Raw genomic sequence first — 288,358 nt, 5'->3', positions numbered from 1 at the left:
AAAGTTCTTCCCATGTAGGCATCCGTATCTTTGTGTACTGTTTTGTCTGCAATGTTCTGCCTGACTTGCGTCCTTATCCTTCTTGGCCCCAGCCAGATGACTCTTAATTATTCTTTAAAACCCATATCAAATGTCACCTCTTTGTTGGAGCCATTCTGGGTTCTCCCAGGCAGAGGCAGTTCTTTCCTCCTCTTTGCTATCTCTTAGCACCATACACCCAGCACCATATACCATTGCACCACACGCCATAGCAGCACACGCCATAGCACCGTACATCATAGCACCACATGACATAGCACCACACACCATAGCAGTACATGTCATAGCACCGTACACCATTGTACTACATGCCATAGCACCATACACCATAGCACCACACATCATTAGCACCGTACACCATAGCACCACATGACATAGCACTATACACCATAGCAGCACACGCCATAGCACCGTACACCATTGTACCACATACCATAGCATCATCACCATCGCAGCACACGCCATAGCACCATGCATCATAGCACCACACATCATTAGCCCCACACGCCATAGCACTGTACACACAGCACCATACACCGTAGCACTACATACCATAGTTCCTTGTTTAAATGTCTCCGCCATTTGACTGGGATCCTCAGAGTTAGGAGTTGTATCACTGGCTCTCCAGTGTCTGCCTCATAACATAAATCCCATCATAGCAGTTGTCTGTATTAACTTTTTCTGTGTACTTTATTATTATATTTTAGGAATTTATTTGGCCATGCCAGGTCTTAGCTGTGGCATGTGGCATCTAATGCCTTGAACAGGGATGGAGCCCAGGTCCCCTGCATTGGGAGTGCTGAGTCTTAACCACTGGACTTCTGGGAAAGTCCCTCTGTGTACTTTACAACCAAAGTCAAACCCCTCACAGCATGTGTAGCGCTGTGGTATCTAACCCTCCTCTACGACCTCATGCCACCCCACCTTCCCTTGGTTAGGAGGTTGCAGACCCTCTGACCTTCTTGCTCCTCATATGTCAGTCCCTTCCTGCTGCAGATGCTGAACAAACAACTCCCCACCCCATCCCGTCCACCGTGGAGCTGGTCAGATGCTCATCCTAGCTCTTGGCAAACTCTTGGTTTACATCCCAGCCTTTGGGTCTCAGTTTATATATGTCCTCAGAGAGACTTTCCTTGGTCACACAGTCCAAACAGCCCCACGCCCACCCAAAGATTCTCTCACAGCATCCCGTATTTCTGGCGTGTAGCCCTGGTCACAATTTATGTATATGCGTTACTAGTTTAGGCTCCCCAGGTGGCTCGGACGGTTAAGACTCTGCCTGCAATGCAGGAGACCCAGGTTCGATCCCTGAGTTGGGAAGATCTCCTGGAGAAGGAAATGTCTATCCACTCCAAGATTCTTACCTGGAGAATCCCATGGACAGAGGAGCCTGGAGTGCTGCAGTCTGTGGGGTCACAAAGAGTTAGACACAACTGAGCAACTAACACTAACAGTTTCATTTACTAGTTTAATGTCTGTTCTACCTTGTAGACTGTAAGTTCAATGAAGGCAGTAGTGTCTGTCTGTTCTGTTCCCTGCTGTATCCTAGAATATAGCACAGTGCCTGATTCAAGTCAGGCATTACCATTTACAGATTGACTCGATGTAGTGCCCATTGGGTGAAGTGGTGAATGACTAAATTGAAGATTTAAACTCAATTTAAGAATAATGGAGTTGATAGTATTATTTAAGCTATTTATATTTTAGGATCAGAATATTTTGTGCTCAATGAAACCAATCTTATAATTTTGCATTATAAAAATAATGTATGCATATTACAAGTCAAACAAAACAAGAAAGATATTTTTAAAAGCTAATAGTTTTCCTTATCCTCCCTACAATCCCTTTCCTTCAAACTAACCAGTGTGTGGGAGGATATTTTTCCAATTTTTACATTTATGCATACATGTTTCTTCCTTCATATGTGTGTGTGCATGTGTATATTTACATATTTGTTTATGCAATTTTTCTTTTTTAAGTGAGTAATTGGATGATATTTTACATACTACTCTCTAGCTTGTTTTTTTCCACTTAATACTTTTTCTCCTCTCAATAACATTTCATGAACATTTATCCAGTTCAATACATACACATCTCTCTATTTTTAAGAGCTACATAATATTTCATAGCATGGATATTACAGTTTTCCATGATTCTCTATTGATGAATGAAGTTGTTTCCAGTGTTTTGCTATTACAAATAACTGTTCTGTAAATATCCTTGACTATGTTTTTCCTTGTACAGTGGGTTCTCTCAAAATATTACAAATGCTGGGAGAGAAAGATGTGTATTTTAAAATATTGCCTATTTTCTTTTTCTAAACAATATTTATTTATACAGCTGCATCAGGTCCTAGTCGCATCGTGTGGGACCTTTCATTGCGGTGTGGTGGGCTCAGTACTTGCAGCGTGTGGGCCCAGTTGCCCTGCAGCTTGTGGAGTCTCAGTTCCCTGATCAGGGATCAAACCCACGCCTCCTGCATTGAAAGGTGGATTCTTAACCACTGGACCACCAGAGAAGCCCTAGTACCTGACTATTTTCTAGAAAGGGAATTTATATACCTTCAGCAGTGTATGAATGTGCCCATTTGCCTCTGTCCCAAGAATGGATGTTCTCGTTTTCAAAAATGTTTTCCAATCTCCTGCTATTTGTGGATGAGGTTTAAAGAGAAGTCAGTATTCCCTTGGAGTCCTGAGGTCTGGGAACTGGGAGACAAATTGCCCTCCCTTTTGACTTGACTGCTGGAAAACTAGCTCAAAGGGAGTAGAGCCTCCAATTCAGTCTGGCTCTGAACAGTGTTCTGGGCATTAGCTAGACTTAGCCTCTAAACAAGTGCAGTCCAGTAACGGGAGCATATGGGCTTTTGACAGGAAATGTTTAAGACTGGGTATCAAGTTTAGCATAAGGCTGTGTCAGGGGAGATGTGGTATTAGGTTTTCACTCACTGATTCACTTAATAGCACTAAGAGGGTGGGCTTGTGAGCTGCATCTGAACTGTAAGCTCTTTGAAAGAACAGATGGGAGGAAGGAGAATGGAGCTCTAAAAATCAAATCGATTGAGCAAAGGTTCAGTTTCCCTGCCAGTGGGAGTTTGCCCCTCAGGGATTCCACAGGCATCTCAGATGTTCCCTCATGCCTCTGACCAGCTGTTTCTAGTTTCTTCCTTTTAAAATGGATCCTGCACTTACCACTTCCCTAAACTGAAAGAGATAAAGGTAGCACTTTGGCAAAGTGTCGGGGAATTCTGCAAAAGGCTGTAGAAAGAGAAGGTCTGAACTTTTGCCTCTTTCAGATTTGTAACTTAGAGTCCAGCTAGCATTGGAGAAGGCAGTGGCAGCCCACTCCAGTGTTCTTGCCTGGAGAATCCCAGGGACGGCGGAGCCTGGTGGGCTGCCATCTGTGGGGACGCACAGAGTCAGACATGACTGAAGTGACTTAGCAGCAGCAGCAGCTGATCCACGCAGAGGCCTTGCTGGTGAGGGAGTGAGGGAAGAGGGAATTTAGGATGGCTTAAAAGTTGTTTCTCATACTTAGGTTTTTCCAGTAATGTCAAATAATTTTTGCCTTACTGATTATTTTCCTTTAATCAATTCACTATTAAACCTACTCTTTTCATAAAAATAATATATTTTAAATTTGACATTGAAGTAATACATATTATACTTTGAAATATATAATTTGTATCTCTATACACATAATTTGGGTCCCAGCCTCTGCCAAAATACAGAGATAAAATAGCTATCACCCCAGAATTATATAGAAAATCAAACAGTTGCTCAAGAGTAAAAGCATAGATATTTTCAGGCATGCAAAGATTAAAGAAAGGTATGACTCACGTGTGTGCTTAAAGAACTACAAAATGATAAAATTCATCAAGAAGAAAAATGGACATGGAAGAGAGAAGTAAGGTGCAAGAAGAAACCATGAACCAAGAAACTCATGAAATATGTAAGTAACTAACTGTGCAAAGTAAAATCTACCCATGTACACACAGACACTTTTTGGATTTAAATAAAATGATGGAAGTAAAATTTTTGGACATTAATAAGATTAAAGATGAGAATGGGGCAGTTCCAATGATTTAAAACATGCCAACTTCCTTTTCCTAGTTGGAAGATGTTGTTTAGTCACTAAGTTATGTCTGACTCTTTTGCAACCAAGCTCCTCTGTCCATGGGATTTCCCAGGCAAGAATACTGGATTGGGTTGCCGTTTTCTTCTCCAGGGGATCTTCCTGACCCAGAGATCAAACGCATGTCTCCTGCATTGCAGGCAGATTCTTTACCACTGAGCCACCAGGGAAGCCCTATTTGGAAGATAGAGATATGCAATAAATTTGAGCTTTGTTCACTTTTCACTTTCATGCACTGGAGAAGGAAATGGCAACCCACTCCAGTGTTATTGCCTGGAGAATCCCAGGAATGGGGAAGCCTGGTGGGCTGCTGTCTATGGGGTCGCACAGAGTCAGACACAACTGAAGTGACTTAGCAGCAGCAGCAGTAGCAGGGAAAATATAAGGTGCTGTTAAATATGTAAGTCCCTATTAATAAGGGTGTTAAATATTTAAGCATTATTGGAGGTAAAGAGGGTCATTGCATGTGATATCAATTTAAATAGTGTGCTCTATTCTTTACCCTCCCCATTGTCTTCCCATCAAAGGAGTCCTTACCCCTTGAATCAGTTAGTTTGTGACATTCTTTGACCATGAGAATGTTCTGGAAGTGACACTATGCCACCTTTGAGCACTGTCTTAAGCGGCCTTATGTGATTCTGGAAACCTGACAGTGCTCCATGATCAGAGAGGATTAACCTACGATGGTGAGAGGCCTGTGCCAGTTACTCCTGTTGTCACTGCTGGCAGCCACACAGCAGCTGGGTGTGTGCCTGAGTCTATCTCAGAGCAACCATCTCCAGTCAACCCACCATTCAGCCGAGATGCATGAGCTCACCCATTTGAGATTAGCAGAGCCTGGCCCAGACCAACAAAACTGCCCAGTTGACCCATATCTTGTGAGCAATGATAAATAGTTATTCTTTTAAGCTATTGAGTTTCTCACTAGTTTGTTAAATAGCAAATGGATATATTGGGCTTCCCTGGTGGCTCAGGGGTACAGGATCTGCCCCCAATGCTGGAGATGTGGGTTTAATCCCTGGGTTGGGGAGATCCCCTGGTGAAGGAAATGGCAGCCCACTTCAGTATTCTTGCTGGGAAAATCCCTTGGACACAGGAGTCTGGTGGGCTACAGTCCATGGGGTCACAAAAGAGTTGGGCATGATTGAGCGATGAAGCATACATGCAATGGATATATTATATATAATGATAGACTTAGTATGCAAAACACACATATACGCACATTCTGTGGGTCGAGAGGAAATGGGCAACACAGTAGAAACATACATATAGTTGATGCAAGGCATTCCAAAATTTATATTCACATGTAAATTAAGACAAGATGCTCAGCCTTACCAGTAAACCACAGAGATGCAAATGAAATAACAAAATAAGATATCATTTTACACCCCTAAGCTTGGCAGAATTAAAAAATTCTGAAAACACCAAGTGTTCCCAAATGTAGGAGGAAGCAAAAACTTTCATATACTGTTGAGGGGGTTATATGTGGCCACCTTGGAAAAGAGGTTGGCAGCATCTAGAAAAATGGAACATGTGCAGACCCTAAAGAATGTGTTTTGCACATCCAGTTATAAGTATATCTCCTAATGAATGTTCACAGGTGTTTCCAAGGGAAGGCTATATAAGGGTAGTCATCAAAGTAAAGTTTTTAAGAGCATAAATTTAGAACAATCTAGTAATACTTGCCCATCAATGGAAAAATGAATATAATCACTCACAGCAGTTAGAAAAAATAAAATAGATCTGTTTGTTCCAATATGAATAAAAAATAAAATTTTCAATGTTGAGTACAATAAGAAAGTTGCAGAGGAATTAGTATAATGCATCATTTACGCAAATTAGAAAAACAAGTTATTTTATATTGTTAATTCATCTTATAACAAATATGTCTATATAGACTGGGAAGTTCCATGTAAAATTCATAACACAGGGTGCATTTGGGGAAGGAAGATAAATTAGAATAGGGAGGATGACATAGGGGTTTCAAATTTGTTTGTACATTTTTATGTATTTTTTTCCTACAAAAGTAACTAAAACTGGAAGGAAGTGTGATATCATTGGTTAATTTTGGATGCTTATTATAGTATTTATTGTATTTTTATGTATTTTCAACATATTAACTTACAAAAAGAAATCCTTGCCTCACCCCCACCTGCCATATGCCTCACCACTAGTATTATTTGGTCTTAACCACTGAAATCATTGCATTTCTTGGAGAAAAACATAAACTGGGTGTGTTCATGAACCATGAATAAGCCACTGTATATTCATGTCTTTAAAATTATCCTGTGGGCTAATATTGTCCGACGGTCTTATCCTGACCAAAGAAGCCGCAAGTAGGCAATTAAAGGATGTTTTAACAAGTAAACAGGTGCTATCTGGGCAAGAGAAAAAACTTCAAATTAGAGTGATAATGATATACATTAGATCTGAAGAAGGGTGAAGCCATAGCTGCAGTTTTCTTGATCTGCTGCGGAGAAATGTCTCCCCTGGCAGTGGGATCAAGCAAGTCAGACTAGAAGCTCTCCACTCTGCCTCTCCAAGTGCCAGGCAGAGGGAGGACTTTCAGAACAAGGAAGCCCTGTGGTAGCAGTCAGGGTTCAAGTGCACCCTACGTAGTCACTCCTGCTGCTGCTGCTGCTAAGTCGCTTCAGTCGTGTCTGACTCTGTGCGACCCCATAGATGGCAGCCCACCAGGCTCCCCTGTCTCTGGGATTCTCCAGGCAAGAACACTGGAGTGGGTTGCCATTGCCTTCTCCAATGTATGAAAGTGAAAAGTGAAAGTGAAGTTGCTCAATCGTGTCCAACTCTTAGCAACCCCATGGACTGCAGCCTACTAGGCTCCTCCGCCCATGGGATTTGTAGTCACTCCAGTGATTTTGATTAAAAGGGGTTGGATGCAGGGAATTATTGGTTACAGAATTGTCATTGGTGCTGGAGAAGCCAGCTCTTGGCTGGGTATCCAGAGCCACTCCCAGAAAAGTTCTGCAGAAGTGGCCAAATGAGAGAGCCATTATATCCAACTCCATCTGTAACCTGGGTGTCTTATTGGCTCCCCCAAAAGCAGAGCTGAAAAGAGTTCACTTGGAAGGTTATCCCAGAAAGCCAGGATGAGGGATAGAGGATAGGGAAACAGGGAAGGAAAGAGAATCAGTAGCATGTGAAATGACGGGCAGATTGTCACCATGGGCAACTGGGTATTCCTCTGGGGATTCTGGAAGGAACTGGTAGAATGCACCTCAGTAGGATCCCTCCAGAGACAAGAAACCGGAGCATTCATACATGGCACCTGTTCCCTATTGCTTGAGGGTAGGACCCAGGACTGTTAACCTCTTAGAAATTGTGGGTTGCATTTCTAAAGGCTGAACAACCTTCCCATGACTTTGGAGAAAGCCCTGATGCAGAGAAACAGAGAGATGCCCTTGGGGTGCTTGAGATGGGCTGTGGGCAGCTTGCACAGAACCATCTATCACAGCTGGTCTAAGGGACAAGCATGGGGCCCAAACAGTGTCTGCTACTTCGGGAAATATGCTACTTTGGCAGTTCTTCCCAACAGTTGGTTTGATACTCACAGTACTGTGGTCTTGATCTGGCAATCAGTAAGATGCTGCGGCTACTGTTGACTCAGAGCTCTGCCATCCCCTCTAGATCAACTTCAGCAAAATGACAGCTTGTCCCCCACTCCTTTCTGGTTAACTCAGTTATAAACTCATGTCCTGTGTGAGCAAAACCAGTAGGGGAGCTCTGAATTGCATCCAGAGTTCTAGCTGCAAGGGAGTCTGGGAAACATGATTGTCAGCTCTTCAGCCTCTGTTATCAACAGGATATAACTTGGAAAGTGAGATGTTGAGCCAGCTAGAGTTACTGTATCTGATCAAATGAAACTTCCCTTCTAGTCACCTTGCTTGGTGATTTTGTTCAGGCAGTTTCTTCCCTTGAAGCTGTCCTTGCCCACTCTCAGATGCTTCTCCTCTGCATTCAGCTCAGTGGAAGAGGGAGAAAGTACCAACTTTCAGGGACGACATCAGTGACCTATTCATCACTCTCAGAGCCCCTCAATTTACCCTCTCAGCTCTTACCCCAGTTGCAATTGTACAATTATTTAAAAATACTGATTTAATATCTTGTCTCTGCTAGACCAGAGGTATATGAGGGCAGGAACCACATCCCTGCTTGTTTACTGTTGCTCCCAGCACCAAGTATATTCATGCTAGATATATAGGGATTGGATATATATTATTTGAATTTGTTGTTATTGTTGCTCAATTGTGTCTGACTCTTTGCATATATGAATGGAAAAAATGAGTATTAGGGGTTATGCTTCCTTTATCTGTACATGGATGCTTCATTCGTGTATAAGGAATAAAACAACCTACATTCAACACTGCTTTTGAAAATAAGGACAGGAAGAGAAGGGTCTGGTTTAAAGTGACTAAATTATTCCACTGAGGGAATGTGATGTTTTTGGCTCCTGCTGTTAACTGAGGGCTGCTATTTCCAGTCCTGGACTGGAACAGACATTAGTGAGCCAGGCAGGCGGTCACAGGCAGCATTTGAAAAGAAAAGGCAGCATGATAATTTCCCATTCTGATCAGTCTGGGGACTCTAAAAGCAATACATTTTGTGATACAAAAAAATTTTCAGGAAAGAAGGAATCTTCTTGCCTGTGAGATCTTACTGAAGGAAAATTTCAGAATAACTGGATTTAAAGGAAAAAAATGTGACCTTTGAAATTGGGATGTTTGTATGTTAGACTGTGGGATCCACTCTCGTTTTGACTTAGCTGACTTTCCAAATAGCTGCAAGCCTTCTTAAATATTGAAGTGGGGCCACTGTTATGTAATACTAGCCAACATTAATTGAGCTATTTCATGTTTCAGGAAATATTTTAGATATAGTCTCTCTTCTAATCCTTGAAATAAAGCTATGTGATAGGAATTATTATTGTCCTCATTTTATAGAGAAGAATACTGAATCTTGGAAAGGTTAATATGCTGCACAAGTTCACATAGTTAACAAGTGAGGATGTCTAACTCCAGGCCTGAATGACTCCAGAGCACATGCTCTTAACTACTGCTTGTGGGGAATAGAGCCTCAGGATGCAGAGACATCCGAGCTGGGTACACACTTAGGGCCTTCCCAGTCTGTATAGTCAAAGCTATGGTTCCAGTAGTCATGTATGGATGTGAAAATTGGACCATAAAAAAGACTGAGCATTGAAGAATTGATGCTTTCAAATTTTGGTGCCGGAGAAGACTCTGGAGAGTCCCTTGAACTGCAATGAGATCAAACCATTCAGTCCTAAAGGAAATCAACCCTGAGTATTTATTGGAAGAGCTGTTGCTGAACCTTCAATACTTTAGTCACCTGATGAGAAGAGCCAACTCATTGGACAAGACCCTGATGTTGGGAAAGATTGATGGCAAAAGGAGAAGGAGGCTGCAGAGGTTGAGGTGGTTAGATAGCATCATCAACTCAATGGACATGAATTTGAGCAAACTCCAGGAGATAGTGAAGGACAGGGGAATCTGGCATGTTGCAGTCCATGGGATCACAAAGAGTTGGACAAGACTTAGCAACTGAACAACAACAACTTTCCTTACTGGCTGTGTGGCTAAAAATGACTGAGCCTCAGTTCCCTTAGCAGTAGAAAGTAGATAATGCCTTCTTTGCAAGGTGGTCTTGAGAACTGGAGACCATGAATGAAGGGGTTTAATACATAGCTTTGCCTCTTTGTGACGCCACTAGTTTAGACAGCGGAAGTGCCTGGAATCTGTGGGGGCAGGGGGAGGGGAGTTGTTGAAGAGGTTTTAGGCAGACAACCTCCACCTGTCTGCTGCTTCTCAATAGGAAGGCTGTGAGCATCTTACCTTTGTCATAAACTTTCTTCTCCAAAATGTGCAAAGAGGAGGTCATGACCTTGGAGCATGGTGCTGATTTCAACGTGCTGCCTGAGCCTTCATGAAAGGTGCTACACTCAAAAGTATTTTTATCTCATACCCATGAAACCCTCACCATGGTTAAGATAATGAGCATATTTATCACCCCCAAAACTTTCCATGCAGCTCTCTGTAATCCCTCCTTCCAGCGCCTCCCTCTTGTCCCCAGGTAGCCACTAATATCCTTTTGGTCACTACAGATGAGTTTCTATGTTCTAGAATTTTATATGGATGGAATAATATTTCCTCCTTTTTTTTTTGATTTAACGTAAATGATTTTGAGATTCATCTATGTCATGGCTTGTATTAGTAGTTTATTCCCTGAATTGCTGATTACTATTTCTTTGTATGGATGTACCAAAGAGTTTTAATCCATTAACCTATTAATGGATTAATGAACCTTTGGGTTGTCTCCAATTTTTTTTTTTCTATTACAAGTAAATCTGCCTAGAACACTGTGCACATCTTTTTATGGACATGCCTTCATTTCTTTTGGGTAAATAACTAGATGATCATATGGTAGGTACAGATTTAACTTTTTAAGAAACTGTCAAGATGTTTTCATCAGGAGTGTTTTAATGCTGTTCTCAATAAGTTTTGTACATTCCTTTTTAAGTTGATTCTCAAGTATATATTCTTCTTTGTTGCTTTTACAAAAAAATATGGGATTTTCTCTACCATTTTACATTGTAACTGGTTATTGACTATTTACATGAAGACTATTAATTTCTGTACATTACTTTTATAACCTCCTACATTATTGTATTCTTGTTTGAGTTTATTTTTTATTTATTTTTAATTGGATGATAATTGCTTGACAATATTGTGTTGGTTTCTGCCATACATCAACATGAATCAGTCAGAGGCATACATTTATCCCCTCTCTCTTGAACCTCTCTCCCACCTCCCATCCCATCTTTAGGTAGTCACAGCACACCGGGTTTGATCTCCCTCCATCACACAGCAGAACCTTACAGTTTTATTTTTTATTTTAATTATTTTTTTATTGAATGATAATTGCTTTACAGAATATTATTGTTTTCTGTCACACCTCGACATGAATCAGCCATAGGTATACGTATATCCCCTCCCTTTGAACCTCCCTCCCATCTCCTACCCCATCCCACTCCTCTAGATTGGTACAGAGGCCCTGTTTGAGTTTCCTGAGCCATACAGCCAATTCCCATTGGCTATCTATTTTACATATGGTAATGTAAGTTTCCATGTGACTCTTTCCATACATCTCACCCTCGCCTCCCCTCTCCCCATGTCTGTAAGTCTACTCTCTATGTTTGTTTCTCCATTGCTACCCTGTAAATAAGTTCTTCAGCACCATTTTTCTAGATTCCATATATATGCATTAGAATATAATATTTATCTTTCTCTTTCTGACTCACTTCACTCTGTATAATAGGTTCTAGGTTCATCCACCACGTCAGAACTCACTCAAATGCATTCCTTTTTATGGCTGAGTAATATTCCATTGTGAATATGTACCACAACTTCTTTATCCATTCATCTGTCAGTGAACATCTAGGTTGCTTCCATGTTCTAGATATTATAAATAGTGCTGTATTGAACAATGGAATACATGCGTCTTTTTCAATTTTGACTTCCTCAGGGTATATGCCTAGGAGTGGGATTGCTGGGTCATATGGTGGTTTTATTCCTAGTTTTTAAAGGAATCTCCATACTGTTCTCCATAGTGGCTGTATCAATTTACATTCCCACCAACAGTGCAAGAGTGTTCCCTTTTCTCCACATCCTCTCCAGCATTTATTGTTTAGAATTTTTGATGATGGCCATTCTGACCGTTGTGAGGTGATATCTCATTGTAGTTTTGATTTGCATTTCTCTAATAACTATGAGCGATGTTGAGCATCTTTTCATGTGTTTGTTAGCCATTTGTATGTCTTCTTCGGAGAAATGTCTGTTTAGGTCTTTTTCCCACTTTTTGACTGAGTTGTTTGTTTTTTGACATTGAATTGTATGACCTGCTTGATTATTTTGGAAATTAATCAGTTGTCAGTTGTTTCATTTGCTATTATTTTCTCCCATCTGAGGGTTGTCTTTTCACCTTGCTTATAGACTCCTTTGCTGTGCAAAAACTTTTATGTTTAATCAGGTCCCACTTGTTTACTTTTGTTTTTATTTCCATTACTTTAGAAGGTGGATCATAGAGAATCTTGCTTTGATTCATGTCATTCAGTGTTCTGCCTATGTTTTCCACGGAGAGTTTTATGGTTTCTGGTCTTACATTTAGAACTTTAATCCATTTAGAGTTTGTCTTTGTGTATGGTGTTAGAAAGTGTTCTAATTTTATTCTTTTACATGTAGCTGTCCAGTTTTCCTAGCACCACTTATTGAAGAGGCCGTCTTTGCCCTTTTGTATATTCTTGCCTTCTTTGTTGAAAATAAGGTACTCATAGGTGCATGGATTTCTTTCTGGGCTTTCTATCTTGTTCCATTGGTCTATAGTTCTGGTTTTGTGCCAGTACCATACTGTCTTGATGACTGTAGCTTTGTAGTATAATCTGAAGTCAGGAAGGTTGATTCCTCCAGCTCCATTCTTTTTTCTCAAGATTGCTTTGGCTATTTGGGGTCTTTTTTGTTTCCATATGAATTGTGAAATTTTCTTTTCTAGTTTTGTGAAAAATGTCATTGGTAATTTGATAGGGATCACTTTGAATCTGTAGATTGCATTTGGTCGTAGAGTCATTTTCACAATATTGATTCTTCCTACCTAGGAACATGGAATATCTCTCCATCTGTTTATGTTGTCTTTGATTTCTTTCATTAGTGTCTTATAATTTTCTGTGTACAGTTCTTTTGTCTCCTTAGGTAAATTTATTCCTAGGTATTTAATTCTTTTTGTTGCAGTGGTGAGTGGGATTGATTCTTTAATTTCTCTTTTTGATTTCTCATTGTTAATATATAGAAATGCAAATGATCTCTGTGTATTGATTTTGTATCCTGCAACTTTGATAAATTCACTGATTAGCTCTAGCAATTTTCTGATACTATCTTTAGGGTTTTCTACGTACAGTATCATGTCATCTGCAAACAGTGAAAGCTTTACTTATTTTCCAATCTGGATTCCTTTTATTTCTTTTTCTTCTCTGATTGCTGTGACTAAGACTTCCAGAACTCTGTTGAATAATAGTGGTGAAAGTGGACACCCTTGTCTTGTTCCTGATTTTAGGTGGAATGCATTCAGGTTTTCACCAGTGGTAGTGTTTGCTGTGGAGAAGGCAAAGGCACCCCACTCTGGTACTCTTGCCTAGGAAATCTCATGGACAGAGGAGCCTGGTGGGCTGCAGTCCATGGGTCGTGAAGAGTCGGACATGACTGAGCAACTTCACTTTCACTTTTCACCCTCGTGCACTGGAGAAGGCAAACTACTCCAGCATTCTTGCCTGGAGAATCCCAGGGACGGGGGAGCCTGATGGGCTGCCGTCTATGGGGTCACACAGAGTCGGACACGACTGATGTGGTGTAGCAGCAGCAGCAGTGTTTGCTGTAGGCTTATCATATATGGCCTTTACTATGTTGAGGTATGTTCCTTCGATGCCCATTTTTTTTTAAAGAGTTTTAATCATAAATGGATGCTAAATTTTGTCAAAGGCTTTTTCTGCATCTAATGAGATGATCATATGGTTTTTATCTTTCAATTTATTAATATGGTATATCACACTGGTAGATTTGTGTATATTGAAGAATCCTTGCATTCCTGGAATAAACCCAGCTTGATCATGGTGTATGAGCTTTTTAATGTGTTGCTGAATTCTGTTTACTAAAATTTTGTTGAGTATTTTTACATCTATGTTCATTAGTGATATTGGCCTTTAGTTTTCTTTTTTTGTGTTGTCTTTATCTGGTTTTGGTATGGGGGTGATGGTGGCCTCATAGAATGAGTTTGGAAGTGTTCCTTCCTCTGCAATTTTTTGAAAGAGTTTTAGAAGGATATGCATTAACTCTTCTCTAAATGTTTGATAGAATTCTCCTGTGAAGCCATCTGGTCCTGGGCTTTTGTTTTGGGGTAGATTTTTGATCACAGCTTCAATTTCATTGCTTGTAACTGGATTGTTCATAATTTCTATTTCTTCTTGGCTCAGTCTTGGAAAATTGAACTTTTCTAAGAATCTGTCCATTTCTTCCAGGTTATCCATTTTATTGTCATATAGTTGTTCATAATAGTCTCTTATAATCCTTTCTATTTCCGCATTGTCTGTTGTAACCTCTCGTTTTTTATTTCTAATTTTGTTGATCTGATTCTTCTCTCTTTTTTTCTTGATGAGTCTGGCTGAAGGCTTGTCAATTTTGTTTATCTTCTCAAAGAACCAGCTTTTAGTTTTATTATTTTTTACTGTTGTTTCTTTCATTTATTTCTGCTTGGTATTTTATAATTTTTTTCCTTCCACTAATTTTGTTTGTTTGTTTGATTTTCTTTTTCCAGTTGTTTTAGGTGTAAAGTGAGGTTACCTATGTGATGTTTTTCCTTGTTTCCTGAGGCAGGATTGTATTGCTATAAATTTCCCTCTTAGAACTGCTTTTGCTGCATCCCATAGGTTTTGGGTTGTTGTGTGTGTTTCTAGAAATTTTTTGATTTCCTTTTTGATTTCTTCCGTAACCTGTTGGTTATTTAGAAATGTGTTGTTTAATCTCCATGTGTTTGTGTTTCTTACAGTTTTTTTTTCTTGTAATTCATATCTAGTTTCAAAGCATTGTTGTCAGAGAAGATGCTTGATATTATTGCAATTTTCTTAAATTTACTGAGGTTTGATTTGAAGTGACCCAAGATGTGGTCTATCCTGGAGAATGTTCCATGTGCACTTGAGAAGAAGGTGTATTCTTCTGCTTTTGGATGGGATGTCCTGAAGATATCAATGAGATCCATCTCATCTAATGTATCATTTAAGACTTGTGTTTCCTTTTTAATTTTCTGTTTTGGTAATCTGTCCATTGGTGTGAGTGGAGTGTTAAAGTTTCCTACTATTATTGTGTTACTGTCGATTTCTCTTTTTATGTCTGTTTGTGTTTGTCTTACCTATTGAGGTGCTCCTATGTGGGTTGCATAGATATTTGCAATTGCTATGTCTTCCTCTTGGATTGATCCCTTGATCATTATGTAGTATCTTTCCTTATCTCTTGTAATCTTCTTTATTTTAAAGTCTATTTTGTTCGATATGAGGATTGCTACTCCACCTTTCTTTTGCTTCCCATTTCTATGGAATATATTTTTACATTCTCTCACTTCCAGTCTATACGTGTCTCTAGGTCTGAAGTGGGTTTCTTGTAGACAGCATATATATGGGTCTTGTTTTTGATCCATTCAGCCAGTCTGTGTCTTTTTGTTGGAGCATTTAATCCATTTACATTTAAAGTAATTATTGATATATATGTTCCTATTGCCATTTTTTAAGTTGTTTGGTGTTGATTTTGTAGATCTTTTTTCTTCTTTTGTATTTCTTGACTATATAAGTCCCTTTAACATTTGTTGTAAAGCTGGTTTGGTGGTACTGAATTCTCTTAACTTTTGCTTGTCTGAAAAGCTTTTTATTTCTCCATCAGTTTTGAATGAGATCCTTGCCGGGTACTGTAATCTTGGTTGTAGATTTTTCCTTTTTAGTACTTTAAATATATCCTGCCATTCCCTTCTGGTCTGCAGAGTTTCTGCTGAAAGATGAGCTGTTGAGCATGTGGGGTTTCCCTTGTATGTTACTTGTTTCTTCTCCCTTGCTGCTTTCAATATTTTTTATTTGTGTTTAGTCTTTATTAGTTTGATTATTATGTTTCTTGGTGTGTTTCTCTTTGGGTTTATCCTGTATGGGACTGTTTGTGCCTCTTGGACTTGATTGACTATTTCCTTTTCCATGTTGGGGAAATTTTCAACTATAATCTCTTCAAAAAATTTCTCATACCCTTTCTTTTTCTCTTCTGGGACCCCTATAATTTGAATGTTGGTGTGTTTGATATTGTCCCAGTGGTCTCTGAGTTTATCACCAGTTCTTTTCATTCTTTTTACTTTATTCTGCTCTTCAGAAGTTATTTCCATCATTTTATCTTCCAGCTCACTGATTCATCCTTCTGCTTCAGATATTCTGCTATTAATTCCTTCTAGAGTATTTTTAATTTCAGTAATTGTGTTGTTTGTCTCTGTATGTTTATTCTTTAATTCTTCTAGGTCTTTGTTGATTGATTCTTGCAGTTTCTCCATTTTATTTTCAAGGTTGTTGATCATCTTTACTATCATTATTCTGAATTCTTTTTCAGGTAGTTTGCCTATTTCCTATTCATTTATTTGGACTTCCGTGTTTCTAGTTTGTTCCTTCATTTGTGTAGTATTTCTCTGCCTTTTTATTATTTTTTTTTTAACTTATTGTGTTTGAGGTCTTCCTTTCCCAGGCTTCAAGGTTGAATTCTTTGTTCCTTTTGGTTTCTGCCCTCCTAAGTGTGGTCCAATGGTTTGTGTAAGCTTTGTACAGGGTGAGTTTGGTGCTGAGTTTTTGTTTGTTTGTTTTTCCTCTGATGGGCAAGGCTGAGTGAGGTGGTAATCCTGTCTGCTGATGATTGGGTTTGTACTTTTGTTTTGTTTGTTGTTTAAATGAGGTGTCCTGCACAGGGTGCTGCTGGTGGTTGGGTGATGTGGGGTCTTGTATTCAAGTGGTTTCCTTTGTGTGAGTTCCCACTATTTGATCCTCCCTAGGGTTAGTTCTCTGGTAGTGTAGGGTCTTGGAGTCAGTGCTCCCCCTCCAGGCTTGATCTCTGGTCAGGAATGAAGATTCCCCAAGTGGTTTGTTATGGCATTACCTGAGATTAAAACAAATATCCAAAAATGAGAAACCAAAGATGACCCCCAGACAAATGGCAGTTACAACATCAGGCAAATAATAATTAAAATAATGGAATATACACACATACATATATACCCATGAGCAAAAACAGTCCAACAAAAATAAAGTACAGTAGATTGACCCAGTGAACAAAGGAAATCAAAAAGTATATTTACCAGTTAAGAACAAAATTAACTAAAGCACAAACTGGAAAACAAAACTAAAGCAAGGTGCCAAGTGGGGAATAAAGCAATGAAAGTAAAACTTACAAAATGTTGAGAGAAAAGGAAAGAAAGAAAGAATAGATATGCAAAGTTAAATAGAGGTAGATGAAGATGATCTACATACATTAAAATTTAACTGCAAGGGGAAAAGAACAGTTCATTTCAGTCACTCAGTCATGTCCAACTCTTTGCAACCCCATGGACTGCAGCACGCCAGGCTTCCCTGTCCATCACCAACTCCCGGAGTTTACTCAAACTCATGTCCATTGAGTCAGTGATGCCATCCAACAATCTCACCCACTATCATCCCCTTCTCCTCATGCCTTCAATCTTTCCCAGCATCAGGGTCTTTTCCAATGAGTCAGTTCTTTGTATCAGGTGGCCAAAGTATTGGAGTTTCAGCTTCAGCATCAGTCCTTCCAATGAATATTCAGGACTGATTTCCTTTAGGATGGACTGGTTTAATCTCCTTGCAGTCCAAGGGACTCTCAAGAGTATTCTCCAACAGCACAGTTCAAAACATCAATTCTTCGGTGCTCAGCTTTATAGTCCAAGTCTCACATCCATACATCACTACTGGAAAAACCATAGCTTTGACTAGACGGACTTGTGTTGGCAAAGTAATGTCTCTGCTTTTTAGTATGCTCTCTAGGCTGGTCATAGCTTTTCTTCCAAGGAGCAAGTGTCTTTTAAGTTCATGGCTGCAGTCACCATCTGCAGTAATTTTGGAGCATCCCCCAAATAAAGTCTGTCAGTGTTTTCATTATTTCCCCATCTATTTGCTATGAAGTGATGGAACCAGATGCCATGATCTTTGTTTTCCAAATGTTGAGTTTGAAGCCAACTTTTTCATTCTCTTTCACTTTCAAGAGGCTCTTTAGTTCTTCACTTTCTGGCGTAAGAGTGTTGTCATCTGCATTTATGAAGTTATTGATATTTCTCCTGGGAATTTTTATTCCAGCTTGTGCTTCATCCAGCCCAGCATGTCACATGATGGACTCTGCATATAAGTTAAATATGCTGGGTGACAATATACAGCCTTGACATGCTCCTTTCCTGAACAACCAGTCTGTTGTTCCATGTCCAGTTCTAACTGTTGCTTCTTGATCTGTATAGAGATTTCTCAGGAGGCATGTCAGGTGCTCTGGTATTCCCATCTCTTGAAGAATTTTCCAGAATTTGTTGTGATCCACACGGTCAAAGGCTTTGACATAATCAATAAAGCAGAAGTAGATGTTTTTCTGGAACTCTTGCTTTTATCATGATCCAGTGGATGTTGGCAACTTCATTTCTGGTTCCTCTGCATTTTCTAAAACCAGCTTGAACATCTGGAAGTTCACGGTTCACGTATTGCTGAAGCCTGGCTTGCAGAATTTTGAGCATTACTTTACTAGCGTGTGAGATGAGTGCAATCTGAGTGCAATGACAGTAGGAATGAGTGCAAGAACAGGAGGAAAGGCAAATAGAGGAATAAATGTAGAGAAATATGATAGGTTTTTAAAAATTAAAACTATAAAAAGGGGAAAAGAAAAAAAACAGAAAAAGAAAAAAGGAAAACTCTACAGAACTGCAAAGGCCCAACATAGAGGCAGAAGTTTATAACAACAATAAAAAGTGTGACTGAATATACACATATACACCCATAAGCAAAATCAAAACAGTCAAACAAAAATAGCATACGATAGACTGACCCAGCGAACAAATGTAACCCAAAATTATATATACCAGAAGAAAACTAACTAAAACACAAACTGTGTTTTAGTTTGTGTTTTAGTTAGGCAATCAAAACAGTTAGGAAATCAAAATTAAAGCAAGGTGCCAATTGGGGAATAAAGCAATGAAAATAAAACTAACAAATATGTTCAGAGGAAAGGAAAGAAAGAGAAAAAGAAAGAATCAATATGCAAATTTAAATAGAGGTAGATAAAGAAGATTTATATACATTAAAAATTAACTGCAAGGGGAGAAGAACAGTAGGAGAAGCAAACAAAAAAGAAAGAATCAATATGCAAATTTAAATAGAGGTAGATAAAGAAGATTTATATACATTAAAAATTAACTGCAAGGGGAGAAGAACAGTAGGAGAAGCAAACAAAGGAATAAATGTAGAAAAAATAATAATAGGTTTAAAAAATTAAATTAAAAAGAAAACCAAAAACAAAAAGGAAAACACAGAACAGCAAAAGCCCAACGTAGAGGCGGAGGTTTATAACAACAATAAAAAAATGTGACTGAGGAAAAAAAAGGCTCAAAAGCTTAATTAGATTTCATAGTGCCAATAAAATCAACAATTACAACAGAGGGGAGGAAAAAAGGGAAAAAAAATCCTAAAGAATCTACAGAGCAGGTCAAAACATAAGAATAGTAAATGTTTTTCTTGAGTCACTGCTGTCAGAGTCCTTGCCCTCACTGGGAGTCACTGTCCACCTCCCTAGGATGCCCTCCCACACTGTGCTGATCTCTGGACCTGCTGTGGGGGCAGCTCAGATTCTAACCTGGTCCTCCTCCTGTGTGTTCCTGCCTCCAATGTCCACAGCTATCAGAACTAGTGCGTCTTCTTTTGTGGGAGCTCTCAATGACCTTGTATATATTCCATAGACACAAAGTCTGCCTAGTTGATTGTGTGGCTTTAATCTGTGGTTTGTACAGCTGGTGGGAAGGTTTTGGGTTTTCTTCCTTAGCCACACTGCCCCTGGGTTTCAACTGTGGCTCTATTTCCACCTCTGCATGTGGGTCGTCCACTGGGGTTTGCTCCTGAGGCTGCCCTGGAGGACTTGGGTTTGCCCCTGTGAGGACCAGGTGTGGAGGTGGTGCAGCTGCTTGGGTCACAGGGTTTCTGGCAGCACCAGGTACTCAGGGGAGTTGGCAGCTAGGGCAGCAGGAAATATAGTGCTCTAGAAGGGTATGGCAACCCGTATTGGCCAATATGCTCCAGTATTCTTGGCTGGAGAAACCCCTCCCTGACAGAGATGCCTGGCAGGCCACAGTCCACAGGGTCGCAAATAGTCGGACACTACTGAAGTGACCCTGGGTACAAAGATGCAAGCCTTTTGTGCCTGTGGCAGCTCTGCCCCAGTGAGAGTTGAGCAAGAAGGTGGTGCAGCTGCTTGGCTTGCAGGGACCCTGGTGGTGCCAAGTGTGCAGGGACTCGGACTGCCCCTGCCACAGGAGTTATGGCCCTATCAGGGTCTTTTTTCCAGCCTCTTGTAGCTGGCGATCAGAAGGTCTCTTTGGCCAGTTTTTCAATAGTTCTGCCCATTCAGGCACTTAGAGGGCTCGATTGCCTGGGAGCCTTCTCTTTGTTCAGTGAGTCAGGCACTTAAAGGGGCACCCTGGGTGGGGTCCTGCTCTGTAGTTCAGTGTGTCAGGCATTTGATGGGCCAGCCTCTCAATTGTTCAGCTGCAGATGCTAGCAGTGTGGGGAGAGAGAGAGCCCCTATGCGTGACTCAGCAGTATCGCCTTGCTTCCATGGCTGCCCAGCTTTCCTCCACAGGCATTTCCAACCACAGTCTCCTCCCTCACATCCCCTCAATCCATCTCACCACAGTTAACAGCAGCCCTTGCTCTGGGATTGCTCCACAATCCCCAAACTCCAGCTCCCAGCTGCTGCACCTTCCAGGGGACTTGTGTCCCTATCCAGGGTATGTATGGCTGTGGCAAGGACTGTCTGATTTTCATTCCATTTAGACTGCCACAGATCAGCTGTTTCATTCTCAGCCTTAAATGTTTCTCCTCTGACTCAGACAGTTGCCCCGATGTGGGGATCAGACCCCTGCTTCAGTTCCCCGACCGGTCGAGGGCAGGTCTAGTCCTACTCACACTCCTGTTTTTCCCCCTGGTTCCTTCCTCCTACTGAGTTTTGCGTGATTCTGTATCTTCTCTCCCTCTGGTCAGGTACTCCTGTCTGCTCTCGGCTGGTGTTCTGCATGCACTTCTGTGCCTGAAGGTGTGTTCCTGATGTGTCCCATGGAGAGAGATGTACTCCATGTCCACCACTCCTCCACCATCTTGTTCTCGAGTTTATTTTTTAATTGGTTTATATTACTTGAAAATAGAGGCAATTTATTCTTTATAACTTTGCATAGCTTTAGTTGATTTTTCTTATCAAATTGCGTTGGCTATTACTTCCAGCACAATGTTGAAAGTAGAGGAGACAGTGAACCTGTTTTCCTTGTTCTTGATCTTAGTAGAAAAGTCCCTAGTGTCTTCCTACTAAGGAAGATGTTGTTAAGAAAGTATTCAGCAGTTCTTATTTTCTTAAATGGTCAAGTTGGAAATGCATATTGAATTTTGATACTTTTCAGCATCTCTGGAGATAATCACATTTTTCCTTTGATCTATTAATTTTTTGGACTATATTAATATAATTCCTATGATGAAATCAGCTGCATTCCTGGCATAAATGCCATTTGGTCATTTGCCTTCATTTATGAAGAATTGGTTTTTTTTTTTTTGGAGAGGAAATGGGACTGGATATGAGCTTTTTGATTGGTTGTTATTTTATTTCAGCACTTTAGAAATATTATTCCATTGACTGCATCTATAATTTCTGTTGAAAAGTCAGTTAGCAAACATTGCTATTCCTTTGAGTGTAAGGCATCTTCTTTATCTGGATGCTTTTAAGATTTTTCTCTTTTCCTTTGATCTTGAGCAGTTTTACTACAATATGCCTAGATGTTGCTTTATTCTGCAACTTGGTATCTTCCAATAGTTTTAGGAATTGAAAGTACCTCTTCAAATATTTGTTTTGCTTTTTCTCTCCCTCCTCTCATTTTTGGGATTTGGTTACACAATATATGAGATGTTTCAATATGTCCCAAATGTCTCATGATTTTTTCTGTATTTTCCACCATCATTTTTTCATGTGTGTTTAGTTTAAATACTTTTAGTGACTCTAAGTCACAAATCTGTACTTTAGCTGTTTCTAATCTGCTATTAAAGCCACTTACTGTATTCTTACTTTTATTTAACTCTTTGAAAAATTTCTAGAATTGCTGTTTGATGGTTTTAAAAAGGGATTTCAATTTTCTGATGATCTCTTCTACCTTTTCATCTACTCCCTAGAATCAGTTCGGTTCCGTTTAGTCATTCAGTCGTGTCCGACTCTTGGCAGCCCCATGGACTGCAGCATGCCAGGCTTCCCTGTCCATCACCAACTTCTGGAGCCTGCTTAAACTCCCTAGAAAAGATAACTTTAATCTTGATGATAGTCAAGTGTATACCTGACAACCTAAATATGTGGATAATCTGGAGATTCACTTATGTCATTTTTTTCTGGCTCTTGGCATTTGTTCATTTTTTTCTCTTTTCTGGCATACCAATACATTTATGATTGAATATCAGATATTGCATATGAAAATGTAGAGGCTCTTGGCAAAGTGGTCCTTCTCCAGATAGGACTGAATTTTCTTTTGGCAGATGAGAATGACCACATTATCCTATTCTGTGTGAGACTGAGTTTTGGGCTGTTAGGGATGATCTATTTTGGATTTGTTCTTTAATTTTAATTGAAATAGAATTGACACACAATATTATGTTAGTTTCAGGTGTATGACATAATGATTTTACATTTACATAATTATGAAATGATCATGGGAGTTCAGTAAACCATACAAAGTTATTACAATATTATTGACCATATGTCTTATGCTGTATGTTATATACCTGTGACTTTATTATATAATTAGATGTTCATAGCTCTTAATTTGCAGCATGTATTTCACCAAATCCAACCCCCTCCCTCTGGCAACCACCCATTTATTCTCTGTACCTATGAGTCTGTTTTTGGTTTATTTTTTAGATCCCCACATATAAGTGAGATTATGCATTGTTTTCTCTGACTTATTTCACTTAGCATAATACCCTCTAGATCCATCCATGTTGTTAGCAATAGGAAGATTTTTAAATGGCTGAGTAATATTCCATTTGAATGTATATACTAGAGACTTCCCTGGTGGTCCAGTGGTTAAGAATCTGCCTTCTAATGCAGAGGATGCCAATTCCATCCCTTGTCTGGGAACTAAGCTACCACATGCCATGGGTATGTGGCAACTAAGCCCACAAGCTGCAACTAAGACCCAATGCCTTTAAGAAGGATAAAGTTGGATAAAGAAGGATGAAGTTGGATAAAGAAGATATATGCTACATCTTCTTATCCATCTGTCTATTGATGGACACTTAAGTTGCTTCTGATTCTTGGCTCTTGTAAATAATGCTGCAGTGAACATTGGAGTACATATATCTTTTTGAATTTGTGTTTTTGTTTTCTTTGGGTAAATACCCAGCAGGGAAATTGCTGGATCATATGGCAGTTCTATTTCTAAAATTTTTAGGAATCTCCGTACCATTTACTGTAATGTCTGCACCAAGTTACTATCATTGTAAACTTTACTATGCATTGTAAACTCTAAAGTTCTCTCTATTAATTATTGCTACTGTTAGGCAGTGAATACAAAAGATGTGGCACAGGAGGACTTCCTTTTCTCCACATGCTCACCAACAACTTATCTCTTGTCTTCTTGAAGTCAGCCATTCTGACAGGTGCGAGGTGATATCTCCTTGTGTTTTGATTTGCATTTCTCTGACAATGAGTGATGTTGAGCATCTTGTCATGTGAATTGCTTTGTTTTCATGGGAGTCACTTTGACTTTTGGATCTATTGCATTGTAAACTCTAAAGTTCTCTTACTAATTACTGCTACTGTTAGGCAGTGAATACAAAAGATGCCACACAATCAAAACTACTGGCTCTTGGTGCCTTTGAACTCCCCGCATCATTGCTCTACGAAGCCCTGTTCATAGCACCTGTCATAACACTTCACACACAGCAGATGCTCAGAAACGCTTGGTTAACCAATCCAAGAGGCCGCAGTTAGACACCTTTATTCTGCAGATGGAAGGGAGGTTCAGAAGTTCTTTTTCAGTCATCTTGGGGTGTCACTTTTTTTTCTTTTTCTGAAATTCTCTCACATCTGGAAACATCTATCAGAGCACTGGGACAGGCCTTTTGATTTTTAATTGCATGTGTCTAAGCAGAGAGGTAAGGAGGGGGAAGAAATGGAAGAAGCTATTGTATGGTCAAAGCAGTGTATTTGTAGGCCTGAAAACTGGATTCTCTCAGTTCATCCAGGTGGAACTGGTCACAGGGCTGCCCCATGCCTGAACTGCCAGGAGTTTGACAAATGGACCAACGTGCCAAATTAATAATTTCCTCCATGACATTTATATGACTTGAGCTCTGGAACAAAGAGCATGCACAGAGCACTTCCTCCTGGGAGAAATGTCACCTCAAGAGACTAAACCACAGATAAGAAGGGTGTGTAGGGAGCACGGAATTGCACATAGAGAGGTTCTTTATCAAGGCTGTGTGTACTGGGGCACTGGAAAATGTGTGTCCCTTCCTGATTTAGGGATATTAAATTTGTTTTTATTGGAGTATAACTGCTTTACAATGTTGTATTAGTTTCTGGTGTACAACAAACTGAATCAGCTTTATGTATCCATGTATCTCCTCCCTCTTGGGCCCTGCTTCCCACCCTCCCTCCCTCCCACCCCTCTAGGTCATCACAGAGCACTGAGCTGAACTCCCTGTGCTGTGCAGCAGCTCCCCACTGGCTGTCTATGTCACACCCTCTAGTGTATATGTGTCAGTGCTGCTCTCCCAGTTTCTCCCACCCTCCCTCCCCCAAAATGGTGTCCACAAGTCCGTTCTCTGCATCTGCATCACCGCTCCTCCCCTGCAAACACCAATCTCAATGGCCGTCATCAGAAAATCTACAAACAATGAATGCTGGAGAGAGTGTGGAGAAATGGGAATCCTCTTGCACTGTTAGTGGGAATGCAAACTGATACAGCCACTATGGAGAACAGTATGGAGGCTCCTTAAAAAGCTAAAAATAGAGCTACCATATCACCCAGCAATCCCACTGCTGGGCATATACTCTGAGAAAACCATAATGCAAAAAGATATGTGTACCCCAACGTTCACCGCAGCACTGTTTATGATAACCAGGCCATGGAAGCAGCCTGAATGTCCACTGATAGATGGATAAAGAAGACGTGGTACACATATACAGTGCAATACTACTCAGCCATAAAAGGAACAAAACCGGTCATTTGTAGTTATGCGGATGGACCTAAGGTCTGTCATATAGAGTGTAGTAAGTCAGAGAAAAACAAATATCGTATATTAACACTTCCCTCGTGGCTCAGATGGTAAAGCATCTGTCTACAATGCGGGAGACCCGGGTTTGATCCCTGGGTTGGGAAGATCCCCTGGAGAAGGAACTGGCAACCCACTCCAGTACTATTGCCTGGAAAATCCCATGGACAGAGGAGCCTGGTAGGCTACAGTCCATGGGGTCGCAAAGAGTTGGACACGACTGAGCAACTCCACTTTCCACTTTCCATGGCATCTAGGGATACTTTTTTTCATTTGTTCATTTATTTATTCATTTTATGTCTCTTGAGCCTGCCCTGTGTTAGGCACTGGGATGGTCTCCCATCCTCCAGCAGGCTGGCCTGGGCTTGCTCACGTAGCAGGGAGAGCGATGCTGTGCAAGGGCTCTTGGGGGTCTGGACTTGGGACTGATGGCCCATTGCTCCCACCACATTCCATTGGCCCAAGTGTCACGAGGCTGGTCCAGGTAAAAAGTGCAATGAAACAGACCCCCTTTCCTTTGATGGAAAGAGCCTTAAAGTGGTGCCGGCAAGTGCCCAGATCCAGGGAGGAGTGAAGAATGGTGGTGGCTATTTTTGCCATCAGCTGCAATGACTCACGCAGACGTGTGGTTGAATTGGCTGGCTATGTAGGGAACCTGGGGCAGGAAGAAAAGTTAGATAATTGAAAAAAAAATTCAGGTTATACAACACCTCATTAAATGAGGGTTAATTTGCTGAAAGTGGTATCACGTTTCTCCTGCAGTGAACATTTCTCTCTAAATCCCTGGGACTGAGCTCAGCTCGATGCTCTGTGATGACCTAGAGGGGTGGGATGGGGGAGGTGGGAAGGAGGTCCAAGAGGGAGGGGATGTATGTACAAAGGCTGCTGATTCATGTTGTCGTACAGCAGAAACCAACACAACATTGTAAAACAATTATCCTCGAATTTAAAAAAATCTCTGGGACCAGAGAAGGGTGGTGGGAGACGTGCAGCCAGGTTTCACCCACGCAAGCTGGCGTGATGGTCTTTACAGGACGCCTGTGATGAGGGTGTGAGCCTCCAGGACACAGGTGCTCATCGAAGCCTGGGGACTAGCGCAGTCAGGCAGGGAGATGAGAAATCTTTTTTTTAAGTAGTCAGAAAGTTAGGACAGCAGAGCAAGAGAGGACCCAGAGATTCAAACTCAGGGTTGGAAGATAGATTACAAGGTAAGATGACATTTGAATAGATGGAAGCTTGGATTCTTGTAAATACCAAGCAACTACCATACTATTTATGCTGCATGTGGTTTGTGCCATTTTGCTGTGCTGGGGACACCTGCTAAGGTTCCAGTGGGATCCTAGATAATAGCTTGGTATCTCACGACTTTTAAAAAGCATGTGTGCTTAGTCGTGTCTGACTCTTTGCCACCCAAGGACTGTAGCCCACCAGGCTCCTCTAGGCAAGAATACTAGAGTGGATAGCCATTTCTTTCTCCAAGGGATCTTCCTGACCCAGGGGCTGAACCTGGGTTTCGTGCAGGCAGATTCTTTACCATTTGAGCTTCCAGGGGAATCCCATTTTAAAAGGCACATTAAGTTCTCAATAGAATGTCTGCCCCATAGAAGGGTCTCAACAAATGATTGCCATTATACTGTTATTACTGTTTTTAGTGTAGCTACAGTTTTGCAGATTGGAGGTCTGGGGGTCTCATCCCTCTCTGTACCGAGATGCTCCATCCCTATGAGTTCTATTGTCAGTCAGGTGAGTGGGAACCCAGCTTGAGGAAACAGCTGGGAGGGGGTGGAATGGAGGGGGCGCGGTGAGAGCACAATCTGTATCCTTTCTAAAAACAGCTCTCATGGGAGAAAATTACTAATCACTGCCATTCTTCTGCATCTGGTGTTAATTCTTCCAGGTAAAGGACACTATAAATGGAGTGTTAAGTTCTTAATTTAGAGTGTTTCGGTGGGGAGTGGGGGGGTTGGCAGTTATTCATTTTATTAGTCACTGTTCAAGGCTTTGAAAAGAGCAGAAGTTTTGATGTTGAAGGAAATATCTCACTTGCATCATGGGACTTTTCTTTTGAATACCCTGGCGCTGGATTTGGAAACAGGTGGGTCGTCGCGGGTGTCATAGGTGTTTGGTGTGCTCTTGTAGGGGAGAGGATTGAAAGTCAGTAACAAAGAAGAACTTCATATCGCACAGACTATCGCAGTAGCCTTCTGATCGGCCTCCTGTTTCCACTTTATTCTCCTCCAACCCTTTTTCTATATGGTAGCCAAAGTGGTTTTCTTAAAATCAGATGTTGAAGGACCTACTGTATAGCACAGGGAACTCTGCTTAATGTTAGGTGGCAGCATGGACGGGAGTGGGGTTTGGGGAGAATGGTTACGTGTATATGTGTGGCTGAGTCCCTTTGCTGTTCACCTGAGACTATCACAACATTGTTAATCAGCTATATGCCAATATGGGCTTCCCAGGGGGCACAGTGATGAAGAATCCACCTGCCGACGGAGGAGACTTGGGTTCGATCACTGGGTCAGGAAGACCCCATGGAGAAGGGAATGGTAACCCACTCCAGTATTCTTGCCTGGAGAGCTCTATGGACAGAGGAGCCTGGTGGGCTACAGTCCATGGGGATGCAAAGAGTCGGACACGACTGAGCCACTAACAACCTGACCCTGATGTGCACGTATGGCTGGCTCACTTTGCTGTGCAGTAGACACTAACACAACATTGTAAAGCAACTCTAATCCAACAAAAAGGTTTTTAGGAAGAAGTTACTGCTTTTAAAATGGTGACTAGGGAAAACCTCTGTAAGATGATTGAAGCTGAGACCAAAGGATAAGAAATAGCCAGTTATGAGAGGGGGCATTGCTGGTGCAGAAGCAAGCTAGAAGGAGACCAATATGACTGGAGCTTAGTCAACAAAAAGGAGACAAGAGATGATTTGAAGATGTGAGTTCAAGACTATGGTCTGAAATCCTAAGCAAGGAAGGGGATTTTACCCAGGGTAATGGAAATCTGCTTTTGATGATCTCCTCTTTTTTGATTGCCTTCCCATTTAGATCACCACAGAGCATTGAGTAGAGTTCTCTGTGCTATACAGTAGGATATCTACTAGTTATCTATTTTATACATAGCATCAATAGTGTATGTACGTCAATTCAAATCTCCCAATTCATCCCACCCCAGTTTCCCCTTTGGTACCCATAAAAAGCAGAATCTTCTTAAGACAGCAAAACATTTGATGTATGGCAGAAACCAACACCATTAGATCAGATCAGATCAGTCGCTCAGTCATGTCCGACTCTTTGTGACCCCATGAATCGCAGCGTGCCAGGCCTCCCTGTCCATCACCAACTCCCGGAGTTCACTCAGACTCACGTCCATCGAGTCCGTGATGCCATCCAGCCATCTCATTCTCTGTTGTCCCCTTCTCCTCCTGCCCCCAATCCCTCCCCAGCATCAGAGTCTTTTCCAATGAGTCAACTCTTCGCATGAGGTGGCCAAAGTACTGGAGTTTCAGCTTTAGCATCATTCCTTCCAAAGAAATCCCAGGGCTGATCTCCTTCAGAATGGACTGGTTGGATCTCCTTGCAGTCCAAGGGACTCTCAAGAGTCTTCTCCAACACCACAGTTCAAAAGCATCAATTCTTCAGCGCTCAGCTTTCTTCACAGTCCAACTCTCACATCCATACATGACCACTGGAAAAACCATAGTCTTGACTAGATGAACCTTTGTTGGCAAAGTAATATCTTTGCTTTTGAATATGCTATCTAGGTTGGTCATAACTTTCCTTCCAAGGAGTAAGTGTCTTTTAATTTCATGGCTGCAGTCACCATCTGTAGTGATTTTGGAGCCCAGAAAAATAAAGTCTGACACTGTTTCCACTGTTTCCCCATCTATTTCCCATGAAGTGATGGGACTGGATGCCATGATCTTCGTTTTCTGAATGTTGAGCTTTAAGCCAACTTTTTCACTCTCCATGTTCACTTTCATCAAGAGGCTTTTGAGTTCCTCTTCACTTTCTGCCATAAGGGTGGTGTCATCTGCATATCTGAGGTTATTGATATTTCTCCCGGCAATCTTGATTCCAGCTTGTGTTTCTTCCAGTCGAGCGTTTCTCATGATGTACTCTGCATATAAGTTAAATAAACAGGGTGACAATATACAGCCTTGATGAACTCCTTTTCCTATTTGGAACCAGTCTGTTGTTCCATGTCCAGTTCTAACTGTTGCTTCCTGACCTGCATACAAATTTCTCAAGAGGCAGATCAGGTGGTCTGGTATTCCCATCTCTTGAAGAATTTTCCACAGTTTATTGTGATCCACACAGTCAAAGGCTTTGGCGTAGTCAATAAAGCAGAAATAAATGTTTTTCTGGAACTCTCTTGCTTTTTCTATGATCCAGCGGATGTTGGCAATTTGATCTCTGGTTCCTCTGCCTTTTCTAAAACCAGCTTGACCATCAGGAAGTTCACGGTTCACATATTGCTGAAGACTGGCTTGGAGAATTTTGAGCATTACTTTACTAGCGTGTGAGATGAGTGCAATTGTGCGGTAGTTTGAGCATTCTTTGACATTGCCTTTCTTTGGGATTGGAATGAAAACTGACCTTTTCCAGTCCTGTGGCCACTGCTGAGTTTTCTGAATTTGCTGACATATTGAGTGCAGCACTTTCACAGAGTCATTTTTCAGGATTTGGAATAGCTCAACTGGAATTCGATCACCTCCACTAGCTTTGTTCGTAGTGATGCTTTCTAAGGCCTACTTGACTTCACATTCCAGGATGTCTGGCTCTAGGTGAGTGATCACACCATTGTGATTATCTGGGTCGTGAAGATCTTTTTTGTATAGTTCTTCTGTGTATTCTTGCCACCTCTTCCTAATATCTTCTGCTTCTGTTAGGTCCATACCGTTTCACCAGCCGGTAGTTTCTTTCTCATAAATAGACAGTAGTGATGTTAGTCAATAATGTTTTCTTTGTTAAATTGCATAGTGCCTCTCTATACCACTGTCTTGCGGCCAGAACTTCCTATCATGAGCATGAACTTCCTACCAGACCCACTAGTCACACAGCTGAGTAAGACCAGGAAAAATCATCACAAAGTGAGAGAGTCCGGGAGGGCAGAAGTATGTTACATAAAGTACGTGTGATCCGTCCCTGATGCTGTAAAGTGGGACCCTGGTCCATGTGGATGCTATGCAGGATTTTATGTTAGTGAATCGATTACTTTGTAAGCTCTCAGATGCTGTCCTACATCTTATGGGTGAGAAAGACACAGATCCAGAGAGATGGGATTCTATTATAAGCATCAGCATTGTACTCGGCAAAAAGTAAGCACTTAGTAAATCTTAGCTACACGAATACTTTCTCCATCACAGGTAAGTATCACAGGTAATGCCTCTGCCCTGGAATTGGTAGAATGGATTGAATCTTTCTGTCCTCCCTGTCAGATGCCTGTTAAATTTTTCTGCTGAGATTTTCAAGCAGATAACGTAATGGTGGAGTTGATGGTTTAAATTGCCCACTGTATTTCCGGCATAAGAAGCAGAGTGTTCCTGCATAGAAGAAGCCTGCGATATGAATCTGTTTTCTTTTGTCTGGTCCAGAGTGCTATTGGTGGACTGCAGCCTGGATGTGGTTGATCAAACATGGAATGATATAAAGATAAAATCTTGTAAAGGAGATTTATGGTTGTTAAATTAATTGAAATACTTCAGGATCCACAAATTCTTATTCAGAGTCCCAACTATTTGGAAAATATATGAAGATTAATGAAAAAAATTCTGGAATATTTTCTTTGTTTGACTTTGAACGTGGTTGAGAAGAGTCCGTGACTTGAGGGGCTGACCCAGAGTCTCTATTTGTGTACCTGCTAGACAGACTTGTAGCTTTGTTTTTGGTTCCATGGAGTGAAGACTGTTGATCATGTCTAAGAATATACAAAGCTAGACCAATGCTTTGTTAGTTCTGCATTTGAGAATTGTGAGAAATAAAGAAATAATTTGTCTGCTGTTATTTTAACAGCACCCTGTTCTCCATTCTCTTCCTTTTCTTGACCTTAGGCTATTTTTTTTTTTTTTTATTGTCAGAATCAGCACTCAGGTTAGACTGTTGTTATTTTAACCCAACCCATAGAATCAGGGGATGTGCAGACTGGAGGAGAGGATCCAGGCCAACACTTCTAATTTTTCAGCTAGGGAAATTGAGGCTCAGAGCAGTTACATGGGGACCCAAACCTTACGAGAGAAGTTAGCAAAGGAATTGGGATTCAAAATAGGACTCTGGTCTCATCTTGTCATGTACCTCTTGCTGCATCAATGAAATGGACCTACTAGCTACTGTTCCTGCTATCCTGGAAAAAGAGAAGTGAAGGCTAGCAGAGACTAGAGGAGAAGAAGAGGTGATGAGGAACTTCTCCCCAACGTGTCCTTGCACACGACTTTGTGGTTGATGTGCTGAAGCTTCATTTTTGATGCACAAGCCATTGGGCCATCTCAGAGTGATGGTCTGCTATTGTTGTTTAGCCGCTAAGTTGACTCTCTGCGGCCCCATGGACTGTAGCTCATCAGGCTCCTATGTCCATGGGATTCTCCAGGTGAGAATACTGGAGTGGGTTGCCTTCCGTCTCCAGGGGATCTTCTCCAGGAAATCCCTGACTCACGTCTCCTGCACTGCAGGCAGATTCTTTACCACTGAGCCAGTGGGGAAGCCCGATGATCTCTTGGCATGTCCTAATAAAGATCTTTTGATGAGAACCAAGATAACAGTCTTAATAACTGTAGCTAATATTTATGGAATACTGATGATGAGCTAGCTATCTGTAAACTGTACCTCTGAGTTCTTTGTGACAGCCATAGGAGATGAGCACTGTGATAATTCCATGGACAGGTAAGAAACCAGGGAGAGGTGGATAAATCGAGATCACTCAGAGGGTGAATAAGGAAGCTGCAATGTGAGTTCTGCTGTGTTCTCCCTGGGGTTTTACCAAGGGTTCAACATCATTACTTGCACCCAATCAGGAGCTAAAAAAACCTGTAAGGGACGATGGGCACATGTTGGGTCCCCAGTGCCCTGTGTAACAGTAGCCACCCCAGACTCAAATGTGAACAGAGCATACACCCCAGTATGCAGTATGGAGGTGAGGGGTACTTTATCTGCTCTGCCCTCTCCTGCTTTCTATTTTTGAAAATGAAAAAATATGCACTTTTAAAGCAATCTTGAGAAATAAGAATGGAACTGGAGGAATCAACCTGCCTGACTTCAGGCTCTACTACAAAGCCACAGTCATCAAGACAGTATGGTACTGGCACAAAGACAGAAATATAGATCAATGGAACAAAATAGAAAGCCCAGAGACAAATCCACACACCTTATCTTTGACAAAGGAGGCAAGAATATACAATGGAGAAAAGACAATCTCTTTAACAAGTGGTGCTGGGAAAACTGGTCAACCACTTGTAAAAGAATGAAACTAGAACATTTTCTAACACCATACACAAAAATAAACTCAAAATGGATTAAAGATCTAAATGTAAGACCAGAAACTATAAAACTCCTAGAGGAGAACATAGGCAAAACACTCTCTGACATACATCACAGCAGGATCCTCTATGACCCACCTCACAGAATATTGGAAATAAAAGCAAAAATAAACAAATGGGACCTAATTAACCTTAAAAGCTTCTGCACATCAAAGGAAACTATTAGCAAGGTGAAAAGACAGCCTTCAGAATGGGAGAAAATAATAGCAAATGAAGCAACTGACAAACAACTAATCTCAAAAATATACAAGCAACTCCTACAGCTCAATTCCAGAAAAATAAATGACCCAATCAAAAAATGGGCCAAAGAACTAAATAGACATTTCTCCAAAGAAGACATACAGATGGCTAACAAACACATGAAAAGATGCTCAACATCACTCATTATCAGAGAAATGCAAATCAAAACCACTATGAGGTACCATTTCATGCCAGTCAGAATGGCTGCAATCCAAAAGTCTACAAGCAATAAATGCTGGAGAGGGTGTGGAGAAAAGGGAACCCTCTTACACTGTTGGTGGGAATGCAAACTAGTACAGCCACTATGAAGAACAGTGTGGAGATTCCTTAAAAAACCGGAAATAGAACTGCCTTATGACCCAGCAATCCCACTGCTGGGCATATACACTGAGGAAACCAGAAGGGAAAGAGACACGTGTACCCCAGTGTTCATTGCAGCACTGTTTATAATAGCCAGGACATGGAAGCAACCTAGATGTCCATCAGCAGATGAATGGATAAGAAAGCTGTGGTACATATACACAATGGAGTATTACTCAGCCATTAAAAAGAATACATTTGAATCAGTTCTAATGAGGTGGATGAAACTGGAGCCTTTTATACAGAGTGAAGTAAGTCAGAAAGAAAAACACCAATACAGTATACTAGCGCATATATATGGAATTTAGAAAGATGGTAATGATAACCCTGTAAGCGAGACAGCAAAAGAGACACTGATGTATAGAACAGTCTTTTGGACTCTGTGGGAGAGGGAGAGGGTGGGATGATTTGGGAGAATGGCATTGAAACATGTATAATATCATGTATGAAACGAGATGCCAGTCCAGGTTCGATGCACGATACTGGTTGCTTGGGGCTGGTACACTGGGACGACCCAGAGGGATGGTACGGGGAGGGAGGAGGGAGGAGGGTTCAGGATGGGGAACACGTGTATACCTGTGGCGGATTCATGTTGATATATAGCAAAACCAATACAATATCGTAAAGTTAAAAAATAAAAAAAAAAGAATAACTAAATGCAATGTGCAATAATTGATTCACTGAATGATTCAACAACAACAGAAGCAAAAAGAAAACTATGGTTTTAAGACATTATTAAGATAATCAGGGAGAGCTAAATATGGAATGTATATTAGCTAACACTGTATCTTTGATAAAATCCTCAACAGGTTAATTGCTTTGTGATCATGTCCCCAACCTTGGGAGTTAGAAAAACTTAGGGGTAAAGGGCCATAATATCAAATTTGATCAAGTGCTATTAATTGGTAAACCTAGAGGAAGGATATACAGGGGTTCATTGTATTATTATTTCAATTTTTCTGTATAATTGAATTTGCCATAATGAAAAGTTGAAAAGATCCCACTCTTCAGTTATCACAGAAGTAAAACATTTTTATTGTGTAAAATTAAAAATTTAATGAAGAAAAAATGAGGAATATAAATATATAATCCTATCAGCCAAAGTGCTGGTTTTCAAAAATGTAAACTTCTGTCCTTAGGTAGAAATAGATATTACATTGTCATCCTGTAATACTCACTTTCTGTATATATGCATATGTGACTCAAACAAAAGTTTCATAAAATTACAATTGTCTTTGCTATATTCACTGCCTTTTATACTTCCATTTAGTTTCTAAAAAAAAAAAAATGCTTATCTGGGACTTAGTGGTCTGATGGTTAGAAATCCAGCTGCCAGTGTAGAGGTCATGGGTTCGATCCCTGGTCTGGAAAGATTCCACTTGCCACGGAACAACTAAGCCCGTGCGCCACGGCTGCCGAGTCTGAGCTCTAGAGCCCGGGCGCCATGGCTGCCGAGTCTGAGCTCTAGAGCCCGGGCGCCACGGCTGCTGAGCCCACACGTGGCAACTACTGGAGCCTGTGCTCCGCAGCAAGAGGAGCCACTGCAACAAGGAGCCGGCACACTGCAACTAGAGAGGAGCTGGCCCCCGCTCATGGCAACTAGAGAAAGCCCACACTCAGCAACAAAGACCCACCACAGCCAAATAAAACAATAAATAAATTTTTAAAAATTCTTATTTGGTTTACAAACTCAGCAGTCACCAGTTGTTTAAAACACATGACCTAGAATAGGTTGTCTAGAGTAAAATTAGTTTGTAGGAGTGCTGGACCCAGGGTTCTATTATCCGAGGGCTTCCTGGGCATCCCAGGACAGCACAGGACAGGAAAGCAGTCTGCTTTTCAGAATCTTGGGGTTATTTTCTTGACCTCATGATGCCCTGAGGCAGTGCATCTCCAGCGGGGCTTGCTGCCCTCCAGTGTAACCTTCACAAAATCTCACAGAAACAAGGTCTCCTCCAGATGGCAACCTGTTCCCTCCCCTTCCTGCCAACATCGCCTGAACAGTCCATATCTCCTCTGTAGGGGACAACCAGGAGACAAGCCAGCACAATCCACTCTTCAGTTCAGGGCTATTTGACGCCAAGGATCTCATTTGGTGATGTGCACAGGACTTGGACTGTCAGAACTTGAAAGCTGGACTGGGCTATTTCTCATTTTATAGTACCCTGGTGCGCTCATAGCTATTAAACATCTTTAAAATATCCAGCATCAAAAGAAGTTGTAGAACATCAAGATTATGTAAATGTGTGTGTGTGCTAAGTCGCTTCAGTCATGTCCAGCTCTGTGTGACCCTATGGACTAAAGCCTGCCAGGATCCTCTGTCCACTGGATTCTCCAGGTGAGAATACTGGAGCAGGTTGCCATTTCCTCCTTCAGGGGATCTTCCCAACCAAAGGATCGATCGAACCTGTGTCTCTTACATCTCCTGCATTGTCAGGTGGCTTCTTTACCACTAGCGTCACCTGGGAAGCCAAAATTATATAAATGCTATATGGCAAATGGCAACCCACGCCAGTACTCTTGACTGGAAAAATCCCATGGACGGAGAAGCCTGGTAGGCTACAGTCCATGGGATGGCAAAGAGTCCGACAGGACTGAGGGACTTCACTTTCTTTCACATGGCAAATACCAGGAAGATGACTAATCCCAGTGCTGAATATCTAACAGTAGTCCAAGCATGGAGGAAGCTTCCTTCCTTCCTTTCCCTCTTTTTCTCTCTCCCTCCCTTCCTTCCTTCCTTCCTTTTTCTCTTTCTTTCTTTCCCTTCCCCCTCCCCATTTCTTTCTTTCCTCCTTAAAATAGCTTTGCATTTTCTACTTCTTTCACTGTGAGAGCTGACCCACTGTATTATGATTACTTGCCTTCTCTTCTAATGTGTTCTTGCCTGGAGAATCCCAGGGACAGGAGAGTTTGGTGGGCTGCCGTCTCTGGGGTCGCACAGAGTCAGACACAACTGACACGACTTAGCAGCAGCAGCAGCAGCTTCTAATGTGTAGGTTTGGAGAGAGTAAAGACTGTATGAATTTTTCCCCTTGCTGTGTTCTTTTTAAAAAAATAAATGCTAGTATTTTATAATTATTTATTTCTCACTGTGCTGGGTCTTTGTTGCTGTGTGAGGGCTTTTGTCTAATCACAGAGAGCGGGGGCTACACTCGGGTTGCAGTGCGTGGGCTTCTCAGGGCTGGGGCTTCTCTTGAGCACAGGCTCTAGGGCTCATGGGCTTCAATGGCTCTGAGTACTGGCCCATGGGCTCAGTACTTGTGGCTCCCGGGCTCTAGAGCACAGGCTCAATAGCTGTGGTGGACGGGCTTTCTGACTCCATGGCATGAGGGATCTTCCCGGGCCAGAGACTAAACTCGTGTCCCTGGCATTGGCCCATCTGGGTGGGAAAACCATTAAAGCATGATCACCCAAGTAAATGTATTATGAACAGCTGTGATGACAGCTATGAAGGAAAACCCTGTCACTCTTCTGCTTCACAAAGAACCTGCATTTAGGTGACATCATGACTTCTCAGATATGACTTGTTGGGAAACCAAAGCTCTCGGGGTGCCTCCGTGGGTGAATGTCAGAGGATGCCTGTCAGGGATAAGATGGAAGCTGTGGAGAGAGTTAGGCTCGTTCTACTTATTAGGCTGAGCTCCTCCTTCATATCTGGAGTAAGCCTGAACTGGGATAATACCATCCGTCTAATACAGCTTCTTTTTAAAAATTTTGACTCTGTGTTCACCATGGATTTCTTTTTGCATCAACTTTTATTTCTATTTATTTATTTCTGGTCACACCCTGCGGCGTGTGGGATCTTGGTTCCCAGCCAGGGATTGACCTCTTGCCCCCTGCACCGGAAGCGCAGAGTCTTAACCATTGACCTGCCAGGGAACTCCTTAACAATTGTTGAGAGGAATAAATTAGACCATTCAAGGACGTGTAGGCAGGGGACAACTTAGACAACAGCGTGTGTGCTAGGCTCCTCTGTCCATGGGATTTTTCAGGCAAGAATACTGGAGTGGGTTGCCATTTCCTCTTCCAGGGGATCTTCCCCACCCAGGGATTGAACCTATGTCTCTCATGTTTCGTGCATTGGCAGGTGGGTGCTTTACCACTAGCGCCACCTGGGAAGCCCTAGAGGACAGCAGTGGCATGGAATTTCTCAGCAGCGCCCCAGTGATCAGACTCCTCCTACAGTCAATGAACCAGGTGGACTAATCAGAGGCAGAGGGTGTGATGGGCCCGGAGCCAAGGGAGGAAAAGCCATGGAGACGCTTCAGGCCGTGATAGGGTGGGCTACGTGCAGCAAGAGCCTCCATAGGACTTTGCACCCAGTAGGAGGTGAGGACGGAGTCAGCCTGCAGAGAGCCGGTGAATGTCGCGCCCCGTTCTTACGGCTGTTATTCCCACGTGTGACCACAAGATGGCAGCAAAGACGAGCGGGTCCCTGTAACGAGGCGGTCGGGGTTCTCAAGGCTCCTACCCACTTAATTCCAGACACCTGGTGTCCCTGCATTAGGACACGGAGGACGCTCACTGCTTCCTGAGTTTCCCGGACCTGTGGGCCGTGCAGATTCTAATTGTTTATCCTCTTTGAAGTGGCCTGCTGCTGCTCAGATGTTAAGGGACAGCACATTCTGTAGGATGCTTTCTGACTGTGGTCTGGCAGAGCTGTGAAAACACCCACAAAGAAGGGCATTGGATTGGATTTCGAGTCTTAAATGGTCCCCACTGGGGGCATTGGGGGTGGGGTTGAGGAGTCAGGTGGGGTGTGACCAGATCAGATTCCTGATGTCTTAAGGTATCATCATCACCTACTGATACAACAGTGGGTTAGGAATCTTGACACTGTCATCTCACGTTGAGACCAGTGTTACGATTATGGCTACTCATGTTTCAGGTCAAATATTTCCTTCTCTGAGATGTTCCCCCCCTTTGAAAGTAGCCCCCCCTCTTTCTTTTTCTTTTTTTAGGTTTATTAATGACTGCAATCAGAGAAGGCAATGGCACCCCACTCCCGTACTCTTGCCTGGAGAATCCCATGGACAGAGGAGCCTGGTAGGCTGCAGTCCATGGGGTCGCTAAGAGTCAGACGCAACTGAGCGACTTCACTTTCACTTTTCACTTTCGTGCATTGGAGAAGGAAATGGCAGCCCACTCCAGCATTCTTGCCTGGAGAATCCCATGGACAGGGAAGCCTGGTAGGCTGCCGTCTATGGGGTCGCACAGAGTCGGACACAACTGAAGCGACTTAGCAGCAGCAGCAGCAATGACTGCAATGCAGGAGACCCAGGATTCGATTCCTGGGTCGGGAAAATCCCCTGGAAAAGGAAATGGCAACCCACTCCAATATTCTTGCCTGAAGAATTCCATGGACAGGGGAGCCTTGTGGGCTACAGTCCACGGGGTTGCAGAGAGTTGGACACTACTGAAAGACTAACACACACGCACAATGTTCTTTTTTAAAATTAACTTTTAGTACAGTATAGTTGCTTTACAATGTTGTGTTAGTTTTTCCTGAACAACGAAGTGAATCAGCTATACATATACATATGTGTGTGTGAGCTCGGACACAACTGAGTGACTCTTTGCGACCCCTTGGACTGTAGCCCACCAGGCTCCTCTGTCCATGGAATTTTCCAGGCAAGAATACTGGAGTGGGTCACCATTTCCCCCTCCAGGGGATCTTTTGACCCAGGGATGGAACTAGTCTCCTGCATCTCCTGCATTGCAGGCAGACTCTTTACCTCTGCACCACCTGGGCGCCCATATGTAGACATATATCCCCTCTTTTTTGGATTCCCTTCCTACTTAGGTTACCATACGGCACTGAGTTCCCTGAGCTTTACAGTAGGTTCTCATTAGGTGTCCATTTTAAACATCATGTCAATAGTGGGTACACGTTAATCCCAATCTCCCAATTCGTCCCAGCCCCTGCTTTCTATCACACTTCTTCAAAGCACTTCCTGCCATCAGAATTAATTTCATGTCTCTATTTGTAAGTTGTTTTTGTGTGTCTGTGGTTCTCCGCTCACCAGGGCATTTTAGGACAGTGTTGGTGGTGATGTCAGAAGTGGAGCCCTGCCTGGCATACAGGTGAACGCTCAGACAAGAACTGATGAACTTGAAACAAATCGTGTCTCTCCCCCGCTCCACCCCCTGCCCGTGTAGCTGTCCCTCTCCCTTGTGACATTCTGAACTTTTCCTGTGATGCATGGATCACACATTTATTTGGGGGCTTGTCTCCTGTTCTGCTCCTCAGGGGTCTTCCAGGTTGAGGACAGAAGGCCCATATTCATGATGATCCCATGTTCATTACCCTGTCCCAGGCACTTGAAGCGATCGAAAACATCTGGGCGCTGAACCGCAAGGAGATGCTAAGACATGTAATAAAGTTTGGGTCTGGGATAAGCCCAGCTTTCTTTTTCTGTTCGGGGCTGTTTCCACCTCCAGCAAAGATCTGGGAACCAGAAGAGCACCTGCCCACCCATCTTCATGGGAAACTTTGAACAAGCCTGTTCTCATGCCAGCGCTAAGGGGGTTGGGCATAGTTAGTGATGGTTTTCTCCCCAGGATCTCCTTGAATTGATGTGCCAGCCTTGTGAGGGAGAGATGGGGAGTCCCTTTCTCTGTGTGTGTCGGAAACGAGGGCCTGGAGAGATGAGGTGACTCTCCCAGGCATTGTAGCTTAGAAGAGGTGGAAGCAGCCTTTGAACTTGGAACTTGACTGCCTCTGAATGCAGATGTGACCTGACAGGAGATAAACAGAAGAATTTTGATTTTGGCTGCTCATTCTCCCTACTGAATCCCTTAACCTCGCCTCAGTCCTCTGCAATCGGCTCCCAGAGAAGAGTCAAATCTTCTTGTCTTGCAGGTATTTGCATAGAGATCCCTGTGGTCCCTGTAATTGATGGTTGGACACGTACATGAAAGAGCCCTCCTGGGCTGCCTGCTCCCTCTCCACCCACCTGCTTGTTCTGGGCTCTGCAGAAGAGCTGGCCAGCCTTCTGCAGGACTGGATGCTGCTGTAAATGCTGTCAAAAGGCGAGGGTTCTGCCCCAGGCTTTCCTGTTCCCTGCTGATTCCCAGCCTCCACCCCTCCAGGAGTGTCGCCTTGGGTGGCAAAGCCCGGCCTCCCTTCCTGTCCTGGATTTGAGGCTGATGGCATTTCCTCTGCTGGCTTTGGAGGTGTGCCCACAGCCCCCATGCTGCTCTCTGCAGTCTGCCTGCCTGCCCTGCCCTCCCTGCAACCAACAGAGAAAATAAATGAAAATGAGGTGAGTGGAGAGTAAATCTAACGAGCAGGAGAAAAGACTGGAATCCGAGACTGAGGCTTGAGCTAAATGAGGCCTCAATGTGGGATCTTTAAGCCACAGAGGAATTCAACAGACTGAATAAAGCAAAGGGTAACAGACCAGGGGTCATCTTGGAAATCCGAGATTTTCTCTGAAGTGGGTGTTGGTTCTCGGTTCTAAAGGAGTGAACCTGTGGGCCTCCTGGGCATAGAAGCTTTTCTGTGCCCCACCTCCTTCCTTGATTACAGGAAACAGGCTTCGTTCGGGGTCCACGACCTTCCTTGAATTCCAAGGAGCAGGTTCAAACAGTTGCCAATTAGGGAAGGGAAGGGATGCGGAGGGGCTTTCTTGGTAGCTCAGCTGGCAAAGAATCTGCCTGCAATGCGGGAGACCCCGGTTCGATTCCTGAGTCGGGAAGTTCCCCTGGAGAAGGGATAGGCTAACCACACCAGTATTCGTGTGCTTTCCTGGTGGCTCAGATGGTAAAGAACTCACCTGCAATGCAGAAGACCTGGATTCGATCCCTGGATTGGGAAGATCCCCTGGAGGACCACTCCAGCATTCTTGCCTAGAGAATTCCACGCTGAGAGGAACCTGGTGGGCCCCAGTCCATGGGGTCCCAAAGAGTCAGACACGACTGAGCGACTAAGCATTAAGCACAGGGGATGCAGAGACCAGGGAGGAGCAGTTAAGGAACAGTAGTGCAGCCTTGGGCAGGGTCCTGGCTCCCCCTCAGGGGATACACACAACAATATCTTTGAGCTGTTTGCCCATACTGAAGCCCTCTCCAGGTGGGAGAAGTTCACAGTATGCTGCCCACAAGTATGTAGATCCCAGATGGGTTGGAACCAGAGGGTTGATGATGCTGGCTCTTACTTACCTCCCCACCAGCCGATCAGAAGTATGTCCACCAGCTGATCACGCTACCTTTGAACCATTGCTATAAAACTCCTGACTACCCGCTCCAGGTTGGGACACATTGTTTTGAGGGCATTAACCCACTGTGGTTCCCTTTGCTGGGCAAACAATAAAGCTATTCTTTTTGATTTTACCAAAAACTCAGTCTCTAAGATTTCATTCTGTGTCAAGTTGCAGAGGTGGGATTAGGCTTTGGAAGGACACTCACTGAGGACTCTAAGCCTAGGGTGGAGTGGTTATCTACACTCTTTCACAGCCCTCCCACCTTGTTGACCAGGATGTCCTCCTGGAAGACTTTTTGGGTTCATCTGTCGTCTGTACCCTTGGAAGTCTGTGGTGGATGGCGTGGAGCACTCTGCCCCTCCTCCCTGTCCTCCTGCAGAGGATGAGGAGGAAATAGGTAAAGAGATGGGAAAAGAGGGGTCAGGGACCGAGTCTGGGAGGGCTTTCTGGAGAGTCTGGGCTATATCTTCTGAGCAGGCAGACCTGCTCATGAGATCTTGCTCATGTACAGCTTCCTTCTTGTGTTCCTTTATGGGTTCATTCATTTATTCATTCAACAAATGAACTGTACAAAAAAGATCTTCATGACCTAGATAATCACGATGGTGTGATCACTCACCTAGAGCCAGACATCCTGGAATGTGAAGTCAAGTAGGCCTTAGGAAGCATCGCTATGAACAAAGCTAGTGGAGGCGATGGAATTCCAGTGGAGCTATTTCAAATCCTAAAAGATGATGCTGTGAAAGTGCTGCACTCAACATGCCAGCAAATTTGGAAAACTCAACAGTGGCCACAGGACTGGAAAAGGTCAGTTTTCATTCCAATTCCTAAGAAAGACAATGCCAAAGAACATTCAGACTACCACACAACTGCACTCATCTCACACATAGCAAAGTAATGCTCAAAGTTCTCCAAGATAGCCTTCAACAATACGTGAACTGTGAACTTCCAGATGTTCAAACTAGATTTAGAAAAGGTAGAGGAACCAGAGAACAAATTGCCAACATCCGTTGGACCATAGAAAAAGCAAGAGTTCCATAAAAACATCTATTTCTGCTTTATTGACGATGCCAAAGCCTTTGACTGTGTGGATCACAATAAACTGTGGAAAATTCTGAAAGAGATGGGAATACGAGACCACCTGACCTGCCTCTTGAGAAACCTGTATGCAGGTCAAGAAGCAACAGTTAGAACTGGACATGGAACAACAGTCTGGTTCTAAATAGGAAAAGGAGTACGTCAAGGCTGTATATTGTCACCCTGCTTATTTAGCTTATATGCAGAGTACATCATGAGAAACGCTGGGCTGGAGGAAGCACAAGCTGGAATCAAGATTGCCGGGAGAAATATCAATCACCTCAGATATGCAGATGACACCATCTTTATGGCAGAAAATGAAGAGGAACTAAAGAACCTCTTGATGAAAGTGAAAGAGGAGAGTGAAAAAGTTGGCTTAAAGCTCAACATTCAGAAAACTAAGATCATGGCATCCGATCCAATCACTTCATGGGAAATAGATGGGGAAACAGTGGAAACAGTGGCAGACTTTATTTTTTGGGCTCCAAAATCACTACAGATGGTGACTGCAGCCATGAAATTAAAAGACGCTTACTCCTTGGAAGGAAAGTTATGACCAACCTAGATAGCATATTCAAAAGCAGAGACATTACTTTGCCAACAAAGGTTCGTCTAGTCAAGGCTATGGTTTTTCCTGTGGTCATGTATGGATGTGAGAGTTGGACTGTGAAGAAGGCTGAGCGCTGAAGAATTGATGCTTTTGAACTGTGGTGTTGGATAAGACTCTTGAGAGTCTCTTGGACTGCAAGGAGATCCAACCAGTCCATTCTGAAGGAGATCAGCCCTGGGATTTCTTTGGAGGGAATGATGCTGAAGCTGAAACTCCAGTACTTTGGCCACCTCATGTGAAGAGTTGACTCATTGGAAAAGACTCTGATGCTGGGAGGGATTGGGGGCAGGAGGAGAAGGGGACGACAGAGGATGAGATGGCTGGATGGCATCACTGACTTGATGGACATGAGTCTGAGTGAACTCTGGGAGTTTGTGATGGACAGGGAGGCCTGGCATGCTGCGATTCATGGGGTCACAAAGAGTTGGACACGACTGAGAGACTGAACTGAAAATCACTGCAGATGGTGACTGCGGCCATGAAATTAAAAGACGCTTGCTCCTTGGGAGAAAAGTTATGACCAACCTAGACAGCATATTAAAAAGCAGAGACATTACTTTGCCAACAAAGGTCCATCTCCATCTAGTCAAGGCTATGATTTTTCCAGTTGTCATGTATGGGTGTGAGAGTTGGACTATAAAGAAAGCTGAGTGCTGAAGAATTGATGCTTTTGAACTGTGGTATTGGAGAAGACTCTTGAGAGTCCCTTGGTCTGCAAGGTGATCCAACCAATTCATCCTAAAGGAAATCAGTTCTGAATGTTCATTGGAAGGACTGATGTTGAAGCTGAAACTCCAATACTTTGGCTACCTGGTGTGAAGAGCTGACTCATTTGAAAAGACCCTTCTGCTGGGAAAGATTGAGGGCAGGAGGAGAAGGCAACGACAGAGGATGAGATGGTCGGATGGCATCATCAACTCGATGGACATGGGTTTGGGTGGACTCTGGGAGTTGGTGATGGACAGGGAGGCCTGGCATGCTGCAGTCCATGGGGTCACAAAGAGTCCGATATGACTGAGTGACTGAACTGACTGACTGATGCTAGTCATGACATCACCTACAGTGTTAGAAGCTAGAATGAAACATGGTCCTGATCACTTTCTTTCACTGAAGCCTTTCCTCTATGAGGCCTGGATGCCACTGTCCTTGAAGCTGGCCAATAGCAATCTTTTTGGAGGTTGGATTCTCTGGAAGAGACACAAAATCCTTCTCCTGAAACAAGAGGGGCTCAGAGCATTGCATTTTAAACTGTTAATGTGAACTATGATCTCATCTGTAATTCGCAGATGGGGAAGTCACAGATAATTAGTAGGTTGTTATAAAGTATGGTAAAGTGTGAGAGCACGCTCCTGGGGGTGCAAGGGAAGCAGGGTGCCAAGACACAGTGCGCAGTGGGGGAGCTGGGGGGACATGCTGACCTGCTGGCTGTCAACTGTCAACTTGGCCTCACTGTCACCCTGTCCTAACTTAGCTCCCCTCTGGATCACGGAGGAGGGAAGAACTGCACCCTAGGATTCCCTCCCCTGTGGGGTTCTGGGCTATCATTTTCCAAGGTACAGGGGGTTGGAGGGATTTTATTTCTACTCAAGGAAAAATCTAGGACCTGAGGTGGAGGTAGCTAGAGCGCAGTTTCGTTTGGGCAGCATAATGATAAATTTGCAATCCAGTTCTCCTGGCTCCAAAGTCTACACAGTTAATCTTGATGACAGGGCCTCATTGGATCCCAAGCAAGTGGGCTTCAAGTCAGAGAGCTATCATGGGAGGAGAAACCAGTCTATTCTCTGCAGGGTCTTAAGCAAGGTTCACGGTGCGGTTCATGTATGCCTGGGTGATATGTGTGGGCTTGTGATAAGAGCTGGAGCTCAGGAGGAAGAGGGAGAAGGGGAAGGGTGAATGGAGAAACAGCTTGATGTACTTCCACCAAACCGGATATAAGGAGTTGCCCTCAGCCTGGCTGGGGCCACAGAAAGGCAGAGGAAGAGAAGATGGGCTTCTTTACAGAGGGTTAGACTTGAAGCTCGCGGGACAGCCAGGGTTTTGCCGTGGAACCTGTTAGATATTTGATTTCCCAGTTCAGAAGAAAGATCTGGGCTTACCCTTAGAATCATCTGCAGAGATGGTGGCTGGTGTCATGGGAAGAAGTCTGAAGGACTGTGCCGAGGAGGAAGGCAGCTTAGGAGGGAGGAGTCAGAAAGCTGCAGCAAGACGGGTCTTGCTCAGTAGGGAAGTAGCTACGAAGAGCAGTGGAAGGGAGCATCCTATGAAGGAGGCAGTGGAGGGCTGGATCTACTCCAGGAAGAATCTGCGTCATGATTGCATCTTTGTTTGGATCTTTCCTCTGCCTTCCAACTTGTACATCTGGCAGGATCAGTGGCAGGATCTGCTTAGCAAAGAACTCAGAAAATGTTAATTCTCATGACCATTATGGTCATGATAATATCAAGATGGGGGTTAGTGTATTCTGAAAAGACTATGTTTGAAATTATTATTTCCAAACTGAAGTTGATTGCATTTGAGTCACACTGTTTTATAAAAGTTGAAGACATTTGTATAATATTGCTTATACGGAATCTACAAAAATGGTACAGATGAACTTATTTTCAAAGCAGAAATAGAGACATAGACACAGAGAACAGATGTATGGATACCGAGGGGAGGGGGCAGGGCGGTGGGATGAACTGGGAGACCGGGTTGACGTCCACGCACTACATGCTGCGCTTGTCGCTCAGTCGTGTCCGAGTCTTCATGCCCCCATGGACTGTGCCCGCCACGCTCCTCTGTCCACGGGAATTCTCCAGGCAAGAAGACTGGAGTGGGTTGCCATGCCCTCCTCCGGGCATATATACACTACTCTGTATGAAATAGATAATTAATGGGAACTTACTGTGTAGTACAGGGAACTCTACTCAGTGCTCCGTGTTGACCTAAGTGGGAAGCCAATCCAAAAAAAAGAGGGGATATCTGTGTATGTGTGGCTGATTCACTTTGCTCTACAGCAGAAATTAACACAACTTTGTAAAGCAACTATACTCCATTAAAAATTAATTAAAGAAAAACAGTAAAGACAAATGCACAGAGGCAACTCAGAAGGTTAGGGTACTCACTCCAAGAGTGGGGATATTACTTTCCCAGGGTGGTAGGGCAGGAGGGTGGCTGACGTACAATTAATAATTCAAGGAGGCACAAGGTGTCATCCTGCAGGGCACCCTGCCCCTTGTAACTCATCAATAAAACATTGGGCTCAGTGCTGTGGAGCCCACAGCTAGTCTGAGAGCAACATTCTCACTTGGAAAGGCTGGTTGGCATGGGAGCCAGAGAGTCAGAGAAGCTCATGGGTCTGGAATAAAAATGTCACAAAAGGAAGTGAATTTCCAACACTCCTTCCTTTACTACATCCAAAAGACCAGCCCTGAAATCAGGTCAGCAGTGGTTATTATGGCCCTGGGAACATTCTACGCATGAGGTGGGGGACTCCTGCATGCTGTCTGGCTGGCCCACCTCTTCAAGACGGCTGCTTCCATCCCGGGAGTGGTCCAGCCCCTCTGACTTAGGGTTGAATCTCCAAGGAGCCAGTGAGACCTTTTGAAGCCCTTTAGATAAGCCCACGTGCTTTACTTTTTCTTAATTATCATTTTTCACTATTAAAGGAATACCTACTCGTTAAAGAAAAAATTGTAAATATAGATGATGGTGTCAAGACAAGAAAAAATGGCAAACATCCACTATTTCAATAAAATCGTGTGTGTTTAATAATAATGTCAAAAATGGTGCAGCAGAGGGCCGAGGCGTTGAGTGTCTAGGGGCATTTTCATCTGTTATCTTCATGGCAGCCTCACCTGCTGGCCTGGGTGACAATGCTGTAACTCCACTCCAAAACCCAATAAGATCGAGACTGAAGTTTGTTTTATAAGGAATTTGGGGGCTTCACATGAACTGAGTCCTATTTATAGTCTTTAGTTAAGCTGCTTGGTGTGAATACTCATGTATTAATACAACATTATGGTTTTAATTACCGAGCACTGTCTCAGACCCCTCTGGGGATATTTTTTAGTATGTGGTGTTGTTTACCATATTTCTCAAATCTGCAAATTTCAAAATTCCAAATCATAATGGCATCCTTTATGATCCCCCTGTGACAGCTGAAGAACTTTAGGTGCAGAGTTTATGCCACTTGATAGTCACTCAGTCGTGTCTGACTCTTTTGTGACCCCATGGACAGTAGCCCACCAGGCTCCTCTGTCCATGGGATTTCCTAGGCAAGAATACTGGAGTGGGTTGCCATTTCCTTCTCCAGGGAATCTTCCTGACCCAGGGATCAAGGCAGGTCTCCTGCATTGCAGCTGGATTCTTTACTGTCTAAGTCACAGGGAAACCCTATGCCACAGGCCTGACATCAAACAGCTGAGAAGAGGTAGAGAAAGGATTTGAACCCAGGTCTGCACACCTCAAGAAACTATGTACCTCCCAACCCTTCCCACATCAGAACACGCACGAAGAAGGATAATGGTTGTTCCACCCAGGGCAACAGAGGATGAGGGTGCTCGGAACCAGGACAAGTGGTCTAGGCTGTCCTGACGTCAGCCGCTTCAGAGTCCTGCCCTCCTCACCCCTTTACTCAGCCTGCCACCCCCTGGTGGGGAGTCCACCCGGACTTTAACTTTCATTTATAGAGTATGATTGATCCATCACAGGGCTGGGCAGTGATGCTTCAGCGCAGAACTCTAGAATCTGACTGCCTGGGTTTGAATCCCAGCACCTCCATTTTCTGGTTGTAAGACCTTTTCTGGAGAAGGAAATGGCAACCCACTCCAGTGTTCTTGCCTGGGAAATCACATGGACAGAGGAGCCTGGTGGGCTACAGTCCCTGGGATTGGACCCGACTTAGTGGCTAAATGACAGCGACAACAGAGATCTTTCCAGGGTGAGTTGCTCAAGTTCTCTGTGCCTTAGTCCCTTCATCTGTAGAATGGGGATGACAACATTGTACTTACTTCCAGCCGAGAGCGACAACACTCACGTGGTCCCCAAGGCAGGAGGAAAGCAGTGGAGCTGCTGGGGGCGACCCTGAACTCAGGATGATCCTCTTAACTTTGGGGGATGGGGGGTTGGGAGGTAGCAGGTCCTCAGATCCAGCCCTTGGTAGGTAGGTAGATGCCTTGCATGTTCTCTAAAAGAGGCTGTACTTGTCTTGCGGGAAAATGTGCGTTACCTACACAGCCTGATCAACAGAAGGTGGGAGTCAGCACCCAGAAGATGTCATCCTCAGGTCAAGAATACAGAGCTGTTGAGAAAGCTTCTCTTAGGCCTGAACACATGTAACCTAAGCCAGTATCCTGTTCTGTGTTTCTTATTGCATTTCACTGTTTGGGGCACTATACTCTCTGCCAGAGTTGATACTTGACATTTCTTAAGATCAAACCTAAAATGTCACAAGTAGAGTTCAGAAAAGAAAAGGTGAGTCTGGAGTCCCTGGATGGAATACGATGCCAGGATTATTTCTGGGTTATGCCAGTTTCCTGGAAATCACTTGACATTTGAAGTTCTTTGAACAAATGAGCTGAGTGGACTAAAAAGTAGGTAAACAGAAAATATATCTGACTTCAGGAAGACCGTCACTTCACTTATCCAAGGCCCAAGACGAGGTGCGCTTATCGGCTCTCCAACCACGGGCCGGTAGCCTGGTTATGTCTCTTGCCCTTTGCCCTTCATATGCAAACTCTTTATGCCCCGTGGGGTCATGAAACAGACTGGCCTGGGGGGCAAGCACTGAGTGATTTGGGGCTGGGCATTTTGAAGCAGAGACGGGACCTTCTCTTTGTGGGGTTCTTGATGATCTGATGGTGATTCTCAGCACTGCCTTACCCCCTTGCTCCTCTGCTTGATGGAACCCAGAATGAAGCCACACCTCCCAGACTCAGGATGGGATCTCCATCGCCTCTATCTCCCCGCCCCAAATCTCAATATCCCTGAGTCAGGGATGGATTCTGGGTGAAGCCTCACAGTGGCAGCCTCACTCTTATGCCCAGATGGGCGGCATCCATTGACCTGTGTTTGGCCCCATGCTTTCTCCTTTAGGGTCTGCCCAGCTATAACACCTGGGACCACATCATGCTTCTAGTCCAGGCACCTTGTCGAGTCCTAGCTCTGAGTTTAGGGACCACCTCTGTTCCTGGGGCAGGATCCAGCTCACCAGGGCTTGTCTGCTCACTGAAGCCTCTGCTGAACTGTCCCCAGGTTCCGGAAGGGCCCTATGTTGTGGATTAGCCCAAAGCCGGATGCCGCACGTCAGGTTTCTCTGCTGGATGCTGTGCTTTCTCAGCCAGACTCTCCGCTGAGGCTGGCCTCTTGCTGTGATGTTTGCTGGGTCCCCAGCCTACCTGAACTCAGCTCCCCACCTCTATCCTGCAGCTCTAGGCCTTGGTATGCCCTGAGCTTTCCCTTGTTTAAATGTCCCCAGCAGGTTGGACTGAATAAACCTCAAGGCTTTCTCTGGCTTTCTCCGAGTCTGCAAAGAAAATAATAAGCCCTGATGTTGGTCAAGGGCTTTGCTCGCAAAGGCTTTCTCACCAGACACCCTCTGCATGTCCCACTGGGGCCTCCTATACTTCTTTGATATGTGCAAAATTTCTGAGAATGAAAAACTTTCTGAACTTGGCTCCAAGGTCAAAGTCCACCTGTGCTTCTCACGAGTTTGAGCAAACTCTGGGAGACAGTGATGGGCCGGGAAGCCTGACGTGCTGCAGTCCATGGGGTCGCAAAGAGTCGGACATGACTTAGCGGATGAACAACAGCAGAGAGTGTAGTTTCTCTTCTGTCATGGGGGTCTCAGCCGAGGTAATGGGCAGGTGGGTATTTCTTTGAGAGTGTATCTACGGTAGATTCGTTTCCGATGCTAACTTTTTTTTTCAACGAGCTATAGTTAAGAGTAAAGAGTTAGATAATGATTTGAATTTACTGCTTTTCCTTTCATTACTTAAACCTTGTCCTTCCCTCCAGCATGAAACTTACCAGAAGAGCTTTGTGTTTGCACGTGTTTGCACACATGGGCTTAGACAGGTGTGGATTCTTTTTTTTAAGATTTTTTTTGGAAGTGTACTATTTTTAGATCCTTTATTGAATTTATTACAATATTGCTTCTGTTTTATATTTTGGTTTTCTGGCCGTGAGGCATATGGGATCCTAGCTTCCTCCCAGACCAGGGATCGAACACCCACCCCCTGTACTGGAAGGCGAAGTCTTAACCACTGGACCACCAGGGAAGTCCCCAGGTATAGATTCTTATGGAAGAGACAGTATTTCTCGTTACATTTCAGCTTTCTCTTAGTGGTGAACACAGGAAGAATCCATCTCCTCCCTTGCCCTGAGGTGGGGCCAGTGACTGCATTCTGGTTGACGATAGAAAAATATAATAATATGGGTGACTCCCAGGCCTGGTACCCAAGGCCTTTTGAGTGACCTCCCTTTCTTTCCCTCTCTTCCCTATAGCTGGCTGGATAGAGAGGATCAGGCAGAGGACTCCAAGTGGAAGGAGACTAAGGTCCTGAGACCATTACCAGGAAGGCCCCTGCCACACATCGAATAGGACATAAATGAGATCTAAATCTCTCATTTCATTTTAGCTGCTAAGAGTGGGAGTTATTTGTTAACAGCACTTAGCTATTATTGACCAATACAGTTCCGATCCTAGTTTTACACCTAACTATAAGATCCTGGGCAATTCCTTTACTTTTTCTGAGCTTTCTCATCTGTATGAAGCTTTGCTGGCAGCCTCTGCAGTCAGCAGAGCAGAGCTTAGCATGCCGTCTTCCCAGGAAGCAGCGCACCTGCCTGAACCTGCTCACCCACCTGCTGCCTGCTCATTATGCTTCCATCCGATCCAGCGGTCTTGATCCCACCTCAGGGCATTTGCACTTGCTGTTCCTTCTGCTTGGGTCACTTTTCTCCCAGGTTCTATGGCTTTCCTCCTTCTCATCATTTAGGGCTAATCCTCAGCAGCATATCCTCAGAGATGCCTTCCCTGGTGCCTTCAGTTCAAAGAACATGCTTGACCTCCAATTCTTTTTTTTTTTGGCCACAGCATGTGGGATCTTAGTTCCCCGACCAGGGATCAGACCTGTGTCCCCTGCATTGGAAAAGCAGTGTCTTAACCACTGGACTGCCAGGGAAGTCCATGATCTTCAATTCTTTATCACAATTGTCCTACATAATTTTTTTCCCATTGCCTCTACCCCTCTCTGAAAGCAGTGTTTCATGCTTAGTCATGTCTGATTCTTCTCGACCCCAGGGACTGTAGCCCACTAGGCTCCTCTGTCCATGGATTTCTCCAGGCAAGAATACTGGAGTGGGCTGCCATTTCCTACTCCAGAGGATCTTCCCAACCCAGAGATCAAACTTGGCATCTCTTGCGTTTCCTGCATTGGCAGGTGGGTTCTTTACCACTAGTGCCACCAGGAGGGCTTCCCTAATAGTTCAGTTGGTAAAGAATCTGCCTGCAATGCAGGAGGTCCTGGTTCGATTTCTTGGTCTAACTGGAGGTCGAACTTGATTCCACTGGAGAAGAGATAGACTACCCACTCAAGTATTCTTGGGCTTCCCTGGTGGCTCAGCTGGTAAAGAATCTGCCTACAATGCAGGAGACTTGGGTTTGATCCCTGGATTGGGAAGATCCCCTGGGGAAGGGAAAGGCTACCCACTCCAGTATTCTGGCCTGGAGAAATCCATGGACTGTACAGTCCATGGCGTCACAAAGAGTCTGACATGACTGAGCAGCTTTCACTTTCACCTCACTTTCACTTTTCAGGGCCACCAGGGAAGCCCCTAAACACTCTGAAAGCAGAGTATTATGTATTGGTTTATAGGAATATTATCCATTAAAATTATCATGTACCAGGCACTATGACAGGCGCTGTATAAGCAGCAGCTCTTTATGCGGATCCCACTGTACTGAGTCTCTGTTTACAGGTCTCTCTTTTCACAGTCCATTGTGAGCCTCTGAAGGTCAAGGACAAGGTCTTACTTATATTCACTTTCCAATAAACCATGTATGTAAGAGACGACGAAGAAATGTCTGTGACGGGAGAGAAACTCAGATCGTGTCTTCGATCTAGAGCATCCAGAGACCAACGAAACCATCCTTGTTCTAAAAAAAATTAAACCTTTTTATTAGTATATTTATTTTATATATAAAAGAAATACAAAAAAAGAAACACAAAGAAAATGCGTTTATGGCAACTCGGGCTTGTCGGCGCCTTCGGCTGGGGCTCCCGGCTCGGGCCCGCTGGGTGTCAGCAAAGTCCGCCGGTTGTAGTGGCCCTTGATAATGCCCGTGTTGTTGTTCTCGTTCAGCAGCTGCTTCTGCCTCTGCCTGTTGAGGGACTGGACGAGGCCCAGGACGACCGCGGCCAAGGAGTACTGCCCGGGCAGTCTCCTGGGGGGCAGGATGAAGGGGTTGGGCTGGACTCTTCCCAGGAGAAAGTACGTTTTGATTTTCCCTTCCTGTTCGCTGATGCCCTTCACATAGATCTCCCCTCGGTAGTCAAAGGCAAAGCCCTGGTCCTTCAGGATGAGGTAGGTCTCCTCCGGGACCTGGATCCTGCCGCTGACCCCTGTGCTGTCCATCCGACTCGCCAGGTTCACGGTTTTGCCCCAAATGTCGTACTGTGGTTTCTTAGCGCCGATGACACCGGCTACCACTGAGCCGTGGCTGATGCCTGTGAGGGAAGCAAAGGAGCAAGAGATGAGAGAAGAGGGAAGTCTCGGAGGGAGCTGCCTCCGCCCGGGAGCGTGTGTGTGCTCAGCCATGTCCGACCCTGCGACCCCATGGACTGTAGCCCACCAGGCTCCTCTGTCCATGGGATACTCCAGGCAAGAATACTGGAGTGGGTTGCCATGCCCTCCTCCAGAGGATCTTCCTGACCCAGGATCAAACCCACATCTTCTGTGGCTCCTTCATTGGGAGGCAGAGTCTTTACCACTGGGCCACCTATTTTTATCTCATCTTACTACTATGAGGTAACAATATAAAACCCAGTTTATACAGGATAAAGCTGACTCTCAGAGTTTTGTTTTTGTTTTCTCATTTTGGGACACACCTCGAGGCATTTGGAATCTTAGTTCCCTGACAGGGGATTGAACCTGTGCCCCCTGCAGTGGAAGTATGGAGTCTTATCCACTGGACCGCCAGAGCAGGGCAGTCTCAGAGGATTAAAAAGACTTGCCCAAGTCATAGAGCTGCTTACAGCAGACCCGAAACACAAACTGAGGTGCCCAATCCCATTGGGAACATAATTTTCCAAATTCCAAACTATGCCTCCAGGGTAAAGTACAGGTTGGCCTTAATCTCAGCAACATCTCCTGAAATTACAGAGCCTTTGCTCAGGGTTATAGTTCTTTTTATTTCTGGTTCGATCATGTATTCAGTGATTTCAGAAAGGACATGTAGGGCCCTTGAAAGATGTGGAAACAAGCCCTGAACATCCCATCCATCGATCAAAACATAAAATATCACTGCTTTACTCCAGTGAACAAAGGGAGTCCTTGGATCTGACAAGTCAGGCATGGCTATTACTCGACCTTTTATACTTGAAAGCTACTAAAGCAGAACCAAGAAAGTAAAATGGCACACCAGCCAGAGGGTATCTCAGACACGAGGACTGCAAGAACATTTGTTTTTAGATTGCACACTGGCCCCCAGAAGGTCACTGATCTCAGTAAGGAAATCCTGGAGCAGCTGCTGGAGGACCATTTGGCTGTGCGATTTGAGGCTAGCTGCTCCCCTTCTCTGGGCCTGAGTTTACCCATCTATACAGTGTGAATGGGACTAAGCAGGGGCTTTCAGATTGGGCTTCCCAGGTGGCTCAGATAGTAAATCTGCCTGCAATGCAGGAGACCCAGGTTCGATCCCTGGGTTGGGAAGATCATCTGGAAAAGGGCATGGCAACCCACTCCAGTATTCTTGCCTGGAGAATCCCATGGACAGAGGAGCCTGGTGGGCTACAGTCCATGGGGCGCAAAGAGTCGGACACAACTGAGAGACTAACATGTTCACTTTTAGGCTGTGCTTTAGGAGCACCCGCCCACCCCCCGCTGCCCCCCAGGCTTAGTAGAGATGCTGAAAAAATTAACAAGTTATACAAATTGTAAATGACTATTATCACATCACTGTGAGTATTGTGTTGTTGTTTTGCACAAGGGTGTCCCAAAGCCCAAAAGATGCTGGGCTGTGTGGCTGAGTGAAGAACTCTAATGCTATCTGCCTGTCCCTGGCTCAGTTCAGCATCTGACATCCTCAGGAACAGAATCCTGGCTCTTGGCTCAAGGCAAATACCCAGAAGAACCTCAGGGCAACGCATTGACCCCTAGCATCAGGTGAGACAGAGGGAAATGATTGACAGTCAGCTTTCTCTCTACCCAAGGCCTTGCATGGGTGGGATTCCAGATAAGCTGGAGGAAGGAGGAGCCATGGTCTATCATATTCTTGGTATTTCTGCACACAGGCCAGAATCCTTCCCCTGCTTCCAGCATCTTGAGCAAGAAGAAGCCCAGATGGGCCTGTCCTTGGCCAGGTCACACTGGCTCTGCTGTATTCTTGCGGGAAAAAGTGCCTCTGGCTTGGTGCCCAGGGCATAGGAGGGCTCAATGGAGTGAGGCCAGCCAGCCTTCCAGCTGCTACTCACCAATCCGGAGCTCGAAATTGTTGAAGGAATGCTTGTTGATCTCCTGGATGCTTTCAGTCAGGGCGAGGGAGAAGTCGGCCAGGGCGCACAAATGCCCCCACTTATCCTCGCATTGCTGCAGCAAACGCGAGAGAAGACGTCATTGAAGGGGCAAACAGGATCATTTCTGCTGCAGGGGTCTGGTCTGTGTCCTAACCTAACTCCACCCACACCCCCCTTCAAGGGAAGTACAGGTTGTGAGCTGCGCAGTCATCAGTGTCCAGAATCACAGGGTGCCAGGAGATTTGCTCCAGAGAGTGTCGTATGTGTGACTCTCAGATTCCATTCCCTACCCTTAGCCTTGTCTGTTCAGGCTGATGCTGCTCACAGGTGTGTGTGTGTGTGTGTGTGTACCCGCCTATGTTCATATGTATGATATTTCCAATCTAGGAGCCGTGTTTCTCTCCTTTAAGCACTCACATAGACATTTGCTTTCTGAGCCTCAGTTTCCTCTTCTCTAGAGTGGGGATAAACAAGTTGGCCTGCTCACCTCCTGGGGACCGAATGACAGTGTATATGTGAAAGAAATTCTGTGTCTCTCTACAGCAGAGGTTTGCAATCAGTAAAGAGCCAGATAGAAAGTATTTTAGGTTTTGTGGGCCATGTGGTCTTTGTCATGACTACCCAACACTGCCATTTTGGCCAGAAAGGAGCCACAGACAAAATAGAAATGAATGCGTGTGGCTGTGTTCCAATAAAACTTTATCTATGAACACAGGTGGTAGGCTGGATTTGGCCTGGAGGATGTCTCTGGGGATCCCTGCAGTAGACTGAGGCACACACGTACCCAGTGACCATCAAGGGTTTCTTCTCAGGTAGTCTTGCAACACTTCTAGGTTTTTAGTTGGAAAGTGAGCAAAGAAGGATGATAAGGGATGAGGATTCCTGTCCCTGGTAGTTCACATCCATATCCAGAAAGCATTTACTGAGGACCTACCATGGGCAGGGCTTTGTGCGGGGAGCATGACTCTATCCCAGGTCAATTCATCCACTGACCTTGGGGGGGTAGATGTTGGTTTTCCCACTTAACACTAGTCCCTGGCACACAATCACCTCTCAAAAGAGTGAAACTATTAATACTGGAGCCTGGGAGCCACGACTACTGAGCCCACGTGCCCTCGAGCCTGAGCTCCACAAGAAGAAAAGCCACCGTAATGAGAAGCCCCCACCCACAGAGAAGCCCCCAGCCACACAAGGAGAGAAAGCCCGCGTGCTGCAGCGAAGACCCAGCGCAGCCAAAACACAAATTCCTAAAAAACGTTTTAAAGTCTGACTTGCAATTTTTAAACACTGGAGCTATTATTATCATTACTTTTGGAGGAGAAAACAAAAATTAGAGGAAGAAAACAGGCTAGGATCAGGGGTTTAGCAACACCTGCAACTGAGTCATAATCGGTATTTCTTGGTCCTGATTTTGCACATCAAGTGAACGGTGAGTCTCAGAGTGAAGCCTAAAGGCTTCTCAACCATAAAGAAGCATCGTTTCACCCGGTGGATCCTGCTTACATGGGGAACAAATACATCACACACCTGGAAGGTCCACTTATCAGAGTTTCTCCCTACCAGTCACCAAGTCTCCTGGCACTGACAGCCCACCACTCTCGCACCTTCAGTGACATGACCACAGTGAGGTCCCTGCCGGAGGGTGTGGTCGAGTCCAGAGCATTCCTTTACCTGCTTTTCAGGTGACAGGCCTGACACGGCCATGTAGGTACTACCAATGGTCTTAATCTTTTCAATGTCTTGAAACCGGTCTTCACCGAGCAGCTGAAACAGACCCAGACAACAATGTCAGTCCTGGTCCCTGTGCTTCCAGCAGCCTGGGGCTCCTGGAAACAGACCCCTGGCGCACCGTGGGGACCACCTCGGGCTGGGTTAGCATCCTTGGGGTAACCACTTTCCTCTCTCGGAGTCAAACATCCAGGCCATCAACATATGTTTATTGATCACATGCTAAGTGTTAGGTGCCCAGACGGGTGTGACCAGATACTCTAAGGACTAGATCAGTTCCAATGAGTCTCTGAAAGAAACAAATCTATCTTATTAGATTTAAGAATAAAGGGCAAATATTCCAAAATTGATCAACACCTCCTTTTGGCTTTACTGTCAGCATGTATTTAAAATCTTAGCACTTCCTGTCGGCACCTGGTCTAAGGCACCATTAGTCTGTACCTGGTTTGTTACTGCTGTTTAGTTGCCAAGTCATATGCGACCCCAGGGACTGTAGCCCATCAGGCTCCTCTGTCCATGGGATTCTCCAGGCAAGGATACTGGAGTGGGTTGCCATGCCCTCCTCCAGGGGATCTTCCTGACCCAGGGATCAAACCCGTGTCTCCTGCACTGCAGGTGGATTCTTTACCACTGAGCCACCAGGGAAACCCTTATACTTGGTTACTGTATTGCAGTAACTTCACTTCTTGAGCTAAAGTTAAGTCACTATTCTGAGATCCTGCAAACTGTGCCCAGGGCAGAAAGTAGCTGGAGCGGTGTCTGTTCTCAGCCCCGTTTAATGTCTGACGTTTATCCTCAGATGCCACTGAGCAGGCTTGGTCTCTTAGCAGCCTTTTGACTATTAATATTTTAGCTCGGAGATTTTGGCATGTTTTTGGTTGCCCACCTCCCTCCCTCTGCCTCCTTACAATTGCATTTCCCCAGATTCCTGCAGGAGCGGGAGCTTCCTTCCTCTCTTCTCTTAGGAACTACTTGCATGCATGCCTGCTAAGTTGCTTCAGTCGTGTCCAACTCTTTGTGACCCAATGTACTGTAACCCGCCAGGTTCCTCTCTCCATGGGATTCTCCAGGCAAGAATACCGGAGTGGGTTGCCATACCCTCCTCCAGGGGATCTTCCTGATCCAGGGATTGAACCCGTGTCTCTTATGTCTCCTGCATTGGTAGGCGGGTTCTTTACCACTAGAGCCACCTGAGAAACCCTCAGAACCATTTGGCTGAAGGCCAATTTCTGGTCCAGGCGTCCCCTCTTCAGAAGTTGATTAGGAGGCTTCGCTGCTTCATTTTCATTTCATATCCACTATGCAGCTAAGAGTATCGGGAGCCACAATGGGGTTCCTTATCAGTGCCTTTATCAGTTCTCTGTGAGGAGCACCGAGCTGTGAGGAACTCTTCGGCCTTTGATGAGGCAGAGGCTGGGGATGAGAAGTCCTGCCATTGGGTTATCACAAACCCAGTCCTGGAGCGTGTGCTCCAGGTAATGTTCCGCCTTCCTCTGAGCCAGGTTCCTGTGGCAACTACATCAGCAAGAAGAGCAACCCAGTTACTGAAGGGTTATCTGGCTGGAGCTCAATCAAGGCAGAATCTAGAGGGTCTCTTTGGACCCAAGAAAGAAGGCAATCTGACTTGCACTGTTGGTAATAACGGTAAAATATTATCTTTAGTTTTAGGATCCCCAAGGTTCACATTTCTCTCTAGGAGATGAGGCTGGTCTCTCCAATGTGTATCTTCACTGCTTTCTATGTCCTTTAGATAACAATATATTATCTTCTTCATCCAAGCAGAGTCTATATGCAATCTGACAAATCTCCAAACTTTCCAATTACTGTTATAAACACCATGTACTTTGTCCACCTATCTACTGCACTTCATTTTTGTTGCCTTGCAGAAGTTCATTATATATTTGTCACATTAATAATTTCTTGTTATAGCATATAGGCTATAACACAAATAAATAAGTTATTCTGTGAAAAAAAAATTCCAGATGACCCAAGGACCCATGCAAGGAAGGCTGATGGTGCCTGATGGTTGGCAAGCCAGGGAGTCTTATTTTTCCTTCCTGTTGACTACATTCTCTTCTTTCTTCCTTCTCCTCTGTGGCTTCTCTTCTTCCTCACCTTTCCCCCTCTTCTTTTTCTTCCACTCTCTCATCTCAGCTTCTCCTCTTTCTTCTCTTTCACCTTCTCTTCAAATCTCCTTCTTCCTCCTGCTGCTCCTGAGCTAAAACCCCTTAGAAGGACCAATTCCTTCTCTTAGTCTTTCCAGCTTTCCTCCTCAATCCTCCATCTCTACCAACAGAGATGCTGTCTTCCACCTCTGTTTATTGGGAAGACCGGCAAAGAGGAGCCACCAAGGGATTTTAGGCTTCAAAGGAACGTGATGAAATAGTCTTGCTTTTGGTGGTTGCTGATAGTCAGATGCATCTGTGTGAATGATAAGGTGACTGTAGTCATTCGGATGAGAAACAATATGGCCTAAAGCAGGACAAGGGCCACTTTGCTGGTGAGATGGTGCAGGGCGTATCCAAGCTATTAAGAAGCAGGACTGCACAGGACATTCTAGATGGATGGTGGGGATTAAGGGAGACAGCTTTGTTTAGGGGGATGGGGTAGATGCTGTTGATACCAGCTCAGCTCTCTTATGGGCTCATTCTCCTGAGTACTCTCAGGGCTGGCTGCTAACAGTGCACTATTACACCAATTTTGGGGAATAGCCCTGAGAGCCCTCTTCTTGGCAATGCCTGGAAGATCACACACCCCCACTGGGGTGGCCCATGGCCAATGGCTGACCTACACAGGTGGACAAAACCCTTGCCTCAAGGTGGACCTTAATTTAAAGCCCTGAGCTCCCTGGGGGATCAGGCTGAGGAGGCTGGACTTCAGCTAAACCCACAATTTTGCTTGGCTTCTTCCCTGACATCTTTTCAATTACTCAGAAACTTCCCATCTCGGATTTAGGCATGTGGATGGACATGGATGTCCTACATCAAGCTGGGGGGTGGCAAGGAGGAAAAGACCCCCTCCTGCAAAGCCCATTAATGTAAATAAAGTGCAGCATGAGTGTTTCCTCCATTCCTGGAAACTGGAAGAAGAAAGTACCATCTGGGGTGTGTTTATATTTTGTGGAGGTCTGTGATCAAATGCTAATCGATGGTTTTATCTTTGGCAGTTTGAGCAGATGGGGAAACGGCCCCGTCTCTGTGATGTCAGGGCCTTGTAGTGCTGGCCTCCAGTCAAGTCCTGGTTTTGCCGTTTGCTGGTCGCGTGACACTGGATTAAATTCCTAGCCTCACTGAAGCTCACATTCCTGGTCCTCCAGGAGAAACAACCGCCTTTATCTCATGTGATAATGAAATTAGCTGACACATGTCTGTGCCTATAACGCAGTCTGGAATTCTGTAAGTGCAGACATTGGTTACGAGGAACAGCACAATGCTACGACAGCAAGGATGCTTATTTGCGACTGTAAGTTTCTGAGGCTCCCATTTACCTCATCGAAGTCAGCAATGATCTCATTCAGTAGGCGGAGGCACTCCACTCCTTGGTTGTTCATTTCGGTCTGAGAGTAAAAGTCTGCAAACCCCGGGATGGAGGCAAACATCACCCCGACGGCGTCATAGGATTGAGAATACAGCTCCTGGACAGAGAGACACACAGAAGGAAGCAGAAACAGTCCTCAGAGGTGAAGTTCTGCGGTGATGCTCCCTATGTATGCGCACCTGCAGCCATGCACAGGTGCCCAGAGAGGACAGAGAGCGGGACCCTGACACCATCTCACCACAGCATTGTCACCAAGAGGGCTGGGACCATTGAAAACTCATGGTCAATTTCGCTGACTTGAGCTTAACTGAAGCCTAAAAATTGACATAAAATGAGTATGATGATATAATATGCCATGTAAATGGGCATGAATGACAAATGCTTACTAAAAAACTGATTTTAATGATTAAACATTCACAATCTTCTTTTTTTTTTTTTGCTTTTTGTGTTGAATTTGTTTCCAAAACATTTTAATGTTATTCTAAGACCAATTGATAATTTTAAATGGCAAAGCTATGGCTGATTCATGTTGACGTATGGTAAAGAGCTAGCACAATATTGTAATTACCTTCCAATTAAAATAAATTTTAAAAAATAAATAATTTTTGCATGCTATTGTAAAAATACATTGTACTAATAGCCTGTATGAGGATTAAAAAAAAAAAAACTATGATGAGAAAAAGAAAATTTGTAAATCCATGGTCTCCAGCCTCAGCTGGGCCCAGATTTCTGCCTGCACCTCACTTTGCCCTTGGTCAGCTTCCTTTACTGCTATTCTCAGTAGCCCTTCTCAGCTCTAATCGCTCTCCTTACCTTTACTCTCCACTTGATTCTTCTCAGTAGATGGTCTTATCTGATATGCTATTGAAAACACTGAGGCTCTCACTTTCCTTACTCATACAATCATCTCTTTCATTGTATTTTCATCTCTTCGGCTTCAGCTCCAGACAATGCATCTTCCCTTCTCCTGCTGAATATCACTGCTTCTTCCTCATCTCTGGATACCCCTCTCACTTCTTCAACTTCGTCCTCCTATAGTGATTCCTTCTTTTTTCTTCTTTCTTTCTCCTCTCCCCCTCCACTTTCTCTAAGTGCCTCTGATAAGAAAAACTGCAAGGTGCTCTGGATGCTGAAGACACTTGTAACTAACCATCTCCACCCTAACTTCTCAAACTAGCTGCCTCTAGTGCCTATGTCCATTCGCATGAAATGAATCTAGGGAAGGTCAGATTGCCAGCCAAAATGAGGACATCACTATACCAATCTCTGTCCAAGGCTTCCTGGGCATCCCTGGGAACTGGTGTGATGATCACACCCAAGTTCATAGGTCTCTCGACTTCTCTGTGCTAGTTATATCACATCTATTTTCCTTGTGTCTGGCCCCTTCAAGGATTTTTTTTTTGGGGGGAGCTTATCTACTATCTTCAATGTTGGTGATTGTTGTTACGGTTCTGTCCTTGACCCCCTACAGGGTTCACAGTTTCCATACTCACCTGGGCCATCTTGTTCACTCTCAACCTTTCACCAACATTCGCGTGTGAGTCTCTAGAATCCCATATCCAAGTCAGTTCTCCTTGGGCTTCAGGCTTCTCTGTTTCATGCTGGGTCGCCTTCACACTCCTCAAATTATAAGTGCTGCACCTGACTGCATGTCCTCCCTACCTACACCTGCTCCTGTTTCTTCATCCTCTGACTTGGTTGGTGGCACCAGCATGGACAAGTCGTCAAAGTTAGAGACCCTCAGAGTCATCCTTGACCTTTTCTTCCCATCATATTCAGATCCAATAAATTGCCAAGTCCAGGTGGGTTTCTTTTTGCCTCCAACATATTTTTTCTAATCCTCTCACTATTCCTTTCTATAGAAAGGAAAACAGGTCCTTCCTGTTTTCCTCCTTGACTATTTTTTAACACTTTTTTTTAAAGATTTTTTTTTAATACGGTCCGAGCTATAAGGTGTTGTTTGTTTGTTTTGCCTGCACTGTGCGGCATGTGGGACCTTAGTTCCCTGACCAGGGATTGAACCCACAACTTCTGCAATGGAAGGCAAAGTCTTAACCATTGGACCACTATGGAAGTCCCTTCCTTGACTGTTAATTAAAATGAGAACCTCCTCCTGGGTCCAGAACTGGTCTTATCTCATTCAAAGGCATCTTCCATATGGCAACCAGAGTGATATTTCAAAGATACAATACTGACCATGCCCTTCCCATTCTTAAAACCCTCCAACTGCCCTCAGGACAAAGTTGAAACACAGGAGCATGACCTATATTCACATATTCCTGCCCTCGTCTCCGCCTATCTCTTCCGCTTCATGGGCTGCAGTTCCCTGTGTTGGACCTTGTGTTCCAGAAACAGCGAAGCATCTGTACTCCTGTATGCCCACGACAGCGGATGCAGTAGGCACCTGGCCCGCATTCTCTCTTCCCAGGTTCTGCAGTCAGCCAGCCCTTAAGTTTCTTTGCATGGAGTTTTTCTCTGGCCACTAGAGGGCACTCTGCCCATGTGAGCTGTAGGCTAAAATCTCCAGGAAACTAATGCCCGCCCCCTCCACTCCCTGCCCCCAGCAAGAAGCTGCTCTTAACAGATTCCGGATGGAGTCCTCCTCGCCCTCACCATTTGGGCCGCAGAACGTTGAGGCGCGCTTTCTACGCCACTTCCCAGGTTCTCCCGTGAGATTCAGCTCCAGCCACCCACAGAGCTAACCAGGCTGACAACGCCTCAAGATTGGATTCCGGTCCTTTCCCTCCCTTCCTTCTTCCTCTCCCGTCTACCTGGGTGGGTTTCCTGGGACAACCTCCGAGCAAGATACTTACTTGCACGCGAACCCTTGTCTTAAGGAATGCTTCTGGAAGAAGCCAAAGACACATCCTCTTCAATGCTTTCATTTTTACTGTCTGTCCTTTGATGGAATATGTCCTTCCTTCCCTGCAATGAGCCTCCCTAACCAGGCTAACTCTAGTTTTCTGCCTTCACTACCCACCTAGGTATCATATCTTCCTGCAAAACTTCCCGGATTCACCGATAGGGGTGGGAGGCTGACTCGGGCCGCGCGGGCACCCAGGTCACTATACACCGGAGTCCTTGCCTTGTGCATCGTCTTAATGTCCCTCTCTTCCTTTACCTGTGGACTCCGCAAGGGCAGGGACTCCACGCCATTCATCTCAACGTGTTCAAATCATCCAGTTAGTAGTTTTTGGATGCCTGCAATGTCATACATGCCCTATACAGGGTCTAAAGTGAAAGTGAAGTCGCTCAGTTGTGTCTGACTCTTTGCGGCCCCATGGACTGTACCAGGCTCCTCCGTCCATGGGATTTTTCCAAGCAAGAATACTGGAGTGGATTGCCATTTCCTTCTCCAGGAGATCTTCCCAATCTCCAGGAGTCACTTCAGTCGTGTCCAACTCTGTGCGACCCCATAGACAGCAGCCCACCAGGCTCCCCCGTCCCTGGGATTCTCCAGGCAAGAACACTGGAGTGGGTTGCCTGTGTAGGAAATGTTAAAGCTTTACAAAGCACTTCCGGATAGAATCCGATGCTTTAATTCTTGCACTAGTCCTGTGAGAAGTAGGTACAGTTTTTATACCCATTATACAGATAAGGAAAATGAGACATGGATGACTTAAGACATTGGGATCATGCAGCTGGCAGCAGAAGAGCCAGAGTTAAAGACGTCCAGGGTCTTTCCCACTCAGCACACCTGAACTTGCCTTCTCTACCTTTTACGCCCTTGGTCTGAGAAAGAGGTTGTCCCTGATTCATGATCAGTTGACTTGAGCTTTCAGAGTGGGTACATCTGAATGGATGGTTTTGCTAACCTTCATTCAAAAGTGCAGAGGTGGTTGGTGACCAGCTGGATTGGGTTGGATTGGGGGGCAGTGCAGATGGTAGCCAAGTTGCATAGCCATGGTACACAGCTTTCTGAGGCTGGGTCATTCACCTTGGCCTTGAACAATGGAGCGATACCGGCGGAGAAGCCTGACTGCTTTATGGGTCGGAGAACCTGCATAAGCAAACCTACGGAACCGCATCCTCTGAATGGCTGCGATTCGGAGAGAAAGAAAATCTCTGTTTGCTCAATTACCTGTTGCATTAGTTTGCTCAAGCTGCTGTAACAAAGTGCTACAGCCCCAGTGGCTTAAACTACAGAAGTTTACCTTCTCACAGTGCTGGAGGCTAGAAGCTTAAGGTCAAGGTGTTGGCTGGGTTGGTTCATTCTGAGGCTGCTCTCTATTGGCTTACAGATGGCTTCTTCTCCCGGGGTCTTCACAAGAGGTCTGTTACATGTGTGTCTGTGCCCTAATTTCCTCCTCTTATAAAGACACCAGGCACAGTAGATGAGAACCCTACCCTCTCCCTTTAAAGACCCCCATCTCCAAACACAGTCACATTCTGTGATCCTAGCAGGTAGCAAGGGGTTCTGCACTACTGGGCTGGCCAAGGGGAAGGACAGAACTTCTTTGTCTTGGGCACAAACAGGTCCCAGAGGAAATAAGACAGACTGAGGGACTCATGAACCGTTAGCACAGCAGTCCAATGACTCTGGTCTCCCCAGTCACGTCCACTAGGGCGGGTAAGATGGGCTAGGTGATGATGAGACCCCCTCCGTAGCACTGCCCCAGAGGGTGGAAGGTGTCACAGGAAGCTCTTTCCTCAGTGGGCCAAGTTGGGAACACGTGAAGAGAGGAGACGATGAGCCTACAGATGTAGTCCTGTGGCCTTGGCCAGGGAGATCAGTTCCCCGCTTCAGGTCCCTCGGGGGTAGAGGAGACGCTCATGTCTGCTCTGCTGCTGCCCTGGCTTCCCCGAGATGCTCTGTGTGACATCCTTGATCCTCTGCTCCACGGTCGGCAGTGGCTGCCTTCTCCCGGTGGCCCGGCTCCTGTCAAGATGCCCTCTCCTAGCGCTGCAACTCTCGATGGTCCCAGGAACTGCTTTATCCGTTAACCCTTCGGGCCTGGGATGGTACCAGTTCCCAAGACTATTGACCCTATGAGGCTTTACCCACTTCTTTGTCCCTGTGGCTTCAACTAGGGACGCAACAGAAAAGAAAGGGCGCATTCAAATTAAGATAATTCAAGGAGGGTAATTTACAAAGGGCTTCCCAGGTGAATAGTAAACAACCCTCCTACCAATGCAGGAGATGTGGGTTCAACCCCTGGGTTGGGAAAATCCCCTGGAGGTGGGCATGGCAACCCACTCCAGTAATCTTGCCTGGAGAATCCCATGGACAGAGGAGCCTGGCGGGCTACAGTCCAGGGGGTCGCAAAGAGTCGAACATGACTTAGCGATTAAAGGACAACAATTTACAAAGGGCTTAACTAGGAAGATGAGGGTCAAGTACAAGGTTCCCCTAAGAAATCCCTCACGAAAACAGGGCTCATGGCAGTCAAGCTGTGGCAGTTGAGCTGCCATCCTCCTGGGCTCAAAGGGATGAGAAGAGCCAGAGACAAGGATGTTGATTTGACATCGGAGGCAGCCCAGCAGTGGCCTTGGGAGGAGCTGTGGGGGACGTAGGCAGCCTCAGATGGATCCCAAGGGAGGGAACCAAAGGAATAATAATATACTGACCTCATTCTCCTTCCCCGGCTCCTGGATCTCCGGCCCAGCGTCCCCAGTTGATTACCCTCAGCTGGGTGTCAGAGGGCTTGCGAGGTCACTGCCATGACCCATGCAGGTTGCCCCCTCCCTTTCCAAGCGAACAGGGAGAAGGGGATGGGGTGCTTGGAGGGGCTCATGGGAGAGCTCCAGACCCCTGCCCACACCTGTCCACACCTTTAGAGACATCCTGTCACTTGACTCGCTCCAATCGACTGCGCTGAGTGTGCCATCTGTTTCTTTCTATTTTGAGTTCTGAAAAGATAAAAACACTGTACACTGCAGAGGGATTGATGAGTACAGAAAGCCCATTATTGTTTCACTGTCACCCTCCTCTGGCTGGATGTACAGGTTTGGGCTTTGCAGAGGATTCGAGCGCCTGCATGCTCCACCTTCTGCCCCTTACCCGGAAGCCAAAATGAAGATTTTGCCCAGGGAACCAGGTCTGGTTTTTCACTGGCCCAGGCCTGTCTGATTCAAAGCCCTGCGTGTCTTATACTAAGTGAAGTCACCTCTCTGCAGGGGAGAAACAGTGTCTGATACCTCCTGGCCTTGTATGTACCCTCAGGTCTCAGCTTAAATGCTATGTGCTCAGAGAGGACTTCCAGGACCCTCCAGTGTAAACGCCCCCTTTTCACACGTGCTTTTCTCTTACTGGGGGATACCGAGGTGGCTCAGTGGTAAAGAATCTCCCTGCCAATTTAGGAGACGCGGGTTTGATTTCTGGGGTGGGAGATCCCCTGGAGGAAGAAACGGCAGCCTACTCCAGTATTCTTGCCTGGACAATCCCATGGACAGAGGGGCTTGGCAGGCTATAGTCCAGGGGATTGCAAAGGGTCAGACATTACTTAGTGACTAAACAACAACAACAACAATTCTCTAACTCAGATTCGTCCACCCTCATAGAACATTAACACTAATATATAACTATGTTACATATTCATTCGTTTTAATGTCTGTTTTCCCAGAAAAACTCGTGCCTCATATCAGGCAGGACTTTGTCTTCTTTGTTTGAACCCCAGGATCTAGAATAACATGTGGCACATGGATGACCCTCAAGAAATCCTTGGGGAATGAACGACAGAGTGAATAGGTGGGAGGTGGGGCTGGGAGTGGAAGAAAGTAATCATGACTCATATTTTCAGAATTAACAACAGCAAGAATCAGAGGGCTTGTAAAATGTGCCAGGCACCACTTAAGCCCTTTATGCGTAATAACTCATGCAAATGTTGTAACGTAAAGTTGGGGGATACTGTTACTGTGGAGATGTGGAAAATGAGCTCTAGAGAGGTTGGGCATTATTCATGGTCACAGAGTCGTGAGAGGAGGAGCCAGGACTGAAGTTCAGGCATCAGATTTTCAAATATACCAAACGGCTCTTCTATGCTGAGCCCCGCTTACAGCCGGCCACACTGGGCACTTCATGCGTTCTTCTTACCCAATTTAATTCTCACACTAGTTCAGCAAGGTTGGTATTATTTCCTCCTCAGCTGGATGACAGAATGGATTCAGAGAGGTTGCATAAGCTGCCCTGGGTCACACAGCTAGCTCGGGGCAGAGGTGGCATTTGTGCGGCACGGGCTGTCTGGCACCTGAGACAACTGCCCTTGTCACTGTCCTTTCAGAAGTTCTAACAGAGCCGGGATGAGCGAGCAGGTTTCCTGGGACTCAGTGAGCGCCTGCCTGACACTGCTGACCCAGCCCAGCTGGGCTGATCAGCAAGAGAGTCCCTGCCTGCGTGCTCAGTGCTATTCTAAGCCGAAAGTCAAGCAGAATAGCAGAAGCTGCCAGGACCTCTGCGTGGGTGACACAGCTGGAACAGACTCGGACAGGATGTTCCCAAGGGCAAGGCTCTGTCAACTGCCCTAGGCTTGGGTGGCTTGCGTCATTCCTTGTCACTGCTCCCCCGTCTCTGCCACTCACAGCCTAACAGCAAAGTGCAGGAGAAAAAGCACAGCATTTGGCTTGGAGGTTGTGCACACCTGGGCTTGAATTCCAGCTCACTACACACTAGCTGTGACCTTGGCGAATTCCTTTACTTCTCTGAGCCTCAGTTTCTTCATCGATGAAATGGGGAGAATCATTCTTATTGCCTTGTTGCCCATATCTGTGAGCACTGCCCTTGCCTCTGAAAGCTGGGACCCAAAGTCACAAATGTCCCCAAGCAGATATTCACAGGTTTGTATCACAGTCAGATTTGTAGCAAGAGAAGGAGCTAAAAATGCCTCTTATGGAAACAGAGCATGAAATCGGGAATTCTTGCAGGCTATAGCTGTCCTGTCTCTGTCACCCCTTCACATGTTACACCACTCTGCCTGTGTCTCCTGCACACACACACATGCCCACGCACACACACACACACACACACACATACACACCAAGTTCTTCCACACATACGTTCATATTTCCAGACATGCATCCCAATCTTTCCAGATACCTACACAATATAAATCATGCCACAAAGACATCTTCTATAACCATCACACACACGTACACACTCCCTCATCTTGACAAACTCCTGGGGCACCACGGCAGCAGCACACTAAGGGATAACACGGCACAGATGGAAGAAATCCGAGAGGCTGGAGCAGAGTCGTGGCTTTGCTGAAGTCAACAGAGGCACACCATGGACCTCTCTGAGCCCCAGTTTCTTCATCACTACTGTGGGGGTCACAGAACCCTCCTCTTCAGGTTGTGAATAGAATGAAAGATCATTTTCATCAATTGCCTGTCTCAGTACCTGGCACACAGTAGGAGTTCAGTAAATGATACGGCATCATAATGTGAAGTCCTCCAGGCAAAGCGAAAACTTTCTCTGTTTAAGCCTAGCCAAGTGCAAACTGTTTAAATATTTATAAAACCACAAATGAACTTGACAAGACTTTCTATTGAGAATGTCTTATCCATGTGATGACGGCTGAGCCTGACCTTTATTTTGCTCAGTGGGGGTTTGGCTCGAATAATCGCTGATGACCTGGTGTCTGGGCATCTCTGGTTGCTTTCCTTTCTTTCAGGATGAAGTCAGCCAGTGCATTCTTGTTCTTCCCCACTGGTTCCAAATACTTCCTTGTTTTGGTGTCTTGATTGACAGGTGGCTTTCCTTTCATTTCTTTGTGGGTCTTCCCTCCGAGGGCTCCAGCGTTCCATCTGTTCCTTCCGGTGGTCTCGGTTGATGCTCAGCGACATTTCACTTTCTTGGCTTCCTCAAGAAGCTCTTGCAACAAAGTCCCTGACCTTAGGGAGCTCTAAGGAAACCAGGCTTGAACCCAATTCCAGAGAACTCCATCTGTTGAGGGTGTTTGGGGCCTTAATCTGCATCCAACAGACTCTCAAGGGCGTGAGTTCATCAAGAGCTGATTATTCAAGCAGCAGATGACTCATGCTCTTGGTTTCTCTCCCACTGGCCTTTTGCAGAGGCTCGGATGGGAAATGGACCTTGTAGGTCTCTCCTAACTCTATCCTAAGGCAGGAGTCACAACCCCAAATGTTTTCAGAGGTCCAGCAGGTAACATAAGTGTCAGGGTAGAGATGGATAAATTGGAGAGTCCATTCCATGTCTAAAGGCATCGAATCTACCAATTAAAACAAAAAAGCAAAACAACCAACTGACCACTGTCCCAGCCCACTGGCTTGCTGGTCAGATTTGTCTCAGAATCAGCCAGTCTGTGATCTTTGTTCTATGAGTTTTCATCCCCTGTTTGACTCAGTTTGAAACTCTCTAGTGGAAGGGTTGTCTTGGTCCAGTCTCCCAGACAACTGCCTTGCCTTTGTGGTGTCCTTGGCAAGGACTTTCTCCTCGCCACTTAAAAAGTTTCAGCAAAGGAACTCACCATTCTCGTTCATCCACAAACCTTTAATGAGCAAGACCATAGGGTAAGGGCACCAGGGCCCAAGGATCGGTGGTGCCCAAGGCTGATGTTGTCCCTGCTCCTGTGGGTCTCTCAGCCTGATGGCTGCATCACCATAGGGCTCTACATAGTGCTGAATACAGAGATATCTCCTGAGGGTGTCCAGGGCCCTGGGTCTGCCCTCTGGAGTCTCACAGAGCAAGGTCAGTCCCTCTCATGTGATAATCCTTCAGGTCTTTAAAGGCATCTTTTATTTCCCTCTTGAGTTACTTTTTTCTAGGTGGTTAGAGGGTGAACCAAATGGCTTGATTTTTGTTTTTTGTTTTTTTTTTTCCATTTCTTACCTTTCACATCCACTCCATTATCAAGTCCTGTTGATTCTAATCTGTAAAGGTACCTGGGATTCATCCACTTCTATCTCACTGTGACATCTTAGGCCTCCCCATCAGACCCTTTCCTGGGCTATTTTAGGCTCTCCTAACTAGTTTCTGGTTTTGTGACTCTCTTATCCACCTTCTATTAGCATTTGGTCAGATTAGGTAACACACTTTCCAAAGGCTCATACAGCACTCAAAAGGGTGCTCCAAACCCTACCATACTCCATAAGACCCAACTACCAGGCCCTGGTCCCGGATCTTCTCACGTCACTCATCACTCTTAATCCTTGGAATGGGTAGTGTTCCAAATTCATGTCCCCTGCACAACCTGGGCTTCCCATGTGGCTTATCTGGTAAAGAACCTGCCTGCAGTGTGGGAGACCTAGGTTCGATCCCTGGGTTGGGAAGATCCCCTGGAGAAGGGAAAGGCTACCCACTCTAGTTATTCTGGCCTGGAGAATTCCAGGGACTGTATAGTCCATGGGGTTGCAAAGAGTCAGACATGACTGAGAGACTTTCCCTTTCCCTTTCTTTCTTTCCACAACCTCAGAATGAGCCCTTATTTGGAAACGAGGTCTTTGCAAATGTGACTAAGCTAAGATGAGGTCATACTGGAGAGGGAGAGTCCTAAATCTAATGACTGGTATCCTCATATGAAAAGAGGACACATGCCCTTACAAGGAGGGGGAAGGTCATGTGACTAAGGCAGAGATTAGACTGATGCGGCCACAAGCCAAGGAGTGCTTGAGGCCACCAGAAGCTGGAAGAGGAGGAAGAATTCTTCCTAGAGACTTCAGAGAGGGCATGGTCATGTTACTGCACTGATTTCAGATTTCTGGCTGCCAGAACTGTGAGAGAATACATTTCTGTTGCTTTAAGTCATGCAGTATTTATTATAACAGCCTTGGGGAACCAAGACAATCCCTTAGCCCAGCCTTCCTGTTCCGTGGGCACCCCAAGCTCATCCTTACCTTGTCCCTGCTTGTGCTGTTCTCTCTTTCCTGAACCATCCTGCCTCCTCCCCAGTCTCTCAGGATGACTTGGGCCTTCCAATCACTCAGCCGCAGGTCAGGTGTGGGCATCTGCCCTGATCACACCTGCCCTTGCCAGCTGCTACTAGCAGGTAACATTGTCCACCCATCAGCGCAGCGCTGTCACAGTGTGCTTCTGTACTGGGCTGCTGCCTCTCTGCCCCCACTTGAATATAAGCTACATGATGGCAAGCCCTTGTCTAGACAATCCCCCAGAAGCAGCCCAGGGCCTTTTAGATGTTTATTGCACAGTCTGTGCCTGAGAAATGTTTTTTGAGTGTTTGTTGTGACTCAGACAACAGGAAGGTTTAGTTTGCTTTGCTCAAACAAGGCTGCCCTTTTGTAGTCAATGGCTAAGGCTTACTTCACTTGCTGTAGTATCTTCAGGCTTCATCCATGTTGCAGCATGTGTCAGAATCTACTTCCTTCCAAAGACTGAACAACATTCCACTATATGTATTCACACAACATTCCACTCTACGTACAGACCCCGTTTCCCTTGTCCATTTACCTTTTGATGGAGTCTTGGATGATCCCCAAATTCCGCTATTATAAATAATGTTGCTATGAATGTGAATTTGCAGCTGTCTTCCTGTGACCCTACTTTCAATCCTGTTGGTTACATAACCCCAAAGTGGAATTGTTGGATTTCTATATATATATATACACACACCTATGTAAAACTTTAAAATCCCAACTCAGTCTTGCGCTAGTGAACTTATTACATGCATCTTACAGATGAGGTACAGAAGCTGGGGAGGCCATACGCATGTCTCAGAGTGCTGGGGAGTGGGCCTGGTCTCCATGCTCAGGGGCCCTCCGAGCACTTGGGATCAGTGTGTCCACCGCAGCCCTCCCACGGCTGCCCGTCCTCGGGGGCCGGACGAGCCTGGGCTCACCTCATTGTCCCGGTCCTTCTCCAGGAAGTGGCGGGCCACGTGGCTGGGCAGGATGTTCCGCAGCATGTTCTCATTGTGCTCCCTCAGCTCCTTCATCTCGTTGATCTCCTCTTTGGCCTGGACTCGCCACAGGAAGTCCAGGCGGGCTGTGTACTCCAGCTGCGGTTCAGGGGACAGAAGGGAAGGAACGGGTTCAGACACACGTTTGTGGGAGGTGGACAGGGTTTCTCCGGAACCCTCCGCAGATGAAACAGAGCCCAAGCTGAACGTTTTGGGAGGCCTTTTGCCTGACACCAGGAGATCAGAAGATGAGCAGATTTTACAGGGCTGTGTACCTCCCCTTCCTGGCACCGGGGCACCTAGAATTTTGTCATTGTTTCTTTCCTCCACTGTGCGCTGCAGGTGCTTTGAGGTCAGGGTTCTTTCCCAGTTCAATATCACATCCTTACCATACAGCAACGTTCCTGGCACAGGGCTGGTGTTCCATTAATATTTTTTGACCCAAGAAATAAATTACAGTAGTAAAACCAGCTAACACGTAGGCTGTGCTCATTAGATGGTGCCAGGAACTTTCCTAAGGAATATACATGTATTAATACCTTTAATGGAGAAGGCAATGGCACCCACTCCAGTACTCTTGCCTGGAGAATCCCAGGGACGGGGGAGCCTGGTGGGCTGCCGTCTCTGGGGTCGCACAGAGTCGGACATGACTGAAGCGACTTAGCAGCAGCAGCAGCAGCAGGTATTTAATACCTATTAGTTCCCTCTTCTCCTAAAATCCTGTTTGGTTTTTAATTTTTAAAAATTGTTACTCTTTCTTAAAAACTTTATCTTTTGTGTTGGGGTACAGCTGATTAACACTGTTTTGATAGTTTCAGGTGAACAGCAAAGGGACTCTGCCATACATTTACATGTATCCATGCTTCCCCAACTTCTCTCCCATCGTAGCATTTCTTTTCATTGGAAAGAGGACAGTGTCCTTTCTAAAAAATCTAACAAACCATATTTATGAAGGCTTTTGGTAATGTCATTATTTCAAGTCTTTAACTGTTGAAATGAACAATATGTTGCACCATTAAACACATGGTTAGATGCCCTGAATTCAAGGGCTTAAAAAAATTCAGCTAGTTCTTTTCTTTGTCTTATGTGCAAGTCTCAGTGGATGTCAAAAATATGAAAAGGCAGAGGTGCAAGGTTATTCTTTCAGCAGAATTTCTAATAGCAAAAGCTGGAAACAATCCAAGTGCTCATTTTGGTTGAATAAACTTATATACAGCTATAAAAGGAAACGAAGACTATTTCTCTATATGTACTTTGATGGGTTGGTATCTAAGGAGGAGAAATACACGCACAGTTTGCCATTACCGATCTAAGGAAAGGGGTATCTATATATCTCTCTCTTTCCACATATATATATATTTCTTTATTTATTAAAAGTTGAAGTGCAAAAAAATCATTACAATGAGATGAGGAAGATGGGGTGAAGGAATAGGGATACATTTAAACTTTTAAAATTGTATCTTGTTTTATAAACCTGACTTTTGAATCATGGAAATATTTTACTTAATTATGAAACTGGATGGAATTTTTAAAAGCTCAAACTATATAAAATTTTTTAAAATGACAAAAAAAAAAGCTCAAACAAACAAACAAACCTACAGGTATAACCACACAGAGAGGAATTATTCCAAATGTCTTTTAACACAATAATTTGCAGGCACGTTCGTAGAGAGAAATATTCTAAGGCTAAAAAGAGCTCAACAAGAATCTTCAAAGTGTTTACAACAATCACCTGATAGGTGGTGGTATCTGTGGTATTATTGTGGTTTTGGAAAAGACTCTTGAGAGTCCCTTGGACTGCAAAGAGATCAAACCAGTCAAGTACTAAAGGAAATTCCTGAATATTCATTGGGAAGACTGATGCTGAAGCTGAAGCTCCAATACTTTGGCCACCTGATGCAAAGAACTGACTCATCAGAAAAGATCCTGATGCTGGGAAAGATTGAAGGCAGGAGGAGAAGGGAACAAAAGAGGATAAGATGGCTGGATGGCATCACCAACTCGACAGACATGAGTTTGAGCAAGCTCTGGGGGTTGGTGATGGACAGGGAAGCCTAGTGTGCTGCAGTCCATGGGGTCACAAAGAGTTGGACACGACAGCAACCGAACTGAACTGATTGTATCTGAGGGGCTTCCTTGGTGGCTCAAACAGTAAGGAACCTGCCTGCAATGTGGGAGACCTGGGTTCAGTCTCTGGGTTGGGAAGATTCCCTGGAGAAGGGAATGGCTACCCACTCCAGTATTCTTGCCTGGAGAATTCCACGGACAGAGGAGTCTGGTGGGCCACAGTCCATGAGGTCACAAAGAGTTGGACATGACTGAGCACCTAATACTTTCATTTGCATTGTATCTGAGTTGCAAGATAAAGCAAATGAATAATCCTTTTCAACTTTTTGTATTCTGATTTCCCTTCCCAAACCATTTAGGAACTGGCTACATGAAAACAGTACCAAGAGTTTATGTGCCCTCAAAATTCATATTTTGAAATCTTAACCCTCAAAGTGATAGTATTCGGAGGTGGGGCCTTTGGGAGGTGTTTAGGTCATGAGGTTGGAACCTTCATGAATGAGATTAAGGTCTATAAAAGAGATCCCAGAGATGTCCCTGTGCCTTCTGCCATGTGAGGATGTAGTGAGAAGCCTATGAACCAGGACGTGGGCCCTCCTCACAGACACTGAATCTGCCAGCATCTTGGTCTTGGACTTCCTGTCCTCCACTGGGAGAAATAAATTTCTGAGTTTATAAAAGGAAAAAGAAAAGAGTTCCAAAGGAACTAACAAACATTGTTTATATGTTTTGTGCCAGGCTCTTAACACAGAATGATAATTAACACAGGCTGAGTCCTTGTCTTGAACTGGGCACTGTACTTAGCATTTCAAACATACTGAAAGTCTTTTAATCACACCATGGCTCAACAAAGCAGGTACTTTTTTATGCCCGCTTTATAGCTAAGGAAACGGAGGCACAGGAAGGTAAAGTCAGGTGCCCAAGGTTTCACAAATAGAGGCTGGGCTTTGAACTCAGGGCATTTGGACTCCAAGCTGTGGCTCTTAACCCCTGCACTCTACGAACATGACTTCATTCAGCTGTTCCCCAACTCCTGATAGATAACTATTAGACTTTTCCTTTTGCCGGTAAAGAAATGGCAGGTCTGGGAGGTTGAACATCTCAAGGTCATCTACTCTTCCAGGAGCCTCGCTGGGATGCAAATTTAATAATTTGGTCCCAAGGCTTGAGTCTTTCTAAGCTGCACAATCCCAGTGCCTATCTTTATCAGACCCGGAAGTAAGCAACTAGAGACTTGACCTCGTTAATCTCTATCTCTGTGCTCAGGTGTGAGGTCCTTTGCTCTGAAAGGAGAGTTGAGGCCAAGCCCAAACCTCAGGGCTGCAGTGAATCAGGCATGAGGTGGGAGGCACCTGGCTGTCTGCTCTCTTCTGTCCAACATTCGGGATGTTCACCTGCCTCGGAGGAAGAGGAAGTGTTTGGCGTATTGCTTTCACATATGTGCAGGATGAGAGTCCCAATTATTCGGTTACATAACTGCCTCCGTCACTCTGGAGATGTACTGTTACACATGCTCCCACTGGGATGATGCTGTGTACCAGGCATTGGTGGGGATTATTCAGGCTTTAATAAAAATAGGGGACCTCTGAGTCACCAGGGAACACAGTGGGAGCTGGTAGCAGAGCCTGGAGTGGACGGACTTGATCCGGATGAACAGGACTCTGATGGGCGTCATGAAATGATGCTTGAGGTGATGCAGTTCTGCAGAAAGGTATCCTCTAACAGATAGGCAGCACCACATGGTGGAGAGGGCATGGACCGAGAAGTTGGAGCATTTGCATCCCTGTTTCTGTCTGGTTCTCCTTTGTGACTTTGTGACCTCAAGTGACTTGAGTCTCTGCTGCTGCCTTGCGACCAGATGGATAATAACACTTTCTCTGTTTGTCTTAGACTCTTGCTTCCAAAGTAAAATATTAATAGCTCACGATGTTTGAGCACTTAGTCCAAGTGCAAATCACTGGGAGAGGTGTATTATAATTATATTCTCATATAATACTACAAAAAAACCTATGAAAAACCAATACTACAATACTACAGTTTTTTTTTTTAACTCTACAAAAAAACAGAAACTGTTACTATCATACCCACTTTATAAGTGAGAAAATGGAGATACAGAATGTTGGATAAATGACTGAATGTCACTTATCTATTGAATGGCAGAGTTGGAGTTTGAATAATATCTACCCACTCCAAAGGTTACATCTGTAACTGCTACAGTTATGGGATGGAGCTATGTCATTTTAAAACCTTTTGAGGGACTTCCTTGGAGGTCCATGGGTTAAGACTGCTTTCCAATGCAAGGGGTGCGGGTTTAATCCCTGCTCGGGGAACTAAGATCCCACATGACTTGCGGCCAAAAAAACGAAAGCATGAAACAGAAACAGTATTGTAGCAAATTCAATAAAGACTTTAAAAATGGTCCACATCAAAAAAAAAAAATCTCTTAAAAAACCTTTTGAAGGTTAAAAATAAAAAAGAAAATAATCAGATATCACTTAAGTACTCAGGCCCTCATTATTCACTTACTTGCTCTTACTTTATTCATATTCTTCATGAGATGTGGTTATCTGCTTTTGCAGGACAAGTGGAGAATAGAATAAACTGAATCAGAATTTCAGAAGAGCTTTGAGGAGGCACTAAGAGGCACAGAGTAATCCTTAAGGTAATAGGGAAGATAGAAACAGCTTTCCTATTCTAGAATGAGCCCCGACCCCGCTTCTGAACTTTCTCTTAGCCATCTCTGAGGATTTCTCACGTGTCAGTTTAAAACCCATGTGATGGAGTATACGTACACTTTTCTATAGGATTGCCTTGTCTGATTGTCATTTGCATGTCAGATGAAGAATTTCTCCCCTGTAACTAGAAGTCATCAGGACGTGGAGGACATGATCCCAGCTCTCACAGAAAACCAGAAAGACCTAAGTCGGGAGATACTGCCATTGGCCAGACTTTGACCTTTGGCTTAGTGTTACAGCTGAAACTGAAAAGCAAGGTGAGGTCATATTGTGGGACGGAATGCCCTTGGTGCTGTGAAGATACACAGACAGTGCTTTTTGTTTTTCCCCCGATCGAGAAAGTGGAAAGGTGGGCTCTGGAGACTGATCTGGGGTTGAATTCTAGTTCTCTCACTTTCTAGCTCAGCAGCCTGACTTCCTTCATCTGTAAAACAAGATCCATCATAACGACCATTCAGGTTGTTGAGATGGTTCGATAATTCAGGTGAAGTGCCAGACACATAATAGGCGGCTGATACATGTTAACTCTTGCCTTCTTTCCTTCGATTGCCAGGTTTAGTTTTATTGACTTTGTTCCCCTGAGCACATTTTACCATCAGCTTCCCAGGTGGCTCAGTGGTGAAGAATACACCTGCCAAGCAGGGGACGCCATTTTGATTGCTGGGTTGGGGAGATCCCCTGGCAATCTACTCCAGTTTTCTTGCCTGGGAAATCCATGAACAGAGGAGCCTGGTGGGCTATAGTCCACAGGGTCACAAAAGAGTCAGACACGACTTACTGACTAAACAACATGTTACCATCCCGCTTTATTACAAATAACTTTATGTATGTATCTCTAGCTTCCTGGGGCTTTTGGCTGTTTCATCGCTGGTTTCTGAGGATTCATTACCTCCCTGTCTCCATGGTGATTTCTCAGTGGTATGTTTCTATTTCTGCTCTGGCTGATAGTCTTCTTGTTTTTTTCCTTTCCTGGTTACTTTTATTTTTTTGAAGTACACGCACAGAGAGACGGACTGGGATCCAGAGCATAGCAGTGAAGCAGACGTCCTGGCTCTAGCAGAAAGTGATGAGTGTTGCTGCATTCATGGTCTGAGTCTGCATGGAGAAATCCTACCAGTTGTGGAGAACAGGTGACATCTCTTGGGTGAGGCCTGGTATGATGCTCCATGCAGAATAATTTCCTGCATCTCTGACTCTTGAGGTCCTTGGACAAGGCTGGTCCACGCATAGCACATCCCACATTGCATTATTTAGTGTTCACTCTCCTCCAGGAGACAGGAAGCCTTGGGGCTGGGGGTGGGGTTTTGTACGAGGCTATCCATGGTGCCCGTCCCAGATCCTGGCAGACAGGGAAGTGGCATCAATACTATAGGCTCTTTATCTACTCAGGACAAATCAATGATGAAGTGCCTCCTCTATCTCTGGAAAGGCAGTGCTCAAAATGCTACATACAATCATCTCAAATGATTCTTCAAAACAGCCCTAGTCAGGAATTACTGTCTTACTTTAAAGAGGAGGAAACAAAGAGTCAGGAGAAGGCCACAAACTTCTTGGAGGCAGGGTGGGATTGGAACCTTGGTTAGGATGGTCCTCAAGCCGGATTGGGGGTTTGGAATAGACATGTGCCTGTGAGTGTGCATGCTACGTTGTTTCAGCCGTATCCTACTCTGTGGGACCCTGTGGACTGTAGTTTTCCAGGCTCCTCTGTCCATAGGATTCTCCAGGCAAGAATACTGGAGTCTGTTCTATGCCTTCCTCCAGAGGATCTTCCCGACCCAGGAATCGAACCCACGTCTCTTATGTCTCCTGCATTGGCAGGTGGGTTCTTTGCCACTAGCACCACCCAGTTGGCATGTACACATACCTATATTTAAAACAGATAGCCAACAAGGAAGAAGGAAACAGCAGCCCGCTCCAGTGTCCTTGCCTGGAAAAGTCTGTGGACAGAGGAGCCTGGCAGGCTGTACAGTCCATGGAACTGCAAAAGGGTCAGACACGATTTAGCAAACAAACAACGATTGTATAGCACAGGGAACCTTGCTCCATACTCTGTGTGTGTGTGTGTGTGTGTGTGTGTGTGAGTTGCTCAGCCATGTCTGACTCTTTGAGATCCTATGGACTGTAGCCTACCAGGCTCCTCTGTCTACTACTCCTCTGGAGTGGGTTGCCATTTCCTTCTCCAGAGGATCTTTCCAACCCAGGGATTGAACCTATGTCTCCCGAGTTGCAGGCAGATTCTTTACTATCTGAACTCAATACTCTGTAATAACCTAAATGGGAAAAGATTTTGAAAAAGAATAGATACATATATAACTGAATCACTTTGCTGTACATTTGAAACTAATATAACATTTTAACTCAACCATACTCCAATAGAAAATAAAAATTAAAAAAAAGCCCAAACACAAAAATCCCCAAATCTGATTTACACAACTTCCATTGTTATTGTTTAGTTGCTAGGTTGTGTCAGACCCCTTGTGACCCCATGGACTATAGCCTGCCAGGCTCCTCTGTCCATGGGATCTCCCAGGCAAGAATATTTGAGTGGGTTGCCATTTCCTTCTCCAGGGGAATCTTCCCGACCCAGGGATTGAACCTGGGTCTTCTACATTGACAGGAAGATTCTTTACCACTGTCCCATCAGGTCAACTTCCATAGTAATAGTTTTATCCAGGCAACAGAACTGGGAGAGATCCCAGCTGGCCTCAGCCAGAAATTGAAAGCTCTGTTTTTTTTCCCCTTATAAGGAGATACACCAAAAGGGAATGAAAACCATATTGCTCTCCAAATCATCTCCAACTTAGTTTTTTATTAAGTGTTCCATACTAGGAAGTGTTTTGTTAAGAATCACAACTTGCTGGGAATTCCCTGGCAGTCCAATCATTAGGACTCAGTGCTTTTAACTACTGGGGCCTAGGTTCAAACCCTGGTCAGGAAACTAAGATCCCACAAGCCATGCATGGCTCAGCCAAGGGGCAAAAAAAAAAAAAAAAGGGAGGGGGAGAAACAAAAGAAAATAAAAGAAGAAGAAAAAGAAGAATTGCCACTTGCTGCAAGCTACTAAAAGTCATTTATGCAGAGATGAGTGGTGGCCCCCCAGGCCAGTTTTATGGCAGCAGGAAATGCCAGGTAACCACAGGCAGTCAGAGGAAGACGTCAGATTACCTGCTGTCCATGGTAGAAAACGGCAAGAAGAAACATGGCCATTAGCAGCAGTGACGCTTCCTTGGTCCCCAGGAAATCTCTGTCAGGAGGAGAAATGCAAATAGTGGCATGGTTATTGACAACTATGAAGGGACTTCAAGGAGACCCATTATGAAACTGAGATTCAAACTGGAGTGGGATAAAAAGAAAGGAGCAGCTGTTTTCTGAGCTCCCACTGTATGATAGGGGCTCTCTGAAGGCCTCCACGTAGGCTAATCGGAAACCAGTTGACCCCCAAGGTCACAAGGTCACGTAGGTCATACCTGGTGGAAGACTCCAGAGTCTAGCATCTAGACAATGCATTCACATTAATAATGATGTCTTCTATTGCAAAAAGATTTTTTCTAAATTTCAAGGAGGTCTTACACTTTCTTGTCACAAAGGTCCATGTGAAGACAGACACTCTTTCTTCAGTGTCATCCCACTTAAGAGACGGGCACGTGGTACTTGCTATGCGGCAGTGCCTGTTCTCAGTACTCTAAGAATCACACTTAGGTTTTTATTACAAAGTCTTATTGCAATTTTGGGCACTGTTGTTTTCCTTTACAATCTGTTTTCTGCATGGCTGCTAGAGTTTTGTTTTTTTAATACCAAGAAGAAAAGAGGGCAACAGAGGACAAGGTGGTTTGATGGCATCACTGACTCAGTGAACATGAGTTTGAGCAGACTCCAGGAGATGGTGAAGGACAGAGGAACCTGGCATGCTGCAGTCCTTGGGGTCACAGACTCAGACATGACTTAGTGACTGAACAACAACAAAACCAGATCACATTACTCGTTTGCTTTATAGCTTCCCAACCACAAGCATACACATACTCAGAACTCATTCAGAGGTAACTTGACTCTGATGTGTTAAGGGACACAACAGGGCCATCAGAGATGAGATTCAGTGCTCAGAGAGTAGAATGGGCGTAAATATGGCGGCACCCAGGCCATCTCCAGCCTTCCCTTTTCTATTCTCCCTGGAGACTAGCAGGAGGAGCATGGGGCTCAGGGCAATACAGCATGAACTCAGCTGCCAAGGCTGGCTTTTCACCTCGCCTTACACTAAAAGACCCTCCCAGCTTACACAGGGCCAGACCCAGTCCAGCTCTCCAGGCAGAACAGAGATTCAGGAATGGAAATGTGCTTTCTCTTGGGGAGATACTGTGCACACGGGGACCCAGGGCTCCGAGGAACTCTGTAGGCTGCAACAAGATGCAGATTCATGAACTCCCAGTTCCATCTGCTTTTCCTTGGAGATAAGATGCTAATAATAGATGAAACTCATTATTACATCTCTTTTCTGTAGCCCCAGTGAAACACATAATTATTGACCATCTACTGTGCACCAGGCACATGATAGGGTACAGAACTGAAGAAGATACCTTGCCTCTGCCCTCAGTACAGTTCAGTAAAGGAAAGAACTGGACAGATGGTTTCATAACACGGTATAACCCATAGTAAGGATACACTCTGGCTGCCATGGGCATATAAGGGAAGAGAAAGTAAACTAGGCTGGATATTCAGGCAAGACTCAAGAGCTGGATATTAAAGGTTGATAAGAGTCAATCCTAAAGGAAATCAGTCCTGAATATTCATTGGAAGGACTGATGTTGAAGCTGAAACTCCAATACCTTGGTCACCTGATGCAAAGAGCTGACTCATTTGAAAAGATCCTGATGCTGGGAAAGATTGAAGGTGGGAGAAGGGGATGACAGAGGATGGGATGGCTGAATGGTATCACCAACTCGATGAACATGAGTTTGAGTAAGCTCTGGGAGTTGGTGATGGACAAGGAAGCCTGGTGTGCTGCAGTCCATGGGGTTGCAAAGAGTTGGACACAACTGAGCGACTGAACCAAACTGAACTGAAGAGTTTGGGAGGAAAAGGGGGGAGGGGAGTCTATAGGTATGAGACACAGATCTTGCTTAGCTAACAGCTGGTTTACAAGCCTCTAGTGCAGGGAGGATAAATAAATACCATACATCCAGTCTTAGGCCACACGCAGACTCAGCAGGAGAGAGTGCTCAGATCTGGTTGAGCTGTACAGTTACAGCTGGACTGTAAGTCATATATTGCCATCCAGAATTTTAGCGGCTAGGATTCATTCATTCACTCAGTCATAGTCACCACAGTGCTGTGCACAGGGACATACTAACAGAACCCTTTTTTCATGTCACAATTCTCTGGCCCTTCAAGCTTGTGGACACCTGACAAAATAAAATGCTGTACTCATGCAGACCCAGCTTTCAGTCTCAGCTCTGCTGCTGACCAATGGTTTGACCTTGGACAAGCTACTCAATATCTCTTAACCTCAGTTTGTTGCCTTGGGAAGGACTCTAGTTGCATTTACCCCCTTAATTGTGAGAAATAATTGACCAAATCTTGGCAACACACATGCTTGGCATGGTGTGTGGCCCATGTCTCCCTCTCTTTACCCCTTAAAGCTCCCAGTACATCAACTTGCTCCTAGTGGCGGCATTTTACAACATCATCATTCACACGGCTTAGATTGGATGGGACATGTCCTGTGTTCAGCTCCTCATGAATACAGCCTGAACGCCTGCTCTGACTGACACTTCTGATATGCTTTCCTTTGCGATGCAGAAGAATTTTTAAAGCTCAGCAACGTACCACATAAAACATACCTTCAAGACAAAACGTAAATACATCTTAAATCATTATGAAAGTAATGGTTGACTAAAAATAGAGAGATGACTAGATCACATTCGGAAGAAAAGTAAAGGAAAATTATGAATGGTTGTTGAGTCTTCAGGATGTATTTCAGATGGAAAAAATATGGCCTGAGTAGAGACTACAGAAAATGCACAGTAAGTTAGCCAGGCCAAAGAACATCCAGAAAGAATTGTGAGTTGAAAGGATTTTTTTTTTCTTTTTAACTTCTATGACTATTTGAAGAACTTCCAAAGAGAGCCAAATGGCTGAAATTTGTACAAAACTATAATACTTTGTCAGATATCAAGTGGCAGAGACACGAAACCAAGGACATTTGGAACTAATTTATTTGTGTTAACAAAATTACAGAATTGATAGTATCCTCACCCTATGATCATAGAAAAGGACATAATTAAGTGAAGGCACATGTAGAAAAATGTGATCCTCAGGGCTACCACAATCTTCAGAGACCATCTTATCTGATACCTCATTAACTTAATATTTAATTTGAGCATTGATCATTGCAGAGTACTCATACTAGCTGTAGTGAATTCGGAAGCTAATACAAATTCACAAATAAAAAAAATAAAAATTGTTCTTCAGTGGATCACCCAGAGAAAACAATGATTAGTATTTTGGAATCGGCTCAATGTCATTTCCTTTTCCTTCATGCAAAAATATATTTATGCTTCCAAATTTAGAATCAGAGGGTTCAGACTGCTTGGTAACATATTTTTGCACTGAGTATGTATATGAAAATACTTCTGTGTAATTAAATACTGCACGATATGAATTTAATGGACTCATCGAATTCCATATTATGTGTGCCATACATCATATAATGGTCCTTGCAAGCCTTTCAATTTACTGATTGAAGACTAAGGCCCAGGAAGAATAAGATGCTTGCTCAAGGTCACATAGCTGATTTGTGTCCCAGGATGAGAATTCACATCTCAGGCACCAAGTCAGAGCGTTAGCCATTGCACATCTGATGCCAAATTTTAATGCTGCAATTAGTTCCCATTTCCCCTTGTGAAACCCAAAATAAACCAGCCAGTTTGAATTTATCTCTTATTCTGTTGCCATACTAATGACTGCATTTGCTTAGCACTGATTTTATGTCATACCTCTAATAACACTTTGTGTACATTGCCTACTTTAATTGTCACAGCAGCACTTAAAATATTATTCTCCCTGTTCTAGTAAAGCAGAAACTGAGACTCAGATGTTAAATGAGACACAAATCTAGTGAATGGTGAAAGCTGACTATCAATCCACATCTTAATGATGCTTTTTCAGTAAGCTACCACGGCTTTCTAACATGCACTTACTTATAATTACTTGCCTCTAAGCTCCTTTTCCCAGATGGCTCAGTGGTATAGAACCTCCCTGCCAATGTAGGAGAAGAGGCAGTGGGTTCAATTCCTGGGTCAGGAAGATCCCCTGGAGGAGGGCATGGTAACCCACTCCAGTATTCTTGCCTAGAGAATCCCATGGAGAGAGGACCCTGGAGGGCTATAATCCATAGGGTCGCAAAGAGCCAGACACGACTGAAGTGATTTAGTAGGCAAGCTCCTTACAGTATCTTATTCATCTGTGCATCTGCAGAAGCTACCAAAGCCCATGGCAAAGGTTATGACACTTCGGTTCGGAAGCAAATTCTACCGACAGCATGGGGATCACATGGTTTGTGGGTGAATGAAAATGTGTGCTCAGTTGCTCAGCTGTGTGAGACTCTTTGCAGCCCTGTGCACTGTAACCTGCCAGGCTCCTCTGTTCATGAAATTTCCCAGGCAAGAATATTGGAGTGGGTTGCCATGCCCTCTCCAGGGATCTTCCCACTAACAGGATCAAACCCACATCTCTTGTGTCTCCTGCATTGGCAGATGGATTCTTTACTACTGAGCCACTCAGGAGATCATAGGCTGTAGGTAGATGAAACAGCTTACTGTGAACTAGTGGTGTAATAGGATTCCAAATGAACTACTATTTACATCAGTCACTCATTCATTTCATTCAACAAACATTTAGTTGGGCACCTGCTGCCAGATACTCCACTAAGTGCCAAAATTATGAACATGGGTAATGGCCCTTGCCCTTAAAAGCTCCTATTCTAACAGAGGAGGAGGACATGGAAACCAATGATTGAAACAGACAGAGATAAGTGCAATGATAAAAAATTATATGCACAGATTAGAAAATGAGGAATGATCAGAGACGGCTTCATGGAGGAGGCAGTCTTGAGCATGGTTGGCAAGGGGAAGAAAGTGCAGAGGCTCATGTGGGAAATAGCATATGGTTTCCCATGGCTGCAAAGCAAGATCTAAACAGTGACCTGTGGCGTTGTAGGAGATAAGGTTGGAGGAGTCAGTGGGACTCCAGGGAGGGTTTTGAAATTCTTGACAAACAAGTTGAACTTTTCTCTCTTGAGAGGTAACCAGGAACCCCTAAGGATTTTAAGAAGGATAATGAGTTGACCAGATGGCTTTGAGGAGGATGGCTTGAAAGGGCGGGTTAGGAGATCAGGTATGATACAGCAGTCCAGAGATGAAAGTAGGGATATTTCTAAGAATAGTAGTATTTGTGCTATAGAAAGGGTCATGTCTAACACAGTAAGTCCCCTACCCATGAACCTTCAAGCTGTGAACTTTCAAGGATGCAAAGATGCATTCACATGTCCAATCACGCAAGTTAGTTCACAAGTCTGGCTACATTGTACATGCATGCGTCCTCTATTGTCTAGTGACATACAGCATACAGAAGTACAGTGTCTTTATTTGAAGACCAGGATGTCTGGAAGCAAGAGTAGAAGCAGTGGTGATGTACCTAGTACTGTACTGTAAGATTAAACATGTTTTCTTTATTTTTTGTGTTTGTTTTCTATGTATTATTTGCTTGAAAAACATTACAAACCTATTACAGTATAGAATTATTTGCCAACAAAGGCCCATCTAGTCAAGGCTACAGTTTTTCCAGTAGTCATGTATGGATGTGAGAGTTGGACTATAAAGAAAGCTGAGCACCGAAGAATTGATGCTTTTGAACTGTGGTGTTGGAGAAGACTCTTAAGAGTACCTTGGACTGCAAGGAGATCCAACCAGTCGACCCTAAAGGAGATAAGTCCTGAGTGTTCATTGGAAGGACTGATGTTGAAGCTGAAACTCCAATACTTTGGCTACCTGGTGTGAAGAGCTGACTCATTTGAAAAGACCATGATTCTGGGAAAGATTGAAGGCAGGAGGAGAAAGGGACAATAGAGGATGAGATGGCTGGATGGCATCACCGACTCAATGGACATGAGTTTGGGTAAACTCTGGGAGTTGGTGATGGACAGGGAGGCCTGGCGTGCTGCAGTCCATGGGTCGCAAAGAGTCAGATACGACTGAGCAACTGAACTGAACTGATTATTTAGCCTATTGTGTTAGCTGGGTATCTATTTGTTGGACCTATCAACAAATTGGACTTATGAATGTTCTCAGAAGGGAACTTGTTCATATGTAGGGGACTTACTGTAATAATCACTTGTATTCATCAAGTGCTTATTCTATGCCAGACCTTGAGCTAAGTTTCCAATATCACAATTTATCTCTTGTATATTCCTACAACATAGGAACTATTATCACCCCCACTTCACGGATGAGAAGATCAAGGCTTACAGAGGTTAAGTTGCTTTTAATTCATTTTCTCAAGATCACACAGCTGGTTGATGAAGGTGCTGGGATTTGAAGACAGGTGGTTGGACTCCTAAACTTGTGCTCACAGGTGTCACGATGTAGTCATCCTTACTAGGGTGCTGAGGCGGATGAGTTTCTAGGGACTGATGAGATACTGGCAGTGAGGGTGCCTCCCCTGTTTTGGGCTCAGTGTCACCCATGGAGACAGGGGTCGTCATGGAGGCGGCCTCATGAGCAGATAGAGAGTCTGAGTATTGGGGTCATCTCAGTGTGGATGTAGCCAGGATACCCTGTGCTAGGTTCTCTGTACTTTCCCCAGGACCCACTCCCCAGGAACAGTCAGCAGAAATGCCCCGAACCAATGCGAGCTCCTACAGGATTGGTTAAATTCCAACAGCAGGAGCAGACAGTGACTGCCAAGTGGATCCACAGTGACTACTGGCCCGTTGATTTATAAACATGGCCGAGAGGGAAGGCTGAATGGACTCTTCCATTTCTTATCAATTTAATTCTGTTGATAGCAGAGTGTGAATCAATACAAGACTAACTGACAATCAACCTTGAGTCAGGAAGCTGAGAAAAGCAGCAACGAACTTGGGATTATGCGCACTCTTAGAATCCTACTTAACAATTTAACAAAAAGTTTTTCCTTAAGACCTCAAAACAGAATTCAGAACTAAACCTTTCTCCTAAAAAGGAACGACGGGATAGGAGTGAACAGATCCTGAACACCTACAATGTGCCAGGCATGTCAGAGTCTCATGCAGCCCTACACTAGAGTACAGTTACTTTACTTTGCTGATGAGTGAACTGAGGTTCAGAGGTGGGAAGGGACCTTCTAATGCAGCAGAGTCTGGATCTGATGCCAGAGCCCTGGTTTGCTCCATTAATACTTTTAAAATTTCCTTTGAATGAATAATTTTAGATGATTTAATTTTTATTTTTACTACAAAAATGGCCTACCTGTTCATGTATATTTTTGCCCTCTTTTGTGCTGGTTTCTACTTGGTCATGGGACATCAGTTCTGGGTGTTCATTGGAAGGACTGATGTTGAAGCTGAAACTCCAATACTTTGGGCACCTGATGCAAAGAACTGACTCATTTGAAAAGACCCTGATGCTGGGAAAGATTGAAGGCAGGAGGAGAAAGGGACAACAGAGGATGAGATGGTTGGATGGCATCACCGACTCAATGGACATGAGTTTGGGTAAACTCTGGGAGTTGGTGATGGACAGGGAGGCCTGGCATGCTGCAGTCCATGGGGCCACAAAGAGGGGGACACAACTGAGCAACTGAACTGATGGGACATCTGTTGCCACTAACCATTTAATCTAATTGGAAACTATTTTGACTTTCTTTGAACCCTGGGCATTTGCTGAGAGATTCTTCATCTTGATGTGAAAGACATGTTTGCAATATTTACAAAGATGGGCTTTTGAGCCAGAAAGACCTGAGTTTGAATCTGGATCTACCACCTACTGACTGTGTGCATCCAGGTAATTATTGAACCTCTCTAAGCCTGTGTTAAAAGACACTTACTCCTTGGAAGGAAAGTTATGACCAACCTAGATAGCATATTCAAAAGCAGAGACATTACTTTGCCAACAAAGGTCCGTCTAGTCAAGGCTATGGTTTTTCCTGTGGTCATGTATGGATGTGAGAGTTGGACTATGAAGAAGGCTGAGCGCTGAAGAATTGATGCTTTTGAACTGTGGTGTTGGAGAAGACTCTTGAGAGTCTCTTGGACTGCAAGGAGATCCAACCAGTCCATTCTGAAGGAGATCAGCCCTGGGATTTCTTTGGAAGGAATGATGCTAAAGCTGAAACTCCAGTACTTTGGCCACCTCATGGGAAGAGTTGACTCATTGGAAAAGACTCTGATGCTGGGAGGGATTGGGGGCAGGAGGAGAAGGGGACGACAGAGGATGAGATGGCTGGATGGCATCACTGACTCGATGGACATGAGTCTGGGTGAACTCTGGGAGTTGGTGATGGACAGGGAGGCCTGGCGTCCTGCGATTCATGGGGTCACAAAGAGTCGGACACGACTGAGCTACTGATCTGATCTGATCTGAAGCCTGTGTTCCTCAGACTGTTGCCATGAGGGTTAAATAAGGTAATGGATATAAAGCGGATGTTGCATTCGCATAACAGGCACAAATTAGTACCTAGAATTTATAAAGAACCTTTACAAATCTAGTGAGAAAAAGGCAAAAACACCTAATAGAAAACCAGGCAAAAGACATGACCTGGAAGTTTACCGAAAATGGCCAATAAACAACAACAAACTGCACAAACTTATTCATGATGAAGGAACTACTAATGAAAACAATGAGATAAAATTCTCACTAAGGAACTGAATAAGAATTACAGAGACCACTGCTTGTAAGAGAGAAACTGTTCCAAACTTGTTGGAGAGCCATTTGGCAAGATCTTAAAAAGTTGAAAATGCAGATACCATCTATTCCAGTAAGTGTGCTTTGAGATATGAACCCAAAGAGATATTTTCAATGGTGATCACTGAAGTATCAATAATGTTTTTATAGGTTAAAGGATAAATATATCTTGGTATGTTCTATCTAAAATGAGTTGAATCTGTAGATATGAATCTAGATGTGTCTAAAAACTACAATATTACATGATAGCATAAGAATTTTATAAACAATTTAAAATACAGACACAACTAAATATATACTGGGTTAAAAAAAAAAAATATATATATATATATATGTATACACACACACACACACTGGGTTAGCCAAAAAGTTCGTTCTGATTTTTTCAGTTCATGGAAAAATCAGAACTAACTTTTTGGCCTACCCAATATAAAACACATGGATGGGAAGGATATACATTAAATGCATTAGAAGTTGACTCTTGGGAGGAGGATAAAAGAACAATGCTGGGGAAGGGAACTTCAACAATATCTGAAATACTTTATCCTTTTAAAAATGCAGAAGGAAACATGACTAATTGTGTACATTGTTTATTTCCAGCTGTTGAATCATAAATGTTCCCATTATTAGTCTCAGGCACATTTTCTGAGACTTCTTGGACTGTCTTTTCCTCCTCTATTTCTCAGACTGTTGGCCACGTGTTCTGGTCTCAGAGAGACCTCTGTTCTTCCAACCTCTCAAGGCCAATCAGCCTTCTGCTCGGTGTCTGGCTCCTTCCATCACTTCCAGCTCCCGTGGAGCTCCCTAAGGCAGGTGTGGGGTCTGGTTTCCCCAAGGGCTGTAGAAATGGCTGAGGTACATCACCAGGCAGTACATCCAGAGTATAGACTGAGACTAATGGGAGAAATGAGAGGGAAGGAACCAACAGATTCCATCCCTCCTGAGAGACTTTCCCTACCTTGTCGCCTACCCAGAGATACTGCGAGACATCCTCCAAAGCCCCAGCTTCACGATTCATCTGAGCAGCATAATATGGCTTGTATTTGCCTTCCATCCTTTCCTTTTTCACTTCCTTTCCCCTCACTTTTGCCGTCCTGGGTTTGGATTAGCACTTCATGCTTGCCTCAGGCTCTGTTCTCTAAGAAATCTAGGCTAAGATTTTTGTTGTTGTTGTATTTTTCCATGTTTCAAAATTACACAATGTAAGGAGTTTAGCAACTTCTCAATGCACAGGGTCTGCTATTACTGATAGTGCTACAGCGGAATGACAACCAGACCTTACAAATCTCGGAGCTATTACAGTTGAAGGAATTGTAAATTATTACATGTGGGGAGACCTGAGCTATGGTCTAGTCCAAACTTTAATCCATGAATTAATCTGTAGTGAATACACATGATAAAATGGATAACTAGGAACTTTGCCTAAACTTGTCATCCAGAAAGTGCATGAGAAATATGTCAATTTTCAATCAGTCTCTAAGTTTCAATAACTCTACCTTAATCATTTTCCCAATGGTTTCATTTCCCACTAGAAGTGGAGCTCTTTTTGAGCACAGTGGTGGGCACTTACTCTCCGCTGTGGTTCAGGTTATCGTAGCGCAGAAAGAGGCCTGCATAGATGGTCTCGGTCAGCAGGGCGTAGATGGCAATCATGATCAGGAGCACAGCCAGCTTAAGGACAGAGTTGAGTCGGAGGAAAACCGCACAGGTCACCATGGCCAGCACCCCCGTGAAGACAAAGTACTAGAAAGAGAGAAGGTAGCTGGTCAGATTCAACAGGAATGTGGCCCGGTCATTCTCCTAGTCATGGATTCCAGTAGGTCTCTTTATACGGATGTTTGCTGAGCATTTCCATTTGGAGGTCTCAGGCCATCCTCAAGTTCAACAGGTCCCAAGTTGAACTCATCATTTCCTTACCACTGAGAGAGTCAATTTCTAGGTAGGTTGATAAGAAGTCCAGGGTTCCCAAGGAGGAGAGAGGGGTCTGAAGCTCTCAAGGAGGAGATAGGGGTCTGGGGTTCTCAAGGAAGAGAAAAGGACAAATTTTTTTTTCTTTAAACCCAGAGCTGATGATTGCACAACAAAACAGCTCATCTTGTTCAAGGATATGTTTTCCCTTACACTCTGTACCAATGATGTATGAGAACAATGTATCCTGCTTGAGGACATGTTTCTCCTTAACAAGAACCTTCTGACTAATCTTGTTATCTTAAGATGTATATTGTGGGAGTGGGTCTGGTAGTGGTGGTTTAGCCACTAAGTTGTGTCCAACTCTTGTGACCCCATGGACTGTAGCCTGCCAGGCTCCTCTGTCCATGGGATTCTCTAGGCAAGAATACTGGAATGGGTTGCCATTTCCTTCTCCAGGGGATCTTCCTGACCCAGGCATCAAACCCAGGTCTCCTGCATTGCAGGCAGATTCTTTACCAACTGAGCTACAAGGGAAGCTCTAAAGTGAAATTCACTCAGCTGTGTCCGACTCTTTTCAACCCCATGGACTATACAGTCCATGGAATTCTCCAGGCCAGAACACTGGAAAGGGTAGCCTTTCCCTTCTCCAGGGGATCTTCCCAACCCAGGGGTTGAACCCAGGTCTCCTGCATTGCAGGCGGATTCTTTACCAGCTGGGCTACATGGGCAGCCCCCGTGGGTCTGGTAAGACCTTTCTATTGTTAGTTGTAATCTTGTTAATTTAAGATGTATGTTGTGGGAGTGTGTCTGGTGAAAGTATATAAGGCCTTGCTAAGACTAGTGAGTGGGCACTCTCCGTGCCCCTTCTGATGTCTATGTCAGAAGCTTTCTCTGTTCCCTTTTCACTTCAATAAAACTCTGCTACACAAAAGCTCTTGAGTGATCAAGCCTGGTCCCTGGTCCTGAAGCTAAATCTTCTTTGGAGATCACGAATCCAACATCATTCACCATAAGCTATTACCACCTCCTCAAAACTCTCTTTCCAATTCTTGGGGGAACCATTGGCACCATTTCTCAAGCCAAAAATCTTGGTCTCATCTTTGCTGCTTTTCTTTCCCCCCATATTCCACAGTCTGCTCATCCTAAGCTTGTAGATTCTATTTCCTCAATAAATCTCATATCTATCCACCTTTCTCCTTCTATCCTATTTCTGTTTTAGTTCTCACTTACAGTTTTGGAACAGTTTTCTAGCAGCTGTTTGCTTCTAGTTCCCAATCCCTACTGAATATACACTACTGTTTTTTTTTTGGCCACACCACATGGCACATGGGATCTTAGTTCACCAACAGGGATTGAACCTGTGGCCCCCACAGTGGAATCTCGGAGTCTTAATCCCTAGACCACAAGGGAAGTCTCTGAATACATACTGTTATTTTCCAGCCAGTATTTCTGAAACTCAGATCTGACTATGTCACTCCTTAACTTGAAGTCTTTCCATGGCTCTGTAGTCTCTCAAATTATATTCTCCTTCCTGCATGGCAAAATTCTCAAGACTGTCATATATCAGATTCCTTTTCACTTTCCAAATCCCGACATATGTTCCAGCCTCACTATAAACTGTGGAGAAGGCAATGGCAACCCACTGCAGTGTTCTTGCCTGGAGAATCCCATGGACGGAGGAGCCTGGTAGGCTGCAGTTCCTGGGGTCGCACAGAGTCAGACACGACTGAAGCGACTTAGCCGCAGCAGCAGCACTATAAACAGGCTATCTCCCACAGCTGTTTCCCTGCTCTCTTGTTCCTTTAGTACTTTGCTTTTCCAGTGTCCTGTTTCTCTCAACTCTCATGCATGCGACCAAGCCTTGCTCTTCTCACAGGTGTCTTCTCCTCTGAGAAACTTTCATGCAAATCCTCCAGGTGCTTCTGAATACGGCCTCATTCCTCCACGGCAACCTTCACAGCCCAGCCTGATACTTGCCATCTTGTATTAGAAGTAGCTGTGCAATAGGCCAGTTGGGAATCACTCAAGGGCTGCAATATTAGAGTGACCCCCAGGTGTCAGTCTGCCCAGGTAGATTTCAGCCTTCTATAGGAAGATCCTCAGCCCATTTCCCTTACAGAAGGATCCACTATATCATTCTGGTCGAAAGGTTAGGATTCTGAGTATCCAGTAGGAAAAAAGAATAAAAATTGCATTATCAAAGACCCACTTGGTGGTGGTACTTTGATTTTTATACACATGGTCTTCCCTTGTGATTTTTCAAAGCAGCTGGTCAAGATTGGACTCCTAATTTCCATTTTACAGGTGAAAAAACTGAGGCTCATAAAGCTTAAGTAAAATTTTCAAGTTCTCATGATTAGAAAATGATACTGAGGACACCTGGATACAACCTGTGCATGTAAATATTAACTCTAGTGGGCATATTGGGCTTAATTTCTAAAAGCCATTCCAGCCTTGTTATGCATGGCTCTTTCCAACAACTGGTTGTCTTCTCTCTCCTATGACAGGAAGAGACAATTTCTGTATGGGCAGAGGAGACAGGTAAGAAATTCTGGAAATGTCTGAGTGACGACTGAAAGATTCCCATGTCTCGACAAAGTGTTAAGGGGGAGCAATATTCTGCTTGCTTGGAACAAGCATTTTGTAAATTAAACAATGAATTTTTTCCCTACGATTGTTGTCTGGGGACCTGCTGGACACCAAGAATTGTGCCAGGCTGGAAGGCGCCATCCTAATGTTAGGACATTGTCACAATGCATCATTTTCCTCTTAGAGAAGAGGGAGGAAGAAGAATTTTACACAATGATAACTTACAGGGACTTGCGCATCTGCTGACAGGGGTAGTATATACTGGAGTGTCTGTACCCATTTGATTGCTCTCAAAATCCCATGGCATTATAAAGTCACAGAACAAGAAGGAAAGAGAGCAGAGAGTTTTCAGAGAAAAGATCCAAACTTCCCGAATCACACAAAATCGAACATTTAGCAATTACGAGTCTTGGTATAAGCAGCGCAGTGAAGGGTACACAGGCCAACGACAGTGGCTTCCCTGTCTCTTCCTGAGCTCTGACTCTTCTCATGGTCCAGGAATGAGGCTGTCATGAACACAGGGTCAGCGCGGGTGCTGAGTGGGGATAACTGATCTGACTTTCCCAGCTGTTTCCTGGTAGGGGAAAGGGACATTTCGTACATGTATGATGCTCTGGGACAGTCCGACTGTGTTTGGCTTGTTTGAGCTCCGTGGTTTCCATCTGATGTCCCCCTTCCTCCCAACACTAGAGGAAGAATGATGAGTGTTTTTTAGTTCATCATAAGTTGTTAACTTAGATCTGTCGAAACTGCATTTAAATCCCACATGCGGATGTGCTGTTTGTGTCTGACTGGGGTTGAGGACGGACTTTCCTGGTTATTTCCTAGAAGGGACTGCAGCCCCAGTCAATATTTTAATCTCATAATAATTCACAGGAAGACATATCTGTGTTAATGATGTTCACAAATGATGACTCACGGTATAAGTATGAAGTAAAACCTAACCAATGAGCAGGCAAATAGCTAGTTCTTAGGGAAAGAATTTTATTTTTTCTACATTTTTTTTAATATAAGAATGATGTTTCTCTTGATGATGCTTATTGGTCAATTCAATGTAGTCACCTTGAGGGACTATGTGTTTATCTTGATACTGCTTCTTTGATGACTGAGCTCAGATCCCTGTAAATAATCTTCAGAGTCCGGTTTTGAAAAATGCCCCCCAACCCCCGCCCCTCGCCTGCAAATGCAGTTTTTCTATATTTGATTCCTAAACAATGATATCTAGCCAGATTATGTCTCCCACATTGCAGGTGGATTCTTTACCTTCTCAGGCACCAGGGAAGCCCAAGACTACTTGAGTGGGTAGCCTATCCCTTCTCCAGGGGATCTTTCCAACCCAGGAATCAACCGGGTTCACCCGCATTGTAAGGGGATTCTTTACTAGCTGAGCTACCAGGGAAGCCCTTTCACTTTCACTTTTCAAACAATGATGTCCAGCCAGATTACGCATCTTGGTGACTTTCAAAAGTTAAATTTGTTCCCAGAGGATAACGATTTGACATTGCTGGACATACCTAGGAAGTATATGCTGTCAGCAGTTAGCAAAGACGAAGGTGGGGGTGCTGGTGGAGTAAGTGTATGCTCTCCAAGCTCACTCTCTTGGCTTGGGCAACAAGTGAAGGTCTAGGAGGATCTGGCTTCCTGAAAACGATCCGAGTCAAGGTGGCCGCCGTTTTATAAATAATTGATAGGAGACTGATATTGCTATGAACATATGGCCTGCTCAAAGTTTTAGTCACATGTTGCAGCAGCATACACGTGATTATGTAGATAATCTCATGTTTAGAGAATGAAGCCTTGCACCTTTTTTTTTTTTTTTTTAGTAATTTTATTTATTTATGACTGCTGGTTCTTCACAGCTGTGCAGGCTTTTTTTTTTTCTAGTTGAGGTGAATGGGGGCTACTCTCTATTTGCGGAGCATGGGCTTCTCATTGTGGTGGCTTCCCTTGTTGGGGAGCATGGGCTTTAGGGTGTGTGGGCTTCAGCAGTTGTGACTCCGGAGCTCTAGAGCACAGCTCCTTAGTTATGGCACACAGGCTTAGCTGCTCTGCGGTATGTGGGGTCTTCCCAGACCAGGGATCAAACCCACGTCTCCTGCATTTGCAGACAGACTATTTACCAATGAGCCACCAGGGAAGCCCTGGCTTTAAAACAAAAAAAATTGTTATAGTCCTATTTCCTTCCTTAAATACAAATCTCTACTTTGGCAGATACTATTTACTCAATTATCAAAGCTTTAGGGAAAGAGGAGAAAAGAAACTAATATTTAATGAGTGTTTATGTATATTATCTCTATTTGTCACCCAAACAATCTTATAAGATAGGTGTTGTTAATAAGTCCATTAAACAGATAAGGAAACTGAGGCTCAGAGAGACTAAGTGATTTCCCCAAGGCTAAATGGCTAGTCAATGAGAAGAAGAGTACTTGCTCATTCTATGTCACCTCACTGCTTCTATCATTCAAATCTACTCTGTTTTCCATGCACAATTAATAGTCCTCAAAGGTTTGGAATCCAAGCTTCAGTGAGATGGGACTTGGTTTTTGGATCATATTGTGTTATTACGGTTTTTGGATCACATTGTGTTATTATAGCTTTTGGCTCTTTGTGGGGCAAGACAATTCCAAAAATTAATTATCATTTGGGAAAAAACAAAATGATCTCCTCTATGTATTTAGCCATATCATAAAATTGGCTCAGAGTAGAAGAAAAAGGAGCTTATATAATATCCCTCTGTTCAACTAGAAAAAGTTCTGAAATTACAATGGTGCTATTTGATACTTATTTTTTGTTCGAAGTTTTTGGTGGACCTGCCACTGTGAAAGTCTGGAGAATCTAATTTTATCCTGAATGCCAGTTGGAGATTTTAGACTGCAGTGAATACATTTTCCTCCAAAATTACTCAAGGCTCTGACTCCTACCTGAGAAGTTAACCAGAGAAATGAAGGCAAGAGGTTAGGGGAATACCAATTTTTACAGTCACTTTTGGAATTTAAAATATCTGCTTATTTGCTTGAAGAATCCCATGGACAGAGGAGCCTGGCAGGCTATAGTCCACGGGATCGCGAAGAACTGGACATGACTGAGCAACTACCATCAATTATTTGCTTTATTATCATTCCTTTGTTTCTGTTCCTCTCTTTTTGCTCCTTCTTGGTTTTTCTCCCTTTTGTCTTCCTCTTTTAACTCCCACCCCCTTTCATCCCTCATCTTCGTCATCATGATCAACTGATGTTTAATGAGCGTTTATTATGGACCAGAAACTGTAGTAAGCTTAAGGATGCATTCTCCCAGTCTAAGTCTCATAACACTGTGAGGTGGGCACAGCTGTTACCCCAGTGTGGAAACGAGGCTCAAAGAGCTTAAGTTGCTCAAGACCACAGCTGCCAGTTCAGCCAAAATGTTCTGACTACAGGTTTTCAAGACTCTAATTCTCTTCCCCTTTCTCTCTCTCTGTTTCCTCTTTTGCACTTAAATTTTAAAATAGTTTTCTTCAGGTATGATTCACCTACAGTGAACTGCATATATCTATTGCACACAATTTGCTAGGCTTTAGTATTTGTGTACATCCACAAAATCATCACAATTATGAAAATGAGCGCCAGCATGGGTTTCAGTGTATCCCTTTACGATTCTCCCCTCCCACGTTCCTCCCTCTCCTCCCCAGGCAACCACCTCTTTCTTTCTGCTATTATGTATCAATTTATCAATGCATTTTCTAGAGTTTTAGATAGGCAGGACCATACAAATGCATACTTTTGCTTTGTTTTGCTTATTTCTGTCAGCATGCTGATCTTGGGATTCATCCATGTTATTGCACATATATCCAGAGATCATCTCTCTCTACTGATGTGTAGTAGTCCCCTGGATGGCTATTCTACAGTTTCTTAGTTTCTTTATCCTCTCAACTATCTAGGGACGATTGGGTTATTTTTAGTTTTTATCTATTACAAAGAAGGCTGACATGAACATTCTTTTCCAATACAGAAATATAACTTTGTATTTTCTAATATAAAATATTTCTCATTTTACAAGAAGTTTATTAAGCAACAGAGTGGTTGACTTGAAGGGAAAACATTCTAGGATTCATTTCTTTTAGAATAATTTATCCTTTCTTAAAGATTTATTGCCCTATATGTTTACTTCATTATCTGATTGGATTTCTTTTCATTTTTGTAACACAAAATAATAAACATTTTGATCTTTATAAAAAGGAGAAATGTCTTCTTAGATGTTTGGTGTTACTCTTCTTTTTTTTTTTTTTTTTGCCACACTGCATGACATGCGGAATCATAGTTCCCTGACCAGGGATCGAAACCCAGTCCCCTGCACGGAAGGGCAGGGTCTCAACCATGACCACCAGGAAGCCCCATCTTCCTTTTAAGATTATTTTGAGGGAAGAACTAGAGCAGCAGCATATAATCTAGGGGTAATTATTGAACACTACTGAAGCAAGTCTTGTCTGATTGCTCTACTTAATGTCCCATGAATTATGGTATTTTTCAGACTGGCTGGTGGGAGAAGACACAATTCCCAGCCTAATGTGAGAGCCAGGCACTAATCCTTTCAGATGTGTGTTTTTGTTTTTGTTTTCTGGAGCATCGCTGTTTCCTCATATGCATGCACTGATCAGCCCCTCTGCAGATCTCTCTGAGTCTTCTCTATCAGGAACTCTCTTCTCTCTGGCAGTATGTCCTACAAACTCTAGCCACCTTGGTTCCCCCAGATTCTCAGTTCTATCTCCTCAAATTAGGGGGTTGCACTGAGTTCCATGTGCGTTCTTCCGACCTGAGCCAGTCTGAAACACTCTTAATGCAAGGTACAGCCCAGGCAACCATAGGGCTCACTTAATTTGCTTCTTGTCTTTCAGGGATTGTGTTCTTCAGTACTTGATGCCCAGTGTCTTGAAAACTATTGTTTCATATATTTTGTTAGTTTTTAGCTATTTCAGGTGGGAAGGCAATTTTATCTCTACTGTTCCACTTGAAATTTATCTTTTTAAAGAAAAATTATTAATTTGACTGTGGATTCTGTTCTGTGCTGTGCCCTCACGGTAATGTTAAATAGCTATACAATATTGGCTTTTCTCCTTAAAGCAATTTAGAAGTTTGAAGAGTTGGGAAAACCGTTCTAGCTAGATGAATTATAGAAATGATGGAGTGGGAGTATGAAAATGATGCCTTAAGGACATGTGAGATTGGCAGGAAGCACACACTAGTAAATTAATGCTCAAAATTCTCCAAGCCAGGCTTCAACAGTATGTGAACCGTGAACTTCCAGATGTTCAAGCTGGATTTAGAAAAGGCAGAGGAACCAGAGATCAAATTGTCAATATTTGTTGGCTCATCGAAAAAGGAACAGAATTCCAGAAACGCATCTACTTCTGCTTCATTGACTATGCTAAAGCCTTGAACTGTGTGGATCACAACAAACTGTGGAAAATTCTTAAAGAGATGGAATACCAGGCCACCTTTCCTGCCTTCTGAGAAACCTGTATGCAGGTCAAGAAGCAACAGTTAAAAGCATACATGGAACAACAGACTGGTTTCAAATAGGGAAAGGAGTACGTCAAGGCTGTATATTGTCACCCTGCTTATTTAACTTATATGCAGAATACATCATGAGAAATGCCAGCCTGGAATCAAGATTGTCAGGAGAAATATCAAGAACCTCAGATATGCAGATGACACCACGTTTATGGCAGGAACGTGAAGAAGAACTAAAGAGCCTCTTGAAGAAAGTGAAAGAGGAGAGTGAAAAAACTGGTTTTAAAACTCAATATTCAGAAAACTAAGATCATGGCATCTGGTCCCATCACTTCTTAGCAAATAGATGGGGAAACAATGGAAATAGGGAAAGACTTTATTTTTGGGGGCTCCAAAATCACTGCAGATGGTGACTGCAGCCATGAAATTAAAAGATGCTTGCTCCTTGGAAGAAAAGCTATTACCAACATAGACAGCATATTAAAAAGCAGAGACATTACTTTGCCGACAAAAGTCCGTCTAGTCAAAGCTATGGTTTTTCCAGTAGTCATGTATGGTTGTGAGAGGTGGACTGTGAAGAAAGCTGATGCTTTTGAACTGTGGTTTTGGGAGAAGACTCTTTAGAGTCCCTTGGACTCCAAGGAGATCCAACCAGTCCATCCTAAAGGAACTCAGTCCTGAATATTCATTGGAAGGGCTGATGTTGAAGCTGAAACTCCAATACTTTGGCCACCTGGTACAAAGAACTGACTCATTTGAAAAGACCCTGATGCTGGGAAAGATTGAGGGTGGGAGGAGAAGGGGATGGCAGAGGATGAGATGGATGGATGGATGGCATCACCAACTCCGGGAGTTGGTGATGGATAGGGAAGCCTGGTGTGCTGCAATCCATGGGGTTGCAAAGAGTCGGACATGACTGAGTGACTGAACTGAATCTGAAGGATTGAGTATGCTTGAAGAAAGCTTGAAGGCTGGGTAGAACCTGGGATTCTACCCATGGGAGAGAAGTGGGAGAAAGTCCCAGGATGCAAATGATGACTGATGCCTGTAGGGAAAATTGGTTGTCAGGGACCCTTTAAAACCATAGCATACTCTGCTCTCACAACTACAGCTGACTAGTCAAAGACTGTTCCAATCTGCTAGAGCATATAATAAAGGGGCTTGATTATAAAATGAAGATCTTCCTATCGAGCCTCCTGAAAACCACATTCTGAAGTTTGAGATGATGAGAATGGTTTCTGCATATGACTGTCATTCACTTTACAAACCTATGTCTCTTTGCTCTCCTAGACTACTTCTCAAATCATAGCTGGAACATGACTTTCTTCATGATCATTTCCTATATCCTCACTCTTTTTTTTTCTTTAGTAATTGGCAAGCTCCAGTTCAGAAATAAACTTTACTTTATACCATATATGATGACAGTCTCTTATGTTTATGCCACATCATCCAGCTTAATTACCTGTTTCCAGACTGAGAACTGTTCCCCATGGGGGAGGTGGAGAGGTCCAGTATACAGACGAGGAAACCAGGGCTCAGAGACAGGAAGTGATTTGCTTGGGGATACACACTTGTGAGTGATGGCAGGTGGTTGTGCAAATTAAGCCTTTTAGAAGGTTTGGATGTCTGATTCCTTCTACTTTGGTAGACAAATCCTTAGGTAGAGAAACATGGCCAGATATATGCCAACATGGCAAATGGTGGGTTAACAAGATTGCTGTAGTAGCTGATGATGGAAAGAGTCCAGGTGCTCACATTTTAGGCCAGTGGGATTCCTGCACCTGAGGAGATGTCAGACTTCGGCAAACTTTGCTTGGCAAGGGCCAGATAGCAGATATTTTTGGCTTAGTTACCGCGACTGAACTCTACCATTATATTATTATAAAAGCAGCCATAAAGACATTGCTAACAAATGGGTGTGTCTGTGCCCCAGTAAAACTATTTACAAAACAGGTGGCAAGTGGAATTTGGCCTGTGGTCATAGTTCGCTGGCCCCTGGGCAAGATGATCCCTTGTCTTGGGAGGAAAATTTTATTTGTTTATTTTTTTCAAGGTGAATAATGCTTTAACTTTATTTGGATGTAATTTACATACTGAAAGTTCATCTCTTTGAAGTGTAAGGTTCAGTGGTTTGATATGTTTACAAAATTGTGCAACCATTACCATATTCTAATTTTTAACAGGTTTTAATTTTTATTGCAGGAGAGTTGATTTATAACTAATTTTATAACAGTTTGATCACCCCCAAAATAACCTCGTTAACAGTCACTCTCCAGCGCTCTTGCTACTCCCTCTGCTGCTTCTGCTGCTGCTGCTAAGTCGCTTCAGTTGTGTCCAACTCTGTGCTACCCCAAAGACAGCAGCCTACCAGGCTCCCCTGTCCCTGGGATTCTCCAGGCAAGAACACTGGAGTGGGTTGCCATTTCCTTCTCCGGAAAATTTTAATATTAAAACTGATTCATTTATCTTATCTCATTTTTTAACATTTCTATTTTATGAATATGTTTCACAATGTACATGATACTTTAGTACAATGGCGCACGTGTGCATGCTAAGTCGCTTCAGTCATGTCTGACTTTGTGACCCATGGATTATAACCTACCAGTCTCCTCTGTCCATAGGATTCTCCAGGCAAGAATACTGGAGCGGGTTGTCAAGCCCTCCTTCAAGAGATCTTCCTGACTCAGGGGCTGAACCTACATCTTTTACTTCTTCTGCTTTGGCAGGTAGGTTCTTTATCACTAGCACCATCTGGGAAGCCCAGAACATTGGTATACATTACCAAAATATATATATATTTTTATGGTGCAGGTTCAAAACCTTTTAATTTAGTAAATGAATCACAGCTGACATTTAATCAGCAGCTATTTTGTGGCAGGTGTTGCTCTATACATTTTCCATGGATTAATTCACTTAATCCTCACAATCACCCATGAGGAAGGTATTGTTTTCATCTTCATTTTGCAGAGAAGGAAACAGAGGCACAGAGATGAACATATGTGATCCAAAAGCTTACCCACCACTTTGTTAGGCCTGGGAAATCCATGAGTGCTGTGGTCCTGAGTTTGAGAGTTCAAGTTTGAGGCAAGGGGTATATACACAGCATTGAGTCAGAGGCCCAGATTAATACTTAAACACCAACTTCAAGTCAGATCACATGTTAGAAGCTCAACGTTTGCCAACTCATTTAGGTAAGCACCATGAGAATCTGATATTATATAACTCCACAATCACTGTGCAAAGAAGATATTATTTTTCCCACTTTACAGATGAGGAAGCTGAGGTTCAGAAAGAGTTTGAACTGATTCAAGATTCTACTGCTAGCAAGTAAAGGGGCTCAGTTGGGAGTGAAATCCAGCTTTTGTCTAACTCTAAATATCTGATTCTTGGCTGACTTACTGCCTCTTGGACACTCTTCATGCCCTCCAAATAAAAGTGTTCTCAGGGGAGTGGTATCCCACAGACTCTACAAAATTGGAGATCACTCCTTACTTGGTGGGAAGAAGTCCCAGAGCACATTATCTGCCCCACACAGCTGTGAAATCAGAGCTAGCCCCATCCTGCCCAGAACTTCCTTAGGAAGAGCCTTGTTCTTCCCTAGGGATGGAGCCTGAATTCAGAAGTGTGAGCTCATGAATAAGCCAGATGTGGTTTGAACTGCAGCAGCAAGTCTTGATAACTGAATGAAGAAGGGAAAGAGAAAGAAGTAAGAATGAAAAGAAGTGAAAAAAAAGGTAGATTAGCAGGAGTAGCAGCGAGAAAGCTGCTTTCTGAACCTCCGTTTCATTATCTACAACATGGAGATGGTGGTAGCATCCTCCATGTATCTTGAAGATGTAATGATTTTGTGCATATCCAGTATGCACAAAATACCTGAGGTCAGAGGTGAGGCTTTCTGTCCTTTTCAGAACACCTGGACCAATTCTGGGGCTGAGGTCAGATAACAGAGCGCCTTTCCCCCACCACATACTGGAAGGGGTCTCAGAGAACAAAAGTCTACCCAAGGTCCTCAAGGTTGGCTGGTGTCTACTGGGACATCCCAACCGTCTTCCCTCCAGACCCAGAGTTTATATCCCAATATGTAAAGGTCTGGGTCATGGCTTAACAGAGCCAAAGACTGTCCTTTGCTTGACCCTTATGTTGACCCCAAGGCCCAGGGCCAGCCTAGTGGCTATGGGGCCAGGAGATGGTCAGGCTTACACTACGATGGTAAGTGGCCTGCTGGGACACCTCCTGAGTCTGCGATGCTCTGGGCACTTTCTATACCACTTTAATATGTTTATTTACTTATCTTTTTTTAGGTTTTTTTTTTTTTTTGGTTGCACTGCTCAGCATTTGGGATCTTAGTTCCCCAACCAGGGATTGAACCCGTGTCCCCTGCAGTGAAGTATGGAGTCTTAACCACTGGACTCTCAGGGAAGTCCCACTTTGATTTATGTTTAGCTGTTTTCTGCATTTGTCATTTACTAGCTTCCTTTCTTCCTCTATCTCCCCTTCTTCCATCCTTTCCTTTTCCAATGCAGGAAACTCTGAGCTGCAGCTCTGTGCTCTGCCCTGTACTGAAGACAACAGCACATTCCATTCTAGGGTTTTAAGAGGAGCTGGGGGGAAATGAGAGGGAAGAGGAGGCAAAGGAAAGAAGAGAGTGGACAGAGGGAAAAGTGAAGAAGAAGAGAGAAATGGGAAAGAGAGGCAGAAGACAGCAGGAAAGAGACAAAAGGGAAGCAGCGGATACCAGGAGAGAAGGGAGGGCAGAAAAGGGGAAGAAGAAGAAAAGAAGGAGAGAGAGGCAGAGGAGGGCCGACAGGCCCCTGGAGAGCCAGCACGTCTAGGGCCCCTCAGCCAGTCCTGCTGATTCAGAGCTGGTGAAGATGCCTAAGCCCCAGTCTCACCAAGGGGAGCTCGTGAATAAATACCTCTGGGTAGGAGCAGATATCTGTAAACACAGCTGAGGAATTGAAAGTCAGGTTCTTCAAGGGTATCGACTTGTCAAAATCACACCACAGCTGCGGATTAAGAAAAAAAAAAAGAACAACAAAAAACAAAACAAAACAAAACAAAAAACACAGGAACAACAAAGTCAGTGTGAGCTGGAGACGGAGTCCTGTGCTATCGCTGTGGGGCTTCGGCAAATGCCTAGGGCAGAAAGGGCCCTCGAGGGGCTGGATTTCAGAATGCAAGCCCAGCTGGGACCTTCTGTTTGGTTCTAAAGAAAGGACTGGCTCAGAAAAAAAAAATTACAAGCCAGTCATGAAACTAGGGTAAGGCTGCTCCACCAGCCCCATCATGGAGGGTCGCTGGAGTGCGCTTGTGGGGCTTGGAAGAGAGAACCAGGTGGGGAATGCTCACAACCTGTCTCCACATGAACAGCTGGGGGGACTCGAGGGACCCACAGGGCACGCTTTCCAGAAAGACTCTTAGCACTGGGGTGGGGGGCACTTCCTAGGCTAGCAGTTGCGGCAGGAGATCTTGCGGCACTCAGAAGAGAATAGCTACCACTGGCTGAGTGCCTAGGCTGCAGCAGACACTTTGCATGAAAAGGGCATCACAACCCCCTTGTGATGTAGCTACTTCTTGTATCCCCATTTTACAACTGGAAAATATGAAACTCTGAGAAGTAAAGTAACTTGTCCAGGGTCACCGAGCTGGTAAGTGGTGGAGGTGAGATTTGAACACAGGTCTATCTGACTCCAAAGCCTCTGAACTTCCTCCCACAATACTGTGGGATGGTTGGCCCCAGTGGCAACCCTGACCTACAGTCACTAGGACACCCCAGAAACATCTGATTCATCTAGAGTAGAGATCCTGGCTGCAGCTCTGCAGTCCGTGATCAATGACTAAGGACTTCTGTTTTCAATTGCCATCATCTATAAAATGTTCATTAGATGATGAGTTTTATTAGACTATGATTCCCCTTTTCTTTGTCCCATAGTCTCTTTACAACAAGGCCAACCACAGAGCTTGAGCAACATGGACACTAGGTAATTATTGGTCCAGTGTGAACAATGGATTTCAGGCAGTGTAAATCTCTGACTTACAGGCTGACAGTTGTGGGGGTCCAACAGTTGGGCTCCCTGAACACTTGGAGACCCTCCCTCAAGCCCAAAGGACACAATGATGGTTTCAGCCACAAGATGATGCCTTAACTAGTCTCCCTCAATGTTCAAAGCCTGGAATCAGATAAATCCCCTAAACATCTAGGTTCCTAAACCATGGACAACACAAGACTATTGGGATAGACACAAAAAATGCCTATAGCTACCACATTACCATTTTAGAGAGAATATGCACTCACTAAAGCATGGGTCACCAAATTAAAGACAATGATAAATATGGCAGTTGGAGATTCATCCGAGTTCGATGTGTCACATCTGGTATGAACTCTTAGAACGTCATAGGCAAGATGCTCAACCTTCCTGAAAGGCAGCTTCCTCATCTGTTACGTGGGAACGGTAATACCTACCTGAGGCACACAGTAGGTGCTCAATAAATGACAGCTACTTATTTCCATTCTCCCCTCTCCCCCTCCCAGAGATACAGTTGGGCTAACGAGAATGAGCGTTTGAGTCATGGAGTCAGACAGACCTTATTAGCAAGTTATTTCATGTCTCTGAGCCTCAGTTTCCTCAGCCGTAAAGCGGGGATAAAGAGACTTACCTCACGGGGTTTATGTGAGGATTAAATACGGGAAGCACAGACCGCTCCTCCTTCAGAGCATGGCACACAGCAGGTGGGAACTTAACAAGGAGTAACTCTTATTTACGACTTTAATTGACTGGCCACTGAAAGTACAGAAACTTAAGGGCATTTGCAGTGCCTTTAGAGCAAATAACCTCCACCACTGAGAAAAAGACCATTTTCCACCAGTAAAATGCATGGTTCTGACCGTATAGCCACATCTTCCTTCTCTAACCCTGACCTTGGGGCTTGACGAGGTACACGAAGGCGTTAATAATTAGTACCAAGGAGGGCAATGCCAGAGGCTGCAGGTTCTACCAACTCTTCATTCCTGACTACACGCTAGACAAGTGTCTATGTGCAATGCTTACGATATTTAGGATGGCGCCCAGGAAATTAATCAAGATGGATGCAAAGATGATGACGTTCCTGGCCAAATAGGTCTCGTTAATCCAACAGCAGGTTTTCCGGAGGACCAGGGGCAAACACTTATAATCCTCTGCCGTAGTGATGAGGACCAGAGCTGAGTGCAGCATGATCAGGATGGAAAACTGGATGGCCATGGGCATCACCCTGCAAGAAACACAGAATGTTGGGTCACGTGGCATTAATCAGGGATCCCCCTTCTCTGTGCAACCTTGTCAATCATGTTCAGGATTGCCCTTCCCCACTCCTTGCACCCAATAATTCCTCTAAAGCTCTCTTAGCCCAGGAAAGGGGCTTTTAACAAGAGACTTTTATTAACAAGAGACTTTTCAAAAATTACACCCATCCCTATAAAATATTCTCTTGAGAAACTTTGCAATGAACATCAAATATTGGGCTTGATCTGTTGCTTCTGCCCATTTTTTCCCACTTATTTCATCATTCCTCTTTCTCACTTGGCAACTGCTGCCAAGGCAACACACCACTGGAATTTTATCTGAGTACTCTGGCTGTGGGAGAGATCCATATGCCCTTTCCCCCTCAAGGTGGGTGTTAGGAAACACTTTCCCCCATGACTGCTCTGATGCCAAGAACTGAACATGGCACCTCTCCACGTGGCTCAGTTTGGTTAGTGATTATCACAGTTTGCAGAGGCTACACTATGTGCTGTGTGGGAGGTGGGTATATAGGACTCGTATTTGCCTACGGTTTCAACATCACTCCCAATTACACATCTGGAGCTTCAGTGCTACGTCCCATGGCAGCTCCTGCCTACTGGGCACCTCTGTTGGGTGTCAGGTGGTGATCTGAAACTCCATCTCTGGAAGCATCTTCTTCCTCTCCTTCTCAGCCAACTAATCACCCGGATTCTCCTTGGGAATTTATCCTTTGTTCTCTCTACTCTACCCAGCCATTTGGGTCCTCTGCTGGCACCTCAAGTTTCTCTACCTCTGTTTTAGCCAGTGAACTGCTGCATGTTAAATGGTGTCCTGAGGGACGTGGTAGGAGGTTTCGTATCTGTTCCTTCCTCCATAAAATGAAGTTTGTCCCTTTGGCTTTAATATTTTGACTGGATCTCAACAAATGTACATTTAGTGAATGAAGCTGAACCCACCTTCTGTTTGTTTTGGCCACACCATGCGGCATGTAGAACTCCCCCAGCCTGGGATCAGACTTGTGCCCCTGGTGGTGGAAGCACAGTGTCTTAACCACTGGACCACCAGCGAAATTCCTGAGCCCACCTTCTGCTAGCGCTACCACTTCTTACTGTCTTGTCTAAACTTTCTTATTTCTTATGACTAACACTAGTGTAAGTACCGTATTGAGCTCTTGATTATGTCCTTAGGCACGTGCTAAGCACTTTATATCAATACATAATATCTCATTTCCATTCCTCGGAACAAACCTAAGAGGTCTTTTGATCTCTTTTTTCACATGAAAAGTTAAGGCTCAGAGAGCAGCAACTTCCCAGGAGTTACTGAGTTGGTAAGTATTCGAATTAGGATTGAAAGTCCACTCTGTCACTTTGCTAAGTTTAGCCATGTTGGTGAGTAATATAGGTCCTATGATTGCAGTAATTTTTTTTGCTTCTGTGGTTTTATTAGGGAGGCATCAGGGGTACCAAGACAAGAGACACATTTTGCCCATCTTCTAGGAGATCATAATCTACAGGGAATATGGATATGCAAATGATGAACTGATACATACTGAGTTGTGATAGAGAAAAGGTAATCAACAAACATGATTTTAAGAAATAAGAAAGGAAATCAAGGAAAGGAAGACTTCCTAGAAGAGGTGACATTTAGGTTAGGCCTTGGATGTTGAAGAGTAGGATTTTAGGGAGGAAAGATTGGAGAATGTGGGCAAAGTAGCAGAAGAATGGGAGTGACCAGTGTGTAGAATGTCAATTTCCTCTGCGTGGTCAACCATCATGAAGGCTGGAAAGTGATTTCTACAGCCCAGATATCATTGTTGGGAGGGTTTTTTTTTTTTTTAATGCCTGCGCAATTTTGATTCTATGGATCACCTTGATAGGAAGTCTCTGCAGGAGTTTAAGATAAGAACAGAAGGTCTGTGCAGCAGTGGGTTCCCAGAGGGCTCCACACAGATGGGAAACTTCCCCCCAAACAGGCTGGAAAAACACTCCCTGACAACACACCATTATTCCTGGGCACCCAGGGGAGGCAAACGACGGAGAAGGCAGGCGGATCGCTTTGTCAGGTGCTCCCAGGAGAGAAGGGGCCAATTTCAAGGCTGATGCTGATGCAGCTTAATAATGTGAGGCAGCCACTGAGAATACGAATATCTTGTTCCAAAGCGAAGGCAGAGGCAAATCAAGCAAGGGTGAGTCTGAAAGCTGCTCAGCGGGAGACTTGGACTCTTTGATGGTCAAGGCTGCCATCTGGGTCGTCTACAGACCTCCGCACGGTGTACCTGCCTGGCAGGTTCTCACCGCTGCCTTTTCTCTTTCTCCACCTCTCTGCACCCCCCAGGCAATCCTCAAGCACATGCCCTAATCGTTTTGTTCCTCCTACCTCTGTATTTTCTCACTCTCTGGGGGCGGTAGGGGTGAGGGGTGCAGGGCAGGGACATCCTGGTCATCCTTCAAGGATCAGTTTTCTTTGGATTCTTCCAAGACACCTGGCATCAGGCTTGTGCTTATGCTAAGCCACTTCGGTTGTGTCCGACTCTTTGCAACCGCTTGGACTGTAGCCTGCAAGGCTCCTCTGTCCATGGGATTTCTCAGGCAAGAATACCAGAGTGGGTTGCCATTTCCTTCTCCAGGGGATCTTTCCAACCCGGAGATGGAACTCATGTCTCTTATATCTCCTGCATTGGCAGGTGGGCTTTTTACCCTAGCACCACCTGGGAAGCCCTGGCATAAGGCTAAGTACACAGAAAGTGCTCGATAAATACTCACTGACTTGTTTTTTGTGGGAGAGAAGACTTTCTCTTCTCATCAGCCTCCATAGGCTGTATTCCTATCCACACTTCAGCACCTCTGCCTGCCCTCCCTGATGTATCCTTTACAAGAGGAGGAAGGACCAGCCCTACTGGTCAGCATTCATCTGGAGTGTTCAGTGGACCTGGTTCTTCCTGGAGGGCAGAGTCGCTGCTCAAGGTCAGTGTTTATGCAAAGTTCAGATGCTTGTCCTCTCCTCCTTCTAGATCCAGAGGAGGATGGGATACTCAGGAAGCTAGAGCCTTGACTTTCCCGGTGGGAAGAGACTTGGTCATCTCCTCCCTTTGGCCAGACCATCTCTTCCTTTAGACAAGGAAGCTCAGGTTGCCCCAGAAAGTCCTGATGGGCAGGAGGTAAAAGGTAGCTAAGAGCAAAGCCCTGTGTGTTTGAACCTGTAGCTCTGAAACATAGCTAATAACACACCTGGGGCAAGGTAGCGAATTCTTCTGAGCATCTTAATTTTTTTTTTCCCCAGTAACTTATTTTTATCTGCAAAGCCAGGATTTTTAAGTCCACCTCTTAAAGGAGGCTCTGAGGGTAAAATAATAAAGTAATGTAATGCTTAGCACATAAGAAGAGCTCAAAAAAAAAAAACAACAACATTCATTTTCTTTCTCTATTCATGATGAAAATCAGAAAAAGCATTTTAAAGATCTCTGGGAGGAATATTAACAGCAAGATAGGCTTTCTAAGCAAGCTACTGGCGCTACATAAACATTCCTCTGGAAATCTCTGCAGCAGCTCTTCAGTGTTCATTTATTTCTGCACATGTAAACATTATAACATCAATTGCATTTTTTATCTAATTATAGAGCTACTCAGGCATCCAGGGAGTCTGAATTTGCTTTTGCATTGTTGATGCACCTAAGAGGCAAGGAAACCTTTCATTTCTGAAATCGAGTCTGAAAATGAATGACAAAGAATTTGCAAACAGCTCCATCCAGAACATTTCTAGACCTTAAGTTCTAATTTGCTCTCTGCAGTATGTCATTAAAACAGGGTGCTGGCTGGTATCATGACTGGGCATTTGCTGGGGAGACAGGGATCTGGGAAATGAGTGAAAAGCCTATGGTGGCTGGTGGTGCAACAGGGAAACAGAAGTGCACACTGAAAGACGACATTCGTACCACATGTTAGAACTGACAAAGAGCCCATGGGTCCAGAGGTACACCTGATCCTCGTAGCAACCCTGAGAGGTCAGTATTTGTAGCCTCTTGATTGGGGGGAAATACGGTGACTCAGGAAGGGAAAGGGAGTCAGAATTTATCAAAATGGGTATAGCTCATCTGATGCTTATAGCAGCCCTGGGAAGCTGGCATTGTTATTTTATAGATGAGAAAACTGAAGCTTCAGAGAGGTCAAGTATAATACATACATACAGCCAGTAAGATGCACAGAAAGAATTAAGATCCTGTGCCTCTCCCTTTCCTCTCATTGGCCTTCTCTTGCTTGCTCCCTCTCTCTTTTCCCTCCTACATTTTCCCTCTCCCTTTCTCCCCTCCTTCCCTCCCTCTCTCTCATTACCATGTGCGCAGACTTAGATACAGGTTCTCTTATTACAGAAGGTATCTTCTGGTCTTTCCTCAGTTTCCCCTTCTTGGAGAGGAACAGCTGCAGGCATGCGGAGATTAAAGGAAAGAACCAGGCAAAGCACTGTCTTTCTTTGCCAAGGTCCATTAATTTTTGCTTTGGGCCTGGGAATTGGCTGTGGTCATATGAGCAAAGATTGGCTCATCTGCTAAAGAGTCCATGATGGAAGAAAGGCAACTGCAAGGCACCTACCATCTGTTCAGTCTCAGAGAATCAATCAGAAACAAAGTGAGTTGGAGAGGAAAGCGCTCACAGTGAAGAAAGGCTGGGCTATCTGGGCCCACGGGCCACTCAGTTCCCAACGTATGCGGGCTGTCTGGTCAGAGCTCAAGCTTGGAAGCTGTCTTCACTGTCAGTGTTTTCTCTGCACTGAGCACGTGAGGTTGGGGTGCTGGCTGGTACTTCTTTTTTTTTTTTATTAAAAAGGATTTTTTTTTTTTTTGCCATACCCTGCACGGCATATGGGATCTTAGTTCCTGACTAGGGATCGAACTCACACCCTCTGCATTGGAAGCATGGAGTCTCAACCACTGGACTACCAGGGAAGACCCTGGCTGGTGTTTTAGTTCCTGGCTTCCGCTTGCACCCCAGAGTCAGAGACATCATCCAGTCAGCTGCTAGGTGAGGTTCTAGATCTCTTGCCCCTGGAACCCAGGAATTGGGCATCAAGGTGGCTCAGCTTCCTTGGTCACCTTTCCTGGGAAGGCCATCTGGGAAAGAGGGGGCGTGGCGACCCCTTCTCCTGTCCCAGGAGCAGGTCCTCAGGTCCGGCCTGGGCTCCTCCTTCACTCTCATCCCCTACACACAGTCAGTCCTGGAAACCGTCAACTCTCTGTCCTAAATATGGAGCAAGTTCATCCTCTCAGGCTCGCTTCTGTGTCACTGTCTGGTCCCTCTTATTTCTCACCTGGAGTTTTGCCATTGCCTCCCAAATGGTCTTCCCAACCGCAGACCTTGTCCTCTCCCCTCATCATCCATCCCTTCTAAACAGAAATCCAGTCACGTCCCTTGTTGGATTAAAATGCTTCCGTGGGGCTTCCTTGGTGGTTCAGCAGTTAAGAATCTGCCTTCCAATGCAAGGACACCGGTTTGACCCCTGGTCTGGAAAGATCTCATATGCCAAAGGGCAACTAAACCCAGGTACCACCACTGGAGCCCACACATCTAGAGCCCCGTGCGGTAGCAAGAGAAGCCGCAGCAGTAAGTCCCTGCGCCACAACCGAGAGCAGCGCCTCTCGCCACGACTAGAGAAAGGCCGAGTGCAGCAACGAAGACCCAGCACAGCCATTAATAAATAAATAAAAATTTTAAAAAACTAAAATTAAAAGGAAAGCTTAAATGAAGTCTTCTCTGCCAACCAGTCACAATTCCTCCGCAAGGCTTACACATCCCTCACCTCCAGAACACCCGATTTCCAGCTCTCCCCCTGCTGCTCTCGGCCTTCGTCTCAGTCCTCTGTCGTGGCCGGGGAAAGACCCTCAGGAGGTGGCTCAGGTGTCAGCGTCCCTTCTGGGACAGCTGCCCTGATCCCCCCGCCTCACCGCACTTTCGCGCTATCATGAGTCATTGCACTCCGCTGCAGTTGTTCACCTCATGGGCTTTCCCCCGGGTAGACTGCCAGCTGTATGATGCCAGGGACCGCATCTCCAGCATCCAGCATGGGCAGGCACACAGTAAGTGCTCCCAGGATGTTTGTGGGAACGTCAACGCCCTGTGCTCCAGGGCGGGAGGGAGCACTCATCAGCTGTGACCACACCCACATCCTCACTGGTGAGAGTGAGGAGGCGAGTCCAGGGAATTTGGGTACACCTGACCGGACCCCACAAACACACACAGCTCACCACCCTGAGACCAGCCCTTTCCCCATGACCCTAGACCCTGCATGCTCTTGGGTAGTCAGGAGACCCATTCTCCTATGGCATTCCCTGGTACCCCATCCTGATGTATTCATTGCCGTTTTTGTTGCTGTTCAGTCGCTCAGTCATGTTCGACTCTGCGACCCCATGGACTGCAGCACGCCAGGCCTTCTTATCCATCACCAACTCCTAGAACTTCCTCAAACTCATGTCCATCGAGTCGGTGATGTCATCCAACCATCTCATCCTCTGTCGTCCCCTTCTCCTCCTGCCCTCAATCTTTCCCAGCATCAGGGTCTTTTCCAGTGAGTCAGTTCTTCACATCAAGTGGTCAAAGTATTGCAGCTTTGGTTTCAGCATCAGCCCTTCCACTGAATATTCAGGACTGATTTCCTTTAGGATGGACTGGTTGGATCTCCTTGCAATTCAAGGGACTCTCAAGAGTCTTCTCCAACATCACAGTTCAAAAGCATCAATTCTTCAGTGCTCAGTTTTCTTTATAGTCCAACTCTCACATCTATACATGACCACTGGAAAACCATAGCTTTGACTAGATGGACCTTTGTTGGCAAAGTAATGTCTTTGCTTTTTAGTATGCTGTCTAGGTTGGTCATAGCTTTTCTGCAAAGGAGCAAGTGTCTTTAAATTTCATGGCTGCAGTCACCATCTGCAGTGATTTTGGAGCCCAAGAAAATAAACTCTGTCACTGTTACCATTGTTTCCCCATCTATTTGCCATGAAGCAATGGGATCGGATGCCATAATCTTCATTTTTTGAATGTTGAGTTTTAAGCCAGCTTTTTCAACTCTCCTCTTTCAGTTTCATCAAGAGGCTCTTTAGTTCTTCTTTACTTTCTGCCATAAAGGTGGTGTCATCTGCATAGCTGAGGTTACTGATACTATTATCACTATAATATCATTGCTATAGCACATACAGATTTACATATATAGGCTGTCAGATCAGATCAGATCAAATCAGTCGCTCAGTCGTGTCCGACTCTTTGCGACCCCATGAATCGCAGCACGCCAGGCCTCCCTGTCCATCACCAGCTCCCGGAGTTCACTCAGACTCACGTCCATCGAGTCAGTGATGCCATCCAGCCATCTCATCCTCTATCATCCCCTTCTCCTCTTGCTCCCAATCCCTCCCAGCATCAGAATCTTTTCCAATGAGTCAACTCTTCGTGTGAGGTGGCCAAAGTACTGGAGTTTCAGCTTTAGCATCATTCCTTCCAAAGAAATCCCAGGGCTGATCTCCTTCAGAATGGACTGGCTGGATCTCCTTGCAGTCCAAGGGACTCTCAAGAGTCTTCTCCAACACCACAGTTCAAAAGCGTCAATTCTTCGGCACTCAGCCTTCTTCACAGTCCAACTCTCACATCCATACATGACCAGAGGAAAAACCATAGCCTTGACTAGACGAACCTTTGTTGGCAAAGTAATGTCTCTGCTTTTGAATATGCTATCTAGGTTGGTTATAACTTTCCTTCCAAGGAGTAAGCGTCTTTTAATTTCATGGCTGCAGTCACCATCTGTAGTATCTACATATATATCTACATACACAGCATATAAATAGCTACATTTATAGCATATACATCTAGACATATGCATATACTTTATATTTCTTTATGTCCTTCCACTAGATGATAAGGCTCAGAAGGGAAGGGTGTTTTGGATTACTGTTGTTTTGTCTCTCTCTCTCTCTCTTTTTTTTTTTAATATTCTGTTCAGTGATGTAACCTCAGCACCTAGAACATACCTAGCTCACAATAGGCAAGGGTACCCCACCCCCACATGGAAGAGGTACATGGGCCTTCCTTCTCTCTCTCTCCCTCATTTAAAACATTTTTTTTAAATTGCAAAATGAATCATAAATACAGAAAACCACATAGATAGATAGTGATAGAGAAGTCGCTCAGTCGTGTCCAACTCTTTGCGACCCCGTGGACTGTAGCCAACCAGGCTTCTCTGTCCATGGGATTTTCTAGACAAGAATACTGGAGTGGGGTGCCATTTCCTTCTCCAGGGGATCTTCCCAACCCAAGGATCCAACCCAGGTCTCCCACATTGTAGGCAGACACTTTACCGTCTGAGCCACCAGGGAAGCCAAAGTATTACAAATCAATTCCCCACCATCCACCAAAGGTTATCAACCCTTAAAAATGTCATTATAAACTCATAAAGTTTAAAATATTTGCTGGTATTTGGTTGACTGTTTTTACAGTTATCCACACCACAGCTCTAATTATTCCATCTTGGGACAGTAGAATCTTCTTCAGTGTGGCTTCTGAGTTCTTTGCAGGTGACCATCAAGCACTATGACTTTGTTGCATTCTAGCAGGACAAGATGGAGAAGGCAATGGCACCCCACTCCAATACTTTTGCCTAGAAAATCCCCTGGACAAAGGAGCCTGGTGGGCTGCAGTCCATGGGGTCGCTAGAGTCGGACACGACTGAGCGACTTCACCTTCACTTTTCACTTTCATGCATTGGAGAAGGAAATGGCAACCCACTCCAGTATTTTTGCCTGGAGAATCCCAGGGACGGGGGAGCCTGGTGGGCTGCCGTCGCTGGGGTCGCACAGAGTCGAACACGACTGAAGTGACTTAGCAGCAGCAGCAGCAGCAGCAGCAGCAGCAGCAGTAGGACAAGAGGTTTCAGTCTTATCATGGATATTTCCTGTCCCAGCTGTAGCATCATACATATCTCCGAAATTAAAAAACAACAACTGTGATGTGTTACTTCAAGTTCACAATCTGGCCCCTAATTATGCTTATACCTACTGGGTTGGATATTCTTTCTAGGACTTCGCACACTTATAGCTCCAGTCCAGGATACCATCTTCTATTTGGTTGTCATGTCTCCTTAAGCTCTTCTTGCTGTGCAAGTTTTTCATACTTCCTTTGCTTTAAATGGCCTCGACTGTTGGGAGAAGTATGGGTCAGGTATTTTATAGAATGTCTTTCAACTGCAGTATGTCTGATGTTCCCTCATGATTAGACGATGGGTTTTGGGAGGGAAGACCACAGAGTTTATGCGTATTCTCATTTGGCCACCTGATGCGAAGAGCCGATTCATTGGAAAAGACCCTGATGCTGGGAAAGATTGAAGGCAAAGGAGAAGGGGGCAACAGAGGAAGAGATGGTTAGAAAGCACCACTGACTCACTGGACATGAATTTGAGTAGACTCCAAGAGTCAGTAAAGGACAGGCGAGCCTAGTGTGCTGTAGTCCTTGGGGTTGCAAAGAGTTGGACACAACTTAGCATCTGAACAACTCATCACAGCTCATCAACATGGCTTATCCCTGTTGAGTTTAACCATTATCGGCTGGCTGAGGTATACTCCCCTATTTTTCCTCCATCCACACTGTCCTTCTTGGCAGAAAGTCACTTTCAACGTAGCCACAATCTGAGGAGTAGAGGGTAAAATTGCACCTCATCAAGGACACAGTATCTACATAAATTATTTGGACTTTTCCCCATGGGAAATTTATTTGTTCTTCATCTTTTCTTTATTCATGCAACCATTTATTTATATCAGTGTGAAATCCATGGATATTTATTGTACATTTTGGGTTATTGTTGTTGTTCAGCCAACCCAGTTGTGTCCAACTCTTTGCAACCCCATGGATGGCAGCACACCAGGTCTCTCTGTCCCTCACCATCTCCTGAAGTTTGCCCAAGTTCATGTCTATGGCATCGGTGATGCCATCATCATCTCATCCTCTGATGCCCTCTTCTCCTTCTGTCCTCAATCTTTGGGTAATAACCCAATATTACTTTATTTATTTTCTGGCTCAAGTTGTTCCAACTCTGGTTCTTGGGAGCTTTTCCTATGTCCCTTTGATATATTTCCATCACTGTGTGTTTTAATACTTCCTAATTTTCTGGCCCTAAATGATGTTCCAGGCTCATCTTGTATATTTGCTATTCCAGACTTAGAATCAGCAGCTCTCCAAGGAGCTCTGGTTCCTTGCATTGGATATCGATATTAGAAATCAGGATCAGGGCTGTGCCTATGGCTTGACGTGCTATCATTGCTGAGGCATCATTGCTGCCGGACATTCTCTGCTGACAGAGCAAGGACATTGGGAATGGCAATCCAGTCCTGAAGAATTCCACAGACAGAGTCTGGTGGGCTACAGTCCACGGGGTGTCAAAGAGTTGGACACAACTGAAGTGACTTAGCACACATTCTAATCTGTGTCTATAAACATATCTGTGTTTATGTAGACATCCTATATCTAAGTTTATATATATATATATGTGTATGCTCAGTCGCTCAGTAGGGTCCAACTCTCTGCAGCCCCGTGGACTGTAGCCCACCAGGCTCCTCTGTCCATTGAATTTTCCAGGCAAGAATACTGGAGTGGGTTGCCATTTCCTGCTCCAGGGCATCTTCCCAACCCAGGCATTGATTGAATGTGTCTCTTGAGTCTCCTGCATTGGCAGGTGAATTTTTTACCACTAATGCCATGTGGGATGCCCCAAAGGCACATACTCTAGTGAGCTTAACAAACACATGCTAATGTCTCCTACTCTAAGCCTTTACCATACGGATCATTCTAGCCTTTTCTCCTTGTCTGTAACCTCTTCTGGACCAACAATGAGAAACCTGACTCCCTCAATCCATTAACTTATAGTGCCCATAAACTGCGGCTCAAGCTGTTCACACACACGTCCATGAGAAACACCTTTATCAGCTAAAGTACAGTGTCATGGCACAGTTCTTTTTATGCTTAGTTCTAGAGCCCATGAATCCCCAAAACTGCTTAGGAAACCCCCTAACGCTACTTAAGAAAACCCCATCTTTTCTCCCCAACCCCTTCAGTAAGGTTGTTTCACACTTTTCATACAGGTATAATCTTTTACCATAGTCTTATTTCATCATGGGGGCCCCTGAATTCCTAAATAATTTTTTTAAAAAGTTTTATACATTAAGGTCATTCTTTGGGCTGTAAAGTTTATGGGATTTGACAGTTCATAGTGTCATATAGACACCATTACAGTATCATAGTGAATAGTGTCACCACCCTAAAAGCATCTCCTGGGCTTCATCTATGCAATAATGCTCTTCCTCCTTACTCTCCAAATAATATCCTCTCTTCTTTTGCATGCTGTCTTATTTTAAATGAGCATTTTATATGATTTCACTTTGTTTCCTTTCTTAGTATATCAATTTTATTTGTTAAATCTTTTTTTTTTTTTTTTTTTAGTATTTGCTTTAGAGTTTATGATGGACAGGGAGGCCTGGTGTGCTGCGATTCATGGGGTCACAAAGAGTCGGACATGACTGAGTGACTGAAATGAACTGAACTGAACTGAACCTTCAAATTGGACTTCCCGGGTGGCTCAGTGGTAAAGAATCTGCCTGCTAATTCAGGAGACACAGGTTTGACCCCTGGGTTGGGAAGATTCCTTGGAGAAGGAAATGACAACCCACTCCAGTATTCTTGCCTGGGAAATCCCATGGACAGAGAAGCCTCGTGGGCTACAGTCCAGGGGGTCACAAAGAGTCGGACACAACTTGGTGACTAAACACCACCAGCAGCAACAACCTTCAAATTACGCTGTAGCACTTTGTGCGTAACACTGGTGCCTTAAAGCATCCCCGGTTCCTCCCTCACATGCCTTATCGTGTTGCTGTCATTCATTTCGCTCATCTATATTTATTACCATTAAATACATCGTTAATGTTGTCACTTTAAACAGTTATCTTTTAGATCAATTAAGAATAAGAAAAAAATTTCAACTTCATTTATTTCTCTTCTGATGCTCTTCCTTTCTCTGTGTAGATCAAATTTCTGACCTACATCATTTTCCTTATGTTTGAAAACCTTTTCTTTTTTCTTGTTTTTAAAAAAAGCTTTAAAAAATATTTCTTGCAGGGAAGGTCATATAGAAATGCACATTTTGTTTGTCCGATAAAATCTTCAGTTCTCTTTCGCCTTTGAAGCATATAGAATTCTAGATGGGTGACTTTTTCTTTCAACACTTCAAGTATTTCATTTTTCATTCTCTTCATGCTTGCGTGGTTTCAGACAAGAAGTATGGTGTATTTCTTCCTGTTCCTCTGTAGGTAAGTAGTAACTCCCCTATCCTCACCACTCCAGCCTTCTATGAAGATTTTTTCTTTGTCTTCAGTTTTCTGCAATTCGAATATGACATACTTAAATGTGCTACTTATTTATTTGGTTATTTATTTACTCTGTTTATCCTGACTAGTGTTCTCTAAGGTTCCTGGTTCTGTGATGTGATGTCTGTTGTTAAGAAAATCTTCAGCCATTATTACTTCAAAGATTTTTCCTGCTCAGATCTTCTTTCATCTCTTTCTGGTATTCCGATTATGCACAAGTTATACTTTTTGGAATTGTCCCAAAGTTCTTAGATGCTTTGATCTTTATTATTTTTTTCATTTCATTTTTCTGTTTGCTTTGCAATTTGGGAAGTTTCTACTGACCTATATTCAAGCTCACTGATTTTTTCCTTGGCCTTGTTGAATCTATTGATGAGCCCATCAAAGACATTCATTATTTCTGTTATGGTGGTTTTGAGCTCTAGTGTGTTTCTTTTTGACTTTTACTTAGAACTTCTATCGTTTCTTGAACCATGTCTACTTTTCCCAATTGAACCCTTGGTATGTAGCAATACTTATTTCAAGTTCTCTTTCGGATTATTTCAACAGACTGTCCTACCTGAGTCTGGTTCTGATGATTGCTTTGTCTCTGCTTCCCTTTTGGTATGCCTTGTAATTTTCTGTTGAAAACTGGTCATATTGTTTCAGGTTATAGAAACTGAGGTGAACAGACCTTCACTGTGGGGATTCATTAATGTATTAATCAGGCTAAGGGGTGGGCCATGTTGAGTGCGGTATCTGTTGGTACCAGTGGCTCCAGATTCTTCTTGTTTCCTTGGGTTTGTCTCTTCTCTTGAACTGAGCTCCCCTAAGTATTCACTGGGCTTCCCTGGTGGCTCAGACGGTAAAGAATTCGTCTGCAGCGCAGGAGACCGGGCTTAATCCCTGGGTTGGGAAGATCTCATGAGGAAGGGAATGGCAGCCCGGTCCAGTATTTTTGCCTGGAGAAGCCCACTTATCAGAAAGAGCCTGGGTCTCGCAGTTCTTTCAGTCATAGTCCTCAAATAATATACTGGATTCTTGATGTGGTGATAAAGTGTGGGGGATAGGGCTCTGCCAATCCTTTAAATCTCCTTCTTGATTTTAAAAACATTCTTCCTTTCCACCTTCTATTTATCTTAAGGCATTATGTGCTGCATTTATGTGGCTTATGTTTCCTCATATTAAAATCTGCATTTCTTAAATGTACCTTTCTTTTATATTCTTTTTGAGCACTCATCCCAAATTTCTAAGTTTTTTCTAATTCCGATTTAGGTTGTTATAGGCTGCTTTGAATCACATTAAGGGTTTCAGCTGGTAGGTTAAAATTTTGGTATCTATTGTAAGCATGTCTTTTGGAGTGTCATTGCCAATAAGGAAATCAATCTATTTTTACTTTATTATTGAAATATAGCTGATTTACAACATTGTGTTAATTACTGCTATAGAGCAAAGTGCTAATCTACTTTTAATTCTTTTTCTTATAATAGCTTTGTATGAGATTGCCACCAGTACATTTTGTTGCTAATTTTTGTTCTACACAAATTTTGCTAATTACACAAAAATTAGCAACAAAATGTATTGGTGGCAATCCCATACGAAGCTATTACAAGAGAAAAAGAGAATTTATAAAGAAGTATGGGTTGGGGTAGTTTTTTTTTTTTTAAACTCCGTAGAGTTTTCTTGTCTTTAAAAAAAGATTTATTTTATTTTGGCCGTGCTGGGTCTTTGTTGCTGCACGCAGTCTTCCTCTGGTTGCAGGGAGCGGGGGCTATTGTTCGTCATGGTGCATGGGCTTCTCACTGCAGTGGCTTCTCTCGTAGAGGATCACAGGCTTCAGGTGCATGAGCTTTGGGAGTTGCAACATGCGGGCTCAGTGGTTGTGGCTCGTGGGTTCTAGAGTAAAGGCTCAGCAGTTGTGGCACACAGGTTCAGTTGCTCCATTGCATGTGGAATCTTCCTGGACTGGGGATCAAACCTGTGTCCCTTGCATTGCAAGGTGGATTCTTAACCACTGAGCCACTGGGGACGCCCCCACAGAGCTTCCTTTAACTGTTTTCATATAGCATTCAAAACTTGATGGCTAGATTCCTTTTCCATTTTTAATTGGACCATCCCTTTTCTTCTTCACTATAGCCCTCACTGTGAGTAATTTTGATCCTATTCACACAGGGCCCTGTCCTGGGAGGGAGATTTGGTTGGTCAGTTTTAGGAGCTCACAGTGTCTGATGGTTGTAGCTCTTTGAACCTTAACTGTAAGTCTTCATGCTCACCTGATGTTGGATTGGGCAAACCCCTTCCCACTTTCAATTGCTTTTGCAATTTGGTCCATGGCACTTTCCCATGGATATCTGTTGGCAATACTGGGACTCTTCTCTTCCTGGATCTGACAGATATCTGCCTGTTTATTTCCAATTCCTTCCACACAGATACTGATACCACACCAGTCTTGGGGCTCTTGGGAGACTGTCATTCCCATTTTGAAATTTTGGGGTTTATCACATTAATTCTGTTTGTTGCAAATATGGTCCTTGAGGTTTTTGGTTTTGCTATCTAGTTGCTCAGATATGTGGGAATTCTGAGAAATTCAGAAACATATAATTTCAGAGATGTACCACCATTTTCCCACAATCCCCTTTTTCTTTTGTCGTTGTTCAATTGCTAAGTCATCTCCGACTTTTTGTGACCCCAAGGACTGCAGCACACCAGGCTCCTCTGCCCTCTACTCTCTCCTGGAATTTGCTCAAATTCATATCCATTGAGTCAGTGATGCCATCTAACCATCTCATCCTCCACTGCCCCCTTTTCCTTCTGCCTTCAATCTTTCCCAGCATCAGGGTCTTTTCCAATGAGTTGACTCTTCACATCAAGTGGTCAAAGATGATTCAGCTTCAGCATCAGTCATTCCAATGAATATTCAGGGTTTATTTCCTTGAGGACTGACTGGTTTGATTCCTTCTCCTTCAGTTCAGTTCAGTCACTCAGTCGTGTCCGACTCTGTGACCCCATGAATCGCAGCACACCAGGCCTCCCTGTCCATCACAAACTCCTGGAGTTCACCCAAACTCGTGTCCGTCGAGTTGGTGATGCCATCCAGCCATCTCATCTCCTATAGTCCCCTTCTCCTCCTGCACCCAAGCCCTCTTTTTCCTTATATCCCCGCTAATCAGGAAAAGGTCAAGCATTGCCATGCCCTTGAGTCGAACATCTTTCTGTCACAGAGTCATGCTACACCCTTTCTCAAAAACCTTCACAGGGTCTCTTTCTTGCTCCCAGATTCAATTATAAAATTCCTTAACATAGCATGTTGACATTGAACTCCTGCTGGTTACCTCCTCATTTAGCCATGGCGCCCACCAAATCCTTGTACAAATGTTTTACTCTAGAGTCTTCCACTTACTGTGCTACAGACACGAGGCCGTTCACATCCCTAGCCTTTTTCCTGCGCTGTTTTCTAAACTGGGAACACCCTTCCACTCTTTTTCCTTCATCCTGCTCAGCTCAAAACATCAACCCTTCTGCCAACTTTATTTAAACCACCTAGGCAGGATGAATCACTGATTTTGCGCAAAGCAGTTAAGTATTAAAAGCACAGACTGTCTCTGTTCAAATCCAGCTCCGTCACTATATGGATGGGGATTAGAATGCTGCCTCACTAATTGGTTATTTTTGAGCCTTTATTGAGATAATCTGTGTAAAGGATTTAGCACATAATAGATGCTCAGTAACTGGAAGCCATTATTAATGTCTCTCTTTCTCACTAAATTACATCTTAGAAGATGCAGAGTTCCTCCTGCAAAATGATACCATCTTGAGGGGCCAGCGAGTTGCATTGCCTGTATTAGACGTTTAACTAATATTTGTTGATGTTATTTTTAACCATGCGACATGGGGAAATTCCTGGCAAGTTTAGGGGGAAGCGAATTTATCTGAAAAAAGAGGCAAGTGTTACCTTCCAGTACAGGAGATAGCAAAAAAACATGGCCATTGGATGACTCTAGAACTAGCTTCTAATGCCGGCTCTTGCACCTATAACCTGTATGATGCAAGTCTGTGTCTAATAGTGTTAAGACTCCAGGCTGTGGAATTTGGTTTGAATCTAGGATGTAACATTTTTTACCTGTGAGACGTTAGGCAACTCTATTCACTACTCTGAGCCTCAGTTTTCTCCTTTTTAAGTGGGGATAATAATAGTACCTACCCCATAGAGTTGTTATGAGAATTAAATGTGTTGGTATATGTAAAGAATTTGGATCAGGGAATGGCCACATATATTTGATTGTAGTATTATGAAACTGCCAATTTAGCTGACCCTGAAAGCTAGGATATTCTATCTATAAACAATAAAGATGCAATTAACAAAGGGACCCGTTAATGGTGATGGAGGGATTTATACTTACTTTCTGCATTCATGGGTGCCATGTCAAATAAGAGGGTACCCTATGTTGATTTTTGTTGTTGTTTTTTTTGAGATTGGGAAAAAGCTCTTGCCTTGGGAGAGTAATGAGGTTATTATGCAGAGTGAGACAACCAAAACAGACCCTGCTGTCATCAAATGTTTGGCTATGAATCCGAGATTCTGTTATTTCAAATTCCGATCCCTTGAAAAGGTCAGTGGCTGGCTCCAGGTGAGGGCCCGTCAGCTCTCAGAGACATTGCATCTGATAACTTAGTCCTTTCATATTTACCTTGAAGAAGGAAGCAAGCTTTGTATTGCCGTGATAAATAGAAGAACGATAAACGCACAGACCAAGTTTGATTTGAATACTTCATCCCTCATTTGAGAATACTGTAATTAAAAAAGAAAGGGGAGAATGAATTACATTGCAGCAGAGTTGGGCTCTTGGAAGAGTTAAGCTTTTACCAGTGTTTGGAGTCAGGGGGAAACATCAAGAAAAGATAAGGCATTTCAATATATATATATATATATATATATATGTATATTTATTTGACATTAAGAGGCATCCATATGTTAATAAATCTTTGCGGGCATTACCTCCATCCCTCCCACCAGCCTTCCAGCGAGAGCCCAGGGGTGAATATGATCTCCTTTATAGCAAAAGGGAGCGATTTCCTTTATAGCAAAAGGGAATGGGAGAGGGACTTTGCATGAGCTTATAAATCAGTTCTCCTCCTTCCTCTGAACTCACATCATCTGAACAAAACAGCAGAGCACACATCCATATATGTAGCAAATCAAATTCACATGGACTTTCTTCATGAGTAAACGTTAAGTCATTCAAGGATCTTGCTCTTGGGGACACAAGGAAATTTTTGACCATAGAGTCCTTCTGCCTCCCTTTTTCATGAAAACTATTGAAAAATAAATTCATGGAGTCTTAGAATAGAAAAGACCAAGAAAATCTCCAGCAAGGGCAGTCCTTTCATTTTGTACAAGAGAAACCAAGACTGATGGACCAATATGCTTGATTGCCCTTCTGTTGTCTGCTCGAGGTGGCCCTGGGGAATGGTGCTAACTTTATTTTGATTATCCAGAGTAGTCAGTAATTTCATTGTCCACCCTTAAAAGCTTCCGGAAGGTCAGCACTGAACGTATATATACTTGTCTTAGTCCTGCCTAGTTTCCTGAACTTTGAGTCACTAAACTGAGGAATAATCCAATTCCTTCAGAAGGAAGAAAGGATTTTTAAAACTGAAAAAGTTCTTAAAGTTAGCCTACAACCAAGTCCCTCTTTTTGTCTTAATGCCAGAGAGGTCTAGTAACTCACCACAGATCACATAGCGCATAACATTTTGAGGGGTGGGAACAGAAAGCTAAGTCTGACTTTGCAATGTCTTTGATCCTCAATTTGAATTTCACCATGATTTTATGAAGGAAGCATGAGAACTTCCTTCATAAAACTTCTTTTCTGGAAGAGTTCTCATGCTCTATGTCCCTAATACTAAGAGAAGACTTACTTGGGTCAATGAAATCATAAAATTAGTCAAACTTACTGTTGGTATGGGAGTCCAGTCCCTGGTAACATGATTTTTATTCTCTTGCCTACTCCTTGGTGTGGTCTAGGTTTTAGACTGAACTCGCTGCTCGCTGTCATAGCTGTGATTTGGAGAGTGGGAATGACCTGCAGTTAGTGAACTGCATGGTGCAGGCACCAATGCAGCTCAGAAACTGCACATTCATCGCTGTCAGAGGGCAATGTTTTTTCTACTCACTGGTGCTGAGTCCTCTGCCTGTTTGCTGACAACCTGCTCCATACCTCGAGGTGAACATGTCCCTGAAAAATCATGTGGAATCTCCACTCTTGATAAAATGATAGAAAACTCGTGTTACTGACAGTTTTCTAGAGCAGTGCCTAAGAACAGGGCACCATCAGAGAGACCCACACATACCAACTTGAAAATAAGAGTTAGCCACAAAGCAGTTAATTCAAAGAACAATAAATGTCTGAATTCTTTCTAATGACCAGTTGCACAAGATCTAATTATTCTTTGTTGACTGATTTCAAACCAACTTGGTTATATAGACTTGATAATGAGATTTAAAAAATAACAATAATAATTTTTCTTGTATATAATCCCCCATAATGGCAGAAAGCAAAGAGGAACTAAAGAGCCTCTTGGTGAAGGTGAAAGAGATGAGCAAAAAAGCTGGCTTAAAACTCAACATTCAAAAAACTAAGATCATGGCATCCAGTCCCATCACTTCATGGCAAATAGATGGGAAAAAATGGAAACAGTGACAAAAATTTATTTTCTTGGGCTCCAAAATCACTGTGGAGAATGACTGCAGCCATTAAATTAAAAGACTCTTGCTCCTTGGAAGAAAAGCTATGGCAAACCTAGACAGCATATTAAAAAGCAGAGACATCACTTTGCTGACAAAGGTCCATATAGTCAAAACTATGGTTTTTCTGATAGTCATGTACAGTTGAGAGAGCTGGGCCATAAAGAAGGTTGAGTGCCGAAGAATTGATGCTTTGAATCTGGTGCTAAAGAAGACTCCTGAGAGCTCCCTGGACCTCAAGGAAATCAAACCAGTCAATCCTAAAGGAAACAAACCCTTGAATATTCATTGGAAGGACTGATGCAGGAAGCTGGAGCTCCAATACTTTGGCCACCTGATGTGAAGAGCCGACTCACTGAAAAAGACCCTGATTCTGGGAAGATCGGGGGCAGGAGGAGAAGGGGTCAGCAGAGGATGAGATAGTTGGATGGCATCACTGACTCAGTGAACATGAGTTTGAGCAAGCTTATTTTCTTCTGATGGCAAGTTGGTTGGTGATGAAGTAGGAGGACTTACTTGGCCCCCAGATCCTCCACTCTGTCAGTGTTTCACAGTGAACAAAGCCAATTCCCTTTAACCTCAGTTTTCTTATCTGTCAAATGGGAGAATGAATATAATTCATAGGTTTTGCAAAGCTGTTCCATTTTACTGTATTTTGTTATGCTAGAATTTAATAATAACTTCTATCTTTTCATGTTTGAACTCCAGTGCTTAGGACAGGTCACAGAAAGGAAGAAACTTATAAGATCTGTGAAGATGATACCAATTAAATATAAAATATTGGTTTCATAATGGAGTGCATTGTTACTTTGGAAATGCAAAGGAGACAGAACTGTGGAAAGAACATCCTTAATTGGCTTAGAATGAGAGGGTGCTGAGACTGGTGATTCATTTCACTTCCTCTTGACTTGTGAAGATCTGAACGCTCTGGTTCACAGCTATATTAAGTTACACGTATTCTCCTTCCTGCCATAGTTAGACTCTTTATCTTGCCTCCTCTCTGTCCTCACTTGGCCCCACTTACTCTTTTATGTCTTAGTGGTGAGCATGGCGTAATTTAGAGCTAGACCACCAGGATTTGAATCCCAGCTTCACCACTTATAAGCAACGTAACCTTGGACAAATTTACCAAGTTTTGCACATCACAGTTTCCTCACCCAGAAAAAGGGGACAATAATAAAAGCTATCTTGTGTGGGTTGCCGGGAGGATGAAATGAGTTGATATATGTAAAGTGCTTAGAGTCATGCATGTAGCACATGGTAACCTTATATAATTATTTACTATAATCAATGAATTATACATATTTTATTGCTATACAGTAAGTCCCCTATATACAAATGAGTTCCTTTCCAAGAGCGCCTAAGTCCAGTTTGTTCATAAGTCCAACAAAGTTAACCTAGGTAACTAACATGGTTGGCTATATAGTGTTATACTGTAATAAGCTTAGTACTTTTCACAAAAATAGCATGTAAAAAACACACACACAGAAAATAAAGAATTTTCAATCTTCAGTACCTTGAAAAGTGCAACAGCTGGCATACAGGGGCTGGCATCGAGTGAACAGACAAGAAGAGTTACTGACTGGAGGACAGAGAGGAGGTGGGACATGGTGGAGCTGAAAGGTCATCAGGAGTAGGAGACAGAGGGCAAGCTGCAAGTTCACTCCCACCTGACACTGAAGAACACACATTTGCATCTTTGAAAGTTCTCAACACAAATGCTCCTATATAAGGGACTTAATGCATTTGTTACATTTTCCAAGTGTTGCTTTCTAGAATGCTGTTGTCCATTTTTCTGTACAAAATTGTACCTTGTACTCAGAAGAGTGCCCCAAAATGTTGCTGACTGATGGGTCCATCATGTTAGAAAGGATTCTTCTAAGGGGAATTACAATCTCCTATGTGATCTTTTGTCTTAGAAAAAGACTTTTGTCTTTATGCCTTCCTTTGCCTCCTATAAGATCTTTCGCCAAAGGGATAGAATTCTCCCTTCTCTGGGGACCTTTGGAAAAGGTGTCCTATAATTCACTGAGTCCTTAATCTATAAGAGGACTTGGCCATTGCATATGTTAAAAATGAAGAACTTGAGAATCAGACGTGGGAAAGAACTAGTCAAAGTCAATCAGGTGGTTGGTGGCAAAGTTCTGACAACAAGCCATATCCTGGCTCCTACTGGAGTTTTTGCTCCACTACACCACTGTCTTTGGACGGGAAATGTCCTGAAGACAGTAACTGAGCTAACTGTGGATGGGACTAATACCCATTAAAAAGGCCATAATACTTGGAACAAATTACAAATGCTTCCTTTGAGAGCTTAGAATTTTGATTATAGGTACCCCTTAATATCCAGGTGTTCCACACCAGCAGATTCAACCAACCACAAATCAAAAATACTTGTGGAAAAAAAAAAAAAACTCCAGAAAGTTCCCCAAAGCAAAACTTGAATTTGCTACTCACTGGTGATTATTTACATAGTATTTACAACTGTATCTGCAACTATTAACATAGCATTTGAATTTTAAGTAAATTAGAGATGATTTGAAGTCTATGAGAGGATGTGTGTAGATTATGTGCAAATATTACATCGTTGTATGATCTTGGTATCTATGGTCCTGAAACCAATGCTCTGCAGTAGAAAGGGACAACTGTACTATTATTTTCCAATGTGCAGGGATTTGGTTGATTCAGGAAAGGGTCAGTTCAGAAAAGGGCCAAAATCTAGGATAACAAATTGAATAATAATAAGTAGGCAATATGCTAAGTGCTTATTGTGGATGATCTCATTTAATTATCTTTTAAGAAGATTGTATTTATCATATCCCCATTTTGCAGATAATGAAACTGAAAATTATTGAGTAACACAAGCAGGACCTCACAGATTGTAAAGAGGGAATCCAGACTGTTTAACCCCAAAGTTCAAGGTCTAAATAAAGAAAGTGAAGTCACTTGGTTGTGTCAGATTCTTTGCAACCCCATGGACTGTAGCCCACCAGGCTCCTCCTTCCATGGAATTTTCTAGGTAAGAGTACTGAAGTGGGTTGTCATTTCCTTCTCTAGGGGATCTCCCCGACCCAGGGACTGAATCCAGGTCTCCCACATTGTGGGCAGACACTTTACCGTCTGAGCCACCAGGGAATCCCATATTATGTCAAGGGAGTGTGCAATTTCCTCGGTTCTGTTTCGTCACAACAAAAATTTGAGGCGATGGACCAGCATTACAGCCCTCAGACAGACTATGTCACAGCTCTCGGACAGATCAGTGTTACAGCTCCGTGTTACAGCTCAGTTTTATTTAGAAAATAAAGAAAAATACATCCTTGAGGTGTGAGGGCATGATGACCCAAAAGACATGAAGAGAAGAGAGAGAGAGTGAGAGAGGCAGAGAGAGGCAGAAAGACCGAGAGAGACCAAGAGAGGGAGAGAGAGCGAGAGAGAGACCCTCGGTCCTTTGGCTTCTCTTATTATATGTTTTTTCTCTCCCCAGGCCTGCCGTATGTGAATTGGGCTAGCCAGGAATGCTGTTTGTTCTACATAAGGTCCTCACTCCAGTCCTCAGACCATCCTTTGTTTTATTTTTGGGGGCTTTTCCCTTCCTTGTCCTTTAGTCACCTTTCCTGGGTTCCCTTTTCCTATTCTAACTACCTAACATTTATCTGCTGAGACTTTGCTGTTTTTAAGATAAAATCATCTTCACAAGGTGAACGATCATATTTCAGTGATGTGGTTTACAATACAAAGAAAGAAAATGTATTAAAAATTTGAGTCTATGTAAAGGAGATCCAATCAGTCCATTCTAGAGGAGATCAGCCCTGGGTGTTCTTTGGAAGGAATGATGCTGAAGTTGAAACTCCAGTACTTTGGCCACCTCATGCGAAGAGTTGACTCATTGGAAAAGACTCTGATGCTGGGAGGGATTGGGGGCAGGAGGAGAAGGGGACGACAGAGGATGAGATGGCATCACCAACTCGATGGCCGTGAGTTTGAGTGAACTCTGGGAGATGGTGATGGGCAGGGAGGCCTGGCATGCTGCGATTCACGGGGTCGCAAAGAGTTGGACACGACTGAGTGACTGAACTGAACTGAACTGAAATCTTTATTAGAATGAAAGTGAAGCATAATCTGGGCAAAAAATGGACCTTAAAACACTTCATGAATCAGTCTAATACACTGGCACTGCTGCATTTTCATGATTGATTTATGGATTCTCATCACAAAGCCAAATAAAGAACCCTTTTCCTAAGGCCTAAATGGGTGAATGAATAACAGGGGAGAAAATAAAAGATACAGTGGATTTTATTAAATGCCACAGAATAAGAGGGACCACCACCTTCAAATAATTTTAAAAATTGTTTTAAAAATGAAAATTTCCTACTTGATTTGATTAGGTTGGAACTTGGGTTCCCTTCCAAGGAAGTAGAGCAGGAAAAATTTGTGTTCCATTTTGTTCATTGTCTGTGGATGCTGGCCCTGCATTCTCTTGAAAGACATATTCATAAATGAACTCAGAGCCATCAGGACCTATGACTTCCTAGATCTTTCATAAGGAAGCTTGGAACTGAAGTGTGATCACACAAGGAAAAGCCCTTTCTATATTCTTCATCTACAGAGATGTGATTAGGGAAGTTAGCTTGCCGAGGTGATGGACAGAGTTTCTAGTTTTTTATGTTTCTTTGCCTGAGACAGGCCTGGAAAATCATCCTAGGTGGGTTAGAGGGAAATCACCCCACTCTCCTAGATTCTCTAATTTGTTGCTGTTCAGTTGCTAAGTTTTGTTTGACTCTTTGCGACCCCATGGACTGCAGGACACCAGGCTTCCCTGGTGTCTACTTCCCTTCCTCCACTATCTCCTGGAATTTGCTCAAACTCATATCCACTGAGTTGGTGACACCATCCAACCATCTCATTCTCTGTTGTCCCCTTCTCCTTTTCCTCCTGCCCCAAATCTTGCCCAGAATTAGAGTCTTTTCCAATGAATTGACTCTCTGTATCAGGTGACCAAAGTATTGGAGCTTCAGATTCAGCATCAATCCTTCCAGTGAATACTCAGAGTTGATTTTCTTTAGGACTGACTGGTTTGATCTCTTTGCTGTTGAAGGGACTCTCAAGAGTCTTCTCCAGCACCACAGTTCAGAAGCATCAATTCTTTGGCATTCAGCCTTCTTTATGGCCCAACTCTCTCATCTGTACATGACTATTGGAAAAACCATAGCTTTGAATATACAAACCACTTTCACATCTGAAAAGTGATGTCTCTGCTTTTAATGTGCCATTGAGGTTTGTCATAGCTTTTATTCCAAGGAGCAATTTTGACTATGAGCCAAAAGGTACTTACTAAATTCTTACCTCTCTACAAGATGTAGAGGACACTTCAAACCAAAGCAATAATCTAGTTAACTGTCCAAAATACAGTGAGTTTTGTCTTTTTTTTCTTTTTCATGTATTTATTTGGATTAAAAAATTTTATAGGTGGAGTGGGGATTTTATTTGTCACCTTGATCTAACTTTGATGAATGCTGATTTCACTTGGCAAAACCTCAGAAATGAGCCATTAACTCCTACTGGAACATTTCCAGTGATGAAGAAATCAGCCTCTCAGTTGACAGCCCATTCCATCTTTGGATAAATCTAATTTGAAGAAAGATAGTTTTCTAGCACATCTCTCACTAATATAAATTAATATGTTAAGAATCTCAACTGAGACAATCTACTCATTTTGTACGACCGAACTAAAGAATGTAACCTCCATTCTATTGTTGAGTCCATGCGTTGTGAAACCTGGCACTGACTAGAGCACTCTTAAATTAGATCATTTGGGTGGAAGACATACGTATAGTAAAAACCAGGAAACTAATTTTCAGTCCTTTCATATTTTGAAATAGACTCTATTTCGTATCTTGGTGTCTAACCAAATCATTACCCGGAACATTTCTATGAGGGACAGGTGTATCTGAGGAATGTCTCACTGGTATACTTCTTCCGAAGAGACTTGACCTTCAAACACAGGTGGTCTCCTCATCTTTAACAAAGTCACAAGGAATCTTGCTAATGTGTATTTAAGATGGACAGCTTCAAAAGTGTGAGACAGAGAGGATCCCACCCCAGGAATGACAAAAGATCCTTAATGATAACATAGTATTGTGAATCTATCTTGACAATGACCATGTATTATGGTCTTCCTTGGTGGCTCATCTGGTAAAGAATCCACCTCCAATGCAGAGACCTGGGTTTGATCCCTGGGTTGGGAATATCTGGGTTTGATCCCTGGGTTGGGAAGATCCCCTGGAGAAGGGAATGGCTACCCCCTCCAGTATTCTTGACTGGAGAATTCCATGAACTGTATAGTCCATGGCATCACAAAGAGTCAGACATGACTGAGCGGCTAAGCACACAATGTATTATGGTCTTCCTGGGGAGGGAGATAGATTGCCATATGAGAATTCCAAGTCAAACTTTTACAAAGTTTACAACCCACCATTCTCCCAGCTCACCCTTCTCCAAATCTCCCATTTTGGGGAGGAAAGACTCTTCCTTTCTTGAGGACCCAGTCGCCCAAGACATGGTGAGGGGATGAGAATGATAACTGCTTCTTGACTTTTTGCCCAGAAGCCCGTAGTTTTAGATGATGCTTATACCCACACATAAAACAACAGATTACTTTTAAAGACTGAGATGGTGACCTTTAGGCTGAAATCATCATAATTGTATCATTCTACACTAGATTATTACAGATGAAATTGGTACTCCTGACTCTGAAAATGTGGCACGGGAGCTAACTAATTGATCTGATGAAAAAGACAAGTGACACAGCCCTCGATCTCATTTGACCTCCTAGAGGGCGTAGAAATAGCAGTAATTTTACAAGATAATGTCAAGAAGGTAAAGGATTCTCCCTTAGCAATTGTTTGAATAGGAATGATTTCCCTCCCAAGACTCTTCAAAACCTGTCCCTCTTACCTGAAAAAGGTGGTCTAAATATTTTTATTATTCTGAATCTTATTAGAGCAATAAAACTCAAGAATAACCTGAGGCTACAAAGGAATAATTCCTTCAAAAACCAGAGACCACTTGGTTCAGTGTTAAATGTATCTCCCCTCTGCATCTACATAAGAAATAGTGCGCTTCAACACATTCTGAACATTTCCCAAAATAGACAAAAGCATTTTTTTTCTCATTACTTAATCCCAGAATCCAACATCTTAATAGATTTTTCATTCATTTACCTAGCCTCCTCCGCTTTGCTGAAACTCCTCCTTATTTTAGATCACTCATTATAACTCCAATAGTTTATAGAAAGAAGAAATATTTCAAAGTTTGTGACACACTTTTCCTGAAATCTCTTAAGCCTTCAGTTAGCTTTGATTTTCTTTATAAAGGATAGAGAAAACTGAGTGAAATTCTGAACAGATATAAGAACCAATTGTACTCAGGCAAAGGATTATATAAAGGTTTCTTTGTGTGACAAATCCTTGTTTTTATGTGGTTACTGAACATAATAAAAGTAACATTAAATGAATGGTTTGAAATATTCAGCACAGAACTTAGTTCATAGCAAGCACTATCTATGGGCTTCGGGTGTGTACTCGATTAGTATATATACCTTACAAGGTTATGAATTTATGAAAGTCGTGACCCTAGTACCCTAAGATATAAGACACATTAAGATTGCTCCTTACACCACTGTTTTTAATGAAGTAGTTTCTCTAAAGAAGCTGTAGAAGTGTAAGATTTATTTAAAGTGAGGATGCAGCCTCACCCAGAATTGGATTGGCATAGAATTCATCAGAAGGAAAGAGAAAAAATAACTATTGCATTTACTCAGACATCTATTATATGTGTATTACATCATCTGATTTTTACAACATTCCAGTGAAGGGGAGGTGGTATGATCACCATCATCTCACTGAGATCAAACACCTTTTCCTCCATCACCTAGCCAGTATCTAGCAGGAATTGGGTTCAAGTCACGTCTACTCAGTAAACAAGCTTATGTTCTTTCCTCTGTCTTTTAACAAAGACTTGTGAGCTTCCCTGGTAGCTCAGATGGTAAAAAGTCTGCATGCAATGTGGGAGACCTGGGTTTGATCCTGGATTGGGAAGATTCCCTGGAGAAGGAAACAGCAACCCACTCCAGTATTCTTGCCTAGAGAATCCCCATGGACAAAGGAGCCTGGTGGGCTACAGCCCATGGGGTTGCAAAGAGTCGGACATGACTGAGCAACTTTTACTCACTCAAAAACTTGTGAAATAAATGAAGCTTTTGCATGTGCACAGGGGTGTCTATCTATCAACTTGTTATTATCCAATAATGATCTGTAAGTTAATCAAGTTTCCATTGCACCTACATCTATTTTCAAAGTGGGATTTGAACCAGTGTCTGTTTGACCCCCTAGCCTGAGGCCTTGGAAGACATTCCTTTTGGAGACATTCCTTCTAGGCTTATCTGAGACCATGTGGACCTTGTTTATGGACCCAAGACCTTCTGACGTGATCTGATCTCTGAAGGCATGAAGAAAGTGACTAAGCAAGTCCAAGTTTCAAAGTACAGCCAAGAATGGAGAAATGTGACTGGCAACTCAGGACAACAGAATCCCAGAAGGATTTTCTCAAAATGTAGGTCCCTGATGGGCAGGCGCTTACATTTTAAACAAAACCTTCAAGTTTGAAAACTATTAGCCTAGGACAAAGGCTTTTTATTGCTTAAATTTGTAAGGGTGATAAAGGAGGCCTTGATTTCTCAAAAAAAAAATTTCAGAATTTAACAGGAATACACTGGCATTGAAAGAAGGAAGGAAATCTAATTGCCATCAATATGGTTTGATTTTTAACAGCACACTAAACACCAAAACATAAATTTTCAATCAATTTTGAAGTGTGCACTAAACATATCTTAATCTTTATTCAAAATAAGGAAGTTGCCTCATTCTGAGGTGGTCCTGATGTTTTGTAACATCAAGTTGAGTGAAGTCATTCCAGTTAACTATTTCCATGTGATTTAAGCAGTCTTTCTTTGGCCTGGAAACCAAAGTAATTGTAGTTAATTGCCTTCCTCATCTAAGTTTCACTCAGAGCCTTGTCCCAGAAGAGAAATAAGGGGTAGAGGCTGAGAAATATCGCCTTTCTGTAAGTGTTCTGGGATTAAGATCCTCAAATATAAAGAACACTCACAAATCAATAAGACAGAAATGAGCATCACAATAAAAGAAGACAATTAAGACGAACATTCAAGTCACATAATTAAGACAAAGGTAAAGATCACAAAAGAATATAAAGACCAAAACATAAAACACATATACAGAAAGACATTCAAACTCAAAAATAATTTTTTTAAATACGGCAGGAAGATGCTCCTTGTATCTTATCAAGTCGGCAATTTTTAAAAAGTATAGGCACAATTTTTGAGGGTTATTTCAGAATGCACATTGAGTATTTTAAAATGTGCATTATCTTATACCCATTTTTATGATTTTATCCCAAGAAAATAATTAAACATGGATGTATGATTTAACTCTGACCCTGGTAATGGCTATGCAATTTATGATTTGTAATAGTTAAAAACTGAGGGAACAAAAGCAAACGTAGCTAAAATATGCACTGGAATAGTACAGTTACAAAAAATATTTTGTAACTAAACATTTATTACTGTGGGGAGAAGTTCAAGTGAAGAATGCTTAACACTGTCTTACAAGGCATGATGTATAAATGGCCCTGTTTTAATAGAAGCATTGCACGGGTAAGTGTAAAGAACCACACTCATAGAGACTAGCATGACACATGACAAAATATTAACACTGGGCATTGCGGATAGAGATCACAAGAGATGTCATTTTCTTCGTTTCGCCTTATATGCTTGATATAAGCTTTTGCTAGGGCAAACGCATTACCTTTTTTAGGAAAAAAATTCATATATAATAGAAGACAAAACCCAATATGATTGACAGTATGTGACAAACGCCATGATTCCTACTTCTCTTTATCACAGTTCTAATTTTTTTTCGCCCCTGAGATCTGTAAGCTCCCGTTAGGAAATTTTAGCCGGAAATTAAAGATGGGCAGAGAATTCTTCAGTTGAGGGGACCTTAGATGACTGGATAAGGGGTCTACCCCCATTCTGGAGTCTTCCCGGAAATCTCACGTGGTTGCCGCGGAGTGAAGATGTTGAAAATCACTACTTCTAACCCAGCCACGAGCTAAGCCTGGGGTCACATGACTTGTCACCCCTGTGATTTCTGAGTGACTGGAGCTGCTATTTATAATTACAGGGAGAAAATGGATGTAAACTGGGCAAACCAGGACACGTGTTCAACAAGACCTTCGGGAATTCACAGCCTCAAAGCACTGACTGCTGAAAGCTACCAGGAGCTGCCCAACTATCTCATTTCACAGATGAGAAAACCTGAGGACAGAGAAGGAAAGTGTGCTGTTCAAACTTAGTTAAGACACAGGAGTCATGAGCATACTTTCTGAAGCTTAACTCGGAAGATTTCTCTGTGTGGACATCCCATGAACCACCATGAGATGACATGGCAGGGAGTAAGCAGAACATTACAATCTTCTCTCCTGAAACTCCACTGTCAAGAGTCAGACCAAAAGCAACCCATGTCTTTTGGCTCTTAGGATTCACAACATATAGCCTGAGGCCAGTTGCAGGGGTGAGGCAATTTCCTCAAAGATTCTCCTTATTAACCTGAGTCTTCAGTACTCTTGCCTGGAAAATCCCATGGACGGAGGAGCCTGGTAGGCTGCAGTCCATGGGGTCATGAAGAGTTGGACACGACTGAGCGACTTCAATTTCACTTTTCACTTTCATGCGTTGGAGAAGGAAATGGCAACCCACTCCAGTGTTCTTGCCTGGAGAATCCCAGGGACGGGGGAGCCTGGTGGGCTGCCGTCTATGGGGTCGCACAGAGTCGGACACGACTGAAGCGACTTAGCAGCAGCAGTAGCAGTCAGTCACTCAACAAGTATTTATGCAACACTGGGAGGTGGGTAAAAGTCCCACTTCACACACAGCTTGGTACATATGCTAATTTTTACAAGCTAATGTAACCAAGAAGTGTCTGGATGATATTTCAAAGCGTTTTTTCACGTTCTCCAATTCACAAATAAAGGTGGAAAGGAGAACAGTTTCCCTTATTCAAATAACCATATATTGTTCAAACAGAATGAAGCCTTTTCTTCCTACAGAATTTCCAAGATAAAAATCATTGTTTCCATTTCCAGTTTTTCTCTCAGAAAATATACTTTTATGGTCCAAACTTGCTCCCAAACAGCAGGGTAGGGCAGTGGGAAGAGAAAACACTTTGGAGTCACAAATACAGTAAATATTTCAACAAATCTAAGATGCACAATTTTTACCCTACCTTTTAACACTGAAATCAGAAAGTTACCTTAACTGTCAGTGGAGACTTAAAATCTTGAATTCTTCCAGGGAGGTTTGTGATTGCTGCTACTGGTCACTAGGGGGCGATACGAACCCAGTGACGTGAAAGTCTCTCGGTCGTGTCCGACTCTTCGCGACCCCTTGGACTATACAGTCCATGAATTCTCCAGGCCAGAATACTGGAGTGGGTAGTCTTTCCCTTCTTCAGGGGATCGTCCCAACCCAGGGATTGAACCCAGGTCTCCCGCATGGCAGGCAGATTCTTTATCAGCTGAGCCACTAAGGAAGCCCCAAAATACTGGAGTGGGTAGCCTATCCCTTCTCCAGCAGATCTTCCTGACCCAGGAATCGAACCCAGGAATCCTGCATTGCAGGCAGAGACCACTTTAAATTCTCTGCCTGACTTTTTTTAAAGATGATATTCAGAGTGTGAACTCAGGTGGCAAAACCATGTGCATTCCATTTTGGAGTTCAATTTCTTGGAGAGGATTTTTATTTGTTTGTTTTTTCATCTAACCAATACCCAGGGAGAGGCATGTGAATTTCCTTGTTTACTCTGTCTATTGGGTGGTTTTTCTTAGTGCTGCACAGAAACCAAACACCTCACAGTCGATGGTACCTTAGAGTGGATAAAATATGGCAACCAAATTCTGAGATCTATAACTTCTACTTAACCTCTAAGAGGTTCAGTTTTCTCTTACAAAAGTAAGTGAGATAGTAATGTTTCCCTGGGGATGCAATAGGCCAGTATACCGAAACACTGGCCACAGAATAGATGGATACTGATGCTATGCTCTAACTCTGGAGTCCCGTGAATTTGAAGCCTCTGCTTTTATTTTGGTAAGGCTTCTGGGACCCTTTCTTACCTGACCTCTCTCCCAAATCCCTGCCCTGAGCTTTCCACTTCATCCAAAGTTCAAAGAGAAGAGAATGAAGATGGCACAGGATTGCCTTCTCCAGACAAGGGCCTGGGGGAGCAGATCCTCAGGGCTCCTGGGAGGGGCAGTGTCCTGACCAGACCAGGGCACTGGCTTTGGGGTCACAGTGAGCTCAGATTGCAGTCCCTATACTGACAGCTTGAGTTTGGGTGGGCTACTGAATCATTTCTCCATGCCCCCATTTCATCAAGTATAAAAGGAGGCTCTTTATAACATCCATTGGGTTGGCCAAAAAGTTCATTTGGGTTTTTCTGTAACATCTTATGAAAAACCTGAATGAACTCTGGACAACCCAATATTTCTTACTGTCATTGTTAGTCAGTTTGTGCTCATAGCTTAGAAATTGTTGTTGTGTAGTCGCTAAGTCCTGTTTGACTCTTGGTGACTGTAGCCTGCCAGGCCCCTCTGTCCATGGGATTTCCCAGCAAGACTACTGAAGTGGGCTGCCATTTCCTTCTCTAGGGGATCTTCCTGACCCTGGAATCGAACCTGCGTCTCCTGCTTGGCAGGCAGATTCTTAACCACTGAGCCACCAGGAAAGCACATAACTTAGAATGGTACCTGTTGTTGTTCAGTTGCTAGTCATGTTTGACCCCATGAACTGCACTTCTTGTTTTTGTGACCCCATGAACTGTAACCTGCCAGGCTCTTTTGTCCATGGGATTTCCCAGGCAGGAATACTGGAGCAGGTTGCCATTTTCTTCTCCAGGGTGAAATAACCACTGGTTACTACTTTTGATATATCCTCTGCTCAGCAGTAGTGTTGCCCCCGGAGAGGGTCTCTGAGCAGGAGTCAACGAGGACTGTCTCTGTGACACGAGGGGAGTGAGCACTATCCTGTGTGCCTTGATTGCCAGCCCCTGGGAGCCCATGTGATGCAGAGCACGTGCTAGATGGTGTAAGACTGGACTATCAGTGACCTAATCCCCACGTATCTGTTCAGGAGCAGACGCTGTCCCTTGCTTCTCCTAGAAGAACCTCCCTGGTCACAGAAAGCAACCTCTGATACATAGTGCCTCCTCTACAGCCAATACCCCTCCAACATCAGTGCCTGCAGGTGAGCACCAGACACTATTGAATAAAATACATTAGAAATGATCTCTAGTCTGTAGGGGTCAGGTCATCAGTGAAGCAAGTACATCTTTAGCAAGAATGAATAAAAGAGTTTTTACACAGTTCTGGACACAGCCTAATTGAGAAGATTCTTTGTAAGACCACCCTGCCTTTCCTAGCTCCTTCAATGGAGAAGCCAGGATAGAAAATGCCTTTAATTATATTACTAACAAGAAAAATCCACCTGCAATGGTGGGGGCAGGGGGAGGGTTGTTGAATAGGCAAAGTGTTTCTTTTCCTTTTATTTTGTTAGTACATAGACACAATACATTCAAACTGTGAATCGCAGGTGAAGATCTTAATTTTGGAGTTTGCAACTTTCAGATAGTTATCAAAGAGACTCACTGGGAATAATGCATGTGCTTGGAAGTGTGAATTCTCCAAACCCAGCAAAGTAGACTCTCCCAGGCAGCTGAGCAAACTTGCAAAAAATTGCTCATTGGAGCTTTGCAGAGTATCGAATCAAACTCCTGATATTTGCTTGCAAATCCCCTGCTGTTCTTGCTGGAGGCTCCTGCAGATGCTAAGCACCTCCTGTGCTCAGCCAAGGAAGGTCTGTCAGCTTCCATCAGTGCAAACGAGCAGCCTAGTTACCCAGGGACAGCACCCACTCATGGTTTGGTGCTGGGGGGAGGGGAGAAGGGGCATGAAACTAAGTCATCATCAATACGGTAATGGTGGCCACTTTTGAGCAGTTGATCTCATCAAGGCATTGCCTGGAGCATTTCATCCTAAATTATCAGGGAGGCGTGTCCATCAGCCTCATTGTACAGAGAGGATCTCCTGCTCAGAGACTCCTTCACTTACTGAGGGTCACACAGCAAGGAAGTGGCAGAGGTGGAACTGGAACCCAATTCTGAATCCAGTACCACGTACTATGCATACACCGGGGGGACTCTGAGCAGCCGACAACTGGGAGAATGGGAGAACAGGTGTCCACATCTAACAAAGACAGTGTTTATCACTAATACTTGCATTAGGTTATTGGGTGTCCCCATATAGTAGGTTACGAGGGTAGCAGATTCACCTAAAATCAAAGGCAAGTGGGTGCTAACGTCACTTGGGTTAATAATCTCAAAGTGGAAGGAACTCCTTTGTTCTTTCCATCATCTTTTCCATAAAGAGCAAACTTGACGCTCTCTTTATCTAACCAGCATCTCCTTTCATGGCCTTCGGTCTACTCATGATTTTCAAAGAGAAAAAAGAAAAGACAGTACCAAACCAAACAAACACACAACAGACACACCAACCAAAACCGCAGCCCCTGGGCTCTCTCTCTAGTCCCGTGAACATTTACGACAATTTATTTCAGAAAAAGAGCCACTGTGGAGACCCAGCTCTACCTTGTGCTCCAGGCTGGAGTCTTTAAACATCAGTGAGAATGGCTTGATATGCTCTCTTCTCAATTTATCACCACTCCGCAAGTCGATGGTATGTTCTATTCTCTTGTTAATTTCCTCAGGCCCAGACTGGACATGCAAAGCTTGTGCAAGATGGTTTGGAAGTAGATTTATTGAATTTCTTGTTAGGGCAGCCAGAGTCTAGGGGGAAAGCACATGCAAACACAATAAACCTGCTAGTCCCCTTTGGATTAAAAAGAAAGGCAATGTGTTCAGATTAGGTTGCATCGCAAACAGTAATAGCATTCCATGCAGTTGTATTCAGTGAAACCTACAGAAGTCGATAAGTTAGCATTTGGTTCCCAGAAACACAACCTGGAAAAACAATATATCAAGGGGGACATTTCCCTCTCCTCTGTGTAGGTGCACTGAATTCCTTCAGTTCAGGTGTAGGGAGAGCTGTCGGTTTGCAAATGTTAACCAAGAGCCTTCTCTAACCAGGCACATCCCTGGTTTGAGAGAAAGAAAACCAATACAAATAACAGAAGGGAAAACAGAGCTGAAAAGCCCACAGAAATGATCCTCTCCAACCAAGTAGCTTCCACATTTTCATGTGGTCTTTCCTTGAATGGTGGTGGAGAGACTTGGGGACGAATGGCTTGCAAATTTTTTTTTTTTAGCATTTCTCATGGACAGTCAAATAAGCCAGAATCTGCTACTTAAGCTTGATGATTGTTAGACCTTGTACACTTGATGAATGTTTTTCCCCATAGACTGTTATATATCTATATTTTTGTATAGATATATATGTTTGATTTCCTTTAGGCAAAAATGCAAGCAGTTGCAGCCTCTCACCGTTTCACAGGATTAAACAGCAGGAAGTGGGGAAAGGCACAACCACCATGGTTGATCACTGGGTGTGGCCACATGGACGCAGAAATAGCACTGGCTTAGGAAGACCCAGCAGATTTGGCAGAGGGGACTCTGTCTCCTGGCATCTTAGCTGCAGGTGACAAGATCAACCAGTAGGATCCAGTCAAATGCAACACCCACTCACAGCTCCAATTTCAACTTCTTTGACCCAAAACATTAGAGTTGGAGCTCGAGGACAACAAGGCTCATCTCCTCCCCCAAAAGATCTCTTGAGAAGACATGGAGGATGCAGTACCTCTGTAGAGGAGAAGAGAAAGCTCTGCCTCCGAACACACTCACTGCATCTTCTTTTCTCTGCCAGCCTCTCATCTTGGCCAGTGTTAGACCATAGGCTAGACTGAGATAAGATGATGCAGTCATGAAATAACAGCCTGTGAGAGCTGATAGAACACCTTGGAGGCCCTCCTGCCTGAATCCTTCATATACCCATGTTGTGGTTGTTGTTCAGTCGCTTAGTCGTGTCTGACTCTTTGTGACCTCATGAACTACAGCACGCCAGGCTCCCCTGTCCTTCACTATGTTCTGGAGTTGGCTCAAACTCATGTCCATTGAGTTGGTGATGCCATTCAACCAATCTCATCCTCTATCACCTCCTTCTCTTGCCCTCAATCTTTCTCAGCGTCAGGGTTTTTTCCAAGGAATTGGCTCTTTGCATCAGGTGACCAAAGTACTGGAGCTTCATGAGCCTCAAAGAATTATACTCATGAGCCATCAGCTTCTCTGCAGCCAGGTCAGACTCTCTGACTGTGGAGCCAGAGTTGGGGGCTTTGATCTCGTGGAGCCCAGTAGCCCATTCCATGAGTATTCCTCCTATGACACTGTTGGACTCTTCCTTTTAATCTTCATGGAGATACTCAACATAACCTAAATTCATAGTCTCTAAAGAATTCTAGAGCAGGGCTTTATCACTGGTAGAATTTACTGAAAACCTTTTCTCCAGCCTCACGACAAAAGATGGAGTCATAGGTGCCAACACGAGCAAGTACAGTATATGCTCTGAGGATTCTGAAGCTAATTTGAGCACTGAGTGCCAAGGAGGCAACCACAGAGAAAGAAACAAATGTCAGGTGGAGGTACGGCAGGATGAGCGGTGAGGAGGAATGCCGGATCCAAGAGAAGGAAGCAGGTACCAGTGTTTTAGAAAACCAAACAGCAGGGTTCATACTGGGGCAGGGGGTTTGAGCTCTGGGGTTAAATGTTTTTAGAACAGCATCTCAGAAGGTGAATGAGACTGGAGCCTACCCTCTGTGGATCTCCTATCGGCTTCTCGGGCAGAAATTCTCTCCACTGTTTGGAAATGTCAGAATTCAGTCTTCTATCCCAGAGAGGAGGCGGGAAACTATGCTCCTCACGGCAGACCCAAAACACAAACTGAGGTGTGCCCAGTACCATTGGGAACATAATTTTCCAAACTCCATTCCAGGTCTATGAATTTGGGCAAATTGTTTAAACCCTGTGGGACTTCCCTAGCAGTTCAGCAGCATTTAAGATGGTTAAGGCTCCACGCTCAGCTACAGAGGACATGGGTTCAATCTCTGGTTGGGGAGCTAAGATCCTGTATGCTTTGATGTGTGGGAAAAAAAAAATGATCGAAGCCCAGATGAAAACCAGAGTTCCTTCTGAACTCAAGTTTCTGAACATAGGGTCTTGCTGAGAGTCTCGGGATTTTGTAAACTTCATTTGGATGGGGTAGGAGAATATAAACCCTCTCAAACTCATCATTTGGTTTATGACCAGAAGACTGTTCTTTTGGAATCATGTTTATCTGTGTACATACTAACAATGTACATTTTTCTTTTTAAAATAGGTCCTATGGCTTCATGCGAAGAGTTGACTCATTGGAAAAGACTCTGATGCTGGGAGGGATTGGGGGCAGGAGGAGAAGGGGATGACAGAGGATGAGATGGCTGGATGGCATCACTGACTCGATGGACGTGAGTCTCAATGAACTCCGGGAGTTGGTGATAGACAGGGAGCCCTGGCGTGCTGCGATTCATGGGGTCGCAAAGAGTTGGACACGACTGAGCGACTGATCTGATCTGATGGCTTCATGGATAGTCATACATTTGGTATTTCTTAATCAGTTTGTGCCAGCAAATAACAAATTACTCCCAATGAGATCTCAGACTGAGTGTACTCTTGAAACATCCAGTTTTGTTGAGTCAAAAACACTTTAGCTCTTATGGATCACATATTCCAGTCTTCACACACCCTCTGCAGCACGTGTGTAGATGCTGTAAATCAGCCTGCACAGTCTCCGTTCTGGAATTTGAGGAAATCATCCCTCTCTTTCATCACAAGATTCTCTTAATTAACTCTTTCCCCAAAATCTTGTTCTAAGGAACACAGGAATGAAGGAATGCTTCTTTACAAGACGGTTTGTGGACCAATCAATTTAGGAAATGTGGATCCACTGTTTGTTTACTGCCATCCATTCTTACTACTCTCCTCCAGAGAAAGGGTTTTGTCTCTTTTGCGAATCTCTTTGTCTGGAGTGTGTATGCCAGAAGCTGGCACTAAAGTAGGCACTCAGTACTGGTGTGTTGAATGAAAAAATTCTTACATCCTCCTATTGGAGTCTCACAGTACACATTACTGAAATAAAGGTACTGATAAGTTCTGCAGAAATCAGGCTTTTAAATTCTGCATTTTCCGAACTTTTATAACCATGAAACAGGTTTTGCTCAGATCTCCTCTACGTGGTTCGTGGAGGACCACTTTGGAAATAAGACTCTAACGTTCTTCCCTGGTTTTGTTTGCAACTCTTACTTAGTGGATCTGTTTCTGATTCTGAATAGAATCTATTTGCTCGCCTCCACTTCTCTTCCACAGGCTAATGGCGTCAGCTTTCCCAATCACTTCACAGGTGACGCAGTTTCCACGCAGGGCACGACAATGCTCTCCACTTTGTCCATACCTTGAGTATACTACTGCACAGAATCAGACTGAATGCAAACATCAGACTCTGTGTTGGAGCCTAGGCAACTAACACAGTATGACCCGGTAAACAATTACTCCGTCTACTGCATTTTACTCACTTGAATGTGTGGCAGCTAGGTAGAATGTCCTACTGCTTCTTTAAAATCCAATTCAGACATCATCTTCTGCAAGAAGCCTATTATGAGTCTGCATGTATTCTTAACACAGCAGTTACTGTGATGTATTGTTACCGCTTCATTGTGGGTTTGCCTGTTCCTCTAGGCTCTGATCTGGAGGGCCAGGCACTGTGTTTCACCCGTAACTAAACCTTCAGCATCTGGCATATTCGATAAATTCTTAATAAGCACTTTTGGAATGAATGAATGCATGCATGAATGAAAAGTTGAATGGCTGTGTCAGACTATTCTTAGGGCACTGTTTTCAATCTCTTGCTACCAAAAGTCTGGTGATGCTTTTCCTGTCTTCCCCCAAACGGACTCCAAATTTAGACTTTGTTTACCAAATTGCATTTATTAAATAAGTAGTTTGTTTTCCTACTATTCAATTAAATGCCTAGTTTTTGATCAGCCTGGGATAACAGGAATTGCCACAACAGCTTAAGAGAATTCCAGCCAAGAGCAAGAACCTTGAAAGGCAGCCTTATGATGCTTCTCAGCATGGGGTTTTAATCAGGTGTTTGGAATCTGGAACATGAGGTCACAGATGGGAAAGCACTAACCTACAGTCCTTCCTGGGACCAATGCCTGGATAAACATCAGCTTGAGTGTTTCCCATGAACCAGAATAAAGCAAAGGTTAAAGTCATCAGTGAAAGGGCGTCATCTTTTAGCCCCGCTGGAGATGGAGTCTTGAGATTAAGTGATAGGTAGCTGTGACTGAAATCCTGCACTGTAGGCCAGCTTGCTATTGATTGGGAAAGACCCAGAGAAGATGCCCATTCCAGCAGGCTCAGAGTCTCACAGGGACCTCTGTGTCTTATGCGGAGATGGCTTATCCTCTCCCCAGACTCTGGCTGTTTCCAGTCTCAGGCTGGAGGCTGCACTCCGAAGCAGGTATGCCCAGCAGCTTCCTCAGCTGCTCCAGAGCTTCCTCCCATCACCCCTATGGCAGCATCTCCCTGAGCCTCACCTGGAGGTCTCTGTGGCTCCACTTCAGACTTGTCACCTGCAGGGTTTGGATTGTGGAAACGGCAGAAATTGTACGTTTTAGTCCCTAACCCATTTTCTGTGTCCTGCAACTGTAGGCCAATGCGAGAAGAAATTGCCAGGAACAAACACTAAGCCTGAATAAGGGCTCCCCGGTGTACACATTAGAGCTCTTTTTTATTCTGTGCTATGCTCAGTCATGCCCTACTCTTTGTGACCGCATGGATTGTAGCCTTCCAGGTTCCCCTGTCCATGGGAGTTCCCAGGCAAGAATGTTGGAGCAGGTTGCCATTCCTAATCAGAAGATCTTCCTGACCCAGGGATTGAAACAAGTCTCCTGTATCTCCTGCATTGGCAGGCAGATTCTTTTCCACTGAGTCACCAGGAAAGCTCATTTTTTCCTTCTACTTTTATTAACCACCCCCAACCAGCCCCCAGAAGAGAAGACTTCTCCTTTTTTAAAAGTTATTTTTGTGTTCTTTTTGTGAAAGCTCACTAGGGAAAGCTTTGAGGTGATCTAGTCCAAAATTCAGAGAAGGCAATGGCACCCCACTCCAGTACTCTTACCTGGAAAATCCCATGGACGGAAGAGCCTGGTAGGCTGCAGTCCATGGGGTCGCTAAGAGTCAGACACGACTGAGCGACTTCACTTTCACTTTCACGCCTTGGAGAAGGAAATGGCAACCCACTCCAGTGTTCTTGCCTGGAGAATCCCAGGGATGACGGAGCCTGGTGGGCTGCCGTCTATGGGATCGCACAGAGTTGGACACGACTGAAGCGACTTAGCAGCAGTCCAAAATTATTTGCTCCAGGAAGAATGCTTGTTGCATTTGAAAGTGGAACAATTATTGTTTTTCCCCCTCAAATCCAGGGATGGGGAGCAGAGATTTCTTTGGGTATGCACGTCATGTTTTTCTGGTAAGAAGGTTCTAGTGAAGTGAGTGAAGTCATTCAGTGGTGTCCGACTCTTTGCGACCCCGTGGACTGTGGCCTACCAGGCTCCTCCATCCATGGGATTCTCCAGGCAGGAGTACTGGAGTGGGTTGCCATTCTAGGCGGTATTTATTTGGGAAAACACTGAGCTGGGGGTCCCAGGGAAAATATCCACATGGGGCTTTCCAGAACCTGCCATGTAACAATTTTTCCTTTTGAAAAAAATAGAGGTGCTAGTGAATTAGACCATTCTTTGTAAGCAAGGGGTGTTAGCCAAGATTGCCACAATTTTCCCTGTCTGTACTGAGAAAAAACGAAATGTCACATTCAAATGATGTACCTGATGCTTTTTCTAAAATTAGGGATATTGCTTACTTTCTCTCTCTTTAAGATATTTATACCGTCATCACCTATCTCCCAAACAAATCAAAAGAATGTTTAATGAGATCTTACTGTGGGAGGAGGTTTACAGAATACAACTACAGGAAGAGTTCAAGGGATTTTCATAATAGGCTCATAGCTTCTGCACCAGGAAACGAAATAACAAGCATCAGAATGTCCACTCTGTTGGCTGAAATAATAGTCCGGACATTTCTAGCTAGCCTGCTCCAGGATTCCAGCACCCCTCTGTAGCCTGGCTCCCCATTCTCAATTGTCAGCAAACAATGTCAGTCTGGGGCCTGAGCTATTAGAGCCTTCACTGCTTCCCATTTGGAGCAGAATCGGAAGTGTGCAAATATTGGCTGCACGCTGCACTGGATAGGGAATAAAAAAAATGTATAAGCTCCTTTGTCACTTTGTGGTCTGAAATTTCAAACTGTTTATGATTAAGAGAACAAAACAATAACCAGGAAGGTATCCCAAATTCTGGCAGATTCCACAATAAACATTTACCAATTTGCTGCTGATTTGAACCCCACAAACTCACTCTTGAACTTTTGACTAACGTCGATAAGGCAGATCATCAAAACAGTTTACTTATTTGGGGGTTTAGGTCCCAGGTGTGCTAGGTTCCTTTCCCAGGGTCCTCTGTCTGACATTTAATGCCTCATTCTTTGTTTCAGTTCATCCAACTAGTGGCTCCTGGCTTTGGACACAGACGGTTGCCTGTGTCTGTGTTGGTTGCCTTTGGACTGGGTGCGTGCTACATTGCTTCAGTCCTGTCCTACTCTGTGCGACCTCGTGGACTGTAGCCTGCTAGGCTCCTCTGTCCATGGGATTCTCCAGGAAAGAATACCGGAGTGGGTGGCCATGCCCTCCTCCAAGAGATCTTCCCGACACAGGGATCGAAACCGTGTCTCTTGTGTCTCCTGCATTGGCAGGAGGGTTCTTTACCACTAGTGCCACCTAGGAAGCCCCTCTGTTTAGCTGCTGCTGCTGCTAAGTCGCTTCATATGTGTCCGACTCTGTGCAATCCCAGAGACAGCAGCCCACCAGGCTCCCCCGTCCCTGGGATTCTCCAGGCAAGAACACTGGAGTGTGTTGCCATCTCCTTCTCCAATGCATGGAAGTGAAAAGTGAAAGTGAAGTCGCTCAGTCGTGTCTGACTCCTAACGACCAGGCCTGGTAGACCTGACTCTACCAGGCTCCTCCATCCATGGGATTTGCCCTTTAGCTGAGGGGTAGGCAAATGGTCATTTGTGGCTGAATTTTTGGGCTGACCACAATTACAGGTAACTGGGCAGAGCTCTCGAAACAAGGTTACCCAGAGCCCACAGAGGGAAGCTCCAGCATTCAAGATTTTGTCCCGGAGCTCTGATCCAAGGACCTCAGAGCCAGATTAACCCAGGACAAGTGGTGCCTGACACTGATTCTGTCCGGCCAGGAGCTTGTCTGGCTCTGTTTGACTCATCTGCTAACTAATTCGGGATCCCTTAAGTCTGATTTCATCCTCTGAATTTCTCAGAAAGATGCTCATCTCACTTTGGGAATAGGATTGTACTCTTGTCATTACACACTTGAGCCATTTTTAATCAAAAATAGTTGCTAAACTGCTGCAGAATTGGCTGAAGCAGAACTTGGCATGCCCATTTAGATGTGGCCACTTTGAAGTTAGATGATTTGGGGGCAAGCTGCCAGTTGAATTATTAGCTTTTAAAATATCACATCCACAGTAACGGGTGGAAGAGATGTGCAAACCCCAGCTTGGACCTCATCTCAGGACTGGGTGGAGTGGGTGAGCGGGATGGTGTGGACTGAGGAAGGGAGGCAGGATTTCCGTCTGGATATGGCTCATGAGCTGGGGCGAGAGAAACCGACACACTGATGGCTTGTTTATCAAGCCACAGGATAGGTGTGAATCAAAGTAGTCACAGCACTGAAATGACTGGGCCAAAATGTAATTGACTGTGGCTGGAGAGGTGGCCACCAGCCCACTGACCAAGTGACCCTTTGTTCTGGCAATGGATTGGGTTGGCGATCAGATAATTTCAGCTCAGGTAATGAATAAATGAACATCTATCAGGACCGAAGTTATTCAGATTTCTTGTGAACATCAGTGATGTAGGTTTTTCAGAAATGTTAATGCCATGGGAAAAATTAGTGTGTGTGTGTTATATCTATGTCTTTGTTTACTTAACAGAAATTTGCAGAAAATTTAAATATAAGAATTACCTAACTTTTTATCTTTTTAAAAAGGTTCTGAAGTAACTCTTTTCAATGAGGAATATGACCTAACTAGTACATCAAGTTGTTCAGTCTGTCTGATTCTTTGAGACCCCGTGGACTGCAGCACGCCAGGCTCCCCTGTCCTTCAGTATTTCCTGGAATTTGTTCAGATTCATGTCCACTGAGTTGGTGATGCTATCTAACCATTACATTCTATCAAGAGTTGCTGATAAATTGCTCATATTTGGTGCTATAAGTCTATGGGTCTTATTATACAATTTGCTGATTAAGTTTAATGACTGATACTTTCCTGGATTCAGCTTCCAAGGAGCTCACATTACTGACCTGCAAGAATCCAGCCTCTAAACTTTTCAACAGAGATGGGGTGACAGGCTGGGACCTGGGACCCTCGGCTGCAGTGCTGCAATGCTTGCACCTGAACGCACCTCTCCATGAACCGCAAAACAGGAAGAAACTGGAAGGGACTAAAAGCAACTGTGTGCATGTGCAGTTGGGGCAAATTCTGAACAAAAGATACAAAAAAAACAAAAAAGCCCAACTGCCACTTCTGAAGAGCCAGGAGCAAAAACAGGGAGTTGGTAGCAAAAGCAGGGTACTGTGCATGCCCCCTGCACACAACACCACCTAAAGGGTGGACAAACGACCCAAGCCACCCTTCTGGCCAGACCCCTGGATACATCCCTACCCTCATCCCGTATAAGGAACGAGCTCACCCCCACTTTGGGGAATGAGCAAGCAAGGGAACCTGCTACTTGTTCTCACTCCCTCCTGCTATAGCCGGGGCCCCAGTAAAGCCTTGCCTGAATTTCGTGTCTGGCCTTTGATCAATCTCTATATAGAGGAGGCCAAGAACCCTGGGGGGGTAACAATAGCAGGACAAAACTGGGAAAAGAAGAGGCTGCTCCCTGGCATCTACATCCTCTTATCCTAACTTTTCTGCCACACACTTTATTAGATTGATCCAATTAATTTAGCTCTTCTTGGCTATCATTATTCCTAATGTTTGTTTCTGAGTTTATCACTTAAGAACAGTCCTGTGTCTAAGTACTCTCAAGATATGGACACCTGAGTGGGTACTACCATGTATGATGAATATGGAGCTCTTAACTATGGAAAATTCTGAAAGAGATGGGCATACCAGAACACCTGATCTGCCTCTTGAGAAATCTGTATGCAAGTCAGGAAGCAACAGTTAGAACTGGACATGGAACAACAGACTGGTTCCAAATAGGAAAAGGAGTTCGTCAAGGCTGTATATTGTCACCCTGTTTATTTAACTTATATGCAGAGTACATCATGAGAAACGCTGGACTGGAAGAAACACCAACTGGAATCAAGATTGCCGGGAGAAATATCAATAACCTCAGATATGCAGATGACACCCACCCTTATGGCAGACAGTGAAGAGGAACTCAAAAGCCTCTTGATGAAAGTGAAAGTGGAGAGTGAGAAAGTTGGCTTAAAGCTCAACATTCAGAAAACGAAGATCATGGCATCCGGTCCCACCACTTCATGGGAAATAGATGGGGAAACAGTGGAAACAGTGTCAGACTTTATTTTTCTGGGCTCCAAAATCACTACAGATGGTGACTGCAGCCATGAAATTAAAAGACGCTTACTCCTTGGAAGGAAAGTTGTGACCAACCTAGATAGCATATTCAAAAGCAGAGACATTACTTTGCCAACAAAGGTTCGTCTAGTCGGGGCTATGGTTTTTCCTGTTGTCATGTATGGACGTGAGAGTTGGACTGTGAAGAAGGCTGAGCGCCGAAGAATTGACGGTTTTGAACTGTGGTGTTGGAGAAGACTCTTGAGAGTCCCTTGGACTGCAAGGAGATCCAACCAGTCCATTCTGAAGGAGATCAGCCCTGGGATTTCTTTGGAAGGAGTGATGCTAAAGCTGAAACTCCAGTACTTTGGCCACCTCATGTGAAGAGTTGACTCATTGGAAAAGACTCTGATGCTGGGACGGATTGGGGGCAGGAGGAGAAGGGGACGACAGAGGATGAGATGGCTGGATGGCATCACTGACTCGATGGACGTGAGTCTGAGTGAACTCCGGGAGTTGGTGATGGACAGGGAGGCCTGGCCTGCTGCGATTCACAGGGTCGCAAAGAGTCGGACATGACTGAGCAACTGATATGATCTGATCTGATCATCTCAAGCTGTGAAAAGATCCTTTAAGGGGCTAAAAATGATACAAAAGTCATGGAGTGGGAAGACACAATGAAGTCTAGTGGTTCATAACCTGGAATTCACAGTAGTAGTTTGAAGATCCTTGAAACATGACGGTCATTCAAAAAATTCCATCAATACCCAAGGAATTAGGACTATAACTCCTTGTAGACTCCGGGTGAAGTGAAAATAAGTACATACACAAATAGTCGAGATGAAGCTGGCCAGGCCAACAGAAATATCCAGGGTCTGTGCTCTGGGCTGGAACTGAATCATCTTATGGTGATTCGTTTCCTTGTGAAGAGCAGTAGCAATGGTGGGTCATGACACATGTGCCAACTCACTTTAAAAAGAGGGAGTGCAAATTCACTCACATCAAATGCAATTTTCTGTGGAAAGAAAAACTCTGATATATATAAATCACACTGGGTCAGAACCATGAAAGGTATTCATGGAGAAAAGATGGGAAAATCTTGACATAACTCAATGAAGAACTTTTACAATGACACATCTCAGCCCAGCAAAACCGGCATCAAGATGAATAAAACTTAAATCCACTGCTATTTTTTCAAATTGAGGAAATAAGTAAAAAAACAAACAGATTTTTGCTTTTTCTTCCTACCTACCTTCACACATTTAACATATCATACAATTATCTTCACATATTTAAAATACTATTGGGACTTCCCTGGCAGTCCCTTGGTGAAGATCCCTGGTCAGGGAAATTAAATTCCACATGCCTCTCCGCATGATCAAAAATAAAAATAAACTACCACTGCGTTCATTGGGTCCAGTTCCTCAGATGTTTAGGGTTCCTGAAACAACTAGTCAATCCCTGGTGAAAGAAGACTCCAATGAGTTTAGCAAAGTTTCAGCCAGCTACTGGCCATGGGGGAGCCACAGGCTGTGTCTTGTGCCAACTTATACACTCCTTTCCAGAGCTGTAATTCCATACGAGCCACAAACTCATCTCTCCCTTTATCTTTTCCACCTTAGTCTATCTCTGGAACTTCAGAGAAAGTGGGGATGTTGCGTCAAAGTTAATGGATCAAAATGCCTACTTAATCCACTCAACGCTCTCTGGATGGCTTCAAATCCATTTGCCTTTCTGAAGAGAGTGAAAAACCAGATCCCTCTAATTCCTGGCTGAACTCAGCTGCTATCTTCAGAGTCAGGACTAAGAGCAGCCTGGGGAGTTTTGTTGTCGGTACAAACCACGTTACCGGAAGAGTACAGATGGACTTCAGGGAAATGTCCAGAACCTATCATCGTGTCTATCCCCAAAGCCTGCAGATGTCCCATCCAATGAACATCAAAGCTTAATCTGATGTAAAAAGTGGTTCAAAAGAAATTACCTATGGAGGAAAGTTTGCCTGTGGCTTCCTCTATACCAAGCCTGAACACAGACAATTAGATACTCAGCAGCTTGTCAAAGAAGCTGCTGACTCGGAAAACACAGCTTCCTCTTCAAGGCCACTGCCGCATATTTTGGGCATTTTTAGGGGTAGAAACTTCAGGTCAGGGTTCTCAGAGGGGAAGGAGAAGCATGTGCTTTAGTCCTCAGGAGCCGAAACCCAGGCTGAGATGATGGCCCTGTCTTTTCTCTCCTCCTGGGGTCTTGTTCCCTCATCCTTTGCTTCACTCCTGCTTGTCTGTAGATTTCAACTTAACCTCCCCTCCTTGGGAAGGTCTTCACTGACTACCTGGGATCACTATTCAGTTCTGCTAGAATGAGAACAATGTCCACTGAGCCTGATGACCTGCTAGTAATACCACTGGACTGTAAGCTCCCAGACAGCTTGGACCTCTTTCAGCATCTTCCTGTCCTCAGCACCAGTACAAAGCTTGGCAAATAATAGTTCATTAAGTAGTTGAATAATCAATGGCTGCATGAATGAGGAAACAAATGGACTTCTGGGGGGATTGACTTGCCCAAGTCAAATGCTAAAGTAAAATGAGCTTGAATTAAGAGTGTTCTTTGTCTTCTGGCCTTTCATATGCAAAAAGAAGGGCTCGGCCACTTAGTTTGCATACCACCTTCAGAGAGAAAAAGAAGGAAAGAAATCAAACCCTAGTGATCAGTATGTCTTGACAGGAGAATACAATGGTCATGTTGATTATTTTGCTTGAATGGTTATTTTGCCTGAAAAATAGCAAAGTGTGATGATGTTTATAATGATGTTTGGTTTCCCCCCCTCTGTTTAATCAAAATGCAATTATCCAGAACACTGAGAGAAAGGGCAGACTTCATCCCCTAGTTAGATGAAATTTCATCTCAATAATTTTTTTTTTTGCTTTAACTCTTGGTTCTGATTTGGTATTAACATTTTAAGACAGTTTATTAGATGACAGTTACGCTAAACTGTTATACCAGGAAAACTGTAAACAAGGGGTATTCCCATTACTTCCCATCATTGCAAATAATTCCTAGTGAATTATTTGTTCTCTGGGCTTTGAGTGTTCTGAAGTGTCGGTAACTCACCAGTATAGCCACAGACTTCCAACGTGTGTCTGAGGCTGACAAACTGAAGGGGCAGTGTTGGAGCTGAGAGAAAAGTCATGGGACCATCTGGTCCAGTTCTGCCTTTGCACAGATGAGAACCCTGAGGCCTGGAAGGGAGACGTGGTGGCCCAGGCCTTGCAATAGTATGCGGAGAATCAGGGCCAGGACTCCATTCTCTTGAGTTTCTGTTCCAGCCGTTCCCACTATGAAGGGGCAAATTTGAGGTCCTGCAGAAATTTGCCCCAAGACTAGGAGACACACAGGGCTAACCGGCTTACTATGAGAAAACGGGCCCTCAACATCAAGTCCACATGGCTTTGATAAGCAAGGCAATCAGATGAGAGTTTTTTTTTTCTTCAATGGCTACAGAAAACAGGATCTAAGAGAAGTCCCAGCTGGGACTGATAAAAACATAATAACATAAATATGCTCTTATATCCTGCTTTCAACCATGGCTAGCCTCACTCCCTACACATTTCTGGAGTCAAGGTTCTCTAGGCTAAGTGTAACTAAATCAAATGGTTCCTTTCTTGTTTTATTACTGCATAGACATGAGAGGCTTTCCTGCTTAACCCTTTCCATGCCAACAATGATCACATCAGGACTTTCAGGGAGTGAGATGTTAGGGGTATTGCTAACACTACCTGGAGGAAAAGCTGGTCCTTTTCTGGAGTTTTCACAGAAAATTTCTAAATATGCCTGCCGAGAAAGTGAGTCATCTTCAGAGGGTGAAGACACATACACGTGCACACACACACACACACGACCTTTTAAGATTGACTGACCAGGAAACAAGGTAGACGGTAGAAACCTGGTATCCATCTTCAGGACACAGAGAGGAGGCAATGCAGCCTGATTCAAAGCATGAAGGTTTCAGAATCAGACATGACCGGGTTCTGGTTTTACTTCTGTTGTTCACTCACTATATGCCCTTCAGGGAATGAACTTATCTCTCACATCACAATTTTGTCACTTGTAAAGCAGGCACATCAAACTGACCCAGTAAGACTGATGTGGGAATGAAACGCAAAGACTTTGAGCAACACTCCCCACGTGGTACCCGGCCCCAGACTCTCCACTTCTATGAGTGTCAGTGACGCCATGGGTGTTTATCTATGTTCCTGGTAAGGAAATGCATTTAATGTCTGTCTTGTTGTGTGGAGCACAAGCATACCTCATTTTAGTGCACTTCATTTTATTGCACTTTGTAGATATTGTGGTTTTTACAAATTGAAGGTTTGTGGAACCCTGCCTCAGGCAAGTCTATGGGTGCCATGTTTTTAAAACCGCATTTGCTCACTTGGTGTCTTTCTGTCACATTTTGGTGATTCTCACAATATTTCACACTACTGCATTACATCTGCTGTGATCCGTGATCAGTGATCTGTGCTGTGACTACCATGATTCACTGAAAGCTCAAGTGATGGTTATCTTTTTTGGCAAAAACATGTTTTTTAATTAAGGTATGTACATTTTTTAAGACATACTGTTATCACACGTTTAATAGATGACTGTATACTGTTACTATAACCTGTATGCACTGGGAAACCAAAACATTGGTGTGACCTGTTTTATTGTGACATTTGCTTTATGATGGTTTGGAAGCAGATCTAAAATAATTTCATTTGTGTTTTCGATCTTCACAGTACACATATGAACTTCATGAATAATGACCAAAGTCAGTCTCCTGTACAGAAACAACTAATATATATAACAGAAGTACCAAATCTGTACTCTCCCCACCAGTGATTCTTTTAAAAGGTCTAGAGGAGTAATGGAAAAATGCCTAGGTTCTGATGTCATGATCAATGTGAAAAGGAGGGATGGGACAATGGTGATGATTTCTCAATAAACGGGGGAGAGAACCCAGGCTTTAAAAGGGGGTTTGCTTCTAAAAGAATAGCTCCACCTCTCTTGGCATATCACCTGTCATAAAAATCAAGTTGTATGGCTGGTGCACTTTGCTGTACAGCAGAAGCTCACACTGACATAGTAGTGTAAAGCCACTATACTCCAATAAAACACACACACACAAAATCAAGTTAAAATGATTCATATCCTCACACAATGCACTTTATAGAGACATAAAAGCTTCAACCTTTGATATCCTCTTATAAATCACAAGTAAAAATGCTGTTTGTCTAATGAGTCCATTCTTGCTCCCTACAATCCATTCTCCACAGGCAGTTGGAATGATCTTTTAAACATATAAATCAAATCATGTCACTGGCCAGCTTAAAATAGTTCTATCACTTCCCTAGAATAAGATCCAAAGTCAACCAGGTTTTCAAGTTCAGCCTCTGTCTCCTTTAACTTCATCTTGTGTTCCTTCCTTCCCCACTCACTATGCTCTAGTCACTTGGGCCTTTTTGCTCTTCTAACACACCAAACTTTTTTCCCCACCCAGGGTCTTTGCACAAGCTGTTCCTACTATACATAATGTCCTTTTCCAGGTCATTCAAATGCAGGGTTCTTTCAACACTCATGTAAAATTTTCAGAGATCTCTTGACGTAGTAAGTCTGCAGTAAATTCTATTTGATCCTTAGTCATGTATCCATCTATATTTACTTCTCAGTACTTTTGTGTTTTGACTAATTGTCTGCATTCTCTACTCCCTTAAAATAAGCTCATGAAAGATAGGGGCCAAGTCTGTCTTCTCCTTACAGGATCCTCACCGTCTCAAAGACAAAGACTGTTCAGCAGTTGAATGAACCAGAGCTCAAGCTTACAAACAGATTTTAGTTATAGCATGGGGAAAATATGATCTTCAGAATAAGGACCCTTTTCTTACGTCTTCATTTTCATCTCAAATTTTGTCTCTGTTCTGAGAAATTCAATGACCATGTTGATGACTCACTCAACAGCCTAGCCTTGAAATTTCTTGGATATCCTCCTTGAGGTCAAAATGTTCACACTTGTGGTGTACTTCAGCTATCTACTTCTACTTTTGTAATCTTACATTTCAATAGTCCATGTATAATCATAAGCTTCTTGCCTTCTAAGTTTTCTTAATTTCATTTCACTCAGAGGCTCAGAGCATAGGAAACCTCACAGGTATCTGAGCCAGGGTTCAGGGAGCCAGGACACCAAATCAGTGGGCAAAACATCTGCCCATGTCAAGAGTAAAGGATAAAAAGCATAAGTGTTTAGGGTGTCCAAGAGTGGGCTGAAACAATTTTAGCCCAATGGGGCACAGATATAGGGGCTGGGAAGATGCACAACATCTAAACCAAGAGATTATCTTCAGGCATAGATTGGGACTGAAGACTCACATAGAGGCCAGAAATAATTCTAAGTGACTTCCCTTGCTCCTGCAAACTACTAACGGACTCCTGAAATGGGTAGTGGAGAGGGGACTGGGGTGGAGTTGGGGTTATTGGAAATCCAGAGCTCTCTCATATCAACTTGGACAATCTGGCTTCTGACTTCACCACTGCATCAAGTCTGCCTCTTGCCAATGTTGTTTTCCAATCCAATTCAAATTGGCAATTTTCAGTCGTCCTTTAACTGGGCCTTTTGGCTACACTGGACACTGTTGATCACCTCGTCCTTCTCACAATGCTCTGTTCTGTCGGCTTCCATGATACCTCATCGCCTAATCTCCTCTGGTCACTTTGCTTCCTATCTGTCTCTGTCATGGGATCCTGACTCTCCTTTACCTCCTGCATGTCTGTCTTACACTTTCTTACTGTTTTATTGTGCATATTCCTTAGCATGATCTCTTTCACTCTCATGGTTTCATCTACCCTCAAATGTTACCAGACTCACATCCCTTGTGTAATCCTTTTATGCTTAAGCTCCAGAAGTGTGTGTTCAACAGCCTTTGGATATCTCCCCTTGGACCTCTCCCAGGCTTTTAGTGTTTCCTTCCATTCCAGTATTGCTTATTTTGGTGGGCAGGTCTACCATCCATCCTGTCAGATCTAAGCAAAAAACCAGGAAGTTAAACTTGATTGGGTCTTCTCCTTTTCTACCCACATTTATTCATTTAATCAGTTTAATTCATTCAATTAGCAAACTGTAAACAAGCCTTGTTATTCGCCAGGTATTGTTCTGATTGTGGACTCAACAGTGATAAGGGAAACAGACACAATCCCTGTCTTCCCAAACCATATAAACTACTGGCTGACTTCATCTGTAAAGTGTTTCTTTCCTCTGTCCCTCCTTCTCTATTATTCTAGCAGTAGTTGGCATGAAACAGATGCTCAATTAATCTTTATTGAATGAATGAATACATGAGAATGTAACTATCCAAACATCTGCTATCCATATAGCACCGATTACAGTATGGCATACCACTGTCATTAAAAATACGTCAAAGAATACTTTATGAATCAATAGAAGCTAAAACATCTGGCCAACTTAGCTAGAAAACCCCGAACAAAGCATTAGTATGTTTTGTCTGTGTTAAGCTAACACTTAGATGGTCTGGGCTTTCTGTAGTACTGACCGGGTGATTTGGCAGAGCACAGGCTCAGCCAGACCAGTCTTGATCTCTTCCAGGCACACTCTATGTCCCTGCACTGCACATATGGCTCACTGACTTCCAGAGCTAAGCACAAGTGCATCTGTGACCATTTTAATTGACTTAATCGTTTCCAAAATGTTATTAGTACCACTTGGTTATCAGCGTATCAGCTCTTAAGTCTTAAGACATCAAAACAAACTGAGATTACTCATCCTGAAGATGGTAAATACAGGCAAAACTCAGGCATCTTAAGAAATACACGGTATGGTTAAACACCAAAAATAATAATCTTTGACTAATAATGACATCTTTGTGATATCAGTTAAGATCATTAGGAAATTAGCAGAGAAATATTTCTAGTATTCCTATATAATTCTACCAGATCAGTCAATCATGAATTAAAACCAAGTATCTCTGCCTCTCTTCTGGGTTCTCAATTCTTAGTAGTAAGGATAGGCACACTGAGACTAAAACAATTATTAACAGAAATTATCCCCATTTCCACAATCAGCTTAAATGGATGGAGTTTTTCAAAAGGAAAGACCAAAAATAAAAGGAAAAACATAAAAGCAAGAGAGACAACTTTATGCACAGTTACTGAGGTGCTCAGGGTGAGGTGTGCATCTTTTTAAAAATAACCAGCATTCAGGCTCAAGTTAACAATAGACAGAGGAAACAGATGGTACTTTCAGCGGGGCATGCACCAACTCCAGGAAGTATTTAAGACTGTAATTTTCTATAATAGCAAATTGTACCATGCGCACCAATTCAGGGATGGAAAGAGGTAGGTATTGAAATCAGTGATGACTTGTGTGGGCATAATAATTTGCGAGGAAAGTAAACACTCACAAAAGAACACTGAAGACCTAAGGGTCGACTCTTGCCATGCATGCAGACATGGTTGAACCTGCATCTTTGCCCAGTGGAATGAGTTCCATGCATTGATCTACAGCTCCTTTACACAGAGCTGGAAGGAAATGGAGGTCACCCTGGCCTCAGAGCACCCTGTCGATCTTTCAAATGCAGAAGAAAGAGGCAAGACTTTCAGCATTTTAACCTTTTCTATTTCACATGCCTTTAAGTAGACAGATTTTTCTTAGTGACAAGTCAGTGAGAAATATTCAGTTCTGGGGATTAAAACAATTAACTTCTATATGTCTTCACAAAGCTCCAGATACTATCAATTTGGTCTGTTTACTTCATAGCAGTTTCAGCTTTTCCTTGGCTCAAGAGCATGTCAGAAGCTGTTTACAAGTATTATATATGGACATTTTTGGGTAAGTTTCTTTAAAAAAGTGCAATGAATTCACATAACTTACATAAGGTCAACTATGTGTGCCTGCCATAAATAATGAAAGGGAAAACCCACGTCAGAGCAGGTGATTTTGCCCATGCTCTGACCAAGCACTTGGGCCGTGGAGCGTCCCTGAAGCCACTTCGGTTCTCCTTTGGTCAACTTCAGTTCTCTGGTGCTTCTCAGAGTAAGAGCACCTCACTGGGTTTAGTGTGAGTCTAGTATTGAAGATATAGTTAAAAAATAATTAGATTCTTCGATCATTTACACTTTATGTACTGAGCCCTATGTCTTATGCGTGCACTGCTCAGTCGCTTCAGTCATGTCTGACTCTTTGTGACCCTATGGACTATAGCCCTCCAGGTTCCTCTGTCCATGGGATTCTCCAGACAAGAATACTGGAGCAGATTGCCATGCCCTCCTCCAGGGGATCTTCCTGAACCAGGGATCAAACCTGTGTCTCCTGCGTTGCAGGTGGATTCTTTACCATCTGAGCCACCAGGGGTGCCCATCCTATGTTTCATAGAAGATGCAAATCCACGCTACATAAAAATAGCATCATATTGATGGCTTTGAAATCACTTGCTACTCTTGAATGACCTCACCTTTACCTCACTTGCAGCTATTATATTTCCCAATCAACAGTGACCTTCTGATTCTAAATTTCAGAGGGTACCTCAGTTCTCTGAGCCAGCCAACTAACTGAAAAAAAAAAAAAAAGACATTCTTATGGATTTGACCTTCCTCTTCCGTTGCTAGTTTCATAACATGATGTTTATCTTCTCCAACATGAGGAATTAATTTTGGTAAATTGATAATTCAGCTTCACATGATATTTATTTTTAACTAGGTCAAAAAAAAAAAAAAAAAAAGAAGTGGGTGTTGAGAACCCTCTGGTATTCCTGACATTTCCTGAAATTGACTGCATAAGTTAATTCCATCCTGAGGATACATGTTTGATCGTTTACGATTAAGATGCTCAGTGAAGAAAAGGTTAAAGATGAATCGGTTTTCCCTGAGGCATCTGGGTTGGAGGTGCACATGCATTCACAGCAAACCAGAAGAAGGAAGCCAGGACTTACGTTCTGTTTCCCCACTATGTTATCGAAGGGCAGTTCAGGGCTCCAAGATCCCTCTGTGAACGTCGCCCCACTGTTTCTCCTGTCTGAGGAGCTCACAGACTCCTTGACGATGTCTTCGGGCAAAGACAGCAGACTCTCCTCAGGCTGCTTAATTAAATAGGTCTCTATATTATGCTTCCTCAAGAATTCATTCCTCTCTTTACCGTGACCCTCTTCCACATTATAGTCACCGTTGAGGCAGTCCAGCGTGGCTTTGGAAATGTGAATCCGCCTGTGTGGACAAAGCATAGGTTGTCATACACCTGACATGGCTTGCAAAGGCCATCTTTGTTTTTGGTTCTTGTGCAAACCCGACACCAGGGCTGTGCGTGGGTGCTGGGAGGACATGTCCTCAAGGACTGTATCTTTTCCTCTGAAAAAAAAGCAAAAAGAATAAAAGAAAACAGAAATATAAGCATAAATCAATGAGCAGAGTATCTACCACCAACTTCACCCCAAGGGACCCTGTAGCCTCTGATAAATTGCAGCCCCATTGAGACACATTTAAACAACCTCCTTTTTTCCCTCATGACTGTCAGCCTGATCCCAGCAACTTTTAAACACACGTGATTTTTTTTTCAGTCGTGTTGATTATTTTGGAAAAACAAGTTCTATAAATGTTGCTGAATCCAATGGCAATTATTGTCAGATTACCATGCAAATGTATACTTTTCCTATCATTTCAATTTTCACACATTTATGCCTTATTTCTACAATTTATCTATAATCTTCTTAAGAAAAAAGGCAGGTCTTACAAGTCCACAGGGCTACATGGAGGAATACTTTAGGAAAACCACAGTAAGATGCGATTTCCCCTGTAATGTGCATGTGAAAAGCAGAAGAGAACAAAGCTGCGGATATGTGCGGGCTAGGCTCATTCACAAGGTAACGGACTTGTATCAGCCAGCACAGTCCAAGATTCTAGTTTCTTTTTTTAGCCAAACAACAGATGACATCAAGTGCTTTAAAGATCAGATGTGAGTCTTGGGAATGTCACATGGTAAATCCTTCTGGACAAAAGTATTTCTGTTCTCGTCACTAACTGAATCTGACTGCTTATTGTGCTGCACTGTGGTCTGGGTAGACTCGCTTGTTGCTTACAAGCATGGACACTTTGGCCAGGTTGCTTGCATTGAAGCCCTAGCTCTACCACTTGCTAGCTGAAAGATCTTGGACAAGTTATTTAACATTTCTAGGTGTCTATTTTCTCACCCACAAAAATGGGGAAAACAATAGTACTCATTTCTTAGGGTCATCACAGGTATTGTAAGAGTTGATTCATGTAAAGCAGTCAAAACAGTTCGTGGCACACTACACATGCTACAAAAAACACCACTTGAAGTACTCTTTAGAATGGCACTATTTTATTTCTGTTGTTTATTCCATGCCTCCTCAATGCTTATGGGATACAGTATACGTTCTGAACAAGATCTATAAGGCTTCTATTCTGTGGATCCTGCTTCTTCAAGGCTCATTCGCTGACACTCTCTCCAGCTAATCAAGTAATTGGCATATCCTCAAATTCAAGGTGCTATTTCACATCTGCTAAATTCAGAGCAAGCCATTCTCCTTGCCTAGAATGCTCACCCCACGTTTCTGATTCAGCACAAATTCATTTCTCTCGGCTGACTTCAATGCTCTTGAATATATGAATTAATGAATAATGTAGATACTTAAGACTTTGCTTGGCTTCTGGATTTTAGAAACAATATATCCAAGGAAACAATTTTTTTAAGTGACTTTTCCAAATGCATTTTACTTAGTACTATCTCTGCTTCCCTCTGTCACCCTCCTTGTTTACAGAGAAAATAATTCACTGCAAAGACATGTAAAGAAACTGCCAACAATGTATTTCTGATCATTTAAAGTAGATTCTGCACATTTTCCAGATAAGTATTCTTGTATACAGTCGTTGATGTCAAAGGTAAGGTAAAATACAACCAGGCTTCACTTTATTGTACTTCCCTTTATTTTGCTTCACAGCTATTTCATTTCTTTTTAAATACAAATTGAAGGTCTGTGGCAACCTTGCACTGAGCAAGTCTATCAGAGCCATTTTTCCAACGACCTTTACTCACTTTATGTCTGTGTCATGTTTTGGTAATTTTCGAAACATTTCAAACTTGTCCACTATTGTATTTGTTATGATGATCTGTGACCTTTGATGTTATTGTTGCAAAAAGATTACAACTTGCTGAAGGCTCTGGTGGTGGTTGGCATCTTTTTAGCAAGAAACTATTTTTTAATTGAGGTATGTGCATTTTTTTAGACAGACTGCTATTGCATCCTTAATAAACTATGGTATAGTGTTAGCCTAACTTTTATGTGCTGAGAAACCAAAAGCTTCGTGTGATTTGTTTTATTGGGATATTTGCTTTATTGTAGTGGTGCAGAATCCAGTTTGCAGTATCTTCAAGGTATACCCATATTAAAATAAAAGTATGTGAAAGCTGTTTTGAGCTCTCTAGAGAAAGTGCTAATTACAAAATATTTTCATGATACATTTTGTTAATATATATGAATTCAGCTCAGTAGTGTTGAACTAGGAGAATAAAAGAAGTTGTTCCACCTTCCATGAAATAAAAAGGTGTCCTGGTCTTTCTCAGATCAGTCTCAGAGCTGGGTGCTTGAAAGCTGTCTTTTTCTCGCAGGCAAAATGAAACTCTTGGAAGTGTTTTATAAAGTCCGACGGCTGATTTTCTTTAAAAGTAATCAAGTTTCACACCAACCCCATTTGGTATTGTCTCTGGATTCTAAATTTTATCATTCTGTGGCCAGTGCTAAGGGGGACTAATATTTGCATATCCTAAATCAACAGTATGTTTCCCCTAGTGAAAGACACCCTTCTCATCATTTACTATGATCCTTCTGCTGAAATTCCAATCAATATTTAAATGCTTTGATAGAAATGGAATTTCAGGGGCTCATTTTCATCCTTGCTACTATCTGGAGCTTTGGAGTAAGACATTTGTAGCTGAGGTCTGGTGATTACATTTCCCTGTAAGGAAATAAGTCAGCTCTCAGACAATATTCTCATATATTGGTTAAGTAAATCTGACAGTTTCTGATAATTTTAAATGGCACAACATAATAATAATAGTCATGATGGTAAATAAGCTCTAACAGGTGGGCAACACTTATTTTGCATAAACGTTATTTTGTACCCAAATGTAGTCTATACGCTTTGTTCCAGGAATCATCTAATTTCTATTCCTTCCAACAACTGGAGGTGATAAAGCGTTTCCCCCCCTCATTTTGCTGACAGTGAAACTGGCTCAGAGGCAATGAGTAAGTAACTAGACCAAAGTCCTATGAATGGGAGAGGACAGTGCTGGATGGGGATTACAGCTTTCACCTTCAGAGTCCTTCCAAGACCCACAGCTACATCACATAGTCATTACTACAACCATAACCACAATTACTTTCCGAGCAAAGAACTTCATATACATTGCTTCACTTAACTAAAAGTTGAGAGCAGCAGCAGCAGCATCACCTGGGAGTTTGTTAGAGAGGCACATTCTTTGTTCCCATCCCAGACATGTTGATCAGAAACTCTGAGGATGGGCCCAGCTACTGGTGGTTTAACAAATTATGTATGGATTTTGCATGATTCCAGGGAACAGACCGTCAACCATTATGCCGTGGTGTGGCATGCCTCCTTCCCTTCTTCCTACGCTCCATGCATCATACTCGGCACTGCACACACAATGAGGGCCTGGAGAGTCATAATAGAGGACAATCTTGAGCAAACGGGACTGATAAACTAACAATGGGAGACAGTGATGGGTAGGGAGACCCTTCATAGCTGTATTTATGTGACATATTTCATTTCTTTGAGCCTCAGTGTCCCCGTTAAAACAAGGAAGCTACTATTTACTATATGAAGAGATCAAACGACATGATGTATTCATGGTATTTAGCAGATTGTCTAGTGCATAAAAGATACTTGACCGGGGTTTAGAATGGGGGGCTATCTCTCTCACTGAAAGGAAAAGTAAGCTGAGTTGTATCCTACAAAAGAGGGGAGGGGAATAACAGACATTAAAATAGCAGAAAAAGCCAAACAATGTCAAATCATGGAAAGTTCAGAGACATGTCTGCGTTTTCAAAGGAAGGTTAAGGTCATACAGAAGGTCAGTAAGTCTTAACCCTGGCTGCCCATGAGGATTGCTTTAAGAACTTAGATGAGATTTTGCACAGATTCTGCCTGACATGGACTGGTATGAGGTCAAGACACCAGGATTTTTAAAGTGCTCCTGTGCCGTTTCCAATGAGAAGTCAAATCCGAAAGCCAGTGCTTTACAGGACTGAGTCCAGAACACCTGAGTGTCCTCACTGCCTCTGACAAATGTCACTAAACTTTTGGAGCTAATATCTGCATGATGTTTTAAAGTTCTGTATCCCCCAAAATAATTTTCTTGAATATATATACTTCTGAATTCTGCATATGAGAAACCCACTGTCACAAAGCGAGCCAATGCTACATGTTGAGCGAGGAGAGGGCTTTGCTTTGGCTTACCCGGGGATTCCTCCAGATTCAAGTTTGTTCGCGATGTCCACATCCCAAGACCAGACATCAAACTGCCACTTCCGAAGACCCAACACGCCGCACAGCACCGAGCCCGAGTGGATTCCAATCCGCATGTCAACATTGTGCTTTGTCCTTGATCGCACATACCTGACGACATAAGGGAATGAAGAGACAGATGTCAAAGGCCAGAGTGGGCATCTTGGCCCTGGTGGCAGTTTGGGTCTTGCTTACTCCATAAGTTTAACTCTGGCTCATTCACGTGCCACCTCTTCCATGAAGACTTCTTGGATTTCCTGATAACTGGAAAGATACCCTTTCTTCTCCAAACTCTGCTAATTTTTAATCTGAACTTCTAAGGGTCTTTATCACCTTTCTCCCCAAACCTGGTCATCCTATATAAATTCTTTCTCAGGGAATGACAACCCACTACTGCACAAACCTGCGATAGATTACAGATTCTGCACTTCATTGAACGCTCCATTTCCAACCTAAATATTTTAACTGTTATTCCATTTCCTTCTCTCCATTCCTTATACCAACATTCTAGTTCAGGTCACCATTAAGCTTCAGTCTGGAGTCCCCTTACAGCTCAAGTTCCACATAGCTATCTACAAGACCAAAGTGAGTGTCACTCCATCAGTCCTTGTCTAAAACTCTTTCCTGACCTCCCAACCCCTTAGAGCAGTGGTTTCCAGAGTAGCTTGCTCACATTCCAAGGCTGAGCTGGGTCAGCTGTTGGGATGTATAAAGACAATCACACAACTTCCGTCTATAGCTTTTGTTTTTATCTTTACCAGAATTCAATATATGGATTGACCTTAGGGACCTTACAGGGTCTGTGTCAGACTGTCCTCTGCTTGTAAGCATGGGGGAGGCACCTTGAAAATAGATTTCTTCCATCAAGGGCTGCCTCTGGGTATAGCCATCCCTTCCTCATTTTCAGAGTATTTCCAACCACTTCAGTTTAAGAGTTAAAAGATGTCATTTAGGTAGAAAGAAATTCCAACAGTAGAATATAATACTTTAAAATAGAAGAGCTAGAAAAATCTTCACTGCCATATAGAAATCCAGTGGTTACTTTACTTCAAAATGCTGAAAGGAGTTGTCAAATTTAAATTTGGACTTCCCTGATGGGTATGGTGGATAAGAATCCACCTGCCAATGCAGGGGACATGGGTTTGATCTCTGGTCTGGGAAGATTCCACACGCGGTGGAGCAGCTAAGCCATAACTATTGAGCCCAAGTTCTGGAGCCCACACGGCACAATAACCGAAGCCCGCATGCCTAGCGCCAGTGCTCCACAACAAGAGAAGCCCCCGGGGCTTCTCTTTATCACAATGAGAAGCCTGCCCACTGCGACTAAAGAGTAGTCCCCACTTGCATCAACTAGAGAAAGCCTGTGCCCAGCAACGAAGATCTAGTGCAGCCGAAAATAAGTAAATAAATAAATAAAGATGACTTATCTTTACAGCAGCTTATACGATCAACATTGATCATATAGGTAAGCAACAAGGGTATATTATATAGCGCATGGAATTATAGCCATTATCCTATAATAACTATTAATGGAGTATAATCTGTAAAAATACTGAATCACTATGCTGTATACCTGAAACTATTATTGAAGGAGGAAATAGACAGAACAGGCTCCATCCTGAAAGCAGGACTCCTTCTTGGGCCAGACTCTGGACTTTGAGCTATATGCCCAGTATCTATGGAAATGACATACCAACAAAAAATCAGACCCCCAGGATGGAGGAGCCCCAGGGCTCCTAGCTAGACTCTCCATCGCCTAAAAGAATACCCTAATTATTTGTGTAACCAAATAGAATCATACATTTTATTATGCTTATTGGGGTATGACCACAGGCCTATTGATATTTGTCCACTCTTGTCCACCTAGGCTTAAGGCATACGAATCACGGGTTAACTTTGATTGTATCTTTCTTTTCCTTTGTTCAGACTAGTTTCAGAGAATTTGGGGAGGTGGGTTTGAGCACGTACACTTAGGGTATATAAGGTTTTCACAAAAACTGGTCGGGGTCCTTGGCTAAGAGGAGACTCTGCCTTGGGCCCGCCGGTGTAATAAACTGCACTCCACTATCTGCATTGTCCTTCTGAGTGAGTTTGTTTCCTGGAACGTGTGGCTACAACATTATGATATTGTAAATCAACTATACCTCAATAAAAATAAATTAATTAAAAATTAAAGATGATTTATCCCTTTTTATTTGACATGAAAGTGAATATTTGGGAAAAAACCCAAACTTTCTTAATTTGTTTATCCAAACCGAAGAGGATGATTTAAGAAGGAATGAGAAAGTAACTGCTTTTCCTGAGAAATTCACGCTCTGAAGAGAGAATTTTGAAAATAGAAGTTTGGAAATGTCGCCTTCTCTTTGGGAACTTGACTGTCAAACATGTTTTTTCAACTATCAAAATTCTCAGAAAGGGAGTTAGTTCCTTGGTGGTCCAGTGGTTAGCAGGCCTTCACTGCCGGGGCCCAAGTTTGATCCCTAGTCAGGGAACTAAGATCTTGTAAGCTGGGTAGTGGGGCCAAAAAAACTCTCAAAGACGCATATTTACATCAGGGAGAAAAAAGTTTTCCTTTCCCCTTCTAGTTTCTTCGGACTGCTCTAAAAATTAAATTGACGTGAGACAGAGTAACAGTAAAAAATCAAATTTAATTACATACACCCAGGACCTCCCAAGATAAATGACATCCCAAGACAAATTAGAGACTGAAGGCTTCTATGGGGAGAGAAGGGATGAAGAGGAAAAGTTAAAATTTTACATAATCTCCTTCTTCTGCCTCTGTAACTCAGCTTGCCCTTTGCAAAGTCTAGATGACGTAGGTCACGAAGTCTCAGAAAGTGGGGACTTGCAATACTAGGAACTGGAGCTTATCTCACTCTCCCTTGTCCTGCTCTTTGCAATCACCCAGCCCCTGCAAACCTGCTTAATCATGCCTCTCCAGGTCAGGCATCCCCCTCCCCAACTTGACCTCTTGACCCAGGCCGAAATCCCTTAGTTTAAACCAGCCTATTAACAGCTGGTGTTGCCCACTATAGTCTGTCTATAAAAACTCTGTAATCCCCTTGTCCGGGGCTCAGAGTTTGGAGTGTTGACTCCTCTGGGCCCGCTGGCGTAATAACCCGGAGTTCTCCGACTGTCTGAGTGCAGTGCTTGGTTTCTCCAGTACTGGTTTCTGCAACAGGAGAAGGGGAGAGGAGTTTGGGACTTCGAAGGGGAGGAGAGCAATTTACAGGAAGGTGGGAAAGAAGTGTTTGGCAAACAAACATTTGCCAGGCTTTGCAAAGACAACGGGACACAGAGAGAAGTGTGATCAAACAGGACTTGCTAAGTTTTCCCCAGTTTAACACGTTTAGCTCCTATTCCTTGTAGTATCTCTGAGGCCAATTCTCTTCCTGGAATGGGGCCAATTTAAATTCTTGCAGGCAGTCAAAAGGAGGAGGTAAAAGCTCTTCCTGAGCCTTTTGTTTTCTTAAAAACCACCTGCCAGGGCTTCCTTGGTGGTACAGTGGATAAGAATCCCCCAGCCAACGTAGGGGACATGGGTTCGATCCCTGGTTCGGGAAGATTCCACGTGCCACAGAGCAACCAAGCCCATGTACTACAGCTACTGAGCTTGCACTCTAGAGTCTGTGCTTTGCAACAAGAGAAGTCATGGCAGTGAGAAGCCTGTGCACCACAGTGAAGTTTAGACCCTGCTCACCACAACCGGAGAAAATCTGTGCTTAGCAATGAAGACCTAGCACAGTAAGAAAAAAACCCCCAAAACAAAAACAACAAAAATAACAGCCTAAAATAATCTCTATGCCAAACAGACACATTTTGGGGTGGCAAATTTTGCTCCCCTATGGTAATCTATTTTAAAATTTTCCAAGTACAGAATTATGGTAGACTTTGAACCCATTTGTTAAAAAATATAAAAAACCTATTGCCTTATAATGAGGAAAAAAAGTAAGGTTGGGGACTTCTCTGGTGGTCTAGTGGCTAAACTCCATGCTCCCAGTGCAGGGGAACTGGGTTGGTCCCTGGTCAGGAAACTATACCCTACATGCCACAGCTAAGACCTGCATGCTCAACTAAGACCCAGAGCAGCCAAATAAGTAAATATTTTTTAAAAAGGAAAATGTATGGCAAGGCTTGTTGTCACAAATGACTTAGAAAATACAACCAAGGGTGCAAATACACCTCCAGGATCTGCCTGTTTTTATAAGATGTATACTTTTCTCTGACGGCCATCAGAGCCAAACACAGAAATAAACTGAATTTGAAACCTGACCTTTGCATTTCTGTATCATAAACTATTAAGATGAAAAAAAAAATCGGTTACGTTCGAACCCACTGCTCTCACCAAAAAATGGTGAGAGCTGAAAGATTTTTGCACTATCAGTGAATTTTAAATATTTGAAAGTATTTAAAATATTTATCACCAGTATCATTTACAATCCACCTCTCATGTGTGTTTTATAGTATGTGCTTTTAAATGTATGAATATAATGATACAATGAACAATAATACAATTTCTAAATTATTACGATCACTTTTGATAGAGATGGGGAATCAAAATATTCAGAAATCACTGGCCTGAAATAAAATGGAAAATTCCTGGCCTGGCACATAAAACCCTTCATGAGCTTCCTGCATCTCAATGATCAGCCTCATTTCTAGAGCACACATCGGACTCCAGCCGTCCAGACTGCACAGTCACTGCCTGAGTCCTGGGCCCTCCTGCCCCGTCTGGAATGTCCATCCCCTCCCTTCAGGTGACGTCTGGATCACATGCTTTCCCCAGTGTTTGCACTGCATCCCACGTGAACAATAACTGGGGTGCTGTATTGGAATCATCTCTTCCCTCTGCTGGATTCTAAACATTGGCAGTATAGACTTTGCACGGTTCAGTGCCACCCAACCCTCTTAACATGGCACTGGGTTTGGAACGTGGCCCACACTTAATGGACGTTTACTGGATGGGAAAATGGATGGGTATCCATACTCACTATTCATGTTCTCACATTTCTTTCTCTTTTTTTAAATTTCCTGACGAGGGATCAAACCCATGCCCCCTGCAGTGGAAGCAACGAGTCTTAACCATTGGACTGTCAGGGCAGCCCCCATATTTCACATTTTTACATATAAACTTCTTGAAGGCAGTATTCCTGTCTGAATAATTCTTGCATCTCTCACAGCCTGGAGCATCATGCCTCACATATAGTTGTTTTTTGTTTTTTTTTTTTTAAGAATAAATGAATGATTCCAAATACAAGCTGTAGTCTCTGTTCTTAACAAGTTTGGCTAAGACAGTAAAGAATCCGCTTGCAATGTGGGCGACTTGGGTTCAGTCCTTGGGTTGAGAAGATCCCTTGGAGAATGGAATAGCTACCCACTCTAGTATTCTGGCCTGGAGAATTCCATGGACAGAGGAGCCTGGCAGGCTACAGTCCAGGGGGCTGCAAAGAGTCGGACACGACTGAGTGACTTTCACTTCACTTCACTTCACTTCAACAAGTTATAAGATAATATGCTTATTTAAACAAGAAAGTAAAGTGGAAGTGGGTTGAGAATACAGATATAAACTAGATGCTAAGAAGGCAGCCACAGACATTAGAAAGAATGCTTGTAGCTAAAGGATGAGACACGTTTTATTCCTGGTGAGGACTCTAGTTTCTGGGCCATTGTTTTAACTTTAACTTTTAAGTTAAAAACTGCATGTGTATACATATATACACACAGCCTTCATCCACTGATAATGAAAACATTTGAGGCCATTTGAAAAACTCAATAAAGCAAGAGGACAAGTAGCATCTAGCACTTAGGAAGAGCGTTTCAGTTTCTGATGCGTTCTCAATGAGTTTCTGTGAGATGTGTCAGTGGGGGAGGTCGTTGGTGTGGTCTACCATGTCTTACACCACAATATTCGAACACATATTAGGATTGTGTTTTCCTGCATATTACATGTTATTTTTAGCCAATAAAATGTGAGCAGAGGGACTTCTCTGGTGGTCCAGTGGTTAAGACTCAGAGCTGCAGTGCAGGGAGCATGGGTTGGATCCCTGGTTGAAGAATCAAGATCCCACAGGCCTTGCCACGAGGCCAAGAAAACACATATTTTGGGGGCAGAAGCTTTAAAAGACTGATCAACCACATTTTCTCTCAAGGACACTTGGTGATGAAGCCTTCTTAACTAGGGTTCTTGAATGACAGGGTTCCTTGTCATTTCCTCAGCCAGTTCACAATGGACAGAAAATGTGAATGAAAAGTGAATCTTTGTTGACTTAAGCCATTGAGCTTTGGGGGGATGTCTGTCATGTCAACCTACTTGGGACTATCCTGAAGGGTGCAGTCATCACCTCCAATCTACATCCTTCTCATGATACGAGCATCACTATAGTGGAGGGAGTAATACAGACTCTGTAGTAATACAGACTACCTGAGTTTATGTCTCGCTCTGCCCCTTACTAGCTGCACTATCTTAGGCAAGTTACTTAACGTCTACCTAAAATGGGAATGATAGTAGCATTGTCAGAATTAATTGAATAAACATACATAGAGAGCTGAGAAGAGTGTCTGGAACATACTACAGACGACTTGGATGCTTATCACATTTGAAGGAACTGTTGTTGTTGTTAAGTCACTGAGTCGTGTCTGATTCTTTGCGACCCCATAAACTGTAGCCCACCAGGCTCCTCTGTCCATGGGATTTCTCAGGTAAGAATACTGGAGTGGGTTGCCATTTCCTTCTCCAGGGGATCTTCCCGAGCCAGGGATCGAACCCGTGTCCCCTGTATTGACAGGTGGATTCTTTACCGCTGAGCCACCTGGGAAGCCCATGAGGAACTACAGGAAAGTGGAAGGATGTTCTTGTGGCCACACAGCTGAAGAGCAGGATTCTAAGACTAAACTGGGGCTGTTGTTTTTTAAGCCTCATGCACTTCACGACGTAGATACTGTATGTGTTATGTGAGGCTGGGCAAATAGCTAGAGCCAACCCAGAGTTTTAACGGTCGTGAAATAAAACTCTAGCTGATCGTTTCACTTACAGAGCCTCTGTGAGCCCCAGAGGAGATAATGGATGTTAAAGCACTTTGCCAACTAATTGTGAGGATCTATTAAACAGCACTCTGTGCTAATGCCATTGGGCAATTAACATTATCCAGGGAATGCACTGGAACATCTTAATGAAAAGACATTTAGATTTTTTATTTTCTTCTACAAAACAAAAATCATAAGAAGACAAACATGGTTGCTACACTGCGTTTTCTTTCTTTTTGTTGTGTCTGGGATTTGACTTAATAAAAGATAAGAATGAAATTATGGCAAAGTAATGAATAATTTATAGACAGTGATCCTCTTTGGAAGGGCTACCCAGTGGTTGCATAGAACTACAAACACATACCATGTGTTTCAATCCCAGTTCTTAAAGGGGTGCTCTGTGTATCCCTGAAATTAAAATGGATGGAATTCTGCTCCGAGTTACAAGTCCTGTTTAATTTTTCCAAAGTAAAGCCACACTGATGCTTTGCTGTGCTTCATCACCGCAAATAAAGAAAAAAATGCCTATAGATCGCTGACCTTATAAACATCTGTTACTTTCCCTTTCTTCTCCATAAACTCTGAGCTTCTGGAGGGCAGGGATACCATCTTTCATTTCCACATGCCCAGCACTTAGCACACAGGTGTGCTGTGTGCTCAGACGCTCAGTCGTGTCCGACTCTTTGAGACCCCATGGACTGTAGCCCACCAGGCTCCTCTGTCCACGGGCTTCTCCAGACAAGAATACTGGAGTGGGCTGCCGTTTCCTCCTGCAGGGATCTTGCCGACCAAGGGACTGAAACCGTGTCTCACGTCTCCTACATCGGCAGGCAGATTCTTAACCACTAGCACATAGGGCTCAGATGCACTTACTGAATTCATAGACAAAACCTTTCTTTCTCTATAGCCTTTGGCTGCTTCTTAGAGCCCCAGGGGAACCATGCAGGTGCCTTTAGCCCTGCCAGTTGGAGAGTGGGGAGAATCTCCACATCTTGCCCCTTTAATTCAAGCAGCTTTGCTCTCATGTGTTTTCATGGAGGGCTTCTATCTAAGATTTCTTTGAAATAAAGACTCCACTTAGTAGTTATCACAAATTTTTTTGTAGCTCTAGATCAAGCGGGGGGTACCCACTCTGCAAGAGTTAACCTGCAAAAAGTGATGATGTTATTTCCTGTAACTGAACGGTTAAAGAAGAGTGCTTGGTATATGGTGAGAGATGAAGAACCTTAGAAATGTTCTTCCAGTTGAAACGCTGGGAAAAAAGGAAGTGCATAGGAGTCAGCTGTGGAAGTCAGTTACAGTCACTGGGCAGGGTGTTCTGCTCAAGTGTCACGTTTTATCTTTACAATAACTCTGTGCACCATTACCAGCGCCATTTTACAACTGAGGAAACTGAGTCCCAAGAAGTTCCTTTCTTTTGCTCACACATGCAGCAGTGGAGTAGCTGGGATCTCACCCCGGGGGTGCGAGTCTACATCCAGGGCTCCACCTCTACTACCTGGAATGGTTTACTGTGAGAAAGAAGCCATCCTCAGCGGTACGTGAGCCACTGAGGCTTAATCTGGCTCTGCCCAATAGAGGGATGACACAGTCTCTGCTGACTGACTCCCAAAGTCAGCAGACCTATGACAAGCTCCCTGCTCTAGAATTCTGAGTTCACCAAGGGCAGCACAGGGGTCACTCTCTGTCAGGGTGGGGGCTGTCAGCATGCTGGTCATGGAGCCGGACTTGCCTTCAACCATGATCTATTCCACAGCCTTTACTGGACGCTGGAGTCAGCTTGCCTTACAAAACTTGCAGCTCATCTGCGTCTAAAAAGTTGACAAACTACCATGTCTTATCCTCGCATGGAAGTTGCAGTCTCATAAAATACTTCATATGATGCCCACAACAGTTCTGATAGGTAGATACCTATCAGGATTATAAACTTCCATTTTACAGATGAGGAAACTGAGGCTCCAAGAGAGTTAAAACATATTCAATATCTCTTCTGTGTTGCCCTCATGTTCTGTGTTGACTTCATGATCTCCTTTCATTCTCACAACCACCTATCTATTCTCACAACATATCCTATCTATTTATCTCATTGATTCATCCAACAAGCATTTCTTGAAGACATTGGCAGGGAACCAGACAGACAAACCAGAAAATCTGTTCCTTTCTTTATGGAACTTGAATTAGGATGTTTTTTCCCCCATTTTGCAGTTAAGAAGCCTGGCATGGACAGAGATTAAGTCTCTCACTCAAGGTTAGGAAGTGATAGGTCCTGATTGGCCCTCAGAACGCCAAACTGCAGGCTGAGAGCGCCATGAACATCTTACCGCTGCTTGTACTCTGTTCAGCATCACCCTCCTGCTTTGGGGAGTGGGAAGGTAAGGGGAGAATCTAGAGCAGGATTCCTGGTCAAAAACAGTGTGAACCCCATGAGAGAAAAGCAAGAGAAAGGATCCAGCCACTCATTTCCCACACTGAGCTCTATGTCTTTCTCTCTCTGTAAAAATAGATATTAAAAACTAAGGTTGCCCTAAATGATGTGTGTGTGTGTGTGTGTGTGTGTGCATGTGTGTGTGTGTGTGTGTGTACTCTACTATGCATATTTCTTTAAACTCACAAGCACTTTTCTATGCCATTGAATACTAACGCAAACCATGGAAACTAATGGCTCCTCATTTCCCTGTTTTGTAATATGCAAAAATTTATCTAACCATTTCCCTGCCTTTGGACATTTAGGGATTCAGATGAATATGCCTCAGGGTCTTTGCCCTGCCACTAAGAGGCTGTGCGTCATTGACAGGAAGTTATTTATCCAATCAGAGTTTTATTTTCCTCCTCTGACAGTTGGGGAAACAGACATTAGCTTCCTCACCTCACAGGGCTGTAGTCACTATTAGGTGAGGTGAGTCAGGAAAGTTATTTAGTATAGCGTCTGGCACGTGGTAAGCATTCAATCAATATTAGCTTAATGAACTATTGCTACTAGATAGATTTGATCTTCACCACTGTAAATAATTTTGCGAAAAGAACCCCTGCTCATGCATTACAGACAACTCTGTTGCATTTTAAAGAGAACTACAGCTTTGTGGATGCTGTAGTCAATGACTTTTCAGATCAAGGTTAAGAAAGCGGTTTGGAGAGGAAAGAAAGATACATATATAGAGAGAGAGACACACAAGGGAGAAAGGGAGAGGTAGAAAGAGCAAAAAAGAAGTTCAAGAGAGAGAAAGGAGAAGGAAGAGATGCCCAGAGGCATGCAGTAGGCTTGGGCACTCCTGCCTCTTAAGGGAAGAAAAATAAATCCTGATTTTCATTCCTCATCCTGCCATGCTGCTTGGCAGGACAACCCCACCACAAGGATTAAGACCTTTGCTCCAATTAACTGTTGGGGACAAGCCAGTTTCTGCTTGACATTCTGGTGTCATTCCATGTCTTTTTAGCAACTGCACTGAAAAGATCAGGCTCTGCAGTTTTCATTAAGTTTCATCAAGGGAGCCTTTGCAGATGGTTAATAAAGATATTGCATATTACAGAGCCCACCTTCAGCTCTAGTGTCTTATAAGCTATCAAGCCTTCCTGGAAATAGAGCCAGGGTGTGTGAAGAAGTGCCACCTGGAGTCACTTTTCAATCTACTTAATGGAACTATTATCTAAGCCTATTTTAATTAATTTAATTTTATGAAAAGACATCCATGAGATGCTATTAAATGCTTCATTAGAAATAAAGCTACATTCAATCACCATTTTTTTTTGCCATTCACCCAGCTAATATCATGTTTCTAAAATCAACTATTTTTTCTAATGGAATACATTTACTAAGAGCTTTGATGAAGGCTTACAATCTTCTCTTCCCTCTCAGTGTCAGTTCTGATAATTTATTAAGGATGTATGTGAGACTTCCTAGGCTACCCTTTGACCCTTTGGGTGTCAGTAGCAGATTGCAGTCATCAGAAAGAACTCCAGAAATCTAGAGATGAGATTAATCATGTTGTCATGGTTAAGACCAATGGTTTTGAGGGCAGATGGTTCTAGATTGGTGCCCTGGTTCAGCTACTGACCCGCTCCGTGGTTGTGGGCAATTACATGAACTCTGTAAGCTCCAGTTTCCTCATGGGTGAAGCAGGAGCCTAATTCCAGAGGTGAGTCAGGATGCACCCACACAGTTGTGCTGGTTGTTTATGGTTAACATCCACTCCAATGGACTTCCTGGCCAATTCTGATTAGTCCATGTTGTAGCCATACTAGTGAGAGAGTCAATTCCTAGGTAGGTTGATAGGAAGTCCGGGTCTCCAAGGAGGAGAGCGGGGCTGGGGGGGGGTGGTGCGGGGAGGGGTCTGGGGCTCTCAAAGAGGAGATAGGGGTCTGGAATTCTCAAGGAGGTGGAAAGGACAAACGCCCTTTCCCCCCTACATTCCTTAGTCACCTAGGGCTTCCCTTATAGCTCAGTCACTAAAGAATCTGCCTGCAATGCAGGAAACCCAGGTTCGATTCCTGGGTTGGGGAGATCCCCTGGAGAAGGAAATGGCAACCTACTCTAGTATTCATGCCTAGAGAATCCCATGAACAGAGGAGCCTGGCAGGTTATAGTCCATGGCGTCACGAGAATCGGACACGACTTAGCAACTAAACTACTACTACTAGTCACCTAAAACTTTTTTTTCTTTAAGCCTGGAACTGATGATTACACAACAAACAACTCAGTTTCAACTTCTTACTAAGGATTATATGGGGACTTCCCTGGTGGCTCAGATGGTAAAGCGACTGCCTACAATGCGGGAGACCCAGGTTCAATCCCTGGGTCAGGAAGATCTCCTGGAGGAGGAAATGGCAACCCACTCCAGTATTCTTGCCTGGAAAATCCCATGGACGGTGGAACCTGGTAGGCTACAGTCCATGGGGTCGCAAAGAGTCAGACATGACTGAGCAACTTCACTTCACTTTCAAGAATTATATAACAACACTGTATCCTGCTTGAGGACAGTTTCTCCTTCCTGAAAACCTTCTGACTAATCCTGATATCTTAGAATGTATATTATGGGAGTGGGTCTGGTAAAATGTTTCTATTGGTAAGTTCTAAAAGACCCTTACTCCTTGGAAGGAAAGTTATGTCCAACCTAGATAGCATATTCAAAAGCAGAGATATAAGTTTGCCAACAAAGGTCCCTCTAGTCAAGGCTATGGTTTTTCCAGTGGTCATGTATGGATGTGAGAGTTGGACTGTGAAGAAGGCTGAGTGCCGAAGAATTGATGCGTTTGAATGGTGGTGTTGGAGAAGACTCTTGAGAGTCCCTTGGACGGCAAGGAGATCCAACCAGTCCATCCTAAAGGAGATCAGTCCTGGGTGTTCATTGGAAGGACTGATGCTGAGGCTGAAACTCCAGTACTTTGGCCACCTCATGCGAACAGTTGACTCATTGGAAAAGACCCTGATGCTGGGAGGGACTGGGGGCACGAGGAGAAGAGAATGACAGAGGATGAGATGGCTGGATGGCATCACCGACTCGATGCACATGAGTTTGGGTGAACTCCAGGAATTGGTGATGGACAGAGAGGCCTGGCGAGCTGCAATTCATGGGGTCACAAAGAGTCAGACACGACTGAGCAACTGAACTGAATCCTGTTATCTTAAAATGTAAATTGTGGGAGTGGGTCTGGTAAAACTTTCACAACCTAGAGATATTCTTTTGATTTATTGTAATAACTAATTATAAAAGTATATAATTCCCTTGCTTAGATTAGTGAGGGGGGCACTCTCCATTCCCTCTTCTGATGTCTGTGTCAGAAGCTTTCTCTGTCCCTTTTTATACTTTAATAAAACTCTGCGACACAAAAGCTCTTGAGTGATCAAGCCTGATCCTTGGTCCCGAAGCTAAATCTTTTTCGGAGATCACAGTATCACTAGTTGTTCAATATTTTGCTCTCAGCCCTGCCTAACTCCTAGAATTGCTATATGGACTAAATGAGTGAAGACATGTAAAACACTTAGTTCATGGCATAGAGTAGGTGTTCATTAAACCTTATTGTTATTTTTATTATTATTTTATTAGACTGGAACCCCTAAAAAATGAATAGATTTCTGTAACTTAACTGAGTCCAATTTCCCAGTGTCCAAACTCAGCCCTGATTGTAAGATTCTATTTAAAAAAAAAAAAAAACATTTTCTGGTGATACATGCATGCTATGCATTTAAATTTTCAAAAGAACACTCTGAGTTAGGCCTCTTATGATTCCCATTTCACAGAAGAGGTCATGTAGGCTTTGAGAAGTGAAGAAGCAGGAACCATATTATGTCTTCTGACTGCAGTTCAGGATCAAGTGTGTTTCCTACAAGTCATCTCATGGTGCCATAGTCACTCTTCCAGGGAACCATTGCTGTGAGCACATCCAGCAACAAACTCTAATAAGGTGGTGTGTGCGTGCTTAGTCACTTAAATGTGCCCGACTCTTTGTGACTCCTTGGACTGTAGCCCGCCAGGCTCCTCTGCCCATGGGGATTCTCCAGGCAAGAATACTGGAGTGGGTTGTCATGCCCTTCTCCAGGGGATCTTCCCAATCCAGGGATCGAACCCAGGTCTCCCGCATTGCTGGCAGATTCTTTACCGTCTGAGCCACCAGGGAAGCCTAGAACCCTGTCCAAATGCTTAGAGTATTATCAATCGACAAGGGAAGTTTACTGTAATGATAAAAATTTGATTTAAACTTCTAGGTCACATATGGTGTCTTGAGGGACTCTTGGGGTCTCAGCTTTGGAGGATTATAACCCTTTCCTATTTCACTACTGCTCTATTTAAGGTCTTTACTCCTCTTTCCTGTACTGTTATAAAAATATCTCCCAACCAGTTTCCTTCCCCTTGGCCTCTGTTTTCTCTCATCCAGAGTCAACTGGAGAGAGTTACCCATCTCCATGGTTACCCTCCTCAAGCGCCGATGGGAACATGACACTTCCCTTCTTCAAGTGTCAGAGACTTCCCATCGCCTGAGGGTAAAACCTGGTGTGTCTCAAAAGGTCACCAACTATCTGTGCACTAACTCCACAGACTGAAATTAGAATTATAGTGACCGTGAAGCCTGCTTCAAATCCTTCACACACACACACACACACACACACATATGCACAAACATACCCATGAACACACATGTATAGACACAGAAGTGCACACATACTCATGCATATTCACATATCTCACAAAGACACATGCACACATACACACCATACGTATACACATACATACACACATATACACACCACATATACATACACAGCACACATGTACATATATACAATACATATGAAAGAAAGTGAAGTTGCTCAGTTGTGTCCAACTCTTTGCAACTCCATGGACTGTAGTCTACCAGGCTCCTCCATCCATGGAATTTTCCAGTCAAGAGTACTGGAGTGGGTTGGATACATAAGCATATGTGCACATGCACACACATATGCATACATGTGGTTTCTGCCATTCTTAACTACCAGGGTAACCTTCTTCATAGCCTTGTGTTTTCTTAAAGGTACTTAAAGTTTACTTGGCTGCACTGGGTCTTAGTGGTGCTACCCAGGCTTAGTTGCCCCAAGACATGTGGTATCTTCCTGGACCAGGGATCAAACCCACGTCCCATGAGTTGCAAGGTGGATTCTTTACCACTGGGCCACCAGGGAAGACCCATGATTTTGTTTTTAGGAAAAAAAACTTTGGATCTCAGTGAAAAAGACCACTGTGGAGATATGTAGATGGGGAAAGAAACCGTTCCCTTACGCTTTTACTTCTGACAGTCTTGACTGTTTCCTTGGGAAGCCTTATGGTGTTCTAAGTAGCAGCTCATCCCAGCTTTCCAGATTCCAGCTCTCTGTTCCCACTAGTGTGTGATGGAAGGAGAATCCCTATAACATATTTGGAGTGATCAGTGAATAAAGGCTCAGGGCCATTTTGAGTGTTGGTTTGCCATTTGTGCAGGAGTTATAAATCTCACCCGAACATGGACACGACTGAAGCTGCTGGGGTCCGGATGCCATCTCACCATCAGAGCACCAGCCCCTCATTGTCAGTCTGTACTCTGGGGACTGGTGTTGGGATTCCGACTCCTTGAGGAAATGCCAAAAAGGGGGACAAAGAAAAACCCTGACAAGGCGGGGGCAGTACCTCAATAGGGATCCATCTCTGATGACAAATATACAGGGTGGCCATCAAGCCTGGGGACACCAGTCAATAAATGGCTTATCGACATTACAACATATGCAAATAATGTTAAGTATGGTTCCAGACTTGATGGCTTCTTTGGAGTTTTCCAGTTGGAACAAGTGCCTTTGGGGCTGAATACAAAGTTGCATTATGTCTAAGTGGTGGTTGGTTAAGATTTTTGACTTTTTGGTAAAGCTATAGAACTGAGCGACTTCACTTCGACTTTTCACTTTCATGCATTGGAGAAGGAAACGGCAACCCACTCCAGTGTTCTTGCCTGGAGAATCCCAGGGATGGGGAAGCCTGGTGAGCTGCCGTCTATGGGGTCACACAGAGTCGGATACGACTGAAGTGACTTAGCAGCAGCAGCAGCATAGAACTGGAATTTTCTTCTCCACATATGGAGGTGTAAATATTGTCTGCTGGTCATTCCTCAGAGTGCAATACTTGACAGGAGTGAAAACTCTATAAGTCTGAGCCAATTGCAACTCAGGTTTGCCTAATTCTAGAGCTTGTGTTTATTTCTCTGCACCATGCTTTGTTGGTAACCGGAAGAATTCATGCTGGACCTCAAGTCACCTACATTATAATCAAGGAGTTGTTTGAGTATTAATAGACTCTGACTCATGCAGTTAAAAAACATCTTCCTGAATTGTCTTGTTCTAAAGGAAGTAAAAGCTGTACTTAATAAACTAACAAGAGAAAGTCCTTGAATCGCTTCAACCCCTCCAAATCTCAGTGTCCCACTCCAAAGCTTCAGAAAGGACACTTTAAATTGGTTAAAATGGTCAGGAGGGATAAGATCCTCTCCAGAAAGATAAATGGTAATGATCTGAGAATCTTAAGCATTTTGACAATCTGTTCATTTCTTCTGCAATGTCATCTCTGCAGCATATCTTCTGCTGAAGTTCAAGTTAGAAACTCCAAAAAAAACCTGTGAATGAATGGATAGAGAATATTCTTTCTTTCTTTTTTTCCTTCCCCCTTCTTTCTTTCCTTTCATCCCTCCTTTCTTTCTCCCTTTCTCTCTCTCTCTACACAGACACACAGAAACACTGGAATATTATTCAGGTTTAAAAATGAAGAAAATCTTGCCATTTGCAATAACATGGATGAATGTGGAGGGTATTACACTCAGTGAAATAAGCCAGAAAGAGAAAGACAAGTCCATTTATATGTTTTTTTTTAAAAAAAGCTGTACCAATAGACACAGAGTAGAAAGGTGGTTGTCAGGAGTTAGGGATGAAGTAGAGAATAGGGTAAATGTTGGCCAAAGGGTAAAAATACTCATTATAAGATGAATAGGTTCTGAGGTTCTAATGTAAACGTGATGACTACAGTTAACAATACTTAGCAATTTGAAATTTGCTGAGAGTAGGTCTTAAGCATTCTCATAAAAAAAGACAACTATGTGAAGTGATGGATGTGTTCATTAACTTCATTGTGATCACCATTTAAAAATGTTGAAGTAGGTCTTCCCTGGTGCTCCAGCAGTTGAGAGTCTGCCTGCCAGTGCAGGGTGCACCGGTTAGACCCTTGGTTTGGGAACCAAGATCCCACATGCTGTGGAGCACGTACCACAACTACTGTAGCTTGTGTGCCCTGCAGCCCAGCCTCCTCAGTGAGAGAAGCCGCCACAGTGAGAAGCCAGCGCACGAAAACCAGAGAAAGCCCATGCGCAGCAGTGAAGAGCCCACGAGCCTCAACGCAGACTCAGTGGCTCTTAATTTTATTGATCAATTTAATCTTAACACAAATTTAAAGAAAGAGAGAAAGACAGAAAGTCAGTGGAAGGTTTTGCTACTTAAACTTGATTTTGATAAGTCATGGTTGATAATTCATAAACTTGCAGAGGCCTCAGAGCTGGTCTAGTCCAACTTCCTCATTTCATAAACAACCAACCCAAGGAACATCTCTATTGGGCAACCATAGACAAGAGAAGGACTCCGGAGAGACCCGTTCAATACTGTGTTTCCGGGGACTTAGCACAGTATCTGACACATGGTAGAAATGAACAAATTATTTGTTGACTGACCTACTGACTGACTGACAGAGTAGAGTTCACAGACCTCATCAGCTGCAGAGCTGGTATGAGACACTGGGTCTTCTGGGTTTCAGGCCCACTGTCTCCCTTGAAACCAGTCAACACATTATCACAATTCAACCTAGTTTTCAGGGCGAGACTCTCAAGCATCTGGATTAATAGCCGAGAAGCATCTGTAGCCTTTCCTATCTATGAAAGGCTGATCAAAGGGAACCCTGGTGGGAAGTGGTGGACTCCTTTCTCTATCCCTCTTGGAAGAAACATCTGTATCTCTGTAGAAGAGGAGGTAATAGCAGAGTGGACATCTCCAGTCTCTCTCCATCAGCCTACCTGGTCTTAGGGTTCGTGAGGGTGGGGTTTTTCCTTATATATGCATGTGTGCTAAACTGCTTCAGTTGTGTTCAACTCTTTGTGACCCTTTGGATTGCAGACCACCAGGCTCCTCTGTCCATGGGATTATTCAGGTAAGAATACTGGCATGGGCTGCCATTTCCTCCTCTAGGAGATCTTCTCCACCCAGGATCAAACCCACATCTCCTACATTGGCTGGCGGATTCCTTACTACTGAGCCCAGGGAAGCCCTCTCACCGTACACCTCATGGCAAAGCACCTCACTGCTTTGACCAGGCCCTGGTCACGGGTTGGTTCCAGAGGTGGGACCCTGAAGGCCTGCCAGGGGGCACACCTGCCCACCCAGACTGTGATGTCAGTCTCAGTCTTGAAATGACCAGGGTTGCTTCAGTGGGACAGGATCGTATTTAGGAAAAGTGCTTCTATGCCCTCTTCTTAATTATGGGACTTCCCAGCCTTTCCCAATGTCAGTAGTCTCTGCCTGAAACCTGAATAAAGTCAGGGATCTGTCAGCAAGTAGAAAGGTCAAGCACAAGGTGTTGGTCATGGCCAGGTTCTATTTTAATAGAGAGGGAGCCTCCAACTCCTGAGGTTCCTCCTGCCTGCACCTGGTCTTGGGAACCAGCAGGCAAGCTGAGCCTACAGTGGAGGGTGTGCATGGGGGTGCAGACTGCTGTCTTTGCTGACTTTAATCCAGACTAACACTCCCAAGCATCACATGCATACCAGGTAGACCATATGACCAAGGTGTGAGTTCACAGGGAGAGCCTTCCAGTCTGTTTTCAACAACTCTCTTCTTCTCTTAAAAGACGAGGCACAAGCCATGGAGATTTCTGCCCATGGGTCCTCTCTTTACTGCCTTTGCTGTGGTTGTGGGAGGATGTGATGCTTGGAGGATCTGCAAACATTTTGGAACCTTGAAGGGAGCTTTGACAACACTGAGCTTTTATCACACAACCACAGACAGTCTAGTTCTAAAGTCCTTGACCTCAATAACTCATCCCCCTTTGATTAAACCTCTATTTGTCAGATATACTGACCAAAGCCAAGAACCCTTGTCACACACCCATGAAGACACCCCTGGCTGCCCTTCCTGTTGACCTTAGGATAAAATGAAAGTGAAAGTTACTCAGTCGTGTCCGACTCTCTGTTAATTCTCCAGGCCACAGTACTGGTGTGGGTAGCCAGTCCCTTCTACAAGGGATCTTCCCAACCCAGGGATTGAACCTAGGTCTTTAGGATTGTAGGTGAGTTCCTCACCAGCTGAACCACCAGAGAAGCCCAACAATACTGGAGTGGTTATACATCCCTTCTCCAGTGGATCTTCCCGACCCAGGAATGGAACCGGGTTCTCCTGCATTGCAGGCAGATTCTTTACCAGCTAAGCTACTGCGGCCCCTTAACATGACTGAGAAGGCCCTGCAGGTTCTGGCTGATCCCAGGGTGCAGCCTGCCTGTCACCACATTCCAGCCGAGACCTCACCAACTGCCATGGCAGCACATCCCAAACTCTGCACATGGCCATCTATCCTCCAAGCTCCCCATTCCACCTCCAGGATCTAACGTCTTACTTTTCAGGAAACAGCTTAGACATCTGTACACTGTAAAGTCTTCTCCAGCACCCCAGATTGCACAAACTGTTGGTTTTCTATCGCCCCCAACCACCCTGGTTTGATTCATCTCAGAGCATATTGTACTGTGTTGAAATTGTCTATGCATTATCTCTCCCTGAAGGTAAGCATTACATTCATCATGTTCCTTGCTGTATCCCCAGAAGAACATTAGTTATACCAATTTGTTGAACAAACAATGAAAGGGAAGTATAACTAGAACACAATGAAACTAGCAGGTTTATTGGTTTTATGGGAGAACTAACAGGCATAAATCTTCTTGAAATAAGTCAAAGAGCTCCACCTTGCAACATAGACATGACTGAGCACAAAGGATAGATAGGGTGCTTTTGGTCTTTTCCATCAAGCTCACCAAAGGCCTGGGATTAGGGAGAAGATCCCAAGTTACCTGATAGTTTTGATCATGCTGAGGCCCATTTCAACACAGCAGTGGGCGTGGTCCTGGCGGGGCTCAGGAAGTCCTGAAACGCAGTAGTAGCAGTCCCCCAGGATTTTAATACGAAGGCAGTGATGCTCCTGAAAGGCATAATGTGGGAGAGGGCTGAGTCAGCAGACAGGTAAGTGCTTCCGAAAGGCTTGGGAAAGAGGGGAGCTGGGTCAAAAGGTCTGCATCTTGGGATGAGGGGTCCTACTTTTGTAGGGGATGTTTGAAGGAATCAGGGGCAGAATGGAGTCATGGAAAAATGGTGGATTTTGAGCCTGACAGATACACAGTCATATCCTGGCTCTAATCTTAATACCAACTGTGTGGAAGGACCTGGCGGAGTGGGCATTCAACATGGGTATTCAATGTTCCCCTACGAGTCCTGCTCCCACATGATTTGGTAGTTTTTTTTTCTTTTTTTTTTTTGTTAGCTCAAAACAAGCACTTAAATATATAAATTACTTAGAGATACCAGCTATTTCAACTCTATATAAAGTTCTTTCCCAGCTAAGGTACTGGCACCTTAGTAAGAGGGGCTGACTACGTCTAATACATACTTCCATTCATTTATTAATTCATATGCTTGTTTATTGATAAAAACATCAGTTGAGCACCTATCTATCACAAAGTAACCATTGTCCCTGACACAAAGGTGATTAATAATAGCCCCTAGTGTGCACCATGAACTTCCCTGGTGGCTCAGTGGTAAAGAATCTGTCTACCAAAGCAGAAAACTTGGGTTTGATCCCTGGGTTGGGAAGATCCCCTGGAGGAGGGCATGGCAACCCACTCCAGTATACTTGCCTGGAGAATCCCATGGACAGAGGAGCCTGGTGGGCTATAGTCCATGGGGTCGCAAAGAGTCAGACATGACTTAGCAACTAAAGAACAACAACAATATACATCATATACTAAACGGAATGAATCTCACAAGAACCTTGAGGTAGGTACAATTTTTATCCTCATCACTTCACCAGTGAGAAGCAGGACACAGTTGTTTGGTGGATTCACATTCTTGAAGATATGATTCTTACAAAGTTTCAAAGAGCAACAAGCATCTAGGAAACGGTGCATCCTTTCATACTGAATCAGAATAGGCTGGATTTTGCAGATTTTACAGGAAAGAGAACTTGGGACAATATAGCACTGGGGCAAAGAGTGCTGGCAGAGGAGCTCCACTGCTAGAGATCAAATCCTGGACACCCCCTGCCCCCACCTCATTTTTGCTGTGTATCTTTAGGTAAATTACTTAACCTCTGAGCCTCTGTTGCCTCATCTATAAAAAGACGATACGGAAGACTAAGACCTCAGGGATGTCCCTGGTCATTGCGTGGTTGAGACTCTGTATTTCCAATGCAAGGGGCGTGGGTTCAATCCCTGGTTGGGGAACTAAGATTCCACAGGCCATGTGGTCAACAAGTTTAAAAACAAATAAAATAAAAGTGGGTCTTTAGGAAAAAAAAAGTAGGACCTCGCTGTGTGACTGTAAAGATGAAGGAAGATGATGTGCGTGAAGGCTTAGTATAAGGTCGAGCAGATACAGCACTAAAAATACTGCCCGTCTCTGTGCTGGGGGCTAGGACTCCTGTCCTAGTTCTTCCACATTCTATCTGCCACCACGGCAGAGTCCCTCTAGATCTCCTTGGGCTAGATGGCTGGGACTCATGACCTGTGAGGTGTTCTCTAGATCTGAAGCCCTAGGAGCCTATGAGTCTGTGGCTTTGTGGGTGAGCAGCTCTCCTTGGGAAACCAGAGTCCAAGGGCAGGAGGAGGGGAACTGCAGACACAGGGGGCCTGCTGAGACGCCAGAAGCACACCGATGCCCTGGTACTGCAGGCTACAAAGCACCATGCTGGCTTCCTAAGCTGAAGAGGGGTTGGGACATCGTGTTTGAGTAACGAGTGAAATCACTCTCCCAATAAAAAAACAAATACCAGACAGGGAAAAGAGAATCAGAACTGGCTCTGGCGTTTCCCTCTCTGCATCAGATCTCCAGGGTCTTGCCAACCTTCCCAAACAGACACAGATGTGATCTTCAGAATGCTGATAGCATGCGTAGCATCCCACAGTTATTTTTAGGAGCATGTAGCTTCTATCTATTGGCAGCTTCAGTGCCACTAGTTTTGCAAGACAGCACAAAGAGAAGCTCAAGACCTTCACTTGTTTCTTCTAACACACTCTAGACTGTAATGGCCAGAATAGAACTAGATACTGGTCACTGGTTTTGGCAGTTTCTAGATTTGTGGAGTCCATGGGACAGTTACATTATATATATATATATATATGTGTATATATATATATATATATATATATGTGTGTGTGTATATATATGTGTATATATATATTAAAAGAAACAACCAGAGGGCCCAAGGGACTGCACCAAGGTTCAATTTTGTGTTTTGCCAAGAAGGTATGAAAAATGTCCATCAACATACAAAAATAACAACCCAACTATCCCACTATTCCCATCACTTTATAAAATAAAAGGCATTTTTAACTCACTTCACTCTGTATAATAGGTTCTAGGTTCATCCACCTCATCAGAACTCACTCAAATGCATTCCTTTTTATGGCTGAGTAATACTCCACTGTGTATGTGTACCACAACTCCTTTATCCATCATCTGTCAGTGGACATCTAGGTTGCTTCCATGTTCCAGCTATTGTAAATAGTGCTGCAGTGAACAATGGGATACGTGTATCTTCTTCAACCCTGGTTTCCTCAGGGTATATGCTTAGGGGTGGGATTACTGGGTCATATGGTGGTTCTATCCCTAGTCTTTTAAGGAGTCTCCATACTATCTTCCATAGTGGCTGTATCAATTTACATTCCCACCAACAGTGCAAGAGTGTTCCCTTTTCTCCACACCCTCTCCAGCATTTATTGTTTGTAGACTTTTTGATGATGGTCATTCTGAGTGGTGTCAGGTGATATCTCATTGTGGTTTTGATTTGCATTTCTCTAATAATGAGTGATGCTTAGCATCTTTTCATGTGTTTGCTAGTCATCTGTATGTCTTTTTTGGAGAAATATCTGTTTAGGTCTTTCCCCCACTTTGTGATTGGGCTGTTTGTTTTTCTAGCATTGAGTTGTATGAGCTGCTTGTATATTTTGGAAATTAATCCTTTGTCAGTTATTTCATTTGCTATTATTTTCTCCCATTCTGAGGGTTCTTTTCACCTTGCTTATAGTTTCCTTTGCTGTGCAAAAGCTTTTAAGTTTAATCAGGTCCCACTTGTTTACTTTTGTTTTCATTTCCATTACTCTAGGAGGTGGGTCATAGAGGATCTTGATAGGAAGTGAGTCAGAAAGAGAAAGATAAATATCGTATTCTAATGCACAAATATGGAATATAGAAAAGTGGTACTGAAGAATTTATTTACAGGGCAGCAATGGAGAAACAGACAGAGAGAATAGACTTATGGACATGGGGAGAGGGGAGGAGAGGGTGAGATGTAAGAAAAGAGTAACATGGAAACTTACTTTACCGTATGTAAAATGGATAGCCAACAAGAATTTGCTGTATGACTCAGGAAACTCAAACAGGGGCTCTGTATTAACCTAGAGGGGTGGGATGGGGAGGGAGGTTCAAAAGGGAGGGGATATATGTTTACCTATGGCTGATTCATGTTGAGGTTTGATAGAAAACAACAATATTCTGTAAGGTAATTATCCTTCAGTAAATAATAAAAATAAATAAGTAAAATTGTGAAGGTCATCAAAAAGAAGGAATGAGAAGCTGTCATATCCTCAAGGAGTCTAAAGGAGACATGAGAATTAATATAGTATCCTGGTTAAAAACTGAGGCAATCTGAATGAAGAATGGACTGTCATTAATAGTAATCTATCAAATTTGTTCATTAATCTCAACGAGTGTATCATACTAGTGTAAGATTTTCATAATAGGGGAAACTTGCATGTAGGACATATTGGAACTCTGTACTATTTCACAATTTTTTTTCTATAAAGATAAAACTGTTTTAAAATAAAAACTACATTCAACTTTTTTAAGAAAAAAAAAGGAAAAGGCATTTTTAATACTGAAAAAGTAAAAAGACACATGCTTAGAATAAAGAAAAGCTTTTGGCACTAAATGAAATTAACGATAAAAACTCACATATACATGCAATTGCTGTACATATATATACTGTATATATTGCTATATATGTGTGTGTGTGTGTGTGTGTTGTATACATATAGATATGCACACTACAGAAATGTGAGTTTTCATGTACATATATATATCTTGTAGTGGCCACAAGTTAAAATTTGTTTGCAAAGGAGCAAATCCCTTGCTCTTATTTTGAGTGAGAACACTGAGGCTGGGAGGCTGTGACTGGTGACATCAGTCAGGCACCCTTCATGTGCAAATGGTCTTTGGGCAGAGCTTGCAGTGACTCAGGCCATTGGTGACCTGGTGCAGTGGAGACATCTTCCTCCCTGTTGACCATGGGAGGAGGGAGGGGAAGTGTGGAGCAGGGAAAACTTTGGTCTAAGAATCAGACCTCCATTCTAGTCAAATTTACCAGCTGTCTGACCTTCGATAAGTCATTGAAGCCACTGATATGCGGGTTTCAATTCGCCATATATGACTCCAGTCAAAATGATCCGTTTGTCCTCAACAAATAACAAAGCAAGCATGGCCGTTGACTAGCAATGACAATGACAGCTAGCATCTGAAGATACTCTTCTCCACATTCAACACCACACCTTATCTTTTCTCCTCTGAGTATCACAACAGCCTTGAACACAGCAGAGCGTGTTTTTAGATATGAAAATTTCAGCATACAACAGATGGAAAACTTCCTGTGCCACAGGGCAGCTGGCTAAAAATAATGATATGGACTATAAATGATATTCAACAGCCCCAAATCAGTGATTTTTCCATAAAGACAGAGGTGAAAGCATTTTGGAAAAACTTAGGGAAAGGGAGTTGTATTTATTAAGCACATACTACATGCCAGGCTACGTGCTGAAGGCATCACATTGACTTTGTTTAGTCTTTAGGATCACATTCTGAGCCACGTGTCACTTCACAGGTGGCTTATGGAAAGGAAGGTCATCCAGCAAGTCAGAGGCGGAGTGGAATTCACAGCATCTCTGTTTGACTTTGGGGCTCCATGCTCTCTTCAGAAAAATACAGAAATTGCGGCAGAGTCTAGAATGATAGATTTCCTGACAAAATGTGTTTTGGAAGGAGACACGTAAAACAGTTTATCACCTTTTGGATCAGACAGAGAACAATGTGGTGACGATGTTTGAAGGGTCCATTTTCCTTCTAAACAAAAGGTGAAGCTGACAGCTTCTTGAAAAATTGTGGTCCCCAAATAAATACCATTTGTATATATATATATGGCTCAGACAGTAAAGAATCTGCCTACAATGCAGGAGATCCGGGTTCAATCCCTGGGTAGGGAAGATCCCCTGGAGAAGGAAATGGCAACCCACTCCAGTACTCTTGCCTGGAAAACCCCATGGACAGAGGAGCTGGAGGACTGCAGTCCCTGAGGTCACAGAGTCAGACACGACTGAGTGACTAACCTTTTCACATAAATACAATAATAATTTGTGTATATATATACAAAAATAAATAAGGAGATAGTGAGGGACAGGAAGGCCTGGAGTGTGGCAGTCCATGGGGTTGCATAAAATCAGACACAACTTAGCAACTGAACAACAGCATATAAATATAAACACAAATATGAAAGGGCCTGTCTTCTCATCTGTCAAGTTCTGTCAATTTTGCAGACACATTCTTCTGATCAATTCCTGTGAGCTGTCAGACGATCTGACAGTAATATCCAAGCAACTTCTTTTTTATTTACCAGAAACTGCTTTGAAAAATTCACATTAAAAAAGCCAGGTTGCTTTGAAAAAAAGATGTAGAAAAAAGAAAAATAAAGTAGGGTGAGAGTCTTGTAAATTTTATTCAGTTAGTCCTAATATAATACTTTTCTTTTCATCTTGATGGCTTTGATATGATAAAAATCTTGGGGGAAAAATCCAGAGAATTTATGAAACTATATATGTATATAACATTGAGGAGACACAGGTACCAAATTATCAAAGACAGTTATATCACTGGGAAGGGGTAAGATTATAGGGATGCATACTTTCCATATGGTCTCTTTTTTAAAAAATTTAAAAAATTTTTGGCCACACTGCACAGCATATGGGATCTTAGTTCCCTAACCAGGGATCGAACCTCTGCCCCCTGCCTTGGAAGCAGGGAGTCCTAACCACTGGACCTCGAGGGGGTTTCATGTGTTGTCTCTATCTTTGATGTTTGAATTTACATAATTGACAAGTAGGGCTTTAGTAATCAGAAAAAAAAAAAAAACATGAAAAGGAAAAAGACTCTCAGAACAAGAACATTAGTGCCATGAATGCACTTTAAAAAGTTATATTAGAAAAATCATGGCAATTTTTATGGTACTTTATCTAACTGCAACTATACAAATTAACACATGAATATATTGCCCTAGTAAAAATAAAGCTGTAGATAAGTCTCCTTGAGTAGTCTCTCCCCCTCAGACATACCACATGCTAGAAACCTGGTCCCCTTTCCCCTCTTGAGAGACTGCTGTGCATTCATACATACATTTCTATATTTCTATGTATGCACTATTTTTCATGCTCTTTAGCTACAAATTGATCAATTTTGTTGTTCAGTTGCTAAGTCACGTCCAGCTCTTTTAGACCCATGGAGTGTAGCATGCCAGGACTCCCTGTCCTTCTCTATCTCCTGGACTTTTCTCAGATTTGTGTGCATTGAGTTAGTGATGCTGTCTAACCATCTCATCCTCTGCCACCTCCTTCTCCTCCTACCTTCAGTCTTTCCCAACATCAGGGTCTTTTCCAATGAGTCGGCTCTTCACATCATGTTCATGGGGTTCTTTGCATCACTGTTCCTGGGTTCTCACAGCAAGAATACTGGAGTGGTTTGCCATTCCCCCTCCAGTGGACCATGTTTTGTCAGAACTCTTAACTATGACTCATCCATCTTGGGTGGTCCTGTATGGCATGGCTCATAGCTTCATTGAGTTACGCAAGGTCCTTGGCCATGACATAGCTGTGATCCGTGGAGAGGAAACTGATCATACCATGTTTATAGATCTAAGATGTGTTTTTTTCATGCAAAAACTTGTCTTGAAATTTCATGTTTGGTACAGAAATGGCTATCTCATTCTTTAAAATCTATTGATAAGCTTTCCATAGTGTTGGAATAGTTTCTTTTTTAAGATATTATTTTTGATGTGGACAATTTACAATACTGCTTTTGTTGTTTATGTCCTGGTTTTTTGGCCCTGAGGTATATGGGATCTTAGTTCCCCTCACTAGGGGTCGAATCCATGCCCCCTGCATTGGAGGGTGAAGTCTTAACCCCTGGATCACCAGGGAAACCCCAGAATTGTTTCTTGCAACAATAATTTAGGTTGCTTCCCATTTTGTCACGAATCTGAAACAAGGTTTAAGATGTAATGATGTTGCTTTAAATTTACAATTTTAAAGCCTTGATAATAGCATACATATCATTCCTAGTTTGGAAGTGAGAGGGGCAGTTATGGATTATTTTTTTTTTTAAAGATCGAAGATCAAAAGTTACTAGAGTTTGCCAAGGACACTAGAAAGAGTCAAAAACATTCTGCTTTGAGCAGCCTGAACCACAAGGGCGCTGAGGAACTCAATCACATTAAGAGGATCTTCAATAGAAAGCTTTGAAGTTTTTGCCTGTATCTTAATGATGCAGTGGATAAATGGGCAGCTGCAGTAGATGGTATTTACACGGGAAGTGGGTTCTGTCAGATGTATGACATAAAACTAAGCAAAGAATTATGGCACAGCAGGGAGAGGTCATTATAAAGCCACAGAATTTTGATACTAAAAGATACGAGAAAAGGCAAGTCTAATCCTCTTTTACACAGAAGCAAAATCTGTGACCCACTTGGTTAAGTGATTTGCCCGAGGTTGGGAGGCAAAAGCATTTCAAGTAGGTTTTCTCATTCCAAGGTGAGCTGAATTGTTTCCACTGGCAGGATTTCTCAAGCTTTTTCACAAAAGTCTCGTAGAATACTGATGCCCCTGGGGTAGGTGGGTGGGTGAAAATGGGGTTGGGGTAGAATGGGAATTATTGAGTACTTCTGGGTGTGCTGAGAACTTATTTTGAGCCTGACTTTGTGTTGTTTCATTTATCCTTCATTACTATTCTGTTAGGAAACTGAGATTCAGAGAGGTGATTTGTAATTAATTGAAGTCCAGCCCATAGCTGTCCATGGTTTTTCGGCCCTGAGGCCCATCCAGTAGTCACAAACGGATGTGAGAGTTGAACCATAAAGAAAGCTGAGTGCTGAAGAATTGATGCTTTTGAATTTTGGTGCTGGAGAAGACTCTTGAGAGTACTTTGGACTGCAAGGAGATCAAACCAGTCAATCCTAAAGGAAATCAACCCTGAATATTCATTGGAAGGACTGATTCTGAAGTTGAAGCTCCAATACTTTGGGTACCTGATGCAAAGAGCCAACTCACTGGAAAAAACCCTGATACTGGGAAAGATTGGAGGCAGGAGGAGAAGGGGATGACAGAGGATGAGATGGTTAAATTGAATCACTAACTCAATGGACATGAATTCGAGCAAACCCTGGGAGATAGTGGAGGACAGAGGAGCCTGGCGGGCTACAGCCCATGGTGTTGCAGAGGGTCGGACACAACTGAGCAACTGAGCATGTATGCACTATTCTGATAGGAAGCTGAGGTTCAGATAGGGGATGTGCAACTGAAGTTAACTGATGTCCAGCCCACACTTGAAGTCTTAGAGACCTAACTTTCGGAGTCATCCAGCATGAGTAACAATACATCTCTTACATCTTGCTCCATCCCTAAAATGCCTGGGGCATTGCTCAGTTGTCAGAAGCCAGCACCTGGCCTCAGGTGGCCTGAATCACAGATGCACCACCTACCAGGGGTCCCGGGCAGATTCTTTTACTTCTTTGAGTCTCGGTCATTTGTTCTACAAAATGGGAACAATAAAAAACTTCCCTTATAGATTTTTGTAAGAGCTGCCTAACTGTAAGTTAGGTAATCCAGGGCAAATACATCGAGTAACACAGAATGTACGCAGGGCAGTTGATGAATGTTTAATATGCTCAAAATTAATCATTTTACTCCATCATCTATCTGGATTTATTTTTATATTCATTAAAAAAAAATATTTCAATAAGATTCAAGCTCCAGAAGGACTATAGCTTCCTGCAGCCTAGGGACTCGCTGGGCTGTGCACGCCCATCTCACCTCTCCCCAACCATGTACAGTGTGAAAGTGAAAGTCTGTAATGTCTGACTCTCTGCAACCACATGGACTGTAACCCACCAAGCTCCTCTATCCATGGGATTCTCCAGGCAAGAATACTGGAGTGGGTTAGCCATTCCCTTCTCCAGGGGATCTTCCTGACCCAGGGATCGAACCCAGGTCTCCTGCACTGCAGGAAGATTCTTTACTGTCTGAGCCACGAGAGAAGCCCCAGTGAACAGTGTAGCTAGGGCAAAAAGCCGGGGCTACAAGGCCAAGTCCACATTCCTTAAATGTCATGCTGTGCCCTCAGACTTGTGTCTGCTTTCCTCTTTAAGCTCACTCCTCACTGCAGTCTCCCATGCCCTTTACGCTCCAGCAATCTTGAGCTCCTTATAGCTCTCCAAACAAGCAGCACACTTCCGCATTTTCACACTTGCCTGCCTTTGCCCTGGCTCAGCCTGGAAGGTGCTTTGTCATCTAATCTGATACTGGCAAAGCTCCTGCTCTTTCTCAGACCCCGTCTGCATATGGCCTCTTCTCCTGATGCTGCCCAACCACCCTCTCCTCAGCCCAAGCACTGACTGTCCCTTTCTTCATCCACCAGGACTTCTGTGCCCACTGCCTGTACCGCACTGCCCTGCAAAGTTGGTGGACTTGTTTCTTCCTTAGCAGAGTCTGAGGGCAGGGGCTGATTCTGTCTTACCACAGCCTCACACAGTCCCTGGCACATAGTAGGCACATAAGGAGTGTTGACTGAACAACTTGCATTGCATCTTTCATAGCAATCCTTTATCTGGGTCAATGGGGATTACTGTGACACCAGAAACTGACCTTGATCACATCTTTCAGTTCTCTTTGGAGGGCCATTTTTGTTCTTCTCAGCACCTCTGGGCAGAAATATTTAGAACCAGAGTATAAAGTAGAAGAACTATGTGTAACTGGCACCAACCACCCTTGAAGCAGCGATAAAGAGAAATGGTATACATTCTTCCCTATCTTCAAATTTCCAGCCCTTCAGGTTAACCTGATCCTTCTCCTGGGAGGAGACCTCAGTTTCCACCTCTTCTTCTGCTCCTGTCAGCCTCCTACTTAGTAGCTGTCCAATAGCTGCAGGTTACAATGCAGGGTCCTTGGCCAATCCTTGCTTATTCTTCTAGCCTCCCCGCTACCCCTTTCAGCAATGCTAAATATCTTCTGGTTCTTCACACATACAGCATCTTTATTTTTGTTCTCTCCTCTGCATACACTGACCTTTCCTGTTTTCTTTACCTCCTAATTGGTGTACAATTTTTATATAATAAAATTTACCATTTTGATAAATGTGTACAATCACACTCACATACAGAACAACCAGATCACCCCACAAATCACCTCACCCTATGCTTCTCTGCATAGAATGACCCTATGCTTCTGTGCATGGGACAACAGAAGATGAGATGGTTGGATGGCATCACCGACTTGATGGACATGAGTTTGAACAAGCTCCGGGAGTTGGTGATGGACAGGGAAGCCTGGCGTGCTGCAGTCCATGGGGTCGCAAAGAGTTATACATAACTGAGCGACTGAACTAAACTGATGCTTCTGTGCAATCCATCTACTCCCTCCATCCCTTATCCTAACTGGCAATGACTCATCCCTTTTCTTTCCCTGTAATTTTTGCCTTCTCTAGACTGTCTTACAAATGGAATCATCTAGTGTCTAATCTTCTGTGGCCTGGATTCTTTCCCTTGTCATATTGCACTGGAGATTCACAGATGCTATTACATGTACTGGTGGCTTATTCCTTGTTACTGCTGAATAGTATTCTGCTGTATTTGTCTTCTCCTTTGAAAGATCCAGCCTAAAAATCAGTTTCTCCCAGAAGTCTTCTCTGATCCAAGGGTTATACATTGTTTCTATGTTCCCATGGGATTCTAGACTTTCTTTCATCAGAGTACATAGTACACTGTACACTGATGACCTCTTTAGGCATCCCCGACAAGACTCAGCTCTAAGAAGGGAAAAAATGTGTTTCAGTCATTCCCATATTCTTAACACAACATCTAATAGATGCTCAGATGCAAGGATGAATGGATCTCTGTTGGAGTGAAGTGAGCTTAAAATAGGACATTTTTGATACTTTAATAATGATATGGGCTTCCCTGGTGGCTCAGACAGCAGAGAATCTTCCTGCACTGCAGGAGACCCGGGTTCGATCCATGGGTCGGGCCTGGAGAAGGGAATGGCAACCCACTCCAGTATTCTTGCCTGGAGAATTCCATGGACAGAGGAGCCTGGTGGGCTACAGTCCATGGGGTCGCAAAACAATGATATGGTCTCATTCCACTCTCACAACAGCCTGTGAAACTGGCACCACTATACGTCCTTTACAAAGCAAGTCAAGTCATGCCAATTTGAATCCAAAACCTGGGCTAAAATACAGTGTGACAAAGACATTCCTCTGTGATTTGAGTGGCTTGAGGACTTGAAATCTGTGTTTTGGTGGCAAATGTTCATATTCTTTAACCTGTTCTCTATTTTAGCTCTGGTCAAGCCCGCAGCAAAAGAAAGGTAGTGTCCTGTTGGCTAAAACCCAAGCTCTTAGGTCAAACAAAATGGTGGTGGGACGGGCCAGTAGCTCACTGGTCCTTGAGAAGAGACTAATTTATTCCAGACGGCTGGGGTTGGCGGGGAAACTGCAGGCAGTCGGCTCTGCATGAAGCAGCACTGACGCTGCATCTGACGGGAACCCGGCCACAGGCGGAGGAAGATGGAGAGCAGATTTAAAAGGACTTTGGTTTAATTGTCACTCAACCAGCTGTCTCTCAGCTGGGAAAATTCATCTGACAAACTGTAAATAACTAACGTCAGTGCCCAGAATGCACAATGGTCAAGGGTCCAGGTCTGGGGTCAGGATGCAGAACGGTGACTGAGTCCCCTTTGCCCCTAATTCTGCATGCAGTCCGTCACTCCTGCGAAGATGAGGAGGGAATTAAATTCAACTCACATGGGCCAGTCGATCAAATCTGGCAAAGAGCTCGTTGAGCATCCTGACCAGCTCCTGAGCAGACAAGGTCGTGGAGAGGTTGGTAAATCCTTTAACATCTGCAAAAAGAATACTAGACAACAGGGAAGGGATGGGGAGGGGGAAGAGAGTACATTAATACTTGAATCCATCTTGGGAGAAACATCCCCATTCAAACAAACCAACGGTGGCCTGAGATGGTAGCTCTCCTTGCCAGGGGAGTCTCGAGGTATACCTCAGTGTTTACCAAACATTTCAGCGGACAGTCCACCCAGGGGTTCAGGAAGGACAAGATGGCAAGGGAAAGCCCTTCTTCCTTGCAGGACTGCGGAGTGCTGGTAACGCGAACAACCCAAAAGGGGAAGTTTTCAGTAGTGAAGTGAAAGTCACTCACTTGTGTCCGACTCTTTGCAACCCCCTGGAATTCTCCAGGCCAGAATACTGGAGTGGGTAGCCTTTCCCTTCTCCAGGGGATCTTCCCAACCCAGAGATTGAACCCCGGTCTCCTGCATTGCAGGTGGATTCTTTATCAACTGAGCTATGAGAGAAGCCCCAGAATAGATCAATGTATTGTGGAAAACAAAATGAAGCCTTATGAATTATCCTTGCAAATGCAGATGTCATGAACACAGAGCGTAATGGACACAGGGACAAAAGTATGCAAAACCATGTTATCTCTAGTCCAATGACATATGCTCTATCCCAAATTGCAGGCATATAGAGTTACAATGTTTTTTAAAAATTGTGGAAATAAGTAGCAAGCCTGGGAGACCTTGGGCAGAATAATAATGACTTCTCTGAAATGCATATTTACTAAGAATTTCAGTTAGCTGAGGTCTTATCCTATGCATATTCTTGGTGGAAGGGAAGGGGTAGTCCTTGAAAGCCTTATCAAAGCAAGGCACTGTATGAGTGCTGTCTTAGTCAAGCCACCTGGTTAGCCCGTGGGGAAGGCAGTGTTCATCCCAATGTGAAGATCAGGAACTTTTGCCCAACATTCACTGGTAGCCCATGGCAGAGTTGGGATTGCCCTTGAGGCTGAACTGCACGGTGAGGAACTACTCCGCCCACCTAACACAGGGTCTCAGGGATCAATTCAGCCTCAGGGGTACCTCTGAGAGGAAGAATGAACATCAGAGAGGGCACCATATTTTCTTGATTCTTGTGTTTTTACCAAATCTGAAACTGACGGCATCTTTGCAGTGTGTCACACTTTTTGGTTAGTTTTCTTAGTGTTGCATAAAATAATGGTGAGTTTCACCACCAGTGTGACTTAGTTTTAATGAAATAGCTGAATCGGCCCGAAGGCCCTGTGGAATGTGCATGGACTTACGTTGGTCATCCCTGGCATTCAGTGGCTCTTAAAGTTGTCTCCATTACAAACTCCTTTAAGAATCTGATAGAAATTATGGATTTTAGCTCCTAGAAAATGTGCAAGTATTCAAAATTTTGCACTTGATTTCAAGGGATTTTTACTTTCCCAGAAGCCCACTCAGGGACTCATTAGGAATCCTTAGATCTCAATGTTTAAAAAGATTTATTTCATTTTATTTATTTATTCAGCTGTACTGGATCTTAGTTGTGCAGATGGCATCTTCGATCTTTGTTGCAGTATGCAGGGTCTTTAGTTGTGGCATGTGGGGTCTTGTTCCCTGACCAGGGATCAAACCTCGGCCCCCTTCATTGGGAGCTCAGAGTCTTAACCACTGAACCAGCAAGGAAGTCGTCTTTAGATGTCAATTTAAAAGCTATTGCTTTAATTAATTAATTAATGCCTTAATTATTTAAGCAAATATTTATGTGACCCGCTACACACTGTGCTAGAAAACTGTGTTAAATGATAAAGAATGCCCAGTACCTGTCCTCAAGATCCTCAGAGGATGGGGAATGGAGTTGGGCAGTCAAAGAGAAAAACAAAAACATCACGGGCAATGACTGCTGTAATGGAAAGACTCATGGAGGGGCTTGACCAGCCACTGGAGGATCAGCAGTTTCCTAGCGAAGCAAAGTCCAGGTGGAGTCTTGAATGACCGAGGGCAGGGGTCCCCAGCCTCTGGGATCTGAGGCCTGGTGATGTGCGGTGGAGCCGATGTAATAATAATAGAAATAAAGTGCACAATAAATGGAATGCACTTGAATCATTCAAACCATCCCCCGTGCATGGCCTGGTCTGTGGAAAAACTGTCTTCCAGGAAACTGGTCCTTGGTGCCAAAAAGGTTGGGGACTGCTGCTCTAGAGAACTTGATGGTAAAGTGAATAAAAGAATGGGTGCTCTTAGCAAGAGACCAGCACATACTAGGGTCTGGTTGGAGAACAAGCAAACATATCAGGGTTCTGCAAGAATTCAAAGACAGCTTGTCAAAGGGTAGTATTGAGCAAGGAAGGTGGGAAGAGGAGAGGGAGAGGGGAGAGAAAGAGAGAGAGAAGGAGGGAGGAAGGGAGAGAGAGACAAGCTCAGAGGAAAGAACAGAGAAATAATAAAGAAGGGCTGGATGAGCCAGGTTGATGAATACAGACTTTTTCTTGACCATGACAGAAAGCGAGTGAAGGGTTTTACGCATGGGAATGATACCTTTAGGTTGTTCCTGTATGAGGCTTCCTCTGCAAGAGTCACCACACTGCTATGGTCCTCTACAGTTTTCTGGTGGTATAGCCTCTGGTTACACGCATAGGATTTGTGTCTAGACAGACTGGGGTTCAAATCCCAGCTCAACCACTTATGAATACTATGAACTTCTCCAAGCCTTTGTCTACTGGAGATCATTTCAGTACCTACTTCACTGGCAGGTAGTGAGTGTTTAGCGCAGTGTCTGGCATAGTTAGTGCCCCATAAATGTGTCAGCTCTTGGCATCACTGTTGTACAAAAGTGCACTATAATTGAATGGTTGAATGGAGGAGAGAGAGGCAAGCAACGAGATAGAAGAAAATTTGACTATGAATTGGATTATTTATCACCCGAAATTAAAAGAATTCCTAACTGTGGGCAAAAGCCTGAAACAACAGTAGCAGCAATACTCAGAGAGTATAGACTGTGGACTTGATACTATTCTAGGAGTTCTACATGTAGGAACTCATTCATTCCTCATAACAACCTATGAGGAAGGATCTAGGATGATCATCTCCATTTTACAGATAAGGAAGCTGAAGCCTGAGTAACTTGGCAACACACATGAAAACCTGGGGTTTGAACCAGACAGTCTGGCTCTGGAAACTTTACTCTTTTTAAAAAATCTTTTGGCCGTGCCATGTATCATGTGGGTCCCCAAATCAGGGATCAAACCCACATCCCCTGCATTAGAAGCACAGACTCTTAACCACCAGACAGCCAGGGAGTCTATACTCTACAACTATAGTATGCTACCTTTGAAATAAGCCATCATCCTCACACACATGGGAAGTGGAAGGGTCCAGAGACCGTCTAGTAGAACTGCTCACTTTATGGACCTATTTGCCCCAAACTACTAATATCTGTCTATGGAAGGATGGTTCATTCATTCATTTAACAGCTAATAAATTAAATGCCTACTATGTGTCAGATCCTGGAGATACAATGGAGAGCAGAAAGTACAATCACAGCCCTTATGGAACAAGGAGCCTACTGAAAGAAGAAATAGAATCTTTAATAACAAAGGGCATAAAGGTTTCAGACATGCTGTTTCAACAGCATCATTTTTGTGTGTGGTCTTCTGAACACACGTTGCTTTATGCACCTGTGTCTGTACAGGGTGTGCCTGCTCCCTGGCATAGCTTTCTTTCCTTTTACTAACTACTAAAATCCTACTTGTCTGCACCCCAGTGTTCACTGTAGCACTGTCTACAACAGCCAAGACCTGGAAACAACCTAACTGTCCATCAACAGAGGAGTGGATAAAGAGGATGTGGCACATATAACAATGGAGTATAACTCAGCCATAAAGAGGGATGAAGCTGTGCCATTTGCAGAGACATGGATGGACCTAGAGACTGTCATACAGAGTGAAGTAAGGCAGAAGGAGAAAAACAAATATCCTATATTAATGCATGTATATGAGATCTAGAAAAGGGTAACAATGAACCTATCTGCAAAGCAGAAATAGAGACATAGTCATAGAGAACAAACATATGGACACCAAGGGGGGAAATGGGAGTGGGATGAAATGGGAGATTGGAATTGACATATATAAACTATTGATGAAAGTGAAAGTCGCTCAATCGTGTCTGACTCTTTGCGACCCCATGGACTATATAGTCCATGGAGTTCTCCAGGCCAGAATACTGCAGTCGGTAGCCTTTCTCTTTTCCAAGGGATCTTCCCAACCCAGGGATCGAACCCAGGTCTCCTGCATTGCAGGCAGATTCTTTGCCAACTGAGCCACCAGGGAAGCCCAAGGATACTGGAGTGGGTAGCCTACCCCTTCTCCAGAGGATCCTTCTGACCCAGGAATTGAACCAGGGTCTCCTGCATTGCAGGTGGATTCTTTACCAACTCAGCTGTGAGGGAAGCTCATATGATACAAAATAGATAACTCATGAGAACCTATGTATAGTACAGAGAACTTTATTCAACACTCTGTGGTGACCTAGAAGGAAATCCAAAAAAGAGGGGCTAAACGTATATATGGACTTCCCTGGCGTCTCAGACGGTAAAGCGTCTGTCTACAATGTGAGAGACCTGGGTTCAATCCCTGGGTTGGGAAGATTCCCTGGAGAAGGAAATGGCAACCCACTCCAGTACTTCTTGCCTTGAAAATCCCATGGACGGAGGAGCTTGGTGCAGGCTACTATCCCTGGGGTCGCAAAGAGTCGGGCATGACTGAGTGACTTCACTTCACTTCAAATGTATATGTACAGATGATTTGCTCTGCTGTACAGCAGAAACTAACATGACATTGTAAAGCAACCAAACTCCAATAAAAAATTAATAAAATAGAATCCTGGACTTCCCTGGTGGCTCAGTGGTAAAGAATCCACCTGCCAGTGGAGGACACATGGGTCTGATCCCTGATCCAGGAAGATCCCACGTGCTGCAGAGCAACTAAGCCCAGGTACTGCAACTGCTGAGCCTGTGCTCTGGAGCCTGGGAGCAACAACCATTGAGCTCATGCGCCGCAACTACTGAAACCTGAGAGCCCTAGAGCCCGAGCTCTGCAACAAGAGAAGCCACCACAATGAGAAGCCCAGGCACCCCAACTAAGAGTAACCCCTGCTCGCCACAACTAGAGAAAAGCCTGAGCAGCAGTGAAGACCCAGTGCAGCCATAAACCAATAAATAAAACCCTTTTCAAAATGGTCCACCTTAAAAAACAATCTTTGGAAAAATAAAATAAAATCCTAGTTGTCCTTCAAGACCCCATTCATATGCTAAGATTCACCTTTGATGGAGATTTCCCCCAGCATAGCTGGTCACCACACTCTCACTCTTTGCCTAGCCTGTGGTCTCCTCTGTCAGAGCACTAATCTCCTAATCATGTGTGCTGGGTGTGCTCCATCCATAGGTAAAGAACAGGAAGAGCGTCACCTCTGTACCCCAAACCTTAGCACGTGGTGGGCCTCATGAAATATTCCCTGAATTGAAACAACAGAAATCTTCAGAATTAAATCTTCCTTCCTCAGAGTGGTCATAGCCACCACTGGCATCCCCTGGCACCTGCTTAGAAATGCAGAATCTCAGACCCCACCCCAGACCCTCTGAGTCAGAATCAAACAAAAATTTAACAAGAGCCCCATGTGATTTTTGTGCATGCTTAGTTATGCAATAAGTTTGTCGAATAAAAGATAAGAAGAAACCAATGCCCTGGTTCTCACTTTATTGTTCATTCTGCTACCCCCAGGTGCTGGGCTCAAGATCAGATCTTTTGACTTTAAATACAGGCTTGTAACCTTCCAAGGTGAATATACTGAAGAGGCCATATTAATTGTCAGATCTAATTTGCTTACATAAGTTGTTCATTTGGCTGAAAAAAATTAGTCACCCTGCAAATACTGTCCTCAAGGATGCTTAGCAGAATTCGCTAGACTCATTAGGAACATGAGCCGTGTGTAGACTTTTCTTCCTAACCTGTGTTTTTGGGAAGGTTATTTAACCTCTTTGAGCTTCCATTTTCTTGATAATAAAGCAGAGATCATGCAAGCTTCTCTTCAAGGTTACTCCACTTATAAATATCATTTATATCACTTGTAAATAACAGTGTTCAGTTCAGTTCAGTCGCTCAGTCATGTCCCACTCTGCGACCCCATGAATCGCAGCACGCCAGGCCTCCCTGTCCATCACCAACTCCCGGAGTTCACTGAGACTCACGTCCATTGAGTCAGTGATGCCATCCAGCCATCTCATCCTCTGTTGTCCCCTTCTCCTCCTGCCCCCAATCCCTCCCAGCATCAGAGTCTTTTCCAGTGAGTCAACTCTTCGCATGAGGTGGCCAAAGTACTGGAGTTTCAGCTTTAGCATCATTCCTTCCAAAGAAATCCCAGGGCTGATCTCCTTCAGAATGGACTGGTTGGATCTCCTTGCAGGGTATGTAACTCCTTGTGAAAATTTTTGGGAATTGGAGAGAGGGCCACTCAAACACACCTTCAAAGCCAAGATTTCTAGCTCCACTCAATTGCATTTTGTTTATGCTGAAACCAAGCAGGTCCCTGTGGGGCTCCTGGGCACAAAAGCCTTTCTGTGCCCCCCATTTCATGATTACACAAAATAGGGTCCATTCAGCCTCAGTGACTTTCCCTGAGTTCCAAAGGGCAGGCTCAAACAATTACTAATTAGGGAAGGGATGGGATGCAAAGACCAGGGAGGAGCAGTTAAGAAACAGTGGTGCAGCCTTGGGGCAGGGTCCTGGTTCCCCCTCAGGGGATACACACAACAATATCTTTGAGCTGTTTCCCTATACTGAAGCCCCTCCATGTAGAAGTTAACAGTATGCTGCCCACAAGCATGGAGACCCCAGACTGGTTGAAACCAGAAGGTTGATGATGCTCACATCCACTTACCTCCCTACCAGTGCATCAGAAGAGTATCCATCAGCTGATCACACCCTCTTTGAGCTATAAGACTCCTCACTGCCCGCTCCAGGTCAGCACACACTGTTTTGAGGGCAGTAGCCCACTGTGGCCCACGGCTTGACAAAGCAATAAAGCAATTATTTTCTACTTCACGCAAAATTCTGTCTCCAAGAATTAATTCAGTGTCTGAGTACAGAGGCTGGATTCAGCTTCAAAGCGATGATTGCCCACTTTGACAAGCCTGGCTGGGAAGAAGCAGCCAATCAAGAAATTGAGTGGACTGAGTTATGTGAGCATATGTGCAAATGTACATGCTATGGGGTCGGGTTGCAAGAGGAAGGGAACTAGGGAGCTTGGGCAAAAAGCTAACTGTCCACCAAATCCACACCTCCCGGTCACTAGCAAAGGCCACTAGCAGGGCTCCGGCCCTCTTGTATCAGGGTGGGGTCATTAATCAGGTCCCATCGATGGAATCTGAGCAGACTGATACGTGCCATTTCTGGGCCGAGTGTTATAAAGGCAGGTATGCCTTTTCTTTCCAAGAACAGAGTGGTGAGAACATTGACACCCATATGAAATGTAGGGGCCTTTATCCCTGAATCACCCACTGACAAGGGTATATAAGCCAGGAGGAAACTGTGTGGACAAATTATACTGAATTTATATCACTGAAAATGAGAGGTTATTTGTTAGAGCATTACCCTAACTAGCACAAGAAGAGTCTTAAATATATGGGGAGTAAGGGAAGAGAAATAGAACTGGACAGATGGGACTGGAAGCCCAAATGGTTTGCCATAAAAAGCCGAGTAGCCAGGTGGAGCTCCAGAACAAAGCTGGTGAAGTCTCAGATGTTTATAGCTGAAATCGACTTGACAGTCCAAATGTTTTGTCCATTTCAAGCAGCTAGGCTTTTGAATTAGGGAAACGGAGGTACAGAAAGACAAAATGATACCGGAGATGTGCCTCATAGGAAGTGCTCTGGGATGCATGCAAACCCGGAGCTGCTCGATGCAGTCCACCCTGGGACACTCATGTCCCCAAGCATGGCTCCTCTTACCACTCCTTATCAGGACAGGATGCAATGAGCTGTATGAAATATAACTGAGCTGGACATTTAGAGCAGACTATTTTTAGGGAAAGGTCACAACATAAAAACGACGTAAAAGCAACTGAGAAGAAAGAATGATCCAGGTGGGTTGTCTGGAAGAGAGGGACAGAAAGAGAACTACCTTTCAAAAATGCCACCTGCCTGCACTGGGTGTGGTCTGGGAGCCGGGGTAAGGCTGTCCTCCTCTGCTTTTTTATTTTTGAATCTCCGGTCCTATTTTAGTTTTCAGTAGCCTTGTTGTGGGCAGGAGAGGCTTCACTGTCCCACATTGAGAGCATCTTCCCAGGACCTGCGGGGCTGTGGGCATCTGACCATCAATGCCTCTATGAACAGCAGGGAGGGGCGCCTCCAGCTGCCAGGATCTTTGCACATTTTTCTCCCATTAGAAACGGCTCCTTCACCACGAGCTCAGGCTGCTGGAGAATGTAGGGCAGCAAACTCAATCTTAATTTAGTGTGGCTCCAAGTTCTGGAAAGGAATCTGGAGCACAAAAGCTCAGTTCAATGGCTGAAAATAAATGGGCGAGGTGCAGAGAGCAGAAGTAACTTTAGTTGTCCTCCACTAAGGGAAGTCCTGGAAATTGATTAATGCAGAAGGAACCCCAAACGTGTTACTTATTGAACTTAAAGCTCCCAAGTATGTTGATATGGGCATGTAGGCTTCTTCATATTTTTACTTATAAATATTTACTTCTATATATTTTTAGGGTAATTTCTTTCTCTCCTCTTTCTCCATGGTGACAGGAACTTTTGTAATTTGTCATATACCTATTTTATAATACGCCATATTTCATTACAGTTATACTTCATTAAATTACATATCATTATACTTATACATAATGAGAAATGCTGGACTGGAAGAAACACAAGCTGGAATCAAGATTGCTGGGAGAAATATCAATAACCTCAGATATGCAGATGACACCACCCTTATGGCAGAAAGTGAAGAGGAACTAAAAAGCCTCTTGATGAAAGTGAAAGAGGAGAGTGAAAAAGTGGGCTTAAAGCTCAACATTCAGAAAACGAAGATCATGGCATCTGGTCCCACCACTCCATGGGAGATAGATGGGGAAACAGTGGAAACAGTGTCAGACTTTATTTTTTTGGGCTCCAAAATCACTGCAGATGGTGACCGCAGCCATGAAATTAAAAGATGCTTACTCCTTGGAAGGAAAGTTATGACCAACCTAGATAGCATATTCAAAAGCAGAGACATTACTTTGCCAACTAAGGTTCGTCTAGTCAAGGCTATGGTTTTTCCTGTGGTCATGTGTGGATGTGAGAGTTGGACTGTGAAGAAGGCTGAGCACTGAAGAATTGATGCTTTTGAACTGTGGTGTTGGAGAAGACTCTTGAGAATCTCTTGGACTGCAAGGAGTTCCAACCAGTCCATTCTGAAGGAGATCAGCCCTGGGATTTCTTTGGAAGGAATGATGCTAAAGCTGAAACCCCAGTACTTTGGCCACGTCATGTGAAGAGTTGACTCATTGGCAAAGACTCTGATGCTGGGAGGGATTGGGGGCAGGAGGAGAAGGGGACGATAGAGGATGAGATGGCTGGATGGCATCACTGACTCGATGGACGTGAATCTGGGTGAACTCCGGGAGTTGGTGATGGACAGGGAGGCCTGGCGTGCTGCGATTCATGGGGTCGCAAAGAGTCGGACATGACTGAGCGACTGATCTGATCTGATCTGATACTTATACTTGGGCTTCCCAGATGGCGCTAATGCTAAAGAACTTGCCTGCCAATGCAGGAGATACAAGAGACATGGGTTTGATCCCTGGGTTGGGATGTTCCCTTGAAGGAGGTCATGGCAACCCACTTCGGTATTCTTGCCTGAAGAATCCCATGGACAGAGAAGCCTGGCAAGTTACACTCCATGGGGTCACAGAGAGTCAGACACAACTAAAGTGACTGAGCACGTACGCATGCATGCTTATACATAAATCATTATGCTATGTCAATACATACTTAATGTCATATATATCAAATATTTATTATATGTTTTGTATTTTTCATATTTATATCTCATTGTTCTGCCTTTACTTGTGCTGATTCCTCTGTCCAGGATTCCTTTCCTTGTTTTTTTTCATTTGGCTGACTCAACTTCAAAGAAGCAAATAAGAATCATCTTATCTAGGAATGTTTCTCTACCCACCTCCATCCCCACTCCAGGCCTTCTTTTTATGGTCTCTTATCTCTTGCCTGGAAAATCCCATGGATGGAGGAGCCTGGAAGGCTGCAGTCCATGGGGTTGCTGGGAGTTGGACACAACTGAACGACTTCACTTTCACTTTTCACTTTCATGCATTGGAGAAGGAAATGGCAACCCACTCCAGTGTTCTTGCCTGGAGAATCCCAGGGACGGGGTAGCCTGGTGAGCTGCCGTCTATGGGGTTGCAGAGTCGGACACGACTGAAGCGACTTACCAGCAGCAGCAACAGAATCCTTTGCTTATTTTAATAATAGAACCTCATACTGGATTATAGTTATTGGTACTGCCCTGAGCCTGTTCTGCAACTGGTATTGACGGGTTCCCATTGACTGTGGGACCAGTTCCTTGATCTGGATTGTATCTTTTTTTAGAGATGCTGTTTAACAAGGGACTCTTTGCAAACTCAAGCATCTAAACCAGTGTATCTCAATTCTTGGTTGAGAATCTCAATGACCCATATTTAAACACCCTCTAAAGGGTGGTGGTAGAACCAAGCTTTCTGCCAGACTTACTTTCACACGAGCCCTGGCACACCAGAAAAACACCCAGGGATGCTGGTAAGAAGGAAAAGTTGTTCTTTGGTTCTACCAAAGTTAGGAGGAAAGGAACTAAGAGGGTACACCAGTGATTTTTAGAGCTGGTCAACCTATAGATTTCCCCCAGTGCTTGGGAAATTCCCACCCTATGATATTTGCTGGGAGGGAGACACAATTTTACTGGACAAGCTGAAAAGTTAGATTGTTTGCTTCTTCATTACTTGTGGGGAATGACTGGGGCTCAGCCAATTGGACACATACGCGTGCCTCAGGCTTGCTTAACTTGAGATGCAAAGAGGCAGGGTCAGGGGGCGGTCAGAGGCAGCCAAATCCAGACTCTGGGGCTGCAGGAGGAATGCTGTGTGCAGGGGTGGAGTCTGGGACACTGTAGCACAGGGAATGGCTTCTTCAGGAACAGAGGAAGCAGCCAGTGTCCTTACTGGCCCGGTGCCCTGCTGTGACGTTGGCTGTGCTTTCAACTTCATTCTGGCCCATTTCCTGAGCCTGCCTCTCCATCCTTCCGCAGTGACTCTGGGAGCCACCACGTAGCCTTTCACTACATTTCTTTTACAACAGCCAGGGTTGGATTCTTTATTTTTTTTTTAAAAAGCATCAGTTTTCATTTATTTCAATTCAGAGAATAAAAATTGACTTGATTTATCTTTTATTCATTTGCTATAATGACTTAGAAAACCAATTACTAATAAATGTTTAAGAATTTTAAATTGTAAAATATTACTAAGATATTAAATATCCTATACAAAATTTTCATAAATATGTCCATAAGTAAACTTTGTATGAACCAAGGAAAAGAGAAACTATTTTTTGCTTATTTTGAGTTATAAAAAATAAGACCTTAAAACCAACAAATACTGCTCCACATTTATAAGTGATGCTGTTTTACAAATTTTTCAGCTCGTGGACTTTAACGGGGTTGGATTTTTTTTTGCTTGCAACCATTAAAATGTCTGAAACAATCTACAATATGCTTAATGCTCTATGATACGCTTATACCCATCCTTCGCTTTGTATATATCTTCACGGACATAATCTGTATAAACCACTATAAGGTGGCTGTTAAAATGCCCAGTTTATAGAGGAAGATCCTGAGATACAGGTATGTAAATTGCCCACAGTCATACACAAGGAAGAGTGAGAACTGGAATTCTAAACTGGTCTGCCTCATTAAAGGGCTTCCCTGGTGGCTCAGACAGTAAAAAATCCACCTGTGATACAATAGATACTGCTTCCATCTATGGGTTGGGAAGATCCTTGGAGAAGGGAATGGCTACCATTCCTTTGGGAGGGCACTCCAGTATTCTTGCCTGGAGAATTTCATGGGCAGAGAAGCCTGGTGGGCTACAGTCCGGGGTTCATGTAGTTCATGGGCTACAGTCCGACTCATGCAAAGAGTCGGACATGACTGAGTTACAATCACTTTCACTTTTTCACTGCCTCATTAAGGAGCCCCCAACCCCGCCCCTCTGATTTTCACTATATACTATATCGTCTGGCAGAGAGGAGGCACTGATGGATGGATGGATGGGTGAAGCAATAATAGATGGTTGGGTGGATGGATGGATGAGTGGGTGGCCAAAAATATATTTGCAAAACAAAAATAAGCTGTAATCCTTTTTTGTATTGTTTTAAAGACATTATGGGACTTCCCTGGTGGCATAGATGGTAAAGAATCCACCTGCAATGTGGGAGACCCAAGTTCAATCCCTTGGTGGGGAAGATCCCCTGGAGAAGAGAAAGGCTACCCACTCCAGTATTCTTGCCTAGAGAATCCTATGAACAGAGGAGCCTGGTGGGCTACAGTCCATGGAGTTGCAAAGAGTCAGACACAACTTAATGACTAAACAACCAAATCTCTGTAGGTCGCTCAGCAAGAGCTGTGTGTATTAAGGAAGTCCCTTGACCTGATGAAGCCTCAGTGTGCTGATCTGAATGGGGAATCAAAAGACCCATTTTTTGTTGTTATAAAACAGCCTATGGGAACATGCTCAAGCCTTGCTTGGTGTATGTGAGGTTCTAATACTTTAGTGTATCTCATAAATTCGCCACAGTTCGAAAAAGTGGTGATGAGCATTGATGAGGAGGAACCAGGACTACAGCTCAGCTCAGGAGGGAGCCCTGAATGGGACGTTCACAGCCCCTCATGACTTGACCCTTGTCTGCCAAGGTAGATGGGCTTGTTCCAGACAAGTCAGGGCATAGATAGGAATCTACACAATGGACGTGACTTAGCATGCATAAGAAATATAAAGAAGGGACATGTGTAATCGCCCCTGAAGCCTCCAGATCATATTCTGGAATCATTTTTTCCTATAAAAGTATAAAAAGCTCTTGTCTTTCCTACTCAAAATGTAAAGGCAGGCAAGCCTGCTGCAGGGGAGCCAGGCAAGAGGTTGATTAGCAAATATAACTGCATTTCTCTGACATTCTTCTGGAGGCTCAGTTTGGAAGTGTTAAACTCTCTGATGAATAATCACTAGTTAATGAGTTAGTCAATCACATGAAGAAAGGCGCTGACATTTAGGCAGACAGAAATCATGGCGGTGAGGTGAGAGCAGCCAGGGCAGAGACGGAGGTGGGGGTCTTGTTGCTCACCTGACATTCTCGTAGCGATGGATGTAGATCCGGTGGAACTGATGCTGTAGGTGCTCGTCTTCCACGTTGGTCATGTCATTGATCATCTCCAGGACAACAAAACGAGGAAGCACGGACAGCACAAGTCGCTCCTGGGACAAACCAACACAAGGGTGAGAACTAAAGTATTGCTGCTCTATCAGTAAGCAAAGGACATTAGAGCCATCAAGCCATGAGATTACAGCTGCCCTGACGGTGAGCCCTGAGGGAACTCAGGATGGAGACAAAGGAGCCGCCCACTGCCAAGCCCATCTAGCAGTCCAGTGGCTGCAGCAACCCTGGACCACGCACCCTGAGGAAACTCCGATGAGGAAACACATGATACCTGTCCCAGAGAGCGGAGCTGCATATCAAAAGCATGATTTCAATGAGCCCAGATGCTCATATCTTCCCTTACATAGAAAAGCGCCAAATTCCTTAAGGAGAGATGTTTGATTTTCTTTTGTTAACAGTACTCCTTTGATGTTCCAACTACCTGGTCTCTTGTTGCAAAAACTCTTATATATCCTGGCTCCCCCTTCCGCCCTTGCCTCTTAGACAGTTTTCTCAGCATGTCTGAGATGCTGTGTTCCAGGCTTGAAATCCTCAGAAAGTCTGCTGAATAAAACACAACTGTTAGGGGAGTGGGTAAATTTCCTCGGTTCTGTCTCGTCACAACAAAAATTTGAAGCGACGGACGTTAAAGCCCTCGGCACGTCACAGCTCTCGGACAGTGTTACAGCTCCGCGTTATAGCTCAGTTTTATTTAGAAAATAAAAGGAAAATACATCCTCGAGACATGAGTGTATGCTGACCCAAAAGACACAAAGAGAAAACAGAGAAAGAGAGAGAAAGAGAGACAGAGAGAGTGTGTGTACATGCGCACACACAGAGAGACCCCGGGCCCTTTGGCTCCTCTTTTTATATGTTCTTTTCCTCCCCCTGGGCCTGCCCTATGTAAATTGAGCTAACCAGGAGTGCTGTTTGTTCTACCTGAGGTCCCACTCAGGTCCTCGGACATTCCTTTGTTCTATTTTCGCAGTCTTTCCCCTTCCTTGTCTTTTAGCCACCGCCATTCTGGTGGTGGAAAAAGCCATCCTTTTTCCTATTCTAACTACCTAACAGTAACTATCAACTTTTAGTTTGTGCAATTTTTTTCCAGTCAACAAGGGACAGTCTTGTTAAACTGATCACTGGGTCTCAGAAGGGTGGATGAAGCATGTAGAAGTCATGGGGCTCTTGGCTGAACTTCTTGAGGAACTATTGATTTTCTACCATTCTAGGAACATGACAAATGTCTACTGAGTCCTTGTTATTTTCTGGGCGCCATGCTGAGTGTTGGTAGATGGTGGTGAACCAAATGGATGAGAGCCCTACTATTGTGAAGCTTACATTCTAAAAGGAGATACAGACATTGAATACAACACACCCAAACATGCCCACACACGTTAATGTGTAACAAATGCCAAGAAGAGCAGGTCATGATCAGAGATTATGATGGTTGACGACATGATCCAAACTGGGGGTCAGGAATGACCTTCCTGAGGAACTGACATGTAAATGAATTCTGAAAGTTTGGAATGAGCCAGCCTTGTGTAGTGTAAGAAGAGAGCCCCAGGAAGAGGACACAGTGAGTGCAAATGTCCTGAGGCCAATGGAGAGCAATGGTGTGGCCGGAGGGTGGTAAGAGAGGAGTGTGGTGATATGCAGTGAAGTTGGAAGTGTAGATAAATGTGTCAGGCCTGCCTAAGATGTTAGCATTTAATTCCAACTAAAACCGGAAGCCACTGCATGCTACTAAGCAGAGCAATGACATAAGCTGATTGATATTTTAAAAGAACATCCTTGGCTGTGGTTTGAAGAATGAATTGTCAGAAGGGGCCAAGGGTGTGGGCAGGGAGACCAGGTGAGAGGTGATGGGGAGATACAGTCTACAGGACTGGCAACCAGAGGGATGGCAGGAGAGAAAGAGGCTGTAACCATGGTGATAGCTAGGTTTTTGAGTTTGGTTAATGGGAAGCATGTGCTACATTCCCTGAAACGGGGAACATGGGAGAGGAATCAGGCTCAGAAGACATCAACTCTTCCTCAAGAGGAAAGGAAACCAGACACATATAGCCTGAAAATAGGAACCCAACACTTGTCAGAAAAATGTTTTACCATGTGACCAACACAGTAGATAAAAACAAAACAACCCATTGACTAGCAACATGAACTAAATCCTAAAAAGATCTTGTGCTGTGGGAACTAGGCAAGGATCTGCTTCTTTCTTTTTCTATAATTTGCTCTAGTATGGAAAGGAGTTTAAGACAGATACATTTTATTATTATTATTAATTTTCAAAATTTAAGTATAGTTGATTGACAATGCTAATTGTGCATTAATTTCTGCTGTACACCAAAGTGATTCAGTTACACAAACATATATATATACATTCTTTTTAAATACTCTTTTCCATTATGGTTTATCATAGGATATTGAATATAGTTCTCTGTTCAAACAGTAGGACCTGGCTGTTTATCTGTTCAACCTATAACAGCTTATATCTGCTGACACCAACCACCCACTCCATGCCTCCCCCAACCCCTCCCCCTAAGACAGGTGCATTTTAATCATCATAGTTTCTCATATCTTCATAGATATTTATGGATCCTAAGTATTTTCACCATTCATTCTTTCATTTGTTCCTCACAAAACCCTGAAAAGAAGCAGGCACAAATAATTAGCTTCACTTAGCCGACAGACTGAATCAAGTCAAATCACTTGCATGACATGAACAGTTACCACATGGCAAAGCCAGGACGCAATCCTTTGCCACGCTTTTCCTGGATGGGATTCTTGGTGAGATGGGGAAAGCCTCAGGTTCTAAGTCTGACTGGAGTTCAGATCCTGCCTTCATCCCTCAATAATAAGGTAGCACTAGGTGAACTACATCCTCTCTCTGAGACTTAGTTCCCTCATTTGGGAAATAGTGATAATATCATCTACTTCACAAGGCTGCAATGAAAATTCAATGAAATAAAATACGGCAAGTGCTGGAGTTAATTCCCACCTGCTTCCTCTTTGCTCTATTTAGCCCTCCTCTCATATGAAGGGCTTTATCAATGAAGTGTCCACAGAGCTTCACATGATGAGGTTTTTCCTCTTGGGAAAGCTGTCCCATTGTGGGGCTGAGAAGCCTGCTTCCTGCAAACGCCCCTGCCTGATGTCCATTTCATGCTTATTATGCTATCTGTCAGTTTCCAGGTACTTGTGATCCAGTTCAGGTAATTGCTGCTGGATGGGAGTCGGTCCTCATCATGGCTTTGAGGGGCACTCAGAGCCTCAAAACTGTAGGTACTAAAGAAATATTTCCTAAACAAATGAGTGAATAGAGAGATGGCAGAGACTGTGTTCAGCTCATGACTGCATCTATTTCCATGGCCATCACAGTCCCTGGCATGGACTATTTAATTAATTTAATTAAATCTATTTAACTAATTATTAAATAGATTCTTTAAGTGGCAGTGCACATTCAGTCTTCAAGTATGGGATAGACACTTTATGGGAGACTTTTATTTTTTTATTTTTAGAAAACATTTTAATTTCAGTGTGTTCCCAGATGACTAAAAAATGTAAACTTATTACAAATTATCATACAGAAGAGCTTTTTATGACCAAACCATTTCATGTTTTATTTTCTGACTATTAGTTCTGGGACACTGGTGAACAGAACAACAGATATTATTTAGGAGGTAGATGCACCTTGTTTGCAAACAGAAATAGATTTTTCGTTTGTTTCCTTTGTTTTACAATTCCAGAAACACAAGAATTTAACATTAAATACCTTTTAATAATCAACAGGGAATAATCATATTATTGTCCCCATTAATTCTGAAGATATATTTCATAAAATTCAACATCTTTATGGGAGATTTTCAAAATAAAATTTTAATAGCAAAATTCTCCAGCACCCAGGTTTGCCAGCCTCTATCTAGTCTGGCTGGAGAAGGCAATGGCAACCCACTCCAGTACTCTTGCCTGGGAAATCCCATGGACAGAGGAACCTGGTAGGCTGCAGTCCATGGGGTCACTAAGAGTCAGACACGACTGAGAGACTTCACTTTCACTTTTCACTTTCATGCGTTGGAGAAGGAAATGGCAACCCACTCCAGTGTTCTTGCCTGGAGAATCCCAGGGACGGGGGAGCCTGGTGGGCTGCTGTCTATGGGGTCGCACAGAGTTGGACACGACTGAAGTGACTTAGCAGCAGCAGCAGCGGCTAGTCTGGCTACTGCCAACTGCCCCAGCTCCCCACCCTGTAAGGCATTTTCTTCCAGACAATGGGAAATTGCCTGGAGTCTGCTTATAAAAGCCCATTTTCAACACTTCTGCTTCCCTCAGATTTGCTAGCTGCTTGAGAAACATCATTCAAATCCCCTGAAAACACAGTCTGAAAAAAAAAAATGGGAAAGTTTGCCCCTTAATACAATTCCCAAGTCTTACTGAGGTAGAATATCAGATTTTCTGGCTTTGGAGATCAGAGGTACAAGACTCTCTCCTGTAGCCAGACTGTACCCTATACCCAGGGCGGCCTTTGTACTCACATTCTGCACGACTTTCTCTCCCTGGTTTTTGTCATTTGCATGAAAAGGGGCCCCCGGGTGGATTTCAAGGGCCTCAGTGGCTCCTGCCTGGACTTGCCTCTTCTAACTGGCTCTATTCCAGTCAGCAAAATGGCTTCAGGGGCATCTATTGCTACAGCACACCCGGAGGGGGAAGTCAAGGTGAAAACAATGAGGGAGTCAGCACCCTCATTTTATGCAAATGCTTGTCCTGGAGGAGAGAAAGAAAGCAGGGCAGTCCTCTAGGCAGGCAGTACTTCCAAGCTTGCTTGCACCTATGCTTCTGAATGGCTTTGGGAAGAACTCACCATTCAGACCCTCGCAAACCGGAGACCTCCCAATACTCTCTGTACCGTAGGCCAAGCAAGGTCAACTGCAGTATAGGTCCAGGCTCTGGCGAGAGGCTTATCCTGGGGTTATAGATAATATCTTAAAAAAATGTTTATTTATTTGTTTGCGCTGTGTCTTAGCTGCAGCATGTGGGGTCTTTAGTGGCAGCAGGCAAATTCCTAGTCAAGGTGTGTGAACTCCTACTTGCGGCTTGAGGGATCCAACTTCCTGACTAGGGACTGAACCCAGGGACCCTGGATTGGGAGCTTGGAGTCCCAGACACTGGCCCACCAGGGAAGTCCCCCATAATATTTTATTTTAAAGTGATCGCTCATTGTGTAGCAAGCCAAGTGCTTTGCATTCAGTATCTAATCAAAACTTCACATTAACCATACATGCATGCTAAGCCACTTCAGTTGTGTCCAACTCTTTGCGACCCCATGTACCATAGCCCATCAGGCTCCTCTGTCCAAGGGTTTCTCCAGGCAAGAATGGTGGAGTGGGTTGCCATGCCCTCCTTCAGGGGATTCTTCCTGACCCAGGAATTGAACTCCTGTCTCTTAAAATCTCTTGCATTGACAGGTGTGTCCTTTACCAGGAAAGCCACCTGTTAGCCCATAGTCGTGTGAAATGGAGTATTTGCTCTTATCAATAAACAAGGATGTGACAGCCATCAGGGATTTCCGGTCTCCAAATGTGAATCTCTGAGCCCAGAGAGCACCCAAAAGGGAAAACAATGCCTGTGATCCATTTTCTGCGTCCTCCCTACAGTGAATGAGGAACCAGGGATATAAATAAACCAAGAAGCAGGATGCTGGCCCAGACATCTGAGATGCATATGAAAGGAATGATTTCAGTGAGCCCAGACACTGGCATTTTCCCATACATACTGCTGCTACTGCTGCTGCTAAGTCACTTCAGTCGTGTCCGACTCTGTGCGACCCCATAGACAGCAGCCCATTAGGCTCCTCTGTCCCTGGGATTCTCCAGGCAAGAATACTGGAGTGGGTTGCCATTTTCTTCTCCAATGAATGAAAGTGAAAAGTGCAAGTGAAGAGCACCAAATTCCTCAATTTGAGATACCTGATTTTCCTTAATTAACAATAACCTTTTGATGTTAAGACTACCTGCCTTTTGTTGCAAACTTCTATCTAACCTGATTCCTCCCTACCCGCCTCCTCGCAACAGTTCTCTCGGGGTCACTTGAGATACTGTCTCCTGGGCTTGAAGTCCTGAGAATTCCAAATACAAAATACAAATACCAAATACAAAATAACTCTCAATTTCCAGGTTGTGACTATTTTTTAATTGACAGTGGGTTACTATCTTCATTGCATTTTATTGATATATATAAGATGTTGAGATTTAAAGAATTTAAGCCAAATGAAGCAGTTCAGAGTCACACAGTTGGTAAGTGCATAGTGAAGATTCAAGCCCATTTCTTTTTCCTTTGACACTTAGATTATAATTCATCCGTTTATTCACTTGTTTCTCATGTCAAGGTGTAGGTGCTATGTGCTGGGCTTGGAGACTAGGCAGTAGGCAAAACCAGACACGGTAGTCACCTTTGCTGAGATAATATTCTAGAGGTAATGAATGGTAAATAAAAATATGGAGTAAGAATACAGGGTGCTGTTTATATAAACATGGAACTGAACACTTTGGAAAGACTGGGCAATATTGCATAGCTAGAACACTGCACCCAAACTAGATGTCAGCAAGCCAGCCATTCACATTTGTGGGAAAAAGAATAAAAATCCAGAAATCACTCTGATCATTTTGAGAGTACTTTTAAACATGTGGCTCCATTTTAAAGAGCTAGAAAATTTGACTGATGCATTAGTAGCTGTGGTCTCTGTAAGAAAAAACAGACCTCTGCTTTAAAAATACCTTGGCCTTATTTTAAGAGACCAGATAATGAACTTATTCTATGTTTAAATTACAAATAAAATATTTAAATTGAGTTCCCATAAGCTCCCATTTCAACCTACTTTTTCAATTTACCGAGCAGCCTCCCATCCAGATGACTTCAGCTAAAGGGATTTTACAATTCTTAATTGGGTGTCTGTCACCCTCCCTAAGGGCTCCCTGGGCGTCACTAGTGGTGAAGAACCCTCCTGCCAATGCAGGAAATGTAAGAGACGAGGGTTCGATCCCTGGTTCGGGAAGATCCCCTGGAGGAGGACACAGCAACCCACTCCAGTATTCTTGTCTGGAGACTTCCATGGACAGAGGAGCCTGGAAGGCTACAGTCCATACACAGGTTTGCAAAGAGTTGGACATGACTGAAACGACTTAGCGTAGCACAGCACCCTCCCTAAACTGGGAAGCATTTGGGAGCAAAAAGGATGTTTTTTTCCACCTCCAGAAACCAACACAAGCTTAGTGAGGAAGTGGCTATATTATCTGATTCCTTTGGTGATAAAGAGACAGATATCCTAGTTGACACAGCTGAAGCAAAATCAGGCTTTATCATAACTATCCTGATGTCTTAAGGAATCTAGGGGCAAAACCTGGACTTTGGAAACAAAAAGACCCAGAGACCCATGACTCTTTCCCTAAAACTTGGGTTTCTTCTTCTCCTGAAGGTCAGCTTCATCCTCCTCTCCGACTTCTCAGCCACTAGGAGCTCTTGGTCCTTATCCTTTGGTCATTTTTGAGAAAATTCTTGCAGAGTTCAAGATGCAAAATGTTTGCTCAGGGGTTCTGCTTGGGTCAAACATCTAGTTCATGCTCACGGTGCAGGATCAGGACAAAGATTATGGCGTTAATGGGGTGATCATTATAACAGGGGATCTTCCTGGTGGGTTCAGTGGTTAGGACTCTGCACTTTCACTGCTGAGGGCCAAGGTTCAATCCCTGGCCAGGGAACTATGATCCCACAGGCTGTGCAGAGCAACCAAATAAGTAAATAAAAGGATTAAGGTTGTTCTGCTTTTTATTATCACCATTCATTGGCAGTTTTAAACAATGTCAGCCATAAAATACCCCTGTTCACTCCCAAGACGATTGCTTAGCAGAGAACTTGGCATATAGGACACCTGTAGATCCATCCATGATGTGGCAATGCACACCTCTGTCATCCATCTCACCCTGGCCGAGGCTCAGCACATCCGTGGCAACCTTTAGCTGAGGGTCTAGTCTGATGTATCAACCGCTATAACTTGATGAAATAAAAAGGAAGGCACTTTCTTTTGCCCTTTGAGAATGCAATGATAAACCAAAGGCAATATGACACTCAGGGAGATGCTATGTTCTCCTAAAGGCATTTAGTCAAATGTGAGGAATAAAGAACACATTTGTTAGCCCAGAAGACATTAGGTACTAAGCCTGCTGCTAAGTAGCCTCTCTTGAAAATCTTTTAAGCACTTCTTAAGGCTTGAGGATTTCAGTCTTTTCAGAGAATGCTAAAAGGCTCTTTCCCACAAAGTTCACTACTTTTCTCAGACGCAGATAACACGATTAAGCATTGTGCTATTTTCAATAAAAGGATGTTGGTATGTAGGTCAGAAATCACAATCAGAAGAACTAAATTTTTTTTGGCGTGCGCTCACTAATTTTCTGATCTTGGACAAATTACTTAAATGTCTCTGAATCTGAGTTTTCAGGTATAAAGTGGAAGGAAGTGTTAGTCACTAAGTTATGTCCAACTCTTTGTGATCTATGGCCTGTAGCCCACTAGGCTGCTCTGTCTATGGAAGGCTCCAGGCCAGAATACTGGAGTGGGTTGCCATTCTCTTCTCCAAAGGGTCTTCTTGACTCAGGGGTTGAACCCGGGACTTCTGCATTACAGATCCTTTACCATCTGAGCCATCAGATGGAAGTAAGTACTAAAGCAGGTATAGAAGTAAGTACTAAAGCAGGTATAAAAGCAGGTACTAAATCTCATTCTGCCTACTTCACAAAGAAGCTTTATTGAGGATGAAACATTCCAGCTGGATATTATAGTGTCTTTAAAAAAAAATGAGCTTGCTGGACAGAATCAGAGGAAAACATTCAGGCAATGGGCAAAGATGTGGAGGAGAGATGGAAGATGGCAAGCTTATGGAAAAGTTCACCAGTATGCTAGGTTCTTGGTGAAGAGGCACTGGTCAGAACTGAGACTTGAGAATTCCACTGGAAACAGTTTGGGATGGCCCTTAAATGCTAGAACAATTGGGAGAGTAGCAATGACATATATAAGCATCACTGATTCAATGGACATGAATTTTAGTAAAGTCCCAGAGACAGTGGAAGACAGAGAAGAGTCTATGGGGTTGCCAAGGGGCAGATATGACTTAGCGACTGCACAACAACAATGTGTGAAACAGAGAGCTGGTGGAAATCTGCTGTATAATCCAGACACCTCCGCTTGGTGCTCTGTGATGACTTAGAAGGGAAGGATGAGGAGGGTGGGAGAGAGGTTCAAGAGGGAGGGGATATATGTACACATATAGCTGATTCACTTTGCTGTACAGCAGAAAGTAACACAACGTTGAAAAACAATTATACTTCAATTAAAAAAAAAAAAAAGAAAGAAACCTGATCTTTAGCCCGTAGGGGACAAGAGAGCAGTAAGTGATTTTTAAAACTGGGAGTTACCAAAAACAAACAAACAAACAAACAAACTAAGAGTTACAGTCAAAAAAGTAAAAAGGCCACAAACATCCTTTTCTGAATTAGAGACTGAAAAGTTAGTGTCTACATTTCCCCAAATCCTGCAATTCTGGATCTGATTTGGGTTTTGACAATTAGATGCTTTTCTACAAGACTTAGAATTTGGAGATTAGACAGAAGCTATTTTTCATCTACTTCTGTTTTTTTTTTGTTGTTGTTGCTGGCAATTATGATTATGGAGATACTGGGATTTGAAATAGCAGCCTTCCGCTATCTACTCACAAGATTTACGGCTGTTTGAAAGGTGGCCATTGTCCATATTTTTGCCAGTGGGGGACTGAAAAGTGGCATTGGTCTGGAACTAAGAGCTGCGGCAACAGGGGTTCCCTAATTCTCACTCTTCACAGCATGTGGGAAGCTAGTCCCCAAGGTTTAGAAAAGAAACATAGATGTCCCAAGAGAGGATTTAACCCACCTTCAAGGCCAAGGGATAAGAAAGCCCTCTTGTGGCAGGAAGGCATTTTATAATTTCATCAACACTCAAAAAATCCTTTCTAAAATTCATCAGGGGACTTTTCTGGTGGTTCAGCGGTTAGGAATTCACCTTCCAATGCAGGAGATGTGGGTTCGATCCCTAGTTGGGGAGCTAAGATGCCACATGCCAAAAAACTAAAATGTAAAACAGAAGCAATATTGTAACAGATTCAATAAAGACTTAAAAAAAAATTAGATCCACATTTTAACAAAAATAAAATTCATCAGGACTTTAGAAATTAGATACGCCTTGCCCTGGAAGTCCTCTTGACTATATATTTGCAAATGACACACACCACATGTCACTCTGATATTCTATTACACACCAAAAGAGCATGCCTATTTGCCTCTATTTGACTATTCAATTCAATTTCCTTCAATGAACAGGGTCATGCCTGAAGTCTTCCTGGAGCTGGATAGACTCCAGCCCCAGAGAACGCACAGCCGGTGGGGAATGCCGGTACAGGAACACTTCATGGCTCATTTCAGTAAGCGCCGTCAGAGAAGCAGGAACCTGGCCCTCTGGGGAACACCAGGAGTGACCCGAGGAGGGGTGGGATAGTGGGGTCTGTGGTCCCTGTCCCTCAGTCACACCAGGACATTTATTTCAAATAAGTCTCTCGATAATTTCACGAAGGGAGTTGGATTATGGCCGATTTAACAGATAGGAAAACCAAGGGCGCTACAGCCTTTGCCCAAGCTTATGCAGTCAATAAGGTGCAAAACTGGAACTTAAACCAAGTCTTTCTGAGTCTCAGCATCGATTAAGTCACCTGTGAACACAGTAGGAGCCGTCCAAGAAATAAATTTTCCAGTGAAATTCTAACACTGAAAAAGTCAGAAATCACAGAGGCTCATCTTTGGAGAACTCTAGGCGACATCTGGCACCCCACTCCAGTACTCTTGTCTAGAAAATCCCATGGATGGAGGAGCCTGGTAGGCTGCAGTCCATGGGGTCGCTGGGAGTCGGACATGACTGAGCGACTTCACTTTCACTTTTCACTTTCATGCATTGGAGAAGGAAATGGCAACCTACTCCCGTGTTCTTGCCTGGAGAATCCCAGGGACGGGGGAGCCTGGTGGGCTGCTGTCTATGGGGTCACACAGAGTCGGACACGACTGAAGCGACTTAGCAGCAGCAGCAGCAGCAGCAGCAGCAGCAGCAGGCAACATTTCCCTCGATTCTGATAAACTCCTTTCAGACCACAGTCACTTCACAGTCTGTTGTAATAACATGCTATCATAGATGCAGAGAAGCAACTATAAAAGCTACCAAATGTTGCTTCAATTAAATGGCTACAGAAACATATACCTTTTGGACAACTGCAGATAGATCCTCGTGTGGGAAAAAACTTTTAGTGGTATGGGGCGTTTTTTGGTTTTTGTTTTCCAAGAATATTTGGATGGACGCGGCAGAGCACACACATTTCCAAACTCGCGTCCATGTCCTTGGATGGGAACCACCTGGGTATTTGCAAAGTGAAGACTTCAGCCTTGTAGGTGTGGTGGGCAGAGAATTTTCCATCGATTCCAAGTGGGCTGATCCAGACTTGTGGGTCCTGAGACTCCAATAAGTTGAAGGGATCCTATTTAAGAAAAACATGACAAGGCCTTCCCTGGTGGCTCAACAGTCAAGAATCCATTTGCCAATGCAGGAGACACGGGTTCTACCCCCGATCCAGGAAGATCCCACATACCTCGGAGCAACTAAGCCCATGCACCACAAATACTGAGCCTGTGCTTTAAAGCCCGGGAGCCACAACTACTAAAACCCTTGCACCCTAGAGCCCAAAATTCACGACAAGAGAAGTTACCACAATGAGAAGCCGCCACACCACAAACAGAATAGCCCCCCTCACTGCAACTAGAGAAAAGTTTGTGCAGCAACAAAGATCCGGCACAGCCAAAAGTAAAATGAATACAATTATTTTTTAGAAAAATGGCTGACATTTACCCAATACATTAAGAAAAAGAAAAACATCACAAAATGTAACTGCAAACTTCAGAGGACCCCTTGGAGGGCCTTAGAATGGCCTTATAAGTGAGGAGCCCTAAAGCTTCAACTTTATCATTGTCACCAAAAGTCTGCTTCTGAGCAGGCAAACCATCTTTCTTTATTATAAGTATTGGAAGATGCCAACACTTTGGAGCCTGCGGCTGTGTGTGAACAAATAAAACACAGTATCCCCAGCTCAAGTATTAATATGCAGCTGTTTCCATAGATACCTGATTAAAACTATGCCACACATGTATCTTAGAAGCTTATTTGAATAGTGTCTCTGATGTAGTTAATTCTTAGTTTCTAATTCAATTGTTATGATTATGGTACCTTTTTTAGATTATTACAGATGTTTTATAACACTCATCCACTGAAATTTTAAAAACATTGAATTTGTGTTTTATCTTGATAGAGAGAGGAGCTTTTCATGTTTATTCAAGAACGTGAGTGCATGCTCAGTTGTGACCAACTCTTTGTGACCCTATGGACTGTTGCCCACCAGAATCCTCTGTCCATGGGATTCTCCAGGCAAGAATAACTGGAGTAGGTTGCCAAGCTCTCCACCAGGGGCTCTTCCCAACCCAGGGATCAAACCCGTGTCTCCTAAGTCTCCTGCATTGGCAGGTGGATTTTTTTACCCCGAGCCACCAGGGAAGCCTTTTACTCAAGAACATCATACTTTAACAGCAACTGGGACAGAAAGCTTCGGAGGTTGAAAGATGGATTAAAATTCAAATAAGGAGCCCCTGCCCCTTGCTGGCATCATTATCAGGAGCTTGTATATCTTCTTCAATGACATTTTAAAAAATAATAAAAAAGAATAACTCACGTCCCTAGTGTGTGTATAGTTAAAAATTACTTTCACGTGTACTTGCCCACTAAACAGTCAGAAGAATCCCAAAGGCAGAAGTTAGTAAAATGATTTTCCCAGTGAGGAAACTGAGGCTAAGAGAATTTGTTCAAGGCTAGCTGATCTATTAATTCAGGGCATCAAGTCACATATCCTCTTTCTGCTGTATCTCAAAAAACCATGACTGTCAAGGCCAGGGCTCCAAAAAAGGAACCAAATCAAAGGTTGGAGGGTGTGACATGACAAAGGCCATAGGGCTGGTGGTCCTTGCACACCCCCACAAACATGAAACTGCCTAGGTCAGATGTGGGCACACGGTCTCTACACCAGTCTTTGGACCCCATAAAACCAACTGGCTAAAGACTTCAATCATTGCTTTTCACTTTGATATTTAATTCTGAGCTCAGGTCAATTTTCTGCTCCCGAGAAGAGCAATTATCAAACACTTCTCATTTACATTTGAAAAGCATGAAATATCATAACCATCAGAGCTCGCCTGAAAAATACATGCAATACTCATTCATTCATTAGTTCTCCCTTTTATTATTTCAATAGAAAAATATAGGCAGGCACTCCCTACAACATAAGGTGTAATTCAATTGTCTTTAGTTTTCTTAACTTCTCACACTCCAAACATCTCAATCAGTTTCTCCCTATACTTATTTAAAATCAATTCAGTCTCTAGTAGACTGGGGACTTTATTTTCTGTGGAATGGATTAGTTCAATGAATAAAGCACATGCCTAAGAAAGAGTAGCAATTATATCAACATCCTTACTATGAATAATAGATCTTACTGGGCACTTAGGAAGTGTCAAGCTCTGTACATGAATCATTTCGTTTGATCCTCACAACTCACGAAGTAGAAACATTTCTTCCTGCCATTACACAGACGTGAAAATTGAGGCACAGAAATGTTACGTAGTTGTCCAAGGGCACAGAGCTAGTAAGCGGCAATGCCTGCATGTGAACCTGGGCGTGTGGATGTAACTGGGTTTATCCTTTTCATGAGTGCAGTGGATCACGTGGGCTGACTCTCATGTCACAAGCTTTTTCACACTTTGTATGATCTATTGTGGAGGATCATCCGCTACCCATTCACGCATCTGACAAGCTGTTATTTAGCAAACATGCACTAAGCAATGCATTAGAGGCAGGCAGTGCGCTCTGCACTGGGCAGAGCGGTGGATAAGCTTCACTTCTGCCTCCCCCATGCATGCAGTCTAGTTGACAGAGAGACTGAAAATGACTGCAATAAAATATTAATGACATTATGATAAAAGTCAGCACAGGGCACCACCTGTCACCTGCCTGTTCCAAAGCAGTATCAGGAGAGCAGATGTGAAAAATGAAATGCTCTGAGCTGTTGGAGAGGTGTAAAGATGAAGTATTTACATCCTGGTGATTAACAGACAAATGATGAGGCTCCAGTTTGTGAGCTAAACCACAAACTCTTCTGGACAATGGGGATGAAGAAAGAAGAGTTGATGGAGTGTAGGCTTCAACAGGAACACCCTCTGTGGGATCTGAAAACCTCTGCAGAATCTAGCTCCCAACTGACTAGAGGGGAAGGGAAATTATTCTTTGATATTTGTCAACAATATGCTCCTATTTGGGGAGGGGCCTCATGGGAAATGCTCCTTAATTTAATCATGATTTTATTCATTTGATACAATGTTACTTACTGAATGTCTAATATCAAGTAAGACATTACAGGAGGAAGGGAATGAAATATGAGTTTTCCTGGATCAAGAAGTGTGTAATCCAGTATCAAGATGTAAGATATGTCATAAAAGACAAGATGTAAAGTGCCAAACTTACCAAATTCCAGTGTATTCTGAAAAATTGTATCTAAAGATTTTACTTTTCTTTCCGGCACCTAATGGAGATTGGTTTACATTTCATAATGTACTAACTTGATTACTATTGTTAATATATTTGTTACCATTATGAAAATTCTGAAGGGGGTTCTGAAAAAAAAAGTGATCAAAATTAAAGTGGAATTTTGATTGGATTTTGATAACCGAAGTCCTAAACAGTGAAAGGAAATCAGCCAAGTGTACCAAATAGCCCCTGGATCAAGCTGTGCCTGAAGCCTAATGCTGGTTTGGGAGGAGTGCACACCTTGTAAAATAATCTTTTGCAGTTGTTATTGGATTCTTGCAGTCAGTGGGCAGATTGGTACGAAGTTGGGGATTTTGGAATAGTTCAGAGGAGAAAGGAGAGCATAAAAACCCCATGGGAGAAAAGCAAAGGGAACTGCCCCCAAACCCTACACTACTCTTCGTCCTCCTGGAGTCCATCATGGGCACCAGGAGCTCTCACTGAGGTTTCATTGGAAACTTCCGCTGGACACTTCTTTGAGTAGAATCACTATGTCTTTTCCCTACTTAATTCATTTGATTTCCCCAAGTCTCTCTCTTTATTCCCATTGATTACACCGTAGTCTCGGTGAGACATTGGTGCACCCACCCCTAGATATTCAGTAACACAAGGCAATGCATTCTCCTTACTGCCAAGGCCAAAATTAGTCGGAGAATCTCTAGTGAGGAAGAGAGGGCAAGAGAGCAAGGGCGGGACCTGGGCTGATGCTGGGCTGAGATGGGGAGGATTGAATGTGTTAGCTCTTAGCATCACTATTGCACAAAAGTGCATTATGGTTGAATGGATGGGTGGAGGAGAGAGACAGGGAACAAGGAAGCGCTGGATGAGCCAGGTTGATGAATACAGACTTTTTCCTGACCATGATGGAAAGCGAGTGAAGGGTTTTAAGCATGGGAATCATACCTTTAGGTTGTTCCTGTGTGAGGCTTCCTCTGGAAGAGTCACCACACTGCTACGGTCCTCTACAGTTTTCTGGTGGTATAGCATCTGGTCATGTGCATAGGATTTGTGTCTAGACAGACAGGGGTTCAAATCCCAGCTCAACCACTTATGAATACTATGAACTTCTCCAAGCCTTTGTCTACTGGAGATCATTTTAGTACCTACTTCATTGGCAGGTAGCGAGTGTTTAGCACAGTATCTGGATGATACACTGATTATGAATAGAGGTAGCATGTCCAGGAGACTTCGCTAAATGCATGGTATAATAGTTGGTATATGTGCTCTGGAGTAAGACTGTCTAGGTTGTAATAACAGCTCTGCAACTTATTAGGTATTGTATGTATGTGTGTGTGTGTGTGTGTGTGTGTGTGCGTGTTTGCAGTCACTCAGTCGTGCTCAACTCTTTGGAACCCCATGGGGGACAAACCCCTGGGGGACTGTAGCCCCCCAGGCTCCTCTGTCCATAGATTCTCTAGGCAAGAATACTGGAGTGAGTTGTCATTCCCTTCTCCAGGGGATCTTCCCAACCTGGGTACTGAACCCAGGTCTCCCGCACTGCAGGCAGATTTTTTACCATCAAAGCCACCAGGGAAGCCCAAGAATACTGGAGTGGGTAGCCTATCCCTTCTCCAGGGGAACTTCCCAACCAGGGTCTCCCGCATTGCAGGCAGATTCGTTACCACCTGAGCTACCCGGGAAGGCCTATCCTGCTGCTGCAGCTGCTGCGTTGCTTCAGTCGTGTCCTACCCTGTTCGACCCTAAGGACAGCAGCCCACCAGGCTCCTCTGTCCTCGGGATTCTCTAGGCAAGAATCCTGGAGTGAGGTGCCATTTCCTTCTCCAAGGCCCATCCTAATGCAGTGTGAATTCATCTTTGATCACATTTGCAAAGACCCTCCTCCCAAATAAAGAGGTCTTGTCTAGTCCACCTCCCATGTCTGCCTCATCAGTTATGATGTATCTTTACCTAGAGGGAGTAGCATGCCTTTCCAAATTTGTTTATGTCAGATGTATTTGCAATTGCTAAAAGTGTAATTAAATATAGCACAAACAACAGAATATGAATATAAAAAGAAAGCCAGCTTTTGTTTCTGTGAAAAGTTGAATGCTTCAGAATTCCTCAGTGCTCTTCTTAAAAATGCTTTTGAATTAGGTGTGGGTATGAAATTTGCAAAAGACTGGAAATAAAGAAAATTTGAGAATGGTTCTGTCCTCAAGATTGCTCTAAAAGTATTTTTTAGCTATTTACCCTCTTTTATTGTCAATACATTTTGAGTGCAGTTTGTATAAAATAGAGGGTATAGAATTCCTGTCAGTGGACATATACTCACATCCAGATGAAATAAACTATTTTAGGCATGGATCTTTTTTTTCTAAAAAAAAAATATATATATATATATATTTTTTTTTTCTTTTCCCCTCATCTAGTCTACTACTATTTTTGAAAAGTGCCTTTAACTATAACCAGGCTACAAAATCCTACCTTCCTTCCAGCATTGTACAATTAGGTTGTGTGAAGTTTCCAATTCCAATTTTCTGTAGCCAAAATTCCCCCAACAGTTTTATGAGCTAAAAGGGCCCCACAGGGCTGTTGGAGTCTGCTCTTCAGCCTCTCCCAGCTAGATCAGAGGTGTTGAGGTCAAGGATGGTGAGGGATTTCTTCTTCGTGAACTGTCTCTGGAAATGTTAATTGTATGCAAATGAGTGCAGGATTATGGCCTCTCTTTGAATCAGGGGAAGTATTTAAAATCTGTACCCACACAGGGATGACAGATAGAAGAACACAAACAACAAGAAGAAAAACTGTAGGTACTACAATCGCAGTGCGCTCTGCTCAAAATAGGTCCAGGTGGTCCTATAGGTTCAAGGACCAACTATGATGCCCAGCTGCCATCTCTATCACTTGATTTCTTCTCAGCAACCTTGAGATAACAGGGATTATCATTTTTGACAGATAAAGCATCCAACATTCAGAGAGTTTAAGTGGCGTCCCCAAGGTCACCCAGGCACAGAGTTGGAAAATGTGAAAGTGAAGTCACTCAGTGGTGTCTGATTCTTTGCGACCCCATAGACTGTAGCCTACCAGGCTCTCCCATCCATGAGATTTTCCAGGCAGTTTCCTCTTTTTGCTGTGCCAGAAGATGCAAACCATGTGCTAGAAAGATGGCAAAGAACTAGGCAGCCAGGCGGTTTTGCCAGAGGGGCAAGAGGGTAAACACAAGACCCTTGAGTGAAGTCAGCTTGTTACAGGAGGGTCAACGGTCATGAAAGCACTTCTGCTCACTGTGCCAGACCTTACTGACAGAGGCAGTCACAGTGCTGGCCCCAATACTGGGCAGAGTGGCAAGAACTCATGTTAAATAAAAATACCTAAGTGCCAAGGAGAAAGTAGTTCATGACTGCAAGCAGTAAAGGAGGCTTTCTAAAGGGAAGACATCTCAGCCTCGGTTTGAGGCGTTGGTGAGACTTTCACAAAAATAGCCCTAACATTTGTAGAGTTCTTTACAGTTGAAATAACGCTTTTTCAGGCATTATGTTATTTGTCTCTGGGAAAACACCCTGTGGGTTAGAGTAGGCATTATCATTTCCGATTGAGAGATGAGGAAATTCATGCACATGGTATTCTGCAGGCAAGAATACTGGAGTGGGTTGCCACGTCCTCCTCTGGGAGATCTTCCTGACTCAGGGATCGAACCTGCATCTCTTATGTCTCCTGCAGGCGGGTTGTTTAACTCTAGCACCACCTGCGAAGCCCAGGATAGCACACGGGTGGTCTTAATGTAAGAGCTGGGGAAGGGCATACAGGGTGTTTCTGGAGCATAATGAGAGTCATCTAACTGGAGAAAAAAACAAACACGCACACATTCTGAGAGTCCAGGTCCATTTTGATTCTTCTTTGAATGAATGAAAGAATGTCAAGGCTATGCCTTACTAGTTAGCAGTTCTCTACAGCTTCAAAAATACTCTCCTAGATCCCACTGGGCACCAACATGCACCCAAACAACCAACTCAAAACTCAATAAGAAACCCAAATTTCTCACCCAATCTATCATCCAAACCATTCGCTTATACCAATATTATCTAACAAAGATGTTTCAGTTAAACAGAATTGTTTTAATACAGCTAAAACATCTGCATTTTATAATAACCTCCCTGCTGTTGCAACATATGGCAGCATCAGACTACTTTATTCCAGGGCCCTCAGAGCTTCTGAGACACTTCAAAATGCAGTATCATCATAAGTAGGTTTTGGCAACTCTCAAAGCTGAAAGAAAAACAATTAATTCATTTTAATATTTAAAATAAACATGGGCCATTTGGATCATTTGGGAAGAGGGGGGGGGATTACAAAAATTACAGTAATTAGAATCTGACTCCCTAAAGAGAGATTTCCTAAAATGTAGCTTCCAGATGGAAAATTCTACAGCAGGTCCAAACAAGACACGTTCTCAGCCTGTCCCAGTCTCTTCTGAGTTGGAAAAGAGTCCTCCTCCTACCTGACCACCTGATGCAAAGAGCCGACTCATTGGAAAAGACCCCTGATGCTGGGAAAGATTGATGGCAGGAGGAGAAGGGAGTGGCCCAGGATGAGATGGTTGGATAGAATCACAGACTCAATAGGCATGAATTTGAGCAAACTCCAGGAGATAGTGGAGGACAGAGGAGGCTGATGTCCTGTGGTCCTTGGAGTCTCAAAGAGTCGGACAGGACTTAGTGATTGAATAACAACAACAACCTCTTCCTACCAAGTTTTTAATGGGGGTCACAATGAGCATCATCCCTTTACTTATATACAGCAGAATTATGACAACATGACTCTCGTGTAGGTAGAAGTGAAGCCAGGAGCTGAGGTGAGAGTTTAGTATAACTGAGTGAAATAAACATGAATCAGAAGATCTTATATTCCAGTCATTGTGCTGGATAAATACCAGAGAATCAGATGAATGAGGACAGCTATCTTTAATCGGTCCTTACTGGCCACAGAAAGAAAGAAATGGAGACTCGTAAATGTTACAGAGTGTGACAGAGTCTATGAGAGAGTTGACTTTAAGACGTGTTAGAAGCATAAGGAGAGCATTTCACCTAACCTGGGGGGGTGAAAGCAAGCTTCACGGAAGGAGGGATGCTGGAATAGAATATTCAGGGTAGAGACATTATGCTGAAATTAACGAGAGGAAGGTGAGCTTCCTGGGCCGAAAGAAACAAATGGTGTAGAGTAGGGAAACAGCCCTTCAGGGAGCTGATGGCCATTTGGTTTCAGGTGTGAGGCGAGGCGGTGGAGAAGAATCCAAGCAGAAAGGAAAAGGGTTAGATCCTGGAGGAACTGTTGGGCCACGCATGGCAGTCTGGGTTTCATCTTGGAGGGAATGCTACCACTGAAGGGTTTTCCTGCAGAGAAGGGGGACGTCAATGTCATTATCATTACAGCATTCTCTGTAATAGGCCTTGAGTGCATCCTCTGCCTTGGACTGAGAACTGTTCCTCCTTCATCTCACCCACAACCCTGGAGAAAGGTAGAATCATTATGACCATCTTGAACCAGTGAAATTGCTCAGTCATGCCTGACTCTTTGTGATCCCTTGGACTATAGCCTACCAGGCTCGTCCATCCATGGAATTTTCATCTTACATGGAATGACCATCTTACACCCACAAAAATCAAGGTCTTTAGAGGAGGGGGGTTTGTCTGATTTCTCACAGTCAGGAAACACAGGAAGTAGGATTGGAATCCGGATCTTGCAGACATTGACGACCGTGCTTTTGATCCCTACAGTGTACTGGTCCTGAACTAGACCGGGCTTTGGGGATGGAGAACAGTTTAGAGAAAGAGAAGCTAGAGCCCGAGAAACCAGACAGGTAAGGGATGCTTAGTATGCTCTGTGCTTGTTACAGTTGATGACAAAAATTGTTAAAAAAAAAAAAAAAAGACAAAGTCCCGTCACCCAGAAAACAGAGCCAATATGAGCTCAACTTCTTGAAGCCAATCATCTAAAATAAAAATGTCAACATTTGGGCCCATTCAGTAGTTCCTTCCTGGAATTCTGCCAGCTACTATGGAAAGGAACAGGGGTGCTGTAAAGCTGAGAACCAACATCAAGGAACTTTGTTAAAAACCTAGTTTAGGAAAAAAAAATTAAAAAAAAAAAAACAAACACCTAGTTTAGAAGAGACCTTGAGCAAAGAGCTTTAGCATTTGCTGGTTTCTCCTGCCTGCTTGCTCTTGACCTTAAGAACAGTGCCTGCAACCTCAGGTTATCCAAGGAAAAGGCCTGATTTTCAGGACTCTGAGTCTCAAGGCTCAGAGCTCTTTCAAGTTCACCAAGATAGGAAGAAAGTAAGGAAACATTTCAAATTCTGGGCCATCTCATTTGAAAGCCTTGCCTTCTCTGCCCATCTACCATTGAGGAAGTTCTCAGGGATAAAGGAAACCTGAGTGAGAGATCAATATCAGTGGAAAGAAACTTTAGCATTGAATGATTCAGAGCCAGTTAGCTTAGACACTACCATGCTGAGGGCAGGGGGTGGGGTGGGGTGAGGGGTGGAAGGGGGTGGTGTGGAGGGTTGGTGGGGGAAGGGGATGGTCAATATACCAGAAATACTTTATCAGAATTGTACACACAGGACTATAACAAACTCAGAGCATATTTTATTCAATCCTCAGAACAAAGAACCTTCCACCAAAAGAGCCTCTTCTCAAGCCTCATCATAAAATAATGAAGCTGACTTACAGTTTTCTATTGTTTCATATGCGTCCTCTTATTGGAAGCAAACACAATGCTGAAGAAAAGATACTGCACCGAATAAGGATGAGGAACCTAAGACCAAGAGTTCAGCGGTTAAGGTGGCCAACTAGGAGGTGATACGACAGAGGTATGAATTCTACGGGGCTCTCATGGTCCCTTAGACGGTAAAGAATCTGCCTGCAACGTTCCATCCCTGGATCAGGAAGATCCCCTAGAGAAGGGAATGGCTACCCACCCCAGTATTCTAGTGAACTTTTCACTGCATTTGATTTGTCACTTGTTCTCACCTTTGGGTATTATTTTCTTCCTCCTATTATCAACTTAAGAAAAAATAAAGATTAGAGAGGATGGAGGAAGGTCTGTGCATCATGTCAAATTGTTACATCACCGCGACTCCAAGACAATGAACTTCAAGAATGGGAAAAGAAGAAAAGTCTTATGAGTACGATAAAGCAATCATTTTCAGTGTCTCCAATATTTCATAAACATTAAATAAAAGACTGAGTTTCCCAGACAACTTCTCCACAATTGCAGTTCTGGCTGTGATAGTGCATCAAGAACAGTTGATAAATTATTAATCTGCAGCACTGTCTGAATTGGCATAGATCCATGGAAAGAGTGATGTGCCAGTCTAGCAACTGCCCTGTTTTACAGAGCAACATAATGTATATGTGTATATAACCTGGGAGATATCGTGTTTATTGCACAAAGTGATCTCTTTCTTAAAGCTATTTTTCAAAATTATTTTACAGTGATGCTCACGGCAACTACAATAAATCTGTTATGAGGTTCCATAGATGTTTTAGACATCAACTTAGAATTGTCCTAATTCTAAATCCTATGAAATCCATGTAGAAGCTGGAAATTCAATAATTTTTTCTGTGCCCCTGGCAATAACATACAGCACTGGGAGTTGTATTTTGTCAAGTTGCACCTTATCTGTCCGCCTCATCCATTATCAAACAGACCTGGCTTTGCTCACTTCAAAGATCCATGTTTTACTGATGATTCAATGAGATTAAGATAAAAAAAATGTTCCATTTTTGAAGCTATTTTCTTTATAATTTCCCAAACCATTATTGCACAAAGTTTAAAATAACAAGCATGTATCCACAGATGTACCTTTTTGAAAAAAAGCCTTGTATGGTAGAACTAATATATCTATTGAGCCTAGGATTCCCAAGAGTATATAAACAGTTTGAGTATAAAATATGTTCATTCTATAACCAACTTTAATATATTCCTGTTATTTCTTTTTGAACATTACTTTCAGAGGCAGAGATATGCATTAATTTTTATATATGAATAATTTAAATAGGAGAAAATCTTTATTTTTTGAAAGCTAATTTTATCTTTGAGAAACATATCATTTGAGGTCATTTTTTAAATCCTTATAACACCCACCTAAATAGGATGTCCAACAAATTCCTTTATTTTAACCTCTTCCAGCTAAAACTCATGGTCTCCGCTTTGGACCAAGCTGCTTTTCCTATCGCATCCCCTATCTTGGGACTGGTATCATGTTCCATAAAATTTATTGTGTTCAGTGATCTCTTCTGAAAATCAGGATGAGGTATTAGGAACTACACATGTAAAAGATTTTTCTCTGAGCTTCCTATAATTTGAATTGCTATGTAGTAAAAATTTTATTTGAAATAACAATTTACACTTTGAGAAAATAAGAATTAAAGATGAGAATACGGATGGTTTTCAGAAACCATGGCCTTTTCCACAAACACAGATGTCAGTGAAAAGCGTCAGGAAATCACTTTATATTTAGACTCATTTTACTTCTTATGGGGAACAATTGAGTGTGGAAACTAAGATCAATTCATTTTGACCTGAGAGTCTAACATAACTATTTCAGCGTCTGTAATCCCATGACACAGACTTTGAGACAACACTTGCTAGGCAGGATGTGTTTGGGGAGACAAAATCTCTATGGAATTCAGAGACTGGCTAAGTGATCACCAAGACACAAGGTCTTTTCAGTTGGTACCTGTCTTTGGTTTTCCGTCTCCAGGCGCAGCCTGGCCTCCACACACCTCCGTGTCTCCAGGAAGGCTTGGCGCTGGGCCCGGTCTGACAGGTAACTGATGAAGATTCCAGCTGTGTTCATACACATAAATAACACTGCCTGGGCCACAACCTAGAACAGAATTACAAACATAGCTTGGTCAAGTGGTTAAAAGAAGAGCTTTGCAGGCAAAGAGAATGACTAAATAAACAAAAACTTCCAAGGTAGGGCTTCCCTGGTGGCTCAGTGATAAAGAAACCACCTGCCAACACAGGAGACATGGGTTCAATCCCTGGGTCAGGAATATCCCACATGCCCCAGGGCAACTAAGCCTGTGGGCCACAACTATTGAGCCTGTGCTCTAGAGCTGGGGAGCCGCAGTTACTGAAGCCCGCATGCCTAGAGGCTGTGCTCTGCACTCTGCACTCATTGCTACCGAAATGAGAAACCGGCAGACTGCAACGAGGAGTAGCCCCAGCTCGCAGCAACTATAAAAAAACCCAGGCAGCAACAAAGACCCATGACAGCCCAAAATAAATAAATATATATTTTAAAAAATTTCCAATGTAGATCTTAAGGTAATAATCCAAATGTTTAGTAGCAGTTGAATAGAACCTTGCCCCTCATTCAGTTCTCAGGTCAACTTATTCCTACAGCCCTTCTTCAACCACACCATCCAGTTTAAAGCTTTTCCCTCCCTAAATCCCGGAGAAGGCAATGGCACCCCACTCCAGTACTCTTGCCTGGAAAATCCCATGGACAGAGGAGACTGGTAGGCTGCAGTCCATGGGGTCGCTAAGAGTCAGACACGACTGAGCGACTTCACTTTCACTTTTCACTTTCATGCATTGGAGAAGGAAATGGCAACCCACTCCAGTATTCTTGCCTGGAGAATCCCAGGGACAGAGGAGCCTTGGGGGCTGCTGTCTATGGGGTCGCACAGAGTCGGACACGACTGAAGCGACTTAGCAGCAGCAGCAGCAGCAGCAACAGCTCCCTAAATCCAGATTTAAACTCAAATTTGAAACCTCAAGGAAAGCTTCCTTCCTCACACTATCTCACTTATCCCTTCACTAGCTGAAAGTTTTAATTTTTTAAAGGGTTGGGGAAGCAGGTGAAAAGACGAGAAAGATTAGTAAGAAACAGGAAACATGTTAGTTGAAAGGTACTATTGTATTTAACTTTGGTACCCAGGTTTTCCTGGGGGAGCATCCAAGGCCTGATGTTCCTGACTCAAGAGAAAATATCACATTTGTCTACTGCTTTAAGGTTCCATTGCCATTACCCATCTCCCAGGTGCCAAAGTCTCTTTAACTCTTAAGTTAAACTTTGTATTTTCACATTTGAAATTGAAAGTGTTAGTTGCTCAGTCATGCCTGACTCTTTGTGATCCCATGGACTATAGTCCGCATGCTCTGTCCATGGAATTCTCCAGGCTGGAATCCTGGAGTGGGTTGCCATTTCCTTCACCAGGGAAATTTGCAGACCAAAGGATTGAACCCGGGTTTCCTGGATTACAGGCAGACTCTACCATCTGAGCCACCTAGGAAGCACATCTGCCCTGTTCCAAACTTCTCTCTGGTGAAGAAAAGCAGGAGATTCCGGAAAGGAGTCAATAGATGGAAGAAAAAAAAACAGCATAGTAAGGCTTTCTTGATTTTTATGGCTTTAGCTTGAGAGTAGATAACATAAGGTGTAGTTTGAAGGTGAAAAATTGCAATGGGAAACCCAGTTGGTCTGAAGAAGCAAAGAATAAGGTTCAGTACTTATGGCTGATTCACGCTGATGGGTGGCAGAAACCAACACAATATTATAAAGCCATTATCCTACAATTAAAAATCAATGAATAAAAAATAGTAAGGTTCAGAACAACTGTAGTTGCTGAAAAGTGATGGGAAAAGCCCCCGAAGAAGAGAACCAGTGAGGAAGAACATTAAATTTCTATATAAACTCTTCTCTGACCCACATATGCACAGGGCAAAGAGCAAATGATCGAGTTAATAGTAAAAGAATTGAACTGAGATTTGAACTGCCATAAATAAATAAAATTTAAAAAAAGAATACATAAAATATTCCTAAAGGAAACAGCATAGGAGACTTGCAGTACCAGGTAACAGAATTGTTATAAAGCCATAATAATTAAGACATCCTGGTATTTACAGGGGGATACAGAAATTGACCAGTAGATGTGAATGGAGAGCCCAGAAACATAAACACACAAACTTGATAATAATGCACTGTATTTCTAAGGAGCAAATAAGGCCTTTTCAACAAAGAGTGTTAGAAAAATTTGTAATTCACTTGGAAAATAAAGTAAAAGTAAATTCCTGCCTAATCCAATATATAGGAATACATTGCAAGTGGATTAATGTCTTAAATATGAAAGGCACAAATATTTTACTATTTTGATAAATTTTTAAAATTAAATGCAAAGAATATAAACCATAAAAATAGACTGATACATCTGACAAAATTAAAATTAAGCATTTCTATTCATTGAAAGACAGCTTTAATTAAATGGAAAACACTATAAGTAGAGATATTTGCAACACTTACAACTGGTAAAAATTAATTTAAGCTCACATGAAGAACTTGTATAAATCTATAAAAATAAAAGCAATCTTATAGGATATAAAGGCAAAAGAGAAGTGGGGTATTTCAAAAACAAGAGAATATCAACATGAAAATAAGTGTAACAATCTAGGAACTATAAGTTAAAAATCCACACCCATTCTACATCTACCAGGTTGGCACCAAAAAGAAAAAAAAAATAGTGGGGCATCATCAAATCGGTAAGAATGCTGTTGGCAATGTGAACTGACATTGCTACTTGGACTTGCACACTGATCTTGAATTTGCACATCATTAGAACTGAACCTTTCCCCTTCATACCCAGAGCCGTCTTTGCACAAACAGCCCAGGAAACATGCCCAAGAATGTTAAGAGCAGCGTTTTCTACGAGGGCTTGAAAGTGGAAATAATCTGAATGTTCACCAACAGTAGAATGGATATTTTAGGATGTATTAAAATACTTATATACCACTCAGTGGTGTTGATAAATCTATTATTGTATGAATCAAAAATGAATGAGGCCTGGGAATCTTCATTTTTTTAGGAATCTCCCAAAATCACTTTCTGCAGTGGATCCACGGGTTGCCATAGGGAATCACTGCTTCATGAAAACGATCTGAAGATCAGAAATAACATTGCCTTTCGACCTCCTATATATAGGTCCATCAGTCATGCTGTATTGGGAAGAACAAAGTTGACTCCATATAGACCTATGTATTTTACTTTAACCTTTCTATTCTATTGCTTTTGCTTCAGAGTTAGGAATGTTGCCTATAGTTTAAAGTACACAGGATAGCCTGTTCTCAAGGCTCTGACTTTTAAGGGTATGATGCTTTTCCACTCAAACAAGGGATAAAAAGTAAACAGTGAGGAACATTTGTTTAGCTGGAGAATTACAGGAACATTGTGACCTGACCTATGTGGACAAAGCGTTTCTGCATCAAGAAGTTTGCCACCATCAACCTCACCCTTCCCTCACTTTGCCTTTAAAAATGCTTTGCTGAGACCATTTCGGGGAGTTTGTGTTGGTCTGGGGCGCAAGTCATCCATCTCCTTGCATAGCCCAGCAATAAGCCTTTCTCTGCTCCGAACTCTGGTGTTCTTCTGGTGTTATTTGGCTTCCTTGTGCGTTGGGCACATGAATTCGCGCTCACTAACATCACTAAATTCTGGACTCCCACAGGGCAGACACCATTTCATTGTATCTCATCTCTTAACACAGGGTCTGGCATTGTAATACTCAACAAACACTTGTCGAATCTAATTAACTTGACAGAGTCACATGAGTGAATTTCAATGACCCACCTCTTGGGTGTAGTTTTGTGATGCCTGGGAAGAGGGATGTTATCACTGTGAGTGGGAAGCCCTCAACAAATTCATCCAGATAGGATGAGTCCCTCCTCACCTTCCCCATCGTCTCTTCCTCCAGGCCCTGGAGATGGAAGCTTCTCTGTGAGGACCAGGCTGGCCCCTTCCTCTCTGGGGCGGTGTCCACAGCGTGGGCACTGCTATTTGAGGCCAGGCTGTGGAGAGCTGGAAAGGCTCGCAGAGTCAGCTGCCCCATTTGACACAGGATTTGCGCTTTTATCCTGGCAGCAAGATCTGTGCCATTCATTGCCAACCGGACAGACTCGCTGGGGATCCCCCCACCCTTCTGCATTCAAAGTTATGCCACAGGGAGGTGCATCTCGTTTTCTCTGCAGTTCGCTTTGTACAGGGAGCATTGCCACAGTCTGCAGTCCAAGCTGCAGGCTAGAAGAGACGCACTTTATTATAAAAACAGGAGAAAGACTGCCCTTCCATTCATTTCTGCGTTTCCAAAAGCATCCTTTCAAGTGCTACTGTGTGTACAGAAAGACTAACTCTGGGAGAGTGACTATGGGACCTGTCCCTGTGGACAGTTGTACTTTTTTAATTTAGTAAGGAGGAATTCCCTGGAGGTACAGTGGATGAGAATCCGTCTGCCAATACAGGGGACATGGGTTCGACCTCTGGTCAGGGAAGATTCCACCCACCGCTAGGGGGCAACTAAGCCCATGTGCCACAACTGCTGAGCCTGCGTGCTGCAGCTGCTGAAGCCCTTGGACCTAGAGCCCATGTTGTGCAACAAAGGAGCCACTGCACCAACACTAGAGAATAATCCCTGCTCAACTAGAGAAAGCCTGAATACAAGCAAAGAAGACCTAGTTCTGGGGGTCCTGACAAAGTGAGTGGGGCAGCCACACACCAAGGGCCTTCACATCTGCCCGGTGCTGTAGCTTCTGCAACCAGAGACCTGGGTTTGCACTTCCTGTCGCCCCCATTTACTAGGCATACGACCATAGGCGTACGACCACTTTTTGCCTTTTGAACTTTCTCATCTGAACAATGGGAATAAAGCTTCACCACATACAAGTACATACATGTATAGCTATATATTTATGTCTAAGAGATGGTGAAGGATAGGGAAGCCTGGCATGCTACAGTCCATGAAGTTGTAAAGAGTCAGACATGACTCAGCCACTTAACAATGAACAATAAATATTTGTATTATATGTATATATATGAATATGCATAGCGGGTAACAGATATCCAATAAATGTTGTATATATAAACATGAGGTTATTTTCCCCCAAATTCTAGTGTACAGTGCAATATATATTTTTTATCTCTGAATAAATGATGCATTGCAAATTACTATTCTAGCTGGTTTCTTTTCCTGTTTTCTTGAGAAAGAAGCTACCTCCTAAACCAAGCACTGAAAATCATTGTGAGGATGCAGTATGCTATGATGCCAAAAATGAAAAGGTCATAGGTGTAATCCCGAATGTTCCTAGCTCTTTTTAGTTTGACTTGGAGGATGTTGTCTCTTTGAGTTTATATAAATGGGTTTGAGCACAACATTTCTTGAGTTAACCAGTCCTACATCATATTTCTTATTCAAGCTTCAGGGGTGTTCTGAACACAGGAGAAAAAGATTTTCTCCCTTCAGGTTCAGAAATAACCCAGAGGACCATGAAGTATTAACATCTCTTGTATTTACACTAATTTACAAAGAATGTTTCTGCTCATTGTTTACTATGTAGAGAAGGTAGTAGGGGGGATTATGGAGTCATTCAATCCCATCTTTCACCCCCTGGGTGACTCAGGCAGGTCATTCCCCTCACTAAGGGCGTGGATATTAAAGGGTTTGGTTTGCTTTGCTCTGTAGCACTCAGCAGTTTAGCCCAGTGGTTGAGGATCTGGGTTCCCAATGAGTGAGTGAAAGTGAAAGTTGCTCAGTCATGTCTGACTCCTTGTGAACCCACAGACTGTAGCCCACCAGGCTCCTCTGTCCATGGAATTCTTCAGGCAAGAATACTGGAGTGGGTTGCCATTCCCTTCTCCAGGGGATCTTCCTGACTCAGGGATTGAACTCAGATCTCCTGTGTTACAAGCAGATTCTTTACCATCTGAGCCATCCGAGTTTCCAATAATGCCACTTATTTGTTATGTAATCCTGGCCCAGTTAGTTAATACAGCCCTCACTTGTAACAGAAGAATGCCCTCCTAAAGATGCCGTTGTATAAGTAATGATAGCAATCAGCAAAAGGCTTATAAGACAATCATTGCTTACTATGTGTTCACTGAGGTCATGGTTATTATTATTATTGCTTTTGTTGTATGTTATATCACAAGAATGACTCATGGAAGGTCTGAGCAGGTAAGCAACCTGGGAAGCTTTGTGTTTGAGAAAGATGTCCAGCAGTACAGCAGCAGGAAGAGTTATCACCCTCTCTGAGTTAAGGACTCAGAGAAGACTGGGATGGGGGTGATTAGGAGGCTCCATGGGCTCAGCTGAGCCACCTGGAGGCACAAAGGTACCACTGCCAGCGTCCTCTGCCAGGGTCTGGGGTTCTTCTTACAGCTGTCAGCCTGAGACCAAGCTTCCTGCTTGTCCTTTATAATAATACATACTGAATTAGGAGAAGAAATTATAGGTAGTACTTGCTGCTGCTGCTGCTGCTGCTAAGTCGCCTCAGTCGTGTCCGACTCTGTGCGATCCCATAGATGGCAGCCCACCAGGCTTCCCCGTCCCTGGGATTCTCCAGGCAAGAACACTGGAGTGGGTTGCCATTTCCTTCTCCAGTGCATGAAAGTGAAGTCGCTCAGTCGTGTCTGACTCTTAGCGACCCCATGAACTGCAGCCTACCAGGCTCCTCCGTCCATGGGATTTTCCAGGCTGGAGTTGGGTGTCATTGCCTTCTCCGAGATAGTACATAATGAAGTTTAAAAAAATAACAGAGCATTAAAGTAGTAAACTTAAGAGCATATCTAAGGGAAAAAATGATGCTGGCATGCTGAATTCAGAGGGCATATGATAGCATGATGAAAAAAGTACATTAAAAACTCTGAGTTCAGTGAGAAATGACAAAGTAATGAGGGGAAAAGGCAGTCTTTTCAGATGAGAACAAGAAGAGAGAATTATTCTGGAAAACAGAATTTAAAAAAAATAGGAGTATAAGATTAAAAAAAATGGATTAAACAAAACTCTGACATTAAGGAGGAAGTAAAAATGTTAAAGGCTAAAAATAGGAAGGACTGGAGGTGAGGAAAAATAAATGATTAAACCCTTCAAAAATAGATAAGGTAAAATGATGAAGTTAAATTTTTAAAAAATATCAGAAGTATAACAAGCAGTAGCTCAAAATTTAAAATAAACTATGCTCAGGCAAAGCGGCTTAAGATACTAGCCCATTTACAATGTTTATTCCACAGTATTCAGAGAAAGGGACAAACCAAGTGGCCAGTAACTGTTTCAATAGTATTTTCCAGGCTCAGGTAATTCCACCCTTAGCATCTCCTGCTTCTTTGCAAGGGAGGGAACGTGAGGAGAGCTTCCCTTTACACACTCCAATTGTGTACCAGATACTGAGCTTTGGCCTTTATGTATGCTATTTTATAGCAACCCAAAGGAGCTTCCATGGTGGCTCAGATGGCAAAGAATCTGCCTGCAATGCAGAAGACCCAGTTCCAATCCCTGTGTTGGGAAGAGTCCTTGGAGAAGGGAACGGCAACCCACTCCAGTATTCTTTCCTGGAGGATTCCATCGATAGAGGAGACTGGTGGGCTACACTCCATGGGGTCACAAAGAGTTGGACTGAGCAACTAACAGACTTGGTCTTATTAGCTCCATTTCATGGAAATGAAAAATAAGACTCAGAGAGGTTAAGCAATTACCCAGGGCCACAGAGCTAGTGAGTGGTACTAGCATGACCAATTGGTCTTGGTTTTCCTGGAACACAGAACTTTGCTTTAAAACCTGGGGAAACCAGGTTTTCCTTTGCTTGGTCCTGGGAAAACCAGCAGGAGTTTTCCTAGCATGCTTTCTGCACAGCTTCCTTGCCATCTACTCCAGTGGTCCCCAACCTTTTGGCACCAGGGACCGGTTTCATGGAAGACAATTTTTTCACAGTTGGTGGGGAGTTGGTTTGGGGATGATTCAAGCACATCACATTTATTGTGCACTTTATTTCTATTATTACCACATCAGCTCCATCTAGGATTATCAAGCATTACATCCCAAAGGTGGGGGATCCATGACCTATTCAATTCACAGAGCTCAAGACTCAGCCTGGTCCTCACCCCGTGTAGAAGCGACTCTCCTCTTTGTTTTCTGCTCTGTGGGACTGTATCTCATACAGTCATCTATCATCGCTCTTATATGGTGGTGATCAGTCTCATCCGCTGTCAACTCTACATCCCCAGGGCCTTGCGTAGTGCTTACACTTAACCTGTGTGTATGTGTGTGTGTGTGTTAGCCTCTCAGTTGTGTCTGACTCTTTGTGATTCCTTGGACTGTATCCCACCAGGCTCTCCCGTCCATGGGATTCTATAGGCAAGAATACTGGAGTGGGTAGCCATTCCCTTCTCCAGGGGATCTTCCCCACCCAGGGACCAAACCCCGGTCTCCAGCATTGCAGGCAGATTCTTTACTGTTTGAGCCACCAGGGAAATCTGCTCCTCATTCATTCTTAGAAGCAACAAATATTTACTGAGTGCCCCCAATAGGTGAGGCAGCATGCTAGGACTACATAAAGATGGACCAAAGAAACATAGGCCCTGCCCCCATGAAATATACAGACTGTTAACACTTCAGGCCTTTGGGATATGTTTGTTGAATGAATCAATGAGCTTGGTGGTGGACAGACTAAAGGGATGTGAGCTGTTCAGCTTCCTGCCCTCCCTTAGGGGATGCCTCAGTTAAAGATTCTCAAGACCTTTTTTTTTTTTTTTTCTGTCCATGCACGATGTGGTTTGCAGGCTCTTAGTTCCCTAACCAGGGATGGAAAAAATGCCCCCTACAGTGGAAGTGTGCAGTCCTAACACTGAACTGCCAGGGAAGTTCATGAAACAAATTTTCATGGATACCCAAGGGAAGAAAGAAAGTGTCTGTTCTCAGTTGCCCCCCTTCAATTATCCAGGAAGCTTCTATGGTTTAGAATTTTAGAGTTTGGGAGTCAGAATTTAACCCCAACACTCTACCTCTGAGAGCCTCTGAGTCTATTTTGGTTTTTAATAGAAATGACTATTGATGACCTATTATAGATGTTCTAGGCACTATCCTGGGCTCTGGGCATACAGAACAAGTCTCTTCTGCCTGAAGCTTATATTCCAGTGAACTTACTATTTCTTCACATGCAAAAGAAAAAAGAAATCCCTATGATCTAGGGTTATTGCAAAGGTACAATAAAATAACACACAAAACTTACTCTCAACATTATTATAGCTTAGCAGTCATAGAAGAATCATCATAGGTAATGATTCTTTGTGAGTAGTTATAAAGATTGAAGGAGGCAACTGTCTGACTTCCCAGGTGGTCCAGTGGTTAAGACTCCATGCTTCCACTGCAGAGCGTGTGGCCAAAAAGTTTTTTTTTTAAGTGGGGGTGGGGAGGCAGTTGCTATCCATAAAGAACTACTTAGCATTTACAAAGTCAGTTCAGTTCATTTCAGTAGCTCAGTCGTGTCTGACTGTTTGCAACACCATGGACTGCAGCACATCAGGCTTCCCTGTCCATCACCAACTCCTGGAGCTTACTCAAACTCATGTCCATCAAGTTGGTGATGCCATCCAACCATCTCATCCTCTGTCATCCCCTTATCCTCCTGCCTTCAATATTTCCCAGCATCAAGGTCTTTTCTAGAGGGTAAGTTCTTCAAATCAGGTGGCCAAAGTATTGGAATTTCAGCTTCAGCATCAGTCCTTCCAATGAATATTCAGGACTGATTTCCTTTAGGATGGACTGGTTGGATCTCCTTGCAATCCATGAGACTCTAAAGAGTCTTCTCCAACACCACAGTTTGAAAGCATCAATTCTTCAGCGCTCAGCTTTCTTTATAGTCCAACTCTCAAATCCATAGATGACTACTGGAAAAACCATAGCATTAACTAGATGGACCTTTGCTGGCAAAGTAATGTCTCTGATTTTTAATATGCTGTCTAGGTTGACCATAGTTTTTCTTCCAAGGAGCAAGCATCTTTTAATTTCATGGCTACAGTCACCATCTGCAGTGATTTTGGAGCCCCCCAAAATAAAGTCTTTCAGTGTTTCCATTGTTTCCCGATCTATTTGCCATGAAGTGGTGGGGGACTGGATGCCATGATCTTAGTTTTCTTAATGTTGAGTTTTAAGCCAACTTTGTTTTACACAATAAACACCCCAAAATTGCAGCCACTAGTATAGAAGTTTTCACATAGACTGCCTCCAGAAAAAGGCAGTGGGCAGAGACTAAGGAGGAGCCATTGGGATTTGGTTCTCTTCTCTCTTCTTTCTCCCGTATGTGCTCCCTGGCTCGTAGTCATAGAGGATACCTTGGGGTTCTCTAGATCAGCTTTTTGCCCCTAAAGAGCTGCCCTTTTGTGCCCCTCTCTATGCTGATATCTCTGGGTGGTATCAGGTCTCTTTGTCTTCAGTTTCCATTTAGGTTCTTCCATGGCTAGTTCAGGAAGGAGCCAGGAAGATAGGAAGAGAGAGAGACTGGGGCAAGCCCTCATTCTGCAGCCACCTGTGCAAAGACTGTGTTCCTGTGTAACTAACATGACAGCTCTCACTAGGTTTTGATAATACCACCCCTCTCCTTGCTCCATCAGATCTCTGGGGGTGGGAACAGCATTCTCCGTGTCTCATCGCACTTTGTGGCTCCCTCAATCCGATCCTGGGGCTTCCCAAGTGGCACAGTGGTAAAGAGTCTGCCTGCCAATGCAGGAGACCCAAGAGATGTGAGTTCGATCCCTGGTTTGGGAAGATCCCTGGAGGGGGACATGGCACCCCACTCCAGTATTCTCGCCTGGGAAATCCCATGGACAGAGGAGCCTGGTGGGCTACAGTTCATAGAGTTGCAAAGAGTCAGAAATGACTGACTGACTGAGCTGGCATGCATGAAATCCTATCCCAAACATTTGCTTGATTGACAAGTGGAACCGAGAATATGTCTGATGCCAAAATCCATTCCATATCACTATGCTCAATCCTCCCCTGCAGAATACTCAGCCCTCCTAACTTTAGGACTCACGAACACTTCCTTGAATATTCCAGTTAAAGACAGCATCATCAAGGAATTCTTATTAATATTAATATCAATATTAATGGATTTTGTTTTAGGAGGAGACGCTTTTTCTGGAGGCTTGACCACATCAACCAACTCAGCTGTTACTTTGCAAGGAAAACCAGGAGCCAAGTCCAGGTGCAGAGTTTCGTCATATGTGCCCAGAGTATTGGAGGAAGCTTCTCCACTGGACTCTGAGTTTTATATGGTGACAATTATAACCTAGCAGAGTTTTCTCATCTGTACATTTAGCTTCTCTGTATTGATTGCAATTACAAGTTGGGGTAAGAAAGAAGACCAAATAGAGAGAGAGGGAGAGAGGTGGAGAAAGAGAAGGGAAGGGAAAGGAAGGGAGGAGTAAAGAAGAGATGGAAGAAAAAACCTAGAGACCATATTAAAAAGCAGAGACATCACTTTCTCAACAAAGGCCTGGATAGTCAAAGCTATGGTTTTCCCAGTAGTCACATACAGATATGAGAGCTGGACCATAAAGAGGGCTGAGTGCTAAAGAATTGATGCTTTTGAGCTGTGGTGCTGGAGAAGACTCTTGAGAGTCCTTTGGACTGCAAGGAGATTAAACCAGTCAATCCTAGAGAAAATCAACCCTGGATATTCATTGGAAGGACTGATGCTGAAGCTGAAGCTCTAATACTTTGGCCACCTGATGTGAAGAGCTGACTCATTGGAAAAGACCCTGATGCTGGGCAAGATTGAGGGCAAGAGGAGAAGGGGGTGGCAGAGGATGAGATGGCTGGATGGCATCACTGACTCAATAGGCATGAATCTTAACAAACTCTGGGAGACAGTGAAGGACAGGGACGCCTGGCGTGCTGAAGCTCATGGGGTCTCAAAGAGTTGGGCATGACCGAGCAACTGGTCTGAGCATGGTGTCTGTTCATAAGCACGTGGCGTGAGAGGACAAGGATTTACAGTCTGTATCGGTCTGTGGCCTCCAGCAAGGCGCCCACCCCATCCGACTGGATGTGCCACTAGGTTTAAAGTTACATCTCCGTCACACATCATGGCTCTAAACACAAGCCAACTGCTTCCTCTGGCCTCGACCATTCCAGAGTAAAACTTGCCTATGTTGGCTTATGGAGGTAGGATACATCCATTTGCTGACTTCTTTTGGCATTTAACAGATTTTTTTTTTTTTACAGCCTGACTTGTGACTACATTGTTCGCTTTAAAACCAAACCTCAGTGTAAGCTGTGATTCCAAAGTAGAGTAGGTTTCATCCAAGTAGTATATGTTGCATTGTGACACGTGTAGCAGAAAATACGGAAGTTAGCAAAACAAGTAGAGATGGGAAAAGCCACAGTCTGGATGCCCACAACTCCTGGAGCTGGCAGGTGAATAATAAACGTTTCTTTGAATGAAAAAAAGAATGAATGACTCATCTGCTGCTGACAGTCAGGAAAGACTCAGGTGTCCTTTCTGAAAAGACTGTTGATGCAAAAGGCACAGGGCATTTTTGCAGCACTGTGTTGGAAATGAAGCCTATAAATATTCACAGGCAGGCAAATCAGATATGTTTTGAAGACCCAAGTGGACACTGATTCAATTCTCTTCTCTCTCCATCTAGGGCCTGTCAGGCATCGCATCTCAAGTGCTTTATGGATGTGGCTAGGAGGAGGCAAAGGGTCAGCTGGGGAATGCGAGACTCAAATGAATTGCTCCCTTGCTGGGTGGACCCTCCTGGTCGGGTCACTGGCAGGTCACTGATGAAATGTCCCCCTTTGTCACATTCTCCGTTCCTGACACACAGGACACGGAAGAGCTGGGAATCGCTTTAGCTACCTTTAGTAGTGCTTTCTCTCAGGACTTCCCTGGTGGTCCAATGGTTAAGAATCTGCCTTGCAATTCAGGAGGTGAAGGTTCAATCCCTGGTCAGGGAACTAAGATACCACACCCTGAACAACTAGAGTCTGTGCTCCCACATAATGCAACTAAGACCTGAGGCAGGCCAGATGAAAAAAAAGGGGTTCTTCTTCCAGAATTAGCTTCAAAAATTTAAAAAATGGAGGTGATGGTATGAGCCTGGGGGATTTTGCTTAGCTTGGAGATAGATGCATGTGCAGGAGTCTGGCCTGGGGACAATATTAAACATGTCTCCAGTAGTGTCGTGTCAGACCCTGGGATGTCCTTTGTGACAGAAGGGGTGTGAGAATGGGCACAAGATTGCAGGATCCAGTGGTTGCATCACTCCCAGGAGCTGAGGGAGCCCTGGATTGAATAAGGGAGCACCTTGGTGTCATTTTGTAGTCAACCTCTCCAAAGTTGGGACGCCACTCTTCAGGATGCAGTGGACACTTCAAAGGTGTGATGCTAAGCCCTGGTAGGTGGGATGCTAAGCCCTGGTAGAAATAAAGAGGGGAAGCAGGAGTGACCCCACTTACCATCTCTCCCAGTGACCCACCTGGGGAGCCTGAAACCCTGAGTGCTCTAGCTTTAGAGTTCCAGCTCACCACAGGTTGAAAACTTCCACCAGGTGAGAGTAACAGTCCTACGAACTATAAAAGATGGCATGTTGGGCTCATTAAGCCAAGTAACCAGCAGACAAGCAGAGTCATCATTCAGGCAGGAATTATATCCTGGCCTAGGAAAGCCATGGTGACCAGAGGCTCAGAGGCCTGAGGGGTTAGAAACTGGAACACGCTGTCAGGTAAACCACCAAGAGACGCTACACCACCAAGAGATGTAAACCACCGCCAGAGATGCCAGCTGGCGGAGAGGGGAACCTAGAACAGAGACAAGAGGAGGGACACCATGTGTATCAGTTGGGCGCCCAAGACCAGCTGCAACAGTGGAAACTGATTTATCTCAGGCACTGCCCTCTTCTAAGCTTGCCCAGGAAAGACAGGCTCACCAGGGTCATAGAGAAACTGCTCTCAGAACTTGTGCAAAGACATAGATCCCAGTGGCACAAGGAGTGAACTGTGGTGGGTCTTGGGATGAGCCATTAGGTCTCCCTCTAGGAACCAGGGACATAGTCTCCTAGGATTCCTGCCAAGGGCTGGCATCGTTCTTTGAGCATCAACTCAGCTGAGAGGGCCTCCACACCCAAGGTCACTCTCTAAGACCGCTGAACTTGGAGGTATAAATGCTCATAATTTCAGCTCAAAAACATCATCCCGGCTTCAGAATTCCCCATGGACTTCTCAGGTGGTCCGGTGGTTAAGACTCTGAGTTTCCATCGCAGGGTGCACAGGTTCAATGTCTGGTTGGGGAACTAAGATCCTGAATGCCACACTGACCAGCCAAAAACAAACAAACTTCCCATGAAATTACTGAGGTTGCTGTTGAAATTGATTCAGAGCTCAATTTGTCCCTTTGTCTAGTTTTATTTTCTTCTCTTTCCTTCCATGGGAGCTGATTCCCAAAACATTCCCTGATAAACTCCCAATACTCACCCACCTCTCAGTCTGCTTCTCAGAGGACCCAACTGGTAATAACCAGAAAGCATTCAGAGCCTTCACGGATGCTGTCAGCCTCCAATATTGGCTGAACGAATAAATGTATTCAATGAGTGATTTGAATAATGAGTGTATTTTGCCATCCAGACTACTAGATGGATGACGATTTGACTGTGTCATAGAGAGTTCTCTTCTTTCTTCATCCATTTTATATTTACTGAGCCCCAACAATGACCTGTGAAGTGAAGCAAAAGTTGCTCAGTTCTGTCTGACTCTTTGTGACCCCTGGGCTATACAGTCCATGGAATTCTCCAGGCCAGAACACTGGGGTGGGTAGCCTTTCCTTTCTCCAGGAGATGTTCCCAGCCCAGGGATCGAACCCAAGACTCTTGCTTTGCAGGCTAATTCCTTACCAGCTGAGACTTAAGGGAATCCCAAGAATACTGGAGTGGGTAGCCTATCCCTTCTCCAGGGGATCTTCCTGATTCAGGAATCGAACTGGGGTCTCCTGCACTGCAGGCGGATTCTTTACCAACTGAGATATCAGACAATGTCCTAGACACTGTTTTATTTTATTAAAAAGAAATTCTTATTGGAGTATGGTTGATTCACAAGACTGTGTTAGCCTCAGGTATACAGCAAAGTGAACCAGCCCCTCTCCACCACAAATATATACATATCCATGCAATCTTTCTCAGATTCTTTTCCCATATGGGCCACCTCAGAATACTGAGTAGAGTTCCCTGTGTTATACAATAGGTCCTTATTAGTTATCCACTTTCTACACGGTAGTGCGCACATGCCAAGCCAATCCCCATTTCCCAATCCACCACGTCCCCCCGTTTTCCTTCTGGTAACCAAAAGCTTGATTTCAAAGCTGTGAGTCTGTTTCTGTCTTGAAAGCAAGTTCATTTGTACCCTTTTTTTTTAATCCACATACAAGTGACGTCACATGGTATCTGTCCCCGTCTGGCCGCTTCACCTAGGATGGTAATACTTAGGTCCATCCGCGCTGCTGCAAATGGCATCATTTCACCCTTTTCCATGGCCGAGTAACATTCCATCATATAGACGTACCACACCTTTTCCCTCCATTCCTCTGTTGATGAGCATCTAGGTTGCCTCCACATCTGTTTTAGATTCTCACGGCAAATAAGACCTTCTCTCAGGGCCCTTCCTTACGGGACCCTCCATAGGAACTTTAATTTAGATCAAACAGTTCAGGGGAAACCTCTCTGGGGGTGGAAAGTTTAAAGGAAACCTGAAGAATGAGGAGGAGTTGGCCAATAAAAGAGGCAGGCCACACCTACCCCGGGCAGAGGGCAAGCAGAGAGGGTGACCGTGGAGTAAGTGAGTAGGGGGAGGGCAAGGGCAGAGGGCTTCTTGCTGATGCTCCACAGCTTGTTTCAGCCTGGCACGCTGGGGTTGAGCCACTTCTAGGTCACGCTGAAAACCACAGAAGATGGTTCTTCTACCCAGTATATCTCTGCCCTGAGACGCTCTTCCTGCGATTTGAGATCAGAACTCCCCTTTCCTCTCCAGCCTCCCCCATCGTCTCCTCCTTCCCCTCCCTCCGGAGCAGATGGCGCTGTCAAGGAGCTGGTGGTAGCAGTTCCCAAGAAGTTTTGGTGTGAGCATGAAGGAGGTGTTGTGTAATGTGACGGTTACTATGGCAAGTTTTATTGGGTAATTGGGTTTGAAGAAACATTTTGATTCATCATTAGCTACTGAGCTAAAAATAGTGCCTCACCAGGAGCCTGTTTTCTCTTAAAATGTGTCTGATGTTCTGATAAAGTGCAGTATGCACCAAAAATTGGAGCATTTTCTCAAGTCACCTAAATCTTGATCTTGACTCCTCCAAAGAAGGCCCAATTACCATCTGCATTACTTCACCAAAAGGCATGTTTGTTGCTACGGATGAATATAGTATTGACGTAGATGAAAAAAGAGTCCATTATGTCCAAGTTGAAGAGCCCAATTCGTAGAGAAGATGACTTTATAGGGTATAACTTTATAAAGTTCCTCAACTACACAATTTTACGGGCAGGGGATAAAGCCCGTCTCCCAGCATTTCTTTTATCAGATGAGTATACAGAATACAGCGGTTGAAATATGGCAATCTACCAAAGGACAAACACTGGCCAACCTCTGTAGTAGAGAATACTACTATGTCACGTCAGTCGTGTCCGACTCTGTGCGACCCCATAGATGGCAGCCCACCAGGCTCCCCCGTTCCTGGGATTCTCCAGGCAAGAACACTAGTAGAGAATAGATATTGGCGAGTGTGGCACTAGTGGTAAAGAACATGCCTGCCAATGCAGGAGACATAAGAGGCGTCGGTTTGATCCCTGGGTCAGGAAGATCCCCAGGAAGAGGGCATGACAACCCACTCCAGTATGCTTGCCTAGAGAATCCCATGGACAGGAGCCTGGTGGGCTATACTCCAAAGGGTCGCAAAATGGTCAAACTCGACTACACTGACTTAACACAAGCAGAATCTGTTGCCAAGAGTTTAGTTCACTCTTACTTTCCCAAGTTTACCCATTTAATGTTTGAATCAAATAAAATATTCTTCAAATATTTAAGCCCATGGTGGTTATGAGTAGGTGTCATGTGTTTGGGTCTATAGGGCTGAGTTATATACCTTGTGACACATTAGGTAATAAAAATATAACGGAAGCCAAGAACATGAAGTGTCTCCAGCCCATGGTGACTCATACCTAATGCCATCCTGTTTGCAATTTTTTTTCATATTATTCTATGTTTGTCTCTTAATTCTGCTACTGAACACAGCTAAGCCTATTTTGCCAGCTTTAAGAAGTGGGACAACTAACTTTCCAGGATCGCCACAAGATAAAAAGAGCTCACGTAAGGACAACCCCCCACCATGCTGTCGGCTACACTAACCTAGGAGTACAAAGATCTGCCTCTGGGATTTGAATTCTCAACTCTGCCCCTTACCTAAATGTGGGGAGACAGAGCTTTAAATCTCTCTAAGCTTCAGGCTCCTCACATGCTGCTGCTGCTAAGTCGCTTCAGTCGTGTCCGACTCTTTGCGACCCCATAGACAGCAGCCCACCAGGCTCCGCCATCCCTGGGATTCTCCATGTTAAGTGGGGATAATAACTGTACCTACTTCATAGGTTTTTGTGATGGAGAGAAGTGATTACATGGATCCCTTGGCATACAATGATCAGTTAGTACGCGTCAGCTGTTACTATCAAGTCATTTCTTTTTCTCAGCGAGACTGTGTGTTCCTTTTCGTGCGTGTTGCGTTGCTTCAGTCGTGTCTGACTCTTTGCAACCCTATAGACTGTAGCCCTCTAGACACCTCTGTCCATGGGATTCTCCAGACAAGAACACTGGAGTGGGTCGCCCTGCCCTCCTCCAGGGGACTCTTTCCAACCCAGGAACTGAACCGACGCCTCTTATGTCTCCTGCATTGGCAGGCGCCTTCTATAACACTGCCTGGGAAGCCCGCATGTTCCTTTAATGAGCGACAATAGTCATGCCTGAGTCTTCTGGATGCTATAACAATTACGACAATGTATCTATCTTGAAAACTTGGATACTTTTGAGAGTGAGAGGAGGCAGGCACCAATCTGGGGTGTCCTGGGCACTCTGTAATATATAGTGATCCTACCTGCGGCACATGCTACTGGCTTAGGCACAGGCCAATTATATAAACCTTCAAGCTACACTCTTGGGAAATAGCTTAATAAAGGGCAATGTCTTCAATTCTGTAGGTGCAGGCACCGCTCTAGGGTCTGGGGATATGTCAATCAACAAAAGAGACCAAACCCCTTCTTCTACTTATGAGGATGCAGACAATAAACAAAGGAATACAAAAAGACAGACACACCCCCAGTGTTCATCGCAGCACTACTTAAAATGGTAAGAAGTACTTAAAACTACATAAAGCAACCTAAATGTCCATCGACAGATGAATAGATAAAGAAGATGTTGTACATGATTACAATGAAATGTTACTCAGTTATAAAAAGGAACGAAATTGGGTCATCTTTAGTGACATGGACGAACCCAGAGTTTGTCATACAGAGTGAAGTAAGTCAGAAAGAGAAAAACAAATATTGTATATTAACACTGGAGAAGGCAATGGCACCCCACTCCAATACTCTTGCCTGGAAAATCCCATGGACGGAGGAGCCTGGTGGGCTGCAGTCCACGGGGTCGCTAAGAGTCGGACACGACTAAGCAACTTCACTTGCACTTTTCACTTTCATGCATTGGAGAAGGAAATGTCAACCCACTCCCGTGTTCTTGCCTAAGAATCCCAGGGATGGGGGAGCCTGGTGGGCTGCCGTCTACGGGGTCGCACAGAGTCGGACACGACTGAAGCGACTTAGCAGCAGCAGCAGCAGCAGCAGAGTATTAACACATATATGTGGGAAGTAGAAGAATGGTGCTGATGAACCTGGTTGCAGAGATGCAGATGGAGAGAACGAACTGTGGACACAGTGGGGATAACGGAGAGAGCAGGACAAACTGAGAGAGCAGCACGGACACATACACACCACCACGTGTGAAAGAGACAGCTAGCAGGAAGCTGCCGCACGGCACAGGGAGCTCGGCGTGGTGCTCTGCGATGACCTGGAGGGCTGCAATGGGAGAGGGGGTCCAAGAGGGAGGGCATATATGTGCACGTACGGCTAAGCCGTTGTGCTGAGGCACACACGCTGCCATACGGCAGAAACTAACACAACAGTGTAGAGCAATTACGCTCCAATAAAAACATAAAACACCAAAGCTGCTGCCCATAAGAAAAATGCTAAACAAATACAAAATTATGGTATTTCCTGTGCATTGGTGAAGAGTGCTATGGAGAAAAATACAGCTATCTCTGATCAAGTTATATTTGAGCAGAGAGCTCCCCAAAAGGTGAGCAAACCACGCAGATATCCAAAGGAATAATGTGGAGTATATACTCCATTATCAACAAACATTCATAACAATAAATGGAAATCAGAAGACAAAATATAATCTAATCAATTTTACGGAGACTTTAAAAACTCATTTCAGATATGCCTGTTGTTTTCCCTATAATTTTGGTAATTTGATCTTTAAATAATTTATAACATAACAGCTTTACCCAGCTGTCACCATTATAAAAATAGTAGTTAAATTTATTATGTATCTCCTATGTGTGTGGTACTTTACCACAGTAGGTCAGCATGGGGGTTATGGCACCTGCATTTCCAATGAGAGACAAGAGGCTTAGAGAGGTGAAAATCCTTGTGTGTATCCATGGCCAGATAGAGGAAACAGGCCTGAAATACCAGTTTGCAGATTTCAAATGTCTTGCCTTTTGTCTGATGACTTTGCTTGTAATCCTAACACTTAGATAAGAAGCCTGTGTCCATCTGAGAACAAGAGCAAACATCAAGACATAGTTAATGATGGAAATTCCTTTCTTCCTTCATCGTTCAACAAATGCTTTCCAAGGGCCTACTACATGCCAGCTACTGTTCTAGACTTTGAGGATACATTAGTGAGAAGTGGACATCATTTTCTATCTGTGGGCCTGCTCTGCTGGCAGAAGGAAATAATACAATTACATAAATTATTTGGAGTGGTAGAAGGTGAAAAAGCTGGCTTAAAACTCAACATTCAAAAAATTAAGATCATGGCATCTAATCCCACCACTTCATGGCAAACAGAAGGGAAAAAAGTGGAAGAAGTGACAGATTTTATCTTCTTGGGCTCCAAAATCACTGCAGACAGTGACTGTAGCCATGAGATTGAAAGACAATTTCTCTTTGGAAGGAAAGCTATGACAAACCTAGACAGCGTGTTAAAAAGCAGAGACATCGCTTTGCTGACAAAGGTCTGTATAGTCAAAGCTACGGTTTTCTTAGCAGTCATGTACGGATGTGAGAGTTGGACCATAAGGAAGGATGAGCACTGAAGAACTGATGCTTTTGAATTGTGATGCTGGAGGAGACTCTTGAGAGTCCCTTGGACAGCAAGGAGATCAAACCAGTCAATCATAAAGGAAATCAACCCGAATATTCATTGGAAAGACAGATGCTGAAACTGAAGCTCCAATACTTAGGCCACGTGATGCGAAGAACTGACTCACTAGAAAAGACCCTGATGCTGGGAAAGATGGAAGGCAAAAGGAGGAGGGGTTACAGAGGACAAGATGGTGAGACAGCATAACCAACTCAATGGAGATGAATTTGAGCAAACTCCAGGAGATAGTGAAGGAGAAAGAGCCTAATGTGTCCATGGGGTCACAAAGAGTTGGACATGACTTAGTGACTGAACAACAACAAAAAGAAGGTAAAAAGCATGCTTTTAAAATAGAGCAATGGGGACTTCCCTGGCAGTCCAGAGGCTAAGACTCCATGCTCCCACTGTGGGGGCCCAGGTTCAGTCCCTTGTTGGGGAACTAGATCCTGCATGCCACAACTAAAGATCTTGCATGTTTGGATCGAAGTAGTCAAAGATTCCATGTGCTACAATTAAGACTTGGCACAGCCAAATAAATGAATAAAAACAAAATACTGCAATGTAAAATACAGTGGAATGTGGGGTGAGGTAGGGATGCTGTGTGAGAGAGAGGTTACAAATTTAAATGAGAACATCAGGGTAGATGCTGTCACCGAAAGGGTGGCTTTCCTGCCAAAATGTGAAAGAGGAAGTTGACATGGGGATCTCTTGGTTAAGGACATCCCCAGCAGATGGTAAGGCCAGGAGGGTGTACTCAGGAATTTCTAGGAGGGTTGAGACTGGAGCAGAGTGAACAAGGGAGAGAGTAGCAGAAACCTGGGCAGCAGGTGGAGGGCCAGAGTGGACCACTTGAGGGACAGCTTGACCAGCATGAAACGGGGAGTCATGCTCGGTTTGCAGCAGAGGAGGGGCTGTGTTGATAACACATTCGTTTGAGGAGTCATCCTCTGAAAAGCCATTGGTCCGTCTGCTAGAACCTGCAGAATACACAACGGTTTCCTGAGCTCTCCTAAAATTTCTTCAGCTCAAAGTTCTTCTCCCAACCCATCCAAGAAGCTGGAAGAAGGACTCCTGCTTTGATCAGAAGGGACCTTTGGTCGCATGGGCATCCCCTCAAACTTGGAATGCCTGAGATTCTGAAGTGCAGTAGAAAGCCAAGCTAATGATCAGAAGCACTCAGATTGGTGTTCCTTGCTCCCTCCCTTCTGTAGACAATGGCTGTGGCTTTGAATTCAAGTACAGGACATATGTTTGCAAAGTCGTTCTTTAGGGTATGGGATGAGACGCTCCGGGAAACCAGATGCTGGAAGCGCTGCCCCATCTCCTGGAGTCTCTGTGGGCAGCTGCCAGAGGGCGCTGCTCTCACTTGTGACCACTAGCAAATCTGACCCCATCGTCCACTGGAGGCAGGCACTGGAACCAGTTAGCAATAACAGCCTTGTAATGTAAAGTAATGCATGTGGGTTCAGTCGTGTCTGACTCTTCATCACTCCATGGACTGTAGCCCACCAGGCTCCTCTGTCCGTGGAATTTTCCAGGCAAGAATACTGGAGTGGGTTGCCATTTCCTATTCCAGGGGATCTTCCCAACCCAGGGATCAAACTCAGGTCTCCTGCGTCTCCTGCATTGGCAGGTGGACTCTTTACCACTGTGCCACCTGGCAAGTTATAATCACAATCTATTAACAGTTAATTTCCTTTGCCCATCAGAATTTTAGAAATAGTGACAGAGAAGTAGGCCAAGTTAGAGAAAAAGAAATCCCACCAGTAAATGAACAGTTCAGGATAGTACCCTGCCCAGTGTCAGGATTCTAAGAAGCATTTCAGGTGCAAGCTCCCAGGTCTGATAAGCAACAGGGCTAGTAACTTGCCCTCCATAACCAAGTTATTATACCATCTGATACACTGAATATCAGAAAGCTTTAAAATATAAATTGTATTAACAACTGCCAAGTGTACTTTTTGGTAGGAGTGCTTTGAGTGAGTGGATCATTTAGAGAAAGCGTTGGTTCAATGGAAAGAAGTGGGCTTTGAAATACATGTCCTCCTTCAATATTTAACCAAAATAGTGACTCAATAGAGTTCCAATACTGTCTCTTTTAGCTATTATTTTTTAAAGGTCAAAGAGAATACTCAGAGAAAGAGACGCAACTCTTTTTTCTTTTTAGTGAAACACACCATGTTGGAGAAATGATGTTTGATTACATTCTTTCAGCCTTCCATCAAATGATTTGGAAGTAGCAGTTTAAAAATATCAAAGGCATACTTTTTATTAATCAGGCTATTCGCTAGTGCTTTGACCTGAGCCTTTTGCCAATTGTTTCATTTTGGCCATGTCACTCTCCCCCACAGCTCTGTTCATTCATTCAACAGTTACTTACAGATTATCAGTTATGTGCTAGGCAATGTTGTAGGGGCTGGAAAGATGACAGTGAATTAAAAAATCAAGGTCTTGGGACTTCCCTTGTGGTCAACTGGCTGAGATTCTGAGCTCCCAATGCAGGGGGCTCAGGTTCAATCCCTAGTTGGGGAACTAGATCCCACATGCCGAAACTAAGAGCTGGCATGCCACAGTTAAATATCCGCAAGCCACAGCTAAGACCAGGTGCAGCCAAATAGATAAAATAAATTAAAAAGTAATAAATATTAAAAAAAGAACCAAGGTCTTTGCCCTTAGGAAGCTTCCACTGCAAACTGTATAATAACAGGTAACACAAGACTTCCCTGGGGGCTCAGTGGTAAAGAACCCACCTGCCAATGCAGGATACGCAGGTTCAATCCCTGAGTTGGGAAGAGTCCCTGTAGAAGGAAATGGCAATCCACTCCAGTAAGCTTCCCTGAGAAATCCCATGGACAGAGGAGCCTGGCAAGCTTCAGTCCATGGGGTCACGACTCAGGGACTGAGCGCGCACACACACACACACACACACACACACACACACACACGTGACACCCATGGCCTGAGCAGTTTACAGTCCCAAGACTTTACCCACATTACCTCTGTTAATGCTCACACTGGCCTTATAAGATACATACTATAACTATCCCCATTTTATAGATGAGGGAACTGAGGCTTAAAGAAGTTAAATAACTCGCCAGATCACAAGTTAGTGAGTGGTGGTGTCAGGATTCAAAGCCAAGTACTCTAGTTGCAAAGCATGTCTTATCACTCATTTTGCCAAAACACCTTCTTTAATTTGAGAAGAAATATACAAGTGACATTTGCTGAAAACAAAAATATAGTGGAGGGTATGGATACGGGCATCTCATTTTTCAGCAGTGGAGGGCTCACTATTTAGCCATGCCATTTTGTTGGTACCTCTAAATCTTACCTTTGAATTCCCAGCTCACCTGCTACAGTGAAATTTTCCTGTCCCCAGTCAGAATTAATGACACCACCTTCTTTCTGGCTCAAAATACCACACAAATGTCAAGGACTCTCGTGCAGATGACAAAAAGGGAGGAGAAAAGGAATGATCATGGTGATGATGGAAATAAGGGTTATGTTGGAATTAATGAAAATGATGATCTGAGATACTGTAGGCAGTACTGGCTTTTTGCAGCACAAAAGTATGGCAGCTGCTTATGTCATGTCAATGACAAACAGCATGTCTACAAGTAGGTGTGTCATAAAAGGCCAAGAGCTTCTTGGGGTGGAGTGAGTTTCCTGTCATTGGAGTATTCAAGCAGAATTGGTATAAAAATTTAATAGAAAATATATAGATTAAGTCGCTTCCCTGATAGCTCAGTTGGTAAAGAACCCGCTTGAAATGCAGTAGACCCTGGTTCAATTCCTGGGTCTGGAAGATCCCCTGGAGAAGGGAACAGCTACCCACTCCAGTATTCTGGCCTGGAGAATTCCATGGATTGTATAATCCATGGGGTCACAAAGAGTCCAGCATGACTGAGCAACTTTCACATTCACATATAGATGAAGCATATTAATCTATTTTCTACTTTTTTATGATGTTCATTACTCTTCTCAGACTCAGTCCCAAAACTGAGAGGACAAATGAATGTCAGTATGACTCAAAGGTTTTCCCTAGTATTACACAAGTTTTCCTTTCATCTACCTATTTATCTAGCTAGTTAGCTATTTAGCCACCCAATCCAGTATTTGTGTCAACTTTCTCATCGTAAAGTCAACAGATCTTATAAATTTATTTGATAACTCAAGCTTACTGAGATCCACAAGAAATAAGCAGTAAGATAAGAGTAATTATGTTTAATAAAATTGGTGGTTATCTTTTTAATGACGCCATCTATTTAAAGACTATGGAGGTCATGAGTATTTTTACCAGAATGTGGACTATTAAAAGAAAAGCATCACACTGGCATAATGATTTTGTGGTAGGATCACTGGAATTACTACTTAAAGGCAAATTCATCTTCCCTTGGTATGATTCCTATTCATCTACTGGTACCAAAAATATTTTGTCTGCAATTTTTAGCCTTATCCAGGATTTGAGCCAGAAAAAAAGAGGCCAGAAGCTTGGTAGAAGCACTAATCTGAACTCTGGTCCAACCCACAATTATCTCACCTTCTTGGACATAAAAATCTATTGTAATATATCCTCTAGAGAAGCCAGAATTACCACCTGACCCTGAATATAAGCCTTGGGTATTCCCATTCATTTTTTCATTCTTATATAAATATTTATCAAACATGGAGTGCTGAGAGTATTCAGGCGTGCAAGCAAATTTGACCCACTCCTTATTTCATCATACCTACTCTCTGGTGGAAAAACAGACATGGAACAAATACTCTCACCACACACACACACACACACACACACACACACAAGTGTTATGTGTTATCTAAGAAAAGTACAAGAAGAAGAAGACATGTGCTCAGTCGTCTCCGACTCTTTCCAATGCTATGGACTGTAGCCCTCCAGGTTCCTCTGTCTATGGGATTCTCCAGGCAAGAAGACTGGAGTGGGTTGCCATTTCTTTCTCCAGGTGATCGTCCCAATCCAGGGATTGAACTTGGCATCTCTTGCATCTCCTGCATTGGCGGGTGGATTTATTATTACTAACCCACAAGTTGGGATCTAAGAGAGGGCAGAGGAAGCCTCCCTGAGAAAGTTCCTTGGGTTGAGAATGAGGAAAGAGCTTCTTGGGAAAAGGAGGAACAGAAACTCGGGCAGCTCAGAGGCAGAAAGAGACATGGGTCTTTGGAGGAACTGAACAGAAGTCAGTTTCTCAAACTGAGTGAGAGGGAGATGAAGAATGGAATTATTGGAGGAAGACAGAAGCCCGATCTTAAACGTGGATCCCAGGGGGAAATTCTGCCTTTGCCTCAAGAGCAATGGGAAGCTACTCACCTTTGCTGACGGACTCTAAGCAATAATCCCCAAGAGAAGAACTCCACCCTGTGACGCTGTGGACAGAGGACTGGAAAGGGTCGAAAGTGGGAGCAGGGCGGCTGCTATGATTCAGGAGAGAAACAGGATCTACCGCACTGAAGTGAAAGGATGGAGATGAGGGGAGGAAATGAGCCTATTCGGATGGCAAACTGGGCAGGAACTTGCAGTAGCCTGGCCGTGGGGACGGAGAGACGGAGAAGTGATGGAGATGGGCTTTCTGGTTTGGGCACCTGCAAGGATGGACCAGAGAACCCTGGATCCGTTCAGATCAAGATCTGGGCGGAAGGCCAGCTTAGGGGAACTGCAGGAGGTAAATAGCCCCATTCCTTTATGATATGAGAAGGTATTTTTTGGATTTCCTTTTAGAACCCAACTATTTTACATGTAGCCAATTATTTATAACATCAAGAGTCACAGAGTCATAAGCTTCAAATTAGAAGGGATCTTGAAATCATTTAGTTCAACCCTTTGCCTTTTGCCCCAAATTCCTGATGATGAGCATCTGGCTTCTCCTGAACACCTCCAGGGATGCCTTTTAATCTCACAAAGCCCGGTGTGATTTCAAAGAGTTATAAATAGGAAAGCATCCATTTCTTCCCTTGGGACATAGTCCTACAAGTCTTCTCCAGCCATAATTATTGCCTGGTATTTATTCTAGTGCTATAAATTATGTATCAGATGATACAACATCTGATCTGAATCTTTCTTTATGTTCCCGAAACCTAAAGTATGAAGCAAAAAAAAAAAAAAATCACAAAATGAAACTGTCTCTGTTTGTCTTAAATGAACAGATAATCAACAAAAGAGTTTCAATCAAGGAGTGGTCAATGGTTATGTATTGGTCAGTGTACCATGGACATATTTTGCAGTCAGCATTGATTAGTAATCGCATTTGAGACGTTGGTAATGGGGACATGTGTTCATGGGGCTCCTTGGAAGAAAAGCTATGACAATCTAGACAGTGTATTAAAAAGCAGAGACGTTACTTTGCTGACAAAAGTCCATATAGTCAAGTGAGTGAAAAGTGAAAGTCACTCAGTTGTGTCCGACTCTTTGTGACCCCATAGAATATAGAGTTAATGGAATTCTCTAGGCCAGAATACTGGAGTGGGTAGCCTTTCTCTTCTCCAGGGGATCTTCCCGACCCAGGAATCGAACCGGGCTCTCCTGCATTGAAGGAGGATTCTTTACCAACTGAGCTATCAGAGCTATGGCTTTTCCAGTAGTCATACATGGATGTGAGAGTTGGACCATAAGGAAGGCTGAACGCGGAAGAATTCATGCTTTTGAGGGTGGTGCTGGAGAAGACTCTTGAGAGTCCCTTCAACAGCAAGGAGATCAAACCAGTCAATCCTAAAGGAAATCAGTTCTGAATATTCATCGGAAGGACTGATAAAACTTTGGCCACCTGATGCGAAGAACTGACTCTTTGGAAAAGACCCTGATGCTGGGAAAGATTGAAGGTGGGAGGTTAAGGGGAAGACAGAGGATGAGATGGTTGATGGCATCACTGATTTGATGGACGTGAGTTTGAGTAGGCTCTGGGAGTTGGTGGTGGACAGGGAGGGCTGGCATGCTGCAGTCAATGGGGTTGCAAAGAGTCGGACATGACTGAGCAACTGAACTGAACTGAGAATGCTTATTTCTTTTTTAAAGCTTTTTTTTTTTTTAACTTTTTGGCAGCACCCCGTGGTGTGTGGGATCTTAGTTCTCTGACCAGCAATCGAACCCTTGGCCCCTCCAGTGAAAACGCTGGCATCTTAACCACTGAACCACCAGGGAAGTCCCTGTAGCATTTTTAAAAAAGATTCCACACACTGTACAAGGGATCAGGTTCTCAGCCTATGGGCTTCTGCCTGTGTTTGACCAGTTCCAGCCCCATCTCAAAGCAAGACAGCCTGACAGTGTGTAACCAAGCGTGTCAGGTCCACGTGTGTCACAGAAATACTACAATCACCATGCAGTCCAAGCTTGGTGCCGCCTGTTGATCAGCTCAACACTTGTTCTTACTCATCAGCTCCTTTCATATCTATAAACTACGAGGTTCTGACAGCAGGTATCCTACATCCTCACCTTGTTACAGATCACGGGACTAACGTATGACAGGATAAAGTGAGTTCCTCAGGGCCCTGCTGTTGGTGTCCTGGAGTCTGCAGATGATGAAGAAACTACAGAAGCCAGACTCCAAGCTGTAGGATATTCAGGCTGCATAAATGCCCAGCTCAATCACTTCTAGGTAACATTGACATAAAATGGCCTTTTTGAAGCTTTTTTTTTTTTTTTTTTTACTTTTTGGCAGCACCCCGTGGTGTGTGGGATCTTAGTTATCTGATAACGGCTGACACGCACATTTTAGAAAAGCTAGGTAGGCAATTGTGACAAGTGCCACGAATCACTAATTAAATATTCAAAGTAAACATTTGTCTGTCAATTAAATATCTCAGTTACTATCCCCTTTGAAACAAATTGAATGACTAAAATCACATACAGTTTTACAAGTCACGGAGTCAATGTAATTAAACTACTAGGAGAAACTAAATATTGAATACTACCTAATAAGTAATTCTCTTAGCATTTGCTATAATCTTACTTTTATTTCTCTTCCTTCTCAGAGATCACAGACCTCAGCCAGCTCTATTTTCTGTAATGACTGTCATAATCTGATCTTGGAAGCCAAATAAACCAAGAAAACACACAAATCCTCACCTCCACACTCATTATAACTTGTTGTTGTGGTTCAGTTGCTCAATCGTGTCTAATTCTTTGCGACCCCATGGACTGCAGCACGTCAGGCTTCCCTGTCTTTCACTATCTCCTGAAGGTTCTTCAAACCCCGTTGTAGCCATCTCTTCCTGCCCTCAATCTTTCCCAGCATCAGGGTCTTTTCCAGTGAGTCAGCTCTTCACATCAGGTGTCCGAACTACTGGAGCTTTAGTTTCAGCATCTGTCCTTCCAATGAATATTCAGGATTGATTTCCTTTAGGATTGACTGGTTCGATCTCCTTGCAGTCCAAGGGACTCTCAAGAGTCTCCTCCAGCACCACAGTTTGAAATTGTAGAGCATGAGCCATCTCAGAAACCATTTCATAGTGATAGACTTTTAGAGCTGTGAGGAATTCATTTCAAGGCCAAGACAGGTGGAGTGGTCTGTACAAAGTTGCACGGTCTTGGATATAAAATCCAAGGTCCATATTTTGCTGACTGTTAGCTGCTATTTTCAATGCAATGTGCTCTTCCCCTGGCTCCATAAAGCAATAATATCATTATGTGCATTGCTACCATTTGGAATACAAATTTCATTTTTCTTCCCCTTTATGACTTTTAACGAATTGCCTCTGAAACTAGCAGAGTTAATTGAGAGAAAATGGTCTTAAAAGACCATCAAATCGAGGGGCAGCTTTGAAATGAGACAGATGTGGTTAAAATCCTTTACTAGCTGTCTGACCAAAGGGATATGATGTAATACGCTGAGCTTAGAATCCTCAGCTATAAAAAGGAAGCAGCGGCACTGATGCTAAGATGATTCCTCAGGCATTGACTCAATAAGCCTCTGCTACGAGCTTTTCCCATGATGTGCCAACGTCCATTCCAGAGATATGTAAAAGGTCCGTATCTGTCCTCAAAGAGTGTATGGTTTAGCAGTAGAAACAAATAAGGAAACAATAGCTTCAATCTCATCTACCAACCCCAATTCCTTCTTCAGGTCTTAATTAAGAATACTTTTCTCATCTCAGTTCGAGTCAAGTGTTTTCCTTTAAATAGAAACCAGGACCAGAAGTAGGGTGAGACTAGCTGAGTTCCTAGGGTGTACAGTTTAGAAATTTATTTATTTGGTTGTATATTGCCTTTAAAATGGAGGGATGTAAAGGGCATGAGGAGACCCAAGAGGACAGGGACCTACATCCATCTACCTGGTCGAGTGTCAGAAAGCCCATTGTAGGGAAGGTGGGGTCTTTGCTGAATTTCAGGCAGATGGGCTGGTAAAAGGTAATGAGGTCAGAGATGAAGGAATATCTAATTCATTCTGTGTGTGTGTTAGTCGTGTAGCTGTGTCCAACTCTTTGCGACTCCATGAACTGTAACCCACCAAGCTTCTCTGTGGAATTCTCCCGTCCATGGAATTCTCCGGGCAAGAATACTACAGTGGGTAGCCATTCCTTTCTCCAGGGGATCTTCCTGACCCAGGGGTCGAATCTGGGTCTCTGGCATTGCAAGCAGATTCTTTACCATCTGAGGTACCAGGGAAGCCCCTAACTCTGTTGAGAAAACTTCAGAATTCTGGCATTTTTTCACTACTCACAAAACCCTTTTAGGCATCAAGAAAACAAAGTCACCTGGCCAATGTCACTGAGAAAATTCAGGGTAAAAATAGGACAACAATTTGTGGTTCCTATGTTTTTAAGGAAATGTATATACATAGCTTCAGAAATATCTCTCACTGTCCATTGGCACAGTTCACAGATCCTCTCTGGCTGAAATGTCTCGGGCAGGACCCCAACAGCACGTGATGTCATTGTTCACTTGATAAGAGACAAAGGTTGTGTCTCTCTCATAAACAGAGAAGAAAGCCCTCTATTCACCGGGCGCTGACTGTCTGGTCCCATGAACCCACCCTCAAATGAGCTGTCCATCACCAGTAGGCTACGAAGACTCACGTAAGTAATGGGAGAAGTTTGATGTTGAATTAGAAGAAAATAAGTTGGTTCTTACTGATTTTGATTTTGTTTCTTGAACTAATTGACAGCAGAAAAGGGAATTGATGGGGATGGTGCCTCACAGAACTGAAGATAGGAGACTGACTCTTAGCTTTTTGGACCTTTTCATGAAGACTGTTTTGTAGTTATTTGCATTGGGTTCCAATATCTAAAATCAGGCTCTATATTGCCTTTACTATTGTCTTCAGTTTAGTTCAGTTCAGTCGCTCAGTCGTGTCCGACTCTCTGCGACCCCATGAATCGCAGCACGCCAGGCCTCCCCATCCATCACCAACTCCTGGAGTTCACTCAGACTCACGTCCATCGAGTCAGTGATCACTATTGTCTTACTAAACAATTTATTTATTTTTGGCTGCGCTGGGTCTTCACTGCTGCATGGCTTTCTCTAGTTGCTGTGACCAGGGGCTATTCTCTCATTGTGGGGAGCAGGCTTCTGATTGCAGTGGCTTCTCGAGTTGTGGAGCACCGGCTTTCTTTAGGGCACAGGCTTTACTTTGCTCAGTAGTTGAGGCTCTCCGGTCCTAGAGCGCGCAGGCTCCAGGAGTGGCAGCATGCAAGCTCAGCCTGGTTCATGGACTTAGTTGCCCCACAGCATGTGAAAACTTCCCGGACCAGGTTCGAACCCATGTCCCCCTCCACTGGCTGGTGGATTCTTAATTGCCGGACCACCAGGGAAGTCCATATGTTGGCTTTAGGTAGTCTTCAGATAAAATTGGTCCAGTTGGGGTACAAATTGGTCTTTATATGATAGGTTTTACACTGTAAAGGTGGGGGACTAAGTATTATTCAGTTATTACACTCGGCAAGGTCAACTGGTTCTGTTCAATGGCCCTCTCTTAGGAGTGAGGCAGACCAGCCTGGCTGGTGAGGGGTGCCAGGAAGCAGGTAGGAAAGTAGGGACACTGCTTGCCCACAGCTACACCCGGATGAAACTACAGACTGAACATCCATAGGTGACCAAAAGTGGGGACCACTGAGGGGTCTGGCCAAAGAATTGATTTGGGGTAGAATACCACGAAGCAGTATACCACAAAGCACCTGATGTGAAGAGCCAACTCTTTAGGAAAGACCCTGATGCTGGGAAAGATTGAAGGCAGGAGGAGAAGGGGAGGACAGAGGGTGAGATGGTTGGATGGCATCACCGACTCGATGGACGTGAGTTTGAGCAACCTCTGGGAGATAGTGAAGAACAGGGAAGCCTGGAGTGCTGCAGTCCATGGGGTTGCAAAGAGTCGGACACGACTGAGCAACTGAACAACGACACCACAAAGCAAGGGGCTTCTTCCCAGGTGGCAAAGTGGTAAAGGATCTGCTTCCAATCTAGGAGACACAGACGATGTGGATTTGATCCCTGGGTCAAGAAGACCCCCTGGAGAAGGAAATGGCATCCTGCTCCAGTATTCTTGCCTGGAAAATTCCATTGACTGAGGAGCCTGGAGGGCTGCAGTCCATGGGGTCCCAGTCAGACATGGCTGAGCACACACACAATGCATGCATGTACAAAGACAAAAGATGATGGACCACAAAGCAAAGGGAGCCTGAGCGAGGTGTCAGCGTTGGGATTCAGAGCCAAAGTGCCAAAGAACCAAGAAGGAAGCCAAGTGATGGGTGAGACTCTCATTAACACTGGACTCTATTTTGTGTGGATGGACTGGATCTGTTTAAAATTCTCAGGAATGGACAAACAGGTATGGATAATTTAGGTCCATCATTTTTAATCTCCTTTTCCTATTTTGACTGAAGTGATCTGGATAATGAGTTAAATTTTTCTTCATGTTATCTAATATAACTTCCTTAACACAGGTCTAGCAAGCACTCAGCTTGAAACTTTCTGCCCAAAGGACTTCTTGGGATAACATTTGGTGTTCTTTTGCCTGTATTAACCAGAGAAATGGGTTTTTTTTCCCCCCTCACTGGTTTCTCACTGATTGTATGTGTTGAGGGGTAGCCAGGGAGCGGACAGGGGAAGGAGTTGATCATATAATATTCATTCATTCACTTTACTTATAACTGCGTTGTTTAGTACTGTTAATGTGCCAGATACGATGCTAGGAGCTAGGGACACAAAGATGAGCAGACACAATCCTTGACCTCAAGGGGCTCACAGCCTGGTAGGCACATGAAATGTTGTAAGTTGCTCTGATAGTTGACAATGCAGAGTGTGGCAATGTACCAAGGAGAGGGAACTGAACCTTGCTTAAGCTCCTCGTCTGCCCACCCTTGTGTGAAATGGGCTGCCTGGAGCTCCAAGGCATCTGCTCAATTTCTAGCTGGAGTTATTGTGTACGTGTGCTTCCCAGCTGGCCCTAGTGGTGAAGAATACGCCTGCCAATGCTGGAGACACAAGAGACACGGGTTTGATCCCTGGGTCAGGAAGAACCCCTAGAGGAGGAAATGTCAACTCACTCCAGCATTCTTGATTGAAAAATCCCATGGACAGAGGAGCCTGGCGGGCTGCAGTCCACGGGGTCACAAAGAGTCAAACGTGACTGAGAACACAGAACAGCTAGGAGAACCTGGAGCTGCTGCCAAGCCTGACCTTCTCAACACGAGGCAGATGCTCTCATGCGTCTGCTGGTCACCAGGCTTGGGATGTGTTCAGTCTGTGATAAGGTGATGCTTTATAACTGACCTCCTAGCCCTTCCCAGGGTCTCTTTACCCTCTTCGTCAGGAAGATCCACACCCTTTTACAATTTCTTCTAAAGTCTGACCTTTCCTTTCACACAACTCCTAAAAGAAATCCACTGTAGCTTTGATTTTTTTCATGCTTTACAGACTGTAGTAAAAAGAGCCCAAGACCTGCATAAAACACTTACGCAGCGCTGTGTGTTTCAGACAGGTTCTCAGAGTCAGTTACAAAGCTCCCTACTCCTGTACCAGATTCACAAACTTCCCCCGTCCTCCCAGATCCATTCAGGTATCACCCTCCTTAAGGTGACAACCTTGACAGTGTAGCACACAGCTGTGTCTCAGAATCTAGAACCCAACAGTCAGTCAACAAGTATTTACTGAACAGTTTTCCTACTCAATCCTTATTCTCCTCTTCTTCCTAATTCACTCTTGATTTTTTGAGAAGCAGTAAACTTGAATCTATTTTTTCCATCTTTTCATGATGATGGAGGAGGGGCCATGTATCAGAATTCAGAATTCTGGTCCCCAAAATAAAGGCAGATGGCATTGGGTATGGGTCCCAGAGGACCATGCAGGGGTCCCTTCCTGAAAGGGCTACAGACTCATGGGCAAATGTGCTTTGGTTAAGGGAGGAAAGGAACAGGCCGAGCTGACTCCATCTTGAAAAAGAAGGAAACTCCATCTCTCACGTTCAGTGAGCTTTGGACTATATGCCTGGTAGCCATGGGGATAACATACACACGGCCGAACTGGCCTCCTGGACCGATAAACACCAGATTCCATACCAAGATTTCCCGTCACCAAAAAGAATATAATAATCCCTTATGTAGTCAATCACCTTGGTAATCTTTATGGCACCCATTGGTGTAGGCTACAATGTATAACCAGCTGACCCTTCTGATTATAAATCATGGCTGTAACCTGATTGTATCTCCCTTTAACACTTTCCAGGCTAGATTTAAGGAATTTGGGGATGTGGGCTTGAGCAACACACTTAAGGTTTTCACAAAAGCTGGTTGGGGTCCTTGGCTGACAGGAGACTCTGCCTCGGGCTCGCAGGTGTAATAAACTGCACTCCACTGTCTGCATTGTCCTGAGTGTTTCCCGGAACGCAAGGCTACAACATGATCATCTTGACCTCTTACCCTTTGCCCTTTGTCCTCTCCTTTTCTCTTGCCTGCAAAGTGGCTGTGATGACTTAGAGATGCAACCAATTGTTTTCAAATGATCTTGAGGAAAAGATCTTCCCTGTGGAATTTTCTATTAGAGCATCTGGATAGATTTCTGTACAGCTTTCTCTTGATGAATCCCCTGACAGGGAGCTCATCACTTAAAAAAACATGCCCCTGGGCAGGTCTAGTTTTTATAAAGCCTTATGAGATTTAAGTGAACCAAAATCTCTCATGGTATAAAGACCACCCATTGGTCATCATTCTGTCTTAAAGAATACCCCTAAAATAAACAGTCTCTGTCATGAAGTACCCTGGATATTTGAAAACACTGACCATGTACCTTCTATCTTTAGGCCTTGCAGGAGTGTTTCTTTTTGTTTGTTTGTTTTTCTAGTTCTGTTCTATTTTGCTGCAATTTTTTCCATGTTCTGAGTGAAAGGAATACATTATATTTTGACTATACATTCCCTAATCCTTAGTCATCTTGGTTTTATAAGCAATCATGTATATTCAACACATAATCACACATAAAAAAGGAGAAAAGATTCTGAAATGGTTTACTACAGTCAACTGGAAAACCAGCTGACACAGGATAAAGAAGTAGTTTATAAGATAGTTCAACAAAATAATTCTTGTTTCACGTGAAAATTTTATGCTGGTATGCTTTTTACATAGAGATGGCAGTTTTAAAAATTTACTTGTTAAAAAAAAAACCCCAAAGATTAATATGATTTAATTTCACATTTAGCTCTTGTCTTCACCACGTGTTTTTACCATGTTCTGATTTAGGAAAATTTTGTGTTTCAAAGATATTTTGCAATTCCTAACACCTGAACTTGGAGGCATGTAAGTCAGGAAGTTGGGTGGAAGAGATAGAAAACCTCGCTTGACTAATGAATATGCAAGGCATTATACATATTAAACCACATGACGTAGCTAAAAATAAAATTCAGATACAAAATCACAGACATGCCTAATCAGAGTCCGAAGCAGAGATATCAAGGAAACTCGGAATTGTAGGTTTATCTGACAACACAGAGTTATAATCCGAGTTCACTGATTGAGAGGGCGGGCACGCATTTGTATTCACAGGTAGAATGGCTTTTATTCCTCCTGGGAGGTGGCCTGGCCTCCCTGGGAATGTCTGGGGCCTCAACGGTTAATTCATCTACCCAGCATTCTTCTGTACCCTGCAGAGAGCTAACTGTGAAAAATCTTGCAGTGAGAAAAGCTGGCTTCCGAAGTGCTGCTTAAGTGACCTGACTTCTTAAAATAGTCCTTCATAAACAAAACTCACATGATCTAATTTGAGTGTGTAAATCCAATTATGTTCCCTGGGGAAGCACAGGGAAGATGATACTGGCTCTCACTGCTCTGTGATGGGTGATTGGGCAGAGTAGCAGTCTTCTACTTCAGCCCCAAGAAAATGCTTGAGGAGAAATTATTTATGGAATCCATTTTCTTGCTAACTGAGGGTCAGACCTATACATCCCAGAAATTTGCCTATTTTTTGTTCTTGGTACCTTGTGTTATAGGGAAAGTAAAGAACACGCCATATGTCTAGTGAACTGATACGACATCAACTGTATATTCTAGACTTCCTGGTTGATCACAGCATCAGTATTGAGCTCATTCGTTGGTGAGAGGAAGGGCATGGGATGAGTATTGTAAGTGTCTCCCATGTTCTGAAACAAACACATGTAGGATCAACTCAAATAGACACACTTGGGAAATGAATAAGTTATCATCCTAAGAAATATTTAGACACCAGTGAAATGTCACATCAGCATGATTGTAGTAGTGTCCTTTGATTACATGTTGCCGGCAGAACTGAAGTTGGAATCAACTTTTTAAAAAAAAAAAATCTTTCCTTTTAATGCTTGGTTTCACTTATTTTTGATGCGCTCTTAAAATGCCATCAATCATCAAGGTGTAATGACTAATGCACTTGTCCTACTTAGCATGATACTGCAGCAGCTGCTCCAGAAATAAAGTCCTCCCAGTCTTCCCAGTTCCCAACTAATTATGCTCCGACAGACTGAAACCAGTCAGGTGACATTACTGGCTAGGCAGAAAAACAAACTCATAATTCAATCTTGCAAAGACCACACCACACATCATTTTACAACTCAGTCTAAATACACAGATGTCAAGCTTATTGGCAACTCCAGGGCAAATGTGTCTACAGATAGGAGACTTAGTTGGTCATTTCAGATGTCATTAAAAATATCCTTTGCAAAGCCTACTCTGCATTAAAAAAAAAAAAAAGAGGAAAGGAAGGAAGGAATAGATAGAGCCAAAAAGGACAGTCTCTGGGTATTTTTTGGAAGTATGAGAGTATAATATTTCCATTTCCTGGTGTTCAGAGGACCCTCTTGGGAATGCTGACACTCAAATCTGCTTTTGAAAGTCATTTTCTCAGACAGGTTGGAACGCTGCAATTATTTTTTTTTTAAAGCCTACATGAATTTGCCAACCGAAAATGCACAGAAATGGAGGTATTTGGGCTTTTAAAAAATGCACATCATAACTAGTGAGGTGCTTGAAATAGGACTCCAGTTATACTCGTTTAACGGATATTTGTGTTTTCTGAAGTATCTGTCTTGATATCAAATACCAAATTGAGATAATTTAAATGACATGTCATTTGCCATGCATTAAGTAGTCATAAGATTCCCTTTATCTGACTTGGATTAGCAGACTTAGACAAAGAACATATAATATATGCTTATATTTAAATTTTATAAATGGGGAGAAAGATGGTAATTCCATTATGCTCACTTTGTCCTTACTGTGAAGTCAACCCTTCATTTAAATGATCAGAAACGTGCAAAGGCTACTTCTGTCCTGACCCCCACCTGCTCATACCAGACACCACTATCTCACCTAATATAAACGACAGATGCTCCCCAAAAGGATTTTTTAAAGGCCAAATGATAAGCTCTAAGTCCCTTGTTCTTAGTCAAGTGTAATGATCGTGCCTTAATTAGCATTCTTCTGGCACTGTTTCATCGGATGTATGTAAGATTGGGAAGAAAAGGCTGCTTTCCAAATTCAACTCTGACAGCATGACCTTGAGCACTAACTTACCTGGATTTGCATACTTGGCTGCATTTGCTCTAGAGTTATCTTGGAGCAATCACCTCCTCTCTGACACTTCTGCTTATCTGCCTCACCAAGAGGTTCAAAGGGCTAATTAGCCACTAGCTGCAGCATTTTAGAATCTCCCAGAGGGAGACATAAAGCAGCAATCTTTCTGGCTAAATACTGCTGTCTCTCAGTGTTCCAATAACTAAATGATTTTCATCGTCTTATCACTAATGAACTGAAGAATGAGAATGAGACAAATTTCAAATGTTAGGTAGCCCATATTATTGTCACTGGCAATTAGAATAGAGTAAAATGCTAATTACAGCAACAGAGCTTAGGCTGTATCTACTGGGTGGAAGAACTTAACAAATATGACCTTATCATTCATAAGTTATTTACACATATAATGCCATTCTGTAATGAATTTTTAGATGGGTATATTGAACTGGCAGGATAAACAATTTGTTTAACATGTAGAAGAATTATGTGTTGTAGAGGAAATCTGGACAAAAGTCCTACTGTCTTCGGCTTGAATCACATAATGAAGCTGTTTGTTTCTTCAGCCTCTGAGTTGTGTCTGACTCTTTGCGACCCTGTGGACTGGAGCCCACCAGGCTACTCTGTCCATGGGATCCCTCAGGCAAGAACACTGAAGTGGGTTGCCATTTCCTTCTCCAGGGGATCTTCTCAGATCAGGGATCGAACCCGTGTCTCCTGTGTTGACAGGTGGATACTTTAAACTGAGCCACCAGTCACTCAGTTGTGTCTGACCCTTTGCAATCCCATGGACTATACAGTTGATGGAATTCTCCAGGCCAGAATACTGGAGTGGGTAGCCTTTCCCTTCTCCAGGGGATCTTCCCAACCCAGGGCTCGAACCCAGGTCTCCCACATTGCAGGCAGATTCTTTATCAACTGAGCCACATGGGAAGTCCCTGAGCCACCAGGGAAGCCCGCAATGAAACTGATTTTACTTAAAATGGATGAGACTCCCCAAGGAAGGAATAACTGCAGTCCTAGTACTACCAGTAGCTGAACTATCTCAGGGGGAGATTTCGAAATAAAGGAACCCTTTGAACTGGGCTTTGTACCTTCTAAGGGTTCCTCAATATTTCCAATGCCGCTTTAGACATACAAAGTATGCAGGGATCGTATCTGTGTATTTGAACAGAACCTCCTTGGGTGGGAAGTTCACGACTTTCCTCTAATGGTTCACCAAGTGGAGAAAACAGAAACCATTTCCTTGCTGATAGTAAGGAACCTCCTGGCTGGCCCTTTTTATTGGGCTGGCCAAAAAGTTTGTTCGGGTTTTTCTGTACAGTATTACAAACACCCGAACAAACTTTGTGGTCAACCTGATAGGTTCCATCTTGGATCCACAGTGGAAAGCACATGAGAGCTGAATGAACACAGGACTCTCTCTCTCCATATAGGGTATCTGCAGAGATTTGCAGCTTGGTTGTTACCCTGTTAAGCCACAGATACCACATTCTTCTAGAGGAAAAGAGAAGCCGACTCTTAAGCCTGGATTAGAGAAGGCAATCACCAGCTCATTTGTTCCTTTTGAAAATGGCCTTTTCGGTGAAGGGAAATAGCTGAGAGGTGTGTTCACTGTATCCTCAGCTTCCTACTTCTTGAAAATGCTAAGTTCAACATGAGCCATCCGCTTAATGGGAATCGAGACTAATGTAGGGAAAGAAGATATGCCAGTGTTTATGCCCTTCAGTTGACAAATTTATATCCGCTGAGCTAGATGATGAGATGAGCTAGCTACAAAGAGTCTGTTCCCCACAACTCAATCATTTTCCCCTCCTGGTTGCCCTTTGGCTGTTTTGTTATATGTTAATTCTTGGGCTATATGGGATATTACTCCCTTGAGTGGTGAAACACGGGTGAAATTCTCGCTCTGAAGCCACTTCAAATGCTTATGTTTTTATAAGGATGCTCTCTGAAAAGTTTCTGAAATATGATTGGCATTGAGCTAGGATGTGAACCCCGGAGAAGGCAATGGCAACCCACTCCAGTACTCTTGCCTGGAAAATCCCATGGATGGAGGGGCCTGGTAGGCTGCAGTCCATGGGGTCACTAGGAGTTGGGCACAACTGAGCGACTTCACTTTCACTTTTCACTTTCATGCATTGGAGAAGGAAATGGCAACCCACTCCAGTGTTCTTGCCTGGAGAATCCCAGGGACGGGGAGCCTGGTGGGCTGCTGTCTGTGGGGTTGCACAGAGTCGGACATGACTGACGCGACTTAGCAGCAGCAGTAGCAGGATGTGAATCCAGGCCTCACCACTTGTTATTCTTATCATCTTCCGGATGTCCCTCTAAAGTTTCTAAGAATCTGTCATTTCTTCTCTGAAATAAAAGTGATGGATGTTACCATCTGTTTGGCATTACTAGATGAGATCATGTATGCAAAGGCTCTTGGTTATATGCAAAATATTGTACAAATGTAAAGAGTTGCTACCGTGCTTTGATTTCCCCAAAGGTGTTTATGTGTAAAAGACTGTCTTGCATACATAGCTGTATGTGTGTGTATAGAAAGCTTTCACCAACACAAACGTCAGGGAACTTGGCTATTTCATAATATTGCTTACGCAATGAGTAGTCTTGCTCATTCAGTGATTGAAGGGCCTACCAGGTGCCTGGCATTTTTCTAGGTGATGAGGATAAAATAATAAATACGATAGACAACGTCTTGCCTCTTACATGGTGTTTACATTCTTGTGAGGGTACGGGGTTGGAAGAAGAAACACAGGAAATACAAACAAATCAGATCATTTCAGATGATGCACGTGCTCTGGAGAAAACAAGGCTCATCACGCACCAGGGAGTGGCATCTGAACTGAGTCTGGAGTCATGAAGATGTGTCAGTCATGTGAAGACCTGGCAAAAATCGTTCTAGGCAGCAGGCATAAAGCCTAAGAAGTGAGAAAGAGTTCGGGATATTTGAAAGACAGGAAAACAGTGATTTGGAGGCTGAGGAGTAGAAGGGAAAAGAAAGGAAGAGAGAAGGAAAAGGAAAGAGGAGAGAAGAGAAATCTAATTAGCAAGAAAAGCAGCATCAGATAATAATGGATCCAGTAGCCCATGGTAAGGAGTTAGGATTTTATTCCAGTTTCTATAAAAGATCGTTAGAAGGTATTAAGTGTGCCCTGTATATCACCAAATGGTATACCAAACATCACCAATACAAAAACCACAGGCTTTTAGTGTGTGTGTGTGTGTGTGTGTTTTTAAGAAGCTATTAGTGCTTAACTTCATCCACCTGCAAGATCCAGGAAAGACACTTGAACCTCTAGAGGGCGCCAAAGGAAAATGTTTTGTAGCCACCAAGGTTCTTTTCAGCACCTAAAGTCAGAGGAAAGCGCTCTCTTCTTGTGCTTTCAGTCTGGTAAAACGTGACAAGTTAAGAGAGGATGGTTCATCTACAGTTCCTACCCAAACAGGAAGTTGGATGAGCTTGGTATGCAGGTACCAGGACCCTAGTTTTCACACCGAAGGATTGTTTATGATTGGGTGGGAGTAGGAAGACATTTGGGGGTTATTTTTAATCTTCTCCCATCTGGTAGTATTTGAGTGGAGTATAAAACAAATATGGATCCAAACTTTACTTTCTGGATTCGTTTGGCAAAAAAAAAGTATCTCTATACTTAGGGCTTTGAAAATATTCATCATTTCAACTTAGGATGTGTTATTCTAAATACTATTCCAAACTGACTTGATGAAGTCTTTCAGTAATGCATACCAAGAGAGGCTACTGCATGAGAAGCGGTGGATTATGATAAATGGAATTTTCCGCAAATGGCCAGATAGTTATATTATGAAAACGACTCATAGTGGAAAAAAGAGAGAAGGGGAATGAAAGAGGAGAATGAGACAGAAAAACTGAGAAGGGGAAGAAGGGGAAAGGAGCAGGAGGGGTCAGGAGAGGTCAGCTGATGTCTAGGCAGGTAGTAAAGGAAATGCAAAGCAGGAGAGAACTTGGGAGAAAGGGAGAGAATCAGAGGACACTGGGGCTCAAATCACCAGGTCAACGAGATTCAGAAACACAGTTAACATATACTTTCCTATAATCTCCAAACTGAGACTCTTATCATATGTGGATATTACAGGTTCATGGTGATTTTGAGAAAACATTCACTATTATCTTTAATAAGAAAAAATTCAGCTGGTCAGACCTTACTCACAGAGGCTCTCAGGTCCTCATTTCACGCCTGATGATCATAGCCAAGTACTTTATATGCTCTTTGCTCTGCCCAGGGAGACTTCAAAAAGCATCGTAAAAGCAGTCAACCAGATAAGTAACCTGAGCAAATGGATACAGAGCCAGCAGAGGAAAGAGAGAATCCCAAATCAGCTAGAAGCCCAGAAGGTCAGTGATGGGGAAAGCGCTCTGACAGTGCCAGCACTCTAAAAATCATGAGCAGTTTTCATAGGTATTGTACCTGTTTATTCTAAGAAGCATTATTCAATGCTCAGACCTCAAGAGGAGCCTCTGAACTTCCAATAGAGCAAAAGTACCCCAGAGGCTGAAGCTAAAGCAGGAACATACAAAGCATGCCCCTCTTCAAGCACCTCTCATCAGCTTTTTATTTGAAAACACTTCTGCTGATACACTTCCTTCATTATTATGGAGATGACCCTCCTTCCATTTACTCTTGTTACCTACCAGAGATTTGGCCAAGGAAGTGCCAGGACATTAATTATCTATTGATTTCAATGAATTTAAACAATAGTCATCGTCTACCTCCTCCTTCACGGATGAAGAGAACTCTGTTCACAAAACCACATCCATATTTAATGGGGAAAGATAGGAAGAAAGTGGGAGAAAGGGACATAGAGTCAGGTTCCACCTAAATATTTCAAACCATCTACATCAAAATGCCCCTTTCCAATGAAGCAAAACTTGCCTTCTTTACTGATGGCATGCCCCCCCGCTCCCCGCCAACCTCAAGTTCCGAATTTAATGTATTCAAAGCATTGGGGTTGGATCCTGTGATAAGAGAAGATAACCTTGTAGACTCAAAAGACAAAAAAGAATTCCCACGTAAAACATGTATCACAGGCTTGACTGAAGGATTGCGTGAGAAAATTTAGGTAGGGTACCCAGCACCAAAAATTAGTACAGGGTTAGTTAATGTTGATTCCTTTGCAGCACAGAGATTCAGAGAAACCCAACACTGAATCCCACAGTCCCTTACAACCCCCTGCTGTAACGCTTATGAGTAAAGCTGCCAAGGAATGGGGCACCTTCTAAATTGGGGTGCTTCTCCTCCCCTTCCGTCTCCTGCTCCAGAGCCTCACTGCAGCCCCTGGGGGATGTGTGAAGAGCAGAAAGAAGACTGTACATCAGCTAAGAAGCTAAGAAGAGAGGAATTACTCACAGAATCAGAGTGGAATGGCGGAGTTGGTAGAAACTTTAGAGGTCATTTAGTTCCAGTTCCCTCTAAGAAGAAAGAAATACCATCCCAGGGGGACCCAGGACCTCCTAGGTTCAAGGCACTGTGCCAGGCTGGGGGAGGAGACTCGAAGGGAGAAGCGATTTCTAAAGAACCCCCAGGGGAGTCAGGGGAAGAGCAAGGCAGGCAGGAGTTACCTGATTGATGGAAATGACCGCCAGCCTGGGGATGACCGCTTGGAGGACCACCTGCATCAAAGAGGTGCCTAGGCCGGCCAGGATGGCCCAGGTGAGCGGTAGCGGCAGCATGCTGTAGGTGGCAAAAAGGGTGAAGAGCACGTAGCCGATGCCGTCTCCCAGGAGCCCATAGCCGAGCCCTGCTGCTAAGATCTGGGTGGTCATGGCCACCCAAGTGACCACACCGCTGTACTGCAGGTATGTGTGCGAGGTGGTGTCCTTTCTGACCACCACCAGGGCGCAGATCACCACCTCTATGCCGGTGAAGAAGCCCAGCAGGATGCCCTTGAGCGGGTCCATGGGGGCCGAGGCCAGGCTCAAGTGGAGAACCAGGAGGGTGAGTTTGGTCAGCACGTCCAGCACGTTCATCACCACCTCCGATTTGCGCCTCTGGCCCAGGAAATAGCGCTGGTAGAGGCGCTCCAGATCCCGGGACTTGAAGGAGTTGCGCAGGGTGGGGAAAATGACCCCTCGGTAGCTGTAGCCCCCATTGAGGAAGAAATCCGAGTTGCTCGGGGCGCAGTCGAGGTGCAGGAAGCCCAGGTCTCCCCCGCCGCCGCTGCCGCTGGCGCTGCCGCTCCCGCTGCGTTCCGGGAAGACTTTGGGGCCGCCGGTGCCGTGCGCTCGCTCCCCAGGGCCCAGCGCGTAGAGGGGCAGCGCCGAGTCGCCGGACAGCTGCGACGCGTGGTGGTGGTTCGGTCCGCCGCCTCCGGGGTCCGAGGCTTTGCTGGAGCTTCCGTTCCCGCCACCGCCGCCGCCGCGGTGCCCATGGATGAAGCGCTGCTCGGTGATGTGCCGCACCGCCGTCTGCCACAGCAGCCGCTGCGGCCGGGAGCCGCTCCCGCTGTCGCCGGCCGGGGGCGTCGGGTGGATGGTGTAGAGTTCCTCGCTGCCGCTCAGGCAGCGCACATCGGAGAGCTCCATGGCGCCGGGCCGCGGGGAGGGAGGCGCAGGACCGGCGGGAGGCCGCCGGGAGAGGAGGTCCCTAAAGACCCAGAGGCTGGCCTGGTCGGAGCTGGGCGGCGAGCCCTTCTCTCCCCAGCCGCCCCGGGCAGGAGGGCCCCCGCGCGTCAGGTCATAGTGTGCCCCGGGGCAAAGGGCGTCTGGTAGGTGGCCGCAGACCCCTGCGTCCTTGCGCGGCGCCCTCCCGCCAGCCCCGCGCAGCCTGGGTGCGTGGCAGCCGGGGCTCGGTGTCCGCAGCAGCCGCGGCGCTCGGAGCCACGCAGCCCCCTTCCCGGGCTCGGGCTTCCCGGCTGGTTCTCGGCTCAGCGTCTCGGCGTAGCCTTTGCTCTCCAAGAGGCGCCCAGGCGCCTGGGGCTCCGGGCTTGAGCTGCGCGCCGGGCGGGTCCTGGCTGCGGCACTGGGCTCTGGACGCCCACGGCGCGGCGGCTGCAGGGGGGCTGCTCGGGGGGTGACCGGCGGCGCAGATGGGTACGAAGTTAGCAGCTGGGGCTGGAACAGAGCCCTTCGGAGAACTCCACTGCGCCCGGATGGGGAGCCGGGGCGGAGCTGGGGGCGGGGGGTTTGAAGGGGGAGGAGTGGGGAACCGTGAGGTGGCGGGTGGCCCGCGGGAGGCGTGGAGGGGCGCTAGCCTCAGCGCTTACGAGTCACCAGTTAATTTGGAAGTGGGGTTGTGCTGAGCCTCCCCCCGTGGGTTCGTTTCTGGCTGTCTCCACTTGCTGAGCGAAAACTGGCCGCGCTGAGCTGGCTCTGGCCCGACGCATCCCTCGGGGAGGGGGGAGGATCTCAGGGTCCCAGTTGCGGCTGTAAGACGAAGCCCCCCTTTCCAGCTGTGCTTCCGAGGGGTAGCCGCCCAAGCTTCTCAGCCCCCTTCACTTCGCTCGTTGGAATCCATTTGGCCCGGAGCTGGGAGGAGCGGGAGGCGGGGGCAGGAAAAAGTGGGGAGGGCTCCCAAGCCAACAATTTGGAGAACTGAGAGAAGCCGCCGGTGCAGACTCCTGAGGCTAAGATCCGAAGCGGGGTGGCTGCTGCGGGTGTAAGGTTGGAGCGAGAAGGGAGGCCCGAGGCCGCGGGGAAGTCGCCTGGAGTCGCCGCCGGATCCAGGGAAGCGCCGCGTGCTGCTCGGGCGCTCTGATGCGCGCTGCGGACACCTGGCGACGGGGAAGAATTTGGAGACCTGTCAGAGCGGCCGGACACCCGCGGCCACTTAAGCCCGCCCCCACGCCAGGCCACACCCCCCGGAGCGGGGCGGGGAGCGGGGGGCGGTGGCGGCGGGGACCTGGCACCCAGATCTGGCCAGGGCGCCCCGGGTCTTGGAAGCGGCAGCGCGCGCAGTTCCGCGCTGGAGAGGACGGTGGGGCTGCGGCTGACGCCCCCGGCCGGCTCCGGACGCCCGGCTGCAGCGCTCCAGCTGGCGGCGCGGGCCGGTTCCTCCGCGGTTCTTTTTTAGGTACTGGCTCGGGTCCTGGGCAGGTGCGCAGCCGGGACTCGTAGGCCGCTGTGCCTACGGAATCCGAGGGCCCAACGCCAAGGAATAGAGGGTCTCCTTTACGCGCTCTCCAATAGTGTGTCTTTTGACAAAGCCAACTTTCGGGCTAAAAGCAAAATGTCCCCAAGAAGCCGCAGTTGTAGAGACAGGCAGCTTCCCCAAAGAGTCTCTTAACCACGCCAGTCCAGGGGGTGGAGGGCGCGAGGCATTAGAATACAAGGGCCCCCGGAGTGCCTCGCACGCCGAGTTTCTCCCGGCTTACAGGCCGCGGGGAAGGCATCTCCAGCCGCCCGCTGAAACCCGGTTTCCCGCCCGCCGAGCTCCGGTTGCAAGCAGTTGACACAGCGCTTGGCGGCGCTCCGGGCAGAGCCAGGCGCCACCCGGGGGCGCGTGGTGTCTGCGCCCGCGCCGGCCCAAGCACGGGCCCCGGGCGCCGCAGTCCCGAGCCCGGCTGCAGGTGGCGGAGCCACCGTGGCCTCCACCTCCGCCACCGGGACTGCGGCTGCCGCGGGTGGAACCGGGGCCCTGAGCACGGTCAGCTGATGGCCAATGACGTCAGGCCCCGGGCGCTTTCGCGGCTCTCCGTGGCGCCCCCCGAAAGCCCCAGGGACCGCCTCGCCACCCCCTTCAGGCCCTCCCCAGCGGACGGTCCCCCACTGTTTTCCCTGGGAGAAACTCCCCTCCCTTCGCCTGCCCTGGGCAAGAATAGCTTTGCCTACCTCCCTTCTCAACCGCTTACACCATCTCCAGGGTTATTTGTGTCCACCGTGTCCCAGAAACACAAGATTTCATTATATCAAGCCTTTCTTTTCCACACACATGGGTTTCAGTTGAAGCCCAGAACTGGTCAACTGTCTTGCACATAGAATCGCCCCCACCCCCGCCCCAAAGCAGGAAGACTCAACATTTTCCCCTAAGAGTAGATTTCTGAGATGTTACGCACATCCTGGAAAAGACTCCTTTAATTCGAGTCCTTTCGAGTTGTCTTCTACCACTCTACCCCTTAAGAAAGAAAACTAAATTAAAGGCTCAATTTTAAATGGAAAGAAGGTCGGTTCTATTTTTAACCCAGTTGTAGATGTATTAATTCCTTAGCTGTAAAGAGGTCCCAGAATAGCTGGTCTCTTCGGTGAGGCTGGAACTTAAGGGCAAAGCCCTTCCCCCTGCTCCCAACCCACTTTTGCAGTTATCTAGACCTTAATGAAATCGTCCTGGGCATTACATTCCTGAGAGAGAAATGCTACTTGCTTTCTCCCTTCTTAAATTCCTTGGACTCTGCCTGGCCAGCTCTCCTGAAACTCTGGGTTGGGCAGTAAATATCTTGACTTGAGGCGGGGGAGCCCAAATAGGGCAGAGGGCTGTGTGGGGGAGGGAGGGGGTTTCTGTGGACCCCATGCCAGGATGTGTGGGGAGCTGTGTCCTCAGGCTGCAGGCACAGCCCCAAGTCATCTGTGCTAATGACCATATTAGTAAACTTGGCAGTGGAGGACACCTCTTTATTTTCTCAATTCTTTCTCCTTGGGAGCCTGAGAACTCAGCCTGAATAAATGAGGGGTTGAATGCAGATGGAACTTTCCTATGAAAATCTTCCTCCTGGACATATCCCAGGATGATTTATTCAGCAGCAAAAGGAGGCGTGCCAAGGAGGGGGAGATTGGACCCAATCAGATAAAATGACTCAGGCTGATGAATGAGCATAGCATGCTAACAGAAAGCAGCTCAAACAATTTCATGAACTTAGAGGTCGAAACTAACATGTCAGGGAGAAAACACTGCATCTGGTCAACGGACTCTTCTGAAAGCTCCTTTGCTGTAGGGGGTGTTGGGACATATTTGAAAATAAGAGAGTGGATGACAGAATAAGATTAAAACGTTATTCTTCTTGTTGGAATGACACAGTGCCATTCAGCACCCCCCAAATTCTGTTTTTGGATGACAGCACTGGCTCAGCACACATATTGGGAGGCTTTAGGGAACATGCAAACCACCATATGATTATCACTTAAAACAAGAAAAGTCAACACATTGCTTTGAGGCTATAATGGACCTCTCACAGTGCTTTCATTTAATTCCCTGCATATTTATTATGGCTGGGTCTCCACTGTAGAGGGAAAGGATTTTGCAGACTCAATGTCTTTTTGTACATAGCTTCCTCTTCTTGGAATTTCCCTTTATTCCTTTCATAACCCTCCTTCAAAGCCCTCCTCATCTCATTCCTTCAAAGCCCAAGCAATGTCGTCTCTGCTTTCCTGGTATTTCCAATGAGAATTAGTGGTTTCCTTTTCCGTTTTTCTGGTTTTCTTTTCTGTCATTCTGTTGTACTCAGCCACTCAGTTGTGTCTGACTCTTTGCGACCTCATGGACTGTAGCCCGCCAGTCTCCTCTCTCCCTGGAATTTTCCAGGCAAGAATACTGGAGTAGGTTGCCATTTTCTCCTCCAGGGGAGCTTCCCAACCCAGAGATCGAGCCCTTTATCTCTTGTGTCTCCTGCATTAGCAAGCGGATTCTTTACCACTGAGCCACCTGGAAAATTGTTCTGTTCGGCCCTTCAATATGGTTCTTACTTACTCATTTATCCCTCCATGAACTGGTGAGGTCATTGAAGGGCAAAACTGATTTTCCTTGAGTCCATGTCCCCCTGTTTCTAGCAACTCTAGTGTACATAGAGATGATAAAATTAGCAATAGGAGGTGGCACATTTCACCCTTTACAATGATCTTTATAACCGTCAATTCTCTGAGTTAGAGCCTTCTCTATTTTTTGTTATTCCCGTTTTACTGACTTGGATATTGAGGCTCCATTCAACTAAGAAACTTGCCGAAGATCTCATCTATAGCAAAATTCCAGCAGTTAAATTTAAATTGTATAAATCTAGCCTCCCTGTGCTCAACAAAAATATTGTGACAAGCAAGTCACACATTTTTGACCTAATTTAAGTAGGATTGATAGGCCAGAAAATGTCAAATATATTTTGACTTTCCAAATGCAAATGAAATAAGAGACTTCTGAGATGTTTGGGCTTAGAGAAGTCTAGTGGGATGACTCCAAATGGATGAGGTAGCAGAACGGATTCTCGTTTCTATAGAGGATCTGCTAGGTTTTGCTCAGTGTGAGCTATGGACACTATTCCTAATTTGTGAAAAAGCAGATTTTTCACATATTGGATTTACCAAAATAATTAATTATCGCACCGTACTCATTGGCTAAGAGTAGTAGTGGCAAAACAGCCTCTTGCCCCATTGGAAAAAAGTATTTGCTTTATGATGTTGCTGCCTACTGCTGGCCACATGTATAGTAGATATGGGAAATTTGTTCCTCTCAAATGCTTCTTTGACTTCTAGGCTAACTAGATTAATATATGATTTAAATTTTATAAGAGCTGTGCTCTTTGCAAAATACCCTTAGAAATGCTAACACTCACTGAAGACATAAAATATTCACATGTAAAAGAAAAGATGAACTCAGTTCAGGAAGGAGACCTGAAAGCAGAGAGATCCTGTTTCCTAAGGGAAGGAGGGTTTTGATGACAAGGCAGCTTCCAAAGCTGGAAGTCCTTAAAGGAAAAGTGCAGGAAATTTTCTGAGGATGGATCTTAAATGGTCACACACACACACACACACACGAAGGAAAAAAAAAAAGAAATTGTTAACTGTACAAGGTAATGCATATGTTAATTACTTGATTGTGATGAACTCATATTGTATATCAAAATATCAAATTGTAACCTTAAACATATACAGTTTTGGGGCTTCTTGGTGGTTTGGTGGTAAAGAATCCACCTACCAATGCAAGAGATGCTGGTTTGATCCCTGGTTGGGAAAGACCTCATACATCAAGGAGCAACTGAGCTTGTGTGCCACAACTACTGAGCTTGTGCTCTAGAGCCTGGGAGCTGCAGCTGCTGAAGCCCCCACACCCTAGAGCCTGTCCTCAACAAGAGAAACCGCTGCAATGAGAAGCCCGTGGACCGCAACTAGAGGGCAGCCCCCACTCGCCGCAACTAGAGAAAAGCCCTCACAGCAACAAAGAGCCAGCTCAGCCAAATCTAAGTAAATAAACAAATACTAAAAGAAGAAATGACATAGATGCAGTTTTTATTTTCAATTACACCACAATAAAGCTGGGGGGCAGGGTGATGAAAAGGATATGACTGTCTTGCCTGGAACCACTGCTCTTAGGAAATATCAGAGCATGGACTACTTTGACAGAACTCCAGGAAAAGTCAAAGTCTAAATTAAATAAGGCTCATCCATGGAAAGGGTCTCTGAATGACCAAATTTAAACTCACGTTTCATCTGAAATGCAGCACAAATATACAATAGAAAGATTGAAATGCCCATTTTACTCCTTTCGAGTGTTTTCTTTGCATTGTAAAATGTAAGAGAGGGAAAATTTTGTGTACATTTTGGATCTTCATGGGAACTAGGTTCAATTAGATTCCAGTGCCTGAGAGAAGAAATCTCATCAGCGGGAAAGTGATTGTGAGACAGCGTATTTATACACAGAATTCATCAGTTAGGCAAGTCAGAGAAAGATCTGTCCGAGGGAGACAGATGTAAGCACCGTTTTCTTCTTAAAAGATGATTCCTTTGTCTCTGGTTTCACTAGGCTGTGAGCTTGCTGTGGCAGCACTTATGAAACCTTCACATACTGAAATGATAATAAGAACACACACATATACAGCCCATTGGACAAGCTGTTAAGATGCTCCCTAAAAGAAGGAGTTATAAAAGAAAAAGTAAAAGAGTTTGCAGGTAGTTCACTCACATCACCAAACCTTCTTTTGAAAGTGAAAGTGTTAGTCACTCGGTACTGTCCGACTCTTTGTGACCCCATGGACTGTAGCCCACTAGACTCCTATGTCCATGGAGTTCTCCAGGCAAGAATACGGGAGTGGGTTGCCATTTCCTTCTCTAGGGGATCTTCCTGACCTAGGGATCAAACCTGGGTTTCCTGCATTGCAGGTAGATTCTTTATTGTCTGAGTCACCAGGGAAGCCCCAACCTTCCTTTGGCAATGGTTTAATATCTGCTTTTTAATCTGGCCCACTGAAGAAGTCTTAGGGCAAAGTGATCAGACTCAGTGGGAAACAAAGTAGATCATTTTCCCCTACTCTATCTTTTAAAAATCTACCTGATTCCTAATTTAATAGCACAGACATTTTCTTTTTCTTTTGGCTGCACTGTGAACCATGTGGAATCTTATTCCCGTACCAGGGATTCAATCCAGCACCCCCTGCATTGGAAGAGCAGAGCCTTAAGAGTGGGGAAGACCCCACTCTTCTTATTTCTGAAAATGTTTCACCTTATTACTGTTTCCCTCTTGGAGATCTTTGGGATCTATGTAGGATATTTAGGGTAAAGGCTCATAGATGGTAGTATAACACATTTAATGTAGTTAAATTTATTGATGTAGTTGTGTATATGGATCTCAGTCCACTGATTAAGTGTGAAAGAAACATTTCTCTTCATCTTTTAAAAGTTGATGTATTTCTGTTTTCACCCAGTTTGTGAGACATTTAACTCGCATCCTTCTTGAGGCTTTCATCTGTACCCTCCTAATCCCAAGAGGATGCCATAGTTCCAGGCTCTGATGTAGTGCCCAGGTGTGTGTGGGAGGGGGTGAGGAAGAGGGTGAACATGCATGCCCTCTGGTCTTTGGCTCTCTTATTTGTAAAAGTCACGACTGAGGCAATCAGTCTTTGGTCCTAATCACATGGTTCCTGTGAGGCCAGCAGCATCTGCATTGCTTCTTCTGGAAACAAACAGGAGCACCTTCAAGGTCTGCTTAAGGGCCCATATCCCTGACGCAGGATGTCGCCCCTCCTCTTCAGGGTGCTGGGCCCTCTCTAGGGCACCCCCAGGGCGTCATCGGGTAGTATGCAATAGCTCCCCACCTCTCTGTTTCTGTCTCTGTCTGTCTCTCTGTCTCTTCCTTTCTCCTCTTCTGCCCCATTGTGGGAATATCTCCTTTAGTCTGGTCAGAATCCTCGCTTGATGTTTCTTACAAGCCCATCTGATTTTTCCTGTTCTCTTTGGAAATTTTTTTTTATAAAAACAAAAGGTGGAAAGACTACTTGTGCTTTCTATTCATTCTTTCTGAAGCGATTTGGAGAAGGCTTGCATGAAGAAAAGGGGAAAAGGGACTACGCAAAAGCAAATCTCATAAATGAATATCTCAAAATAATTCACATATACAAAATTGATGAGATTCATTTCTCCTGATCAGTTGTTTTTTTTTTTTTTTGCACTGTGGGTTCCAACCAAATCATGAGGTGTGAAATCCACTTGGTGGGTCACAATTAGCACTTAAAGAACAAATTGGTAAAACAGTAGAACACAATCATAAGGATAATTATATCTTGCTACTCTTTATAAAGGCTTTCTTTTTTATCCAAATTCTTCCTCTCTGATGTTTAAAACAGAAGAAAGATTGATAAAATCTCAGAAAAATACCTTATAAAACTCTTGGCATGACATTATCTGAAATTCAGATAATGATTCAGATAAATTGATGTGGTTGTGTATATGGATCTCAGTCCACTGATTAAGTGTGAAAGAAACATTTATCTTCATCTTTTAAAAATCAATGTATTTCTGTTTTCACCCAGTTTGTGAGATATTTAACTCGCATCCTTCTTGAGGTTTTCATCTGTACCCTCCTAATCCCAAGAGGATGTCATAGTTCCAGGCTCTGATGTAGTGCCCAGAGACAGAGAGACAGACACACACAAAACAAAATTTGGTACAGTACAGCATTTCTCACTATCCAGCATGATATTTAAACTCACGTGATACAGTTAGGAATCAAGTAGATTTGGCTATCGTAAGCTACATACACACATATTCACATACTCTATATGTACTGGGTACCATTTAACATAGATTTTGTAATGTGAATTAAAGTAAAACAAATTTGGAAGAGTTTGGTCTAGCCCTCAGATCGTTATTGGAATTATTAAATACTATGTTTCATAGCTCAGTTGGTATAGAATCCGCCTGCAATTCAGGAGACCCTGGTTCAATTCCTATGTCGGGAAGATCCCCTGGAGAAGGGAAAGGCTACCCTCTCCGGCCTTCTGGCCTGAAGAATCCCAGGGACTGTATAGTCCATGGGGTTGCAAAGAGTCGGACATGCCTGGGAGACTTTCACTTTCATGTTTACTGAAATGAGGTGCTGTGGCAGTTAGGAAGACTCATTCTTGAGCTGTGACTTTACAAGATGACAGGTCTGTGATCTTGCTCAATTACTTGGTATTTTTGAACTTTCATAACATGGGGGGAGGGAAGTGACAACTTCACCAGGTTTTGTGAGGACTGAAGGTAACTTGTATAAAGCGCCTGGTAGGAGAAGGAAATGGCAACACACTCCAGTGTTCTTGCCTGGAGAATCCCAGGGACGGGGGAGCCTGGTGGGCGGCCGTCTATGGGGTCACACAGAGTTAGACACGACTGAAGCGACTTAGCAGCAGCAGCAGCAGCAGCAGCAGCAGCAGGAGGTATAATGTATCATACACTGCAAATGCTCAATACAGAAGACTACACCCTACCCCTCAAATGAATCAGCTTCCCCAAGGAATCTAGCTCTCTCTTTGAATCCATTCTCCGCATCCTTCTGCTCTTAGCATGGATGTCCTCTTCTTCAAGAAAAGACTTTCCCTGGCTTTCTAGGTCTAGGTTAGATGCCTCTACAAATGAGAAATGCTTTTGGCTACAAATAATCGCAAAAGCCAAATAAAGAAACTTAAGCAAATAGGAGTTAGTTTTTCTTTCATGGCAAGAATCGGGAATGTAGAGATTTGCTGCTTTGGTTCAGGAAGTGAATTATATTAGGGACTTCATGCTGACTCTCTAAAATTCCTTTGGCTTTTTCCTTATGGTCACAAGAGGATTGTAGCATCGCTAAGCAATCAGTTTCCCATTCCACATAGAAAGGTAGAAGCAGAAGGAGGAGTGATGCTCTGAGTTTCTCCTCAGTACCTTCTTCTTTTTTTTTTTTTTTAAAGAAAAATATTTATTTATTTGACTGCACCAGCTCTGGTTTGTGGCATGTGGGATCGAGTTTCCTAACCATGGGTTGAACGCCTGCACTGGGAGGGTGGCGTCATAGCCACTGGACAACCAGGGAAGTCTCTCCTCATCACCTTGTTTTTATCAGAGATGAAAAAGTCTTTCTCCCCTCCAGACTCCACCATCGTGATAAGAGAAAACCGCTTAGGATTACGATTCAGGCAGATAATAGATTGCTCCCCAGGTAGCTATGGTAGGTTTTCAAAATAAATGAATAAATAACCCAAACAAGCAAACAACAACCATTTAGATTTGCTGCTGTTCGGTCAAGCTCATATATGTCACTGAGAACTATTCTCATGTGCTCGAATATTTGAAACTTCCCAAGTCTACAGTTAGTCGTATCTGTTTCTCTGCAGTGACCTTGAATAAATACAAGGTACAAAACAGGAGGCATCAGCTGGGAGAAACTGCCCCTTTCTCTGGTTCTGACCTCCCCAGTCTCTTGTTTCTTTGTGTATCCCTCATTAACCAAGACAGTGAGAGAAAGATAGACTTGTCGTAATAACACAACAGTCACCTTTATCTGCTTTGCCACTTCGAGTGCTATTCCTGTGTTTCAGTCTTTTACAAATTCGCCGGCCTTGCCAGACATCCAGAGAAGTCTCAGACCTCCTGTGCCTGTGATGACTTCAGGTGGGAGAAAGAGAGGATGAGCAAAAAGAGGAAGTCTAGGAAAGGAGAGGAAAGGAGGGAGCAAGGGAACAATGGAAGGAAGAAAGAAAGGAGGAAGGAAGGAAGGGAAGGAGGGAGGAGCATGGGACGAAGGTGGAAAAGGTTTTGAAAAGAGCAAGATGTAAGAGGGAAGAGGACAGAAGAAGAGAAGGAAGGAGAGTAAGCTGCGCCTGTTCACTGTGAACCCAGCACTTTCACATACTTCACTGTATCAAATCCACACAAGGACCCAGGGAGGCAGACCCCGTTCCCCCCTAGTACAGATGGGCAAACTGAGGCCTCATCAAGCCTACACAGGGATTCGTCTAGATGGTTTAGGAATGGGACTCAGTATCAGTGGAATCTTTCAAGTTCTTGTGCTTACTACTACCTCATAGGAGAAAAGACCTAGGGAGGTAGGA

General features: G+C 43.8%; 1 protein-coding gene and 1 non-coding gene across 4 annotated transcripts; one reads left to right on the top strand and one right to left on the bottom strand.

The window, feature by feature from the left end:
- Positions 1 to 52,486: 52,486 nt before the first annotated feature.
- On the bottom strand, positions 52,487 to 277,773 carry ADCY8 (adenylate cyclase 8). Of its 3 annotated transcripts, XM_061438577.1 has the most exons (18): positions 276,726 to 277,773; positions 233,602 to 233,751; positions 210,105 to 210,235; positions 196,633 to 196,744; positions 184,323 to 184,450; positions 164,667 to 164,825; positions 160,109 to 160,379; positions 140,011 to 140,208; positions 123,180 to 123,280; positions 105,915 to 106,116; positions 103,782 to 103,871; positions 90,450 to 90,622; positions 80,112 to 80,190; positions 72,085 to 72,243; positions 60,285 to 60,431; positions 56,741 to 56,833; positions 55,028 to 55,142; positions 52,487 to 53,062 (listed from the first exon to the last, which is right to left on the bottom strand). In XM_061438577.1, the coding sequence occupies exons 1-18, from the start codon at positions 277,686 to 277,688 to the stop codon at positions 52,575 to 52,577; spliced, it is 3,759 nt and encodes a 1,252-aa protein (XP_061294561.1). In that variant the 5' UTR covers positions 277,689 to 277,773; the 3' UTR covers positions 52,487 to 52,574. The 3 variants fall into 3 exon arrangements, with proteins under 3 accessions (XP_061294561.1, XP_061294562.1, XP_061294564.1); XM_061438578.1 differs by lacking the exon at positions 103,782 to 103,871; XM_061438580.1 differs by lacking the exon at positions 140,011 to 140,208.
- On the top strand, positions 217,854 to 217,927 carry TRNAE-UUC (transfer RNA glutamic acid (anticodon UUC)). The gene has a single exon. It is a non-coding gene; the product is annotated as a tRNA-Glu (tRNA).
- Positions 277,774 to 288,358: the final 10,585 nt, after the last annotated feature.

This window comes from Bos javanicus, chromosome 14 (genome assembly GCF_032452875.1).
Source record: "Bos javanicus breed banteng chromosome 14, ARS-OSU_banteng_1.0, whole genome shotgun sequence".
In the NCBI taxonomy this organism is placed as follows: Eukaryota; Metazoa; Chordata; class Mammalia; order Artiodactyla; family Bovidae; genus Bos; species Bos javanicus.
This window is presented reverse-complemented; position numbering and strand designations above follow the sequence as displayed.

Coding starts and splice junctions, on each gene's coding strand:
- ADCY8 (XM_061438577.1), bottom strand. CDS start 277,688: ATGGAGCTCTCCGATGTGCGCTGCCTGAGCGGCAGCGAGGAACTCTAC. Junction 60,432..72,084: donor AGAAGGACCGGGACAATGAG/GTGAGCCCAGGC, acceptor CTCTCTGTCCAG/GAGCTGTATTCTCAATCCTA. Junction 55,143..56,740: donor GCCTGTCACCTGAAAAGCAG/GTAAAGGAATGC, acceptor CGTTTGCTGCAG/CAATGCGAGGATAAGTGGGG.